This window comes from Nothobranchius furzeri, chromosome 6, assembly GCF_043380555.1.
Source record: "Nothobranchius furzeri strain GRZ-AD chromosome 6, NfurGRZ-RIMD1, whole genome shotgun sequence".
Lineage (NCBI taxonomy): Eukaryota > Metazoa > Chordata > Actinopteri > Cyprinodontiformes > Nothobranchiidae > Nothobranchius > Nothobranchius furzeri.
Genome location: NC_091746.1, coordinates 22325382 through 22611693, shown reverse-complemented (window position 1 = coordinate 22611693; position 286312 = coordinate 22325382). Strand labels below are relative to the sequence as shown.

Sequence of the window (286312 nt, the reverse complement as noted above, 5' to 3'; positions counted from 1 at the left end):
TTCTTGCTGCAAGGCAACAGCTCTAACCACTGCGGTAAATCATTTAAACCAAAAATGATGATTTGTTCTGCGTTTACAGTTTTTAGTGCGTTAGAAAAACAATGAACAGAACATTAAACACCAGTAAAGACATAACAAGAGGACCGCATCGTTCAAAAACACTAACATTACTAAATTGACTTGTTAAAGTGCGGCTCACCGATGATCAGAAGAACGTTTCTGCTGTTGGACTCCACGAAGCAGCAACAAGCTCCAGCCAGCAGCAGCAGCAGCATCTCCTCAAGTTCCGTAAAGTTACAAACAGTTAGAAGGTTCAGACCTGTCTGACTTCACTGCAGACATGAGCCGTGCTCGCTTTAGCCACTTCCGCCTGAAACAACACAAATCCACCTACGTCACATGACAGCGGTCACGTGACCCGACAAAACAGGAAGTAGTTTGGTCAAGAAGCGATGTGCCTCTCGAGTTTTGGGAGAAGTTTCACAACAAGAGTTTGTCACAAGCGGAGCTGAAAATCTCAGCTGAGCCTCTGAAGGATGAGAGGAGAACGTGAGACTGTTCTGCTGGGTTCTGTTCTGTTCTATTGGGTTCTGCTGTATTATTGTGGGTTCTGTTCTATTCATTTCTATTATATTCTATTATATACTCCTCTGTTCTATTCTGTCGTGTTCTACTGGGTTCTGTAAGGTTCTATTATATTCTATTATATACTCCTCTGTTCTATTCTATTGAGTTCTATTGTGTTCTGTTAGGTTCTATTATATTCTGTTCTGTTCAGTTCTGTTCTTCTAAATGACTTCATTCTTTTTTATCCTCAGACTTTGTAATTTAGTTGAGGGAAATGTTTACATCTTTGAACCGCTGATTCTTTTATTTGCTCCGACACCACGGGGACAATATGTGGTTTTGTTTATTTACAAACTAATTTTAGTGTTTGTTCAGATACAGGTGTACAAAAAAGGTTAGTGTCATGTGACACACCTGAAGGAATGCTGAGCTGGATTTTTATAGGAAGTAAATTCTCTTCTTTTCTTCCACCTCTCTTCATAAGCAGCTGTCCATCCACGTGCCTGATAGAAATGCTGACTCATGCTTGGTTCTGAGGACTACTCGGCAAAGACACCACACCGCTCCCACAAGGTGATGACATTTAAAAGATGGGATGCAAAGTCGTCCCGTTGCTTATACACCTGTTGTTCTGCTGCATTTTAATTCGTGTCATGCAGTTTAACTTCTGACATTCCCTCCACCTCTGAAGGCGGGTCCATGGATCACGATCAGAGATCCGAGTCATGGCGGCGCTGTTGTTCCTACCGGACCCTGAAGTCCTGGCTGCCCGTCTTTTGCTGGTTACCTAAATACAACCTGACCCACCTGAAAATGGACCTGCTGGCAGGTCTCACCGTGGGGTTGACAACTGTCCCACAGGCACTGGCTTATGCTGAGGTAGCTGGTCTACCTGTGCAGGTGAGGGCCTTTATGAAATTAGTCCTTTAACAGTTTGTTAGCAGTTACCAACAGAATCTTGTTACTGACATGACACCGATCCCTGAGTGTCAACCATGAGACCACTCACTAGTAAAAACCAACAGTTTTCCATACTTTCAAATGTTTTACATTAGGGCTGCATGATATTAGGAAAACCTGCGATATTCGATAACGGTGATTAATATTGCGATGACGATATTACTTGCGATAAATAAAAACTTAACTCAGGAACAAAAATAATAGAAAACAAAGAAATAAAAAAATCATAAAAATGAGAAATGCAAAAGATGTGAGGAAAGGGAAAAAGAAAACGATCAAGAAAAGGCGATCAGTGATCCCGGGAAAAGCAGAATCAGCAGAACAAAGCTAACTCAGGTGTTTGCTAACCATTAAAATTAAGTGCCGTCCACCTCGGAGGCGGGAATCTAACCTACGAGAACCCACCCGATTGGCCAAATGGGTGAAGAGCTCTATTTGATTTGTTAAACATCATGCTTCTGTTTGATTGACAGAACGCATTGCGTGAAGCAAACATATGAGCTAACCATTCATTGCGATATTTTTGTTCTTTGCGATATGCATATTGCTCATGCTGATAACGATATATTTACAATATATTGTGCAGCCCTATTTTACATTGAATTTAGATTTTGTTGTATGTGTAAAGAAGCATAAATGTGTAAAGACCATAAAAGATAAACTGTTAATGCAACCCCTAAACTACAGGTGAACACACCTTTCACTGATATAATTAATTCTCTCTTGATAATAACGTTTTACTTTCTTCAACACAGAATGCTGCTACAAGTCACCTGTTCAGTTACCTACAGATTCACTCGGATAAAGACGATAAATGTTATTTAGTAGGGATGTCCCGTTCTGAGATTTTATTTATTTATTTATTTATTTATTTAGAACACTTATTCTTTTTCATAGCTGTGTAAAAAAGACAAAACAACAACAAAATGACACAACTGTCGAACATAACAATAATACTTTCCATGACAGTAGAACAGGAGCGACATGAATCTCCCTCCCCTTCCTGCTTCAGTACAAACTTAGCAGCCTGGCTAACGCCCGGATACAATCGAACACAATTACCCCTCAAACCTCAACAGCGTAACCAGTGTTAGCATCAACTGTAAACGTTTCCTTCCATGTGAGAATATTTGGTAACAATTGTCACCTCCGTTTCTATACAACATGAGCACCTTCTGCTTTTACTGATACTTAAATTCAAAAGTGTTTGAAGTTGAACAACATTTTAAATGATTTTCTAATGAGTTCCACTGAATCATTCGGAAGTTCAACGATTTTATGTCTTCCAGTTCTTCCTCACCAATGCGGCCTTGCTTCTTTGGTCTCATTTGTTAAAAAGTCTAGGTGCTCTGGCACAGCGGAGAAGCCTACTTTGAACAGTTTATTAGCTTGTGGCACCGTACCTTGGTGGTTGCCTGGAGGCTCCCACTGATCTGGTGATAGTAGCCTGGAGGCTGGCCCAGTAGCTGGCGTGGCAGGCTGCAGCCTGGGCCTGGCTGCAGTAACTTCTGCTTGAAACATCGAAAGGCTTCTTTTCTGTAGCAGCGCCACTCGGCGGCGGTGCTGTTGTTGTTTTACTCTCCTATCTAACAATGGGAGGAAAGTATTACTAGTTACTAGTATTCTGATTCCTTCATTTTTAAAGGAGATGACTCGGTTGCCATTAGTGAGTATGTCCGTTACCGCCGGAACATTCTTACTCAACGGAAACAAAGGCAAGGATTCCAAAAAGTTCCAAAGGATGCCTTTAAACGTGCATGAGCTAAACGCTGTTCCCAGCATGCTTCTGTTGGCACATCCTCAGGATGTCGGTATTTGTATGATTTGTGCTGATATCGTATCGGTCAATACTGAAGGCTGCAATATCGGTATCGTATCGGGACATCCCAATTATTTAGTTAATACATTTATTCTCTAGTAAGAAATCACAGCGATCGATTCAATACTTGGTATTTATGGTGTGTGTGTGTGTGTGTGTGTGTGTGTGTGCTGTCTTCTCAACCCCCAGTGAAACTTTAGTAACTTTTTCCTTATTTGCTTACAGCTCAGGGGTCTCATTTATCAAGCTTGCTTACGCACAAAACGGGGTCGGAAAACTGCGTAAGCAACTTTCCACGCAAACTTTGGGATTTATGAAAGAAAACTTAGTGGGAAAAAGTGCGCAACTTTAAGTTGACTGAGGACCTGGCTTACGCACATGTTGGACATGGAGAGCACCTGCAGTGCTGCTGCTGAGAAGGATAACATTATGAGCTCCAGCAGCATCATCACTGGTACCGCTGTGTGTCACACAAAGAGGGCGTGTTGAGGGCGGGATGTGATCCAGAAACTCCTGAGTAGAGCCCTGCACTGAAGCCCGGCCCAATGGCCCGAGGGCCGGGCTTCAGGCCAACGACTGTGTAATTACCTCGGACACGGGCCGGGCCGGGCGCCTTTATTTTTAATCAAATTCATAAAAAAAAAACACTTAAACGCAGTAGCACCTGCCTGCTTCTCATGCACCCGTTAGCTCAGTTAAGGTGTGCGTGGTTTATAAATGCGCCTATATAAACGAATTCTCAAACTGCTGATTGAAACATGTGCCCCTGTTCTAATAAGCCATTTTATGTCCACTTTGATGTCAGAAACCATTCGTTTATTCTCATGAAAACGGCAGCATTCTGTTTTTCTGTGAATAAATTCGCTCTGCAGTTAAAAAAATACAGCATTCATTGCTGGGTTTTTTCTAACTGGAGAGCGCATTTTCAGAGCGGCAGATTAAATTTACAAACGCTATAATAATTGGGGGCGTTTATTTATTCTGCCGCTCTGAAAATGCGCTCTCAGTTAGAAAATTAGAATGCTGCTTTTTTTTCTAATTGCACAAGAGCGCATTTTCAGAGCAGATTAAATTTACAAGCGCATCCAATTAATATAGTGTTCGTAAATTTCATCTGCCGCTCGAAAAATATGCTCTGTTAGAAAAAAAGCTGCATCGATGCTGTTTTTCTTTCTTTAAATTTTTTTTTTTTTTTACTGCAGAACGCTTCCCACAGATAATTAGAACGCTGAGCATTCTATCACGCTAAAACATTATGAAAGGTTAAAAAAAAAGTCGGGCTCGGGTCGGGCCAGAGAATCCTGAAAACCTTTTCGGACCGGGTTGGGCTGGGGCTCCACCCCCTCTTGCCGGGCCTGACACGGGCTCAGATTTTAGGCCCGTGCAGGGCTCTACTCCTGAGCACATTTCTAGGTAGAGTGTGGTTTATAAAGCTGAGATGGCATCAGGCGCGTTGCAAGCTTTTCAGAAGTGTGGGGGATGTTGTCTGTGCCTAAAATAATTTCATGTTATTCATCTTGTTAGTTTAATTTCCATAATAGCAGAGCAGGTGCGAATTTTAGACGCGTCACGCATGTCTCCGTTTTAAACATGTTTAAACTGTTCAGAATACAAATCCAGGCTCTGTCTCGTTAGATCAGTGTAACTAAAGTTTGTACTGAATTAAACTTTACATTAAACCATGTTGAAAAGAAAAGGATCCGATTAAATTGTTTCCTCTCATTTACAGTCAGAAGTACAGTGCAGTGCGCGTGGCTCTGGGGTTAATCAGGTTTAGTTGTTTCTCTTTGCAACAATCTTCACAAGAAGGCAAAACAGTTAAATGGCAGGTTACATATATTTCCATTTGACTGTTTATTTTGATGGATAAACTCAAGGATGTTGGTTGTTTTGAAAGAATTACCCCGACGCACACTGATGTGCTCACAGATGAGCGGACATTTTAATCGTTAACGCACATCGCGGAGGTAACTAAATCAATCAAGAAAAGATTCCCATCAGAACATCAGAGCTTTATACTGGACACTGTGTTCAGCGCGGCTCGGAGCGCACACGGTGGACAGTGGGCTGAAGATCTGTAGAGGGGTTCGCAGCGCAGCGCAGAACCACGGCGTATGCGATAAGATTTCCTCCCACTGAAGCGGTCTGGAAACCAGGTCTCTCTGAGGGATGTGTCACTTGGAAAAATGTTCGCTGATTATGAAACTTTGGCTGAATAGCGCTTGTTCCCGTCTCTAATATGGAGATGCATGACGCATCCAGTCTGAGGCAGAATAGCCTCTTCAGCTCTGAAAGCACCTGTAGAGACATTTGATCACGCACAAAGTTTATGTGGAGCAGAAGCGGTCGGGCCACGGCAGGTGAAATGTTCCTAGCCTACATGAAGTGAAACATTAATATGTTACTGGACACGCTGGTCTGGTTGGTTAGACCAGTGTTTGAAGTGGAAAACACACACACACACACACACTCTCTCCAATTAAAATAATGCTGATAGGGTGGACTATAAGACAGGTGATGGTTTACGTATTTAAATGATCAGGCTGCTGTAAAATGTAATCTCCATCCACATCCAGACACAATTATCCTCTATTCTTTCTCTATTTGCTCTGCTCTTGTCTGGGCTGACGTAGCTGACGGAGCACGCGGCGCGCCTAACTATCGGCTGATGCACATTTTACGCATTTAGAGAAGTGGGCTGGATGCTTTGCTTTTACTGGAAGATGGTCCACTTAACGCACGGGTGTAGACTACATATTAATGACAAATGAATGAAAATTAAATTGTGAGTTTTTACTTCATATTTTAGAAATAAAAATGACGGGGGAAAACATTTATGATGTCTTTTTAAACTAAATTTTCTAGCGCGACCTGCCTGCTTCACTTAAGCCACTGCTTATTAAGGTCCGTCCAAAATTACCGTGGCCCACCCAAAAATGAAAACCTGGCACCGCGCCAGTTATAAACCTCTGCAAATTATTGTTCTTCACTTTATCAAACTCAGACTTTGTACAGCTAATGTCAAAATGTAAAATTATGAATTCAGTCGAGCTCTTCCGTCCGTCCCTCTCCTGCTCTCCTGGAAACCCAACATCGGCTGTCAGAAGAGGGAGGTGAAGAAGGAGATGAGGCAAACAGAGTGAGTGCGACGTAAAGAAACCAGACTGGTGTGTAGGTGAGCAAAACAGCTGGAAAAGTGAGGGTGTCAGTTGATCGATCTCAATAAGAAAAGTGTGGGTGTTGCATCCCCCGCATCCCCCACGGGTGCGACGCCCATGGATGGCGTGAAGCTGTGCGTACTCCATGTTTTATAAATGAGACCCTTGGACTCTCAGGGTTTCTATGGGGATGACTGCTCTGTGGAGAGCCTTGAGACGACTGGCTGTGATTTGACGCTGTATAAATAAACTGAACTGAACAGTCCAGGAGCCCCTCCAAACCAAAATGTAATCATGTTTTTATATAATGTGGGAATTTTAGAGAAAATGTCCCCCAATTTCAGCTTTGTTTGGTCTTCATTCTAAGTGTGCTTATCTCCATAGTATGGTCTCTACTCTGCCTTCATGGGGGGGTTCATCTACGCTCTGCTGGGGACATCCAAGGATGTGACACTGGGTCCGACAGCCATCATGTCCTTCCTGTGTTCCTCTGTGGTGGGGGGGCAGCCTCACCGAGCTGTCCTGCTCAGCCTCCTTTGTGGGATCATCCAGGCTCTGATGGCGTTGCTCAGATTAGGTCAGAAAAGATGCTGCTACTCTAGTGACAAAGCCTTTCTACAGCCACAGGTTATCTAGAAACTCTAAAAGTTACTAAAGGTGCTAAGAAGACGCGGTGCATTTCTTCACGAGTGTCTCCTTAACTTTGAACATGAGTAGTGTAGCTGTAAAAGTCCAAATCTGGAGTGATTCTGATTCTGTTTCTGCAGGATTCCTGCTGGACTTCATATCCTATCCTGTAATAAAAGGTTTCACGTGTGCTGCTGCAGTGACTATCGGCTTCAGCCAGGTCAAAGTGAGGTTACACACACGTGCACATGCACGCACGTGCACACGCACACATGCATGCACGTGCACACACTCGCACACGTGCACACACTCGCACACGCACATGCACACACACTCGCACACATGCACACACACAGGCACGCACGCATGCACAGATACACACTCACACACACACAGGCACGCACACATGCACGCACACACGTACACACGTGCACACGCACACACACGTGCACACACTCGCACGCACGCACACATGCACACACACACACACAGGCACGCACACACGCACACACACACACACTCACACACACACACACACACACACACACACACACTGTGGAGCCATTTTAATGCCCTGAAACATGCTTGTTAACCATTCATTACACATTTAAATAGTATTTTATGAGCAACTTAGATGCTTTGACTGTAAAAATGTGCTTTGAGTTTATATGAACAATTGATGTAATATTAGATTAAAACACTTTTCTGAGGGACGATTCTCGCCTGTTTCTGCGTTTCTGTCGCCTCTATAAAAAGGATTTTCTATCTTAGATCGTACTGGACTCACATGTTGCCAACCACAAAATAAATCCTTATAAAAAGTGTCACTGCTTGTTTTTCTGTTGGTAGAACATCCTGGGAATCCATGGCGTTCCCCAGCAGTTCTTCCTGGAGATTTATTACACCTTCTACAGGATTCCAGAGGCCCGCGTGGGCGACGTGGTGCTGGGTCTGGTGTGTCTTGCTGTCTTGGTTGTGTTTATGCTTATGAAGTCACATCCCACCCATAATGATGGCTCCACCTACTCAAGCGTTGCCAGGAAACTGGTGTGGACTGTCGCGACCAGTCAGTACCACCCTCATACAAACGGAAACACAGCTTACGGCGTGTTTTTGTTGATGTTTACTCTGTTTCCTGTTTGGTTTTGGTCAGTGCGAAATGCCCTGGTGGTTGTGGCTGCGTCACTTGCTGCATTTTCCTGGGAAGCTTATGGTCATCATGTGTTCACAATCACTGGGCACACTTCCCAGGGTCTGCCACCGTTCAGTCCCCCGCCCACCTCAGACACCACTCCCAATGGAACCGCCGTCCCTTTTGGAAAGATTGTCGAGGTAAGAGAGAGGAGAGAACAAGAGCAGCCATTTTCACTTCCCTTAATGTGTCCAGTCGCTCTTCCTCTCTGTGTTTTAGGGTTTTGGCGGAGGGCTGGCTGTGATTCCTCTCATGGGTCTGTTGGAGAGCATCACCATCGCAAAAGCTTTTGGTACACTTCAGAGAAACGTTTTTTACGTTTTTAAATGTGATCAATCACTGAGTTCAGCCTGCAGGCTGACTTTATTGATCCCACAGGGGGAAATATGTGCGTTACCCAGTATTGGAAATGTTACTTTTACAAAGTAATTAGTTATAGTTACAAATCCCTTTGTCAAAAAAGTTACTTACTCTGTTACAAGATTTAAAAAGTAACTAATTACCAAGAAAAATAAGTACCGTAAATCCTCTAATATTGGCCTCTATTCAATTAATGGCCGGGTATCATATTTTGGCCGGTGTCGGAGTCGGTAGAGGTGAATAATGGCCGGTATTTTATTGTGGCCGGGTGGAATGTGGTAACAAGCAAGTACCACAGGGGAGCGGTTGTGTCATCCGTCTCACTTTTGATTTGCCAGTGACAGACCGCGATTTGGCAGGTGCGGAGACGAAGAGGAGGCGACAATTTGATATCAAGTTCAAAGAGAACGTGCTGATTATGCTGCAGAACACTGGGGAGCAGTAGGGGTTGTATGAACTAGTCGACTTCACCGCTTTATAGTGACTTTTTATGCCTGTCATCCACTAGTCGCTGTCACGTGATAATGACCGGCAAGATGCAGTCCACGGAAAAGACATCAGCCTGCTGTCAGCAGGTGACAAGCTCCTGCGCGTCGGGAGGCAACGCGCTGTGCCAGAGCGTCAGTACTGACACCCGCCGTAAAACAGACATTTAACCAAATTGTGACCTTTTCCCTCTTGCAATTTAACATTCCCCTCACCCCCATCCTAACCTTAACCAGCTTGTGCATGCAAAGTTCTGATTGTTGACGCGCTCCAGACATCTGCGTCCTGAGCACGGCCACAGTAACGTTATCAAATCAGGTGTCGCCATCTCAAAAACTAATTTAACACGCAATCAATCATGTCGGCTCATTTCCTTTTATGTTTTCTGTCTTTTATTTGCGCCTGATGCGTTTCGCTGCTGTGGATCGGGGCGCATCACCTGTTTTGTCCTCGGTGACGCACCTAACTGATGTGGCCGGCAAGCAGCGCGCACTCTGCTGTTTTTGTGGTTGGTAGATCTTTTAGAACTGCAGTTCAAAGGTCACTTTTACGTCCCTCGGCTTCCCTAGGAGCACGATGTGGTTAAGGGAGTAAAGAAGATTTTGTACTGGAATGAAACAAACACTTTTATAGTTCTCTATAGGATATTTATTAAACAAAACCGAAGCTCTTGGCTGAAAAGGGAACAAAAGGGTCATCCAAGACTGGGAATCAATAAACAAAAGGGATTTCTAATAAAGAAAACGATATCTAATAATAAACAAAAGTCGCAGCACAAAGGCTGGAATAAAGCTAAACGGTAAACACAAAACTGCACCAAAAGGGTGAGCAAAGTCTCTCTGTAACGAGGACACACAAACTACTATTAACAATACCAAAACTCAAAATACCACTCAGGTTGCAAAACAAACGAAAATACCACTCAGGTAGCGAATCGAAGACTTCAACGTCTATAATGCGAGGAGAGCTAGAGAGGAGAGCAAACACCTCCGTGCCAACACCCATCTGCACATCTCTCCCAGAATGACAGGAAGCTCTCCCTTTTAACAGGGAGGCATAATTGAGCTAACAGCCTGCAGCTGTGCAGGCAGCGGACCGAGGGCCTCGTGTGGCCAAAAGGAGATGGTGCACGTCACAGTCACTCATAAGGTGAATATATATGAACCCAGGTAGCAGTTTCTCTTTAGGATTGAGAGGAGATGCAGGAAGATAATAAACAGGCAGGACAGAAAAATAGTCAAATAAAAACAAGTTAGTTTTTGTACCTGGTGGTTGCAACAAACAGACACCATTGAAGGTAATCAGAAGTGAGGAACAGAAAATGAAATAATTATTTTAATGTTTAGAGCAGCAGGAACTCCGAGAGGCTGCAGGCGCATCAGTGAGTTTGCGGCCGCTGCGCAGGGGGAGGGGGGAGAGGGCTGAAGCAGAAACTACCATTGTTAAAAGAAATGTGTTTAACTTTGAAAATGTCAAAAACTCCAGCGAACCATTAGTTCATTTTGCTCAAATAGAAATAGAGGCCTGCCTCTACTTCTGGTCCTCCTTCCAATAAAGGCCTGGAGCTTGATGAGCTTGAGTCAAATACAGGCCCTGGCCTGTATTAGAGGATTTACGGTATGTATATACACATACATATACTTAGATATATGTATTAATGATAATATATGAATTATAATTCATATAAACTACATTGGCATATATATATATATATATATATATATATATATATATATATATATATATACATATATACATACATACATATATATATATATATATATATATATATATATATATATATATATATATATATATATATATATATATATAGGAAACCCGAGCTGGAGTGTTCCTTATATGGAGGCATGAAGAATCCTGAACGATTGGACCTTGAGGAGAGAATGTTATTTTTGACATTTCGTTATCTGTGTTCAGAGCTGCAGAGGCTCTGAGCTGATGGGATGAAGGCAGGCCAATTTAAAGGGAACACATGCAGTCTTGTGTCTCCTTTTTAACCAGATGTTGAATGGTCAAACTGTACCTAAAATCTGACCATTGCTGGACGTTACACCCTCCTTGTTTCCACTCAGCCAGTCAGAACCACTACAGGATCGATACAAACCAGGAGCTGCTGGCCATCGGTGTGACCAACGTCATGGGCTCATTTGTGTCAGCGTACCCCGTCACCGGCAGCTTTGGAAGGTTTGCTTCTTGAATCTTATGGGACAGAAAGAATGAAGATCACTTTTAAAATGTTCGTATAATGTTGATGTTGTTGTTTCACCGCTAGGACAGCAGTGAACTCTCAGACGGGGGTCTGCACTCCAGCCGGTGGAATCGTTACCAGTGAGTGTGATATTTCCAGTTGATCTATTCTGCCTCCGTGATGCAGCACGTGTCATCACACTGTCATTATCGCTCTAAAATAGATTTCCTGTTTCTTTTGTGGGTGTTGGAAAGCTTGAGTCTTTAACCAGAAAACATATGTAATTGTCATTTATTCAAATGAGCATCCACCTCAACTTCTCCACACAAATGGTAAATGGCCTGTATTTGATATAGCACCTTCTAGAGTCCTGGAGTCCCCTAAGGCTCTTTACAACACAGTCATTCACCCATTCACACCCTGGTGGTGATGAGCTACGTTGTAGCTACAGCTGCCCTGGGGCGCTGACAGAGGTGAGTCTGCTGAGCACTGGCACCACCGGTCCCTCCGACCACCACCAGCAGCCACGGTGGGTTAGGTGTCTTGCCCAAGGACACAACGGCAGCAACAGACTGAGCAGGGCTCAAACCTGCAACCTTCCGATTACGGGGCGAGCGCATAACTCTTGTGTCACCGTCACCCCAAACACTGTCTGTCTCTCTCTCTCTCTGTCTCTCTCTCTCTCTCTCTCTCTCTCTCTCTCTCTCTCTCTCTCTCTCTCTCTCTCATCATTCTTCTAAAGCACATATGTCAGAGTCAAGGCCCGCGGAGCATTTTTATGTGGCCCGCGAGATAAATATCAAAAATATATTAAAACTGGCCCGCTGGCCTATTTTACCGCAAAGACTACAACTCCCATGATGCTTTGCGGCGCCAGTGCGGAGCAGACGCGCCCCCTCCTTTGTGTTTTTTCAGCGCCGAGGCAGTCAGAGGTAGTTGGGTGTCTGCAGCTCCGCTGTCTCGGGCAAACTAAACTATGGCATTTAAAGCGTGCCACAACCCGTGCACGCGCATTGGGTCCACAGCGCGCGTGTGAACGGGACTCGCGAGCGCAAATATACATGGCAGCGCGCGTGTGAACGGGACTCGCGAGCGGAAATATACATGGCAGCGCGCGTGTGAACGGGACTCGCGAGCGCAAATATACATGGCAGCGCGCGTGTGAACGGGACTCGCGAGCGGAAATATACATGGCGAGAGGTCATTTGTGCACTGAGAGGGAGCAAACTGTGTCTGTGAGCGCACAAGGATGTGCACAAGTGACAAACCTGCGTGCGCGCGTTGTCAACGAGCACACGGCAGAGGAAAACGTGCGCGCGCGGCAGCCTCTGCGCGCTCGGCAGCCTCTCTGCGTGCTCGGTTTCTGACTCCTGCTTGCTCGGCTGTAAGGGCTTTTGGCACTCTGGAGGCGTGGCCTGTGGCAGATCTTCTCTGTCCTCTGATTGGTTAGTTCACCCCGCACTTTACCCTCTATCTATATAAAAAAGTCTGATATTCAGTAGTTGCTGGCATAGCTCAGCTGGGAGAGCGGGTGACTCTCGCCCCGGAGGATCCAGGTTTGAGTCCGGGCAAGGAAAATGCAGTAGATGTCATGTTAATTTTTCTTAATTTCAGGTATTTTACAGTTGTGACCGTTCAACTGTCATTAAACGTCCGAATGTTTGCTGGGCAGTGTTTTAAAAAGTGCACATAAGCTAGATGGTCTTAACCATATAAAATTACATTTTTTGTGATACTGGAAAAATACATACTGAAATAAAACTACTGATTGAAAACTTTATGACTGTGGTTGTACAATATATGACTCACTAATACACTGCAAACTCCCTTAGAGTGGGGCTTCGAGAGAGAGAGAGAGAGAGGCTTCGAGAGAGAGAGAGAGAGAGAGAGAGAGAGAGAGAGAGAGAGAGAGAGAGAGAGAGAGAGAGAGAGAGAGAGAGAGAGAGAGAGAGAGAGAGAGAGAGAGAGAGAGAGAGAGAGAGAGAGAGAGAGAGAGAGAGAGAGAGAGAGAGAGAGAGAGAGAGAGAGAGAGAGAGAGAGAGAGAAAAAAAAGTTCTTGCCTCATTAATGAATTGTATATTTTTTTCAGTATTTAATTGACAAATTATCCTTTCAAATAATTAATTGATGAGTTACATAATTGTCCTTTTAGAATTGTTGAATGGACTGAGTCAAGTTTGGTGTACTTTATATATTTCAAAACATGTTTTTTTTATTTTAATGATGCATATAAATAATTTAAATGTTAATTTAATGAAATATTTCTATTTTTTCATTACCTCACCCTTGTTTTGACAAAAACGGGACCTTGCTGGATAATATCACGGAGAAACTATTTGTTCACAGTACTTGGCTCAGTGAGGATCTGTGTACCAAAGGAGGAGATACTCAGAAATCTGTCTGCAGATTGTTACAACCCAGACTGGAAGTGGTGGGCTGTAATAAGAAAGGAGACCAAACAGAGGAGTGGGGGTTCAACAACTGATTTATTTAACAAAAGTAAGGATTTACTAAAGCAAGTTAAAATAAAAAAACATGTTTTGAAATATATAAAGTGCACCAAACTTGACTCAGTCCATTCAACAATTCTAAATGGACAATTATGTAACTCATCAATTAATTATTTGAAAGGATAATTTGTCAATTAAATACTGAAAAAAATAAACAATTCATTAATGAGGCAAGAACTTCTCTCTCTCTCTCTCTCTCTCTCTCTCTCTCTCTCTCTCTCTCTCTCTCTCTCTCTCTCTCTCTCTCTCTCTCTCTCTCTCTCTCTCTCTCTCTCTCTCTCTCTCTCTCTCTCTCTCTCTCTCTCTCTCTCTCTCTCTCTCTCTCTCTCTCTCTCTCTCTCTCTCTCTCTCTCTCTCTCTCTCTCTCTCTCTCTCTCTCTCTCTCTCTCTCTCTCTCTCTCTCTCTCTCTCTCTCTCTCTCTCTCTCTCTCTCTCTCTCTCTCTCTCTCTCTCTCTCTCTGGAAGCCCCACTCTAAGGGAGTTTGCAGTGTATTAGTGAGTCATATATTGTACAACCACAGTCATAAAGTTTTCAATCAGTAGTTTTATTTCAGTATGTATTTTTCCAGTATCACAAAAAATGTAATTTTATATGGTTAAAACCATCTAGCTTATGTGCACTTTTTAAAACACTGCCCAGCAAACATTCGGACGTTTAATGACAGTTGAACGGTCACAACTGTAAAATACCTGAAATTAAGAAAAATTAGCATGACATCTACTGCATTTTCCTTGCCTGGACTCGAACCTGGATCCTCCGGGACGAGAGTCACCCGCTCTCCCAGCTGAGCTATGACAGCAACTACTGAATAACAGACTTTTTTATATAGATAGAGGGTAAAGTGCGGGGTGAACTAACCAATCAGAGGACAGAGAAGATCTGCCACAGGCCACGCCTCCAGAGTGCCAAAAGCCCTTACAGCCGAGCGAGCAGGAGTCAGAAACCGAGCGCGCAGAGAGGCTGCCGAGCGCGAACAGAGGCTGCCGCGCGCGCACGTTTTCCTCTGCCGTGTGCTCGTTGACAACGCCCGCACGCAGGTTTGTCACTTGTGCACATCCTTGTGCGCTCACAGACACAGTTTGCTCCCTCTCAGTGCACAAATGACCTCTCGCCATGTATATTTCCGCTCGCGAGTCCCGTTCACACGCGCGCTGCCATGTATATTTGCGCTCGCGAGTCCCGTTCACACGCGCGCTGTGGACCCAATGCGCGTGCACGGGTTGTGGCACGGGTCTGACGCGATACTAAACACTCCTCTCACTCAGCGCCGAGTTCACTCAGCTGTTTTTTGACGTTGAAGCCCAGAAACGGAGATTCTAGCCGCTCAGTAATGTGTTCACGACTGAAAGAGAAAGTTTTTATCGCGTCAGACCCGTCCCACAACCCGTGCACGCGCATTGGGTCCACAGCGCGCGTGTGAACGGGACTCGCGAGCGAAAATATACATGGCAGCGCGCGAGTGAATGGGACTCGCGAGCAAAAATATACATGGCGAGAGGTCATTTGTTTACTGAGAGGGAGCAAACTGTGTCTGTGAGCGCACAAGGATGTGCACAAGTGACAAACCTGCGTGCGCGCGTTGCCAACGAGCACACGGCAGAGGAAAACGTGCGCGCACGGCAGCCTCTCTGCGCGCTCGGCAGCCTCTCTGCGTGCTCGGTTTCTAATTCCGCTCGCTCGGCTGTGAGGGCTTTTGGCACTCTGGAGGCGTGGCCTGTGGCAGATCTTCCCTGTCCTCTGATTGGTTAGGTTACCCCGCACTTTACTCTCTACCTATCTATATAAAAAAATTGGAGAGTCAGCAGTTGCTGTCATAGCTCAGCTGGGAGAGCGGGTGACTCTCACTCTAGAGGACCCAGGTTTGAGTCCGGCCAAGGAACATAGAGTTGATGTCATATTATTCTTTCCTAATTCCTGTGATATTATTTTACAGTTGTGACCGTTCAACTGTCATTAAACGTCCGAATGTTTGCTGGGCTGTGTTTTAAAAAGTGCACATAAGCTAGATGGTTTTAACCAGGTAAAAATAGACTTGTGGGTGTAGGTATGTTCAAGTTTAAAAAGTTCTTGCCTCATTAATGTATTGTTTATTTTTTTCAGCATTTAATTGACAAATTATCCTTTCAAATAATTAATTGATGAGTTACATAATTGTCCATTTAGAATTGTTGAATGGACTGAGTCAAGTTTGGTGCACTTTATATATTTCAAAACATGTTTTTTTTTATTTTAATTATGCATATAAATAATTTTAATGTTAATTTATTGAAATATTTCTATTTTTTCATTACCTCACCCTTGTTTTGACAAAAACAAGACCTTGCTGGATAATATCATGGAGAAACTATTTGTTCACAGTACTTGGCTCAGTGAGGATCTGTATACCAAAGGAGGAGATACTCAGAAATCTGTCTGCAGATTGTTACAACCCAGACTGGAAGTGGTGGGCTGTAATAAGAAAGGAGACCAAACAGAGGAGTGGGGGGTTCAACAACTGATTTATTTAACCAAAGTAAGGATTTACTAAAGCAAGTTAGTGAACAGAAAATGGCCATCTCAAGGTTTTACTCGGATGTCCCTCAGCAGGGTGCAGCACTGTTGAAGTCATCTGAATGAAAGCTTGATATGCAGCTTCTTTATGAAAGTGTGTAAATATACAGTGTGGTTGCCGTACATATGTTGAGGTTCTCAGACATCAGGCTTCTTTGCCCAGGCCTTCACTAGTGGGCTATTTTAAAAGTTGGTAAGGAGAAAAACCACAGCATATAGCTGATTGTTTACAAATGCAAGGAGGGGAATAACAATCAAAAACCTAGTGTTCTTGGACCAGATGAATGGAGCGCTCCACATGCACTCAGAGATGTTATGGCTTCTGTTTCTATAACTTCACATGCAGACATTTGAGGTTTGCCAGAAAGAAAAGCTGGCCTGTACACTTTGCAGGGCACAATGTCATCAATGAAGAAACCCCTGTCTACCATGATGACCATCTCTAGTTGTAGCATTTTCAACACACCAGATTCCCAGGTTGGTCGCTGATAGTTCCAGCATACAGTGCTGAGACAAAGGTCACTGGCCTATGTGGCACAATCCAAATGAGCCTCTTCAGAGTGCAGTTGAACTTGAGGAAAATATATGACTCTGGAAGAGAGGAGAATATGGCCATTGACACCTCAGATCAGTGCAGTCAAGAATTACTGGTGTTTGGGTAGTCCTGAACGTGTTGTGATGCCCCCACCGTCTCATTGGGTTTTCATTTGTGTTTAATTGTGTTTTTCTTCACTCCTCTGTTTGGTCTCCTTTCTTATTACAGCCCACCACTTCCAGTCTGGGTTGTAACAATCTGCAGACAGATTTCTGAGTATCTCCTCCTTTGGTATACAGATCCTCACTGAGCCATGTACTGTGAACAAATATTTTCTCCATGATATTATCCAGCAAGGTCTTGTTTTTGTCAAAACAAGGGTGAGGTAATGAAAAAATAGAAATATTTCAATAAATTAACATTAAAATTATTTATATGCATAATTAAAATAAAAAAACATGTTTTGAAATGTATAAAGTGCACCAAACTTGACTCAGTCCATTCAACAATTCTAAATGGACAATTATGTAACTCATCAATTAATTATTTGAAAGGATAATTTGTCAATTAAATGCTGAAAAAAATAAACAATACATTAATGAGGCAAGAACTTTTTAAACTTGAACATACCTACACCCACAAGTCTATTTTTACCTGGTTAAAACCATCTAGCTTATGTGCACTTTTTAAAACACTGCCCAGCAAACATTCGGACGTTTAATGACAGTTGAACGGTCACAACTGTAAAATAATATCACAGGAATTAGGAAAGAATAATATGACGACTCTATGTTCCTTGGCCGGACTCGAACCTGGGTCCTCTAGAGTGAGAGTCACCCGCTCTCCCAGCTGAGGTATGACAGCAACTGCTGACTCTCCGATTTTTTTATATAGATAGGTAGAGAGTAAAGTGTGGGGTAAACTAACCAATCAGAGGACAGGGAAGATCTGCCACAGGCCACGCCTCCAGAGTGCCAAAACTCCTCACAGCCGAGCGAGCGGAATTAGAAACCGAGCGCGCAGAGGCTGCCGAGCGCGCAAAGAGGCTGCCGCGCGCGCACGTTTTCCTCTGCCGTGTGCGTTGGCAACGCGCGCACGCAGGTTTGTCACTTGTGCACATCCTTGTGCGCTCACAGACACAGTTTGCTCCCTCTCAGTGCACAAATGACCTCTCGCCATGTATATTTTCGCTCGCGAGTCCCGTTCACACGCGCGCTGTGGACCCAATGCGCGTGCACGGGTTGTGGTGTCGCGTGCCCGTCCCATTTACCGGTTCCTTTAAAACCCAGTTCCGTTAGAACTTATGAGACGGTGCATCCATCAGGGTTCGGGGGTGTATCGACGAGTATAATCGTACTAGACCCGGGTTTGGACTACCTAATTAGAATCTTGCCTTTTATTTTAAAGGTGAAATGACTTGTACGAATAGCCAGCCCCAGAGTGCTACACTTCTTTTAAACTCGTTACCTTTTGGTTAAGATACTAGAGAGAAGTCTGGAGGCAAGCCAAGCCTCTCAGCAATTGTTTGGGCTACCCGGAATTAATTGCGCCTCTAACAGCTTATGTTGGAGGTTGGTAACTATAAAATGATTTATGCTAGTTGATCAGGCTACCATAAGTTTATCAATTTATTTATTAATCCAACCTTCCAGCTGATTAGAGACTTTTTCAACCTGCAATCAGAGCCAAAATAACCTCGAATATTCTGCTTTTATCGCCCTTAAGACAACTCGTTACTCGCAAGGAGGGGGAAGTTAAAACTTCCCTTATCTTAAGGTTTCTTTATATTATTCTGTTATAAACTGTAAAGTAAGTCCTGATAATTCAGAGACCGATCTTCGACATGCTTACCTCTGTGCAATTATGGCCAGGGCCCCAAACGTGAAGCTTTAGAGAAAACCTGAAAGAATCAGGATTATGTTTCTTTTTCAAAAAAGTTTTATTACAAAATCAAAATACAAAAATGGGTAAAGTGAAAAACAACTACTATCCCCCACGGAGGAATTAGTTCAAAATGATTAAATAAGAGTTAGTTTACACTAGCTCTTGTCTTCTCAGAATCTCCCCAAGAACGAAGCCCCCTAGCTCTGCTTCTCTCCAAAAAACTGCCTGTCATCCCCCATCCAGCAGGACGGGGGATGACCCCTCCAAATCTGCTCTGTCTCTTCTTGTCGTCTGCCCCAGCTCTCTCAATCTGATCTGAGCTGCATCCTTTTATATCACTTCTGAGACTGCTCTAAACAATGTAAGAGTCACAAGTCATTCTCTCCTGACAGTTTAGGTCAAGGGGTCATTTACCAGATACACTTTTTTAGCTCTACATAAGACATTTGGTATCATTTTCAATACATGCAGTATCCAATCCAATCCAATCCAGTTTATTTATAAAGCACTTTACAAGACCCAGCACAGGAACAAAGTGCTGTACAGAAAGTACATTAAAACAATTGACTAGAAAGAAAACAGCAAAGATAAATAAAACACATGATACATAAAACTAAACTAGCCCTATATTAAAAATAAAAACTTGATAAAACTTGATAAAACCGCATTTGAATCACCTAAAACAGCTAAAATAAAATAAAAAATAGAAACCAACATCTCACAAGGTATTAAAAGCCAGGGTAAAGAGGTGTGTTTTCAGGAGTGCCTTAAAAGCAGATAAGGAACTGGCCTGTCTTATCTCTAAAGGAAGTTCGTTCCACAGTTTTGGGGCTGCAACAGCAAAAGCACGATCTCCTCTAAATTTACGCTCAGTCCTGGGTACAATCAGGAGCAGCTGATCAGCAGACCTGAGAGAGCGGGAGGGAGTGTAAGGCTGTATCAGATCAGAGAGATAAGAGGGGGCAAGGCCATGAAGACCTTTAAAAGCAAATAAAAGAATTTTAAAATGAATCCTAAAAGAAATGGGCAGCCAGTGAAGTGAAGCTAAAACAGGGGAAATGTGCTCACACTTTCGAGTGCCAGTTAAAAGACGAGCTGCGGCATTTTGCACTCTCTGTAGCTGACTAATACATGATGCACTGACCCCAATGTAGAGTGCGTTACAGTAATCCAGCCGAGTGGTTACAAAGGCGTGGATCACTGTCTCAAAGTGCTGCCGTGAAAGAATTGGCTTTATTTTTGCCAGCTGCCTGAGGTGAAAGAAGCCAGATTTTACCACCGCCTTAATCTGATGTTCAAACTTCAGATCACAGTCCACTTTGACCCCCAAGTTGGTGACAGTTGGTTTAACAAACTGGGCCAAGGAATCTACAAACACATTGGGTGTCTCAGTAGGACTACCAAAAATCATCACCTCAGTCTTTTTATCATTGAATTTTAAAAAATTCACAGACATCCAAGCCTTTATGTCGTCAAGACACTGTAGTAATGGCTGTATGAGGTTTCTGCCTTTTTTCTTTAGAGGGACATAGATCTGACAGTCGTCAGCATACAAGTGGAAGGCAATGCCATGCTTTCTCAATATAGAACCGAGAGGAAGAAGATACAAAGAGAAGAGGAGGGGGCCTAGAACTGAGCCCTGCGGGACACCACACAAGAGCGGAGCGGAGGACGACACATAGTCACCGAGACTGACACAAAAAGTTCGCCCCGCCAAATAGGACCTGAACCACTCCAGAGCTGTGCCGCTAATGCCCACCCAGTGCTCTAAACGAGAGAATAAAACAGCATGATCCACAGTATCAAAAGCAGCTGTCAAATCTAAAAGCACAAGAACAACACAGTCCCCAGCATCAGTAGCTAAGTATATGTCATTAAAAACTTTTAAAAGGGCTGATTCAGTGCTGTGAAAGGGTTTAAAACCAGATTGGAAAACCTCTAATACATTTTGCTTTTCCAGGAAGGCCAATATTTGGCTATGAACTACCTTTTCAAGAATTTTAGAAAGAAACGGTAGTTTGGAGATAGGCCTGTAATTCGCAAGATCCTGCGGATCAAGAGCAGGTTTTTTAATCAGGGGTTTGACTACTGCATGTTTAAAATCTTTAGGGACAACGCCTGACCTCAGACTATGGTTTACCAGCTCAAGAACCAGAGGACCAACTGTAGGTATCACCTCTTTTAAAAGTCGAGGAGGAACAGCATCATTTGGAGACCCTGCAGGCTTAAGATGACCAACAGTCTCCTGTAGAGATGACAGAGTCACAGGCTCAAACCTGTCAAAGACAGCAGAGCAGGAAACAACGACTGAGGGGTCATGAGCACAAGGACAGATTTGAGCCCTTGTGGAGGAGACCTTCTCAATAAAGAAGAGTAACAAATTTTCACATGCTTCTAATGAGGGCTCAATAGAGTCAGCATATGGTGCACTAAGAACAGAGTTAATAGTTTTGAATAACACACGCGGGTTGTGGCAGTTAGACAAAATAATGTCCGAAAAGTGTTTTCTTTTGGCCTCTTTCACAGTTCTTTGATATTGACGCCAACAGTCCTTCAGCATCTGAAATGACACCTGTAGTTTGTCCTTTTTCCATTTGCGTTCAGCTCGACGGCAGTCGCGTCTGACAGCTCGGGTCATTTCGTTCAGCCAGGGCTCACATTTGGTTTTAGGCCGCCTGGTTTTTAATGGAGCCACAGTGTCCAAAGCAGTCCGACAGGTGGAATAAAACCAAGAGCTCAGATCATCAGTCTGGCTGCATAAAAAATCCGGGATCTGACAAATCTGGTTAAAGACTGTTGAAAAGTGCTCAGCAGTGGAGGAGTTAAAAACACGTCTGCACTGAGCAACAGCGCGAGGTTTAACTGAGGCACATACAAGAGGAACTTCAAACAACACAGGACTGTGGTCAGAAAACACAGCATCACAAATCTCTATGTTAAAACTAGGGAAGCCATGAGATAAAACAAGATCAAGTGTGTGTCCACGTTCATGTGTGGGACCTGCCACACATTGCACCAGATTAAACGAATCAATAAGGTTTAAAAAGCCCCTCGCCATGGGCATATCAGGGCAACACACGTGAATATTAAAATCCCCAACAATAAGAATACGATCATATTTTGGCATGAATTCAGCCAAAAAATCAGCAAAATCATCCAAAAAGTCCTTATTGTATTTAGGAGGCCGATAAACCACCGCACACAACACTGTGTGAGAGCAGCCCAGCTCAAACACAGACAGTTCAAAGCTGGTAAGCGACGGGGTTGGTAGCTGTTTACATCTAAAATGACTTTTAAAAATAGTGGCTATTCCTCCTCCTCGGCCCAACAAACGCGGGGCATTAAAATAGCAGCAATCGCCAGGTAGAAGATCTGAGAAGATGCTGCACTCACCGGCGCTCAGCCACGTCTCGCAGACACAGAGAAAATCCAGTCCTCGGGATGTAAAAAAATCCTTCAAAATAAATGTTTTATTCGCTAGCGACCTAGCATTTACCAGGCCAAACCTGGCAGTAAGCGGCGGGTCCCCGTCGCTAGCCGCCATAGAAGCCCGACACAGAGGCCGCAGGTTTTGCGGATTCACACCACGCCGGCGGGGACGAGGAGAGCAGGGTTTTCGAGGCTGGGACGTCCCATCCAGGCCGAAGACAGGTACCAGCCAGGCACAGACAGGATCCAACGATCGCCGAGAGAAGCAGATGTTTGGCACCGCTCCTTGTTTTCTAAATAAGGGCTTGTGAGAATAGCCTAAAGAAGCTTTCATCTTCACCAGGAAGCCGGCCCGGCGACCCCGGCGACGGCACTTATGCCGGGGTGGTGGATCTGGAACACGGCACAGGTGAGCCGGGATCTCCGATATTAGCGGGGGCAGAGTTTTATGTCCAGCTTGGTTCCATTTTGCCCAGCTTTTGACAGAAGGTCGGAGATCCAGTAGGGTTAGGCGATCATATACCAAGAGAGAGTTGGCATTTCCTACAATAGTCAATAAAATAAAAACAACCAAGCAAAACACTGGTAGTGACAGACGGCAAGCCATGCACACCGGCGCCATCTTACCACGCCCACAACACGCACATGAGGGCACAAAAGTTACATTCTGCACTCCTGGAATGAGAGCACAGGTCATAAATCTTCATGTTGGTAGCAAATTGTAGATCTTCCTCCAGCATTCCTGAGAGCTTCTGGGTCCAGTTGGACTTTCCTCACTCCATGCCAGTCCTTCTTTTCCCGCCAGAGGTGGAGTTAGGGGCGGGCCCAGGGGTGTGTCCATGGGTGGATCCAGAGAAGACAGCCTGTCTTTTGACCCTTTGCCTAGTTCTGTCCTCACCAGCAAGTCCTGAACTATTGTCCTCTTGACCCTTGTGTGACCCTTGTCTCTGACCACTGTTTCTAAGCCTTGACCGGCTGCTCGGACTTGCAACATCCCCCATGAGGACGGACTGAGGCAAAGGACCATAAAAAGATAGAGCAGCAATGCAAGCCTTCATAAATCTAGCATCCATCTCACTCAGGAACGGCTGAACACTCAGACACCTAACTGTGGCCTCCACATCAACCCTCATTCTCATCATAATGCCATCATCAGCTACGGGTAAGCACAAGGTCCCTTTGCGGGTTGTTACATAACCTTTAAACTGCTTTCTCCCATCTGTGGGATCTTCGCCCAGAAAGAATAAAGATAAATCCATCACCGGAGCTTCTCCACGTGGAAGCGATCCCATCATTTGAGGTGGGAAGCTGGCGCTAAAAACCAAAACATGATTTTTCGTATCCAACAAAGGTGCGGTCCCAAAAGAGTCACAGACTTCTGGGCCGAACCATCCAGTCTTTACAGACAAAATATTCATAAACTGAAAGCAATCTATAATCTTGCCTTGACAAACAAAGTAACACCCCTTCTGGGATTTAATCCTCCATCTCATTTCTCTCCCAGGTGCAATTCGGACAGGGGGAGGAATGCCTGCTGGCTCACTACTTAGACAGACCATAGGGATTTCACGTATCACATCAGGACACGGGAAGCATGTCGAAGCTGCCGTCATTACTGATACAACCTCTTCAGCCACGTCAGATGAGGGCGCCGTTGTCAGCTCCTCGTCGTGGGCCTGCTCAAGCAGGGCATCTACTCCCGGGGAGGACAACATTAGTATGTCGTCTTCCTGATCAGTCTCCCGCTTGAATCCCTTTTCCATTTGGTCTGGATGTACTGAATAAACCTGCAAGACACGCAGCGTTTATTCATCGTAGCATGTTCACACTGGAGCCCGATCGTCTTAGTCTGAGGCAATCCATCCCTCCCGCGATTCACGGTGCACAAATAGTATGTGCCATTCAGAGAGAAAACAGTTGATGGACCTGCGGAGGGGATTAATCCCTCTATGATATTCTGCCGAATCGAGTCCATCTGGAAGGAACATAAAATATGTTCCACATGAGATATATAACTCATTCCATGAAGCAATAAGTAACTGCATTACTGCATAAACACTTCTTAATTATAGGAGAAAATAAATCATCAGAAGCTGCAGGAAGAACCACACTACAATTCCTATCTGCAGGCATAGTTTTACAACAATAATCCTCACAACAAGTCTACACCAGTTATGAAATGTCTACAACATCCTAAAGATAAACTGGATAAAATAATTATAAAATCCTGACATACCTCCAGATTCAGAGCGTCAATCAGCTCAGATTCAGGGTGAGTTTGATGAGCCATTTGTTCACCTCAAGTTACAGACTGACAGTTAAGGAGCAAGTGACACGCGGTGCAGAGAGGCCTGCACTTAAACAGGAGCAACAAGAAGGGGGGCTAATGCTCCCTCCACCTTGACACCTCTCCCCATCTTATCTGGATCTACCAGGTCCTTTCTCCTTTCTCCTAACAGCTTTCTCTCTGTCAACTGCCATTTGTTGTTTTTACAGGCCAAAATCATACCGATTATTAAAATAATCACCCCACACATCAATCCTAGAGCGCACAGAGGCCAGAACAGAGCGTCCCAGACGGGCCTAATGATGTGCTCTCTCACTCCTTTTACCAACATGCCCATTGAATCAGAAGTTCCTTGAATTACATTGTTAGAAACCTGCACTACACTGTCACTCATAATTTCATTTACACCACGTACTATCAGACTCACATGACGTAATGTGCCATTTATGCCATATGCAAAATAATCAAACCAGTCAGCTTTTTGCTGATCTAACGATCTTCGAAATGGTGAGCAAAAACCACTTCTCAGATCCCAATTTGGGAAATTTCTGAAGTTAGGAAACTCTTTGGGTGCATCAGGGTCAATTGTGAATCTTTCAGGTTGAGGATTTTTCCCTATTCTCGGTTCATTAAAACACACATGATGGTCTATGCCTAACCCGTTAAGGTAATTGAAATTGACCAGACTAAACGCTCCCCATTTCGTCGTTCCTGGCGCTGTAAATCCAGGTGGCACTAAGTCTCCAACTTTATCATTCATAATCATCATACGATCTAAAAGACCATTTCCTGTTTTTGTATCATTTACTTCCCAAGTATTTGTTTTATCAATAGAAAACCAATTTGTTTTAACTCGAAGTTGACCATGTTCCATCACAAGAGTTTTAGTTCCCACTAATTTTCTTTCAAATGTTTCTGCTTCAATCCTTGTGTCCTGGGGGTAATAATCATATTTTTGCTTATTATATCCCTCTCCATACCAGTATGTCATAGGATATGTCTCGTACATTCCTTTTCTATAATATCTATAATCTTCTGGAATATCTCTTTGCATATAACCACGTAAGACTTTATAGCATAATTCTCCAGTTCCTAAAGTAGCTATGTTTAGATAAGGAGGCCTAGGTTTAAAAAACTCTCGATCTCCCAATGTGTCTGGACGCAGACCTCCAACTGTTAATCCATATAGTTGTGAATACCAAAAAATACACATCCTTCTAGTTAACCCTTTAGTATTATTACAGACTTCCACCTGACATCCTTCAAGCATTAAGGTGTAATTTCTAGCCCATGTGGGACTGTGATAAAAATCTTTCTTATGGGTTGGTCTAATCATTTCATTTACTGCTTCGAAGATGGAGTCTGCCTCAATTATACTATCAGGAGTAGCTGTACCTTTTTGATAATATGCTCCTGCGATCCTTATTCTAAGTGGCTCGCCTCCTTGCCATACAGCGCTGTTATTCGCTTTCCTGGTTAAACAGAGTCTAGTTTCCTCATTCCATGCATGAAATCCTGTATCTAAGTTAGTGGGATCAGATTGATCCTTTTTCATCCATTGCACTACTTTTGGGTGTTTAAAATTAGGAACCTCATAAACCCATTCTGTATAAAGAGTGTGTCTTATTGGATGCAGTTCCCATCCTTGTGGCTGAAGGCCTACCTCATTATGGAGGCAGAAAAATGTCCAGTTAAAATATGTACTATTAGTGGGAAGTATATAATTCTGATATCCTGTGTAATTTGCATATTCACTATGACCTTTACGTAAGAGTCGAGCTAATTCTGAAGTAGATCTCTTACCCCGCACACCGGGCTCTAGAAAAAGAGGAACGGTTTCTTCACCTTCCTCAGCCTCAGCCAGGGGATCAGACATTGCAGGGGGTACTTTTGATAACCATTTAATCACATTATCTTTTACTTTCTGCCACATGTGACTCTCTCCTATCATGGACAAGGAATCATATTTTAGTGTTGTGTTAGGAGGGGGGGTCGGGCAAACATCTCTTCGTTCCCTCCCTCTTGATAATCTTTGATACCAATGCGTAATATTTCCTGTTTGCCAGGAACTTAAACTACTGTCTTTGGTCTGAAAACACCCAAATTCGATTCTACGAGGCCACCATCTTTCTATCTTTATCACTTTGAAAGTGGTGAAGTTGTGTCCCCATTCTAAATTATTTCTAAGGCAATATTTGTAAACCCACAACTCTACTTCACCTGAAGTTTGATTTAAGATTTTCTTTTTCCTTAATATTATCTGACAAGATCGATCAAGCTCTGTGGATCCTGTCTGATCCATTAAGACTGCCATATACTCCGCCCATGGGCCGGTCTCACCACACTCCGTGTCATTCTTCTCCTCCTGCTCTGCTGCAGAAAATGATGTCACGGAGGGTGTAGCCATGATCCGGTCAAATCCATTTTCTCCACAGGGCAAGCGCAGGCAACCAGTTTTGTTCCCTGTTACACTACAAATCTTGAATCCAATCTGTGTTGCTATCATGCAGGTGGTTATATTCTCATTAAAATCTTCTTTGGGCCATAACAGCTTAATTTTGGATACATTCCAATTCCCTATTAATTGTTGCGGTCCTCCGTGAGTTATGTTATATGTCACCGAGGACACATGATACGTTCGGAGATATACATGTACCCCATATGCAATCGCTATACTTAATCCTATGAGGCTAAATTCGAAAAGGATAAAAAAGGCCCATTTAATCCATTTTATTATCCAATTCTGTCCTTTCGGAATATTTACATTTTTCTTTTTAACTTTGGGGTCAACTCCCGCCGGAGTTGCATACCTGACCACTTTTCGTTTTCTGCTGGTTTCCCTCTTATGCTTCTGAGTAGACAACATCTGTAAAACAGAAGCATAAAAATCAGCAGAAATGAAAGCGCCCTGCTCTAGTTAGTTAGAGTCAGATTGGAGACCAGCCTTCTACGAGACATTCTAGTGTGAGCAGTCCCATAAATCTTAGGCCAATATGCCTCTCCTCTCCGGGTGGTCACTATGTTAACAGCCGAGCTGCAAACGCGACCCGACAGGTCTATTACCTCTATCAAAGTTAACTGATAAGGCATGAACTTACGCTCCGCCCCTGGTCCCAGACTCTTCAGCTCAACCAGGTATGATGTAACACGCTTACGCATCCCTGGGGGCTCCTGAACAGACAATCCTGTATGCCAGTCCAGAGTCCCTGACAGATAAGTTCCCCATCTGTCGTCTTTATACTCTTGAGTTACCCCAATCTGTGTACCTGTTTCCCATGCATCAGCCAGCGTACCAAATTGCTGTCCTAATATCAAGCTCTTAATATACTCAAATTTGGACCGAGCCTGAAGCTCTTCCAGTCCTCTTTCTCTGGTCTTGAGCTTGAACACAAATGGATAAGCTTCCACCCATAAATCTCTAACCGGCTTCACCAGGCTAGGATTCCTGAGCAGCTCTCCTACAAAAAACATACTTGGCTGGCTTGTCGGTAAGCAGGTAGTCAAAACACCATTCTTCGTGAAACAGCACCCATCTTTGATTTCACCTCTGTGGGTGCATTCACAGACCTGCCAGGAGATGATGCCTGGATTATTCCTCAAGCAGGTTCCGCAAAAACATATTTTAATGGGAGCAGACAGCTCCACCGCACCTGTATGCAAGTCTGTTCCTCTCTCCAGGTGAGGGGGCTTCTGCTCCCGGAGCCCCGACCATTTAATTAGGGTGCACAGACATCCGCATATCACGCATGTTCCTGGCCTCAAGCCTCCCCATTGCGCGTAACGATACGCATTTGCAGATTCTATGAAGCCCGGAAACATAGCCACTTTACAATCTTTAACACAATCCCCCTTCGTTAGCAAAATTAGGCCCGTAGCACCTGGGATCTTACAAGTCATTTCTTCACTAGATTTTGGCCCAGCCATGACCTTTAATCAAGTAATTAATTAAAAAAAAAATTTATTTATTTATTTATTTTTTCAATTAATTACTTTTATTTTTCAGAGTTATTTTATAACTTGATGAGGGTGAACGCGCAAACCAGTGTCAGTTAAAACCACGTTCCCAGTTACGTCTTTTATTATGAAGGGACCACTTACGTTATGCTTAATGCAATCTCCTTTTCGAACCGGTCCTCTTTTGACCCAAATTCTTTCACCTTTCTGTAACACAGAGACGTGTTCCGGGTTAGTTTTTTTCTCAGTTCTTTTCAGTTTCGTCCTATTAAGGATCACATTTAGTTCTGAAACTCCCTCCGGTGTATCCCATCGGGAGCTCAGGTTAGTCAGGATGTGATTTTTTATCGTCCTAACTGCTCTTTCTGCTATTCCGTTAGTGTGGGACTCGTAAGGGATAGAAAAAATGTGTCTTATCCCCCTTGATTCAAGCAGACAAGAAACTTTGTCATTCTTAAATTCAGGTCCTCCATCCGAACGGAGTGACTCACACGTGAGGGGCAGGTGTAGAGATAAGGCCATGCTGACCGTATTTCCTGTGACACGTTTCAGCGGTATTATCTTGCTCTGATCACCTGGTCCATTATCTTTGATTACCAAAAAGAACTTATGTCCGTTCACTCCTCTAGAGGCACATTCACCAACATCCGTGCTGAAATGCACCCCCGGCACATCACACATGATGGGCAAATGGTCATAAATCACGGGTTGAGCCCCTCCTTTTACTTTACACGACTCACACGTGGCTTTTACTCGTGCTGTTAGTTCTTTCAGCTTTGGTACAGAAATATTTTCTTTTTTGAAAATCTCACGCAACCGTAATACTCCTACGTGTCCGTAATTTTTATGCGCAAATGTCACCAGCTCTTCATCAGCTGCAGCGCTCCTGTTCTGTAAAAACGCTGTGGGTAGAAACAAAGCGCGAGCTTGTACTAATTCATCCACTTCTGCGTTTCCGATCTCATCCTCGCTTTTTCCATTTGTATGGCTATTTACATGTGTCACCTGAATCTGTAATTTTTTCTTATAACACGATACTAAAGTCCACAAGTCAGCGTGTTCCAATCTCTCTCCATCAGTTTTCTGGAAATCTTTAGCTTCCCAAAATGCTAAATGATCATCCAGCCCGTCTTTAACGTATTTAGAGTCTGTGACCAATCTTACTGATCTGAGCTTCAGCTTACACGCGTCAGCAAGCGCCATGACAACGGCCGTCAATTCTGCAGTTTGAGCGGATCCGACAGTCTGTCCAGCTTGTTGATATTTCCTGTCCTTTAGCAGTCTCACAAACCCCCACTTACAGAAGTCTGCATCTGCTGTTTTCTTAGATCCATCAGTGTAGTAAACTGCCTCTGGTTTTATGGCTTTAACAACCTCTTTCCTGTCAGGCTTAAGTTTTGTTTCTCCTTCCACGTGAATCTGTGGGTTTGCCAATAACATCTCCCACTTTGCCCATCTGGGTAAAACGGCCCTCGCCTGTGGGAGGAGATCTTTCCGAAGTTCTTTAATCATATAATCAGTAGATTGAATTATGCTTTAATGAGACTATCCATATCTAATTCACCTAAAAAACTCACATGCAGTGCTGGGTCTTTCGTTATTTTAACTAAATCCTTTAAACTAATTAAGTTTTCTGCACCTTTTATGTAAAGAATTCCCTGTTCGTCTTTATGAACTGCCATGTTACGTACAGAGCCGTCTGCGAGTATCACATTCTTGTATCCTATTTGTTCCATCGGATTATTTTCACGCTTTACTGATATTAATGCCCCGGTATCTAAAATGTATTTTGTATTTTCGTATTTTACTTTAAGCCACTCCCCATCCCAATGCGTATGAGATGAGAGCGCCTCAATTATTTCTACTTTTGTGGTGGCGGTCTTCTCTGATTGTGGTATTTCGCGTCCCAATCTTTGATTGATTGGATCAATTTCTCCTTCTGTTCTCTGGTCATCCGGGCCCACTCCTCCGGATTCGCTCTCCTGGGTCGAGCCACAGGGCAGCCGGGGGGTCCCATGAAAAACGGCCTTGCATTTGGGTCCATTTGGCCCCTGGTTCTCTGGTTCTGATTCGGTTCTGTTCTGGGTGGGAGTTGCCTCGGTTGAGAACTCACTGATTGGCTCCCTTGCTGTTGGTGTGGAGGGGGCAGAGGGGATGGTATCTGACCTTTCAATCTGTTTCCGGCCTGCCGTCCTAATTCGTTTTTTGACTGCTTAAATTCCCTTGTGCGATCCCACGCCTGCGCTTGTCTGATTTTTTCTGCAGGAGAGAGATTAGGCCACATCGCAGCCATCATTAATCCCCCTGGCAGATCAGCTAAAAGTTTTTCCTGCTGGACCTGTGAAAGCCCTGCGATTGTTCCCAAACACCCAGCTAATGTAACTTTTCCTGTACTGATTTCAGAGCTTAAAGCTTTCCTCCGTCGTTCCCCAGAATCCTCACCAATCCCTCTGGGAGAACTCTCCGCCAGGGACATCAACGAGGCACCTGGGGTTAAACGCAGATCGTTCTTTAATGCTATATAACCTGAGAAATTTCTGGACTTGAAAGTTGTTCAATCGTCATACCTCGATCCTGAAGCCGCTGTACATACCCAGCGTCTGTCTCACCCGATGCTCTTTGTGGCAGAATGGTATGATCAAAATGTCCTAAGCTTACTCTTGACTGTTCCTGAGCAGTTTGCCAATATGGGGAATATTCCTGTTCTAGGATTCTCTCTTTAGGCATTGAATTAAGCTGTCCTCCCTGCGGAGTGCTTCGGTTTACATCCAAAGGTTGGGAGGGGCTGCACGGCGAGTAGCAGTGAGTTTTCACTGCCGAATCTCTAGCCATACATCCACCTCGATAAAAATCATATCCTTGGCCTAAATAAGCATGCTTAAAAGGTTGCCCCCATCCTGGTTGCAACATGACTTCTTCCCTACTTTTTGCTGCTTGAATTGCTGAAGCCGTGAAGCCATCTACAGGGTACCAGTCTGGAAAAGGATTTTCTGCTACTTCTCCTGCATAATTCTGGTCTCCCTCTGTATTAATTGCAAACTGGCCTCGTCCTGGTTCTGGAACCGGTCTAACTGGGCCTATGTTAGGAGGTGCCTGAGGGTCATAATATTTCATCTGTACTGGACGGCTTTTCTTATTTAGTCCTCTAATGCCATAAACTATAGGATTTGTCTCATCTCCTTTTTCTGCTCTCTGGGGTTGTTGCTCTACATTTTCTCTGTTCTCACCTTGCTCATGGGCTGTAACTGGGGATAACCAACTCACTTTTTCAGGTGTTTTGCCCCCAGGGATCCGAGTGCTGCATTTTTGTTGGGATCCGCATTCTGACCTGAGCGTCCCTTTGGGTGTGCCACGCACCACCAGTTGGGAACCCTGTTCTTCCTCCGATTCAGCCTCACTCTCGCTGCTTCTGTCTCTGGCCTCAAACCAATGTTTGACTTTCTTCTCTACTCGCGGCAAGGCTGACTTATCCACTAAAATTACGACCGGAATGTCTCCTAGCCTGCTAGAGGCTTCGGAATAAATCACTAAACCTGCGCCATATGCTTCAGTTATCCGACACACCTGGGGTTTGTTATTAAGCTTAAACACTAGCCGTCGCGCTCCTAAATCCAAGGCTTCTGACACCACCCGCTCCCAAGCTTGGTGAAAAGAGATGTCGGGATTATGAGGGTCTACGTTAATTATGGAAATAGCGCTGACACGACCTTCCAGATTCCCTAATTGCTTGTCTAAGAGAGTAGTAATTTCTCCTGCTTCGTAATTACGATCTACCAGCGGGATCATAGAGCTTCTGCTTTCTGCCCCTAAAAGTCTCCTCAGAGAACTTAAAGAGGACGTAGTACTGGCAGAACTTTGTGGATCTTTCAGAAAGATCAACACATCTTCTTCTCGGATCTCCGCATCTATTTTCTCGCCTGATAAAATTATCACCGGTTCTTGACCTATCATAACATGATTCGGAGGAGCCGCGGGACTATGCGGTTCTAACGGGGGAAAAGGAATTGGGTTTGGAGTCCTTTCAGCCCCTGACCGTTTCTGAGTCTCGTCTTTGTCCCACGCAGCAACTGCTGTTCAGTGGGCGGTCTCTCCGCTCCTCTCATGGGCACCTGAGAAGGGGTTTGTACATGTAGAAACGGGTTCCACTGCGCCGGCCGAACCGCATCAGGCGGGTTCGGTGGGGGTGGAGGAAATCCGCTCTCGGAACCGGGGCTCACAGGTAATTCCCCGCGGAGCGCTGGATACAAAGGGGGCGCGGTCGGAACCGATTGGACTTCATCCCAGGAGGCCGACATTTCAACTGCAGCTCGTCTCCGGTACATTTCTGCTTGGAGCTCCGTGATCCCCAGTCGGTTACATAACGCCTGTCTCATTTGAATTGCCTCATTTTTGCTTCTAGATAAGAAGTAAATTGTTCTACTATTAGCCCGTTGAACCACGAACTCCGCCATAGCAGAGTACATCGCTCCCTGATCACATCGGTACTGCCCGACTCCAAATGGAGTGAGAACTAAAGGTTCCGGTCCAGTTGGTATTTGCTCAAGCAATCCCAGAAGGATCTCATATTGCTCGCCCGTGGGGAGTTTCGCTGGATTTTCCCAACAACACCACGCTATCTGATTAAAAACAGGATCATTTTGTTGTTCTGCTAGAATCACCAAATCACCCACTAACGGAAATACATGATTATTCTTTACTTGAGTTTCAGCATTCGGACAGCGCTCCGCTGCGGCTTGAGCCGTTCCGGCCTCGTTCTGAAAGCTCCGGTTACAGGATACTGCTAAAACGCTTTGTGGTTCACCTTGAAATGTCGCTATTTCTCCGGTGACAAATCTCACATTAAGGAGAACATTTTCCGGTTTCACCGTTAAAGATCTATCTGCCATGGCTGGTTGAAAGTTTCTCTTTTTTATTATTTGTTTTATTTTTATTCGTTTTCACGTCTTATTCTTTATTCTTACTCTTTATTCCTTTTTATTTTATTTTTTTTGCCTAGCTTTTATCCTTGGCTTTTCTCACGTCGGAAAGCCGTGATTTCTTTATACCTCTTTGAGTTAATCGTCCGTTCTCCCAAATTTCTTTCCTTTTCGAGAAATTGGTGCGGTTTTCACTCCAAGGTTATAAGCTTATCAGGTCCATGGTGCGTAAGCTTTTATCAGCCTAAAAGACATAGTTCTACGTCGAATAGTCCGGTATCTAATATTTGAACCTTCGCCGATTAGCCCCACGTTGCAGGCGCCATGTCGCGTGCCCGTCCCATTTACCGGTTCCTTTAAAACCCAGTTCCGTTAGAACTTATGAGACGGTGCATCCATCAGGGTTCGGGGGTGTATCGACGAGTATAATCGTACTAGACCCGGGTTTGGACTACCTAATTAGAATCTTGCCTTTTATTTTAAAGGTGAAATGACTTGTACGAATAGCCAGCCCCAGAGTGCTACACTTCTTTTAAACTCGTTACCTTTTGGTTAAGATACTAGAGAGAAGTCTGGAGGCAAGCCAAGCCTCTCAGCAATTGTTTGGGCTACCCGGAATTAATTGCGCCTCTAACAGCTTATGTTGGAGGTTGGTAACTATAAAATGATTTATGCTAGTTGATCAGGCTACCATAAGTTTATCAATTTATTTATTAATCCAACCTTCCAGCTGATTAGAGACTTTTTCAACCTGCAATCAGAGCCAAAATAACCTCGAATATTCTGCTTTTATCGCCCTTAAGACAACTCGTTACTCGCAAGGAGGGGGAAGTTAAAACTTCCCTTATCTTAAGGTTTCTTTATATTATTCTGTTATAAACTGTAAAGTAAGTCCTGATAATTCAGAGACCGATCTTCGACATGCTTACCTCTGTGCAATTATGGCCAGGGCCCCAAACGTGAAGCTTTAGAGAAAACCTGAAAGAATCAGGATTATGTTTCTTTTTCAAAAAAGTTTTATTACAAAATCAAAATACAAAAATGGGTAAAGTGAAAAACAACTACTATCCCCCACGGAGGAATTAGTTCAAAATGATTAAATAAGAGTTAGTTTACACTAGCTCTTGTCTTCTCAGAATCTCCCCAAGAACGAAGCCCCCTAGCTCTGCTTCTCTCCAAAAAACTGCCTGTCATCCCCCATCCAGCAGGACGGGGGATGACCCCTCCAAATCTGCTCTGTCTCTTCTTGTCGTCTGCCCCAGCTCTCTCAATCTGATCTGAGCTGCATCCTTTTATATCACTTCTGAGACTGCTCTAAACAATGTAAGAGTCACAAGTCATTCTCTCCTGACAGTTTAGGTCAAGGGGTCATTTACCAGATACACTTTTTTAGCTCTACATAAGACATTTGGTATCATTTTCAATACATGCAGTATTCACATGAGGGCACAAAAGTTACATTCTGCACTCCTGGAATGAGAGCACAGGTCATAAATCTTCATGTTGGTAGCAAATTGTAGATCTTCCTCCAGCATTCCTGAGAGCTTCTGGGTCCAGTTGGACTTTCCTCACTCCATGCCAGTCCTTCTTTTCCCGCCAGAGGTGGAGTTAGGGGCGGGCCCAGGGGTGTGTCCATGGGTGGATCCAGAGAAGACAGCCTGTCTTTTGACCCTTTGCCTAGTTCTGTCCTCACCAGCAAGTCCTGAACTATTGTCCTCTTGACCCTTGTGTGACCCTTGTCTCTGACCACTGTTTCTAAGCCTTGACCGGCTGCTCGGACTTGCAACAGTGGCACGCTTTAAACGCCATAAGTTTTCAAACTAACTTCCAAACAGAGCTGATATAACTCCAGCGAGCAGCGACACGCTCAAACCAGCATGACTCTGTGGCTGCTGTCGTGTTTCCTCCCCGACACACAACAACGCGGTCAAGCTGCTCAGACATGTTCACCAGCACAAACCTATGTGAGCAGCTGTTGTCATCTAATGTTGTCATTATTATGATGAAGATGAACAAAACAACAGGAGTCTCCTCCTCAGCTCCGATCAACCCATGATGCAGGCATCTGGCTGGAACAGGTGAGCATCACAGTAAACCAGTGGAACAAACTGAGCTTTAAATGTTGGTTTGATGCTCTTTTTCTGCTCCAAAACATGAAAGTTAACAGGTGAGATGTTGCATTTTCATTTAAGATAAAATAATATTTTTATTTTGTTGTTGGCACGTGAGCAAAGATTTAACCTACAGTAAACAGGAAGTGGAAAGGCTGCAGATAGATGAATAGAATAGAAAATCCCTTTATTGTTCCTCAGTGGGGAAAGCTAGATGTCACAGCAGCGATGACACGTATTACAGGAGAAAAAAGGAGAATAAAAAATAAGAAAAATGAATAAACAAGAAAACATAAATCCTGAATAGATTTTAAAAATGCTGATTATACCACAAGTAATGAATACCACTGATGCCTTTTATCTAAAACTGACTTGCTCGTGTGTAATTTGGTTATTCCACATTCAGTGTTAATGCAGAAATATGTTTGTTTCCAAATTTAAAGGTTCAAAATTGCTTACATGTTGATAAAGAAAACGTGCAAATTTGCCGTCACTTTTTCAAAAAATATTAAGTTTGGCCCTCGACTCCGTCCCAGAGTTTCATTTCGGCCCCGTGTGAGTTTGAGTTTGACACCCCTGCTCTAAAGCGTCATCAGCCCCATGCTCTCTCTCTCTCTCTCTCTCTCTCTCTCTCTCTCTCTCTCTCTCTCTCTCTCTCTCTCTCTCTCTCTCTCTCTCTCTCTCTCTCTCTCTCTCTCTCTCTCTCTTATTTATATATATATATATATATATATATATATATATAGATATAGATATAGATATATAGATATATAGATAGATATAGATATATAGATAGATAGATAGATAGATAGATAGATAGATAGATAGATAGATAGATAGATAGATATAATCTATATAGATATATAGATATATTTATATCTATATAGATATATCTATAGATTATATATATACACATATACAGGGAGTGCAGAATTATTAGGCAAATGAGTATTTTGTCCACATCATCCTCTTCATGCATGTTGTCTTACTCCAAGCTGTATAGGCTCGAAAGCCTACTACCAATTAAGCATATCAGGTGATGTGCATCTCTGTAATGAGAAGGGGTGTGGTCTAATGACATCAACACCCTATATCAGGTGTGCATAATTATTAGGCAACTTCCTTTCCTTTGGCAAAATGGGTCAAAAAAAGGACTTGACAGGCTCAGAAAAGTCAAAAATAGTGAGATATCTTGCAGAGGGATGCAGCAGTCTTAAAATTGCAAAGCTTCTGAAGCGTATCATTGAACAATCAAGCGTTTCATTCAAAATAGTCAACAGGGTCGCAAGAAGCGTGTGGACAAACCAAGGCGCAAAATAACTGCCCATGAACTGAGAAAAGTCAAGCGTGCAGCTGCCAAGATGCCACTTGCCACCAGTTTGGCCATATTTCAGAGCTGCAACATCACTGGAGTGCCCAAAAGCACAAGGTGTGCAATACTCAGAGACATGGCCAAGGTAAGAAAGGCTGAAAGACGACCACCACTGAACAAGACACACAAGCTGAAACATCAAGACTGGGCCAAGAAATATCTCAAGACTGATTTTTCTAAGGTTTTATGGACTGATGAAATGAGAGCGAGTCTTGATGGGCCAGATGGACGGGCCCGTGGCTGGATTGGTAAAGGGCAGAGAGCTCCAGTCCGACTCAGATGCCAGCAAGGTGGAGGTGGAGTACTGGTCTGGGCTGGTATCATCAAAGATGAGCTTGTGGGGCCTTTTCGGGTTGAGGATGGAGTCGAGCTCAACTCCCAGTCCTACTGCCAGTTTCTGGAAGACACCTTCTTCAAGCAGTGGTACAGGAAGAAGTCTGCATCCTTCAAGAAAAACATGATTTTCATGCAGGACAATGCTCCGTCACACGCGTGAAGAAAGGGTATAAAAGAAGAAAACTAATGACATGGCCTCCTTGTTCACCTGATCTGAACCCCATTGAGAACCTGTGGTCCATCATCAAATGTGAGATTTACAAGGAGGGAAAGCGGTACACCTCTCTGAACAGTGTCTGGGAGGCTGTGGTTGCTGCTGCACGCAATGTTGATGGTGAACAGATCAAAACACTGACCAATCTCAAGCTTGCGTTCTCCGTCTCTGTCGAAGTTAAAAATTGGGGCAGTCCCCCGTCTTCCTCTGCGAACCAGACGGAGGATAATGACATTGTGTGTTACCGTCCCGACGAAGTATAAATTTGGTTTAGCCAGATGGCCGAGCCACCTCAACTGGCTCCTCTTGACGTGGAGGAGCAGCGGATCTACTCCAAGCCCCTCCCAGATGACCGAGCTTCTCACCCTATCACTAAACGAGATGTTGGTCCTCTTTTTAAATAGGGGGACCTGTAGCCTAGTCTGGAAATGATCCTCACACAGACAGGATCCTGGATTCTCATGTCAGTTCTCTTGTTCGCTCTTCCTTCTTCCATCTCAGGAACATTGCTAAGCTGAGTCCCATTCTGTCCCGCTCTGAACTTGAGACAGTTCTCCACACCTTCATCTCCTCACGCTTAGACTACTGTAACTCTCTTTTCACGTGTCTGAGCAGAACCTCCCTGAACCGTCTACAGGTGGTTCAGAATGCCTGTGCTTGGCTTCTGACCAAGTCCTCCAAACACACCCACATCACCCCGCTTCTCCTCCAGCTTCACTGGCTGCCAGTCAACTTCAGGGTTCATTTCAAGATCCTGGTTCTGGTCTATAGGGCCTTACATGGACAAGCACCATCTTACATTGGTGATCTTCTCAGTCCCTACACCCCTAGCAGGTCCCTGAGGTCCAGTGACCAAAGCCTACTGGTTGTGCAGCACCAGGTTAAAGGTCAAAGGTGACAGATCATTTGCTGCTGTGGCCCCCAGACTCTGGACCTCCAACCCCCCCTCCCCCCCCTGAGCCTGAGATCAGTGGACTCGGTGGTCTCCTTTAAACTCACCTGTTCAGGTTTGGTGGGACCTTCATCACCCTCTCCTTGTTCTGCCTTTCTCAGGATCCTGTGATGACTTTTTTTTTATTCTTTTTGATCTTCTGTCACTTTTTTTATTTAAAATTTTCCCTTTTTTGGCATCTTTAAATATGTGTTTAAGTGTCTCGTGGTTTTCATCTTGAGAGGCTGTATTTTTGTCTTACTTACGTTTACTGTGCCTATACCTGTCATTGCGCCACGCTACCTGCTTTGTACATCTTCACAGGTGTGATCGTGTTGCTGTCCTTGGCGTTTCTCATGCCAGCGTTCTACTACATCCCCAAAGCTTCTCTTGCTGCTGTTATCATCTGTGCCGTAGCTCCCATGGTGGACCACCGTGTTGTAGCAAAGATGTGGAGGACACACAGTAGGTGTCCACTAAGTATTTCATGTCAGTGTGTCGAACGCGAGTTTAACAGTTTGTCCTCCACAGAGCTGGATCTGCTGCCGTTTGGCGTGACGTTCCTGTTGTGTTTCTGGGAGATGCAGTACGGCATCATGGGAGGTGTAACTGTTTCTGGAGCCCTGCTTCTGTACGGCATGGCCCGACCCAAAGTGAAGGTACTAAAGTGATTCTCATGGGTTGTGGTATAGAGATTAACACATGAAACCAGCTCTTAAGTTTTACGTATCAGAGATTTTGTTTTGTGTTCTGCTGCTGGCGCCTACAGCATCAGTAACTTTTGATGCATGGATTAAAGCTGATACCGACAGAAACAGGAGACTCATTCTGCACTTTAAAGGAGTGGTTCACTCATTCACTCAACACATCTGCAGTGGTCACCAGTAGGAATGAATGCCTTGTAAGTAGTACCCCAGGGGAAAACACACAGGAACTAGGAGTTTGCCACATCAGAGGAGAAGGTAGCTTCAGATAACAGGATCTGGAGTCTTACTTCCTGAAATGTGGACATCTCTCCTCTGATTGGCTAACAGCAACACGACTCACCACTGACTCTTTTCTCTGCAACGTTGATGCTTTATCTCCACCAATAACACGCCTGGAGGAGTTCTGCTGTGTGGTGCAGTTGCTAATGCTAACAATTAGCATCTACTAGCTGAGACATTCTCTGATGTTTCCTGGACTAAACCAACAACAGCTTCCCCGTCGTGAGTCCAGATGGGTGAGTCCATGAATGTTAGTGACAGTGTGACGTAGATCTGTCAGGATTTTCTAATCCTAGAGTTTCACCGTCTGTTTTCTATCAGAAGCTACTGCAGGAGATAGGTGTAGGAGACTATCTCCATGTTCAGCCTGCATGAAACACTCAGTGACCCGTTAGAATCAGAGAAGGTAAATGACCTGTTTTTAAAATGGCGCCTACTTAGGGTTCTACAACCCCCCAAGGCGCTTCACAACACAGTCATTGACAAACTTTTGGGGATGAGCTACGATGTAGCCACAGCTGCCCTGGGGCCCAACCGCCAACAAGCACGGCGGGTGAAGAGTCTTGCCCAAGGACACAACAGCAGCATTCTCTGGTGGGAGCCGGGATGGAACCTGCAACCTTCTGATCACTGGACAGCCCGCTCTACCTCCTGTGATGCTGCTGTCCTAAGACCAAGAAATAATCGTTAAAACAGTTTTTTCAGTGTTCCACACCTTTGAGAGTGCGTAGGACATACCGTATGTTTATGGTGCGTTCAGGTGTCGGATGACGGCGTGTTGGTGATGGAGTTGAGCAGTGGCCTCAGTTTTCCTGCTGCAGAGTATCTGAGTCACATCATACACACTCAAGCCCTGCAGGGTAAAGACTTATCTGTTGAATAGCTTTCCCTAACATTTGCTCGTCCATCCTCCCTAACTCACCTCTCTCATCAGAGTTTCCTCCACGCTCTGTGGTCCTGGACTGCCATCATGTGAGCATCATAGATTACACCGTGATCAATGAGCTGAGGGACCTGCAGAGCCAGTTCAGACTGCAAAAAGTCCAGCTGACGTTTTCAGGATTGCAAGTACGTCCTTTTAGTCCCAACACCCTTTCAGGTACTGATGGACTGTATATTAATCTGCTGTATTTTTTCCTAAGCCCTCCATACTGAAGGCTCTCCTTGCCGCTGATCTAAACGGCTTCAGGTTCACAGACTCTGTGGAGGAGGCGCTGCAGACAGAGTCTGTAAACCTTCTGAGTGATTAAAATCCAGAATCTCCACCTGAGAACATCACATCACAACAATAAGTAACGTCCTAACTGGGATTTTAGGACTTAAACTGTTATAAAGTATCAAAGTAAACCGCATACGGGTAGTAATAAAACCATTTATCTGTTTCTGAAGCAACGGGCTGCTCTCAGAGATTTACACTACGTTACTGTACAACAACATGAACTGTTTAATATTTGGAATATTAGTTTTCACTTGTTTAAAGCAGTGAAAAAATATTATTTGTTGTCAAAGAAATCACGTCCATAAATACTCCCTCATATAGTCACTTATTTTTGTAAAATAAAGGTGTTGTTCATGGTAGAAATGTTGGTATTTGATTGAAGGCCTTTGCCACATGAACCAACTGGGATTTCTGCTGAATAAAAACATGTTTGCACATGAGTGAGTGTATTTGTACATCGCTAATAAAAAGACAGATGTCACCTGGTGTCACCTGTTCTGATGATGCAGACGAGCTGCAGCTCATGGGAGGCCTTTGGATCCTGCTTGTTTGTGCAGCAATCAAAGGTTTGTGAGTGCAGAGGAAGACCGAGTCAGTAGAGTGGTGGGATGTGGGAGACCTCTCTGTTTTCTGCAGTTTTCTGGCTAGAAGTTTTTGAAATGACTTGAGTAATATTTTAGACACATGATGAGCTGTTTCCTGTTAGCTTCATCAGAACGTGACTTCCGGCTTTTATTGGAGCGGTTCGCAGTGGGATGAGATCCTCTAAATCTGAGACCATGGTCTTGAGTCGGAAAGGGTAGAATGCTTTCTCCGGGTCAGGGATGAGGTCCTGCCCCAAGTGGAGGAGTTTAAGTACCTCAGAGTCTTGTTCACAAGTGAGGGAAAGATGGAGCGTGAGATCGATAGGCGGATTGGTGTTGCATCTGCAGTGATGCGGGCGTTGTACCGGTCTGTCATGGTGAAGAGAGAGCTGAGCCAGAAGGCAAAGCTCTCGATTTACCGGCCGTTCTACGTTCCTACCCTCACCTATTGTCACGAGCTTTGGGTAGTGACCGAAAGAACAAGATCACAGATACAAGCGGCCAAAATGAGTTTTCTCTGAAGCGTGGCTGGGCTCTCCCTTAGAGATAGGGTGAGAAGCTTGGTCATCTGGGAGGGGCTCGAAGTAGACCCGCTGCTCCTGCACATGGAGAGGAGCCAGTTGAGGTGGCTCAGGCATCTGGTCAGGATACTTCCTGGACGCCTCCCTGGTGAGGTTTTCCGGACACGTCCAACCGGGAGGAGACCTAAAGGTAGACCCAGGACACGCTGGAGAGACTGTCTCATGGCTGGCCAGGGAACGCCTTGGTGTTCCACCGGAGGAGCTGGTTCAAGTGGCTGGGGAGAGGGAAGTCTGGGCTTCTCTGCTTAGGCTGCTGCCCCCGCGACCCGATTCTGGATAAGTGGCCAAAAATGGATGGATGGATGATCAACTGATTTTCTGTTTTCCTTTGCTCTGCTCTGGCACCACAGGACAGTGCTCTCTAGAAAATCATTGCAACTCTCCAGTCAATGGATTCCCCTTTAAAGCGACATGCTAACATTGGTAGATAAAACTTATGTTTTTGCTTCGGTGTCCCACAAGGTTCTGTGCTGGGGCCTCTGCACTACCTCCTCGATCTGCTTCCTCTTCAGCACATCCTGAGCTCTTTTAGAGGAATCTCCTACCATCTTTATGCAGATGACATCCAACTGTACATCTCCTTTAAGTCCCATGAGATGTCTAAGCTGCAGCTGTTCCAGAAGCCGGTCCTACTCTCTTGTTTTAACACTCGGTTCATCTATGTACAAACTAGAAAGAAGATTCCCCCTGGCAAACCACATTAGGCACAGAAACAGGAGCTGATCCACAGCTAACCCGTTTCACCCGAGTGTTTAGTGTTCAAACCAGTATTTTATCATTTGTATTAAATATGAGGGGACACCTTGTTCTTTAAGTTTCCTAAAACGTTTACCATGATTTCAGTCAAAAGCTTTAGTTGCATCAAGAAAACACAAACAGATGAATTCAGTTTCCCATACTGACACGTCTTCCTTCAGTGCATAAATAAAACCAAACAAAGTCAGTAGTTCCAATCCAATCCAATTTTATTTATAAAGCGCATTCACAAGGCATTACAACCAAACAAGGCGCTGTACACTAAAAATGTTGGTTAATTAAACAGGCGTTATATAAACATGTCGAACACAGATAAAAGATAAAAAGGAAATACAACAAAATTCCCAAAAATAACAGCTAAAAATCAATAAGACACAGGGTGAAATAAAAATAGGATAAAACATTTTACAAAGAACCTCAATAATACGGAAGTCGATAATTGTGGAGTCCATTTATAAACAGTGCAGATGTCAGTGAGGTCCATAATTATGTTGTATAAGCTAGGTTAGTAGCTAGCAGTAGTTCTGGCATATGGTTGAAGTTTTTCCCAAGAGAACATGTTGAAACACTTTCAACTCTATATTTTAGCCAAAGCTATAGGCCTGTAATTTTCTGAACTTTTACTTTTACAACTTCTGTCTTTAATCAGGTAAAAGTCCACCTCTCAGAAAGCCCCAGAAACAAAGCAAGCAGCACAAGACCCCGTGACTAGCGTATCTGAGATGCTCTGCTATTATCTGGTCTGTTTAGAGCAAGTTTCTCAACGGCTGCACATACCTCTCCAGATCTATGTCAGCATCACCAACAGTAGTCCTCAACCTCACTGTCATGACTCTGCACAATTAAAATGTTCAAGATGGCTTTCTCCATAACTCCGCACTACCGGATCTCCATGCACAAATGCTAATTTACATTAGCAGGTCACTAAACCCCAAGAACAGGACAGTGATTACATTATAAACTAGCAACAGGTTAATGCTAGCATGTCTGGTTTGTTGAGCTGACTTTTGAAGCTCTTCTTGGGAGTGAGAGTCTGGCTTTTACAGTCCGGAGGTTGTTTTTCTCTGTGGGACTTCACAGTCCGCTTTAGAAGAGGATATCTTCCTGAAACCACCGTGATCCTTTTTAATGGGTGGTGGAACGACAACACCTTCTATATCAAACAGGACATTTAGAAATGTTTAAAATTCTCCAAACTTGAGGATTTATCAAGTCAATATTACAGATCTGAGATAACAATGTTTTTTATATAAACAGTTTTGTTTAGCATTTTTCAGCGTGTCAGTCAAAGGTACACATATGCACTATTCATGCTGTCTAATCAGCACCTGTGAAGTGGGCTATGCTCACTAACACAGATTTGTGAACACTTAGTGAGTAATGGCTCTTTTGTGTATTTAGAAACTGTTTCAGAGTTGAGCTCGTGAAAATGGGAGCAAAAACAAAAGTATTCCATTGAGACTTCTGTTCCTTATGCATGCTGCTTTAAACGTTCAGCAGGACTTGGCCGCAGCCCACACTGCCAATGACCATGCTGCTACTTTTAAGACTAGGCTCTTGTATTTGATAGGGCCTTTGGGTAAATTCTGATGTTAGCTCAGGCTTGGACGAGTGGGGGAGTAGTGGGAGGTGGCGTGTGCAGCGGGGAATACAGTCAGCAAAGACGGTTTCCCCTTGCCCTGCTTCATTGGCTAGCAAACTCACCTGAACCTGAAGTACCTGTCAAGAGAAAGATACCTAAGCCAACACTGCAGATGACCAGAAGGTTGCTATGAAAGCACCCCGAGTGTCTGTTAAATCTCAGCCATGCCACAGAAAGAGGCCCAACCAAGCCAAGTGCATAGAAGGGAAGTTTTAGGAGTCTAATATTTCTGCTTTCATTTATCTGATGGAATACTTTAATTTAATGAGACTGAATTTCTGGTTCTCCGTTCTATAATCATCAAAATTACCAATAAAGGCTCAAATATTTTTGCTGTATTTGTAATAAACCATAATTATAACTTTCTGAAGTGACTGATTCTTGTTTTAATGTAAAAGTGAATCTACAGAATTATTGACGAGTTACTCAGGTTAGATCCTAATAAATCAGCCGGACTGGAAACTTTTTACCCTTTCTTTCTGAAAATAGCAGCATGCGTTACTGCTGCACCAATTACCCATCTATTTAATCTGTCCATACAAACTGGTGCATTTCCGCAGGACTGGAAATTAGCATCTGTTACTCCACTCTTTAAAGGGGAGATCATCCAGACCTAAGCTGTTGGAGGCCTATCTCCATCCTGCCTTGCCTCTAAAGTCATTGAAAAGTTAGCCAACAAACAGCCAACTCGGTATCTGGAATCCAGCAGTATTATTACCCCCATGCAGCCCGGCTTCAGAACTGGCCATGGATGTGTCTCTGCAACACTTAAAGTGCTAGATGACATCATATGTGCCGTTGACAATAAGGAATATTGTGCAGCTGTGTTTGTTGACTTGACTAAAGCCTTCGACTCTGTAGAGTGTAGACCACAACATCTTATTTAGCAGGCCCAAACATACAGGACTTTCTCAGGCATCCGTGGCATGGTTCAGAAGTGATATCTTAGGTCGTACGCCAATGAGAACAGTGGGTTACCAACCTGCTCCTCTACCTCTGTCTATGGGCGTTCCTCAAGGGTCGATACTGGGACAAGCCTTATTCAGAATCTGTATTAATAACATTGTTTATGCTGTTGACAGTTCTCATATACATTCATATGCAGACGACACCATTTTATATTCATGCAGTTCTTCCTTGAACACAGCTTTGTCCTCCTTGCAGCACAAATGTAATCATCTTCCACATGGCCTCTCCAACCTTCATCTTTATTTAAACACAAGTAAAACAAAGTTCATGATCTTCAACCATACCTATCACAATCAGCTTTCCACCCTAGTATTGTTGCCCTGGATGGTACAGAACTACAACTTGTCAGTTCCTTTAAGTATCTGGTATCTGGCTTGGCAGCACACTTTCATCTGACATTCACATTGGCCGTGTTCGAAATGAGCCAGTTCTGCGCAGACTAGATCACTGGTGATTGGTGCGCATTACTTGCCAGTTAGATTTGTGTCTGACTTGACGCCGACTTGCTCTGACGTCATGCATAAGTAGGCAATGATAACCTCGTGAGTTCAAGACAGCTGCAGATTTTGGAGCAAGGCACTGCAGTTGCTCTCCACCGGCTGCAAAATCAAGGGGGTGACGGGAAACGCCTGGCTCTCACTTGATCTAAGATCTGATTGGTTTCTATTTTGATCCAAACATCCGGTGGGAGAATACAAAATGTTAGTTAGTCACATGCATTCTATAAATCATGTTACGTTGATGATGACTATTTAGGCCAAAAAGAGAAATGTGTTTTGTGTTCTTTTGTCACGTTTCCTATGAGCACACTAAACCTACAGCTGATAACCTTTACTCATTATTAGTCATGTCTCCATATACAATACATGATATCCTCAAGCACGTGAGGATGTGTTTCAGTTTCCAACAGGCACCAAAATGAAAGTTAAAAATTAAACAAGTATGAACTCTAACACGATAACTTCATCCATCGTCACCCGCGAGCCACACATGTAGGGAAATCTGTCCGACTTAAACGCTGGCTTTCAGCCACTCCCCCTGCTGCGTCCGTCCGCTCTCATCTGATTTTCAGGCGAGGCCTCCTACATCGGTAGCAGTTCATATACAAAACCATCATCGCTAGAACTGTCGTATCTTCTCTCATTGCTCATCACTTCCAACAACCAGCACCGTTTACGTTCCAGTAACTTCATCTCTACGGTTATTCCCAAAACTCGCACCTCCTTTGGCCGCTCCTCATTCCAGTTTGCTGCTTCCAGCGGCTGGAATGAGCTGCAGAAACCACTGAAGCTCACTACCTACATTCCATTATCTACCTGCAATAATTCATGGTGATCAATAGTTTCTGATTGATATTCCTGCTTCTGAGTATTAAAGACTGTTTAGGTCTGTTCTGACTGCTTGTACATGTTACATATGAGAACAGCCCTTTGTCCTTATGTCTGACTGTTTTATCTGATTTTATCTCATCTGTTGTTCTTTGGTGTAAAGCTAACTATGTGTCTGTTGCTGCTGCCTCTGGGCCAGATCCTCGTTGGAAATGAGAACGATCCACTCATCTGGATAAATAAAGGTTAAATAAATAAATAAACGTGTTGGTTTATTTTTGCTCTCCAGGAAAGTTGCTTTCGTGGGCGTGGTTCAGTAGTTTGATTGACACGCGTGTGAGCCAATAAACTGTTTGCTAGCAGATGGGGCGGGAAAGGCGTCAGCGTCGTTTCCCAGTTTAGTTCTGCTTTTTAGAGCTGTTTGAATCATTTCCGCTCTGGTTTCGGACGTTAATTTTAAAGTAATTGAAACTTTTATCGCCGAAAATCGCCGTGATGTCTAACAACAACGCACACAGTAACCTTATCATCGCCCAAAGGACCGTAAAGCAGCTCCGGGTGGAGGCAAACGTCCGGAGGATCAAGGTAGGAGCCCAAACACGGAAGACTCCTGTTGAATGGCGGAAACCAACTAGACAAGAGTCCGAGTTGCTCCAGCGGAGCGGCTTTTCCTCGCTGCTTCGTTAAAGTCGATGTTTTATTTCTGTCGAAAGGGAAGAAAAGAAGAAGATGGTTGTGAACGGGTCACACACACACACACACACACACACACACACACACACACACACACACACACACACACACACACACTCAGGCCATATGTTTGTCTGCAGGTGTCCCAGGCCTGTGCGGATCTCAAAAACTTCTGTTTGCAAAACGCCTCCCGGGATCCTCTCCTGATGGGGGTCCCTTCCAGTGATAATCCCTTCAGACCCCCAAAGTCCTGCTCCCTGTTCTGAGGTGAGTCCATGTCTTCAGTCACACGTGAATGATCTTATAATGACTGTCATCAGGAAAAGATGTCCAACTGGTGGAAACCAGTGAGAAATTATGTTAATGTTTGTCCGACAACGGAAGAGTGTCTTCAGTCAGAGGCTTCTTCAGTTTCGCTGCAACACTGACCGCTACTGGAGATCCTTCCTGCCAACAGCCATTGTAATATACAACAACTCTTTGATGACTTGATTATTATTATTATTCTGAGCTACTACAGCAATCAATTTCCCTCTGGGATTAATAAAGTATTTTTGAATTGAATTGAATTTGTCAGTGTAATCACAGTAACCAGTAAATCATGTAATCAGAGTAATTAAACACATTAATAAGCTCTAATACATGGATTTACTGGATAAAAAGGAGATTTGGAAAGATTCTGTTTTTGTGAGCGGACCCGATAACGTCGTAAATACAAATCCACAGTAACTCAGGCTGCTTGTGAACTTATTCATGAGTTTAATGGAACTAAAATCAAAGGCTTTCTTGACATTTTTCCAACAGGAGGCGGAACATGAAGAAAATCTGGATTGGTTCATCATGTCCTCCCTTTTTCTTCTGGTGGTTGTAGGTTCCTGAGGAGCTGCTGGTGGGGGGTCTACTTGTTTGCCAAAACTAAGGTATCATGAGTCCCGTCTGTTCCCCAGAACCAGAGTTCTGGAGCAGACGGTGGGGTCAACGCTAACTGTTGTAATGATTAAGCTGCTTTAACCTTCAGCTGGAGGAATAATCTTAACATGAAAACACATTTGTATAAAACACTACTGCTGCACATGTGCACACCGCTGTTTGAAGCCAACTGGTTCATGTTTCTGAGATGTTTGTGGAGGACGATGCGGTACAGACTAACTGTAACGTGATGAAAACACATGAAGGCCTTATTCTATTTAGGTAGTTATATATATATATGTATGTACACGTTTATGCCATGCTATTGCACAAATGTTTGCTCTTAAATTCCAATAATAATGTTTAATAAATGATACCTATCTGTCTTCAGCTGGGTGTAAATTCCAGTTATGACTCGTTCAACAGCTGACTGGATTTTCAGTATTTTTCCTGAAAGGCGGTCAAATAATTATTTTTGGTTAATTATTATTTTGATTTCAGGCCAAGAATTTGATCTGTGATAGAAAATCTGGTTAAATGCTATAATGTGGTTTTATGCCTCCTGTGTTAATGTCCAACGCCGTCAAAACTGATTATTGATCAATGCAACATGTTTGTTTGTTTGAATAATAAAACCAACAGTGGCAACGAGTGGTGGTTGTTTAATTTGAAAGCAAAGACCTTCAAGTCCCTGAAAAAGGGCGCTTCTGACTATTTGAACCAAAGGTCAGAGTTCAGCTCCCAACAGCTGCTGCGAGTAGCAGTGATTAGCACAAGTGGCTTCACCTGGAAACCGTCGGCAGAGCAGGTGTGGCTCCTGAGGTGTGAACGTTAGTGCAGATGGCTTCTGGGTTTGGCCAGAGCCAAAGTGGACGACGGCGAGATCCTCCAGGTTAGATCCTCAATCCAAACATGTCAGACTTTCAGCTCTGATGAAGCCAGCTTTTGAAAAGCCGGTTCAGGCAATGCATGCAGGAAAACAGCCGGTTCATCCGTGAAGTACTTTAAAGTTCCCTTCTTTCTTCTGCAGAGTCATATCTCCTCAGGGGTCCGAGCCCCGTTCATGAGCTTACTTCCAACATCTGGGGGGGCTAACAGAAAGGGGCACAAGGACCAAAGTGCTGCACTCGGGGTGGGTAAATGAATGAAAGTGGACCAGGTCAGAGCTTTAAATGCTGAAAACTAGATTTATCTCCAAGGAGATGGATGAGCACGTTGCCAGGTTACAGCAGCTGTTGAGGTCTGAGCAGATGAAGGTAAGTGGTCCCAAACTGAGAGGGATCCCTGCCTGCAGAAGCTTTGGTCTGAAGCGGCTCTTCTCTCTGCAGTGCTCCCGTCTGCAGCAGCGGTGCAGCCATCAGGAGGCCAAGCTGAAGCAGCAGGAGATGACCAGCAGCAAGCTGAGGCAGAAGCTGTCACAGCTGACTGACAGAAGAAAGGAGAAGGGGCTGTGTGAGAAATCCACTGAATAATCCACTGATGTCTTTAACCCTTCCTAAGGAATGTCTCCTGATTTTTCTCCCAGCCATAGAGGTGCTGAACCTCCTACCTGGAAGAAGAGCCAAAGGAGAGCGCCCGAGCAGATCCCTCAGTCATAATGCAAAGTAAGTCGTCTGCAGATTTAATGCTTGATTCACTCTTCGGGTTAACCCTAACCCAACCCTGGAGAATGTTCTCCGTCTCCGTCTTGCAGACAAGAGGAGGCAGCTCTGCGTCTGATGCTGGAGCGCCGAGAGGCAGAGCTGCGAGAGGCCATGAAGCTACGTCACAGCTTCACCACCCTGCTGCACGCGCTGCGAGGCGACATGGAGCAGGTGGGACGAGTACAGGTGTCTGAGAAGGAGGAGGAGGAGAATTTCGAACATCTCTATAAAAACTTCTTGATTGGGGCGGTTTAGGCTTAATCTGTGAAACCTTAGATGTTCTCCTGAGGAGACAGCCTTGTGGGACTTTAGCCTTCCACTCAGCTGGTCGGTTTCTCCTGCCACTTCTGCAGGAATGCTGTTCTTACTGTGCAGCACTTTGGTGCTTTATGAATAAAACACAGGGTTTTATTTTTAAAACCAACATCAGGGTTATAAAGTCTACAGCTACGTTTACTTTTCTCAGTCTACCGTTTGTAAATGGCCACAAAATCTAACCGAACTTTTTGGGCGAACCCGGGCTCACACCACCTGTTTCCTGTTCCCATCGAACATCACTCAGGTCCACGTTTGTTGGTCTAAATTCATCCAGAGGGCCACTTTTCTTAGAAAATACGAATCTGCATCATCGTAACAAGGAGCTCCAAAGCACTCATGTACGTTCTTTCACTCTTGTTGATTTCTAAGTTCTTAGAGTCGACGGATATGGACCTCAGTGGACGGAGAAGATTGAATGAAGCTGAAACGGCCCTGGGTGAACATGTGACCGGAGGAGTCGTTCAGAGTTGGAGGACGGTGCAGAAGAAGCTCCAAGATGCCCTTTCTGAAGGTGAACACTCACTTTTAAAGGTGTAGTATGTAAGAATATAGTAATAATGTTACAGTGAGAAAATCCCAAGAGTCTAAAGCAGCAATTGGTGACCTGCGGGCCAGGTCCGGCCGTGAAGCGGGAGTGATGGGAACGGCGCTGGTGTGGATGCATTGTGCTGTTGTAGACTTGTGTAACGAACCGCCGGTCTCTCAATGACGAGGTGCCTCGCTTACGAGGACACTGTCCTTCCTTGGTCAAAGAAAACTGTTAAATGGAACAGACTCGTGTCCGCGGCGGTCACCTGATGGGGAGGTAACATATTTTATACAATAGAATAGACGTTATTGATCCCACGGTGGGGAGATTCACTTGTTACGGCAGCAGCAACACTTAAGAGAATAATTAGAGAACAATAACAGATACATGTATTTGTACACGTAGGCAGTAAGCTAGTATTGGAACCTTCGACCTCTAAAAACCACGAATAAAAACGAAGAACTTGGGTTCTAGAACTGTGCAGCATGATGTAAGGGACACAGACATACTATGTACATCTGGTACTGAACACATACTGAGTACCGTGTTGGTGGTATTGTGTACCCGGATAATGCCGGTACCAGTTAAACTGAGGAGGTCTACACTTACTGCAGAGGGGATGAATGACCTACGGCAGCGTTCTGGTTTACTTCTGGGATGTCTCAGTCTGCCTCTGAAGGAGCTGTCCATGGTCTCCACAGTGGGACGCAGTGGGTGGGAGGGGCTTTAAGATGGAGGTCATGCCCCTGCTTCCTTTTGAAAATACTGCGGTGTATTCTGGGAAATTTTTGACCAAGCCTAGGCTACAAGGCACTTTCGGTGTATCCTTGCTCAGCTAGCTAAATGGCTAACAAACAGAACGCACGCCTCGGTAGAACATGAACATTGGAACGCGCCTTGGTGGTTCTTGATGGCGTATCTCCTAGGCAACCGGGGCGGGGCCGAGACATCAAGGCGAGGTTCCTTGGTGTTGAGAAACACCCAAAGAGTCAGTGCCGTCTCCGACCTGGTCATCTGTGTAATTTTGCAACGTCCACAGAGATGCAGTTTAACACGTAATAATCTTAAACACGCCTCTTTTCATTGGCGTGGCCCCGCCCACACGCTTCCTTTCATTAGCGTGTTTTTTAACTTGAATCGTTTTTGTTGGCACACCGCCCTGCTTCCAGCCAGGGTACTGGATCATGACTGGGAATATTTCTCTGCTCCACGGTTCCTCCCGTCCGTAAAAACGCCGCAGTGCTGCATCCCTTTAAGAGCTTCATGACTACAACTGAATGAGGCGCCATCACAACACTCACCGGAGCTTCAGTCTGGGTGAAGCTCTGCTGGAAATGCCTTTACGGTCCATACCTGTGCTGACTGGATCTGTGACTGTTGTGATGCTTCAGTATGAAAGGCCAGTGCACCTTCTGCTGCAGACACGGCGTTCTTGTTTTTCTCATGCACTGAAGGACCACGTTAACTGAGATGAACTCGTACCTCGGCAGCTTTTTATGTTTTTCTGTGTCCGCGTGAGCAACAAGATCTCTGGCAGCTCGTCAGACACAGACAGTGCTAGATTTCCACACGACACACTCCACCTCCTGTTCTTCTCGTTTGGGACGTAAGAGGGATGTTTTTCTGTTTGCTGCTTTGGCATTTTTTAAAATCGGCAACTACACTTGTGCCCGCTCTCTGTCCCGTTTGTGAGGTGCCAGGTCAGCAGGGACTACAGCAGCGCTACTTACAAAATACATTCCCCCCAATTTTACGCAGCCAAGCACCAAAAGCAACCGTCTGAGCGAAGACTAAAACACCCACAGGGCAGTGGCTCGCGGGCCATGTCCCAGGCGGTCGTATACGTCGCACCAGAATAAATACGGGTCTCCTGAAAAACAAACTCTTTCATCAATATATGAATCCCCAGATGCCCCAGACAGTGTGAAGAGGACTTGTCTGGGGAAAAGATTAACATGGGTCACCCTAGTTCAGTGTGTGTGTGTGTGTGTGTGTGTGTGCACGCACAGGTCCACCTGCTGAGGAAACCGATCACTACAAGCTTCTGGTTCAGCTTGAAACGGAGCTGGCAGAAAGTCAGCAGCTGGTCAGATTCCAGCAACAACTTCTGCAAGTACGACTTCATTACTCAAACCTAATCCAGTCCTCACTCATCTCTATTAAAACTGGTCTGTCTCCATCTGTAGGACAGCGTGGCCTCGCCTCTTCCCTCTGAGCTGTCTGATTCCTACTTTTTGGAGGAGTGGGAGCGTCTTCAAATGTCCTGGGAAGAGTTTGACCGTCAGAGGAGGACTTTTGAGAAGGAGCGCCAGGCTTTCACTGATGCTGCCATCAGACTGAGTCGTGAGGTTTGCAGATGGAAACGAGCTGCTCTGGAGTTCTTCAGGCAGAAGAGCTGATGATGAATACTTTTTCTTTGGCGTGCAGCGCTGTGACTTTGGTCGACAGAAGGCCTCTCTAGTGAAGCAGATGTTTGTGTGCGACTCTCCTCTGTTTGGCCAACGAGCATCCAGAAGAGAGAGCTCCAGTTTCAGTGAGTGAAACGGATCAGAACCGGAGAAGCTTTTTTTTTTTTTGCTCATTTTAATAATTGTTGCAGAATTGGATCAAAGTCCAACCTTGAAGACGATTTAATATTAATGATTTAAACAACTTCCTGTTTTCAGAGCGGGAGACAACATCATTTCTGATAGGTTAAAGATGCCCCAGACAGAACATGCACCTCTAGATGGAAGAGAACGTTGTGACACAGGAAGTCATTTCCCCGTCTCTCAGAAGAATCACTCGTCTGTTTCATTTACTAAAGTCCAGTAAAGTAGGAGGTTGCTTTCAAATACAAGCAGAACTACAGAACCTTGTGTGGGTTTTTAGGAAGGACCAGTCCTGTCTGGTACAGCTGCTTAAAACCCTGCACGGGCCTAAAATCTGAGCCCGTGTCCGGCCCGGCCCGAGGGGGTGGAGCCACAGCCCGACCCGGTCCGAAAAGGTTTTCAGGATTCTCTGGCCCGACCCGAGCCCGACTTTTTTTTTTTTTTTTTACCAACTAAACGAAACCAAAGTGCGTCAATCCTGACCAATGTGTTAAAAGACGTGCAGGATCCGATCAATTTGTTTTTCCCTCATTTACCGTCATGGAGATAACGGCGCACTGGCTCTGGTGTTAATCAAGTTAAATTATATCTCTTTCCAACAATTTTCACAAGAAAACAGAACAGTTAAAAGCAGGGCTTGAGTTGTGTTGACCGGATAGTTCCCGTATTTGACCGTTTTTTTTGACGGAGAAAGAATGGAAAGAATTACCCCGACGCATGCAGACGAACTGACATTTTATTCTACGCACATCGCAGATGTAGCTAAATCACTCAAGAAAAGATTCCCATCTGAACATCTGAGCTGGACACTGCTCAGAGCGGCTCGCTGTCAGCGTGTACTACATAAGGTCCACAGCGAGCTGAAGATGTGGAGAGGGGCTTGGAGCGCGTCGCAGAACCAGAGCGCATGCGGGACAGTTCCTCCCACTGAAGCGAGCGTTTTCCAAACCCTGTCTCTCAGAGAGACTTAGAAAATGTTCCCTGATTATGAAACTTTGGCTGAATAGTGCTTGTTCCTGTCTCCAATGTGGCGACGAATCCAGGAGCCGTCTGAGGAGAGTCCCAGAATCTCACATCCTCTTCAGCTCAGGAAGCGCCTATGATTACGTACAAGCGTGACCCGTCAACCTGGTCTCACAGTAAGAGCAGGTTGGGGCTGTTCAGGTTTACGCAGACAATCTTTACATTTAGAATTGGCATACAGATGTAAAATTAATGCAGTAAAATATAAAGCATTTTATTTAAATATCCAGTCATTATTTTACAAGCACAGAGCCGCATCAGATTCAGATCAGCGGGAAGATTCCTCCGACTGCATTCAGTGGGAGGAATCTTCCCGCATGCGCTCTGGTTCTGCGACGCGCTCTAAGCCCCTCTCCACATCTTCAGCTCGCTGTGTACCTTATGTAGTACACGCTGACAGCGAGCTGCTCTGAGCAGTGTCCAGCTCAGATGTTCAGATGGGACTCTTTTCTTGAGTGATTTAGCTACATCTGCGATGTGCGTAGAATAAAATGTCAGTTTGTCTGCATGCGTCGGGGTAATTCTTTCTATTCTTTCTCCGTCAAAATAAACGGTCAAATATGGGAACTATCTGGTCAACACAAGCTCTGCTTTTAACTGTTCTGTTTTCTTGTGAAAATAGATCAAATTAAACTTGATTAACACCAGAGCCAGGCGCACTGCACCGTTATCTCCATCACTGTAAACGAGGGAAAAACAAATTGATCGGATCCTTTTCTGACCTTTCCCACCTACAAAGTTTAATTACAACAATCAAACGTGACAGAGCCTGGATTTGTATTCTGAACAGTCTAAACATGTTTTAAAAAGAAACGTATGACAAAAGTGACACCTGCTCAGTAAAACCACCAACAGGGTGAAAAATATCAAAATATTGTAGGCAGAGACGGGCTACAACTTCTGGATCCATTTTATATAAATCATTTTATTGATTATCTTTTTATGAAAGATAATTTTGACGTACACGAGCGACCGGTACCGGCTGCTGTCACCTGTTGTGAGCAGCAGTCTGCTGTCTTGAGGGTAGGCCCCGCCCACAACGCCGCGGCTGCTGTGGCTCCCAGTGTCTTCTTTACTGTGGGAAATGGGTAATAATGGCTCTTTGATGGGAAAAGGTTGCCGACCCCTGGTTTGTTTCAATTTTTTTGTATGAATTTGATTAAAAATAAAGGCACCCGGCCCGTGTCTGAGGTAATTACAGTCGCTGGCCCGAAGCCCGACCCGAGGGCCTAGGGCTTCAGTGCAGGGCTCTACAGCTGCTATCACCAGTGGTGCCCCAGAGATACTTCAGAGGGGGTAGAGTCTGTGGGTGGCCCACCAGATTGGTCTGTAACTCTGGTAGAGTTTAGCTTGTTGTGATGCGTTTTCATTAAACAGCATGAATCCAACACACTACTTTCTACAGAAACATCCACAAAACCTAGAGATTTAAGCTTGTTTGTTAAGGTGGAGCAGGAGAAACATACTTTTAAAATCTGATTAATTACCCTTTAATTGCATATTTTTATTATCCATCCATCCACTTTCATCCGCTTATCCGGAGTTGGGTCACGGGGGCAGTAGCGTAAGGTGAGAGGCCCAGACTTCCCTCTCTGCAGCCACTTGGGCCAGCTCCTCCGGGGGAATCCCAAGGCGCGTTCCCTGGCCAGGTGAGAGACCTAGTCCCTCTACCGTGTCCTGGGTCTACCTTTAGGCCTCCTCCCGGTTGGACGTGCCTGGAAAACCTCACCAGGGAGACATCCAGGAGGCATCCTGACCAGATGCCCGAGCCACCTCAACTGGCTCCTCTCAATGTGGAGGAGCAGCGGGTCTACTCCGAGCCCCACCCGGATGACCGAGCTTCTCACCCTATCTCTAAGGGAGAGCCCAGTCACTCTTCGGAGAAAACTCATTTTGGCCGCTTGTATCTGCGATCTCGGTCACTACCCAAAGCTCGTGACCATAGGTGAGGGTAGGAACGTAGATCGACCGGTAAATCGAGAGCTTCGCCTTCTGACTCGGCTCTCTCTTCACCACGACAGACCGGTACAACACCCGCATCACTGCAGATGCAGCACCAATCCGCCTATCGATCTCACACTCCAGTTTTCCCTCACTCGTGAACAAGACCCCGAAATACTTAAACTCCTCCACCTGAGGCAGGACCTCATCCCTGACCCGGAGAAGGCATTCTTCCCTTTTCCCTTTTATGTCTAATTAAACAATATGAATTTATAGTTTGTGTGAACTTTAATATGATTCATTAACGAACACTGGTCTTCTCTGGCGTGGCTAGTTGGGTGGCCCTGGCGATAATGAATCTACAGAACACTCAAACCCCCGATACCAGAACCCACGATACCAGGGGAAACCAGATGGCGCTAAACACCAATCTCCGTTTTCTAGGTCCAAACATCTTCTGTTGTCCGTGACTTCAGATGGTGATTTTCTTCTTGGACTAGTTTGTCCTAATGCTGAAGCGGTAGCAACCGGCTGTTTCTCCTCCTGTTACTGAGCGGAGAACCTCTCACACCGGTGGTGTTCTGCTGCTGAATGCGTGAATGGGTGATAAGTGGAGGACCCGGGGAAGTGTAGCGGTTCGGTTGGTCCGTTAGCTGGTTTTGGTCTGAAACGTGTTGTTGGTGGAGGTTTGTAGACAAATGTGAGAACCACTTGCTTACATTTTTTGAAATCTACAGTATATTTATAGCTATACCATGTTGGAACTTGCCAAAGATGGGCGTAAAGGCAACGTTAAGAGTCCTGGCCAAAACAAAGCCAGGGACGTGAACCATCCATGAAGTTTTCTGCTGGATTCTAGCTTCTCTTCTGAGCCTGAAACTGAAACCAAAGATGTGATGCAGACATTCACAGGTGGACCGAGGGCGTTTAACTTTGGTATTTTTATTTACAGATTACTCTGTTTTGGGGCCCATTAACATATCCGGCTGTCTTCCTTTCACTCCATCATCCACGGAGTCTGGAAATGCTGCTGTTCCTGAGGAAAGACTCCCCAGCACTCCTGAGCTGTACTCTGCCCTCGGTCTATCGTACCACTACAGGTCAGTTGGTCCACAGAGAACACGGGTGTCCTCGCTAACCCATGATGCCGATCTACAAGGCACTCCCCTGCAGCCATTGCCCTGCCTTCTTTTCTATTTGTCTATTTTAGGTCCAGAGAGGTCGACCACAAATCTGAGACCTGGATCGAAGGCGTGGACCGGAGAGCGCACACGCCTTGGCCTTCCTACTTGGACTGGTCGTTGTAGTTCAACGCAAATGATGCGGAAAGCAGCTGTTCACTTTATTTCCTCATTTTTAACATAATAAAATCAGATTCTTTAGCTTGTGGTTTAATTTTCTCATTGGAGCTTTTAAATCTATTTGACCGTGTTTAAGGGGGTCCAGGGAGGAACGTGTGGTGGTGGAAGCTGGGACTGAGCCAGCAACCTTCGGATCTACAGTCAACCGCTCTTCTCTTGCATCAATATCCAGTTTATTGGCTTGTAGCTGGGTCAGGGGCACTCAACATACTCTAGAGAAGGTAACGCATACAAGAGGAAATTAAAGGTGGACTATGGAACACTCTGGAGAACTCTGGTGTTCTGAGGTGGTATTGCACCAACACCACTAAATTCTCCAGCCGCTGGGATGTTGGTTCACTGCCGACACGTTCCAGCAGCAGATCGTACAGGATCAGGACTCGTTTCTACTAAGTTTATTTTATAACCGTTGTTCGAACATCTTCTGGCTCAGACCAGCTCTAAGACTAAAACCATAACCGACCGTTAATGTAGAGGTGATGAATATGGGAAGAGAGCTGTCCCCCTTTTTAAAGCATCTTTCCAGAGTTTTCCCCTTTCAGAAATGATGGATGGCTTTCAGAAAACCCTGAAAGAGATTGTCTTAACTGTGACATCATGTAAGCAATACGTCTCTTTATTTGCTAAGCACGCCCCCTGCCCTGCAGAGCTCCGACCAAAACTAACCAATAGCGTTTGACTGCTGCTTAGCACTAGAAGTCCCAGAGAAGGGTCATTTAACATTCCTACCTTTGGAACCCAGAGATGGGTCGAGTGACCTGGAGGCTTTTAGCTAACATTGTATAATGAGTTGTGAACAGCCACTTTTGTTTTGTAAATAAGGTTTTCCAGGTCCAGCTGTGAGCAAAGACCATTTGTGTCAAGAGGACTGAAATTTCAGCATGAGAAATATACAAAAGAACAACTGTTATTTGTTTCCATGCTTTTTATTTTTGTCATAAAAATGATACAAAAAATACAAGGAATAAAACAATTTCACACATATTTACACTAAGCTGCAGTGTGTGTGTGTGTGTGTGTGTGTGTGAGTGCATCAGTCTGCACTGTCGGAACGTACCTGGCACTGCCAGGGTATGACTCTGGTACATTTGCCACATGTATATTTGTAGCAGTCAACACATCTCACAGTTGCACAATTGTTTGTGAAACGATGGTTGACCTGACACTTTGCCCTTTTGCCAGGGCTGGGTGTGGAAGGTTTTTGCCGAAGCAGTTTCTCCTTGCGTGCCTTCTTCTCACTCACATGACTGTCACCCAACTCTTTTGCAAGCTCAACCAGGAAGTTCACCCGTCTCTCCTGCACCCCAATGCATGCCTGATAAAGCACATGTGCATTCAGTGCTGCCATGTCAATCATGTAGAACACGGCGACTGGCCATCTCCGTGTTCCTGCACACACGCACCATTTGGCCCATCACATCCACACCGCACTTTGTGCTGTTATATTGTGTGACTGTGTTTGGCTTCCTTTTGGTGGTATCTTCAGTCTCAACCTTGCTGTGCAAGCTGCTGAGAATGTATACAGCCTTCTTCCGTTTGGGCGCATACACTGTCAGTGTGGCACCAGTGGTTGAAAACACCTGAGTGGTGAATTCAATGCAGTCCATCTGTGTAGCGGATTGAAGAATTTCCTGGCGACTTTTGTTGACTGTGCCGAGGATAGTGGTTTTCCGGCTAAGCAGTCGTTGTGCAAGTGACAGTGATGTAAAGAAATTGTCTGTGGTTACAGTTCTGCCCTTGTCCATGAATGGTTCCATTACCTCATCACTACACTAGTCTCTCCCCACTGGGACGACTAGGGTCCTTGCCAAGATATGGGAGGACATTGCAGATGTTCTTTGATTTCAAGTCGCAAGCCACCCAAAACTTGATGCCAAACTTGTCCGTGTGGACATTCCTCCTACAATGGCCACATTTACAAATGAAGGGATGCAAATTGGAGCTATCAGAGGCATCAGTGTGGACTAAGGGTCTTTTGACCCTGCTTCAGGACTTCAGGGGGGATGATGACATTCCTGGGACTTCTAGTGCTAAGAGCCGGGCGTACACTGTGCGACTTTTTCACTCGCAGCGTTCAGCTTCAGCTCAAACTGTACGACTTCCTCGCAGAGCAGATCTCACGAGCCATGCGCTCACACTGCACGACCCAGTTCTCGCATGCGACCTGACTGCTCACACTGTACGTCTGGTAGAAACACGTCGGCCCTAAAAATGTGCTAAAAATAGCAGTTTTTACTCAACACGTCAGACTTTTTTGTCTTGCCTGTTGTCCTTCAGGAGTGCTGCAGGAGGACACGCAGGGATTTATGGGGGTTGGATGAGGAAAACGAAATAAAGAAAGTGAATCTGTGTTTTGTGATCAGTTTAATTTGACATGAACACGACAAACACGCTTTCTTGACAATCTTTGTGAGTAAAAAAAAACGTGTAGAAACAAAAACGAACAGCGTGTGTTATTAGGGAAATAGCGAGCGACCGGCGTTGATGCAGGATTGCGCGCGCATGCGCCGTGAGCGGTTCTGATACTTTTTGGATCGTAGCTGCTCGCAGCGCCGCTTCAACAGTGCGATACCCTCACGAGGGACGAGCGAAATATTAAACACACCAGAAGTCCCTGCGACCTCACGACTGCTGATCGGCGGCTGGTCACGTGGTGTTAATCGCCTCTCGTAACCCCCTGTACACTACACGACCGCTCGGCGCAAAACTCGCCCCAATGTCGTGGCTTCTCGCACGAGTGGAAAATCGGCTCAAAAAAGTGAAAAAGTCGCACAGTGTACGCCCGGCTGAGTCATTTTACGCATACAAGAGGAAATTAAAGGTAGACTATGGAACACTCTGGAGAACTCTGGTGTTCTGAGGTGGTATTGCACCAACACCACTAAATTTTCCAGCTGCTGGGATGTTGGTTCACTGCCGACACGTTCCAGCAGCAGATCGTACAGGATCAGGACTCATTTCTACTAAGTTTATTTTATAACCGTTGTTAGAACATCTTCTGGCTCAGACCAGCTCTAAGACTAAAACCATAACCGACCGTTAATGTAGAGGTGATGAATATGGGAAGAGAGCTGTCCCCCTTTTTAAAGTATCTTTCCAGAGTTTTCCCCTTTCAGAAATGACAGATGGATTTCAGAAAACCCTAAAAGATTATCTTAACTGTGACATCATGTAAGCAATGCGTCTCTTTATTTGCCAAGCACGCCCCTGCCCCGCAGAGCTCCGACCAATAGGACACTGAGCTCCGACCAAAACTAACCAATAGCGTTTGACTGCTGCTTAGATGCTTCACATGTAAGGAAAACCTCTGCTGATGCAGAGTTGGTGAATTTTTCACGGACAAGAAAGTCTCTAAAATATAAACATATGAGAACACAACATGACATGAGAATAATACTCGTAAACAATGCGTTTTAGCTCCGTTTGGCGGCTACAGAAGCACGTTTATAACCAGAAACGTGAAGTCGCGGATGGACTTTTGTGTGATATGCTTGTCAGCCACTAGATGGTGCCATCGAAAAAGAGAAGTAGTCCATCTAGCCGCTTTTACACCACAGCGTTGTAGTCCTGAGATGACTCGAGCCAGAGATTGAGGTCTCGGGTTTAGAAACCAGCACTTAATCACGTTTATTTGTACAGCACATGTAAATGCAACAAAGTGCTGAACGTAGATGTACAAAAACATAAACGCAGTCAAGTAAAAACACAAAACAAATCAGACATAAGAAATGATAAAAAAACAGGACTACCTAGTCAACTAGGAATAGTAAAAGCTGTTGAGTTAGTTTTCAGTAACTTTTTCAAAACAGCAACAGGTGACGGCTGTCTAATGGAGATGGGCAACATATGCCACAGAGAAAGATCTAAAACCTCTTCTGTAGCCTTGCCCTAGGAACACTCAACCTACGCTGGTCAGCCAAATGCAACCCACGAGATGGAACATACGGCACGAGGAGTTCAGATAAATAACTAGGAGCAGGCCCATTCAAGCACAGAGCCCTGTGGGACCCCATATTTCAGGGGAGCATCCCACCAACCTCAACAGTCACATACCTGTTAGACAGGTACTCAGAATGACAGCCAGGATGCCAGGCGTTACCCTAAGAGAGAAACAAAGCGTCCGAACTAACCACTTCACCAGTGGGTAAATCCACAGTAGGGGGAAGATGCCATCAAAGAAAATGCTGATGGGACTGAGACATATAATGCAAGATATGTTGCAAAAGGTAGCCGGGGTAAATTACGAAGAAACATTTTCTCCAACGGCAGACATGACATCTGTTCGCACTCTAATGCAGCTTGCAGCTCAGAATGATTTGGAGGTTCCCCAAATCCTTGTCCTTGGGCATGACACTTAACCCACCTCACCCGCTGGTGGTGGTCAGAGGGACTGGTGGCGCTGCTGGTGGTGGTGGCACCAGTGCTCTGCAGCCTCGCCTCTGTCAGTGCGCCCCAGGGCAGCTGTGGCTACATTGTAGCTCTTCATCATCGGTGTGTGAATGGGTGAATGACTGATTGTGTTGTAAAGTTTTGCAGTTTTAGCCCCCAAACTATGGAATGGTCTTCCACTTGATGTCCATCAAGCACCCTGACTGCTGATTTTTAAGGGTCGGATGAAGACACACTTTTCATGGTGGCGTTCCCTCAGCATGTGAGCTAGCTTTAAGATCATTTAGCTAATTTAGATCCAAGTTAGTTGCACTTGGTTACCTTGTTTTTATTTTGTTATCGTTCTTTGCTCTTGTCTTCTGCTTTTATCGGTTTTATTTGTTTTGTCTGTTTTTGATGACCATTGTATGGGTCAGTGGTGTTGTGTGTACAGCACTTTGGTTTGCCTTCGGGAAGTTGGAAGGTGCTACATAAATAAAGTGATGATGATGATAAAGTGTCTTGGGGGGTTACAGGACTCTAGAAGGTGCTATATCAAATACAAGCCACTTACCAAATGGAGGTTAAGACTGTTTACATAGGCCAGCCTGAAGGGTTTGAGTTAAAATCAGACCAAAGGGAAAAGCTTGTGTGTAAACGGCATAAATCATTATGGATTAAAACAGAACTGGAACAAAATGGTTTCCAGCAGAATGAAGCAGATCACTGAGTCTACACTAAACAAAAACAAGTATGGGACGGGTTTATTTACTCATTTGGGTTGATGATCTGATCATTGCAGCAAAATATACAAAAACAATGAGGTAAAAGAAATGTTAACTAAACAGTTTAAGCTGAAAGATTTTGGAAAATTTACGTATTTTTAGGCACTGAGTTAAAAAAAATAGGATAAATGAACACGAAACTAAGCAGATGCATAAAGAACATCCTGGCGTGTCCGACTGTAAGGCAGGGTCAACTCCATGTGAACACATGCACTTTGATGATGGAGGTGAAGGCACTGGTACAAGAAGGGTTGTTGGTAAGCTGTCTCAGTATTGAGCCCAGCCAGAAGAACATCACTGGATAGCAGCTAAAGTGTTGAGATACCTAAAGGGAAGCACTCATCAAGGTTGATGTTACACCAAGAGTAAAGTAAAGCTACAGCTCATGGTGATGCCGATTGGGCTGCGGATGAGTCGGATAGATGCAGCCCAACGGATTGCTTCAGCTTGAACAGATCGTCTTCGTTGTTTCCTGGAAAACCAAGAAACAAAAAACTGTTGCGTTTCAACATGTGAGGCAGAATTTACAGCTCTGACTGCTGCTACACAGGAGAGGTTTCGGCTTTTGCAACCACTACAAGGTTTAGATGATGACTGACTAACCTTACCAGTGAAAATATTTGGTGCTAATCGAGGTGCAATCGCTCTGTCTAAAAACCCAATAGGTCGCATTGATGTAAAATATCATTGTCTTAATTCTGCGTTGAAGGTCCAACTACTGATGTAGTTGCAGATGTTTAGACAAACTGATGGACACAAGATGCATTTGTTAGGAAAGGAAACTGAACAGAAATGGTGGGTTAAGAGCGATCTGTCCTTGACTATGTGCTTACACCTGTGTGTGTCAACGGTAGGTGTTAACAGAAGGAAGCAGTGGCCTCGGTCTCTACTGGACTGAAACGACCAGTTGTCGGTTATCCTGTCTGTACGGTGCAAAGGGTCCGGGTCAGGTCACTACGAGCCACAGCGAACAGATTTTGGGACCCTTTCATGATCCGTCAGCCTGAGGAAGTTTGCAGCCGCAAACGAAACGTAGCGGGAAGAAGAAGAAGAAGAAAGTATCATTTCTATAGCGCCTCTCAAGATAAAAATCACGAGGTGCTTAAAACAGGTAAACAAAACTGCTCTGTGTTTTAAAAATGAACTGCAGCATGGAATCAGATTTTGGGACGTTTGTTTCCACAGGAAATCACAAGGTTAAACTCCAACCGGCACAGGTGTTGATGTTCTACTTGGTGCTTCCTGGAGCTGCTCCCCGTTGGAAGCCTGTTCTGGTATCTCCTAATGTTCTCTCTGCACCTTATGGAGACTTTTTGAATTGGCTCCTTTTATGGAGCTGCTGCTCCCCAAGGTCTTTGCCCAAGTTGGCCATTAGAGACTTTGAGTTGACTTGACCTGAACCATTTGAAACAGCCTCCACTCATTGGCCATCAGGGATTCCGGGGGTGCGCGAGCTGCCGCTAGGGGGTGCGCGAGCTGCCGCTAGGGGGTGCGCGAGGTGAGAAGTGTAATGGCTGCGGAGCTCAGAGAAGTCTGTCAGATGTCACCATTAGCGTAGCCAGAAACTCATTTGTGGGTGGGCGGGCCTAAGAAAAAGTAAGTGGGCCCAATAAATGTAATTGAAAACAAGTATATTTTTGCGCGTGTGTTTGTGTGTGTGTGTCCTCCACATGTGCCCTATAACTTCATAATAACAATGCGCCGAGCTTCAGCACTCTGGCCTGCGCACGCCGATATGTTCCGTATTTGATCATTTTTATGACCTGGCTGGGGTTGTAAGCCAGGTGCATTCTGGGTATTGTGTTATATGTGTTTCCTATCGTTCTGCTAGTTCCTATGTGTTGATTTGCATGTTGTGTGAGTGTTTTGTTAATGTAAGCCACAGGGAAGGTGGTGTGTTCTGTGGAGCGGGTTGAAGTAGCATGGTTAACTGACACCGTGACTCTGTGTGGTAGGAGCGTGATAGAAGATCGGTGTCTGTAGCGTTACAAAGCGTTGAAGAAAAAGCCTCATAAAGATCTGGTGTGAACTACTATTGCCTCCTGCTGATTAATTTGGTGACTATAAACCTGTCGCTTAGATGCTCGGGGTCGCTACAACAGGCACGTGCAGACGGGGGCGCGGAGGGTGCTTGCGAACCTGCCCCTTTTGACCGAAATGCCCAAAGTACACTTTTTCCGGTCGTTCGTCAGATTCTACCATACAAACTGTTGTACTGTGATACTCATCGGGCACTAGGACCATGCGGAGGCAGCCGCCTTAAGCTGAAAGCTATTTTCCCTTAGACCCGCCTACAAACTCACTGATTGGCTCTGCTGCATCATACTAACGTGTGATTGGTTGTGCTTGCTGTCGCTCTACCTTGTAGCCATGGAGACGACAGACCGGTGTTTTCCCTGCGGACAGGAGTCTGCTTCATCTAACTGTAAGTTTTTTTCTGCCTGCTTCACGTCAGCTGGATAGATTTTAATATCAGAGCTTTTGTTTACGTGCGTTTGAGTCCGTGGCTAGTGTGTGTGGAGCAGAGTCAGGTAGCTGCATGTCTGGGACAGAAAATGAGACGTGAGAGAGACTTCTCCTGAAGTGATGAAGAAATTCACAAAGAATCACGGATGTTTCTCGCTCTAGATTCTCCGGGTCATAACTTCTGAATTACTAATCGAATAAAAATAATTCAAACGGTTTCTAAAAGTACATAAAACGAACTTTCCAACGAGGTATTACGTGATGTAATTCATGTTACTCCAAAAATCGCTATTAGAAGGAAACCAGCTTTGCAGCCTCACTGAAAGAAACGGAGCGAACCGCGACGGGAGAGCAGAGAACCGAAAGGAGGAGATGATCTGATCATCTTCATCAGCACCTTTTATAAAGTTATGGAAGCGTCACAAATAAAATCCACCTGGTTGGTCAGGTGTCCCAGAAGGCTGTTTCTGTAGATGGTGACATGAGGAGGGACAGATTACAGTCACACTGGTTTTTATTTGAACACACAACTGTTTACTAAATGATTCAGCTTCATTCCAGCATTATTTATACATACAATAAATATTTATTTAGCTGAAAATATAATGTTATCAGTGCAGAATTTTATTAGTTGACTTTTTGTAATGAAATGTTTAGATTTAAACTTTTATCTGCTTATTGATCTTCATAATGCTGGTAGAAATGTAGCTACAGCTGTGAAGTAGCCCATGAGTGTTATGTTATGATACCTAGTATTTATTTTACTGTATCCCGTTCTCTGGACCAGAGCGTAGACCTGTGGTCACAGACAGGCTGCAGTCATTAAACTGGTAATTGTGAGGTCAGGGGTCACACTGTTTTCTGAGTGTTTGCAACACAGTTCTGAGTTTAAATAGTTCTTTTGACACAGTTTGCTCAAGTCATTTTGAAGTTCCTGTTTAGTAATAAATGTGAAGAAAATTCAAATCCGTTTATTTTTTTCATTTAAGCTGCAGTTTTACAGACTTTAATAAACATAAACACAAATACAAACTAGACACTGAAAGCTGAGGTTGTTTTGGAAAAAGGAGCAGAGTTACAAACATTTTACACTTTTATTACAATTTTAAAGCCATAAAACAAAAAAAAACTTGTTATATTTATGGTCATAAGAGGGTTAAACGTGATAAATTTTCTGCCTCCCACAAAGAGATGGTAAAAGTGAATGTGGGCATAATTATATACATTTTACTCGTCTCGTCTCGTCTTCCTCCGCTTATCCGGGTCCGGGTCGCGGGGGCAGCATCCCAACTAGGGAGCTCCAGGCCGTCCTCTCCCCGGCCTTGTCCACCAGCTCCTCCGGCAGGACCCCAAGGCGTTCGCGGACCAGATTGGAGATGTAACCTCTCCAACGTGTCCTGGGTCGACCCGGGGGCCTTCTGCCGGCAGGACATGCCCGAAACACCTCCCCGGGGAGGCGTCCAGGAGGCATCCTGACCAGATGCCCAAACCACCTCAACTGGCTCCTTTCGATCCGGAGGAGCAGCGGTTCTACTCCGAGTCCCTCCCGAATGTCCGAGCTCCTCACCCTATCTCTAAGGCTGAGCCCGGCCACCCTACGGAGGAAACTCATTTCGGCCGCTTGTATCCGCGATCTCGTTCTTTCGGTCATTACCCAAAGCTCATGACCATAGGTGAGGATTGGGACGTAGATCGACCGGTAAATCGAGAGCCTGGCTTTCTGGCTCAGCTCCCTCTTCCCCACGACAGATCGGCTCAGCGTCCGCATCACTGCAGATGCCGAACCAATCCGCCTGTCGATCTCCCGATCCCTCCTACCCTCACTCGTGAACAAGACCCCGAGATACTTAAACTCCTCCACTTGAGGTAGGACCTCTCCCCCGACCCGGAGGTGGCAAGCCACCCTTTTCCGGTCGAGAACCATGGTCTCAGATTTGGAGGTGCTGATCCTCATCCCAGCCGCTTCACATTCGGCCGCGAACCTACCCAGCAAGAGCTGAAGGTCAGAGCTGGATGAAGCTAGGAGGACCACATCATCCGCAAAAAGCAGAGACGAGATTCTCCTGCCACCAAACTCGACACACTCCACACCACGGCTGCGTCTAGAAATTCTGTCCATAAAAGTGATGAACAGAACCGGTGACAAAGGGCAGCCCTGGCGGAGTCCAACCCTCACTGGGAACAGGTCCGACTTACTACCGGCTATGCGGACCAAACTCACGCTCCTCTGGTAAAGGGACTGAATGGCCCTTAACAGAAAGCCACCCACCCCATACTCCTGGAGCGTCCCCCACAGGGTGCCCCTGGGGACACGGTCATAAGCCTTCTCCAAATCCACAAAGCACATGTGGATTGGTTGGGCAAACTCCCATGCCCCCTCCATCACCCTTGCAAGGGTATAGAGCTGGTCCACAGTTCCACGGCCAGGACGAAAACCACATTGCTCCTCCTCTATCTGAGATTCAACTATCGATCGGACCCTCCTCTCCAGTACCTTGGAGTAGACCTTTCCAGGGAGGCTGAGGAGTGTGATCCCCCTATAGTTGGAACACACCCTCAGGTCACCCTTTTTAAAGATGGGGACCACCACCCCGGTCTGCCACTCCCTAGGAACTGCCCCCGATGACCACGCAATGTTGTAGAGACGTGTCAACCATGACAGCCCTACAACATCCATAGCCTTGAGATACCCAGGACGAACCTCATCCGCCCCCGGGGCTCCGCCGCTGTGTAGTTGTTTGACTACCTCAGCAACTTCTGCCCCCGAGATCGGACAGTCCATCCCCAGGCCTCCCAGCTCTGGTTCCTCCTCGGAATGCGCATTGGTGGGATTGAGGAGCTCCTCAAAGTATTCCTTCCACCGTCCGACTATAGCCTCAGTTGACGTCAGCAGCTCCCCATCCCCACTGTAAACAGTGTGAGCGAGTTGCTGCCTTCCTCTCCTGAGGCGCCGGACAGTTTGCCAGAACCTCTTTGGAGCCGATCGATAGTCTTTCTCCATGGCCTCACCAAACTCCTCCCACGCCCGAGATTTTGCCTCGGCAACTGCCACTGCTGCACCCCGCTTGGCTATCCGGTACCTGTCTGCTGCCTCCGGAGACCCACAGACCAGCCACGCCCTGTAGGCCTCCTTCTTCAGCCTGACGGCTCCCCGAACCTCTGGTGTCCACCAGCGGGTACGGGGGTTGCCACCACGACTGGCACCGGCCACCTTACGACCACAGCTAGCAACAGCCGCCTCGACAATCGCAGAGTGGAACAAGGCATTTTACTTTATTATGTATTTTTTATTATTGACTATTATTTCAAAGAGTTCAGATGAAGGCAACTGGACTTCTTTGGTTTCTTTAAAACATTTCACTTCTCCTCTTAGGAGCTTTGTCAGTTCTATCTGGAATATGGGAGAGTCAAGCTCATAAGCTATAGCTGTCTGTTGTTATTTAAAGAGCAGAAACTACTCTGAGTACCCCGCCTCTCCATCTCCTGATGAGTCGTTAGCCTCTATTGATGGTGAGTCATCGTGTTGATTAGATGAAGGAAGGTGTGACCTAGACTGAAACTGAATGAGATTCAAAAAAAGTTCTAATCTTTTAAACAACGCTGTTGGTCCTCTTGGTCCTTGTTCTGGTTTTCTAAAACCCTGTGTTAAAAACCTTGGTGTGTTTTTAGACGGTTCTTTTAATCTTTACAGACAGGTGAGTGCAGTGGTCCAATCAGGTTTTTATCATTTAAGGCAGATAGCAAAGGTGAAGCCATACCTTCCTGCTAATGTCCTCGAACATGTCATCCACCTGTTCGTGTCTTGCCGATTGGACTACTGCAACTCCCTGTATTCTGGCCTGGACCAGTCCTCCCCACACCGACTTCAGCAGGTCCAAAATGCAGCGGCTCGCTTGCTGACTGGAACCAGCAAGTGGATCACATAACCCCGGTTCTGGCCGCTCTCCATTGGCTTCCTGTCTCTTACAGGATCCGTTTCAAATTTTTACTTTTTGTTTTTAAATCCCTTCATGGCCTGGCCCCAGTTTACATCTCTGAGCTGCTGTCCGCTTACGTCCCTGCCAGAACCATGAGGTCCAGCTCTCAAGCTCTTTTAACAGTTCCAAAAACCCGCCACAAGACTCGCGGCGACAGAGCGTTCTCTGTGGTTGGGCCCAAACTGTGGAACAAGCTACCTCTCAACATCAGGACCACACAGAATCTAGAGCATTTTAAATCCCTTCTTAAGATGCAATTTTTTGATTTGGCTTTTAATGCTGGCTGACTTGAGCATCTTAATAGTTTTTAACAGTTTTTATCATAGATTGTGACTGTTGTGTGCTCATCTTATTTTAGGTTTTTATTGTTGATTTGTTGTATCTTGTTTAGTTTTACCTTGTCCAGTGCTTTGGTGTAGCTTTGCTGCTGTAAATGCGCTCTGTAAGTAAAATTGACCTTGACCTTGACCAAAGCTGCATTATTGGTACTGGAAAGGTGAAATCTAAGCCCCGCCCCTATTTAAAGTGGGGTTTTCACATTTTTACATAGATAGCTTCTTTTACTCCTCTCTCAAATCATCTATCTTCTCTGTCCAGAATGTGGACTTTGTCATCGTCAAAGGTGTGTCCCTTGTCCTTCAGGTGAAGGTGGACTGCAGAGTTTTGACCTGAAGAGGTGACTCTCCTGTGTTGTGTTATGTTCTTGTGTAATTGTTGTTTAGTTTCTCTAATGTAAACATCTGGACAGTCCTCACTACACTGGACTGCATAAACGACCCCACTGAGCTTCTGTTTGGGAATTTTGTCTTCTGGATGGACCAGGTTCTGTCTGAGGGTGTTGTTGGGTTAAAGTTTACCGGGATGTTGTGTTTGGAGAAGATTCTTCTAAGTTTCTCTGAGACTCCTGCCACGTATGTGATGATGGTGCCTTTGTGTAAAGGATGTTGTTGTTAGGTTGGTAGCAGAGCTCTCATGTTTAGTGTTAAGTTCAGTGAGATCATGGAATGGGATCAAGAATTTTCTACTGACAGGAAAAAGATCTCAGCTAACATAGCTGTAGATCACACTGGATAAGTCTCTGTGGTTGCATTTATTTTACATTTATTTTACTACCTCTTACTAGAGCTGTCTTTAGTAGGCGCAAAATATATTTGGTTGTACACCTGTGCAATAGCAATAAAGTATCTTGATTTCTGTTAAATGTACTTCCTGAATGAGTGACCTTTTCAGGCTAAAACAACAAAATGACAAATACAGACAGAAGGACGACTTATTTCTTCTTTTATAATGCCTTGCATCACCACCTGGTATCAGAACAGGACTCAGTATTGGAAGATAATCAAAAATCAAACAACTTGGACTCAGATCAGGGGCAAAAATGTGGTTGTAACATCTCTAGATAAGTCAGCTTTAAAAACTAAAACTATTATTTATGAACTAACATTAACACTAATGACACTAATTTATATATTTTTATTATGTTGTTTGAACCCAAGGGTCTCATTATCTGAATTTTCTAACTTATTGGATTGCTCTATAAGTGCCCCTTTTTTTTACTTTGAGCACCCACCCCGTCAAAGGTCTCTGCACGGCCCTGCGCTGTGCGTCGACATGATCAGGACACAGTAGGTGCGCGGCTAAATAAGTTTGGGAACATCTTTGATTGGAGGCGGTACACCTGCATGCGCTGCCCACGAGCTCACGTGACTTATCAGCCGCCAATCTGGGTGGGAGTGAACAACGTGCGCGCTCCACCTCTTGGTCCTAATTACCCATCAAGACTTTGTACGGAAGAAATCATCAACCCCTTTCGTGTTGCAGGGAAACTGCGCTAAAGGCTGAATTAAAGCTGCGGCGGTCATTTTCCACCTGGCAATCATGGAGTCAAACAGGAAAGCCTTTCAGCCCTGGAGAGATTACATGGGGCTGTCGGACACAGTCAGAGAGATTCTGGGTTTGATCACCGCCACAGAGTCGCCAGGTACCAGTGCTGACTTGCGCATGCACGCAGTCTGTGCACACGGGGTTGCGGATTTTCACCCTCCATCTGCGTTGCCTGGCTTGGTGGCTCGCACTGTCCCGAACTCCACTGATGACTTGCGGTTCGCAACAGATCTCTCCGGACCGACGACCTCCGTAGGGCCAGAGGAACGCAAGAAGAGCCTCCGTGAAGCTCCGGTTCCGCCTGCGTCTGAGCGCGTGATGTGCAGCTTCTGCAAACATAACAATGAGTCTGAGCAGGTGTACAGGTCCCACCGTCTGAAGAACCATGCAGGAGAAGTACTGTGTCCCTATCTGCGGCAGTATGTGTGTCCCCTGTGCGGGGCCACGGGGGCCAAAGCGCACACCAAACGCTTCTGCCCCAAAGTGGACAGCGCATACAGCTCGCTGTACACCAAGTCCAGGCGCTAAGCGCCCCACAGAAGGCAAAACTCGTTGTTTTTCTAACCATTTAGTTTGACTTGTGTGTGTTTACTTTATTTGCATGCGTGTGATTGGAGGTTTCAGTTTGGATGTTTTGTCTAGACAGTTTTTAAAAAGTGTGTTCTTGTTCTGTGTTTGCTGTAAAACATTTGAATGTGATTTAAAACAAAAAGCAAAAGTTCGTTTTGGTTTTTTATTTCTAACCTAAGATGTTCCAACGAACCACAAAACTTGCCTAAACCATTTTATTCAAGAACAATCCAGTTGGTACGGAGCCCCTCTGATGACATGGTCCCACTCCCAAAAATAAATAAATTGAGGCCACGAAATGGCTATAACGTGCCCACGAAATACGTATTTGCGTGGGCACGTATTACGAAACAGCTATAACGTGGACACGAATTGTGCATTTGTGGTAACGAAATAACGTTCATATTTTCTCAATATCTATATCAGACATCAAGCTAAACAGACAGGGTTAAAGAAATATGATCGACCTTTTTCCCCATCACTTTCTTTTTTAAATAGTAATTAAAAAACATTCGATACCATTACAATTTCCTTTGATTTAATTTTAAATAAATATTTAGAGTGCCCAGGTAGGTAGCACATAAAAATGCAATTTAACGGTTTTCTTAAAGTAGGAACGTTTAACCTGTGCGGCCAGAGCTCTCCTTCCTTCTGCTCTGCGTAAACCTGAGCTGGTCACCTACTTGTGCGTAATCAAATGTCTGTAGGGAAAAGATGTAGCCACGAGGTTCACTTTTGCCTCAGACCGACTTATTGCTGTTTTATGGTGTGGCTGAATCTGCGATCCGCTGCCACGCGGACTGGAACAACAAATGCTGCAGTAGCATAAGTTGTGGTCAGGTTCGGAGTCACTGGCTGGAGCGGACCCGACCTTAATACATCATCCCAAAATAGAAGCTAATATCTTAATTTGACCTGAAATGAAAAATGTTATAAAACCTCTTAAAAGTTTTTATCACAGAGGAGGCAGCGCTCATGTCTGTCTTCAGTCTGACTGTGCACCGGAGTTTGCGCAGCATGCGCGCTTGTTGAATCTGTGTGTGTGTGTGTGTGCGCGCGCGCGCGGCACAGCTCAATGTTTTTTTTTTTACTGAATTAACATATGTTTTCAACACACTGAGCACAGGTTAGTATAAGATCAGATATTTACCTATTAAAGCATGCCAGTAGTTGACTGGATTAATTTATGGCGCTGATAAAGGCAGCTGTCATTAACTTGCTCCTGAAGGCTAATAGAATGATCTGAAGTTACCGCTCTGTTGTGCCACACAATAAAAAGTGAATAAACGTATGAATAATCATTATAACAAGCATGGATTATGAACACATTAGGCTTAGATGAGTAAAATACAAGTAAAATTCAAGTGATTGTCATTTAAAACTGGGTGTTAATATTACCACACTGCAGATACAGTCAGTAACATAGAACTGTGTTAAATCGATTCTAATTTCAGGTAGGCTAAGCGTCTAAAATGTGTCACTTACTTTGTCTCTCCTCATTGCAGAAATACATTCCTCAGACAAGTTACTGTCATGGTTTTTTCTCTATTTAGATATTTGACCAACATACAAGATGCCTCTCAAGAGACCAGGAGATGTAGTAAAAAATAGTTTATTAGAGGAGAGCGGAGGCAGGATGGGCTGGTTCCGGAGCTAGAGATTGGATCGCTGGAAGAAATAACACATGAAATGATGATCGGGACGGGGAAATATTTATATAGATAGTGGGGAGAGTTCTTACTGAGATTTGGTTGTAGCGGAGCGTGGGAGGGGTGAGCCGGTACCGGGGCTGTGGGTAGATGTGGAGGTTCGGAGCAGTGAGGCGGGTTGTTGGAGGGTGAACAGGAGACGCACGGGAGGAGAACAGAGCCAGGGAGGATTCAGCCGTGGTTCAGGAGATCCGGGAGCTGCAGAGGCTGGTATGAGACTTCCACACAAATCCAGAACGGGTTCTAGGAATCCTGTGATGACAGACAGAGGTTTCAGGGAACAGACTAGAATAAGTTCAGATAACAGGAACAGATTTAGGCTGGAAGTTACCGCTAAGGCAAACAATCTGGTGCTGAGTGGCTGGATCACTGGCTCCTTTATTCCTCCCATCTAATTACATGATGGGCTGCAGGTGAGCAGGGTGACTCTGCAGCCGAGTAATTAGCTGGATGGAGTCTCCTTAAGAGTCTCCCTAGCCCTCCAACAACCTGTGAAGAAGAAATGTGAACCCACAAACCCAGTACCTGACACCACCCCCCTGTCAACGGACGCCACCAGGTGGCCCAGAGCCACGAGCAGGCAAAGAGGCCTCAAAATCCGAGATGAGGCCCGGGTGCAATATGAAGGACCGAGGCACCCAAGAGCGGGCCTCAGGGCCGTAGCCCTCCCAATCGACGAGGTATTGCAGGCCCCTACCGCGACGACGGGAGTCCACAATCCGGCGAACCAACCAGGCAGGACGGCCATCCACAAGCAGGGCGGGAGGAGGGGGAGCGGCCGGAGGGCAAAGCGGGCTGGAGAGAACAGGCTTGACCTGAGAGACATGGAAGGTGGGATGGACCCGGAGACCAGGGGGAAGGCGGAGACAGACCGAGACAGGACTGAGGACCTCCAGAACCTCGTAGGGACCCAGGAACCTGGGGGAGAGCTTGCGAGACACAGACTTCAGGGGAACATGCAGAGAAGAAAGCCAAACCTTCTGCCCGGGGAAGTACACTGGAGCAGGTGCCCGCCGACGGTCAGCATATTTGCGATTCTGTTCCAGGGTGCGGTTGAGGGCAGAAGTGGCAATGTTCTGAGAATTTCTCCTACCCGGTAAACCGTCCTACCCGTTGTTACTGAGCATGTGCGCGCATGCGCACAACACAAAAGGGGAATGCTACTCCGCTGTCATATTTGCAGGAAAATAGATACGTAGTAAGTATTAGTACTTTTTTCCTTTGGTTAGGGTTATGGTGTGGGATAGGGTTTGTGTCATGTAAAACACCGTAAAATTCTCCTACGGGTAGGATGTTTGGCCAAAGTAGGACGTTTTCTCAGAACACCGGCCTTGTCTCGTTACCAAGAGAAACTTTGTCGTGGTAACGAGACACTGGTCCTGAGTTATTTTCCCCGTTTTTTTCCCCGAACTGACGGTTTTTCCCCGAACTACGCTTCCGTAGGCAGGGAAATTGCGCTAAACGCTGAATCCAGGCTGCCGGCGGTCATTTTCCACTTGCCTCAATCATGCAGTCAAACAACAAAACCTTTCAGCCCTGGAGGGATTACATGGGGCTGTTGGACACCGTCAGAGAGATGGGTCGGAACAAAGCCACAGAGCCCTCTCCGCCAGGTACCAGTGCTGACTTGCGCATGCACGCAGTCTGTGGACACTGGGCTACGGAATTTCACCCTCCACCTGCGCTGCCTGGCTTGGTGGCTCTCACTGTCCCGAACCCCACTGATTTCTTGCGGTTCGCACCAGATCTGTCCGGACCGACGACCTCCGCATGGCCAGAGGAGCGCAAAAAGAGCCTCCATGAAGCTCCGGTTCCGCCTGCGTCTGAGCGCGTGATGTGCAGCTTCTGCAAACATAACAATGAGTCTGAGCAGGTGTACAGGTCCCACCGTCTGAAGAACCATGCAGGAGAAGTACTGTGTCCCTATCTGCGGCAGTATGTGTGTCCCCTGTGCGGGGCCACGGGGGCCAAAGCGCACACCAAACGCTTCTGCCCCAAAGTGGACAGCGCATACAGCTCGCTGTACACCAAGTCCAGGCGCTAAGCGCCCCACAGAAGGCAAAACTCGTTGTTTTTTTAACCATTTAGTTTGACTTGTGTGTGTTTACTTTATTTGCATGCGTGTGATTGGAGGTTTCAGTTTGGATGTTTTGTCTAGACAGTTTTTAAAAAGTGTGTTCTTGTTCTGTGTTTGCTGTAAAACATTTGAATGTGATTTAAAACAAAAAGCAAAAGTTCGTTTTGGTTTTTTATTTCTAACCTAAGATGTTCCAACGAACCACAAAACTTGCCTAAACCATTTTATTCAAGAACAATCCAGTTGGAAACGGCACGATGAGTGAAACATCAACACTTAACTAAAGCTCGGCAGATGTCCTCAGCATACGGATCTTCTTGAGCTTTTGCGACGCAGCTTCTCCACTTCTCGGTGAGCCCCCATGACCTTTTGACTAAAAGAAGAAAAACATCATTAGAGCGTTTCCTAAACGGTACAGGACACACAGGGTTGACATTTTCAGTCACCGTTGGGGTAAGAAAATCTAAATGCTGGAGTTTCAGTAACATTTTCCTTCAGGCAGCTTTTCCTGAGCTAAGGACATCTGGTGGCGGCGGTGTAGCTATGTTTCATTTTTGTTGAAGGCAGCTTCTCCGATTCATGTCATGAATAAAATGTTCTTTGGCATACTTTAGTGGTTCATCTGGTCCAACACACCTGATGGTTGTCCAGCTCTACGCAGCCACTAGAAAGCTGAACAGTCGCCCCACCCAGGGGAAGTCATGGGTCCACTCCACCTCCTTGTCAGCCCCAGGTGGTCAGGGATTCCCTAAGTGTGGTGCGCACACCTCCGGGGGGTGCGCAAGGTGAAAAGTGTAATGGCTGCGGAGCTCAGAGAAGTCTGTCAAATGTCACCATTAGCGTAGCCAGAAACTCATTTGTGGGTAAGAATAAGTAAGTGGGCCCAATAAATGTAATTGAAAACAAGTATATTTTTGCGCGCGCGTGTGTGTGTGTCCTCCACATGTGCCCTAGCTTCATAATAATAATGCGCCGAGCTTCAGCACTCTGGCCTGCGCACGCTGATATGTTCCGCATTTGATCATTTTTAACGATGTTGGAGGAATCTGAAGGTGGTGCAGTCATTCTGGCAGATTGTAATCAACACCCTGTCTCATGCAGGTGTTCTGACATTGTAAACCTCACACAAAGAACATTGTGGACAAAATAAATCAAGGAATGATTCCCATTCAGGCTATTAACAGCGCGCTGAAGATCTGAAGTTCAGAGTGCGTCTGTCAGAGGTCAGACGCGTTCCAGCGGAACCACGGCTCACGGGTGCACAAGTGAGCACATCTGGGCTGGGCAGAAGTCATTTTACAACATTGGTTTAAATAGCGCCAACGAGACGCGGTGACTGGAGCGGCTCATGGAGCACACACACACACACAGATTCAATAAGCGCGCACGCTGTGTAAACTCCGGCGCGCCGTCAGACTGAAGACAGAAATGAGCGCTGCCTCCTCTGTGATAAAAACTTTTAAGAGGTTTTATAACATTTTTCATTCCAGGTCAAATTAAGATATTAGCTTCTATTTTGGGATGACGTATTAAGGTCGGGTCCGCTCCAGCCAGTGACTCCGAACCTGCCACAACTCATGTTACTGCAGCATTTGTCATTCCAGTCCGCGTGGCAGCGGATCGCAGATTCAGCCACACCATAAAACAGCAATAAGTCGGTCTGAGGCAAAAGTGAACCTCAAGGCGATATCTTTTACGCACAAGTAGGTGACCAGCTCAGGTTTACGCAGAGCAGAAGGAAGGAGAGCGCTCTGGCCGCACAGGTTAAACGTTCCTACTTTAAGAAAACCGTTAAATTGCATTGTTTATGTGCTACCTGGGCACTAAATATTTATTTAAAATTAAATCAAAGGAAATTGTAATGGTATCGAATGTTTTTTAATTACTATTTAAAAAAATGAAAGTGATGGTGAAAAAGGTCGATCATATTTTTTTTAACCCTGTCTGTTTAGCTTGACGTCTGATACATATATATATATATATATATATATACATATATATATATTAGGGGTGGGCCGGTATCGGCGTTAATGCGCTGCGGCAAAGCCAGCCTCTTATCGCGCGATAAAAAAAATGACGCCGTTAATCTATTCTCAAAGTTGGGTTGGGATCTGGGTCTATACTAAGTAAACTATGATGACTTTCACATTGCGCGGATGTATACTCGGCGTGGATCATCGTACGTATGGACCGATGGTATGGAAGGACGCCAGGCTCGCAGAGTTTAATGTTCCCCATGAAGCCGAACAGTCGCACCTTCGCCACCAGCAGCGCTTCTCCCTTCTCATCGCGTGGGACAAGTAAATAATTTATGTACTTTCACCAGAGTTTAATCCATAAATCCGACTTTCATTCTTTTTATTTTGTTTTGTTTACCTCCGACATTTCCAGCCGGGCTTTCTCCGGGCCACACTTCACCGTCCGCGGCCGAAGCAGCGCTCGGATGTGAGAAAATCGAGACAAGACTTTCTCAGACAGGTGCGGTTTCCAACTAAGTTTAGCTCTTTTAGCAGCTGTTTATTGAGATAAAGTGATAAATTGTTTCTACAGGTCGCTTCGACTCAAATTCACCTGTAATAATAAACGTTTTACTCATAAATCTTTATATTTGTTTAGAAAAGTTGAGCTAGGATAACTCCCCTTGCCGTTTTCAGAGACAACAACAGCAACAGTTGGCTTCTGCTCATACAGGTGAGCTGTGGCATCATTTCCAGCTCTCGCTCCTATTCACCAGAGGCGATCCTACATGCAAACTAAAGGGGGGCATTGGAAGGGCACCCCAGAAATTTAACCCCCTCCCCAGGCCAGATAGTTTGTGTGTGTGTATGTATGTATGTATGTATGTATGTATGTATGTATGTGTGTGTGTGTGTATATATATATATATACTTTTTTCTTTAGCAGGCCACATTATGCAGAAGAGAAGATCTAGTTTGTCACCAGACAATGTGAACAAGCTGGTCTGCTTGAGTGACTGGTGGAAGAAGGAGAAAATGAGCTTGGACTGATTGACCAAATGCTACTGACTGTAAATAGTTAATCATGACCTATTCTGTAGACCTACAGAGCAGAATTTGTTGAACTGAATAAACAGCTATTAAACACATATACTTATTGATCATTATTTATTTTCATCATTTGTTATCGTAGTAAAACTGCTTTATCAGTCTGTGATGCATTATTGAAACAAGAAATATGCCTCCATTCTCAAAGACTTGCTTTTATTCATTATCTAGGTAGCACACACATATGCCTTTGGCAGAATTTGAATGAGCCATTTTAATCTAGATTAATTCCAAGATTACAGTGAGATTAATCTAGATTAAAAAAATTAATCTATGCCCACCACTAATATATGTATATATATATATATATATATATATATATATATATATATATATGTATATTTATATATATATGTATATATATATATATGTATATGTATATTTATATATATATGTATATGTATATATATGTATATATATATATATATATGTATATGTATATGTATATGTATATATATATATATATATATATATATATATATATATATATATATATATATATAGCCATGCCCTGATGTGGGGGCTGGGGGGTGCGTCGACATGGTCGGGACATAGAAGGGGGTGCGCGGCTAAAAAAGTTTGGGAACCGCTGTCCTAAATGGTTGGCAGCTAACAAACATTTTTGGATGTGGAGTAACTAGGTAGCAGGCAATAGTGGTCTTTTCCATTGCGCCGTAACAAGTAAGCTAATGTAAACACGGGTCACACGTATGATGTGCGGGTTTGGGGCGAAGGCAGGGACCTTGTGACACCTGACACTTAAAACATTTTGTTGTTTCCATCCACAAACAAATGCCAGAAACGGAGAATTCAGAAATCTCAACCTTGTTTTCTTAATAACTGCTTTTACAGCCGTTTGTTTTCTCTTGTGTGGGTGACGGGCCAAACCATAGAAACGGATCTTGGGGTTGTGGGAGACCCGTCTACGAGTGTACCGGGTATGAGAAAACGAACGTCCACCTCCTCAGTGGCCTAGTGGTGGAGCGTCTGCCCTGGGACATCAGGCTTCAAATCCCGGTCGGGTCATACCAAAGACTTTCCCAATGGGACCCAGCGCCTCCCCGCTTTAAGGGGTTGGACTGAAACCACCTCATAGTTCCTGAGCGCAGCCACTGCTGCAGCCCCAGGATGGGTCGGATGCAGAAATGTGATCTCACCAGTGGTGGTGATGACTTGCAGGACTTTAACTGATCCTTTAACAAGGATCCAGCGTTGGACACCACTCCTACCCCCCCCCCCCCCCCCCCCCCCAGCCATGTAAGCTTATCTTTAAAGACCACGTTTGCTCATCTCAACACATCTGCAGGGGTCCTGTTACAAGAAATAGACTTTGGTTGGAGGAGAAGAGGACAGAAAATGGCAGGAATTGGGATTTTAAACTGTCTTTCCTGATATCTGGACATCTCTCCTCTGATTGGCTAACAGCAACACGACTCTACCACTGACTCTGTTTGCTCTGCAATGTTGTTTTATCTCCACCAATAACACAAGCCTGGAGGAGTCCTGCTGTGTGGTGCAGTTGCTAATGCTAACAATTAGCTTTTACTAACTGAGACGTTCTCTGCTGTTTCCTGGACTAAACCAACAACAGCCTTCCCCGTCGTGAGTCCAGATGGGTGAGTCCATGAATGTTAGTGACAGTGTGACGTAGATCTGTCAGGATTTTCTATCCTAGAGTTTCACCGTCTGTTTCAGGGGAGCCCAAACTGGGGCCCGCAGGCTAAGGTTGGCCCGCCGACCACCTACAGTTGGCCCGCCCCTGCCGAAGAAGTTCACAGTACAAAGAATTTAACCTAGGTAGTAACAGCAGTCGCCTGTAATAGGGTAAAACCCAGTGCATTTAACATAATGCTGCACTTTAGAAAATGGGTTGAAATATAACATGTTGGTGGAGCTGGGTTCCGACTATCGGCTTGTGGAGCTCTCGGAGACCTCTGTTTTCCACCCGATTTTACCCAGCGGTCAGCCCGGCGTATCTCTGACTCAGAAGCTCTGGTGTTGTGCACAGTTAACTCCGGTTGTAGCTAGGTTTCTACCTCCGTTAGCTTAGCTCCCACCTCCGCATTAGCTTTGGGTTAGCTTCAGGTTAGCTTGTAGCTAGTTCGACCGGGTGTCGTCAGTTGATCCCAGCCTTACAGCCCCACCCTCAGCTCCAACTCTCTTCCCTTTTGTGGAATTGTCTGGGCTTGATGGAACCTGTGACAAGATCAAAATGGCGGTGGTGGCCACCTCCCATTTAGCCTCAAAAACGTGTTATTGGAGTCTATGGAAATGAATTGTCCAGTATATATGTCGATGGTTGTACCACCACGAGGTGAGGTGGCTGAGCCGCGCTGCTACGAACAGGTGTTCTGGGAATTTCTCCTATCCCGTAAACCGTCCTACCCGTTGTTCCTGCGCATGCGCACAACTCAAAAAGGGGAGCAAAGCGCATCCGGCTGTGATTTCATGCTACTCCGTTGTCAAATTTGCAGAAAAATAGGTAATAGTAAATATTAGTACTTTTTATTGACATTGATACTTGATTTTTTAAGCCTTTGTGATTGTTTGTCAATATTAAAGTAAAGTCGCTATCTGCTTTCTGCACAAAATTGTCGAATTTGCAGCTTTGGTTAAGTCTGCTGTGAAGTTACTGGACATGTGGTATTTGGACAACACTTCTGAATCCGCAGCTTCGGTGTTTTAAGGCTGTTTCGGTAATGTCACTAATTAATAAGTTAAATTATTTGCATTGTTAACTGCACATATTGAAGCTCAGAAGAAAATGTCTACTTACATTCATAGATATGGAGAAGAAGTGGGAAGAGACGTACACATTCATTTCTGCGGGCTCCTACCATTCAGGATATGACAAGGCTCAGAGGCAAAACCTCAGAAGATATGCCTCAAAATTCAAACAAAAGGGTCAGTAATTTATTGTTAATCCTAACAACTCATATATGTGGTTAAATTAAATTCTAAATATATATTGTTTTACTGCAGATGGAGAACTCTTTGTTGGAACCAGAAGAGTAGTAAAAACCATGGATGATGCCAGGAAGATATTTCATGAGTTTCATTCATCTCCAATCGGAGGTCACACTGGCACACACAAAACACTAAATGCAGTGTGTTCCAGTTTTTACTGGTTTGGTATGACAGTTGACATTAAAACATGGGTATGTATTAAATGTTTGTATTGTTGTGAAATACCGTTTAAAATAAGCAATTTTTTTATATCAGTTAAAAGAGAAACTGTGCACTTGCAAAATATAAATAAATATGGTTAATTAGTGATATTACAGAGATTAGAAGACACAGACAAAGTATTGTTGCTAAATTGTTTGTTTGTTGAGGAATATGTCATTAAGTGTTTTGTAAATGAGAATGTTGAACATTTACGTGAACTCCATAAATATTTTTACCTTAAAGATTCTGGAATGTGACCAGTGTCAAAAAGTTGGGAAACCACTGACGCTGTGCAACCGTTGCAGTGTATTCAGGTAAATATTATGCCCCTTTTACCCATCAAACTATGCTTCTAGCTCACATTCATAGGCCCTGTCCACACGTAGCCGGGGATCTGCCAAAACGTAGATATTTTTCTACGTTTTGGCCTGTCATCCACACGAAAACTGAGTTTTTTCACACGAAAACGGATCTTTTTAAAAACTCCGGACAAAGTGAAGATCTGCGTTTTCTCCGTTTTGGGTGTCTGCGTGTGGACAGACAAAACCGGAGTTTAAAGGTCCGCAACGTCACTTTCCGCGACAAAAAAATGCTGACATCACGTGTGCGACCCGTGTTTACACTAGCCGGCATCATGGAAGCCCTCAGAGCTGCGCTCTGTCACTACCCGATCCATCAATTGTCCAAGAGCTTTTTGCTTGTTTGTTTTTGCAAGCGGAATTACTGCTCCTTGCGGAAGACCACAGACGAAGGACGAAGTTAAGAACGGGGGAAGTACTGCCGCCTACAGGTCTGGCATGTCCTTAACAACGTATTTATCCAGGTATGTGTGGACAGAGTTTTTTTTTAAAACGCGGTGGTGTGGATGCAAGTTTTTGGAGGGGCGGATATTCGTTTTTAAAAAACCCCGGCTACGTGTGGACTAGGCCATAAAGGCAGGAGGGTTTGCCATCTAATTTTAACAATTGATGTTAATGTGTACATTATACAAACTGTTATTCAAATTATTAATTTATCCTTGATAGGTGTCTGAAGTGTGGGAACTTATTGGTATAGATCTTACTGGACCTCTTCCTAAAACTTCAAGCAGCTTCCAGTATCTACTGACTGCAACTGACTACTTTTCAAAATGGGTTGAAGCTTTCCCACTAAAAACGAAATCTGCATCTGAGGTAGCACAGCACTTGTGCTCCATTATATATAGACATGGCTGCCCCAAAAGGATTTTGTCAGACCAAGGTAGAGAGTTTGTGAATGAAGTAAGTGTTAAATAATTTTCAGTTACATTTTTTAACTTTACTTCACTGGGGTCAAAGATTTTTTCTTGTGTGCTTTATAAGAAGTATAAGAATCCTTGTTCTTATCTGTTGAAGCTCAACTCTGATCTTTGCAAGTTATTGAAAATTGAAAGAAGTGTCACAGCAGCATACCATCCACAGACCAATGGTCTAGATGAAAAGACCAATGACAACATAAAAAGGTATGCCTAATTTTTATCTATCAGTTTTTAATAACATTACTTATGTTATACAAACTTAATTGTTACTTAATAATTTATTAATTTCTTTACTTCTAATTAAACTTTCATTACTGTCTTTACATATTTCTATGCCTGTATTTAGAGCCCTCCGAAAACTGGTGAATGACCAGCAGAATAACTGGAATCTGTATCTAGATCCCACCCTGTTTTCACTGCAGTCAAAAGTACACACCACAACAAAATACTCACCTTTTTTTCTGATGTACGGAAGAGAGGCAGTATTTCCATCAGAAGTGCCTGCTCAAGTGCCAGTGAATATTTGTCAATTTCTTTCTATGTTAGAACTAAGAATTGAAGCCATAAAAAACAGTAATGTCTTTATGAATATGATATCATCTTGTTTTAATTGCTAATATCTACAAAATTTTAGATTTCCAACATCATTCTGCCAGACGACAAAAGGTACAGTGACTATGTACAGTCTGAAAGTGAAGCACAACATGCAGTTACAGAAACTGCACAAGAAAACATTGCGAAGTCACAAGACAAGCAAAAGGCAGCATACGCCAAGCGGGTCCTGAAAAAGTACAAAAATGTTGTCTATAATGCAGGAGATCAAATTCTCCTTTTAAATATGAGGAAACGTGGGCGAAAAGGAAGAAGACTTGAACAGGATTTTTCAGGTCCCTACACAATTGATGAGATCAGTGGAAAATGTGTTAGACTGAAAAATGCTGAGGGAAATACTTTAAAAAGTCTATACAGTGTTGACCACATTAAACCCTATAGAAGAAGTCACCCTGTCCAAGTCTCAACTCCAACTAAACCTGTTGAGAGTAGCCCACCATCTGAGATGTGGCTTTGCAGTCCTCAGCATCATCATGAAGCACTGCAAAATAACAGACCATCTGTCATAAAGTTTGCACCAAAAATAGATCAGGTAACATCAGTCCAAGCACCAGAATAGCCTGCACCAGTGACTCCCCAGAAACCCAGCACCCAAGAAAAAGGTGGCATAGCTAAAAATCTCATTCTGACCGGTTGGTCAATTGTTGCCAGTTTGGCCTTTTGTTGGCCCGTTGGCCATTGACCGTGATTTTCAAATGGCAACTGTTATTACTAAATAAACTTATATTTTGTTTTTAGTGAGGTGGCTTTGGGCTGCAAAAGACACCGGGCGTGTGGAGGCAGTCGTTGGGCCATACAAATTGTATGACTCTTCTTTTCGCACACTGGAAGACAGTGGGTGGCTTTCTGATGAGGTAAGTGAAGTAATCATTTTTGGTCCTAGTGGTGGTCTGTAAAAATAATCTTCTTTTAATCCAAACAGGTCATTGATGCATACCTGCACTGCCTCATTAGGAAACAAAAGGCAAGTAAGAACGTATGCCGGTTATTTCACAAAAGTATTTTATACAATTTTGTAATCTTTTAAAAAATAAACTATTACACTTTTCAGAAACCCGTGTATCAGTTGTCTTGCGTTGTTGCAACCTCTCTGTTTTCTGGGAAGTTTAAATGCGTCAGCAAGGTAATGTAGATGTTATATAAGTCATATAGTGCATGTTATGTAAATGAATCTAAATCTTTATAAACTAAAAAATGTTCCACAGATGTTGTTTCCGGCTGAGGACATTTGGTTGTGCCCACTGAACTCTGGTGCACACTGGATCCTTGTGGTACATGTTAACACCTCATGTGTTTTTTTTCTCTTTTTTGTTTTATTATTCTTTTAGCAGCATATTCTTATTTTGAAAATGTTTACAACTGATTATGTTTACTTGAGTGAGTGTAATACACATTCTACTAAATACGATTTTTATTTTAGGTTGTCAAAATCTCCTCACAATCTGTACTGCTGTTAGACCCTCTTGGAAATGAAGGTTGTTATGAAAGGAAAATTATGCGTGACTGGAGGTATTCATCATTCATTAATTATCTGTTTTGGGTTGTTTGGTTTGTGTTTTTTTTTAGAGCAATATGCTTGCAAAAAAACTTGTTTTGTTTTTATTAGGAATTTTCTGAAGATGAAAGGAAATGAAGAGTTCCGAGTGGATCGGAAAATGGAGAGACTGCCACACAACAAGCAGATGGACTCCAGCAGTTGTGGAGTTTTAGTGTTGAAGGTATTTAATAAGCAATTGTATTTAATTGTGTCAGGTTCGATGGGCTGAGCTGGAGTGGTTATGAGACCCAGGCGCGGAGAGAATGGTGGATGGAGACTGATATGTGGCAACGTGGGAAGTTCTCTTCCCGTATGGTTCGTAGAGTGAGTGTCTTAGGTCTTAGAATGGCTTGGCGTCTATCGTTAGATGATGACTGAGTGCCGGCTCCGCTGTGACAGGTCCTTAGCGGGATGACGTCACCGGGAAGCGTCGGTGACAGGCATGCTGGGAACTGGAGTGCAGCGCCAGCCCGGCCCGCAGAGGAGGTTAAGAGGAGGAGTTCATGACAAATTGTATTTATTGTATTTAACTAGAATTAAGTTAATTGCAATTACTGTAACATATTCAGTTTGCCGAACACTACCTTATGAGTGGAGAGGTTACTAGGGTGCTGTCCACTCCAGAAGCCATTGGGCTGCAACACACAGAAATTGCTTGCGAACTGCTAGAGAACATCAAAGTAAGTTGAGTCATGTGCTTTTGTATTGCAATAGCACTTTCAGTTTTGTTTAAAAACTGTTAGGTTGAACGCCAGTGTGTTTCTAGGTAATGCTGATGACTACTGTGTGGTTTGTTCCATGCTGGAAGCCGATCCTGAGTCCAGTATGATTGAAATGGTAAAACAAATAAACCACAAATGCAATATATGTTGTGAGCTGGGAGGTGAGCACTCTCCACACACCATGACATCACCTGTTTGTTGAGCTTCTCTGATTTCAGGAGAGAGAGCAGCAGCTGTAATCCATCAGCTGATCAGCGGGCTGCATTCTTAAGGAGGACGGAGGACACTGCTAGCCGCCGGATGATTACGCCTTACTGGTAGAGTCCCAGCCACAGTGATACTTAGAAACCTTGACTTTGAAAGCGTGTTTCTGCAACGACTTTTTGCTCTGACTTTATTCCTGTTTGTCTCATGCTTTAGGCTCAGTCATCCCATTCCATACCCCGCATACTCGTTGTGTTTTTTGGATATACAACTGCCTGACCATACAGTTTCTGGACTTCCCTCTCGGTTCCCATCCTCCCAACGGCTCGAATTGCTCTTGGCACAACCTGCTTTCTCTCCTCTCCTCCGGTTGGAAACCCCTTCGCTCTGCTTCATCCCTGGATACTCACTCGCTCTCCCAGCTCACACCTCCTCGGACATACTACACTACGCTTCGCCTGTAAGTCCTCCTACCAAGTGCATCCTCTACCATATTGCATTGTCAAGGACTCACGTCTGCTCCTCTCCCCTCAGACACTGCTCCAGTTTCACTCATTCGCTGGATTTCCAGTTGCACCTTGTGTTCTCGTTACCTAATAAATCTTTATTATTGTTTACATCCTGCTTCCGTGTATTGACTCTGCATGTCCTGGGTTAAATATTTACCACAGAACATGACAATATATAGTGGCTTTTCTACATTTTGTCACATTACAGCCACAAACACAAATCAATTTTAATTCAGAATCAGAATCAGAATGAATTTTATTGCCAGCCTGGTCAAGTACTTGTGCAACAAATGTGCATAATTTGTTATGAATACTCTTTCTTTTTCAGTTCTTTGTCCCTGTGTTCTGTTGGATCTATAAATGTCAAATATATGTATCTGTAAATATATTCAGTAAATATATACTGTAACTTTAATGGAGTGAGTTCATTGTCAAAGTATATATAGTCAGGTGTTCCAATCACTTCAATGGTGACAGCTGTATAACTTAAGCACCTTGGCATGCAGACTGCTTCTACAAACAAGTGCCAAAGCATGCTACCTTTGTTATTATAAACTAGAAGCATAAGAATTGCCTGACAAAGCATGCTACCGTTGTTATTATAAACTAGAAGCATAAGAATTGCCTGACAAAACATGCTACCATTGTTATTATAAACTAGAAGCATAAGAATTGCATGCCAAAGCATGCTACCTTTGTGAATGTGACCTACAAGCACACTTTAATGGGTAAAATGAAGTGTCAAACCGTACTGGCTTCATGAATATCAGCTACAAACATACCCTGAGGGCAAAGTTAAGTGGCAAACTGTCACACCTACTTACATTTGTGCTGGAATTATTGTTTGGCAGCAGAAATGTGCATAAATTACATACAGTAGGACATTTTGCCAAAGTAGGGCAGTTTGTCATGAGGCAGCGTAAAATTATCCTACTGGTAGGACGGTTTGCCAAAGTAGGACGTTTTGTCAGAACACCGGTTCCGCCGTCACATTCCTGCAGAAACTGGTTGATCACACCGGGGCCAGACTGCTAGCATGTGGTTTTACAACCACAATGTCCTTGGAAGCGAAAACGCTTTTAAAAGGGAGGGAGGAGTCCTAACTGTTGCTGCAGGCGTGTTGTGTGAGAGTGCAGTTATATACTGGTTAATATATTTTTGGGTTCAGTTGCTTTCATGTGGCCTAATGTGAGTCTGTTTGGGATCATTGGAATGATCAGCAGCATTTCTTGATGTGACTTTATGGCAGTTGCCCAGGGCATCATCGCAAGGAGGATGGCATTCATTTACTTTTGTTTTATTTGGTATTTTTTCAGTCATTTTTGGAAATGGTGATTAATTTTGATTAATTCACAGCCTATGTTTAATTACATTTAAAAATTAGTTGTTTGACATCCCCAATTATACTAAATGTCTACAGATGAGATCAAACAAAACAGATGAGAATTGCCCTTAAAGAGCAAGTCACACCCAAATAAACTTTTTTGCTGATAAACTAAATAAACGAGTGTCTAATCGTGCTGCAGACACGTGTCGTCAATAATTTGGCACTTCAGTGCATCTTAGTTAAAATTTAAATATTCTGCCTAAAACTGGCATTGTTGTGCCGTTGTCAGGTAAAAACTCTGCACTGTATTTTAATTTAAATCTGCCACTGCTATTGGCTAAGAAGTATGCTATGATGTTAACTGGTACATTATGATGTCACAATGCTGTCGTGAGCCTGAGTGTGTGTGTATTTGTTAGCGGCTCCGCCCTCTCGGTCTGCCAGGCAACAGCATTTGTTCCATTTTTCAAACATGAAGTGGGAGTGGAGTTAGACTCTGGTAGGGGTTGACTTGCTCTTTAAGCTGTTAAACTTGGACCAAGCATTTTAGGTCACAGATAGGTGTAGCTTAGGGTCTCTGTCTATACACCTTATAAGACAATTTAGGTGATGGCATGTTGTTTTTCTGCTATTGATCTGTTTTCTAATAATGTTGTGTTTAATAAAGTGAAGGAAGGAGAGAAATAACGTTTCCCTAGCAGTTTTTAAAAATGTCCCCATGTAATCCGATTAATCGTGTCGAGACCCCATCCGATTCATCGATTATCCAAATAATCGTTTGTTGCAGCCCTAGTCAGCAGGTAGGTTAACACACACACACACACACACACACACACACACACAGACACACACACAGACACACACACAATGCCTATTACAGTGGCTGACTCCATGAATAAGTCCGCTCTTGTTTGTGTTGCGGGGACACGGTGCTTTCTGGCGGGTTCACGAACATTTATTCATGTATGATTTTAGCTTGTGTCTGATTTTCCAATGAACTTGGGTCGCTACATAAATGTATTTTTTACAGTTCTGTGTTTTAAACCCCTCACCACCCACTTCATACACTTTTCTCATACGGGCTTTAACGTTGTATGATTATCAGCTACTTCGCCCGTTCAGCACAGACCTGTCACTGCCAGCTGGCTCCTGCTCACCCAGTCGACGACTCGCGTCTCCTAGTCGCGGGAGTGCAGGTCAGTAATGCGCTACGGCAGCAGCACCTCTGCAGACGTGCTCGTCCCAAAGCACCACCACAAATGTTTTCAGACTTTTCTCTCTTCTTTAAACACTCAAAGTTCAAATGTTTGCAGCTTCAGACGCAGAACACACACTGGAAAAAGTGTGCAAAGTTGCACAAAAAATTCTGTGAAACTGCAAACGACCACTGTACATAAATGCTAACTCTTTCACGCACACAAAACAAGGATTTCTGCGGTATTTGTTACTGTTTGAAGACTTGGCCTCAGCAAGCCTTGCACACTTCCCCAGTCTGAGAGGTCATCCTGGTGAAGCAGAGGCCGTCTGAATATGCAGCACTTCTCAGATGGACCAGGACTTTGAACACTTTAGGAAAAGATGCAGCGACATGGAGCTGTTTTCTCAACTCTTCACCATTAGAGTGGAGTCGGTGTCTGATCATATTCAGGTGCAGTAGATTGAGTTTCAGTGTGATTCTGAGCTAAGGAATAAATTCATGCAAGGGTGTAGATTTGACATGGACAGAGGTGGTGTGTCCCCACCAATATCCAGCGATGTCCAAATAGGGAGCCTAAGCCACGCCCACCTACATCCGGACAACGGGTCCCCGGAAGAACGAATAAATGAATGCAAGTCAACGGGGCTAAAAACGCTATTTTCTAGTCCGCTTGTTGTGTGCCACGGATTTCACGTATGATGTTCGTGAATTTTAGACACATTTTGATACCAAGAACGAGCTTATTTTCTATCGGGGGGGGAAACACTATTTTAGGTTTTGTGTGAAAATAAGTTCAGTGACATCATCGAACCAGACACATAGAAAACTGAGGGAAAAGGGCTGTAAGTTCAGCAAACTTCCCACAGGAGGAAACAACCACCATAAATCTGGTCATGTGGTGAGTAGCAGCTTCGCTAGGGGGGAGAAGCTTATGTGGTGACGTCACATATGCAACGTGCCTATTTCTGGTATGTAGTCATGCTAATTACGAACGTTTACAAACTGATAAATCTCAAAGTACGTGATTGGTGTGGTCGAAACAACCATTTTATTTAAATTACATTACAACATGTGTGATCCAGGGCGTAAGGCACAGCAGGTTAGAAAATGACGTTTTTAGCCCCGTTGACTTGCTTTTTTTTCGTTCTTCCAGGGACCCGTGAGCCGACCAGATAGGGAGGAGACTTAAGGCTCCCTATTGCCCCCACCAATAATTTGACCATCTCTGCTAAAAACACAACAAGCCACTGAATGTCTCGTTACCCTGGAGGTGCAGAAAGGGTTAAATGACTTTCTCTCCTCGAGTCCTACCTATGTAATATATGGCCAGTGTGATTGGCTGTGCATGCTGTTGTGGGAAACTCACTTAAGACAAACTACGCCACTTGTTAGCAGCGCCAAGAGTTCCAGTCGTATGCACGACTTGTGCGTTTGCAATGCGGCGTGACACGTGGGGCCAAAGGTGAGTGAGTGTAACCGAGGGTGGTGAGAGGGTGGTAACCTGTATAAAAGCTGCACTTGTAGAGACCAAAAGCCATGAACTCGAAAGGCTCTTTTATCAACACCACCGTCACTTCACATTACAGCAGTCACGTTCCCCAACAACCAACCCACACACTTCTGATCGTCACAATAAAAGCGCCGTACACCACACCCTGTCTGACTGTATTAACCAAAATAAGAGTCTCACAAAAATAGTTTACAAGAGGATGGAGGCAAAAAAGAAGGCAGAATCTTGTGTCTGTTCTAGTCTTCTTAGAGCTCAGTGCTGCTTTTGACACAGTAGATCACAATGTTCTTGTAGAAAGGCTATAACATGTTGTAGGGATCAAAGGAACAGCGTTAGGCTGGTTTGAATCCTGCCTGTCTGATAGATTTCACTTTGTAAATGTACTTGACAAATCTTCTTCATACTCCAGGGTAGGGTTGTCACGATACTAAAATTTCAAACTCGATTCGATACTGGGAAAAAAACTCGATACTCGATTTCGATACTATTTAAAAACACCAATTTATTGAACAAGTTTATTCAAAAAATAACATTCCTCAATTTATATTGCAAAAATTAAATGTTAAGAATTAAGTGTATAAAGTGCTTAAACCTTTCAAGTATCAGCATTTTTTAAAACGTGCATACAAAAACTGGCGAAAGTTAACACTATTTGCAGAGTGATGTTCTGCTGCTTAAACTCTGTTTAAGGTGCATTTTTGTCATAAGTTGTAATACTTTTATGTTTTGTTCTGTACTTTAGAACAACTCTGTTGGTCAATAAAGGGAGAAAATGAATTTCTCCACAGTAGGACAAAGGTACATCTAATCTTAATAAAAAAAAGATTGGCGCACAGCAGTGACGTCATTAAAAGCGCCGGTTAGATTAGCCGCGGCTAGTCTGTTCACGCCTAGAAATCCCAGACTCGCTCCAAACGAACAGGGGAATCATGTTAATGATTCCTAACAAAACCTTTCGACATGAAGATGTTTTGGTGCAGATAATGTCTTATTTCGAGGCTGCACCATGGGTGCCCGTCCACACCCGTTATATGGATATACACTGATGGCGATTCGCCGATGGATCTAAATACCATGGGGAATCCAAGTAGCACCAAAGTTGCCAGCGTGAATAAACAAATGTACTACATGCTAGAAATTAAGTCCGGGTTGCAATAAACGGGAGTTTTCCTTTAAGCATATATGCGCAAATATACAACCACGTGTCGGACTTGGTATGCTAATTAAATTGGGCTGTGAAGCGCCTCCCAAATTCGCTGTTTATGTTTTTGTTTAATTATTTGGCAGACAAAACTTGGATCGGAGACAACTCGCATGGGAAATTGCAATGTAGCCATGCGGCATCTTCTTCTTCTGTTTGTCTGGGAGGCAGAGGCTGCTTTACGGCATCTGGCTGTCGTGCGTGTCGGTGTACTTGAAGAAGGCTGTGTATAATAGTCCATAATATCGATACCACAGGGATGGAATATCTTATTTAGATACCACTTTTAGTATCGATTTATATCAAGGTATCGATTTTTTTGACAACACTACTCCAGGGTTACTTGTGGAGTACCACAGGGTTCAGTGCTTGGACCAATTCTTTTTACTATATATATATGCTCCCAATTGGTAAAATCATTAGAGAGCATGGGATAAACTTACACTGTTATGCTGACGATAATCAGTTATATTTATCCATTAACCCTGATTAACCTAATCGCTTAGTTAGATTACAGGCTTATCTTGAAGACATACAAAATTGGATGACTCAAAACTGTTTGCTTTTAAATCAAGACAAGAATGAAATTCTCATCTTTGGACCTGAAATCCAGAAAAGGAAACTGCTTAGTCAATCACCTGACCTGAATGGCATTACATTAATCTCCGAGAACAAAGTAAGGAACCTTGGTGTTATCTTCGACCAGGACATGTCATTCAAATCCCACGTTAAACAGGTTTGTAGGATTTTCTTCTTCCACCTTCGGAATATTGCTAAGATTAGAAGCATCCTTTCCAGGAGTGATGCTGAAAAACTAGTTCATGCATTTATTACATCAAGACTGGATTACTGTAATTCATTACTCTCAGGAAGTCCACAGAATGTAGTTAAAAGTCTTCAGCTTGTCCAAGATGCTGCAGCTAGAGTTATGATGAGAATTAAAGAGAGATCATATATCTCCTGTCTTAGCTTCCCTTCATTAGATGCCTGTTAAAGTAAGAATAGATTTTAAAGAGCAAGTCACCCCCAAATCAACTTTTTTTCCTGATAAACTACATAAATGCGTGTCTAATCGTGCTGCAGACACATGTAGTCAATAGTTTTGCACTTCAGTGGATTTTAGTTAAAATTGTAATTTTCTGCCTAAAACTGTCAGTGTTGTGTCGTTGTCAGGTAAAAACTCTTCACTGCATTTGAATTTAAATCTGCCACCGCTATTGGCTAAGAGGTATGCTATGATGTAAACTGGTACATTATGATGTCACAATGTCTTGAGTGTGTGTATTTGTTAGTGGCTCCACCCTCTCGGTCTGCTAGGCTACAACATTTGTTGCATTTTTCAAACATGAAATGGGAGTGAAGTACGCTTCTTGTAAGGGGTGACTTGCTCTTTAAGATCCTCCTTCTCACATATAAAGCTCTTAATAATCAAGCTCCATCATACATCAGTGACCTGATTGTTCCATATGTTCCTAACCGAGCACTTTGCTCTCAGACTGCAGGTCTACTGGTGGTTCCCAGAATATCTAAAATTAGGATGGGAAGCAGATCTTTTAGTTATCAGGTTCCTCTCCTGTGAAACCAACTCCCAGCTTTAGTCCGTGAGGCAGACACCTTGTCTACTTTTAAGACTAGGCTTAAAACAGTTTTATTTGATAGGGGCTACGGTTAAAATCTGATGTTAGCCTAGATCTGGACAAGTGGGGGAGTAGAGGGAGGTGGAGTGTACAGTCGGTAAAGACGGCTCTCCCTTGCCCTGCCTCCAACATGCCTCCATCTAAAAGGCTAGGTTATCTAGAGTTATCTGTAGTTATGCTGCTGTAGGCTTAGACTGCTGGAGGATACACTGACCACTTTCCACACTCGACTACTTTCTTCTACAATCTGCTCTTTAACTGTATTATTTCCTGCTATTTCAGCTGTTAACCTTATTTTTTCTCTAAGTGTTTTTCTACCCAGAAGAAGCTACAATGATGTTCTGCTGAGCTGTGGTGGCCTCATGGAGGGGGCCATCGGCTTTAACACTGTTGCTAACCACTTAAACATTCTCCCTCTCCTGATAATAACATCTTACTCTCTTTGACATTGAATGTGCCACTACTAGTTTACCCATTTAATTATAGATTCATTAGGATAAATACAATAAAGTTTATCTCTCACCAAATAGAATATTTACTAAGAAATAACAATGTAACCATAGAAACACTACTTGGTATATTTGGTGTGTGTGTGTGTGTGTGTGTGTGTGTGTGTGTTTGTGTGTGTGTGCTCTGTTTTCTCCATCCCCAGTGTGTCGTGGAGGATGGCTACTTATACTGAGCCAGGATTCTCTGGAGGTTTCTTCCTGTTAAAAGGGAGTTTTCCTCTCCACTGTCGCTGCATGCTTGCTTAGTATGAGGATTGCTGTAAAGACTCTGACACTAGTCAGTGACTCGAAGTAACCTGCTGGGTTCTTTATATAGGAAACTTTTTACTGATTGGCTTAATGACCTGACCTGTACTGGAATGTTCATTATGTGAGGTGCCTTGAGACAACGCTTGTCGTGATTTGGCGCTTTATAAATAAACTTGACTTAGTAGAGCCATTGGTCTGTTTTCAATCAGAAGCTACTGCAGGAGAAAGGTGTAGGAGACTATTTTCATGTTCAGCCTGCATGAAGCACTTGGTGACCCGTCATCAGAAGGAATAACTGAAATGTGGTTTTCAGTCAACCACTCCTTTAAGGTTTGGTTTACAGGAGGCAGAAATACGACTAACTGTGTGGTCGTAACACCGGGTCAGACCCCCTCAGCGACACTAACCCCAACCCAGAACATCACTCTTGGGTTTTTGACACACGGGGATCTCTCCCTAAACATTGATATTTGACAGCATGAGATTATGGAGGAGGAGCTTGTTCTGTCTTTTCAACTGCAATAAAATGCTCTACAGTTAGAATGGTAAATGGCCTGTAGTTGATGTAGCGCCCTCTAGAGTCCTGGAACCCCCCAAGGCGCTTTACAATAGTCATTCACCCATTCACACTGGTGGTGATGAGCTACATTGTAGCCACAGCTGCCCTGGGGTGCACTGGCAGAGGATCCTCACCAGTCCCTCCGACTGCCCCCAGCAGGCAAGCCGGTTAGGTGTCTTGCCCAAGGGCACGATGACCGTGGGTCTGAGCGCGTCTCTGACAGCACACCATACTAAGTATTAAAGCACAGCTAGCCAAAAGGAATAAAGCCATCGGTACGTACTCAGCCGGACTATAATCTGAGAGTCTGACTTTAGTTTAGCTGTATGATGCTACTCTGAATCTGCTGGCAATGAAGTCATTACGTTTAACTTGAGTGAAAGAAGAAGTGTGTGCACTAACTTCAGAGAGGAAAGTTCTCTGATCAGTCCACAGATCAGCTCTGATGCATCTTTAAGACAGCCAGAGGGGTCCGGATCTTCTTTTTCTGGTTCTTTCTCCATCATCTTCTCATCACTGTCCCAGCAAAAACATCAGATGATAAGAGTAGCACTTCAGAAACCCTTCTAACATTTAATCGTTTGTTTAGAAGTTTGGTTTTAACCAGAGCTTTCCACCGGATGCATAAGCAGCGCGTAACGTAGATGTGTCCCTTCCACTGGGAGCATTTCAGATCCGAATCAGCTGAGAATGGGTTCAACCCTGTTGGTGATTTCAACAGCTCACTAAAAAAGCTAGGAGGAAGATGGCAGCATGCATCCAGAAGGTCTGTGGTTTATTCTGTTGCTACGAAGGTCATGCACATCTGTAAACCACCAGATGGTTCCCGAGCGCAGCCACTGCTGCAGCTCACCGCTCCCCACGGGATGGGTCAGATGCAGAGATGTCATTTCACCAGTGTCTTGATGACTATGGGACTTAACTTTTGTTTTGAAAGTCACCGGATGCTTTACACTGTTGCTGTGTTTGACTTCCTGTTTGGCCTGATCTGAACGACTGGATGTGTGGATGAAAAAATCCTAAGTGTAAATTTAGATGAGGGACATGTCGCCATGTTTCTGGGATGCGCCCAGTGGAAAGCCGGAATACGAAGAGGCAATGAAACATGTTTCCCAATAAGTCCGTGATTAATCCCATTGTGTTAGAAAATTCTGTTAAGTGCTTCAAACAGATTAAAGTTTATCTAAAAGAACAAACCGGTTCTTCGTGGGACTGAACCCGACTGTGCTTACACGAGAACGATGGTGTTCAGCTGCGAGTCTGACACGTAGTCCAAGTCATCGGATTCCTTGGTGTGTGTTTGCTCAGGAGGACGAGCAGCAGAATCTCCTTGAGGATCACACTGCAGAGGCAACAGACAGTGACCTTAGGTTGATGTAAGGAAGGGTTGGGGTTTGCAAAGCTGCTCTAAAAATTATAAAATTTAGATCTGAGCTGCATTTAAAAACAATTTCATGATCACAAGTTTCAATATTTGTCAAATACTAATCAAGGCCAGGCAGCTTTGTCTGTGTAGCGCCTTACAGCACAAAACCGACCAAAGTGCTTCACAGACATTAAAAACAACACTCAACATAAAAATGCATCAAGACTAAAGATTAAGAACTAACCCTAACCCTCTCATGCCGAGTTAAACGCCACATCGTGATTTAAAACCAGACGGTGAAGAGCCAACCTAACGCTCAAAGGCAGCTCATCCCAGAGCCCAGGGGGCGCTACAGAGAAGCCCCGTCACCTCTGACCTTACGGCTGGTTTCTGGGACTTCCAGGAGCATCCTATCAGCCGACCTCAGCGGCCGTGCAGCGGAGTAAAATCCAGCAGCTCAGAGAGGTACTCTGGAGCAAGGCCATGCAGAGATTTAAAAGCACCGTGTACTGGACTCCAACACAAACAGGCAGCCAGTGCGGCGAGGCCAGCACAGGAGTGACATGCTCCGTCCCAGTGAGCAGCCGTGCAGCAGCATTCTGCACCAACTGAAGACGCGAGAGGAGGGATTGTGAAAGACCAAGGAACGAAGAATTACAGTAACCAAGCCTTGATGTAATAAAAGCACGAATTACTGTTTCACAATCCTTTTTGACAGCAAGGCCTTTACTTTGGTGATCCTAATTAATTGATTAAAACTAGATGTAGTCACCGCACTGATCTGCCGGTCCATCAGATAGACGGGCAGCTGGGAGCCATCTCTGATTAGCTCAATAAAAGCAAGCTAGTTGGAACGGCACTGCTCACCTTGGCCTTCAGTTCTGGGACACTTGAAGCCTCACAGATCTTCACAAGTCCTTCAGGCTGAGTGTCTGCAGAGGAAGCTTCGTCTTCAGCCCCATCACTGCTCGTCTCTCCCTTCTCGTTGCCTCTTGTCCCTCTCTCAGTATTCATGTGTGGAAGAGCATCTCCCACAGCCTCTTTGTCCTTGTCCTCCTTTTGACTGGTGTCAGAAGTGACAGCAGAACTTGACTGAACTTCTGCTAGCTGGTTTTGTTCCATGCTCGTTTGTTTTTCGAACATCTCGGCTGTAGGTTCTTTACATTCCTGCAGCAGCTTCTGCTCTTCTTCCTCAGCATGACGGGACTGTGGGTTGTGGGTTAATTCGTGTTCTGGACCAGGTGGAGATCCTCCATTACATCCAGTCCCATCTGAGATGGTCACAGCTACGAGGACTTCAGATCCTGGTCTGCTTTCACAAGAGAGATTATTCGAAAACAAATGACATTTATTCCTTTAACCTCGTGATATGAGTTTTACTTATTTCAGCATCTTTATTGGAGGTTCACTTAGTTTTCTAGTCTAGGACTTTAACGCCCAATTAACCAGACGAACTAGAGAAAACATTCTCTAGCCATCACGTCCAAATGTTGAGCTCAGCTCTTGCTTTGAGGTTATTAACATTAAAATGTCCACTGAGCATCACATTTTCAAACAACATTCAAACGTTGATATGAAATATAACTAATGAGATCTAATCTGACGTCTTGGTAGGTATTCACAACTTTATACAACAAACGGGTAAAAATTCAACTAAGACTCTAAAATTAAGCCCTTTTTGCAAAACAATGGCGTCAATTTGCCGCAACGCCATGGTGGCATCAGAGAGCCTTAGGTTGTTTATGTGGTCAGACCGTGGCGGGAATGTTGCGCAACCGTGTCCTTTTCACAAAAGTTGATGCAATGGCGGTATAACGGAGGTATGGGGGTGGTCTCCGCGCTGCCACGGACGTCCATTATTCTAGGACATAACTTGCTTTTTATTGCGATCGAAGCCACGCTCATCAGGTATTTTTCACAAGCAGCTCCTTAAGGTGTGTCCTCCACAGTCCCCATGCAGTCTCTGGTGATCTGAGCTCCAGATCTAATAGAGAGAAGCTCCAGGAGCTGATTCTGTGACAAAAGCAAACTCGCCGCCCGTCTTTACTTCCAGAGCTTGGCAGTAACTCCCCACGTGATCATGACACCTCCCTCTGTTGCACCAAGGCTTAATAGCTGTTTATGAATCCATATTTCTACCAAGCGAGGCGGAACGAAGGCCACAAAATTCACACATGGCCATGGCGCGTTTATAAGACACGTCCCAGTAATATTACGCCGAGTTGCCGGCAAGGTGTGTATTGTAAAAAGGGCTATAAAACTATTTGGTGTAATACTGACCCGTGAGCCTCTCCACCGTGACTGGATGGATGCTGTGGTGTGGACTCGCTCTGGTCCATCACACCTACAGCTGAGATATTCCCACAGCTGGATGGTAACCAGACCTCCTCCTCGAAAGCCTGAAGTTTGGTGGTTTGTGGACAGATTTGTCTCCGAGTGCTCTCAGTTCCATTCTGGCCACTTTGTGCTTGTAGAAATTGGCTTCGTTCTTTCTCAGTCAGACCACACATACCCATTCTGCGTTTCTTCTTGGCTGGTAAACCTGTTGCTGACTCTTTGACTTTGTTGGACTCTTGAATAGAAAGCTCCTTTTCGCCTACTTGCTTCTCCAACTCAGCCGAGTCCTCATCGTTCCTGGAGCTGGGCTGGGAGACCTGGAGTTGATCCACGTGGTTTGGATTTGGCGATCTTCTGCAGTCCTCTGAAGGGATTTGCTCCTCAGTATCTTCATCAGTGTGTGTTCCATGGCTCTGCAGATCGTCAACATTTGCAGCAGTTGTCTCCTCTTGCCCTGCTGCAGCTGTGTTTTTATCTTTGGTGTGATCTTCCCACTCGGGCAGACAGGATGACTCCGTGATTACGAGACAATCCTGCTGAGGGTAAAGAATTGGCCCTCCTGTGTTGCCTTTATTTGGGTTCTAATAATAAAAGAGATGGACGTTTCAGTTTGTGTGAATGAAACAAAGCAAATGTGACATATCCTAGTCAACTTAATGACCTTCTGATGGACTGTAGTTTGGACATCATCAGCCACGGAAGACTCATCTCTCGGTGACTCCCTTTTTCTTGACCTGAGTGGTCGAGTCTGAAGTGGCAGGAGATCCTCTTAAAACAGGAGGTTAAATGTGATTAATCAGAAACTGTGAGGCCAATTTCACTGAGAAGCCATTTTTAACATGCAGGCTGAACATGAAAATAGTCTCCTACACTCCTACACCTATCTCCTGCAGTAGCTTCTGGTAGAAAACAGACTGTGAAACTCTAGAATAGAAAAGACTGACAGATCTACATCACTCTGTCACTAACTATCATGGACTCACCCATCTGGACTCACGGCGGGGAAGGCTGTTGTTGGTTTAGTCCAGGAAACGGCAGAGAACGTCTCAGCTAGTAGAAGCTAACTGTTAGCATTAGCTACTCCACCACAGAGCAGAACTCCTCCAGGCTTGTGTTGTTTGTGGAGATAAAACATCAACGTTGCAGAGCAGATAGTCAGTGGTAGAGTCGTGTTGCTGTTAGCCAATCAGAGGAGAGATGTCCACATATCAGGAAGTATGTAACAGGTCTGCTAGGGTCATGTTGGATGGCTGTTCATCCAAGTCACAGCCTCTACGTTGGGGTGTCCCACAAGGTTCAATTCTCGGCCCGTTACTGTTCAACCTCTATATACTGCCCTTAGGAGCCATTTTTAGAAAGCACGCTGTCTCATACCATCTTTACGCAGACGACTGTCAAATCTACTTTTCATTTAAGCCAACTCAATCAACGAAAGTTCTGTCTGATTGTATCCTTGAGGTCAAGCAATGGCTAGCTGACAACTTCCTCCATCTCAATGACTCCAAATCTGACTTAATCGTTTTCAGTCCTAACAGTACCACGGCGACTCATCAACCTGACCTCAACTATCTCTCACCTAATGTGTCCTCTGTAATCTCCAACCTTGGAGTAAAAAGGGACCAGGCTCTGAAGATGGATGCCCAGGTCAATAACACAGTTAAATCATGTTTTTACCAACTAAGACGCATCTCAAAACTAAAGCGCATCCTGAGTGTCCGTCTTCTGAAATCCGTGGTCCACACTTTCATCACCTCAAGGCTGGATTACTCCAACTCCTGCTTATACGGCATCAGTAAAGCAGCTCTTTCTACACTTCAGCTGGTCCAGAATTCTGCAGCTAGGTTGCTGACTGGAGCTGACAGACAACACATTTCTCCAATTCTGAAATCTCTCCACTGGTTGCCCGTGCAGTTCAGGATAAACTTCAAAATTATGCTTCTCACTTACAAATCTTTGAACCATCAAGCTCCTCCATATCTGTGTGAACTTGTCCATTACTACAACCTGCCGCGTGCTCTCAGGTCTGAAGATAAGCTCCTCCTAGCTGTTCCCAATGCACGTTTAAAAAGCCGTGGAGAAAGGGCTTTCTCTGTCTGTGCACCGAAGCTGTGGAACGCATTACCACTGCTAGTGAGGCAAGCACCAACAGCTAGCATTTTTAAATCACGCCTGAAAACTCACTACTTCAACCTAGCTTATACAACAACATAATTATGGACCTCACTGACATCTGCACTGTTTAAAAATGGACTCCACAATTATCGACTTCCGTATTATTGAGGTTCTTTGTAAAATGTTTTTTTTTTTTTTCCTATTTTTATTCACCCTGTGTCTTATTGATTTTTAGCTGTTATTTTTGGGAATTTTGTTGTATTTCCTTTTTATCTTTTATCTGTGTTCGACATGTTTGTATATCGCCTGTTTAATTAACCAACATTTTTAGTGTACAGTGCCTTGTTTGGTTGTAATGCCTTGTGAATGCGCTTTATAAATAAAATTGGATTGGATTGGATGAGTCATGATGCTGTCGTGTTCTGCTCCCCTCTGCTGTGGCTAACTTCCACTTCCCGAAACCGGACGATAAGAGCTATTTCCCCTCAAAGATCATTTATACTAGAGACCGCTGCAGATGTGTTGAAATAAAAACGAGTGAATTTGGTCTTCAAAGCTCTCATTTCCTTGTTTTTTTCAGTAAATTTGCTGTGGTCTCTAGGATGAATGAATGGCTTGAGTTGTTTTCTGTGGCTCTGGCACTCTAGTTTCAGGTGGTAGAAGTTTGTCAGAGGAGTGGGTGAGAGGTGTGCAGGTGGAAAGCCACAGGATTAGGAGTCTCGCTCATGATGTATTGCCTCTGATTGCCTAACACCAAGGTGACTTCTCACCACATTAACACAAGCCTGATTGGATCTGGGTCACACTGGCTGTATTCGGTCAAATCTGTGGTCTCCTTTAACCATAAAATTAAATATAAAAATCTTCTACTGTACTTATTTCATCTGTTATTTTATTAAACCTCATGAAGAAAGTCTAATCTTTGCTTTAAGGGTCTTTCTATCTGCATCCATTCTTGAGCCCTTTGGACCACCGCTCTGTACATGACTAAGTTCAGATTTATTGATGCCAGATGATGATGATGATGATGATGATGATGATGATGATAATGTTATATTATTCAAAGTTAACTGATAGAATACGACTTTGGTAAAGTTAACAAGTGATTCACAGATTAGACATTTGCGGGTCAATAACTTCTGAACAGAATGGCATTTCGAAACGTAACACACCTCTTTGCAGTCGTGGCAAGGTAATGAACAAGCTACAACCTCATGTTTTTCATTAAACCCATCCTCTGCTCCCAATGTGTTCAGTCGTGCTCTATGAGCCTAAAAAACTGCAGGGCGCTCAAGGGACCGTCTGATCCTCTTCTCTTCTGGCACTCGCAGAGTACAGACGCTTCCCTTTGTGCTCCCTTATCTTTTTCCCCAAGGCTCTTTGTCCCGTCTGCCTACAGAGCGCTTCTCTGCATTGCTGATTGGCTGCACCTGGCGGTAAGGCGTTTCCTGTTTCCTGTTTTCAGTGTTGCACTCCGTGTAGCTGTTTGGTGTTTGGGGCTCGCTAAAGCTGATTTAATTTCTCTGTACTTGGATATCTCTGAGTTATTGTAGCACAAAAGCACGCTAAAACACACATTTTCTGTTGTTCCACCTAGCTTTTAGGGAACCATTTGAGTTTGCACGCAGTTTATTTGGTACTGAACAGTTTGCTCGTCCAGTTAGCTTAGCCTCAGCATGGCTATGGCTACTTCTGTCTCTGCTTCTCCGTCTCCTATCTCTTGCTCTCTGTGTCAGATGTTTAGTTACTCCTCTGCCTCCTTTAGTGATAATGGTACGTGTAATAAATGTAGCATTTTTGTAGCTTTGGAGGCGAGGGTGTCGGAATTGGAGTCCCGGCTCTGCGCTGTTGAAAAACCTGTAAACAGCCGTAGTTACCTAGCTAGTGCGGGGCTAACTAGCTCAGAACAACCACGTAGCGACCCTCCAGTGGAACCCGAGCAGCCGGGACCTCAGGCCGGCTGGGTGACGGTACGCAGGAAGCATAGAACCCAGCCCGTGGGCCACCACCAACCCGTCCACGTTTCTAATAGATTTTCCCCGCTCAGTGACGCACCCACTGATAAGCCGACTCTGATCATTGGCAGCTCCATAGTCAGAAACGTGGCATTAGAGACTCCAGCAACCATAGTTAAATGTTTACCTGGGGCCAGAGCGGGCAACATTAAATCTTATCTGAAACTGCTGGCTAAGGATAAGCGTAACTACAGTAAGATTGTTATTCACGCTTGCGGTAACGACACCCGGTTACGCCAATCGGAGGTCACTAAAATTAATGTTGCTTCGGTGTGTAAGTTTGCCAAAACAATGTCGGACTCCGTAATTTTCTCTGGCCCCCTGCCTGATCGGACCAGTGACGACATGTTTAGCCGCATGCTGTCCTTCAACCGCTGGTTGTCTAGGTGGTGTCCTGAAAACAACGTGGGCTACATTGATAATTGGAAAACTTTTTGGGGAAAACCTGGTCTGATGCGGAGAGACGGCATCCATCCTTCTTTGGATGGAGCAGCTCTTCTTTCTAGGAATATGGCCAGTTTTATTAGTCCTCCATGACAACCCAGGGTCCAGACCAGGAAGCAGAGTCGTAGTTTAACCCACCCCTCTGCAGCTTCTGTACTGTTACCCACCCACTACCCCATAGAGACAGTGTCCTGCCCACGGCCAAAATCACACAGATTAAATATCAGGCTTAATAAAGCAAATCATGGAAATCTCATAAATATTAGTAGTACAGTATAATAGTTACAGTTCGTTTGAACATCTTATTCTTAGTTTTCCTAATCCAGATAGCAAAACTGTAAAACCACTCCTGTTTGTAGTTTTATATCATCCACCAGGCCCTTACTCTGAGTTTTTGGATCAGATCTCTGATGTTTTATCTGATTTGGTGCTAAATACTGATAAGGTCATTGTAGTGGGGGATTTCAACATTCATGTGGACATCGAAAATGATTGCCTCAATGTAGCCTTTAGTAATATCTTAGACTCAATTGGTTTTACTCAAAGAATACATAGCTCCACCCACTCCTGCCATCATACCTTGGACCTTGTTCTGACTTATGGCATTGAGTGTGAGGAAATAATCTTTCCACATAATCCAGTCCTCTCGGACCACTTTCTGATAACCTTTGAGTTTTTTATAACTGAGTTCTCGAGACATGAAAGTAAATTTCATTATAGTCGGTCTCTATCTGACAACGCAGTTGCGTCTTTTAAATCAACTGTTCCATCTTTACTGTCCTCAGCATCTCAGAGGCATGTAACAGAGGGCAATATTTTCATTTCTAGCCCTTCACAAATTGATGCCTTAGTTCATCATGTTAATTCCTCTTTACGTGTGGCATTAGATGATGTTGCCCCTTTAAAAAAGAAGGTAATTAGGGACAGGAAGTTGGCTCCCTGGTTTAACTCTCATCTACGAGCCTTAAAACAAAACTCTAGGAAATTGGAGAGAACATGGCGCTCTACGCACCATGAGGAGGCCTACCTATCCTGGAAAAATAGTCTTGTGCTTTATAAAAATAAGCTTCAACAAACTAGAACTGCTTATTTTTCAGCATTAATTGAGGAGAATAAGCATAATCCTAAATTTCTTTTCAGTACAGTTGCTAAACTTACACAGAATCATAGCTCTGAGCCATCTATTCCCTTAGCCCTCAGCAGCAATGACTTCATGGGATTTTTTACAAGTAAAATTAATTCTATTAGAAACAAAATCTTTAGCATCCTCCCTAATGCGATTTCTTCTTCCTCAGTAAGTGAGGCAGCTTCTGAGGTGACTCTAGAACCTCATCTGTGCTTGAACCGTTTTGATCCAGTTGAGCTTTCAGAGTTATCAAAAATATTAGCTTCATCTAAACCTTCAACTTGCATTTTGGATCCAATCCCAACCAAATTATTTAAAGACGCATTTCCTTTGGTTACTGCCCCCATTCTAGATATAATCAATCTATCCTTAGTAAATGGGTATGTACCACAAGATTTTAAGGTGGCTGTAATCAAACCTTCACTTAAAGAGCGGGTCAATTGAGCCTCGGAGTCCTTCTCCACCCACGTATCAATTTTAAAAAATGCAACATTAGTAGGCGTTGCCTGGAGGACCGAGAGGGCGGAGCCGCGGCAGTGACGAAGACGACGGCTAACTAGACGATGCTAGCTCCCTTCACTCTGAGCAGTTATTAGAAGTGGAGGATGTTTCTCCCCCTCCTTACCCAGACACTCGAGAAGAAAGGGACCAAGTCTATTTGGAGGAGACAAGCGGACCTGAGCCTTATTGTTGTGAGCTTGTGAGTTGCCTGTAACTACCAGAACAGACCCAACAGAACCACCTCTGAACGTAAGTAGCCGTTAGCCATAGCATTGGATTAGCTGCAGGGTTTGTCTCCATGGCCCTAGAGCTAGTCAGCATGTTTTAGAGGTTTATCTGCTTCAGCACACCTGGTTTTAATCAGCAACAAATAGCTGAGCTGCTTAACAGTTAATCTAAACTGTTAAAGCAGGAAAATCCACTGAAACATGCTGGATAGCAGCTCTCCGGTAGCTCTGGGCTCAAGTTACAGTCTGCTGCATAAAGTTATGAAAATACCCCATGAGAAAATTATTCTGTAATGTGTTCAGCTCACTAAAACTGCCCTGATTTATTTATTTACTGATAACAGCTGCTCTCTTGGTTCTAGGTCCTCTGGTGTCTGCAGCTGATCTCTGGTGTCTGCAGGTGGTCTCCTCTGCTGGTGTCGTCAGGATCAGGAGCTTCCAGAAGAATGTGCCTTTCAATGACTCTTTCCCCCTTATTTGTTATATTAATTAAATAAATCTCAATTTATATATTTCCTGTTTTTGTTCATGTCCATAAATACTTAAACATGCTTGAAATTAAAACGAGCTTTTAACAGTGAGGTGCTAGTTTAATTCATCACAACAGAGCTAGTTAAACATGCATTGTGATAATTCAATTAATGTAATTTATAAATATCCATTAAAATATCAAAACTGGAATCTATATGAGATATTTGGCAGCACAAAAAAACTTGTCAAACACAATATTTATTATAATTGTAGGCAGACAGGAGACAGAGCTGATGGAGGTTCTCAGTCATCAAAGGATGGCTGAAGGCTTTCCAGGAACAGGAGATGTGGTGTGGTCTCTTCTCTCTCTATTCTGCCAGATGAGCTGATAGGTTACAGGTGTGTGAGGACATCCTCATGCTGTCACGACCAGATGACAGGAGTTATCAGGTGATCAGCCAGGCTAATGAGATGCAGAAAGAAAACAAATTCAGGACAGTGTACAATATGTGGTGTTGCTCACCTTATGTGCTCTTATAGAGTTATTAACGTGTGCCTGCCTCATGGTGTAGAGTCCATATTTTGCTGAGTGTCCTGCAATAATGCAGGTTATTAGTTAATTTACTTTTGATAGCAAAAACAAAATATTTAATGTAAAAGTTGTTTTCCAGGTGAATCAGCTCACACGTCACCACCAAGTGTCACGGGGGCAGAATCAGTAGCCTCCGTCATGATGTAATCACATACTTATTTAATTGTTAATATCTTAAAAATTCTGAAATGTTTTAATTTTTTTTTTTACCTTGAACAGTTCACTGAGCTTGCACTGTCACTGAGGTGGAAGCTGGAATCAAAAGCAGACACCTCACACCTTGGTCTTTTCAGGGGGTGCGGCCGCTGCTCTGGGACCTTCTGGAAGATGAATTTTCATCATGGTCCCCGTGGGTCACCAGACACGCTGCGGCTGTGAACTCCATTCTGGCTGGCTATGTAAAAACAAAGAAGCAGCACATTTATAAATGTTTAAAAGAGCATAAAATCACGTGTAACAATAATCTGTAAAACAAATTAAAACTAGAAGGTAATAATAAAATGTTTACATAGAAGATTATTAAAAATAATTCACCTTTTCTACAGGGAAGGTTTCACGTCAGCCTGGACAAGTGCATTCTTGCAGCTAAATCAGTCTGACAGCCAGTGTCTTGGGTAGATTTAGCCTGAAAAAAATATATAAGCACATTGTTGTTGGGAGTTTATAAAGTCAGATAATATACAAAAGAAACTGTCCTATATAGGCGCTTTATAACATTCCTAGTGTGTGATCATTATAACGTAAAAGTCAGTCACATATGATGTGGAGAGCCTGAAAGGAGACCTCCTGAACAGAATTCCTCACAGAACCTGTTCACAAGCTGGATTTCACGCTGTAATGCTGTCTGTCAAGTGCTGCGTCAGTTAGAGAAACTGTTGCAGAATTGCCGACTGACTAGCTAAAGGAAGTGAACCACGTCTCTCAAACTTTGCATTTAGGTAGGGAATTGTCTTTAGAAGATGTTAAAACGTTTATTTAGCGTACTCACCTCAGACTGGAGCCCGCCGTGGTGGGGGAGCAGAGTCGGTGGGCTGCATCTAAATCGCGGAAGAGCCACGGTGGGCACAGCCTCCCTCTTCAAACGGAGACGTGCAGAATCGCGGGTAAAATGCCCACAGAGTCACCGCAAGCATACTACACTACACCTACTCACCAATACTAAGACGATATGGAGCACTAAACCCAAAATACTTTCCCAATTACACTAACAGCCAAACACTAACTCAACTACAATATCCAACAGCCAAATCTAACACTAAATAAGTATTTATAACACTAAAAGATATGCTAAGACTAGGATATGCTAATGCTATATGCTAATGCTGAACTACCGCTGACCTCCTACACTCGCTTGCAAATCCAACTCCCACTCGCCACAGGGCGTGGCCGAGACGCTTGTTGCTTTTATAACTTTGGCACGGAGCTGCTACATAGTACTCTACTGGTTTACGTAGTACTTTACTCTTTAGCCATTGGCTAAAATTTATTCAAAATGACTCAAATTCTATGTTTTCAGCTGAAGGTGGCGCATTACTGTGGTTTTTAGACAGAATTTTTAATTTTTAAAGAAAATGCACCAAAATGCTAAAATAAAGAATGCACACATTTAAAACACTAATAGACACTCATTTATACAGTTCATCAGCAAAAAAAAGTTAATTTAGACGTTACTTGCTCTTTAAGAAGCCTTCTCTGGATCCAGATGACCCAATGAATTATAGACCAATATCTAACCTTCCATTTTTATCCAAAGTCCTGGAGAAAATAGTGGCCATCCAAGTATGTCAGCATTTAAACACTAATGCTCTGTTTGAGGAATTTCAGTCTGGTTTTAGAGAGTATCACAGCACTGAAACTGCATTGGTGAGAGTTACAAGTGATATTCTCATGGCCTCAGATAAGAATCTTGTGTCTGTTCTAGTCTTGTTAGAGCTCAGTGCTGCCTTTGACACAGTTGATCACAATGTTCTTTTAGAAAGACTTGAACATGTTGTAGGGATCAAAGGAACAGCGTTAGGCTGGTTTAAATCCTACCTGTCTGACAGATTTCATTTTGAAAATGTACATGACAAATCTTCTTAATACTCCAGGGTTACTTGCGGAGTACCACAGGGTTCAGTGCTTGGACCAATTCTTTTTACTATATATATGCTCCCAATTGGTAAAATCATTAGACAGCATGGGATAAACTTCCACTGTTATGCTGACGATACTCAGTTATATTTATCCATTAACCCTGATGAACCTAATCGGTTGGGTAGATTACAGGCTTGTCTTGAGGACATAAAAAATTGGATGACTCTTAACTTCTTGCTTTTAAATCAAGACAAGACGGAAGTTCTCATCTTTGGACCAGAAATCCAGAAAAGGAAATTGCTTAACCAATCGCCTGACCTTAATGGCATTACATTAATCTCCGAAAACAAAGCAAGGAACCTTGGTGTTATCTTTGACCAGGACATGTCATTCAAATCCCAGGTTTCACAAGTTTGTCGGATTTCCTTTTTCCACCTTCGGAATATTGCTAAGATTAGAAGCATACTTTCCAGGAGTGATGCTGAAAAACTAGTTCATGCATTTATTACATCAAGACTGGATTACTGTAATTCATTACTCTCAGGAAGTCCACAGAATGTAGTTAAAAGTCTTCAGCTTGTCCAAAATGCTGCAGCTAGAGTTCTGATGAGAATTAAAAAGAGAGATCATATCTCTCCTGTCTTAGCTTCCCTACATTGGCTACCTGTTAAATTCAGAATAGATTTTAAGATCCTTCTTCTCACATATAAAGCTCTTAATAATCAAGGTTCATCATACATCAGTAATCTGATTGTTATGTTCCTAACCGAGCACTTCGCTCTCAGACTGCAGGTCTACTGGTGGTTCCAAGAATATCTAAACTTAGGATGGGAGGCAGATCTTTTAGTTATCAGGCTCCTCTCCTGTGGAACCAGCTCCCAGCTTTAGTCCGTGAGGCAGACACTTTGTCTACTTTTAAGAATAGGCTTAAAACATTTTTATTTGATAGGGCCTATAGTTAAAATCTGATGTTAGCCTAAATCTGGACAAGTGGGGGATTACAGGGAGGTGGAGTGTACAGTCGGTAAAGACGGCTCTCCCTTGCCCTGCCTCCAACATGCCTACATCTAAATAGGATAGATTATCCAGAGTTAACTCTGTAGTTATGCTGCTATAGGCTTAGACTGCTGGAGGACACACTGACCACTTTTCACACTCTACTGCTTTATTCTACAGTCTGCTCTTTAACTGTATTATTTTGTGCAATTTCAGCTGTTAACTTTATTTTCTCTCTAAGTGTTTTTCTCCCCAGAAGAAGCTACAATGACGTTCTGCTGAGCTGTGGTGGCCTCATGGAGGGGGCCATCGACTAGCACACTGCTGCTAACCACTAATACATTCTCTCTCTCCTGATAATAACTTTTTGTTTTTGACTTTTGATGTGCTAATACTAGTTTATCCGTTTAATTATAGATCCACTAGGATAAATACAATAAAGTTTATCTTTCACCAAATACAATATTTACTAAGACATCACAATATAACTATAGACACATTACTTGTCTGTGTGTGTGTGTGTGTGTGTGTGTGTGTGTGTGCCTGCTCTGTCTTCTGGGAATCCCTATTTGTTTAGAAATGGATTTAATTAATTGGTCATTCAATGCGATTGATAAGATCTTTTCCACGATGAGAACAGAGGAGGGGGCTCCCACTTGCCCTCAAGGGACACACGCAGCGGGATATGCGCTCGATTCCTGGAAGGTCTGGAGGATCACTGGATTTCTTCTGATTGGAGTGGGAGGATATCTGGTTTTCTGGAAATTTGGGAAGTCGGGAGCGATTGGAGTGCGATCCGCACCCATGGCAAGCACCGCCCGGGCAGATGCCTCACAGACTGGGACGTTACTCGAGGTGAACCGTAAGCTGGACAATGTTGTTGCTGCGTTGCCGGTATTAGTGCGCAAAACGGATGTCATCTCGGAGAGGGTCACTGGACGGTGTGGAGATGTTTAATACCTGAATTAGCTTCACTGGAGGACTTGAATGATCAATACAGACTTTAAGGCAGAGAGGAAAATTATCTCTGCCTGACCCAAACAAAGTCTTGTTATCTAATCTGATGCCAAAGCAGCCTTGGGAGCTGCAAGCTACAACCCCCACAATGGAAGGAATGCAGACAGATGCTGTGAAAACCCGACCTACCCCCCTGCCTTCAGATTGTGGTCTCTGCCTAGCGAGGACATCAAAATGCAGGAACTCACTATGCTCTGTGCTTTCCCTTGACCTCCCACCCACCTGTGGATATGGCTGAGCACCACACGGGCTGCTCCCCCTGAGGAAACCAGGATCCCAGCCCCCACCCCCCCCCACCCCCCCCACCCCCACCCCCATCGGGTCTCATGTTGTGAACTGTGACGTTCGTGCTTATATCTTGAGGTGTATTTTGGCATTGTAGAGCTACTCCCTACCGGGAGTAACTGATTTGCCTTTTTTCCCTCCCCCAACTCTCCTCATGTAATCCCCCTCTTCATCTAATTGAAATGAGCGCCATTATGGCTGATCTCGTGGTCTGCCTGTATCTGTTCTGTCTATATGTGTGTGTGTAACCTTGGTAAGGCTGTTCTGTGGAGTCAAGTTCCTATGCTCTGGTTCGCTGGCAATAAAATTCTCTCTGATTCTCTGAAAATAGAATCACCAGAAATGGCTCATAAGGTATTGAATAGAATTTTGGGAGAAATTTAAAATTATGTAAAATGCATGGCGTAGACCGGAATTACCGCTTTTCAATGCAAGTTGTGATGGCTAAATGAAAGTAAGTGATTTATTTTTGTATTATTTTCTAATTTGAGTCATATAATTTTAAAGGTTCCTTAAATAATTGTAGCATATTAGAGGTGACATGAGTTACTGTTTCGAAACGTCACCGCTTCATATACAATCCATTATAGTCTTTAGACTGTTTCAAACCAGCACCTACGCGGCAATTACCAGGCGAGTCACTGTTTCAGTGTAAAATCCCCGGTAATTTTCAAAATAAAAGTACTGCAGCAATGTAATTTCATATATATGAAGCTTACGTGTGACCCAACGGTTTATTTACTGACAGCATCGTTCCAGAAGTGCTGCAGTGTTTTTTTTCCTGGCAGTGGAGAGGAACATCTATGACATCAACCAGCGATATAAAACATGGTTTCCTTCTTTTAGGTTTAATGATGGATTGCATAAACAAACCGTGACAGTAACAGAAAGTGGGTGCACCTCTTATAGGTGCGGGGGGATTTTTAACTCATGACAAAATAACACAAGGTGATCAGTAAACAGTGTAAGGTAACCTGTACGCTCCACAGAAACACAACTCGGCTAAAAAATGATGGTGTTGCTGGACATTTTTCTCAGTTTTATGGCTTTTTGTCAGACTCTGAACCAGGAAATGCTGCAGGCAGTGAAACACAAGGCAAAAATCTCTGGAGCAACAAGTGACTCTACCCCCAGCCAATCAGTGACCAGAATCTTGATGCCGGCCGACTCAGCCTTGCCATGTACCTCAACGGTGCAGGGAGTAAAAATGGGGGGGGGGGGGGGGGGTAGAGAGAAAATCCCGAACCGTGCCCTTGGAAACAGTGATCGGGCCGAGCTGCTCTGAGTAGTGCTTCAGGAAAACCACCTTTAGTAGACATGGTGTGATTAGCACCTCAGAACCAGCTGCTGATCAGCAGAAAAATGCAGAAAATCAGAAACTTTTGAGATTCTGCTTTTCCCTCGTGAAGGTTTCTCACTGTTGAAGCAGCGCTGCAACCTAAATGTACCAGAATCGCCCACAAAAGCCACTTCCATATCTGAGTCAGTATGACCAGGGCTGGGGTGCATCTGTTTGGGCTCGTATATGCAGTTGTTCATATGGTTAAGGACGTCTGAGGAATGCAGAAATCCCTGAGTACGTGGGCGGCTCAAGAGACCTGTCTGTGGTGTCCCCCTTAATGAGATAAACATAGGCGGGTATGAGCTGTGTTGCTTTTGGACACTCTGAACCACACTATTTAAATTAGTTTTAATGTGCTCCCAGATCTCTCACTGATACTGCTGTGCGTGTCCTGATAACACTGCTCTCTCCTCTCATCTCTTCCCACTGAGCGGCAGCAACATGCTACAGAGAGATGTTTACTCCACAGCATCTACAATGATAATGAATCATGCATGCAGAAAGCCCCTGCTGGCTGATTCTACTCGCCAACCTGAGGCGGCACACATGAAATTTAGCCAGCCAATCAGTACCGTAGAGCCACCTTGGTCCCCGTTGGACTGCTGAGGAAGAGATCTGAAAAAACGTCACCTCAGAAGGGAAATTGCACACATGACCCAGATGTGAAACCAAATAAGCCCCTCCGAGCCCCTCCCAGATGACCGAGCTTATTTAAGGAAGAGCCCAGCCACCCTGTGGAGAAAGCTAATTTCAGCTGCTTGTATCCGCGATCTCGTTCTTTCGGTCTCTACCCAAAGCTCGTGACCATAGGTGAGGGTAGGAACGTAGATCGACCGGTAAATCGAGAGCTTCGCCTTCTGACTCAGCTCTCTCTTCACCACGACAGACCGGTATATCGCCTGAATCACTGCAGATGCAGCACCAATCCGCCTATCGATCAATCAGTCTATCAGGCTTATTTATATAGCACGTACCACTACCTTATCGGAGGCCCAAGGAGCTGAACAGCACATAAAAACAAGGATAAAAACAAGTAAAAGTTATTAAAAACCATACAGTACAGAAGGTAAAAATACAAAAGTCAGGGTCAAGGGTGTTGGGGGAAAGCTAGTAGATAAAAGGGAGATCATTCCAGAGTGTAGGGGCCGTTACTGAGAAGGCCCGGTCCCCCCTTGATCTGAGTTTAGAGTGCGGGACTTCCAGCAGCTCCTGCTCAGCTGAGCGAAGGGCCCGAGTGGGGACACACCGCTACAGCAGTTCAGCAAGATATGGGGGGGGGCTCTGCCTGCAGCACCCTGAACACGGAGGAAGATCTTCAATCTGGCCCAATAAAACACCAGGAGCCAGTGCAGAGTAGCTAGCACTGGTGTGATGTGGTCTCTCCTTCTGGTCCCAGTCACAAATCTCACAGCAGAGTTTTGGATGAGCTGCAGTCGTAGCCTGACTCAGTCCAGCATACCACGCATTACAGTAGTCGATGCGGGACACCATGAAAGCGTGTGCTACTGTTTCCAGATGTACTCTGGACAGGAGAGGCTTTATCTTGGACAGCTGTCTCGGATTAAAAAACATGCTCGAACAACCATGTTTATCTGTGCATCACATCTAAGGGCTGCACCCATAAATTAGTGACCACATTCTTCTTATATTGTGTCATGGAGTCAAGATCAGTCTCATCACCTGCTCCAGCTCTTTCACCAGGGCTGAGGATTATAACCTCGGTTTTAGACTCATTTAGGAGGAGGAAGTTAGCAGCCATCTATGACTTCACTTCCCTTAAACAGTCTAATAACGCAGATCCAGAGCCCGCTGTATCTGATCTAACTTCTGTATTCAGTCTCGCGCTCCAGTTTTCCCAAACTCATGAACAAGACCCAGAGATACTTCCTCATCCCTGACCTGGAGAAGGCATTCTACCCTTTTCCAGCTTATTACTAACCATAAGTCTTATTGCTTTAACAGGTCATCTGATAAACGTATCTTCCTTGTGTGTAAGCAAGTCCTGTAGAGACAAACACTCTAACCAAAGTAGAAGCTAACCATAACAGATGTGAACGTTACAGTCGGGTTTCCTCACAACAGAAGTTGGCAGATTATCTTACTGACTACACTCTGAACATGCATGTCAATAACTGATTGGATACATAGTTTAATGTAGTAAAGTCTTGTTTCTGTGCTGGCCGTTCTGATGTTTTTCTATCATCTGTAACTGCAGGAACGCGGATGCTGGCTGTGCCATCTATGGATCACATGAAGGTAATTTTTGAACAGAGTCTGCCGACAGAATGGAGGTCAACCAGCTGGTGTCCTGGGCCCTCATTTATCAAACGTTCGTAGAAACTAGGGATGTAAGAAAACATCGATATGGCAATATATTGTGGTATTTTTTCCTGAAATATTATGATAATGTACGTGTATGTAATTTTTTGAAGAATATACATGAAATATTTGTGTATTTTCTTTTCTTTTGGTGCAAGTCAAACGCCGACCTCTAGTTGGCAGCAGTGTGCAGTACTCTTTGTTACCACCATTGAAATGTAAATACCTCTGTTGTGGTTCAGATACCTCATGTTAAACACGTTACGTATCAGTTTGGACTGTTTATTGAATTTTCCTCAAATTCAGTCTAAAAATGGCTAATATCGTCTGACTGAACGTATCGCAATATGGTGATATATCGTATCATCTCCCCTGTATCGTGATACATACCATTCAGCCGTAATTTCACCAATACACATCTCTAGTAGAAACTGTCTGTAGCCAGGGCGAGCTAGAACCAATGAGGTAGCTTCACCTGCCTTTATGGACACACTCCTTTAAAAGGTGCCAGGCACCATTAATGAGCACCTGCTGCAACTATCGTTCTGCCAGAAAGGCTCAGACCTGGGAAGAGCACAGCTAGTGTTGGCGAGACTGCGGCGGCACTCCAGCTGCTGCGAGTCGGCTCGTGTCTTTTGGAACAACCACTTTTCTGTGGTAAAAGCAAGCAGGGAGGTAGACTGACAACCGGACTCTGCCCTTGCTGTCCTCACCTCGGCATTGGCCGTTCAGCTATCTGAATAAAAATGTAATAAAAATAGGTAAAATTTGGGCAGCAAGTTTACAGAAAGAGACACATAAACCTATTAGTATGGCCGTGGTTGGTGCTAACCAGTGGCCTGACTTTATGAACAAAGCTGTCGGTCGCCTGGAGGTGGACTTCAAGTCACCACGTTGTTGCAGCCATGTCCTTTTGGAATAATAAGGTACATCCTGTACAGAAGTTATTGAGCCCAAAAGTCGAATCTGTAGCATCTTGCTAAGTTTACTGAAGTTAAAATGTGCTACCTATGTCTGACTGTGAAATTACGGTTTTCAAAAAAATGAACAAATATTCTTAACAGGAAAAATGAATAAAAATGTTGATTTAAAATATACATTTTTACCAGTGCTGTTAATCTTTGCTTTCCCTTTGGCCATCTTCTCTTGCTAAAAAAACAAATAAAAATTAAAATATATTAAATTCATTACTGACGTATTAATTATGTGTTCTAAAGTAAATCTATAATACATTATGAAATATATCTTCATTTATACTAGTTGATAGTAGCGAATCGTGCTAATTAGCTAGCTTATCCAGTAAAAATTGTAACAGTAAGTTAAATGAAGGTACCAGCTGAGAATGAACACTGTTGTTAATTAATATTAAACCTAATATTTTGTACACAACAGGAACAAAGAAACGATGACCAAATCCCCACATAAGTGGAAAGTCTGTCGAACACGTACCTGTCTGTGCTCTACAGCTTTAACGATCTAACGCTGCGTGACGTTTTACGTCACTTTAGGGCGTGTTTCACCCAGCCGTAAAGCGCGATGTAGGAAGTAATTTACACCGATGCTGTTTTTGTTTTGACATCTTTATCGAAAAGATTAAAAACATCAATACCCGGACACATTATCTGCTTCATGTTTGACCTGAGTTGTGGAGTCTGTCGTTAAACGAGCGTGAAACTGTGAAGGTAAAAGCCGTTCGGAGAACATGTTAGCTGCTAGCTAACAGGAACACCGACGCTAACTTGATTTATGACCGCTGGATATTGTTTTTATATGTAGATATGTGTTGACAGGAAAACATGCTCCCTCCGGTCTACTAATTGCAACTCTTGTCATTTATTTGGGCTGGTTTATTGATGCAGTTTGACCACTTTTTCATTGGTTTATTACAGTTAATAGTTGTTTATTTTTACGTTTAACAGAGTCCATGAGTCGCAGTCGAAACCCTCCTCCTGCTCGGGGTCAAATGGCAGCTCGAGCTAAACAGGTAAGGGCACATGTGTTGTGTTGTTATGACTACTTAATATTTACTTGATGTAAAGTCATTTTGAATGGCTTCAGTTTGGAGAAACGGTGACAAGTTCCGGTCAAACAGTCCACAACCTGTCACCCTGGGTCCTGAGTCACAGTATCTGATGGTCACAGAAAATGGTAAAACACCATGGCTGTTCAGTCTAACCCTGTTTACGTGAACACTAAGAGCAGTCTCACATGATTCAAAGAAAAACATCCGATGAGTCCAGAGAGTCGACTCATCTGGATGAATAAAGTCGACTCATCTGGATGAATAAAGGTTAAGGATAAGAAGATGAGTGTGTATCCATCATGCCTAGTGTTTTCATTAGTTCATTCTTCTCACTCTGCAGTTTCATTCATCATTAATTCACAGTACAATCATCAAGTACAATCTTCCACGTGAGTAAAGGGAGAGGAAGAAGTCATATATGACCTCTAATAGACACAAACTAATTTACTAAATGGCTTTAAACAAACCAAGTATACAATTTTCTTTTCTTTGAAAACAGTATCGCAATGAAAACTTATTAATATTATTTTTCAATATTCACTTATCAAATCATAGCATTTTTTTCTTTATAAAGTTTCCTAAATTGATCAATGGTTTTACGTTTTTTTCAGGTCAGCATCCAGATTATTCCATAGTTTTACTTCATAGACTGAAATACACATTTGCTTTATGTAAAGCACCAAATCAGGACCAGAGTCGTCTCAAGGACCTTCACACAGAAAACATTCAAATAGAAGAAGAAAATATCATTTCTATAGCGCCTCTCAAGATAAAAATCACGAGGCGCTTCACAAAAACAAAAAATGTAAATATATATATAAAAAATATTTTAGAAAATGATTAAAAATATATTTAAAATGAGCAAAAAATAGACAATTGTGATTAAAAATGTAAAGAAAGAGAGAGAGTGAATAGGAAAGAGGGAAATCAGTGGATCCCGAGGAAGGTGGAATAGGTGGGGAGAGCAGAATAGAGAGTGATGAAGGTCACACAAAAGCCAGCCTGAACAGGTGAGTTTAAAGGAGACCACTGAGTCCACTGATCTCAGGCTCAGGGGGAAAGAAGTCCAGAGTCTGGGGGCCACAGCTACAGATGATCTGTCACCTTTGACCTTTAGCCTGGTGCTGCAGAACCATTAGGCTTTGGTCACTGGACCTCAGGGACCTGCTGGAAGTGTAGGGACTGAGAAGATCACCAATGTAAGATGGTGCTTGTCCATGTAAGGCCCTATAGACCAGAACCAGGATCTTGAAATGAACCCTGAAGTTGACTGGCAGCCAGTGAAGCTGGAGGAGAAGCGGGGTGATGTGGGTGTGTTTGGAGGACTTGGTCAGAAGCCGAGCACAGGCATTCTGAACCACCTGTAGACGGTTCAGGGAGGTTCTGCTCAGACACGTGAAAAGAGTTACAGTAGTCTAAGAGTGAGGAGATGAAGGTGTGGAGAACAGTCTCAAGTTCAGAGCGGGACAGAATGGGACTCAGCTTAGCATTGTTCCTGAGATGGAAGAAGGAAGAGCGAACAAGAGAACAGACATGAGAATCCAGGGTGAGAGCTGGGTCAAAGGTCAATAGTTAAGGTCATTAAGCCAATCAATAAAAAGTTTCCTAAATAAGGAACCCAGCAGGTTGCATCGAGTCACTGACTAGCGTCAGAGTATTTACAGCAATCCTCATACTAAGCAAGCATGCAGCGACAGTGGAGAGGAAAACTCCCTTTTAACGGGAAGTAGTGCAACTGTCATGGATTTTATCAATATGTTTATCAATAACCCATTTCCCATAGTGAAGAGAGAAGGAGACGATGAGCAGACAAGTCAAACATAATGCATGAGGCAAAATGCCCTGAACCTCTGGTCTTAGTTTATTTATACCAAGAGAGATAAAAGTGTGTGTGTGTGTGTGTGTGTGTGTGTGTGTGTGTGTGTGTGTGTGTGTGTGTGTGTGTGTGTGTGTGTGTGTGTGTGTGTGTGTGTGTGTGTGTGTGTGTGTGTGTGTGTGTGTGTGCGTGTGCGTGCACGCGCGCTGTCTTCTCCATCCCCAGTGAGTCATGGTGGTTGGCTGTTTATACTGAGCCAGGTTTCTCTGGAAGTTTCTTCCTGTTAAAAGGGAGTTTTCCTCTCCACTGTCACTAAATGCTTGCTTAGTATGAGGATTGCTGTATAGTCACTGACACTAGTCAGTGACTTGATGCAATTTGCTGGGTTCCTTATATAGGAAACATTATTTCTGATTGGCTTAATGAACTGTGAATTGGATTGTTTATTATGTGAAGTGCCTTGAGATGACTCTTGTCGTGATTTGGCGCTATATAAATAAACTCCAGCAAAGTAGAGTGTCCAACCCCTCTCCAGGTCTCGGGTTCCAGAGCCAATGCAATGTGTCGAGGTGAGTCCGACTATATCTAGCCGGTACCGCTCAACCTCTGCCACAAGCTCCGGCTCCTTCCCCGCCAGCGAGGTGACGTTCCATGTCCCAAAAACTAGTTTCCTTGTCCGGGGATTGGACCGCCAAGGCTCCCGCCTTGGTCTGCCACCCGATTCACATTGCACCGGACCCTTCATGTTCCTCCTGCGGGTGGTGGGTCCATAGTTGGACGAGCCCATGTATCCGGTTCGGGCTGGGCCCGGCCGGGCCCCATGGGCGAAAGCCCGGCCACCAGGCGCTCGCTCACGGGCCCCAACCCCAGGCCTGGCTCCAGGGTGGGACCCCGGTAACCCTCCGGGCCGGGTACTCCGACTCTTCGTTTTCACCACCATGAAAGATCCTTCGAACCGTTCTTTGTCTCACCCTTCACCTAAGACCAATTTGTCATGGGAGACCCTACCAGGGGCACTAAGTGCCCCAGACAACATAGCTCCTAGGATCATTAGGGCACTCAAACTCCTCCACCACGATAAGGTGACGGTTCAAGGAGGAGGACCTGGAGGGGTGTGATTGGGAGGAACGGCCCACCTGATCAGAACTCGAGCGGTGTTTTGTTATTGGACTTCTGTGCAAGCCGCAGTTTGGCCATAACGAACACCATGTTCGAACATAAGGATGCCCACCGGTACACTTGGTACCAGGGCAGCCTAGGTCACAGGTCGATGATAGATTTTGTAGTCGTATCATCTGACCTGCGACCGTATGTTTTGGACACCCGAGTGAAGAGAGGGGCGGAGCTGTCAACTGATCACCACCTGGTGGTGAGTTGGATCAGATGGCAAGGGAACATGCCGCGTAGACCTGGCAGACCCAAACGCATAGTGAGGGTCTGCTGGGAACGCCTGGCAGAAGAACCTGTCAAGACGGTCTTCAACTCCCACCTCCGGCAGAGCTTTGACCACGTCCCGAGAGCAGTGGGGGACATTGAGTCCGAGTGGGCCTTGTTCCACTCTGCGATTGTCGAGGCGGCTGTTGCTAGCTGTGGTCGTAAGGTGGCCGGTGCCAGTCGTGGTGGCAACCCCCGTACCCGCTGGTGGACACCAGAGGTTCGGGGAGCCGTCCGGCTGAAGAAGGAGGCCTACAGGGCGTGGCTGGTCTGTGGGTCTCCGGAGGCAGCAGACAGGTACCGGATAGCCAAGCGGGGTGCAGCAGTGGCAGTTGCCGAGGCAAAATCTCGGGCGTGGTTGGAGTTTGGTGAGGCCATGGAGAAAGACTATCGATCGGCTCCAAAGAGGTTCTGGCAAACTGTCCGGCGCCTCAGGAGAGGAAGGCAGCAACTCGCTCACACTGTTTACAGTGGGGATGGGGAGCTGCTGACGTCAACTGAGGCTATAGTCGGACGGTGGAAGGAATACTTTGAGGAGCTCCTCAATCCCACCAATGCGCATTCCGAGGAGGAACCAGAGCTGGGAGGCCTGGGGATGGACTGTCCGATCTCGGGGGCAGAAGTTGCTGAGGTAGTCAAACAACTACACAGCGGCGGAGCCCCGGGGGCGGATGAGGTTCGTCCTGGGTATCTCAAGGCTATGGATGTTGTAGGGCTGTCATGGTTGACACGTCTCTACAACATTGCGTGGTCATCGGGGGCAGTTCCTAGGGAGTGGCAGACCGGGGTGGTGGTCCCCATCTTTAAGAAGGGTGACCTGAGGGTGTGTTCCAACTATAGGGGGATCACACTCCTCAGCCTCCCTGGAAAGGTCTACTCCAAGGTACTGGAGAGGAGGGTCCGATCGATAGTTGAATCTCAGATAGAGGAGGAGCAATGTGGTTTTCGTCCTGGCCGTGGAACTGTGGACCAGCTCTATACCCTTGCAAGGGTGATGGAGGGGGCATGGGAGTTTGCCCAACCAATCCACATGTGCTTTGTGGATTTGGAGAAGGCTTATGACCGTGTCCCCAGGGGCACCCTGTGGGGGACGCTCCAGGAGTATGGGGTGGGTGGCTTTCTGTTAAGGGCCATTCAGTCCCTTTACCAGAGGAGCGTGAGTTTGGTCCGCATAGCCGGTAGTAAGTCGGACCTGTTCCCAGTGAGGGTTGGACTCCGCCAGGGCTGCCCTTTGTCACCGGTTCTGTTCATCACTTTTATGGACAGAATTTCTAGACGCAGCCGTGGTGTGGAGTGTGTCGAGTTTGGTGGCAGGAGAATCTCGTCTCTGCTTTTTGCGGATGATGTGGTCCTCCTAGCTTCATCCAGCTCTGACCTTCAGCTCTTGCTGCGTAGGTTCGCGGCCGAATGTGAAGCGGCTGGGATGAGGATCAGCACCTCCAAATCTGAGACCATGGTTCTCGACCGGAAAAGGGTGGCTTGCCACCTCCGGGTCGGGGGAGAGGTCCTACCTCAAGTGGAGGAGTTTAAGTATCTCGGGGTCTTGTTCACGAGTGAGGGTAGGAGGGATCGGGAGATCGACAGGCGGATTGGTTCGGCGTCTGCAGTGATGCGGACGCTGACCCGATCTGTCGTGGGGAAGAGGGAGCTGAGCCAGAAAGCCAGGCTCTCGATTTACCGGTCGATCTACGTCCCAATCCTCACCTATGGTCATGAGCTTTGGGTAATGACCGAAAGAACGAGATCGCGGATACAAGCGGCCGAAATGAGTTTCCTCCGTAGGGTGGCCGGGCTCAGCCTTAGAGATAGGGTGAGGAGCTCGGACATTCGGGAGGGACTCGGAATAGAACCGCTGCTCCTCCGGATCGAAAGGAGCCAGTTGAGGTGGTTTGGGCATCTGGTCAGGATGCCTCCTGGACGCCTCCCTGGGGAGGTGTTTCGGGCATGTCCTGCCGGCAGAAGGCCCCCGGGTCGACCCAGGACACGTTGGAGAAGTTACATCTCCAATCTGGTCCGGGAACGCCTTGGGGTCCTGCCGGAGGAGCTGGTGGACAAGGCCGGGGAGAGGACGGCCTGGAGCTCCCTAGTTGGGATGCTGCCCCCGCGACCCGGACCCGGATAAGCGGAGGAAGACGAGACGAGATAAATAAACTTGAATTGAAAAAATTGATTGAATAAAAACATCTATTAGTATGTTCTCTAGCATCTATTTATATATAACTCTCATAGCTTTCTTCTGTAGTAGAAACAGAGGATTAGTATTTGTTTTATATGTATTCCTCTAAGCCTTTATACAATAAGAACAATAAGTGACTAATATAATATATGAAGTGTTGATGTTTCCAAAATACTCTTTACTTTATTTAATAGTCCAAGACTTTTACAAATTTTTTGTTTTATTTATTTTATATGAGATTTCAAATTGAGTTTATGATCCAAGACAACCCCTAGAAATCTTACTTCTGTTACTCTTTCAATTGAAGTACCATCTATGGACAATGTAATAGAATCATCTGTGTCTGCTGCTAAAATCATGAGTTTAGTTTTATTCCAATTTACAAGGCGAAACCACTTCTTAAATTTAGACATCTCACAATTCAGATTCTCCAAAGTGTTTTTTTTTTAATCATTCCCTGAACAGAATATGCACGTATCATCAGCAAACAAAGTGAACTGTAGTATGTTGGACACATCACAAGTGTCATTAATATACAAATTAAAGAGCTTACGTACCAACACTGAACCCTGTGGGACTCCGTATGTCATCATTCATCATCATAGGGGCAGCAGTAGCTCAACAGGTAGAGCGGGTTGTCCAGTAATCGGAAGGTTGCAGGTTTGATACCGGCTCTGGACAGAGAATTCTGCTGTTGTGTCCTTGGGCAAGACACTTAACCCACCTTGCCTACTGGTGGTGGTCGGAGGGACCGGTGGCGCCTGTGCTCAGCAGCCTCGCCTCTGTCAGTGCACCCCAGGGCAGCTGTGGCTACATCATAGCTCATCACCATCAGTGTGTGAATGTGTGTGTGAATGGATGAATGATACACTGTAGTGTCAAGCGCTTTGGAGTCCTTACTCTGAGAGGCGCTATACAAGTGCGGTGCATCATCATCATCACTTGAGAATCGGAAATTTCATATTATCATTCTAGCTGTACAGATTAGTTTATTTTAGTCAGATAACTACTTAACCAATCATAAGTTATCCCTCTAATCCCGTAATCCTTAGAGAGCAGCGGTACTCAGTAGGCGGCCCCCTGACCCCGCCCTGACTCTCACTCAGTTGTTTATGGTTCACAATAAAGTTGTCTAGTTGAACTGGGAAAGCACTGAGATGGCTCCGTAATTATCAGAACTATGTCTTTCACCATTTTTAAATATCAGATTTAGTTTTCTTTTTTCATTATTGCTTAACGTTCAAGGCTTAAGGAGCAATTTTTAAGTATGGTGTTGCCCAAAAACGTAAATGAACAATCAGTGGAGCGTTAGGAATCATTTCCAAACATGGATCAGACACACTGTCCAGCCAGGTCTTTACTTATTAGTTTTGAGGTCATCTGGAGAAGATCTTGAGCAGTAATTTATCATCAATGACATTTTTTTGCCAAAAAACCAGAAGCTTTGATGCAAAATAACTCTTTTGGCACAACCTTACAGATGAATCTACATTAGAATGTGGTCTTTTATTGTGAAGGATGGCATCTCTTCCTCTCCCTGTGTCTCAGATGGGGCTGCGTCTTGATCTTTCCCCGGGTGGAGGGATGGATGATGAAGGGAATGATGAAGAGCTGGAGGCGGAGCTCCTTAGTCTGGTGGGAGGAGGCGGAAGAGGAGGGAAATCCCAAGAGAAGAAAGGTGGAGGAAGACGGCGTTTTCTGTCCCAGTTGTCCCACGAGTGCTTAAAGCCTGATCTACCTTTCTTTCTGTTCAGCTTCGGTTCCGATTGCTGAAATTGAGCGAATGGCGGCTCTTTGCATGAAAGATCTGGATGATGAGGAAATGGGGGATGAAAGTTTAGAAGATGACGAAGATCTGCTGGTAAACAGTTTTAATCATCAAATATTTGAATTACTTTGTTGGTGTTTCCACTTTTCTCATTGAAAACTAGATTTAGGGGTGAGAAAAGGCCTCTTAGCTTGTTCAGTGTCAAAATGTTCAATTTACTCTTCCATGAGATCAGGTGTGACATCACATGTCCCTTTCACACACCAGCTGCACAACACATTAATTCACCATTAGGAACAGCAAACACAGATGTAAGCACAACCTCAGGCAGCGAACCCTGTGCCCCACAGCAAAAGGTCATCAATCCGGAGACGGCTGTCTCATTCATCAAACACCTAAGGTGTGCACATGCATAGATGAGTTTCATACGGCACAGGCAAGGTGTGGTGTCAGCAGCAGGAACAAAGATTATACACTCGGTACGGTCATTAAATTGTAAACTAAATAATTTTAGATCCTCATTTAAACTCAGAAGTCAAAGTTAGTCTGTTGAGTTTCTCATGTTTTCTTACACAGTCTTTATATTCTTGTCCTGTAAACAGGCAGAATTAAACGAAGTTTTGGAGGATGATGATGATGATGAGGTGGAGGAGCAAAGTCCCAGACTGACGCCTGCTGCTACACTGACTGCTCCTAAAGTTACAAGCAAGCCAGCTCCTCCTGCTGCTCCCACAGATGCTTCTGGGCTGGAGTCCCGTCTCCTGGAACGCGCTGAAATGTATCGGACAGCGATATCTAACGCCAAGGCAGCAGGCGAGACCAGCAAAGCCCGTAGATATGACCGCGGGTTAACGGTAAATCTACTTCCATTTTAAAGGTGTGGTTGACTGAAAAACCATTTTTAATGTTCTTTCTCAGTTTAAAGTTAAAGTCCCACTAGCTGTCACACACACACACACACACACACACACACACACACACACACACACTGGTGTGTCAGATTTCTTCTCTGCATCTGACCCATCCACTGGGGGAGCGGTTAGCTGCAGACACAGTCGCAGTCGGGAACCTTTAGGTGGTTTAACCCTCCAATCCAACCCTTAATGCTGAGTGTCAGGGCAGGGAGGGGTTGGGTCCCATTTTTTTAAAAGTCTTTGGTATGACCCGACCGTGGATTTGAACCCGTGATCTCCTATTCTCGGGGCGGACACTCATACCACCAGGCCACTGAGCTGTTTGTCACTGAGTGTTTCAGGCAGGCTGGACATGAAGATTGTCTCCTACACCTGTCTCCTGCCGTAGCTTCTGATAGAAGATAGTCTCCTACACCTGTCTCCTGCCGTAGCTTCTGATAGAAGATAGTCTCCTACACCTGTCTCCTGCCGTAGCTTCTGATAGAAGATAGTCTCCTACACCTGTCTCCTGCAGTAGCTTCTGATAGAAGATAGTCTCCTACACCTGTCTCCTGCCGTAGCTTCTGATAGAAGATAGTCTCCTATACCTGTCTCAGAAGATAGTCTCCTACACCTGTCTCCTGCAGTAGCTTCTGATAGAAGATAGTCTCCTACACCTGTCTCAGAAGATAGTCTCCTACACCTGTCTCCTGCAGTAGCTTCTGATAGAAGATAATCTCCTACACCTATCTCCCGCCGTAGCTTCTGATAGAAAATAGTCTCCTACACCTTTCTCCTGCAGTAGCTTCTGGTAGAAAACAGACGGTGAAACTCTAGGATAGAAAATCCTGACAGATCTATGTCACACTGTCACTAACATTCATGGACTCACCCATCTGGACTCATGGCGGGGAAGCTGTTGTTGGTTTAGTCCAGGAAACATCAGAGAACGTCTCAGCTAGTAGAAGCTAACTGTTAGCATTAGCTACTTAAGCAACCGACATAAAGACAAAAGACTGTTCTCATATATAATATGCACAAGCGTCAGAACAGACTTAAAACAGTCCAAGTACTCATTGATCAGAAATTATTGATCACAATGACTTATTGAAGGTAGATAATGGAACGCAGGATGTGAGCTTCAGTGGATTTTGCAGCTCATTCCAGTCGTTGGAAGCAGCTCTGCCTACAAGGCATTCATTCCATCTAGAGACCACTGCAAACATACTGATTAAATGAGTAAACCTCGCCTTTAAAGCTCCTAACATCCTCATGATGATTGTTTTATAACCGTAGTTGTTACAGTCCATGCTGGCATCCGTCAAGAAAGGAAGACCAATCAACGAGGAGGAGATTCCTCCACCTGTTGCTGTTGGAGCAAAGGCAAACTCTACAGCTGAGACTGGACCTGCACTGGAACAAGAACCATTTAAGGAGCCAAAACCACCAAAGCCTGCTGTGTTGCTCTCCCCTTCATCCAATCAGAGACCTCTGAGGGAGGCTCCACCATCAGCTCCAAACACCAAGCCGACCCATCTGATCCCTCCCCCAAAACCTGCTGCTGCCGTCACGCCAGGAACACCTGTAATCTCTCCCCTCACTCCCATCCAGCCCAACGCCCAGCACTCAGGTAACACCTGTTTTATTTGAATTGTCCCTCTAGGGCAGGGGTCTCCAACACGTCGGCGCACCTGGAAGCAGCCATCCTGACCTGTAATTAGTGAGGAATCATTTGGTGGCCAGATGCCCCCGTTTTCTGCTCGTCTAATCTAAAATACATTTTTTAGAAGTAAAATAAAAATTGGATTATTGCAAGTCTTTGGCAAACGTGTTTTACTGGAAATGCACAGATTAACTGCTCAGGTTGCAGCACGGACCCCCTTTCTGATCTCTGCAGCTGCAGGTGGATGTAGACGGGGAGACGTCAGTTACACAGACCCGGTTTCAGAAAAATGCCCTCAGTGAAATAATCTGTGTTAGTGGCTCGTTACACAGATTAAATACACTCTGCTTGTGAACACATGATGAACACAGTGTTCCAAACTCTGGACGTCTCCTGTGATTTAGTTTCAACAAACTTTTATTAATAATTTAGTAACAAACCATGATTGTCTCCCTCTGCTCTGCTGCACAGCTGTCAGACCTGCCGAGAGAGAGAAAACCACACCTACAACTAGACCGCCAACCCTAATATATTCAGCAGTAAATGCAGCAAAGCGTCATTTACCTGCAGTTATTCAACAGTGAAGCAAAACTTTAATTTCATGAGCAAAAAACCTGTAAAAATGATTCAATAAATCATGAAAGCAGGAATAAATGTTCTCTGTTTTTACAGTTTCTGTTCAAACAACGTAGAATTTAGTGTTTTCATCACATTTAGCTTGTGTTTGATTACAATACCTTCAGCTTTATTCATATAACATTTGTTTTGGGTTGTTAGGAAAAGTAATCCTAACAAAACGGTTACAATGCCACGTAAAGAACATTAAACGTTCTTTACGTGGCATTGTTTTTGGAAGTTTGTGTTTGTTTTTGACAAAATAGCTGAACTGTATGAAGAAGAAGAAGAAGAAAATATCATTTCTATAGCGCCTCTCAAGATGAAAACCACGAGGCGTATGAAGAAGTGACATGGCAGCTTAGGCTGTGGGTGCAGGGTCGAGGACGGATCCATTCCCAAAATATCAAACCGTTCACACAAAGTAGATTTGTTCATTATCTGATTAGTTAAACAACTAAACATGTTTCCTTTACTTTTCTTGTACTTTTTTATAATAATGGTGTTTTGAAATACGGAGAAAGCAACTTGTGAGTAAATGCACGTTACTATAGTAACTATAGCATTGTTAACATAAGCATCTTCACACATGGAAAGTATCAATGTGAAAAATCGTATGGCGGTAGCTCTGCGGTGCTTTTGTTGAGTAAAAGCTCGTGAACCAATAAAAGTTGGAGACATCTGCTCTAGGATTTTATGATCATAAACACATTAAGCATTTTATTATTCTAACTTATTATTAAAGCTGCTGCCTCTGGGCCAGATCATCGTTGTAAATGAGGAGTTCTCAGTCCACTCATCTGCTTAAATCAAATAAACGTATTCTTTTAGTGCTTATCTGTCATCTTTGTCACTTTGGTTGGCTGTCGCTCCATCCAGAGCTGAGACAGGCAGTGATGTCCAGACAGAGAGAGTACAAGATGGCAGCCATTCAAGCCAAACAGAGCGGAGACATCGACCTGGCCAAACAGCACTACCTCACTGCCAAGGTATCTCTTTGAGTTGATCTGTTTGTGAAAGACGACAGCGATTCGGCTGTAAGACGAGCGTTTGTCCTCCATCTGTGCAGAAGCTGGACTCTTTGCTGGAGGCTGTGGGCCGAGAGGAACCAGTACAACTGAGCTCATTACCTCCTCCACCTGGTGGGTCCAGCCAGAACGTTACCTCCTATCACAGACTAGTTTGCTGCTCTGATCTGTTTCACACCTGATGGCATGTTCTAGACACGAAGTCACACTCGTTAAGTAGCAGGGACTCGGCGCTGGATTAGGGCTTAAATCTCATCCACAAGAAATCACTTAGATCAATATCAATAATGAAAATGTAGAAAATGTATTTTAAGTGCAGCATTGGCCCTTTTTCCCTATTGCACCACATGTGTACTGATGGGTATACGTCATTACTGAGTTATTGTCCGGTGCAACACTGGAGCAACTGAAACTGTTGGCTGGCAGAGGTGTGGAGGACAGTAAAGCTTCATTTACACCTGTCAGCTCCGCAAGGGAGATGCTTCTCCGTCACCTGGAGAACGTTGCCAAGCAATTCCCCGTCAGGACAACAGGGGGCGTAGCGCTTCTCTGAGGTATCCAGCCATGTTACAGTTTAGATCATTAGTGTATTTACTAATGCTCTTGCATAGTTTTATTGCATTTCAGAGACTTTTTAATACGGACACGTTTATCCCACATTCTCCTCCACCTCTTCATTCAGTCAGCACCACCAAACTTCATTTCTGTCCACGAGTAACGCTTGCTGCTTATCTTTGTACTCCTTCAGTCACAGCTGGATAAACGTTCAACAAGGCGTTCTTCAGTCGGTTCTGTCTGCCGCTAAATATCTTTATTTTTTGAGGGGACATTGGTGGTGCTGTTGACAAATATTAAGGAAGCGGCGTCCTGACCAATCACAAGCTTGCGTTCTCCGTCACCCTTGATGGATATTTAAAATTTGGGCATGTGTCCATCACCCTCTGCGAGCATGTTGGAGAGCACCAATGCTTAACGGCGTTGTGAGTCTCCGCACCGACGCAGATGTAGAAGTAGGAATTAGGCTTAAGGCACCTCGATAATAAAAGCCAGGTGATATTTTAAGAATTTAATTGGAACGGTCAGGCCAGAGACTTCCAAGACACCCGAAGGTATTGTGAGATCTTGTTCCGTCAGAATGAAGGTGGTTAAAATGCTGCCACCTGGCGGTCAGGGTCTGAATGACACCACCCAAAGGAAATGCAGTAAATCTCTGCATGTAACCTCTGCGTTAAAATGTATGCACTGCTTTAAATATTGGTTCAGTATCATAATACAACCTATTGTGATACTTCAGTGTGTCTTTATTTGTTACCATCCTCAGTAACTGGCTTTAATGCTTCTATAAATGCACGGTGGTCAGCATAAATGAGTACACCCCACTACATTTGTCAGAAAGCCTTTAGTTTCCTGTCCGAATCAACATTTTCTACGAGACACCAAACTACTATACACTCCCACTAACTTTTCCTAACAAATCCGTTCAAGCCCATGTTACACAAATGAGTACACTACACCCCAATTATAATCTTAGGAGAAAAGCCACACTTGGACTACAACATCTGCATTAACGGGCATTGGTGCTGTCCGTGAAAAGCACGGTGGTCATACAAAATACCAGATGTAGTAGTTCTGTTATTAACCTTAATGTCATGTTATGGAGGTTAACACCTGTTCTGTAAAACCAGCCTTGCCAAAGTCTGGAAATAGTTCTTTTGTTTATTGGGCTACTTTTTAAAGGGGGTGTACTCACTTATGCTGAGCTCTGTATGTAATCGTCTGCAGAAGAGCACGCTGCTCCTGTTCCACCTCAGTTTTCCTCCCAACCTGCTGCTGCTCCTGCTGTCACCCTGGAAGCCACCAAAGGTAAAACACCAGCTTATGCTCCTGCTGCCTAATAAAACAGTTTATAGTTGTTGTTTATTTGCTTTTTGTTGCATTAAATGTAGAAAAGAAGCAGAATGTAAAGAAAAGATCAAGTTTTTATGTATGCTGCTATTTTCTGGTTTGTGCAGCTTCTTCTGGGTGCAGTGTGCACTTTCTCTCCTTTAGTAGATTCCAAGTTATTATAACTCACCAGATGATTAAAACAAGAATCTGATTGGCCGATAAATACCGTGTGTGGAGTCTTATCTCTTTGTTTAAAAAAAAGAAAAATGATTTCCACTTATTTAACAGCACCTGTACATGCCAGATCAAAATAAAAGCACTGACTTATTCTTCTAAAGCATAGATGACCTGAGTGCTCTTGTCCGCATCTGTTTTAGAGCTGCCGCCTCCCGGCAGTCTGGCTGAAGCCCTGAAGCAGAGGATGGACATCTACAAGCAAGCAGCAGATGGAGCCAAGAGCAAAGGAGACGATCGGAAAGCTCGCATGCACCAGCGCATCATTAAGGTACAGTTCAAAGGAGCCATAATAATGTGTGTTATGCCCCCTCTGACCGCCTAGGAGGACGAGGGACAACCACAGTGAAACTTAAAATGAGGTTTGTAAAAAGGTGAAATGAGGAGAATAAAGAAGGTCAAAATACAATGGTTTATTAACAAAAAGGTGTCTCTTTCTAACTACCACTAGCATTACCACTGCTAGTGAGGCAAGCACCAACAGCTAGCATTTTTAAATCACGCTTGAAAACTCACTACTTCAACCTAGCTTATACCTCACTTACATCTGCATCACTTACATCTGCATTGTTTAAAAATGGACTTCACAATATCAACTTCCGTACTATTGAGGTTCTTTTTTAAAATGTTTTTCTAATTTTTTATTCTCCCTGTGTCTTATTGATTTTTAGCTGTTAGTTTTGGGAATTTTGTTGTATTTCCTTTTTATCTTTTATCTGTGTTCGACATGTTTGTATAATGCCTGTTTAATTAACTAACATTTTTAGTGTACAGCGCCTTGTTTGGTTGTAATGCCTTGTGAATGCGCTTTATAAATAAAATTGGATTGGATTGGAACTAAAACGGCTTCAAACGACTAACTGAAAACAACTCCCTGCTTAACAGGGAGTAAAGAAAGCCAGCAGTCAAAACAACCAAAATAACTAATGCGAAACCGTTACAGAAAGGCCATTTAAAGATTAGCACCATGAATAGGGAAACTCTGAACTTAAAGTCCCCAGACAGAGGAAACGAAAAAGACTAGAAAGTCCTTTAAATCAGAGTAAATCTAAAGACCAGTAGCTTTAGCGCTGGCAAAATCACAGCCGAGGAGAACCACAGACTAGCTCTGGGTTTCTGAAGGGTTAATGAAGGCTGGAGACAGGCTTAAAAACCCTGAGGAGAGGAAGATTGCTGAGCTGTTTTAGCTGGTGAAGCAGCAGCTGCTGCTGCTGGCGGGCCTCTCTCCAAGGTCCTGTAGTGTGGGGTGAAGAGAACTCTGGAGCTGTCCCTGGTGCTGAAAGCTGTACATGCGGGCGCAGGTAGAGCAGGAGGCAGGAAGCAGGGGTCATCACAATGTGCTCGCGTACCATGTTGCTGTAGTGTACGGGGGGTTACATAGCCACAGCGCCCCGCCTGAGCCTACGTAGGGGAAACACTGATTTGTTAACATGTCTGCAGAAGGAGATCAGTGTTATCAACTTTTTTTTTTCACATCTACGTTGATTTTAATTCAGTTTATTAAAATATCACTAAATCACGACCAGAGTTGTCTCAAAACACTTCACAAGTTTCCTATATAAGGAACCCAGCAGGTTGCATCGAGTCACTGACTAGTGTCAGAGCCTTTACAGCAATCCTCATACTAAGCAAGCACGCAGCGACAGTGGAGAGGAAAACTCCCTTTTAACAGGAAGAAACCTCCAGAGGATCCTGGCTCAGTATAAGCAACCATCCACCACGACTCACTGGTGATGGAGGAAACAGAGCGCGTGCACACACACACACACACACACACACACGCACGCACGCTCACACACTCACACTCAAATCTTTTGATTGATTTCTCTTGCAGTAGAATCATAGAAACTAGTCTATTATGCAGAAAAGGCTTTGATAGAGTTAACTGGAAGTTTTTATTTGCAACTTTACATAAATTTGGTTTTGGGAACTTCTTCATAAACTGGCTAAAAACATTATACAGTTCACCAACAGCACGTGTCAGGACAAACGACCAAATATCAGCTAGCTTCTGTCTTCAGAGGGGGACCAGGCAGGGATGCCCACTCTCCCCCTCACTGTTTGCTATCTTTATTGAACCACTAGCAGCAGCAATCAGGCAAACAACAGTTATTAAAGGCATTAAGTGTAAGGTCCTGTAGTGTGGGGTGAAGAGAACTCTGGAGCTGTCCCTTCTTCTGGCTCTTGGAGAGTACAGACGTTTTTTCCTCCTCTCCTCCCTGTCTTATCCCCAAGGCTCTTTGTCTGTCTTTGGGTGGATGGCGCATCTGCATTTTTTCTGGAAACTGGAAATTATTAAAAATGGACCTGGTCAGCTGGTCTCTCAACGCGATTGATAATTTTTTTTCAACGATGAGAATGGGAGAAGGGGCTCCCGGATGCCCCTCTGGGTCAGACCCAGCTGGTCATGTCATGGACTCCTGGAAACAGTGGAACCTGATTTGCCTCTCTCAACTGTCTGTAGAGGATTCTGAAGACGTCTGGATATTTGTGGTGTTGGTGTCAGGTTTCCTGCTCTTTGGCCTAGGAGGCTTCCTGGCTAACCGGAAAGTTAACGAGCTGTCGAGGAATATTGGCATGCCCCCGGAGCTCAGGGATGGATTACACCGCGCTGTGAATTCACAGACTCACATAATTGTTGAGATGAATCGTAAGCTTGGAACTTTGGCTGAGATTCAGTCTCTGGCACAAAAGATGGATGCCATCAAGGAGCATATGGGCGAATCAGCACGGATTGGGATAGATTAATTTACGCCATAATTGGGATTTTGAGAGGTTGAGGACCAACGGAACTTTAAGACAGAGAGGAAATTATCTGTCTGGCCCCAAAACAATTTCTAATCTGAATCTGGTGCCCTTGAGCCTGTAAGGCTGCAACGAATACTGGAATGCTGCCATCACTATGGCCACTCTGTCTCCTATCCCAGCCTGGGCGGGACTGCGGGCTGTGAGGGCCGCCGAATCGTTCCAGGAGTCACTGTGCCCTCCAAAACTCAACAACCTCCTTCCACTGTCCAGACTGAGGTGACGTGCGCTGCTTATCGTGGCTGCAGCCACTGACGTGTGGAGAGTCCCAAACCCACCACCCCACCCACCCACCCAAGGCAATCCTCTGCACCTCTCGAGGGGGGCAGGGGCTTTTCTGGTTACAATCTCCCAGGGGTCACCGCGATCTGGGGCAGCTCCTGGATCTCTGAGACTTGGAGCTCCCGCCTAGCCTAGTGAACTAGACCAAATAATACATGTATTTAGTCTGGCTTGCCAGGCTAGCTCCCTCCATCTCCTACACATCTTTGGAGGCAGATCTGTGGCCCCTCACACTCTCTATTGGACACTCCTATAGAGAAACCTTACATATACTAGCGCGTGTACACACACAGGTGCTCACATGGTGCTCTCATAAGTATGGACTTGGGCACGTTCAACACATGTCTTAAGGCTTTGGTTGGCACTAAATGCACTGTGATTTATTATCGTGTGATTGTTCAGCACAACAATATTGATTTTATATTTCCTCTTCAGGTTGGCACGGTGATAGCTTGCTCTTGTTGTATTGTTGTGTGTGTTTTTCACTTTCTGCAGGTCTAGAAGCAGACTGTTGTTCATCATTGGTTGTTTATTTTTGTGGCCTGATAATTACTCGATTTCTTCTGTTTGGAGTAGGAGGATTTCTGGTTTGGATAATTGGAAAGTCGGGGTGATTGGAGTGCTACCTACCCATGGAAAGTCTCAGCCATGTGGAAACTGCTCAGACTGGGACGCTACTAAAGCTGATTCGCAAGCTAGAGGTTCTAGCTGCGATTCCGGTGTTAGTGTGCAAGATGGATGTGATCTTGGAGAAAGTCACTGCACAGTATGGGTGATTAGACAGGTGGTGCTCACTCCTCACGCCTGCCACGTGGTTCTCAAAGGATAAACCATCAATCTGGTTCGATGGTCAACTTTTCTGGCGGGGTCACCCAATAGGACAGTAGGAGGGTTAAGACACAGACTTTGTAGTTGTTATGCTAAACGCATCCGATCTAATACATTTTTCTGTGACTGTTATTTAAAAGCAGCAGAGACTCTTTCTGGGAAAAATGTTCAAGTTTAATGAGGAAAACAGCATCATTCAAATATATTTGTTTTATTAACAGCAATACCAGGATGCCATCAGAGCTCACAATGCAGGCCGACCTGTCAGCCTGGCAGATCTCCCGGTGCCACCTGGTAAATTTGTGAATGCTGTGCTTCAGGATTGCGCTTCATCTGCTTAACTTGATGAGTTTATTCATGTGTGTGTTTCCTCTCCAGGCTGCCCACCAATCCAGGGCTCAGAGGGGAGTCAGCAGAACTTCATGGGTGTCCTGGAAACGGCCATGAAAATAGCGAATCAGGATGCAGACGCTGAAGATGAAGAAGAGGGGCAAAGAGAAGCTGCTGTGGTAGTGGTGTGTGTGTGTGTGTTCGTGCGTGCGTGTGTGTGTGTGTGTGAGGGGTAGGGTTAGTGCAGCTGGGAAACATGATTGGTTTATTTTGTTTGTGCCATTTTTGCTTTTTAATCAGAGCAATTTCCTCTTTTCCATTTCCTACCCCCTGCATCAGTGCATGCCTTTTGTAATTGCTGGCAGAAACGTTCATGAACTGCAAACATAGAATATACAAATCTAACTAACTGAAGTTGTACACAAATAAGATGAAGCTTTACCATCATTTGACTGGTTCTAACTTCTGCAGCCTGCAGTGCGTCCAACTGCACCAAAAGCAAAGTCTCTGGCTCTTCAGCCTCCTGGAGGATCCTCCGCTCCAAAACTGGGAGCTAAAGGTGCATGCCAAGTTATTCATGTGTGCAACATCTACCTTTATGTGTCAGATGTGTCCTTCCAGTTGTTTTAATTTCACTTTTGTTTCTCCTAATTACTGTTTTAGCCCAGCAGCAGGTAGACTTCCTGTTGCTAAGGCGGCAGGCATTTTTACGTGCAGCCCTTCGCTCCAAACAGATGAAGGTACGTTTTTGCCTTTTTTTCCCATAACAAACCTCATCCCCTCTGCAGTTGGAGTGTACAACTCCTCAGTTTAACTGGTACTGGCATTATCCTGGTACAGTGATCCCTCGCTACTTCGCAGTTCGTTTATCGCGGATTCACGACTTTGCGGATTTTTTCTTTGGAGCCTTATTCAAGGAATATTTGCCGATTCGTGGTATTTTTCTATGCGAAATATCAAGAAATTCCTGCTTTTTTTTCATCAATTTCATCATAAAATGCACTTTTTGTAATAAAACTATAAAAAAAAACAAGTAAAAATTTTTCTTTCTTGAGTTTTACCCACAAAAAGAGAATATGATCATACGATAATTCAATATAGTACTGTATGTCAGACTGGTCGGCTGGATTCGGGAGTTGAGCTTGTAGGGAGCGTGGCTTCACAGACGCGGAAGTGAGAGCGTCGGTGAAACACCGGCTCACGATTTAATCTAGGAAACCCCTGAGTGTTCGAGCGTCAACGAAGTGACACGGAAATGCCGGGCTTTCCAGAAGTAAGTAAGATAACTTACTATGAGCTGATAGTTCGTGGGATGGATCGGTAGGTTGGAAACTCTGATCATGAATCTGAAGAAACGATGACTGAGTGGTGAGCTGGAAAGGCGACTTCCGTTTATAGCCGCGGTTTGTGAGTAGGTGCGACGTGGAGGGAATCCCCGCGAGGGGCATGCTGGGAGTTGTGGTCCATAGTGGAGGCCGGCTAGCTGGAAGAGGCTGGCCTGGGAACTTGGGTTCTGACACTGTACTGTAAATATGGTGTCCCTACTTCGCGGACTTTCACCTATCGCGGTGAAATCCAGGTCTGGAACGCATCTACCGCGATAAACGAGGGATCACTGTACACCATACCGGATTTACATAGTATGTCTGTGTCTTTTACAGTATGCTCAATTTTAAATGTATGTTTAGCTGAAGTTGATTTAATGATGTTGCTGATTTCAGGACATGAGCGGAGCAGCGCAGCACCTCCGACACGCAAAAGGACTCGACCCCATGGTCACCGCTGCCAAATCTGGACTTCCTGTTGACATAACAAAGGTTCTAAATATAGTTTTATCAACAAATTTATGCACAAAGTTGCTCGTGGTGTTTTGTCACAGCAGCAGCCAGATGCCTGAGGTGTCATCACACGAGCCAGAACTAAAACAGAATGTTATTGAAAAGAGAAATTGTGAAATCCTGGCACTTTTTCTCATCAGTAAATTAACATCTTTTGTGACAATTTTATTCTATTTTTAATATTTATTTTGATTGGTTCATTTCCCGTTAATTTGATTTGGGTCTAACATTCTGTTTGTGAAGTAGTCTTAAACAGGCTGCCTTCACACTAGATCAGTGGTTCCTAACCTGGGGGTCCCAACTCCCACAAGGGGGTGCCAAAGCCTCTCAGTGGGTCGCCAGGACCTCTCCACTTTAAGGGGTTAAAACTTCATTTATTACTTGTTTATAGCCTACATTTTGCTCACATTTTTTTTTCATGAGTGAAAAGTTTACTGATATTAAGACAGGAAATAATTAGTACAGAAAAAGTAACACTTTTAAGAACATTTTGCTCAGCTCACTGTTTTATTTTCAAGTGTCAAAAGTTCATTAAAGATAGGACTGGTTGATTAATCACAGCGTTTACAGTAAATAATCTAGTATAAACAGTAAATAATCTAGTATAAACAGTAAATAACCTAGTATAAACAGTAATATACACATTTAAGAACATTTTGCTCAGCTCACTGTTTTATGTTCAAGTGTCAAAAGTTCATTAAAGATAGGACCGGTTGATTAATCACAGCGTTTACAGTAAATAATCTAGTATAAACAGTAATATACACATTTAAGTACATTTTGCTCTGTGTATCTTTTATGTGTCAAACGTTTATTGAAAGGAATGATTGATTTATCAGTGTTTACAAGAAACAATGTGTTCAGAAAAGTAATACAAACTGTCAAGCACATTATGCTCTGTTTGGTTTTGTTAATGACGTTGTTCTGTACTGGAGCCTACTATTACTGTTATCTATTGAATCAAAGCATATTAAAATGTGCTTGAATAATTTCATCATTTCTTAATAATGTTTGTACTGGAAGAGAGAATGGGAGGGGGTCGTCAAAAATTTTACTGGTAAAAAACGGGTCCCTTGGGGAAAAAGGTTGGCAACCACTGCACTAGATCTTGCATATTAATGATAAAACTTCAAATAATAATATTACAGTTAATAGGGTTGTAATGAAATTATTTACACATTTTCTTAACAAATGCAAATTCAAAGGAAGTTGCGACCTTTGACCTTCCAGAAGTCAACTCCTCCCGGCGGCAAGCCAGCTAGACTTCCTAGCCAGCTGGAGCTAGCGAGAACTCCCATCACAAGGATAATTGTAGTCTCTCTCCTGGCGTCATGGTGTCTAGCGGGACATCATTAGATAATTGGCATATAGTCAGAGAACACTGCATCACATAGTTAAAGATTTAGTACAGGAAGACCATAAGTTAGTACAAGGTCCAGCATGTGTGGGTCCAGAAACAGACTGCACAAGGTTAAAAGTCTCGATCAGTTCCAAAAAGTCTTTAGCCTTAGGCTAATCCGCACAGCACACGAGTGTTAAAATCACCCACAATCAGTATTCGATCATAGGCAGAATATCAGCTAAAGTTAGAAACGTCACTTATAAATCCCTTCTTGTGTCCAGGTGGCCGATTTAAACCAGTTTTGGTTTCACTGATAATTTTAACCTGTTTTGGAACCCTTTCTCCTTTTTCAGGCAAGCTGGTTTTCACCCTAACCAACATGGCTGAAACATGCTAACCGCTAACATCCGGTGTGCTGTGCAGTCCCATAGATTTGTATCTGTGGTGGATTCCCTTTCACAGTCATAACGGTTTACATCCCAGCCATCTTCACTTTCTTCAGCCATCACTCACACCACCACTCCAAATAACATTGCCCCCTTCAGTCCTCCCCAGATGCAGCCATCATCTGTGTGTCTTTCAAATCTCCCTGTCCCCAAAATGTGTCTTCTGCTGACAAACCCAAGAGTTTCCCCATTCCAGTTCATTTATCAACCAGCAAAGACACAAACTGTATTCATGGCCGGAGAACCCAGAAACGCACCAGATGTTTACGACCCATCCCTCTCCAGCAGGTTAAGAAGACAAACGTTCTCCAGGATTCAGTTCAGTGTGCCTTAACGCCCGCTCCATTTCAAACAAATCCTTTATTCTAAATGAGCTGTTCACCAGAGAAAAGTTGGACTATTTATTTCTTACGGAGACGTGGCAGCAAGATGGAAACTTTGCACACGTCAGTGAAATTTGTCCACCAAATTGCTCAGTGTTTACCACACCACACCGACACATCGTGGTGGAGGTCTTGCTGTGGTCTTTAAGGACAAAAATGTCTGCAATCTGGTAAATAATGGCCCTTTTACAACTTTTGAATGTCAGGTCATCAAAGCAGGGTTACAAAATGTATTTCACTGAATTTTAATCTACCAGCTGTCCCTTTTCTCTCTGAATTTGCAGAATGTCTATCATCAATGATCAAACAAGAAAAAGTTTTAATCCTTGGTGACCCTAACTTACACATTAATGATCCTACTTGTAGCACAGCAGTGGAGTTCATGTCTGAAAAGGGCGAGTCCAGCACGTTTCAGGCCCCACACACTAAATGGGCCACACTCTGGATCTTGTTTTGTCTTTGGGACTAAAAATCAATCATTTACATGTTGAAGAGGTTTTTGTGAGTGACCACAGCTGAATTTTATTTAACGTACAATCCAGCATTGATCCTGTGTAGCTACCAAAAGGACAAGTATTTCATCAAAACGACCAGAAGTTAACGTTTAACTTACAGGTCAATCTGACATATGAAGAAATTATCTTGCGCCAATATTCTTAACATCCTGTGTGCGTCATGAATCCTCAAGGCTGCAAGATGCAGGACTCCTTATCTTTTACTCTCTGAATAGTGTTCAGCGCCTTGGGCTTCCTGACAGGGTTGCGGAAGGCGCTTTATAAATAAAGCTTTGATTGATTGATTGAATAAAGTCTATCTTCCCTGACAGAAATTACATGAAAACTTTATATAATCATATTTTGTTGAATGAACCATATGTTTAAGTCCAAAGTGTTTGATTAATGTGTTCTATACTTTACATTGTGGATCTCCTCTGTCAGTGCGCCCCAGGGCAGCTGTGGTTACATCGTAGCTCATCACCATCAGTGTGTGAATGTGTGTGTGAATGGATGAATGATGCACTGTAGTGTAAAGCGCTCTGGAGTCCTTACTCTGAGAGGCGCTATACAAGTCTGGGTCATTTATCATTTAGTATTTATAAAATGAATATTTTTCCTGTAATGATTCATTTCAGATCTTAAATTACACCAGTTGTTGATTTAATGTTAAATCTATCGGTATACTCACACCTCATAATATTAAACAGGGGGACCACCACCCCGATCTGCCAGTCCAGTGGAACTGCGCCCTAAGTCCACATTATATTGCAAAGCTACGTCAACCAACACAGCCCCACAACATCCAGAGTCTTAAGGAACTCTGGTCGGATTTCAGCCACCCCCTGAGCTTTGCCACTGAGGAGTTTTTTGATCACCTCAGTGACTTCTGACCCGTCCAACTCAAAGTCCCCAGACCCTGATTCCTCACTGGAAGACGTGCTGGTAGGATTGAGGAGGTCTTCAAAGTATTCTGCCCACCGATCCACAACGTCCCGAGTAGAGGTCAGCAGCACACCGGTTGGAATTGAAGTTCCTTCAGACAGGAGACTCCGCCAGACGTTCCCAGCAGACCCTCATAATACGTTTGGGCCTGCCAGGTCTGACCGGCCTCCTCCCCCACCATCGAAGCTAACTCGCCACCAGGTAGTGGTCAGTTGACAGCTCCGCTCCTCTGTTCACCGCGTGTCAAAGACATGCGGCCGCCGATCAGATGAAATGACAACAACTTCAGTCATCGAACTGCAGCTTAAGGTATCCTTGTGCCAAGAGCACATATGAACACCTTTATGCTTGAACATGGTGTTCATCATGGACAATACATGACTAGCACAGAAGTCTAGTAACAAAATACCGCTCATATTCTGATCGGGGGGCATTCCTCCCAACCACACTTCTCCAAGGTCTCAATATCATTGCCTACATGAGCGTTAAAGTCCCCCAGCAGAACGAGGGAGTCACTTGAAGGAGGGCTCTGCAGCACCTCCTCCAAGGAATCCAAAAAGGATTGGTAGACTGAGCTGCAGTTTGGTGCATAAGCACAAACCATAGTCAGGACCCCTCGGGAGGTGTTTCGGGCATGTCCTGCCGGCAGGAGGCCCCCGGGTCGACCCAGGACACGTTGGAGAGGTTACATCTCCAATCTGGTCCGGGAACGCCTTGGGGTCCTGCCGGAGGAGCTGGTGGAGAAGGCCGGGGAGAGGACGGTCTGTAGCTCCCTAGTTGGGATGCTGCCCCCGCGACCCGGACCCGGATAAGTGGAGGAAGACGACGACGACATTTGATTACTTTTCTGGAACTACACAACAATTTAGACCAGTGGTCCTCAATAGGGGGCCCGTGGGCCATGTGCGGCCTGCAGGCCCCCTCTTTCTGGCCCCCAATCTGGTTTATCCCTCTGCGCCTATGGCTTGATCTACGTAGAGATATAGTAGGATGGATGGAGGATGGGACAAGCTGGTACTCCAGTCAGGAAAGGTGGAGAAGAATGCCCATGACCATTGTTATCAAACTTCACCAAATGTTGGCTAGAATGTCGAATATCTAGTAGCTCTTGACGGTCGTAGCTCTTGATGGTCGTATACCAGAAGAGAGTCAGTAGTTACTGCAACAAGTACAATTGCTACAACTAAAAACAAAATGAAAAGAGACAGTTGGCATGCCAAACACACTGGCACCACCTTGTCTCATACTAACACACACACACACACATATATATATATATATATATATATGCAGTATATACACACACAGTATATATATATATATATATATATATATATATATATATATATATATATATATATATATATATATATGCAGTATATACACACACAGTATATATATATATATATATATATATATATATATATATATATATATATATATATATATATATATATATATGTGTGTGTGTGCATGCGTATAATGAAAGATCACTAATGGACCAAAACTGAAGCTTTTGAGATGTGACATTGTGCTTTCAGTCTTCAGTCACTCACCACATTCCTCTTGCTTCCAGATTCCTAATGTGCCTGTAAGTGAGGATGATTATTCCCTGGCTCGTTCCCAGACCTCTCCGGTCTCCCCTCGCTCCAGTGAAAAGTATCATGCCCTCATGGATCTTTTACAAAAACAACACCAGGTTAAAATTCCCTTTTTCCAAAGTCTGTTCCATAAATCTTGCTGTTTTCTTATGAGGTAATGTGTTGATTGTAATATCTGGTTGTTCAGCATTTTAGACAAAACTAATACTTTTGCTTTCTTGTGTTTAACCGTTTTTTATTTTGTTTTTTTTCTTGATCAACAGAAATGTTTAAGCATCTCTCAGCGGTTCACCCTTTTGGGCAACGTATCTGAGGCCTTAAAGTAAGAAATGTTAGTTTATTTAAAAATGTACCAGGTGTCTAACAGCAGTGTCATTTTCCCCTAACAAAAACCAAACTCAGCTAATATCATTATTCAGTATTTTCTAATAACTTACAAAGCCTGAATTTACAATCGGGGCCTAACAGTTTGTAAAAGCTCAGATGAACTTAGTTCTTGAGTCATTTTCAGCCTGTAACTTGTTAAGGTAGTTGTGTAGGTACACAACTTGAAATCACAATTGTTAAGGCCTATTTATGTTTCATTTCTTCTATTATAATTTGTGATTTGTTTAATAGTTTGAGCCGTTTGTGCAGAAAGTAGTGATGTTGGATGTATTCCTGTTTCTGATCAGATCTGAGAAGCTGGTGGAGGAGAGCATGAAGTACATAGAAATACTGAAGGATGCCCATGCTAAGGGCCGCCCGGTCCCAAAGTGCCACACGGAGGAGAGAACCTTCAACTCTCTCAAGTCAGTCCGTTCAACTGAGACCTGACACCCACGTTTGTGGACATTGGTTTCTTGCCCTGTAATATTTTATTGTATTTATCTTAGACCTGTTGTTATCACTCAGAAAAATAATGCTTTTAATTAATTTCTACAAAAGTGTTTAATCCATTTGCCCATCAATCGGTTTTCCTCCTCCTATCTTGGGTCAGGTCACAGGGTTAGGGTTAGGGTTTAGCCACTTGGGCGCACTCCTCCGGGGTAACCCTGAGGCATCTAAATCAGTGCTCATGTGAAATCATGAAATTATTTTCACTCCAAATGATTTAATTTTCTTAAAATGTGCGAGAAGTGAATAAAACAACATGAAAAATGATCTTTTTACCTTCCTGGAGTGGGAGGCGAGTCAGAATGACGCACTGTGACTCATTCTGCTTCTCCAGGATGATATCGAGCCCAAAGCTTTGTGACTCATGCAGGAGTTTGGCTCCTAAGCTGACTGGCTGTTGTCTGTCACACAGGGTCCACTCCAGCCTGTCCCCTAATGACCTTGTGCTGTACATCATGAGAGGCATCAACCTGCTGCCTCCACCAGGTACAGAAATCAGGCACAGTCTTAGAGCTGAATGTTTAGTAATCTGCTGAAGCTCACTGTCCTCTCGTCTGGCAGGTGTTTCTCCTAATGACCTGAATGCCAGTGTGAAGTTTGAGTTCCCTTTTCCCAGCTCGGTAGGACCCTTTTCCCTGCTCGTATTTCACTGGCTTGTAAGCGGTGTTTAAATGGTAGCGCGTGGTTGTGCGTAGGAGGAGGCCCAGAGGGACAAAACCAACACGGTGAAGAACACCAGCAGCCCAGAGTTTAATGAGCAGTTCAAACTCTACATTAACCGCACACACAGAGGCTTCAAACGGGTCATTCAGTCCAAAGGCATCAAGTTTGAAATCCTCCACAAAGGGTAAAGATCCCACACAGCTGCTCCTCTGTTAACTGGACGTGTTTATATGTCGCCCTGCTTTGTGTCTACAGGGGTCTGTTTAAGACAGATAAAGTGGTGGGAAGTGCTCAGCTGAAGCTAGAAGCTCTAGAGAACCACTCTGAAATCCGAGAGATCATAGATGTGAGTGTTAACTGAAGGTAACGGTCTCACACACACACACACACATGTTAGGTCTTTATGACGGTGAGTGTGTCTTTAGGTGATGGATGGGCGTAAAACTACAGGTGGGAAGCTGGAGGTGAGGGTGAAGATCAGAGAGCCTCTGTCAGGTGTCGATCTGCAGCCGGTCACAGAGAAGTGGCTGGTTCTGGAGCCAGTCCCATCGCTGTCTTCTCCAGAGAAACCACAGGAGCAAGTGAGTACAAGAAGGAAAGTACCAGATCAAGATTTTAGGGTCAAAACACTAAATGGTCACTGGATCGTTGAATAATTGTTCTTTTTAGTGTGAAAGTTAAAGGGTTAAAGAGTTTTTGTTGTTTTATTTATTATTTCATTTTCAGGGTTTCTTTATAAATGTTACAGATAATTAATGTAAATGTTGTAGCTCAGCTTTCAGCGGTTGGATTAGGGGCAGTGCTTAGGACGCAAATGCTGACGTCAAAGGCAGAACAGATGACGGGGGGCGGGGCCAAGTAACTAAAATTACATCACAAAGTTAACACACATTTCTTAGTTTTTGCATCTTTACTGTTCCCCTGCTCCTGTGTGTGTGTGTGTGTGTGTGTGTGTGTGTGTGAGCGCATGCGCGCTCTGTCTTTTCCATCCCCAGTGAGTCGTGGAGGATGGCTGCTTATACTAAGCCAGGATCCTCTGCAGGTTTCTTCCTGTTAAAAGGGAGTTTTCCTCTCCACTGTCGCTGCATGCTTGCCTAGTATGAGGATTGCTGTAAAGACTCTGACACTAGTCAGTGACTCGATGCAACCTGCTGGGCTCCTTCTATAGGAAACTTGTTACTGATTGACTTGATGACCTGACCTGTACTGGGATGTTTACTGTGTGAAGGTCCTTGAGACGACCTGGTCCTGATTTGGCGCTTTATATAAATAAATAAATAAAAACACGTTTCACGGTAGTGGGAGAAAGAGCAAAGGAGATGTCATCATAGAAAGGAGAAAACTCTACAACAGACCTGTTTTCATCTGGATCCAAGTAATCTAGAGAGACCTCACCAACATGGACGAGGGCACCACGATGGACTGACACCCACAGAGTTTGGGATGGCAACTCTTCGCTTCAAGTGCGGGGGTATTGACTAACCAGTGCCGACTAACGATAACTGCAGTAGTCTGTAGCACGTGCGATTTTTCTAACTGTCAAAGGACATTTAGAATCTCTCACCAACACCGCACAAGCCCGTGGCTTTGGTGCACAGACGGGTACCTGGACAAAGGATGTGAAGGCCTTGAGGTCAGGGGACTAAAGCGTTTCAGAAAGCGTGCCAAAGGAACTTAGCAGTTTCCGAGCGCATGCCACTTCAGGGTCTAACTTTAAAAATACCTTTTGCGTGAACAGTTAGTCATTAACAGGCCTGGATGCTCCCTGAGTGCGACCCCCGGAGAGGGCCAAGGCTCATATTATTAGATAGATAAGAAGCCTGCAGACGTGTTTCCTGTCACCGATCTGTGGATCCTGTGATTTTGTTGGACCTTTGTTTATTTTTTGGATTCTTTGACTTCTTGGAACTTTGGAACACAAGTCTTTCGGACCCGACAGAGGCAGCACAGCTAAAGTGTAAGCAACCTTGAAGCTATCTTGAATGTCTGTCCTCCCGTTCCCTTTTGCCCCACCATGACGCCTTTTTGCTTTCTAAAGCGAATAAAAGATTTGAAAACCTTAAAGAGGATGTACGACGACTGTGCTGAACTGCAAAAGAAGAAAATGCTGCTGAATAGCTTTAGATCGTGTATCCCTGTACTGTCTGAGACCATTGTCAGCCAGTTTGAAGAGAACATTCATGCAGAACTCTTCTCCAATCCGTGCATTCCAGCTCTACACCTGACCAATTTTCATCTTGGTCAGAGGTTGTGGTACGTGGCCGAAGGAGAGCCCCTGTTGTTGATCCCAACCCCCCACCTGAACTCAGTCTTTCAAACCGCTTCACTCTACTTACTGAGGAACAACCAGCTGATTCCTCCAGGTCTCCTCTTCCCTCCCAACCATCTGATGACATCCGGCAGGAGCCTGTAGTCCGCAAGAAGCAACCGTCTCGTCCACCCCAGACCTCAACCTCTGACGCCCGATACAAAATACTGAAGGATGCTGTGCATCAACACTCTGCTGGACCACCTGCCCTGGCTCAGGAGGTGAGCTCCTCCACGGCAAACCCATCACCTCAAAGCTCTCCAGTTCCCTGACACCACAGGAACCCAAACCCAGAATCCTCCAATACTTCATGGGAGTTTCATCACACTTTGATGAAACGATGTTACACTCCGGGAGTCTGTCATCACTCAACAGCATTTTAACCATCACTTTGACATTCTGAAGAGTAGCATCTCTGGCCCGATCCCCACAGTTTCTCATGGAAATGGATGTTTTAGCCGCCTGCTCTCTCTCCACTCCTGGCTTCAGTCTGCTTGCAGGTCCCACAGTTTTGGTTTCATTGATAATTTTAACCTGTTTTGGAACCGTTTCTCCTTTTTCAGGCAAGATGGTATTCACCCTAACCGACATGGCTCAAGCATGCAGACCGCTAACACCCGGCATGCTGTGCAGTCCCATAGATTTATATCCCCTTATATTCCCTTTCAGACATGACGGCCTACATCCCAGCCATCTTCATCTTCTTCGGTCATCGATCAAACCTCTACTACAAATAACATGACCCCTACAGTCTTCTGTTTGTCTTCCAAAGGTCACAATCCCCAAAAATGTGTCTTCTGCTGACAAACCCGAGAGTTTCCCTATTCCAGTTCATTTGTCAACCAGCAAAGACATAAACTGTATTCATGGCCGGAGAACCCAGAAACACACCAGATGTTTACGACCCATCCATCTCCAACAGGTTAAGAAGACAAATGTTCTCCAGGATTCAGTTCAGTGTGCCCTGTTAAACGCCCACTCCGTTTCAAACAAATCAAATGAGCTGTTCACCAGAGGAAATTTGGACTATTTATTTCTTACGGAGACGTGGCAGCAAGATTATTTTATTTATTGTGTAGACTTCAATGAAATATGTCCACCAAATTGCTCAGTGTTTACCACACCACACCCATCACGTCGTAGTGGAGGTCTTGCTGTGGTCTTCAAGGACAAACATGTCTGTAATCTGGTGAAAAATGGCCCTTTTACAACTTTTGAATGTCAGGTCATCAAAGTAGGGCTACAAAATGTATTTCACTATATTTTAATCTACCATCCTCCCGGTCCTTTTCTTTCTGAATTTGCTGAATATCTATCATCAATGATCAAACTAGAAAACGTTTTAATACCTGGTGACCTTAACTTCCACATTAAGGATTCTTTCTTTAAAAAAGAAGGTAATTAAGCACAGGTCAGGAAGTTGGCTCCCTGGTTTAATTCTGATTTACGAACTTTAAAACAAAACTCTAGAAAATCGGAGAGAACATGGCGCTCTACACACCAGGAGGAGTCCTACTTATCCTGGAAAAATAGTCTTGTGCTTTATAAAAATAAGCTTCAACAAGCTAGAACTGCTTATTTTTCAGCGCTAATTGAGGAGAATAAGAAAAATCCAAAATTTCTTTTCAGTACAGTTGCCAAACTTACACAGAATCATAGCTCTGAACCATCTATTCCCTTAGCCCTCAGCAGCAATGACTTTATGGGATTTTTTACAAGTAAAATTAATTCTATTAGAAACAAAATCTTTAGCATCCTCCCTAATGCGATTTCGTCTTCCCCAGTAAGTGAGGCAGCATCAAAGGTAACTGTAGAACCTCATCTGTGTTTGAACTGTTTTGATCCAGTTGAGCTTTCAGAGTTATCAAAAATATTAGCTTCATCTAAACCTTCAACTTGCATTTTGGATCCAATCCCAACCAAATTATTTAAATATGAATTTCCTTTGGTTACTGCCCCCATTCTAGATATAATCAATCTATCCTTAGTAAATGGGTATGTACCACAGGATTTTAAGGTTGCTGTAATCAAACCTTTACTTAAGAAGCCTTCTCTGGATCCAGATGACCCAATGAATTATCGACCAATATCTAACCTTCCATTTTTATCCAAAGTCCTGGAGAAAATAGTGGCCATCCAAGTTTGTCAGCATTTAAACACTAATGATATGTTTGAGGAATTTCAGTCTGGTTTTAGAGAGTATCACAGCACTGAAACTGCATTAGTGAGAGTTACAAATGATATTCTCATGGCCTCCGATAAGAATTCCATTTTTGGTTCTTTTTAAAACACAGAAAGGTTTTATTTACCTGCAACGTTTCATTTGCGGCTGCAAACATCTTCAGAGCTGACGCTGATGGTGGCGTCACTTCCTTCTCCGTTTATCCGCGGGCAGCAGAGGACGTTGTCGCCCTCTGCTGCCCGCTCTCCCCTCTCAGACGATGCAGTCCCATGCACGATCCAACGAGTAAACTCCATCGTCCCTGTTCATGGTCCCACATCCACGTCTCCTTATCTCGATAGCTTCTTTTATCCATCTTTTGTATTTCTGTTGTTCTGTGTTTATGATCCTTGTGTTGTGCCAGTCCATTATATGGTTTCCTCTTGTGCAGAGATCTGTTACGGCTGACTTTATTGTGCTTTCTGCCCTTCTGCGTCTTGTTTTGCTGCTCTTGTGTGTTTTCGACTTGTTTCTTTCTCACACTCCTTTCTATGTTCTATTGTTCGTGTGTTGAGTTGGCGTCCGGTTTCTCCTATGTATGTTTTATTGCAGAGTTTGCATGGGATTTCGTAAACGACTCCACATTTAAGTCCAACTGGTATCTTGTTTTTTGGGTGTACTAGTCTGTTTCTAGCTGTTGTGTATGGTTTTGTTGTTGTGTTTATTTTGTGTTTTTTTCATTGCTGCTCTTATTTTTTTCTGTTATGCCTTTGATGTATGGTAGGGTTATCAATGGTTTTGGTTCTTGTCTTTCTGGGTTTCTGGTTCTTTGTTTGGTTGTTCTTTTCTTTCTGTTGTTTGTTGTTTTCCTTTGTTTATTGCCCATGTCGGGTATCCGCAGGTCTTTAAAGTGTGTTGTATGTGTTTGTCCTCTTGTTTACGGTCTCTTTCTTCTGTTATCATGTTTGCTCGGTGATATAATGTTCTGATTACTGACTTTTTGTGTATGGTGGGGTGTTCCGATGTCCATAATAAATATTGGTCTGACCAGCACAAAAGAAAACCATGTAATGGACTGGGACGGGACAACACAACGATCATAAACACAGAACAACAGAAATACAAAAGATGGATAAAGGAAGCTATCGAGATAAGGAGACGTGGATGTGGGACTATGAACAGAGACGATGGGGTCTACACATCGGATCGTGCATGGGACTGCATCATCGGAGAGGGGAGAGCGGGCAGCAGAGGACGTTGTCGCCCTCTGCTGCCTGTGGATAAACGGAGTGGGAAGTGACGTCACGCGTCAGCTCTGTGGATGTTTACAGTTGGCAAACGAAACGTTAGCAAGGTAAAGAGAAACCTTTCCTGTGTTTTAAAAAAGAACCAAAAATGAAATTAGAAACTAAGCACAGTAAGAACACCAAAGATGTTTAAAGAAAAAACTCAGATAAGAATCTTGTGTCTGTTCTAGTCTTGTTAGATCTCAGTGCTGCCTTTGACACAGATGATCACAATGTTCTTTTAGAAAGGCTTGAACATGTTGTAGGGATCAAAGGAACAGCCTAGGCTGGTTTAAATCCTACCTAACTGATAGATTTCATTTTGTAAATGTACATGACAAATCTTCTTCATACTCCAGGGTTACTTGCGGAGTACCACAGGGTTCAGTGCTTGGACCAATTCCTTTTACTATATATATGCTCCCAATTTGTAAAATCATTAGACAGCATGGGATAAACTTCCACTGTTATGCTGACGATACTCGGTTATATCAATCCATTAACCCTGATGAACCTAATCGGTTAGATAGGTTACAGGCTTGTCTTGAAGACATAAAAAATTGGATGACTCAAAATTTTTTGTTTTTAAATCAAGACTGAAGTTCTCATCTTTGGACCTGAACTTCAGAAAAGGAAATTGCTTAGTCAACCACCTGACCTGAACGGCATTCAATTAGTCTCCGACAACAAAGTAAGGAACCTTGGTGTTATCTTTGACCAGGACATGTCATTCAAATCCCACATTAAACAGTTTTGTTGGATTTCCTTCTTCCACCTTCGGAAATTACTAAAATTAGAAGCATCCTTTCCAGGAGTGATGTTGATGCCCAGAACTCTTGTGCGATGAATGTCCATGCATATGCCCTAGTTGGCATGACCTTGTCATTTGTGTCTCTTCTCACTTCACCGTTAGTCCAATGATGATGAAACACCCCTGTAACGCTACACCCCATTTACATTTCTGACGTTGGTTCCATTCCTTTTATCCTTGGTAATGACCGGTTTGAGCGCCTTATCCCTGTCGTCGATCTAGGGTGGGCGAAACTTTGGGTGTGTGTTGAACACCTTCTGCCCACTGATCTCCCTTCTGAACTTGACCTTTACTGTCTTGCAGTAGGCAGCTGTGAGCATGGGGCACCTATAGGCCTCCTGCAGAGCTGTGAGGAGACATCAGCCCCCCAGAACCGCCACCATGACATTCTTTGGAGCCGCCCTCTGACATCCTCTGTCACACTGAATAGGTCATGGAGCAGGCGTACGCATTTGTGAATGAGGTTGAGCGGGACAAACAATGTCAGCTACTGCTGAATTACATTTAGTATTTTTCATCTGGTTTTTTTTCTACTGATGGTTTTTAATTTGATAGCATTTATTTGTTTCACCTGTTTTTAATGACCGTGCCCTGTGCAGCACTTTGGTCAGCTCTCATGCTCTAGTTAAATGATGAGTGACCCAAACTCCAAAGCTCTTTACACTACAGTGCATCATTCATCCATTCACATGCACATTCACACACTGGTGGTGATGAGCTCCAATGTAGCCGCAGCCACCCTGGGGTGCACTGACAGGCAATGTGCTGTATAAATAAAATAATATGGTATGAAATTTGGTAAGCAGATTGATTTGGTTGTCATGAAATGCTTTTTCAGCTCTGTCTTTTGGCTGAAGTAAGTCACTGAAGAAAGGGCTATGCATGCTTTTATCAGCAGCTGTTTGGACTACTGCAATGCTCTGCATACTGGTCTAGCACAAAAAGGTCTGTTCACAAACACCTCTAGAATCTCTAAAATACTAGAAAAGCTTGTGGCAGATCAGCTGATTACTTTTCTGGAACTACACAACAGTTTAGATAAATTCCAGTCTGGTTTTTGGAAAAAGCGTTCAACAGAAACAGATTTGCTTAAAGTTTCCAGTGACATCATGATGGCTGCAGACAACGAGGAGTTCACAGTGTTAGTATTGTTAGATATTTCTGCAGCTTTTGACACTGTTGATCACAGCACCGTAATTAACAGACTCGGTGGGGATCTCTGGAACTGTTCTAGACTGGTTTAGATCATACCTTTCTAACAGAAGTTACAGTGTCTGTAGAAACCACATCTTGTCATATTCTACCCATCTGTTCTGTGGGGTACCCCAAGGCTCTGTTTTGGGTCCAATGTTGTTTCTGCTGTACATACACCCTCTTATACTTGATTCTTTTCATAATGTCTCATATCACCTATATGCAGATGACATTCAGCTGTACTGCTCCTTTAAGGATTCTGAGTTTGCTACAAACTGTCTGAATTACTAGAGTGTCTATCAGCTATCACCAGCTGGCTAGAAGATAACTTCCTTCAGTTAAACTCATAAAAGACTGAATGTCTGATCATTGCCCCTGAGAGCATGGTTCCTCTGATTAGTCTAAAACTTGGTCATTTATCCTCTGTCGTCAAGACAAACGTTACTCTTGAAAGAAGTAACTAGTAATGTAACTACGTTACTAATTTTAAGTAACTTTCCCAACACTGGTGTTCATAGGTGTCATTTTATCGGGGACGCCGGGGACATGTCCCCGGCAAAATTTGTGATTGGCAGCTGTGTCCCCCCCACTTTCAAAAAAGCCTGCTGATGAGGATTTTTGTTTTACCAGCTCAGATCTTATACCAGGGGTTGGCAACCTGTTCCCATCAAAGAGCCATTATTACCCATTTCCCACGGTAAAGAAAACACCGCAGCAGCCGCGGCGTTGTGGGCGGGGCCTACCCTCAGACAGCAGAGAGCTGCTCACAACCAGGTGACAGCAGCCGGTACCGGTCGCTCGCATGGGCGTCGCACCCGTGGGGGATACAACACCCACACTTTTCCAGCTGTTTTGCTCACCTCCACACCAGTCTGGTTTCTTTAGGTCGCACTCACTCTGTTTGCCTCATCTCCTTCTTCACCTCCTTCTTCTGACCGCCGATGTCGGGTTTCAAGGAGAGCAGGAGAGGGAGGGACGGAAGAGCTCGACTGAATTCATAATTTTACATCTTGACATTAGCTGTACAAAGTCTGAGTTTGATAATATGAAGCACAATAATTTGCAGAGGTTTATAACAGGCACGGCGCCAGGTTTTCATTTTTGGGTGGGCCACGGTAATTTTGGACGGACCCTAATAAGCAGTGACTTAGTGAAGCAGGCAGGACGCGCTAGAAAATTTAGTTTAAAAAGACTTCATAAATGTTTTCCCCCATCATTTTTATTTCTAAAATATGAAGTAAAAACTCCCAGTTTAATTTTCTTTCATTTGTCATTAATATGTAGTCTACACCCGTGCGTTAAGTGGACCATCTTCCAGTAAAAGCAATTAGCATCCAGCCCACCTCTCCAAATGCGTAAAATGTGCATCAGCCGCTAGTTAGGCGCGCTCCGTCAGCTACGTCAGCCCAGACAAGAGCAGAGCAACTAGAGAAAGAATAGAGTATAATTCTGTCTGGATGTGGATGGAGATTACATTTTACAGCAGCCTGATCATCAAACCATCACCTGTCTTCTAGTCCACGCTATCAGCATTATTTTAATTGGTGTGTGTGTGTGTGTGTGTGTGTGTGTGTGTGTGTGTGTGTGTGTGTGTGTGTGTGTGTGTGTGTGTGTGTGTGTGTGTGTGTGTGTGTGTGTGTGTGTGTGTGTGTGTGTTTTCCACTTCAAACACTGGTCTAACCAACCAGACCAGCGTGTCCAGTAACATATTAATGTTACAATTAAACAGTTTCACTTCATGTAGGCTAGGAACGTTTCACCTGCCGTGGCCCGACCGCTTCTGCTCCACATAAACTTTGTGCGTAATCAAATGTCCCTACAGGTGCTTTATGAGCTGAAGAGGCGATTCTGCCTCAGACTGGATGCGTCATGCGTCTCCATATTAGAGACGGGAACAAGCGCTGTTCAGCCAAAATTTCATAATTTCATAAAAAGAACATTTTTCCAAGTGACACATCCCTCAGAGAGACCGGGTTTCCAGAACGCTTCAGTGGGAGGAAATCTTATCGCATGCACCGTGGTTCTGCGCTGCGCTGCGAACCCCTCTACAGATCTTCAGCCCACTGTCCACCGTGTGCGCTCCGAGCCGCGCTGAACACAGTGTCCAGTTTAAAGCTCTGATGTTCTGATGGGAATCAAGTTACCTCTGCGATGTGCGTTAACGATTAAAATGTCAGCTCATCCATGCGCATCAGTGTGCGTCGGGGTAATTCTTTCAAAACAACCAACATCCTTGAGTTTATCCGTCAATATGTGGCAAGGTGGAGAAACGAGGGCCCGAGCGGGATTCGATCCCCAGACTCCCGGGTGAGAGTCATACGCTCTAACCAGTCAGCCAAAGGGACAACCCCTTGGCCAAGTAGCCAGGACGCATGATCTATCGGGACACTGTGACAGGACACTCACTGCCACACCTGATTATGAAACTTTGGCTGAATAGTGCTTGTTCCTGTCTCCAATGTGGCGACGCATCCAGAAACCTGTCTGAGGAGAAGCCCAGAATCGGACATCCTCCAGCTCAGGAAGCGCATATGATTACGCACAAGCGTGACGTGTCAACCCGGTCTCACAGTAAGACCGGGTTGGAACTGTTCAGGTTTACGCAGACAATCTTTACATTTAGAATTGGCATACAGATGTAAAATTAATGCAGTAAAATATAAAGCATTTTATTTAAATATCCATTCATTATTTTACAAGCACAGAGAGCCACATCAGATGGATGGAAGAGCCGCCGACCCTTGTGCTAGCCTACTTTATTGTCCCCAGCAATTTTTAAACCCCACTCAAGTGTATGGTTATTGTCCCCAGCAATTCTGAAAACAAACTGATGCCCTTGCTGGTGTTTACTAGTGTTGGATTGTGTTCATGTTGGAAAACTAGAGTGTGTGAAGGCTGTACCAACTCCAGCCTGTCTGGACATCGAAACATGGGTTTCCAGACAAGAGAAACAGCGCCTCTATCTCCGTGCCGGAGGGCGTTTTCTGCAGCTGAAAAGACGGTCTTCTGTAACCCACATGGGTCGGTCTCATTATTTCATCGGCTCTCTGTTAGATTCAGGATTCAATTCTAGATGTTTGTGTTTAAAGAGCGAGTCACACCATGGGTTGAGTCTTGCTTAACCACACTTCCAGTTAGAAAAATGTGCCTAAGGAGACTTCGCTTAGCGGACTGAGAGAGCAGCGCTGAGGCAAGTGTTCAGCCCCGTTTACCTCCGATCAGCTCAGATTTTAAAGTTCAGGCCACTGAAGGAGTTGAACTGGGGTTGGAATGTGATGTTTTGACCACTGACGCTTGTCGTCATCCTGCTTCTACAATAATGACGTTGCTAAAAAGCCGTTGGCTCAGGTGCTTTTCCATGCTCTCAGACGGTCCTAATCACTGGGAGAAACATGGATATTGGAGCAATCAGGTCATGTTTAAACACGCTGCAGCTCCATTACTGAAATCTGTGATTATCTCCTCCCTTTGTAGAACAGCTCTAATCACTCTGCTCGTGTCTGTAAGACGTGTGATGGGTCCATCTTCAGTTCAATGACGCCTCTTTATGTTTGTTATAAAAAAGGCTCCATCACCTCGATCTAAACCCAGACATGAAGCAGCCAGCAGAGGCAGTCACTCCAACAGCTCTCCTCCGGTGTACAGACTCTACAGCTTCAGCCTCCTCAACTATGACCGGGAGCGACTGGAGAGGAAGGTATCTCTCATCAACGGCTTTGCCATTTCTGATGCTTCTAATCACAAGGTAATGAGGTCTTATCGCTCACTGTGATCATCTTGTAGCTCTCAGAATACAGAAAGAACCATCAGGATCCCCCACCTGATCTCATCAATCAGCACAAAGACGTCATACACAGCCTCCAGTGGCAGAAAGCACAGCTGGAAAGGGCCTCTCCGGCTCTGCTGACAGGTAACACCTCCGAGGTTCAGACGCAACATTTAAACCATTTGTTTTTGGTCCTAATGAAATATGATGCCGCAAATAAATACTAAGAGCTGGATATTTCATCTCTTGTTGCACATGATGAGTCACTTTGAACAAAGTGAAATGAAGCTGTTTTAGCTTGCATTTAGCACCCCCTGGAGTCCATAAGTAATTAACTGTGGTTAAACTTATGTTTGTATTTTTGACACCTCAATCCAACACCTGGAATGACTCCCAGCCTTCATTAGTGTGTACAGGAGTGATTCAGCACTAAATAAATGACACAAATCGGCTGTGTTAATGATCTAAAACATGCAAGAAATGTGCTGGAAGCAGAGTGCAGCGCTGGCATGTCAGCTGCAGTTTACTATTGACTAAAGCTGGGCAGACACTGTAGCATTCAGCTTCGGCTCAATCTGTACGACCTCCCCGCAGAGCAGATAAAGTTAAAGTCAAAGTCCCATCAGTTGTCTCTCACACTGATGTGTGCGCGAAATTTGTTCTCTGCATCCGACCCATCCCCTGGGGGAGCAGTGAGCTGCAGACACGGACACGCTCGGGAACCATTTTGTGGTTTAACCCCCCAATCCAACCCTTAATGCCGAGAGTCAAGCAGGGAGGCATTGGGTCCCATTTTTAAACGCGTTTGGTATGACCCGACCGGGAATCGTACGCTGATCTCCCAGTCTCAGGGCGGACACTCCACCACTAGGCCACTGAGCTGGTTGTAGAACCATAGAAAGTGCTATATCAAACACAGACCATTTACCAACATAGAATTAAAAAAACAGTTCTTTGATGCGATCTGCTCACATTGTATGTCTGGTAGCAAAACGTTGGACCTAAAAATTGCAGTTTTTACACAACACGCCAGACTTTGGTGCTGTTATTGATGTCTGTTGTCCTTCGGGAATGCTGTAGGTGGATACAAACAGATTTATGGAGGCTGGATGAGGAAGACGAATGAAAAAAAAGAAATCAATATTTTATCAGTTTAATTTGACATAAACACGCTTTATTGGCAATCCTTGTCATTGTGTGCAAAAAAATAAACGACCGACGTGTGTTAATAGGGAAATGGCCGGCGAGCCATGCTGACGCATGTTTGCTCATTCGCTGTGAGCGGTTCTGGTACACTTTGGGTCGCAGAGCTGCTTCAACAGTGCCATACCCTCACAAGGGACGAGCAAAATATCAAACACCAGTCATCACAATCTGGAGGCGCATCTCTGCCGCGAGGCGCATCACTGCCGCGAGGGGCGCTACGCGTCACCATTAGCTCAGACAAAGGAGAAAAAAAAAGAGAACATTTTCCGACACTAAATGGAAATTTAGATCGTGGGCAAACACAAGAAAAAAAATGTGAAAACGAGGAGGGTTGAAAGTGGGCATGATGTTGGAATCAAACAACAACCCAGCTGCTGCTAGCCATGAGACAGAAGAGATGATCGTTCTGTCTGGACCGGAGATTAGATTTTACAGCAGCCTGATGATCATTCATTACATTTTTTGTTAAATGCCTAAACCTTCACCTCTGACTTATATTGTCTTTGTTTGTAGCCTTTAAACCCCTAGGATTGTTATTGGTGTATGTAAATAATATGAGGAAAACATCCATAAATATTGTCTGTCTACTGAGAGCGCGAGAGAAGTTATATATATATATATATATATATATATATATATATATATATATATATAAAACATGTCCAGGAAATGCTGCTTTCCCACAAAACAGCCAATCAACATCTTGTTGAACTGCTTTCTGCTACTTGGCAACTGGTCACCATCCACTGGCGGCATGGCAAGGCAGCTTTATTTATAGAGCACATTTCAAACACAGGCAATTCAATGAGCTTTACAATTAGCATGAAATGGCACAACAAAAACAACAACAACAAACACGAGAACACAAATTACAAATATACACAGACAAAATTATAATTCAGAGCTAAAAGGAAAAGACAGAATCAAGGTTGAGCTATTACATCACAGATTACAGAGGAGATGGTGCAGCATCAGTAACACTTCATGTAAATGCTGATGAGTACACGAGGGTTTTAGTTTTAAACAACACTAGGGTTGGGGCAGATCTGGGGTCATGGGGAAGCTGATTCCACATGTGAGCAGCATAGTAACTAAATGTATCTCCACCATGTTTGGTTCTGACCCGAGGTTCTACCAGCTGATTGTTTCCCAGGGATCTCAGAGCCCTGTTGGGTGTTTATACAGGAATTAGACCGGACATGTATTCTGGTCCCATGCCACTGAGTGACTTATAAACTAGTAGTAGCACTTTGAAGTCTGTTCTGTAGTTTACTGGTAACCAGTGTAGGGATCTAAGAACAGGAGTGATGTGCGCCGTTCTCTTAGTTCTTGTTAAGACTCTAGCAGCAGCATTCTGAACAAGCTGCAGCTGCTTCACAGCTTTTGGGAAGACCAGTTAGGTGACCATTGCAGTAGTCCAGCCTGCTGTAGATGAACACATGAATGAGTTTCTTTAAGTCTGGTCTGGACATGAGACCTCTGACTCTTGTTTGATGAAGGTGGTAAAACACTGATTTAGTTATAGCCTTAATATGTCGAGGTTTCCCCCAGCGCTTTATAAGCCTGGCAGCCCGCCAGGTTTTGCTTGGCTACCCGCCAGGCTAAGCTTCATGCCCCCCCCCCCCCCCCTTCCCCGACCCTACCGTGTCCGCTGACACCAACGGCGCAACAAAACTAGAGCCCTCCATCTGCTGATACTAGTGAGAAACAGCAGCGGAACGTGTGCAACCCCCCCCCCCCCCACACACACACACACACACCACCCCTGCTCTCGCGGAGGAGCGCTGTGAGACGGAGTGAGGGACCCCCCACCCCCCCGATGGCCGAATCCTGTGTGTGTCCAGAGAAGCTCAGGTCTGAATCAGTTATGACACCAAGATTTCTAACCTGGGTCTTTATTCCCCTGGAGTCCAGCTGAGCAGCAACCTCCATCCTGTCCTTCTGATACCCAAAGACAATAACTTCAGTCTTGTCTTTGTTTACTGGAGGAAGTTTGACTGCATCCAGCCGTTTAGTAACAACAGTAAAGTAAGACTTTGTTGGAATGTCAGTGTCATGATCAGGGTGATTAGGGGTCAAAGAGCAACCCAAAGACCGCTTATGATGACCACCTCAAAGGGAAATGGTGGTCCCTCGCACGGACGCGGGTCATCAGGACCTCCCTCTGGAGCCAGGCCTGGAGGTGGGGCACATCGGTGAGAGCCTGGTGGCCAGACTTTCACCCATGAAGCCAGGCCGGGCACAGCCCGAACAGGAAACATGGGTCCCCCTTCTTATTGGCTCACCACATGTGGGAGGGGCCAAAGGGGTCGGGAACCGTGGTAGCTACTGGAGCTGGCTCTCGGTACATGGAACGTCACCTCTCTGGTGGGGGAAGAGCCTGAGCTGGTGTGCGAGGTTCTGACTAGATGTAGTCGGGCTCACCTCAACGCATGGCTCTAAGGGCTTGGACGCTCTAGCACTCTAAAATGCTGCATCCATACTCGATACACTGAGTATATCTAATGAGTCATCCACCTTTTGTCTGAATGCCTTCAAACTGGTGCACACATTGACTTTCCCTTATATAACCATCTTTACCGGATTTTCTCTGAGTTTCTCAGACTCTGTGAGGTCAGAGTTTCACATTTAAACTGGAACTCTAACAGCAAAACGACGGGTTTAGCCAGCATGTATAGCTTTTACTCTGGGCCGATTCCTGAAAACCCACAATATTTAAAATGTGTTCGTTTGAATCCGTATCGGTGCCTTTGCAGACCAGTTCATGTTCCAGCATCCCTGACCTCGACGAGCACACGTGCACGTCTGAGAATACGATTGATCCGTGTGAATTTAACTGTTTTCTTTCTCAACAGAATATGAAAATGTGCTACGGCGCCTCGTCCAAGGGCTTTCTGAGTCTGTGAAGAAATTCTCCAGCCAAGGCAATAGGGTGAGCCTGCAGCTCGGGTCGGCGTCTGACGACTTGTTTGTTTCTTCTGACACGTCTGTGCTTCCCTGTGACACAGGATGCTGCTAAAGATACTCTGGGCAGGTTGAAGATGGTGGAAAACGAGGTAAAATGTCCCACTGCAGTAATTGCCCCGTCATTTAGAAACCTTTGTGTTTTTACTAAACGGGACATTGTGGGAATTTTTCTCTCATCCAGCTCGAATCTTTGAAAAGAAAACGCACCGGATGAGAGAAGAATGGAATGGAGCGAGGCTTGGCTGGAGTACTGTTATCTCTCTCTCTCTCTCTCTCTCTCTCTCTCTCTCTCTCTCTCTCTCTCTCTCTCTCTCTCTCTCTCTCTCTCTCTCTCTCTCTCTCTCTCTCTCTCTCTCTCTCTCTCTCTCTCTCTCTCTGTCTCTGTCTCTGTCTCTCTGTCTATGTCTCTCTCTGTCTCTCTCTCTCTGTCTCTCTGTCTATGTCTCTCTCTGTCTCTCTCTCTCTCTGTCTTTGTCTCTCTGTCTCTCTCTCTGTCTCTCTCTCTCTGTCTCTGTCTCTCTCTCTCTCTGTCTCTCTCTCTCTCTGTTTCTGTCTCTGTCTCTCTCTCTCTGTCTCTCTCTCTGTCTCTGTCTCTCTGTCTCTGTCTCTCTGTCTATGTCTCTCTCTGTCTCTCTCTGTCTCTGTCTCTGTCTTTCTCTGTCTCTGTCTCTCTCTCTCTCTGTCTCTCTCTCTCTCTGTTTCTGTCTCTGTCTCTCTCTCTGTCTCTCTCTGTCTCTCTCACACACACGTCCTCTTACTCGGATGCTACAGCGGCCTCAGAAAGATGTTTTAGCTGCATGAAGCAGCCTGCTCGTGGCTTTCCAGCTGCCCGCATCGCTCCGTGAACCTGCAACTACAGACTCACTCGGATGGTAACAACATGGTTATGAGGGACACGTCGGCCTTTTGCACTTCATACACTACATCAGATTTATGGTAGAAAAGAATAATTTAAAGGTTGTGTGTGTGTGTGCATGCGTGCGTGTGCGTGTGTGTGTGTGTTCTAAGGTGTGTTTAACTGAGGTGGTTTTAACCCGTTCTCGTGTCTCATGTGTAATGAGCTTATTCTAATCTGTCTGCTCCAGTGTTCCCAGATTACAGTAATCTGCTCCATTTGGAGTATTGTGATATGGGAATAAAAAACATGCCTTCAGGGTGCCAGAACCAACATCCCATAATGCAGGATTAGTTTTTATGTTGTCAAGGAGATGACTGGATCCAGACGTCGAGTCCTTTTAGGGGTTGACAAGAAGAGTTAGCAAAAAGCTTCAAGACGGGATTTCTGTTTCTCCTTCATCGTTTACTTTCTTTACAGTAATTTCTTTGCATAATCTCAGAGATTATTCCTCAATATTAGGTTTATTCGGCTGTTGAGGCGCTGCTCCTGCCGCAGATACTTGCTGCAGGTGAAGTTTGCAAAACCCAGACTGCCTCCTACTGAGAAGTTCAGCAGCACAGCGGATGCTGAGGAGTCGGTCCACAGGAGGCCTCCTTGCTCCGTCTCTGCTTTGTGGATAATTGCTCATTCTTCGCTGTCACAAACCCCTTCTCTGTGTCCTATTTTTGAGACCAGATTTGAGCATTCAGAGCTGAAAACCAGTTAATTTTTGTGGCATGAGGTAACAGGATGTACACAGATGTAATCTGACCAAACAAGTCTGTGATTACCACCTCTTCGTTTCACATGAAAGCCACATCATCTGGAAATGATTTAACGGATTCATTAATATTATTGTTGTTTTTAGAGGGTATTTTCTGGCACTAAGGCAAAGATTGTTATGTGGACAGAATAATAAAAAAACAACTGTTACTTATTGGGTCCTTTTTACTTTTGGACATGGCTGTTGAAGTGTGTTTATACGTTTCTATTTCTGTTTTCTCTTGTGTTTGAGTGTAATTTTATACTCTTGTAACAATCACAGATTTTCACTTGTTTCAGTCCCTTAAAAACTTGATTTTAATCCCAGTAACTCCACATTGATGCACATCACTGGTGCAGTAATGCAGTTTAAATGCTGATCAATCTGAAAAGAAGAATTTTAAAAAGTGTAACTTTGACTAAAATTAATGTAGACTCTACACATTTTATGCTTTTTTTCCTGTAGATTTTCACGCCAGCGCAGAAATAAATGAAGCCCACTTGATGCCTGAGATGGGAGAATAAAACTCATGATTCTTCTTAGCAACTTTTACCACGGCTCTTTCTGCCGAAACTCCGTAAACTAACGTGATCGTACATTTAACTGTTGTTGGTCACTCACCCACATTCAGATAAGTTTTCAGGCCCTAACCGTCTAAACAGCTTATGCTTAAATAATACAGCCTGAAAACAACAAACCCCAAAAAATAAAAGCAAACAGAAGCTTTTGACAGAAAATTGTTGCAGCAAAGTGCACTATGTCAATCCTACTTCAGACCTGAAAACAAACAGTAGAGGTCCTGGACTGATGGCATAATCAAATTCTGCAAACTTCTTCATCTCATTGACAACTAAAATCTGAAATTATGCGCAAAATGTAGGAAATTTGGATAGAAAAAAGTTTCTAACTCAGGAACAACTGTAGTGGCTTCATGTACTCATGCACATCAACAAAAAACGTGTTGTCCCAAACTAGCATCACTCCTCAAATACCGTCATGGCCTCTGAAGCTACCATGTTGCCATGGCAACAAGCTCATCAGCATTCAGTCTGCTAGGACAGAAGATTGTTCAGATGTGTCCTGCTGGTGATTTGCACGCCTCTCCTGCATTGTACAACACACGCCTGACTTAAACAAGTAAATGGTTCTTTGTTTTTCTTTCCTCTGTTGTAGAAATTCTTATTTTCTATGTTTTAATCTTATCCATGAAGAGATAATCAGTTGGTTTAAATTAATATTTATTTGCAGCAGCCATCAGTTTCTAAGAGCCAGTCGTGATTGTGCAGCACAAAGTGAGAAAGTGTGCAGGTGTGCTGACACCTGCCTGGTTGTTTAGACTTTATTATAAATGTGTTTGGTTTCAAAAGAAAAGGGTGGAAAAGGCTGACTCTGTGCTGTTATTGCCCTATAAAAAAATAATTCCTTTTATTAGAATGCACTGAAGTAAGTAGGAACCTGAGGGTGCAGCAGCTGTGGGTTTTATGCTAACGTCCTAGCCAGGGGGCGTGGTCAGGATGCACCTTAGATGTTATGCTAATATCCTAGCCAGGGGGCGTGGTCAGGATGCACCTACGATGTTATGCTAATATCCTAGCCAGGGGGCGTGGTCAGGATGCACCTTAGATGTTATGCTAATATCCTAGCCAGGGGGCGTGGTCAGGATGCACCTACCATGTTATGCTAATATCCTAGCCAGGGGGCGTGGTCAGGATGCACCTTAGATGTTATGCTAATATCCTAGCCAGGGGGCGTGGTCATGATGCAGCAGCTGTGTTTTATGCTAATGTCCTAGACAAGGGGGCGTGGTCAGGATACACCTTGGATGTTATGCTAACATCCTAGACAAGGGGGCGTGGTCAGGATGCAGCAGCTGTGTTTTATGCTAACGTCCTAGACATGGGGGCGTGGTCAGAACGCAGCAGCTTTTTGTTTTAAGCTAATGTCTTAGACGGGGGCGTGGTCAGGATGCAGCAGCTGTGTGTTATATGCTAACGTCCTAGACATGGGGGCGTGGTCAGGACGGGGGCGTGGTCAGGGAGCTGAGGTCTTCCTGCTAACATGAACACGTGGTTCCGTCTGCCTTCCTGCTTCTCTGTCGGCGTGTGAAGGTTTTCCAGCCTGACTCCTCTTTTTTCTCCTCCTCCGACACCAGGAGCGGACCTTCTCCCGTCTGCTTTTTATTTCGCTCCTCCTCCAGCTCCTGCCAGGCTGCCTCCGTTCTCTGTGACGTGTCCCGGTTATACAGACAGCCAGGCCGCTGTCCCTCCAACGTGGATCCCCTCCGGCTGAACGTGTGTGCGCGAGAGAGTGAATAAGTGTGTGCGCGCGCGTGCGTTTCCTCCTCCAACACCGATCTGTCCTCCTCAACCCCCCACCCTCCTTCTCTCTCCCTCCCCCTCTCTCACCTAATTCCTCGGTCATGACGCTGGAAGCGATCCGCTACCGGACCGGGTCCCTGCAGATCCTCAACCAGCTGCTGCTGCCTCACCAGACCGTTTACGATGACGTCCGCTCCGTGCAGGACGCCTACGAGGCCATCAAGACCATGAAGGTACGTCCTCTCTGCACCCCCACCCCGTTTGTGCATGTGCTCGGTCGGCTCTTTTGTGCTGCTGCCGTCGCCGTCGGCCTCCGTGGGTTTTTGTTTGGGTGCACCTGGAGCTGCCCCATCCTAAAGCTGCCTCCATTCATATTTTCCACATGATGGTGCGGTATGGATGTAGCTTGTGTTTGAGCTACATCCACCCACCAACACCCCTCCTCCGATTTTCTTTGGGAGAGATTATGAATGAATTATTAATGACCCTTGCCAGGGCTTTTGTTCACGTTCTGGTCTTGTGGAGCACTCTGGCGTGCCCAGCTCATGCAACTCTCACTGTTTGAATCAGCAGCAGGAGAGGGCACTTTTCAGGATTATTTCACTTAGATCTGAGGAGAATTTGACTATTTTACAACGTTAATGAAGCAGTGTGCCCAAAGCAGGGAGATAAATAATCTAATTTAGATCCATTTTGGTGATAGGTCTTCGCTCAGTAACTCAAATGTGATAGAAAAAGATTTAAAGGTCTCTCTGGATGCACCAAAAATTCAGCCACCAAAATGACCCCAAACTGCAGATCTAAATCATGGAAACAACACAGCCAGAATAGGCCGTCGGGTGAACCCCGTTCTTGTTCATCATGCTTCCACCTGTGGTAGATACCTGCTCTTTCCTTCATAGAAATAATACATTCGTAGAGATTTCAAAAGTAAGGTTTTTCCCTTTTGGTAATGCTGTTTTATTACCACTGTTGTTCTGAAAAATCCCCTCAAAGCCAGTAAGCTATTATTGTAACCTTTGACCTCTAAAAACAACAAATTAAAGGAAACTTCTAGAACTATACAGCATACTGTAGGGAACAGAGACATACGATGTATGTGCGGTATTGCACAAGTATTGAACACATACTGAGTATTTCTGTTATTGTGTATACAGTATGCCACCCAGCTCCTGGTGCAATCTACTGTCATCTCCCCCCTCGATTACTGCAATGCCCTTCTAACTGGTCCTCCAGGCTGTACTGTGAGACCTCTTCAAATGGTCCAGCGCGTCTGGTCTTCAATCAGCCAAAAAGAGCACACGTCACCCCTCTGTTCATTGAGCTCCACTGGCTACCGCTAGCAGCACGCATCAAATTCAAATTGCTAACACTAGCATACAAAGTCCTGGATGGTACGGCTCCCATCTACCTGAATCCTCTTGCAAAGGCTTACATCTCGGGCTGGCTGCTCCGGTCATCACAGGATCGTCGGCTAGCAGTGCCTACACCACGCTCAGGACAATCCAGACTCTTCTCGTGTATCGTTCCACAAATGTGGAATGGCCTACCAAGCACTACCAGAACAGGGGCTTCCTTTTCAATTTTCAAGAAACTCCTGAAGACCCTGCTCTTCAGAGAGCATCTTCTAAACTAGCACCCTCCCTGCACCCCCCCCACCCCCACCCCCACCGTCCACTCCTTGTTCCCTCCTCTCCTTGATTCATCATGCTGCGTCACTGCCACCTAGGATTGCCTGGTAGTGTTTGTTGTTAGCCTCAAGGGCGACCTGCTGCCCTTGTTGGCAGCCAAGAACCCAGCTAGTGTTTTAACTAGCTTGTTCAGTCTCGGTCTTGGTCAGAGCTGCCTGCACCCCAACCGACCACAGCAGAGCGATAAATGGATTTTAGGGGAATAATTTCTCACGTTATTTTGTGACCTCACAGGATGAGCTGTGAAACCCTTTCCCTCTCGTTTGACGTCAGAAGTGCTCTCAGTTGGAAGGAGGCGTGTGTGTAAAGCTCTGTTTTGTTACATGCCGCTTTTGTGTTAAAAGGGAGTTTTCCTCTCCACTGTCGCTGCATGCTTGCTTAGTATGAGGATTGCTGTAAAGACTACTCGATGCGACCTGCTGGGCTTCTTATATAGGAAACTTGTTGCTGATTGGCTTAATGACCTGACCTGTACTGGGATGTTTTCTGAGTGAAGGTCCTTGATTTGGTGCTTTTTAAATAAACTGAATTGAAAACTGAAATAAATTTCACGTCTGGTGGAAAGAAGGGATGAGAATGAAATGAGTTCAGGTCAACGGGGCGAAAAGAGCTATTTTCTAATCCACTTTATGCCTTAACTCACACACCTTGTACTTCTATTTAAATGAAAAGTAATGATGGTGTTTCGACCACACCTGCCACGTACTTTGAGATTAATCAGCTTGTAAAAGTTTGTAATCAGCATGACTACAAATCAGACGTCGGCGCGTCACATATGTGACGTCACCACAGAGTCTCCTCCCCCTAGCGTAGCTGCTACTCACCACATGACCAGATTTATGGTGGTTCTTTCCTCCTGAAGGAAGGATTTGAAGTTCGCTGAACTTACAGCCATTTTCCCTGTTTTTCTGGTTCGATAGCATCACTTTGATGATGCACATTTGTAGTTCTGGACTTATTTTCACATGAAACCTAAAACAACATCCCCCCCCCCCCCCCCCCGTTCAAAAACGAGCGTTTTCATGGCATCAGAATATGTCTTTAACATTCCATGCGCTCAGACCGACATCTAAGTGGTTCCAGGTCGATCTTATTAGCGAATGCACAACAACGCTGCAGCAGTATTTTGGGACGTCCTGTCCTGCTTTATGCTGTTACACGTGTTGCTTTGTGACGATGGTCTTGTCAGAAGACTGCGTCTGCGGTCCCGTCACTTCCCGTATGCGAGCGTCCTACCGGTTTAGTTTTCTGACTCGTTTACATGCAGAATGTAATCTGATTACTGCTGCATTACCTGGGTGCTTCAGCTCGGTTTCAACCAGTTCGCCTCCTTCAGCCAGACTAACAAGTTTACATGCAAATAACCCTTAAGGACCCATGGTCACACTGGTGTCGCATCCCATTTCAAACATCTGCAAATTTGCTTCTGGAGTAATATTCAAGTTTAACAACTCCAGGTGAAATCCTATACGTACGTAGATTGAACATTATTAAACTTCTCGTATTCTAATGAATGTTTTTCTACATTTTGATGTATTTTTTCCCAATCTGTTTTCTATTTCAAAAGGGCTTGGGTCCTTAAGGCTTAAAAGACAGACGTGGGTCTCTTTAGGGATTACTCTGGTTTTCTGATGTGAACTCACGGGCATCAAATGTGAAATCTATGGCTCGAAACAAATGGGATTAAGAAGGAGCTTTTGTAGCCCCGTTGACTCATCTTTGTTGTTCTGGGGACCCATGGTCCAGAAGTAGCCACTTTGTAGCCTACGTCCACGTTAGTGGTGTGCTTGTTGCTATGGTAACGGTTATGTTGTAGGTGTGCAGAGATGTCTTTTGTGGTACGTAGTCGTTTAACACTGTTTTTATTGGAGAACGTACCTAATCTCACAGGCTGTGTACATTTATTATTGATTCTTTTTATTTACAGTTTATTACTTAATGTAAATGAGTGGGGTCAAGTCAAACGTTTCATTTAGAGTTTTAGTTTATATTGTGCATTGTTGTCATGTCAGTGCTAAATAAATATTCTCATGGTTTTTATTGATTTATTGAAACGCCTTGGTTTTAGTAAGGCTAGCACACATTGTAGTTATACATGCTGTGGCTTTAATTACTCACACAATCTTTTATTTCGATGTTTTGCTTTTAGGATTTCGACCTTGGTTTTGTCATTTTTTGGTTTTGGCCAGTAAAATAATACGTGGCTTCCTCACCGTCACCTCACAGGTTCGAGGAGCCCCTGCCATCGCCATCGTGGGCTGCCTCAGCCTGGCTGTGGAGCTGCGAGCGGGTGCTGGGGGTGATGACCCTGTTACCTTCATTAGGGAGTCTCTGTGTCATCTGACTTCTGCCAGGCCCACTGCCGTCAACATGGGCCGTGCTGCACGCGAGCTGATGGAGTTTGCGGAAAATGAGAGTATGGAGAAAAACTCGGAGCAGCTCAGAGAAAGGTGAGCATCTACAGCGTTCTCACATAGACTCGCCGGATTTGTGTAGACGAGTCCTTTTGGTTCCTAAACAGGAGTTTCTTGTAAAAACGAAGCAACAGGCTGACAGCAGAGGAGCGAAGACAGTTTAGCTGTTCACAGAAAAGACCGCGGCTAATGTTTTCAGACCTGAGTGTTAAACCTGTGGAGTTCCAGTAGTTTTTACTCGGTTCTCCATAACGGGCATATTTCACTGTATTAGCAGGCAGTGCGTTCTGAACATGGACGTAATTTTTGGGGGGGACAGGGGGGACATGTCCCCCCCACTTTTTCCAAAATCAAGTTCTGACCCCTGTACTTTTTACCATCCAAAAACAATATTACGCTATATTAAATTGACAGTGGTTGAGCTCTGAGACCAAGTGGAAAACAGCCGTTTGTGTTGAAACCTGTTTCCCATTAGAGCATACTGTAAAGATCCCCCCCCCCCCCCCCCCCGTGTCCCCCCCACTTCTCAAGTGAAAATTACGTCCATGGTTCTGAATGACTCTGGCACTAACGCACGAACATCTGCTCAATGTCTGCAACGCCGACTGAGTCAAAGTTAGTTAGCAGTAGTGGCCATCTTGAACAGTGGTGACTCAAAGCATTAAGTCAATTTTATGATTACTTTCTGAATGCTTATATTAAAATCTATATTAGTTTAATATAATTTTGATTTAAACCCGACTTAAACATGGTGGAGCGTCTAAAACGAGCTGCTGCTGTAACGCTGATGCACACAGGTGTTTCCTGGGAAAAGTTGCTCATTATCAGGTGCAAAGGTGCAAATTAGAAAAATAACATGTCATTGCTGCAGAAAAAGTTCAGGGGTCGGCAACCCGCGGCTCCCTGTGTTTATAAAATAATGAATGAATATTTAATAAAAATGTGTTTTAGTTTTCTGCATTCATTTTTTATCTGCATGCCAATTCTAAGAGTATAGATCGTCTTGTTTATAACCTAAACAAAAGGATAAAGACCTGAGGTGACGGGCCTCTATAGGAGCTTTCTGAGCTGAAGAGGATGTGAGCTTCTGGACTCAGACAGGCTCATGGAGGCGTCGCCACACTGGAAACAGGAACCAGCGCTATTCAGCCAAAGCTTCATCATCAGGGACATTTTCTAAGTGACACGTCTCTCTGAGAGACGGGGTTAGGAGAACACTCGCTTCAGTGAGAGGAATCTTCCTGCGTGGTTCTGGTTCTGCTGCTGCCGGTGACCCACGCGCTCCAAGCTCCTCTCCACCTTACGTACGAGCTGACAGCGAGCTGCGTTGGGCGGGGTCCAGCTCAGATGTTCTGATGGGAATTATCTACCTCCTCTGTGTGCATAATGATTAAAATGTCAGCCACCTGCACACGTCGGGGTAATTCTTCCTAAACGACCAACAGGCTGGAGGTCTCTCCGTCCAAACAAACGGTCAAATACGGGAAATATCGGGTCAGTGCGAGCCCCGCCTTTCAACCGTTTAGTGAAGATTGTTGCAAAGAGAAACGGATAAACCCGTTTAACACCAGAGCCGTTATCTCCGTGACTTTAATTACTCCCAACGAGACGGAGCCTGGATTTGGGTTCTGAACAGTTTAAACCAATCAGTCAATCAGGTTTACTTATATAGCACATACCACCACCTTATCGGAGGCCCGAGGAGCTGAGCAGCACGTAAAAACAACACAGCAGATAAGAGAGTAACATTGATGAAAAAGTAAATAGAAAAGTAAAAGTAATTAAGAACCATACAGTACAGAAGGTAAAAATACAAAAGCCAGGGTTAGGGTTAGGGGGAAAGCTAGTAGATAAAAGCGAGTTTTCAGGTGAGACTTAAACTCCTGTAGAGAAGGAGCTAGCTTCACTGCCAGAGGGAGATCGTTCCATAAGGAACGTTACTGAGAAGGCTGCAAAAAGCAGAGACCCGACCCTCAGGCCACCAAAACGGATCCTCTCAACACCTTAGTTGCGCCTAGAAGTCCTGTTTGTGACATTATCCTCACATTTTATTTTGAAACCTTATTCATGTCACTTTTTTCATGTAAGAGATCAGAGGAAGTTCAGCAGGAAAATTATGAAGAAGGTGAGACAGGCAGCGCCAGACCTGCTGAGGGTGAGACAGGGAGAACCAGACCTGCTGAGGGTGAGACAGGCAGCGCCAGACCTGCTGAGGGTGAGACAGGGAGAACCAGACCTGCTGAGGGTGAGACAGGCAGCGCCAGACCTGCTGAGGGTGAGACAGGGAGAACCAGACCTGCTGAGGGTGAGACAGGCAGCGCCAGACCTGCTGAGGGTGAGACAGGGAGAACCAGACCTGCTGAGGGTGAGACAGGCAGCGCCAGACCTGCTGAGGGTGAGACAGGGAGAACCAGACCTGCTGAGGTGCAGGTAGGTGCTACAATGAAGAGTGAGATTTTAGATGGTTGTTGATGAGAGGAAGATTCGAGCATGAAAACAAGTGAACACGACTAAATAATACTATAACAACCATGATTTTAATGTTGCACTAGTCGTCCAACAGTGTTTTTACTCCTTATTCATGTCCACTGTTTTTATATTAGAGATCAGATGAAGTTCAGCAGGAACCTGCTGAGGGCGAGACAGGGAGAGCCAGACCTGCTGAGGGTGAGACGGGGAGAGCCAGACCTGCTGAGGGCGAGATGGGGAGAGCCAGACCTGCTGAGGGTGAGACGGGGAGAGCCAGACCTGCTGAGGGTGAGACGGGGAGAGCCAGACCTGCTGAGGGTGAGACGGGGAGAGCCAGACCTGCTGAGGGTGAGACGGGGAGAGTCAGACCTGCTGAGGGTGAGACGGGGAGAGCCAGACCTGCTGAGGGTGAGACGGGGAGAGCCAGACCTGCTGAGGGTGAGACGGGGAGAGCCAGACCTGCTGAGGGTGAGACGGGGAGAGCCAGACCTGCTGAGGGTGAGACTGGGAGAGCCAGACCTGCTGAGGGTGAGACGGGGAACGCCAGACCTGCTGAGGGTGAGACGGGGAGAGCCAGACCTGCTGAGGGTGAGACTGGGAGAGCCAGACCTGCTGAGGGTGAGACGGGGAACGCCAGACCTGCTGAGGGTGAGACGGGGAGAGCCAGACCTGCTGAGGGTGAGACGGGGAGAGCCAGACCTGCTGAGGGTGAGACGGGGAGAGCCAGACCTGCTGAGGGTGAGACGGGGAGAGCCAGACCTGCTGAGGGTGAGACGGGGAACGCCAGACCTGCTGAGGGTGAGACGGGGAGAGCCAGACCTGCTGAGGTGCTACAGTGAAGAGTGATATGATTTTAGGTGGCTGATGAGAGGAAGATTTGGATGTGATAAGTGAACACAGTTGAATGTATTTAATCCCAACAAGTAGGGCTGGGCAGTACGGCTTAAGAATAAAACAAATGCTTCCTTAGAAATATTAGAAAAATAAGTGTTAAACTGCATTCTGGCACATTTAAACTGCTATTTTGGCCACTGTTTTTTCTTTTGTCCATCTGAAAATGAATGTAGTTCCAGCTGCTGTTGTAAGTGAATAATTTCTTTTTTTATTCTGTCAGAAACAAACAGACTTTTCTGATTGTTGGTCAGCATTGTTGGCTGATGTAGTTTAAAATATTCTGATGAGAGTCAGATCAATTCAGTTTGAATATTCACAGCTTTAGTCTTGTATTAAATCTGTTTACACATCTCTACTCATATGAATAAGATAATATATCCTACATTCATATTATTAAATAAAAATAAAACAGTAGTGACACATAAACAGCTTTTTATAATTAAAACGTCCACGTTGGCCGGTAATCACCTGGATCTGGCTAATGGGGAGCCCAAGTCTCCTCCCCTTCTGGCTGGCTCATGGGTTCCCGATCAAAAAAAAAAACCCAGAATGTTAGTGAACTGGGCTATAAAAGTTATTTTCTTGTCTTTCTGGGCTTTCCCTTACGCCTTGAGTCACATCTGTCAGGCTTTTCTAATCCTAGAGTTTCACCATCTATCAGATTTTCTATCAGAAGCTAATGCCGAAGATAGTGGTAGGAGACTATGTTCATGTTCAGCCTGCATGAAACACTCAGTGACACGCTCGAATCAGAAATGATCATTAATTGTCATTTACTTCAGTGAGGTTGACCTACAGTATATATTGGCCTACAACAGATTTGTTAGTTTTCCAAAATGTCCCCCCCCCCCCCCCCACCCCCAATATTAAATTCGTTCCTACGCCCTTGGTGCTCGGCATGCACTAGTGCAATTTAAGGTGGTCCACCGTGTGCACCTGTCTAAGTCCAAGTTGGTACGTCTATACCCAAACATAGACCCAACTTGTGAACATTTTAGGGGTGCTCCTGGCTCTTTACTACATATGTACTGGTCGTGCCCCTCCCTGGCTAACTTTTGGAGATCAGTTTTCGGTCCAGTCTCTGAAGTTCTGCAGTGTCAGGTGGAGCCAAACCCCGTCTCTGCTATATTTGGTGTTGCCCCAGATCTGACCGTACCACATTCCAAACTAAGAATCCTATCCTTGTTCACCTTACTGGCCAGAAGAGCTGTTCTGCTGAAGTGGAAGGACTCTTTTTCCTCCCTCTCATGTCCACTGGATACGAGATACTGTTATGCATGGATCTTGAAAAAGTCAGATACACTGTCCGTGGTTCTGTAAACAAATTCTATAAAGCTTGGCAAACTTTTTTGACATTCGTTGAGAAATCCACAACTATTGTTTCTGAGTAGCACCCCCCCCCCCCCCACCCCCCATCCTTTTTTTTTCTCTAATTTCCTTTCCTGTTCAGGGTTGGCATTCTGGGGTTTGTTCTTGGGGGAAAACTTGAGAAAATTCACGTTGTTTTGAAATGTCAGGTCTATTTTTCTAAAATAAAAAAGACATGAATAAAAGAAATCTTTGTGTCATAACTGATTCAGACCTGAGCTTCACTGCTCACATTAAGGCTAGAACTAGATCAGCGTTTTATCATCTGCATCAAACATCACGACTCAGAGGTCTCATGTCCAGACCAGACTTAGAGAAACTCATTCATGTGTTCATCTCCAGCAGGCTGGACTATTGCAATGGTCACCTAACTGGTCTTCCCAAAAAGCTGTGAAGCAGCTGCAGCTTGTTCAGAACGCTGCTGCTAGTCTTAACAAGAACCAAGAGAACCGAACACATCACTCCTGTTCTTAGGTCTCTACACTGGTTACCAGTAAACTACAGAATCTGTTTCAAAGTGCTACTACTAGTTTATAAATCACTCAATATCATGGGGCCAGAATACATGTCAGATATCCTTCCTGTAGCCCAGCAGGAGGTCCTTAGGAAGAGGTCAGCTGGTAGAACCGGGTCAGAACCAAACATGGTGAAGCTGCTTTTAGCTACTATGCTGCACACAGATGGAATCAGCTTCCTCGTGACCTCAGATGGGCCACAGCTGTAGAAACGTTTCCATCAAAATGGAAAACATTCATGTTTTCATCAGTCTTTAACTCGTTCACTGCCAGCCGTTTCCTGATCGCTAACGGCCTTCGCTGCCAGCGTTTCTCACCGTTTTTACAGTTTTTTTAAGTCACAGAACGTTGCACGCTAGGATGATGTCGATTCCAAAACAAAGAGGAGTCTCGCCTCTTACATCAGGAAGAATTCGTGTGTTTCGAGCGTTATCCGTTCTTTCATAATTCGTTGTTGAATTGTGATCGGCAAACACTTTTCCGGTTCGCGCCTCACTTTTTTTACAGGAACGGCCCAAAACGATCTCCAAACACATGGATGGTCTGCTTCCTGATCATGTGATCTGTGACGTATGCGGATGAAGATCGGCTTCAGGGCTGAGATGTTTGTTCTCTCAGCGCGGGGGCTCGTTCTGATGCTCAAACTGTAAAAAAATGCAAATGATGACTTTAGTCGTCATTGGCAGTGAACAGTTGGATCTAAAATGATGACTTTAGTCGTCATTGGCAGTGAATGAGTTAAATTAATGTTCTCATGCTGCACCTTCTGCACTGTAGCTGCTCACCCTTCAACTTTGTTTCTGTTTCATTTTAAATTTTGTTTTCTGTCACGTTGGTTTGAATGTTCTTGCTAATGGAAAGCACGTTGAGTTGCCTCTGTGTGCTATAGAAATAAAGCTGCCTTGCCTTGTGTAATGGCCGCCAAAATACACGTCTGGAACACGTGCTTTGATGCCAAAGGGGACTAAAAAGCACTCATAAAAAATGCACGTATGGTGACACTTAGTACTAAAATAAAAGCTGCTTCAGTTTGCTAGATGAACAGTGGAAGTAAAAAATGTTCAGGCTAAATGCTTATAACGTTATTCCGCTCAAATAAAGTGGTTAATGCTATCCAGCCTATGCTGGATTTCTGACGAGGGGTGTTTATCTTTACTTCTGTTTATGTATTTGTTTTCTGTACAGCACTTGGGGGTTACGTTTGTGCCTGTAAAGCGCTACACAAGTAAAGACTGAGCTGAGTTGCTTTGAGTCATTTTGCAGACACATTGTTGCTGTTGATTGTATGAAATTTTTTCTTTTGACTGACTTAAAAGGCCATTATTGATCAAACTGATCAATAACCTTGTCTCTGCAACAGCAGTGCTGTTGATTCAGGATCTGATGGGAAATCGAACATAACTTCATTTGAACGCTCCTCTCAGAATCCTGACTCATCTGTGTCAGCGGCGTGAGGAAAACATTCTCTGGACTAATTATTGCTGGGCGAGGATGTATGATATGAAATATATATGACGTCTTTTAGAGCAAATATTTGGGAGTTCAAAGTCCACGCTGGCATAGCATATGAGAAAATCTTAACATTATTTAGGGTTGATTATGACAGAAAATATATTTTCTGGTTAAGAATTGAATTTGACAAGCTGATATAAGAGCAAGTTTGACTGAAATAAGCACTCGTTACAACCGAGGAATGCAGCAAAGCATTGGTGAAGCCACAACACACACAACCATGAGGCGGATTGGCTACAACAGCAGAAGACCCCGCTGGGTACCACTCATCTCCACTACAAATGAGGAAAAGAGGCTACAATTTGCACCAGCTCACCAAAACTGGACAGTTGAAGACTGGAAAAATGTTGTCTGGTCTGAAGAGTCTGGATTTCTGTTGAGACATTCAAATGGTAGAGTCAGAGCATTGTTCCTGACCATGTCTATCCCTTCATGACCACCATGTACCCATCCTCTGATGGCTACTTCCAGCAGGATAATGCACCATGTCATAAAGCTTGTCATTTCTAATTGGTTTCTTGAACATGACGATGAGTTCACTGTACTACAACGGCCCCCACAGTCACCAGATCTGAACCCGATAGAGCATCTTTGGGATGTGGTGGAACGGGAGCTTCGTGCCCTGGATGTGCATCCCACACATCTCCATCAACCGCAAGGTGCTATCCTGTCAATATGGGCCAACATTTCTAAAGATGCTTTCAGCATCTTATTGAATCAACGCCACGTAGAATTAAGGCGGTTCTGGAGGTGAAAGGGGGTCAAACGCCGTATTGGTGTGGTGGTCCTACCATGGCGCAACAGCCATTTTTATGACAGAACATGACCACAGTATTACTACCAAGCGAGACGGAACGAATACCGCAAACTTAGCGCAACGCCATGCCGGCATGGCACGTTTATAAGACACACTGTTGCGGTAATACTACGCTGATTTGCCGGTACGGTGTGTTTTGTAAAATGGGCTACAAGGCGTGTTTCTATTGGTGGAACTTCAGAGTAAATTCGGCCGGTTGTTTGGTCAATGTCTGCTGTTGTAATTTCCTACTGAGTTTCAACCAATCAGCATGAGTTTAATAAATGTTCTGCTCAGTTACTCCACTGGGTCATTCCGAGTAACTACCCCTGATCAGGTACTCGGAAAGTTCCTGAAAATGGCCCAGAAAACAGCTGTTCGGCTGGCCCAGTAAGTGGAGACACGCGCATGTTGGGAAGTTTCTATGATTTTACCATGAAGTTCCAATAATGGAAACCAACCTAAAGGCCTCCTCTCATTCTGATTCCCATCCCCCCCCCCCCCCCAGTGTAATTGCCTGGATCGAAGACATGCTGGAGCGTGACGTCAATGACAACAAGAAGATTGGTAACTACGGAGCCCAGCATATCCTCTCAGGCGTCCCAAGGGACTCTGTGACTATCCTCACACATTGCAACACCGGCTCACTGGCCACGGCTGGATACGGGACCGCGCTGGGTGAGACAGAAGCTCAGGATCTGAATGGAGGCAGATTGTGAAGATTTTTTAGTCCTCTGACTGACTGTGACGCTGCTCTGTATGCAGGCGTGGTGAGAAGCCTGTACACTCTGGGCAGGCTGAAGCGTGTTTACTGCACGGAAACAAGGCCATACAACCAGGGGTCCAGATTGACAGCGTATGAGATGGTCGCTGAGGGAATACCTGCTACCCTTATTACAGACAGCATGGCCGCCCTCACCATGAGAGAAATGGACATCACAGGTGTGTTTTTGAATAGCGTCATATCTCTTTTCTTTATCTTTATCCAAACTTTACTTCTTGTGTTGTTCTGCAGCCGTGGTTGTAGGTGCTGATAGGGTGGTTGCCAATGGTGACACAGCCAACAAGGTGGGCACATACCAACTGGCCATTGCTGCTAAGCATCATGGGATCCCTTTCTACATAGCTGCGCCCAGCACATCGTGCGACCTGAGCCTGGAGAGTGGCAGGGACATCATCATAGAAGTGCGCCCTCCAGAGGAGCTCACCAGCATAAACGGGGTTCCTATCGCTGCCCCAGGTAAGAACAAGGACAAAAAAAGGGCTTGAACTAAAAAAATTGGACAGCATTTTTATTTATTTATTTTTACAAATAAAAGCAAAATCAAGAAAGTGAAGACACTGAAATGGAGATTTGGTACATAAGTTTAGGGTTAGGTGGCTATTTATTTTATTACCTGTTCAGAAATATCTTAATATGTTTATGTATTTAGCAGACGCTTTTGTCTAAAGCGACTTACAAGTGATAATCGGCATGTTGCCCTTGAGGCTAACAACAACAATAACAACAACTTGACATCAGTCATGGAGAGGAGGGAACAAAGGAGTGGACAGTAGAGAGGGGGACGGGTGCCGGGAGGGTGCTAGTTTAGAAGATGCTCTCTGAAGAGCAGGGTCTTCAGGAGTTTCTTGAAAAATGAAAAGGAAGTTCCTGTTCTGGTAGTGCTTGGAAGGTCATTCCACATTTGTGGAACGATGCATGAGAGGAACCTGGATGGTCCTGAGCGTGGTGTAGGCACTGCTAGCCGACGATCCTGTGATGACCGGAGCAGCCGGGCCGAGACGTAAGCCTTTGCAAGAGGATTCAGGTAGATGGGAGCGGTACCATCTCTGACTTTGTATGCTAGTGTTAGCAATTTGAATTTGATGCGTGCTGCTAGCGGTAGCCAGTGGAGCTCAATGAACAGAGGGGTGACGTGTGCTCTTTTTGGCTGATTGAAGACCAGACGCGCCGCTGCATTCTGGACCATTTGAAGGAGCCAGAGATAGGAAGTCCTTTTTGATTGAGATATTGTGCTGTATGGATGGTTTTGCTGGGATGACAAGTAGTTCAGTTTTAGGGAGATTGAGTTGGAGATGGTGGGATTTCATCCATTTTGATATGTCAGAGAGACAGTTTGATATTCGTGCAGAGACAGTGTGGTCGTCCGGTGGAAATGACAGATAGAGCTGGGTGTCGTCTGTAAGCAGTGGTAGGAGAAGCCATGTGATCGAATGATCTCACCCAGTGAGGTGGTGTATATGGCAAAGAGAAGAGGTCCTAGTACAGAGTCCCGGGGGACTCCTGTGGCAAGATTGTGCACAGTACAGGATTGTCCAAGCCAAGATACACTGAATGATTGTCCTGTGAGGTACGATTCAAACCAGGCGTGGGCTTTCTCTGTGATGCCCATGAACATAAATATATCAACATCCTATTGAAGAGACAAAGTTAATCATCCTAGAAATTCAGAGCCGTACAGAATCGCTTAGATGGCCGGAAATGGCCCCCGAGCTTTACTTTGGACATGTCTGGTCAACAGTGTGAAAGGCTGCAGTCAGGTCCAGCAGAACCAGAACAGAACAGTCCCCTGCATCACTGTGTCAGAAGGTCATTCGAGTACCCACATTTGACCACAAGATGACAGTATTACTTCAGTATTACATAATGCACCTTTAAATGTGTATAAATATGTTTCAAAAGAGAACAGAAATGAATTTTAGTTCTGTATTTGATCAGTTTGGGGTTTTGAGTCACACTGAAACGTGCACTGAAGTCCGAGGTGTGTGTGTGTGTGTGTGTGTGTGTGTGTGTGTGTGTGTGTGTGTGTGTGTGTGTGTGTGTGTGTGTGTGTGTGTGTGTGTGTGTGTGTGTGTGTGTGTGTGTGTGTGTGTGTGTGTGTGTGTGTGTGTGTATTCTTTAATAACCGTTCTTTTCTTGCAGGCATTGAGGTGTGGAACCCGGCCTTTGACGTGACCCCTCATCAGCTCATCACAGGGGGGATCATCACAGAGCTGGGGGTCTTCCTCCCCTCAGAGCTCCAGGCAGCGCTCACCGGTCGCCTCACAGCCCTCTAAGGCACCCGGTGCCCCCAGCAGGTTGCGGTGTTCTACTGCACATTTACATCAGACACTAAAAAAGACACTTGTCTACACTGAGGGTGCACAGGTTGTGGTTTTAGTTTTGCTTGGCTCTATACACACTTGCTGTTAAATGTCAGGTGTGCTCACAGGAAAAACAAACAAAAGCAAATCTTTCATCTCTCTGGCAGCCGGAAATCAAGCATCCACTGCAGGAAGTCCAGATGACGCGCAGCATCTCCTTCAGTCCAACTGTTTTCTAAGCTTCACACACCACCTTTCATTTTCTTTTGTTGCCTCTTTCTCTCCAAACAGCTTCTGCATCTACTGAAAAGGCTTAGTTGGGCTCTAATCTCTCAATTGTGTTTGGCAAAACTAATAATTTGAGGAAATGTTTTCGGACTTCAGCATTTATGAAAAATGACACCACTTATCCGTGGATTTCAGAGCTGTGGTGGTTTCCTAAATGCTGCTCCTTCCTGCCAGTAGTGTGTACATATGTAGAAAACTAACCTGCTACTAAAAGGTGTTCTAACCAGAAATGTGGTTACCGTATTTAAAGTCCAATTAGTCATCTAAAATGTTATATTAACATTTGATTTCTGTTCAGTGCTGAACTGTTGGTAGAGGACTGATCCAAATGATAGCTTTTAGATTTTCACACATTTTTAGTGATGTGGAATAATTGAGTTTTTCTTTTGATTTGCAGCAAATATTTGAACAAATTCTCACTAATCAGCTGAACCCTTTTCCAGTTCATAGCTGTATTTATACCTCACTTCATATATACTTCCCACCACGGCTAATCTGTACTGTATTATACCACACCTGTATTATTACAATGTACCTGTGGTCATGACACCTACCCTTACATTCAGACTGCCCCCCCCACCACCACCACCACCACCGAAAGGTCTGACATTTTCATTCATTTAGAGCTGTTTAAGCAACAATAGTTTAATTTGTTAGGCTGTAAACTGGGTTTAACCAGACCACCTGAAGAAGTGTAAGTAGCCTCTGGGAAAAGGATGTTCAACATACCTGTGAAAGTCTGGCCCTATCCGGGTCATTTAAGTTGGACCACAAGTCAAAATAAAAAGCAATAAATTGTGACTCTTATCCAGGGGCGGACTGGCCAAACACGTGGCAGCGGACCGGCAGCCACCCACCCCCACCCCTGCTCTGACAGCCAGAGGGAAGAAGAACATTTCTGCGTTCCTCCAATATCTTGGAAAATATCCAAATATTCTTGAAAATTTCTGACTTTAACTCAGAGAATTTTGGCGTATTTTTTGTGTGTCAAATCAAAATAACTGTTGCGTGTTTTTAAGCCTGCTGTCGTTTATGGTTATCGCTTCAGATGATCTAAAAGAGTCAGATAAATACCGTGGGTTTGGGTTAGTCCCAAACAAAAACATGAGACTGCTGTCATTTACACTTCAACTGGGAGAGAGTGAAGAAAAAATCAGGACCACTTGGTAGGAATTTTAAAGAAAATAATTATTACTTTGCTCCTGCAAACAAGCAAGAATTCAGTAGATTAAAGACCAGTAAGGCACAGCTAATGCAGACATGTCTGTGTATGGCTACAAAAATTCCCATAAGAACATTTAACTGTTAAAACCACATTTTTACGTTAACATCCTGCAGGAAGGAGATGACTGTTTAGTTTTAAAGGCACACTTGGCAGTTTTGAACCTTATCTCCTTGCTGTGCTTTTGTCTTTTTAACACCTTGATCTAGCAGCTGAAACGTCTCCCAGCCTTCATTAGTGTCTACAGCAGCGATTCATCACTAAAATAAACAAACTGCTGTGTTTATGTTTCAAACATGCAGTGCTGGATCCAGACTGCAGCGCCAGGCAGATGTTGAACGCTGTTTGATAATACTGAGCGATGCTCTATGGGTCAGTGGGTTAGGGTTGGCATTAAAATTGGACTTTTACCGCCATTGTATCATAGTACAAGGTAAGACTATCACTTTTACAGTTTTGTAAAAAAAAAATCACTTTTCTAAAAAAGGGAAAACTCCGTATTAAGATGTGAGCGGGGGTGTCTTTATTTTGTTTAATAATCTGTGAAAATCACTGCGACGATGTGTGGACTGCATGAAGATGTTGCACTAACCATTTTCTCATTTCTAATTTAGGCCCTCCCCTAACTTTTACATTTCATTCCCCAAAAAGTTGTTAAATGTTAGGAACATATTCACTTCTCAGAATTACTGCATTTTCAGTCCGTTTGTGCCGTTAAGATCGGCTTTACAGAAACATCACAGACATTTGTACATGTCAGAAAGGCCATCGAACAAAGCGTTGGAGTTGCACCTTCGGTCTTTTCTTTTTACAGCTTAACTCTGCATAATATTGAGCTGAGTAAGACTTAACACCTGGGAGCTTTTATTTTAACCTCACATACCTCCAGTTATCCAGGTAACTTCCTTTTACTGAGTTGGAGGCTTTTATTTTGAAAGTCTTTTCTCTAAATGTGCCGTACGCTTTCTTACATTTTCTGGCTTATTTTCCAACAGAGCCCGGAAAAACGCATCTTGCAGCAGAGGATGAACAATTAGACGGTTATAACTGAGTTGTGCATAACTTAGCAGCTGGGAGATGATCAAACTTGGGGAAGATGGTAGTTGGTGAACATAAAATACTGGTTTCAATTAAAAAGAACAATAAAGAGTTTATTTGAAAAATAGTTTTACTTCTCTACTTCACAGTACCAGAACTAGGCCCAAAATCCCAAGGTGCTGTTTAACACCATCAGCAGCATTGTCTCTCCTGCCTCTCCTACAGCCTCCATCCACTCTATTGCAGACTGTGAGAACTTTCTGTCTTTCTTTGTGGACAAAGTCAATAAGGTTAGATCTAGCATCTCTCCTTCAGCCTTATCGCCGCCTCTCCCGACTCCAACCAGGCCCCTCATCCTAGATAGCTTTGCTCCTGTTTCTTTGCCTGAGTTAACCAAACTAGTTAACTCTATGAAGACCTCTGCATGCCCCCTCCACATCTTACCCTCATCTTTGTTTAAAAGTGCTTTTCAGTCCATCGGTCCCAGCGTGTTCTCTATAATTAATGCTTCTCTGGTTTCTGGTCAGGTCCCTGATTACTTTAAGAACGCTGTACTCCACCAGCTTCTTAAAAAACCGAGTCTTGATGCCTCTCTCCATAGCAGCTTCAGACCCATCTCTAAACTTCTGTTCATCTCCAAGATCTTGGAAAAGGTTGTGGCTAAACAACTCACAGCTGCTCTTGATGAACATAACATCTATGATAGCTTCCAGTCAGGTTTTCGTAGAGCTCATTCTACTGAAACAGCTCTTCTTAGGGTCTGTAATGACCTTCTGACCCACAGTGATGCAGGGGACTGTTCTGTTCTGGTCCTGCTGGACCTGACTGCCGCCTTTGACACTGTTGACCATCACCTGCTACTGGAGAGGCTGGGAGACTGGGTAGGCCTATCAGGATCTGCTCTGGAGTGGTCCTCCTCTTATCTTTCTGAGCGCTCCTTTTCGGTGGCCGTCTCCAAGTTTAGGTCCTCCACCACCTCCCTTACCCAGGGTGTCCCACAAGGTTCTGTGCTGGGGCCTCTGCTCTTCCTCCTCTATCTGCTTCCTCTTCAGCACATCCTGAGCTCCATCAAAGGAATCTCCTACCATCTTTATGCAGATGGCATCCAACTGTACATCTCCTTTAAGCCTCATGAGATGTCTAAGCTGCAGCTGTTACACTCCTGCTTAGACTCTATCAAAACCTGGATGGCTGGGAGCTTTCTACAGCTGAATGAAGATAAGACTGAGATTCTCATCTGTGCCCCAGACAAGCTGGTTCCCAAAGTCAGAGACTCTCTTGGTCAGCTTGCTTCTTACACCAAACCTTCCGTCAGGAATCTTGGTGTGACCTTTGACCCAGCTCTCACCCTGGATTCTCATGTCAGTTCTCTTGTTGGCTCTTCCTTCTTCCATCTCAGGAACGTTGCTAAGCTGAGTCCCATTCTGTCCCACTCTGAACTTGAGACAGTTCTCCACACCTTCATCTCCTCACGCTTAGACTACTGTAACTCTCTTTTCACGTGTCTGAGCAGAACCTCCCTGAACCGTCTACAGGTGGTTCAGAACGCCTGTGCTCGGCTTCTGACCAAGTCCTCCAAACACACCCACATCACCCCGCTTCTCCTCCAGCTTCACTGGCTGCCAGTCAACTTCAGGGTTCATTTCAAGATCCTGGTTCTGGTCTATAGGGCCTTACATGGACAGCACCATCTTCTGCAGCACCAGGCTAAAGGTCAAAGGTGACAGATCATTTGCTGCTGTGGCCCCCAGACTCAGGAACTCTCTCCCCCTGAGCCTGAGATCAGTGGACTCAGTGGACTCCTTCAAAATGCAGCTGAAGACTCACTTGTTCAAGCTGGCTTTTGTATGACCTTCTTCACCTCTCTCTTTATTCTGCTCTCCCCACCTGTTCCACCTTTCTCAGGATCCACTGATTTCCCTCTTTCCTGTTCTCGCTCTCTCTTTCTTAACATTTTTTAATCACAATTGTCTATTTTTTGCTCATTTTAAATATATTTTAAACATTTTCTAAATTCTTTTTTATATTTTTACATTTTTTGTTTTTGCCTCGTGATTTTTATCTTGAGAGGTGCTATAGAAATGATACTTTCTTCTTCTTCTTCTTCAAAAAGTAAACTAAAGTAATGCTAATGGTAAATGGCCTATAGTTGATATAGCGCCTTCTAGAGTCCTGGAACCCCCCAAGACACTTTACAACACAATCAGTCATTCACCCATTCACACACACATTCACACGCTGGTGGGGATGAACTACGATGTAGCCACAGCTGCCCTGGGGCGCACTGACAGAGGCGAGGCTGCCGAGCACTGGCGCCACCGGTCTCTCCGACCACCACCAGCAGGCAACGTGGGTTAAGTGTCTTGCCCAAGGACACAACGACAGCGACAGACTGAGTGGGGCACGAACCTGCAACCTTCCGATTACGGGGCGAGCACTTAACTCCTGTGTCACCGTCGCCCAGTTCTGTCAGTAATAATCGTAGCACTGACTGTTGTTAACTCACTTCTTCACATTTATCTTCATTCTTTCTCTCTCTCACTCATTAGACCCCAACTCACAGACAATGCCGCATCACACACATGTAAGGAAAACACGTGCATTTGATCTTTTTTTTGTTTTGTACAGTAAAAAGAAAAAAGAGCGTTTTTTTGTCGATGCTCCAGACTTATGTAGCAGCTTGTTTGTATTCTTCCCCTTTTAAGTTGGAAAGAGGTTTCTGTTTGTCCATAATTGTAAGTGTCTGGCTGTGGTTTGTCATTTCATGTGATTTCTTGTGACTAAGGCCATCAGACACCTCACTAGGGAGGCCTCCTCAACCACACACACTACCTCTTTGTCCGCCAAAGCTGAAGCGTACGAATGCGAGGTGTGCTGAGCTGCTGCAGAGCATTCAGGTTTCAGAAAACAAAACCTGGGTTCAAATTCTCATTTATGTTGGTGTCTTTAATCCAAAGTAACATGTTTCGTTAGATTGGAATGTGTCTAGTTTTATTTGGAGTTTTCAAATGTATAACTCTACTTTTTGCACCTCGTTACGAAGCGGCAGCAAACCAGTGTCGTGTTTTAAAAAGGAAGTTGCAATAAGCCTGAAACCTGTGTGATAATCGGGTGCCAAATTCCAGGTTGGCCGGTCGGTTCGACCTAACCGATCAAAGCAGTTTCTGTATAAAGGATTTACCATGGAAGGAGTGTTGTTCAGATGGCCTCTTACAGTGCGAGTATTTCATTGTTGTTGATGATCACTTGATCTGTTTAATTTTGTAACGTGGAAGTGGTTCAAAACTGGATTCTTTTATATATATAAATATATATATCTATATACACACATATGAATATTATGCTGAAACACAGTCATAAATAAAAAGATTTCTCTTTCACATCAATACAGTCAAATAAAAAAAAACAGTAAAGGGTGTTTTTTTGTCTTCATTTACAAACACAGGCAGGCGCTGGTCCTAAAATGAGAACATCTTCATGACAAAGTTTATTTATGTCAGTAATTCTATTCAAAAAGTGAAACTTGCATATTAGATTAATTCATCACACACAGACTGATGTATTTCAAATGTTTATTTCTTTAATGTTGATGATTATAACTGACCATCTAATTAAAATACCTAATTCAGTATCTCAGATAATTATCCCTGACCTGACTTTGACCTGAATGTATGTTTGCACCTTGCCACCGAAACAAATTCAATACGTGGCAATAAATCTGATTGTGGTTTGAGCCTGCTGTCTCTCATAAATGTTCATTTTGTTGTCAAACTTAACTCAACAATTAAATTTAGCTGTGAAAATTCGGTAGAAATTTATTTTGATACCATTAAACTATTGTGCTTCACATTCATTACTCACTCTCTGATCGTCCTCCATCTTGGAGCTCTCTCTCTCTCTCTCTCTCTCTCTCTCTCTCTCTCTCTCTCTCTCTCTCTCTCTCTCTCTCTCTCTCTCTCTCTATATATATATATATATATATATATATATAGATAGATAGATAGATAGATAGATAGATAGATAGATTGTGAAACAGTAGGCGGCGCTGTCTCAAAAACATTACATGCCTGAAATTGCGGTTGGCCTGAATCTGCGGTCTCCGTCTGTAGCGGTATCCTTCTCCTCCGAGTGATTCGTTCATGCTACGATTAGCACCGCTAGCTAGCGCTCAGGAAGGCAGGGGGTGAGTGACGCAAACGTGCTGTTAGCAAAGCGGTGCTACTATGAACTATTGAGCTTTCAGCCCAGAACAGGAAAGAAAATGCTTTTGTCAACAAACTCGCATTTTTTATGATGAGCCAGATATATTTATACTAATGAAAGTAGTTTGCTCACATCAAGAGTTATGAGTCAGTTGGGGTGATTTGTGAGTCAGTAAAGTCATTCTCGAGTATTGAACGATTCGTATATGAGAAAAAGAACTACTTCCTGTAGTTCAGGGAAAATGGCGCAGGGAGCGAAGAAATTTAAAGCCCAGCGTTCTGGGACGAACAAGAAACAACATTCTAACAAACAGAAAGGACCGAAGAAAGGAGGTAAGAGTGAAACACGTTTGTCGACTACTTAAGATCACTTACTAAAGAAATAAAGGCTAGATTGACCCGCCATCAACGCTAAAATATGACTAAACGTTTTCATTTTTGTACCAAATCAGTCCAAGTTATGGGACATAACGAGTTTTAACCACTCATGTCTCCTAACTTATTTTATATAACTCATATTTCGGTAGTTTGGGAAGATGGGAGTCTCCCATTTCCGCAAGTGTAAGTAAAGGCAGGTTTTCTACAGCGGTATGTCTGCTAGGGCCATAGATTTGGTTCTTTTTTCAAACTACCTGTTTCTTCAGGGACCTGATCTTTCCAAAGACTAAAACACTCTTGTGATTTGTTGTGACACTTTTGTCCTTTTAGCTCCAAGCTATTTTATTTGTCTTATTTACTAGTTTGACTGTTGTTCTTTTGATGCCAGATCACATTTGACCGTAAACTTGTTTTGTTCTTCTGTTAAAGGGAGGATCATTGCACCAAAAAAAGCTCAAGTGGTTCAGCAGCAAAAGCTAAAGAAGGTGAGAAGTTCAAATAAGTTCAATAAATAACATTCTGAATCTTCTAGAAAAGGATGAGGGCATCAGCGCTCGTCTGGTTTCTCAAATCTCCTCCTGTGCATCATCTTCTTTCTTGAAGGGCTTAGAGGTTGCAATCAGGAACAAGATTGAGCAGGAGGTGACTCAGAAAGCCAGCTCCTCCCTCCATAAGCCGCTGTCCGTGGTCAAAGGTGTCGACGGGAAAGGAAACCCAGGAGCTGCTCGTCCTGGAGCCAGCTTAAAGTAGGGCCACTTGCCGGTCCTGGATGTATTCAGCAGGTCTGGTCCAGTTCAGACCCGGATCTCATAAAGTATAGTTTCACTATGGACTGAGGACTTTCCATGCTTTACCTTGTGGATCTTATAAGTCACAGTTTATTTTTATCAGTTTAAATCAGACTGTTTTATCTGATGGTTTAATTTTGCAGCCACCAGTAAACGGAAAGGAAAATAGGATCAGATGGATGAAAATCGTGTTCTGTTTGTGTTGACCTTTCCTTGAAACTGAAATGATTGATTCTGTCTTTTCCAGCCAGATTCCACCCAGAACTGCTAGATAATTTTAATGAAATAAAGTCATCCACACTAGTGGGAGATGTTAAGTGCGTTTGGGTTTAATTACCTCTCAAAAACAAATTTATGTGATACGTTTATCACATTTTAGTTAAATAAAATGATTATCCTCATTTTAAGTTTGAATTTGTTTGGTGCTTTGACCCTGAAGTCGACTCGTTAAAACTACAACATCGGAGCGGTGGTCCCGGATAATTTTGTTCTGAAGAAACACCCAAACATAGTCAACGCCGCCACATAAAACCATACAGGTTCTTTGTATTCAGATAATTATTAAAATATTGACATTTCTTTGCTGAGTGCAGAGCTGCAGTGTAACACAGGCATTAGGCTAGATTCTGTCAGCATGCAGAAGATGGTTCAGAAGTGCAGCACTACTTATGGTTAACATGACTAAATAAGCATTAAGTTGAGCTGCACAGATTCATTAGTGCTTAAAACGCCTTGATGGCCTCCATGCAGTGATGAGAGCGAAGGAACCGAGGGAAGGAGTCCTTGGCCATCAGACTGTAGATCCTCTGCTGTGCTCGGTCAAAGGTCTCGGCTCCTGGAGAGTCCATCAGACCCAGCAGAGCCTCGCGGGTTTCAGCATCCAGGTTCACCTGCAGAAGAAAAAAAAACACGATCTTCAAAACAAGCTTTTTTTTAAAGGAAAAAAAATCTGTGTGGTCTTCTGACCTCCAGCGGGGAGTGTGGGTTGATGAACTGGCTGTAGATGCTGCTGGCCTTGGTTTTCTGTAGGTTTGAAGGGGAAACCCTGTAGTCCTCACAAGCCAGCCAGAACTCCAGGTTCTCCTCGCTGAACTCAGAACGTAGGAACCCTCGGAAAGCCTGAAGACCGACTGTGGAAAAAATAAACAAACTCGTATCTCCCTCTACCACTCATCTCTGAAGGAGTTTTATGTTTTCTCAAGAAAACTACAGTTAAATTACTTGTATAGTTTATGGAAAGAGTGAAGTTCCTATTTGTATGGGAACTAAACAGAATCATTACAAAAGTGCTTCAAATGTGTCCAAGCATGTATTAAAGGAAGGTGGAGGATGAAACGGCTGTTATAAGATGACTGAAATCTCGCACTTATCATGTTATGACGTTTAAAACCAGTGTATGTGTTTTTAATGGAGAACAGGGCTGAACGATTAATTGCATATGCAATTAAATTGCATGTTACAAAAGGAGATTTTCTAATCGCAAAGGCTGCAGGTTGACTGGCAGCAAGTGGTTAGCACAATGCTAATATACATGGAGAAACCCATAGGGATGCTAATATCGCCGATTACATTCGTACAACTTAGGAAAGTGCCAAATGATTACAGCTGGAGTCTAATAAAAAGCAATGATGCAGCAGACACTATACCTCTTCTCTTGCCAAGAAGACAGAGAGAGGGAGTAGAGAAGGGTCCCTGAACTGAACAGCCCCATATGGGTTAGCCCCTAACAACCACCTGGCACCCACCCTCACCGCCCTGCATGCCCAATGATTCCAGCTGGAGTCTAATAAAAAGTAGAAACTGCCATCAATCAAATGAGCGCGCGGGGGGGTGGGGGGGTGGGGGGGGACAACGGGCCCCCGGCCCGGCCCGGCTCTGGTTTTTTCTGCTAGTAGTCCAAGGGTGCGTCGGGTGTAAAGAAAATGTGAAGTTGGTGCTATAAAAACCATTCTGTCCTGTTTTGCAAAATAGTTTTTTTTTTGTTTCTTATTAAAACGTAAAATGTGAACTTTTAAATCTTGTTACATTTATCACGTTGCTGAGCTTCCTTTTTATCCGTCGGCTCTGAAGCATTGACGTTTTATTTATGAAAGCAGGGTATGCAGCATAAGCATACCTGGGTATGTAATCCTGCTCTATTTTACCCAGCTGAGTGCAGCATGTCTGTTTCTCGTCTAGAATAATAAAAACTGCTGACAGTAGGTCGACATGATAATCAGCTTTGAACTGAATTTAGATGAAGTGATACACTTTTAAACCGATGAGATGCAAACGGCCCTAACCTATGAAAGTGATGACACAAGATAGCCTAATAAGTAATTAATGAGACAACCCCAATGCTTGAGAGTCAACAGATATCCAAAAGATTTATTACAAGTTAACTTTTGACGTTTTTCAGGTTCTGTTCTATGGAAACTTAAACGTTTGTTGCAGAACAGGATAGAACGGTTTTTATAGCGCCAGGTTCACGCTTCTTTACTAAACTCCTGAAGGTTTAGCTGCAGACATAAAAAAGCCGGCACTGAGCGAAGGAAGACCGTTTGCTGTTGCATGAAATATCTAATCGTAGAAGAGCTCTTCCAGCCAATCAGAGGCGAGAAAGGCAGGACCTTCCTTGGACATTCTACGATTTTAAATTACGCTCCCTGGAAGGATGAAAAAATGAATGCAAGTCAGTGGGGCTATAAAAACTATTTTCTAGTGCCATGGACTTCACTTGTTCATGCATTTTAAAGACACATTCTGATACAAAGACCCACTGTTGTGTTTGTTGGGTTTATTGATGCCCTCCATTATTATTTAATTGTGTTTATTTCTTAATTCCAATTTTGTTCATTTATTTTTTTTCTTGCACCAAGTACCGCAGCAATTTCCTAATGTTGTGATTCTCACACACATGGCAATAAGCCCTTTGATTCTGAAGAAAGTGCTTGGGGTTCGGGTTAGGGCAAAGGTTATTTTAGGTTTTGTCAAAAGTCCAGGACTACAAATGTGCATCGCCAAATGGATGTCACCAAACCAGACACAAAGAAGAGCAGAGGGAAAAATGGCTGTAAGTTTAGTGAACTTTGAATCCTTCCTTCAGGAGTGAAGATCCACCATAAATCTGGTCATGTGGTGAGTAGCAGCTACGCTAGGGCAGAGGACAAAAATGATGACATCATATATGCAATTTACCGACATCTGATTTGTAGTCAGTAATGAAAAATTTTTACAAGCTGATAAATCTCAAAGTACATGACAGGTGTGGTTGAACCACACATTACTTTTCATTTAAATCAAATATGTGTGATTCAGGGCGTAAGGCCAAGTGGATTAAAAAATAGTTTAGTCCCGTTCAGGGACTCACAGTTGAAGCTCCGACTGCTAGGTGGCAGCAGTTATTGTCTCCTCCATTCTGCTGGAACAAAATCTTGGAAATGTGGTCTGACCAGATTCTTGCTGATACACGCCCCTATAAGTTATATATTTACTTATAGTTTATTTGAAGCTCTAATGACCTGTCATTTTTTTCACAATACTAACTCCTTGATAATTAAGAGATATGGAATGTGTGTCTCAGGATTAATATATCCTCCTGAAGACCCTGCTCTTCAGAGCATCTTCTAAACTAGCACCCGTCCCCCCCTCTACTGTCCACTCCTTGTTCCCTCCTCTCCATGATTCAGCACGCGACCTCACTGCCACCTACGACTGACTGGAAATTGATTGTTGTTGTTATTGTTGTGGTTAGCCTCAAGGGCAACATGCCAATTATCACTTTTAAGTCGTTTTGGACAAAAGCGTCTGCTAAAAACATAAACATAAACATCTAACAATACATTTTACAAAAGGCATGAAACTAATTTTGGGCTCCAAATTAGAAAGTATTGGATTAATACCCTTTACCCCAGTCTGACCTGCATATGAATACTGTGCATAAAGGTTTATAAATGCTCAATTATGTTTTATAGAAATATGTGAATAGCATTAGCAACATTTTCACCAGCTCTGTCACTTTTTGCAGCTTTTGATGTTGAAATAAAAATCAATTGTAATTTGTAACATCTCACTTTTGTTGCTTAGAAGAGTTTCCAGGTCCTGGAGCATTTTTCCATCGTGTATCCTGACGAGCAACAAATGGTCAAAATGCATGTTCCATAAATATGATTTAACACAAGATTTAGGAAAGTTACTTGTGCTTGTGGTGGATCTCGGCCAGGCTGCTCAGCTTCACGCGCATCCCTTTTGCCCTGAAACACAAGAAAACACGTTGAACATGAAGGAGGAACACATTTATTCCCCAGTTTTTAAGAAGAATTCTTACTTCTCCAGACAGGAGGAAGGCAGGGAGGACAGCCCTTTACACATTTTTTAATTAAGCAATATTATTAAAGTTGTTTAGCTGTTACTGCTGTTTGTTCTAGCAGTCTGACTCTAAAATGAAAGTGAGCCACTCTTATATGCATCGTGAATCAGTTAGCTATCTGATCTGTCAGTCTGCAGCAGGTGGGAGCCGAACAGATGAAAACAAGCTTTTGAGGTGCGTTGTACGTGTTCAGAAACCGTACAGGCCTGGAGACAGCACGTACAAAACCAGTCAGGAAGGAAATCAGAGATAAAGCGCTGTGTGTGTTTGGTCAGGGTACACCGACAGCGCTGTTCTAAAGTTTTCAGAAAGAAGTGCTGACGGAGGAGCAGGTGGGCGATCGGCATCGCTCATGTCTGTGGGCTGGATCTACACTGAACAAAAATATAAACAACGCTTTTGTTTTTGCTCCCATTTTTCATCAGCTGAACTCAAACGTCTGAAACTTTGTCTACTTGCACAAAACAGCCAAGACTCTCAGATATTGTTCTGAAATCTGAGCACTTTTCCTTTTCCAAGATAATCCACCCACCTCACAGGTGTGGCATAACAAGGGGCTGATGACAGCACGAATAACATACAGGTGCGTCTTGGCCTGCCCACCCCATAATTGGAGGGTTGCAGGTTCGAGCCCTGTCTGTAATATTTAGGTCAATTTAACCCTTTACAGGTGACCAGGATCCTGTCATCAATTTTTGGCAAGGGAAATGATCATTTTTTGTCATTTTGGGGTGTTTATGATGCTTCAGTAGACAGTATGAGTATAATAACATCAACAGATAATACATACAACCGTTATTTGGTCCATTTTAGCCTCCATGAAAAACTGAGCCATTCAATCACTTTTTGGCAAGTAAAATGCCATTTTTGTTTTCTACAATTAAATCATCAATGAAGAATTTAAAGATATTTTGAGGTGTTTCTTATAGGTAAACAGGAGGATATAGTTACTATTTGGCAATTGACAATCTTAATTTTATGTGCTGAAGTGCTTTTAACTTGTTGCTTTTAAACAGAGCAAAGTCATGTATAGATAGTAACCTACACAGTGTCATTAAAGCCAAAGCTTGATCAGTTTAAAGAGCAAGTCAACCCCTACCAGAGTCTAACTCCACTCCCGCTTCATGTTTGAAAAATGCAACACATGCTGTTGCCTGGCAGACCGAGAGGGCGGAGCTGCTAACAAATACACACACACACTCAGGCTCACAACAGCATTGTGACATCATAATGTACCAGTTTACATCATAGCATACCTCTTAGCCAATAGCGGTGGCAGATTTGAATTAGAATACAGTGCAGAGTTTTTACCTGACAACAGCACAACACTGCCAGTTTTAGGCAGAATATTTAAATTTTAACTAAGATGCACTGAAGTGCCAAATTATTGATGACACGTGTCTGCAGCACGATTAGACACTCGTTTATTTAGTTTATCAGCAAAAAAAAAGTTTATTTGGGGGTGACTTGCTTTAAATACTATTTTTCAAGTAAAAATGTGCCCCAAACTAGTTAACTGTGGCTCCATGTCAAGTGAACTAAAAAAAGGAAGGGGAAAAAATCAAATCGCTGGAGAAATGTTTTTTTCCATTTATACAACGTTTGACTTTACATTCAATACAGGGCGCCATTTTACTTTTTTTATTTTTTATTTGTTCATTTCAGGCACAACAAAATATTTTTTAGTATCAAGGCTGTAACATAAAGCAAGCCAGTTCTTACCACAAACCATCTTTCAATCGCAAATATTGCAAAAAGGATTAATATATCCTCATTGTGAACGTTTAAGACAAATAGCAACACTTAAAACAACTTCCGAACTGGAAAAAACTAATATCCGCGATAAACATGTGTTTAAAGAGCAAGTCACCCCCTACAAGAAACTTACTTCACTCCCACTTCATGTTTGAAAAATGCAACAAATGCTGTTGCTTGGCAGACCGAGAGGGCGGAGCCACTAACAAATACACACACACAGGCTCACAATGGCATTATGACATCATAACATACCAGATGACATCATAGCATACCTCTTAGCCAATAGCGGTGGCAGATTTAAATTCAAATACAGTGCAGAATTTTTCCCAGACGACAGCGCAACACTGACAGTTTTAGGCAGAATATTTGAATTTTAACCAAGATGCACTGAACTGCCAAATTATTGACTACACATGTCTGTAGCATGATTAGACACTCCTTTATATAATTTATCAGCAAAAAAAATTTTGATTTGGGGGTGACTTGCTCTTTAAGTACCGGACAAGGTTATCTCTGCTTTCTCAATGTCCATATTGCTAGATATGCCGAGTTTTAGGGCAAAATCCTGGGGAATTTCATCTAGAAATGCAATCACCCTAACCGTGCGCGATCCCGCGGTGGCTAATCATTTTTTGGCAGCCAGTTGCTTTTTGGCACAACACCTGCGTCTTTTGATGATTCCCCCGATATCGGTGAACAGCCTATGTAATGCCCTGCTGTTGTGGCAGACCACGATTACGCTTCTGTCCCAGAACCGGCTGCCATGTTCATGGCAGCGACCGAAAATCAGCAGCTAAGAGAAAAAATAAGATTGATGGCTATCGAAATGGAGAAACTGAAAATCCAGTCCTCTTTCGGATTAGAGAGGTTCGCAGGATCTGACAATGACATCCGTTTCTACACAAGGCAAGTTAAATGCTACTACATTATTATGGTGTGCGTGTAAGGAATGATGCCAGGTAGAGAGGCACGTATATGAGCAACATAACATACCTGTGATTCACTTATCTCCAAATTCATCCTCCCACCACTCCCCCATGTATTATACCTGTCATATACAGCATTATTGTTCCTCATCTTAGTGATGTAAGTCCATACATCTCTCTCTCCATATGTGTGTGTGTGTGTGTACGCACATGTATGCCACGTTACTTAAGTGGTATTTTAAAAGTAATGCTACTCTTCCAACTTTTACTTATTGGGACAATAAATATTGTTTGTGTTTTTAAAGATTTGCGAGTTATCGTCATTTCAAGATTTTTTGGAGTCTCATCGAGCCATCGGTGCCCCTCATGATTCAGACATCAAGAACAAAAGCTGCAGAGAGGAAAAATTAAACCATCGCTTTGATCTGTCCTGCACATACGTTTGTATTTGTGTTATTGCTGTTTTTGTTCTTCTACAAGCTCTGGCAAACGTTTGCATTGCTCTAATACACATGATCTGGCCCCACAGTCATTACAACCCATAGATGAGTTCTTCCTCTTCCTGATGTACCTGGCAGCTGGACTAAAGCAGAGGGACTTGACTAACAGGTTTTCTGTGCACCAGTCCACTGTTAGCCGGATCATATCCACGTGGACAAACTACCTGTACACCATTTTGGGCTCCATGTGCATCTGGATGAAAAAGAAACATGTGCAAGCCAATCTCCCTGATGTGTTCCAGGACTTCTCAGACACCATTGTTATTGTGTATTGCACTGAGCTGAGATGTCAGACGCCATCATCCCTGCTTCTACAAAGTGAGATGTATTCAAATTACAAGTTTCACTGCACCATGAAGGGATTGATTGGGACGGCCCCCCATGGTGCAGTAACTTTTGTGTCTTCCTTGTATGAGGGGTCTATAATGGGCCATTCCCATCTGTACCGGGTCGGCCCAGGCCGGGTAGCCCCAGTCGGCCCCAGCCTGGCCCGGTTGATTCCACACATCCTTGCCTTAAGCCCATGTAGGCTGATTCTACCCACCAATCAGAGGCTTGCTCTAATGGAAGGTGTGAATTTGCTGTCAGCAGTGGGTGTGTTGGCCCTGGTCGGCCTGAAGCAGACCCCCTCGAGAAGAGGACTGAGAATGAGCCTTGGTTGGCCCGGAAAAACACCAGGCCACCCAGATATGTAAACAACCTACGCTACCCGGCCCGGGCCGACCCGGTACAGATGGGAATGGCCCATTTGTGACAAGGAACTCTTCAGATGCTCAGATTTACCTAACCTACTCACCGTTGATGTGGCCATCATGGTTGACAAGTATGAACCCACGCGGTCTCTGCACTGCTTTGGCAGCCGTCTCCTTGTCATCCCTAAAGTCAGGACACATATTCACGGCGAGGCGTCCTTCCAGTACTACGGTCCTCGCCTCTGGAACGAGCTGCCAGGGGACCTCAGGGCTGCTGAGAACGCTTAGCTTTTAACTGAATACTCTCACTTTTTCAATTATTTAATTGCCTTGTGCCCCGTAACATCCTCTCAGCAAGTGACTCAGAGGTACTGAGGCCACGCACGTGACACACTTCACAAAACCTAGATGATGATATTCTTGTCTTCCGTAGAATATGCCATTATGGAACGGTGCTTTGGTCACGAGTGGAGGCCTCAATTTTATGTGCCATATAATAGCAAACGTTCAGGCTTTGCAGGTGCAACTGTTCCTCTTCTGTGCACACCCAAATGCACTCTGTTGGTGAAAGGTTGTGACCCATCAGAGGAAGGCTGGGTTAGGGTGGAGCGTTGGGGTGTAGGTCAATGTTTTTGGAGTAGAGTAGGCTGCTGATACGAAATTATACTCCCTCTCTGCACCAGTCCAAACTCTGACTCTACAAGTGGTTTGGTAGCACTCATGCCCAGAGTAGACACCAATGGCCTATCCAGAGGATCCAGTTCACTGCAGGCCTCTGCCACACGCAGCACAGACGGGTCAGGAAGTGGCCCAAGAATTCCTCTCGTCAGGGTACTCCTTGGTGGAGAGGTAAGTGTGTGTGTGTGTGTGTGTGTGTCAATAACACATTTTGTTGTATGGTTACCTGCTCATTAAAGCTTATTTAAAATTCTCATATAAATCATTTATTTACAGGCCCATGTGTGATCTATGAAAAAAAAAGGTCACTAGGTGGAGCCAAAAACGATTTATAATAATAATAATAATAATGGTTTAGATTTATATAGCGCTTTTCAAGACACCCAAAGCACTTTCCATCATTCATGCACTCTCAAATTCACACACTGTGTGGTAAGCTACTTTGTAGCCACAGCTGCCCTGGGGTGGTCTGACAGAGGCGAGGCTGCCATTTGGCGCCATCGGCCCTTCTGACCAAAACCAACACAGGCAAGTCGGGTGAAGTGTCTTGCCCAAGGACACAACAGCAGAATACTCCTGACAGGAGCTGGAATTGAACCCATGACCCCTCCGATCATGAGGCAACCTGTTCTATCTCCTGAGCTACTACTGTCATACACATTTTATTAATATCCAATAAGGGTTGGAAATGACACTGATGTAAATAAATAATTTAATGTTATTAAGTATTAACATGCTGTAAGCTGCCTCTCCACACCCGGCCTTGCACAGGCTTTGTGACAACCATTCTCCCAACTGGCCTGGTTTCACTCCCTAAAAAAGAAGAAAGCATTCTTCATTTTAAATTTGATCACGTGAATGATCGTGTGGCATGTGAGATTATAAAAATTACAGCAGTTCGAGGTTTGTGCCACCGTTGCTCCTCTTCGGTGCAGCTGTGAACTGGTGGAACCACTGGCGCACTGAGCTAAGTGAGCGGCCTGGTACAGAATTGCAACTATATGGTTTCACATCGCAGTCCCAGCAACACAAGAGCAGCTGGACTTCATCAAAACAACAGGCTTTGAGTCTCTAAGAACGATCTGTAGGTAAAAGAAATGAAAGTTAGTGTACAGGTTTGGTAACACAAAACGTGCATTGAATGAAGCAAAAATAGGGTGGCCATATGGAACTCGGCCATTTCATGTTAATGAGCAAACCTTGGCCAGCACTTTACTTGAACAGTAGGTACGCCCATGCTCTCACTGGACTGCTCTACATGAAACTGATTACAGAACCTTCATTGTTAGTTAAAAAGATTAGGAAATTAAAAGACCATAAATTCATCAAGCAATAATTATTTATGTATCGTGACTTTTAACTTTAAATATTTATACGAAGTAGCAAAGTCTTGCCCAAGTTTAAACAAACCTCTGCAGTGAACGGCTGAGCTCGAACATCTCAGTTGACTTGAAAAAAATTAATACCAATGACACCCTACTTTCAGAGTATGAGGTTTTTCTGCCTTCCTCATCGACTTGAAGCACAAGGCCCTCATGGATACCTCTCCTGATTGCCTGTCTTTGACACTTTAATTGAAAACATCACACATCACAGCAGAGCAGGCTCACGAAGAAACGCACAGAATAAGCACACATATCTAAACATGTTTGTTAATCTCAGAATTCTGACATGCTGTTGTTGTTAAAATGGCATCTCGCAGCTATGTTGATGTGAACCTTATGACTTGTGTAATATATTACATAATATATTAGATAAGATGTATAAATCAAGGTTTCATCAACATCAAGCATGCTAACCTAGCGTTAGCTACCCAGCATGCTAACCTAGAGCTAGCGAACCAGCCGAGCCAGAACAAACAACTCGCCTTTGTATTCATGAATGAACAGTGTTGGGCAAGTTACTTCAAAACTGTAATGCATTATTTATTACTTGTTACCCTCATTTTAAAGTAATTCATTACATTACAATATTACTGATTTTAAAATGTAAGGCATTGCACTACTTTTGCATTACTTTAAGTTACTTTCACCAAAACAACTTCAATATGAATCTGGTAATCTGACGCTCAGTGAGCTCATGACATATATGTGGAAGGTGATGTGGTGTCTGAGCTAGGATTGCTGTTAAAAACAGTCAGATATAATAACAGGGCTTTAAAATGATTGTTTATTAAATAAAAGCAACAACAATCTGTACTCTCAACATGCTGCCATCTTATAGGGCCATCTGAGCAGGGAGTGAGGTGGTGGGGGCTCCAAGCCTATATTTGCCTTGGTCCCCAAATGCCTTGATACGTCCCTGGATGTGGCACTGACTTCTGGGGTGATCTGATTCTATCACATGTATAAATAGTAAATGCTTATATATTATTGCTTTTCACTGGTAAAAATGTGTATTGGGGATAAATCTACCTACTTTTTTTTTCTTTTCAAACACTTTGTTTTGTTTTCTTGATTTTATTTGAACAATTTCTGGCCCTCTCTCTCTAACCTTCCTGCATGCTGCATGTTTTCTCCGTCTTCCAGAAAAAACTGTTTCCTAGACTTCCTACTTTCTAACGATCAGCCAAAGGGATCTTCACATGCGCTGCGCTCCAGCAGTAATGAGTTGAAATCACCGGGGCACAGATTATGAGCTCACCTGAGGCAAAGCACGTCAGAAAAGCACAAAATACCAGAGAATATGCGCTGATATGAACAATCGCAAGTGAATAATTTTGTTTTAGTGGAGCGATTTTGTGAATGTTACAGCGGCCGCGTGCAGGACGCAGCTGGAGTAGTTGAGCCGTTACCGCGGCGTCCTCTCTGCCCGCAAAGCTGAGTCCATAAATGACGTAATGTATGCAGATACTGGATCTTTCTTCGGGTTTCCCGCAATTTGAATTTTTAAGGAACACATCTTGATTCTGGGTTTAAAAATGCATTGTAATTACCGCGTTACTGACAACTGTACCGAGTAAATATTACCCTTTTCTTTCACTGTAATGCCTTACATTACCACATTACAGCAAAAAGCAATGCATTACAGTAATTAATTACTTTTGTACCGCATTGCTCCCAACACTGTGAATGAATGATGATGCGTGTATCTTAAAACCCTTCTCCAGCTTGCTATTGGGGGTTGTGGCTTGTGTTCGGCACAGTCAGTGGACATCGTTGATGTTTAACTTGGGTAGCTCTGTGAGGCACCTTGTATAAAAAGGCGCCATATGGACACCGGAGGAGACTTCACCGCATCACGTGCACCGGATGTGACGCCACAGTCTTTCGTGCAAAGTGCCTATTGTTAAACATTCCATCGCTCCATCAATAGCCGTCATCGCTCTTCCCACTCTTTTATACTTTAGGTTTTTATCAACGTAAAGTGCCTCCCCACCTCCTTTTTATTGATTCTGTCCAAATGATGGAATTCATATCCATATATATCAAAGTCTTCTTCTTTTTCAGGAGTCTCGGATATGGCTGTCACTTTGTATGTCTGTTTAAACTGCATTATGTTTGCTTTAATGGCTTGAAAATTTGCATAAAAGTGTCTACTGTTAAAGTGAACCATTTTTATACCTTTTTCTGCCTTAATTTTCTTTTTAAATTGATCATTTGTATAATAATTGCATTCATTTACCTTATTGTTAAAAAGTTACAGTCAGGATCTATATCACCATCATACACCAAAGACCTATTTTCAATGTGCATTGATACTTGAAATCTATTAGTCATCTGAATTTGACTTGGCCCTTACCATAACATTTCACACAGCTTTGCTTTCTGACTTATTAGTTATATTTTTCTAGCTCTGTCATCTCTTTGATGACTAGAAATTGTGCCTGTTCTGGTGTTCACAAAGCAACCGGTGCTTCCTTTGTTTATACACCTAGCTATCCCATCATGCAATGCTATATTACCCAATACGTCACCTGACAAGGACCAATGGACTTCTATTTAAAAATTATTGTTAAATATTGTTTTGGGGCATTTCCACCATTTCTAATATATATTTTTTAAATATCCATTAAACTGGCGATGCAATAATGATTTGGTATCTTTGGTTATTTGAAAAAATATTTTTTAATGGAATTCAAGTAAAAAAAAAAAACGTTTTCAGAGACGGGCTTTTATTTTGAAAAATAGTGGCCCGACCTTTTACCGTAAAGCTGGGAACGCGTGAGCCTAGCAAAATCGAGTGAGGTCTCACTTCATGAATCCGTGAGTGGAGGCTGGCTTTACCGCAGTAAGTAAACGGCCCGATCCGTGCTTCCGAGCCGGGGTTAGGACGCAGCAGCTCGGGTAAACAGGTCCCCGGACCCGGCTGCTTCTTCCTCGATCCTTCGCGTCCATGGGCGGCGGGTCGGTCGGCAGAAAAACACGCAGTGAGTGAAACGGTCTCTACTGTTTTACAGTTGGACCACATGAGCGTCCATTACTCTGTTAGGATGAGGAAATAAAGAAATAAACAAAGACAACGATCTTTTCTGTAGCGCCTCACAAGAAAAAAATCACCAGCGCTTCACATAAACAATCTATAGGCTTTGATTTGTAGAGCGCTGTCCATCATCCTCAAGGGGGCGCTGAATAGCACAAATCAAACCAAACAAAATACTAAAAAGAAAAATCGATAATAGCAAACAAAAATAAAAATAAAAACAGTTAAAACCAGTCACCGAACAGGTTAGGTGAAAGCCAGACAGCCATGGAGACAGCTTGATGTTAAGAAGTAGCTTCTTCCAGAGGGACGATGCTCCTTATCCCCACGCGTCCTGGACCTGGAGAGAGGTGCAGTCAACAGGAACTGGTCTGCATGTCCTCTTAATAGGTTCCCAAGGTATGGAGGCACGGGTCTTAAAAAACGGATAGACACATAAAAGGAGTTTACACTGTGCCCTATGGGAGACCAGAAGCAAAAAAAAAAAAAAAAAAAAAAACGATTAAAGTACAAAAATGATCATAAAAAATACATCAAAAATATGTTTAAAATGAGAAAAATAAATTCAAATTGTGCAAAAAAATGTATGCAGGGAAAGGAGAGAGAGAGAGAGAGAGAGAGAGAGAGAGAGAGAGAGAGAGAGAGAGAGAGAGAGAGAGAGAGAGAGAGAGAGAGAGAGAGAGAGAGAGAGAGAGAGAGAGAGAATCGGTGGATCGGTGAAAGGCGGAATAAGTACAAAGAGCAGAATAAGGAGAGGGTGGTGATGAAGATCACCTCAGGGACCTGCTGGGGGTGTAGGGACTAAGAAGATCACCAATGTAAGATGGTGCTTGTCCATGTAAGGCCCTATAGACCAGAACTAGGATCTTGAAATGAACCCTGAAGTTGACTGGCAGCCATTGAAGCTGGAGGAGAAGCAGGGTGATGTGGGTGTGTTTGGAGGACTTGGTCAGAAGCCGAGCACAGGCATTCTGAACCACCTGTAGACGGTTCAGGGAGGTTCTGCTCAGACACGTGAAAAGAGAGTTACAGTAGTCTAAGCGTGAGGAGATGAAGGTGTGGAGAACTGTCTCAAGTTCAGAGCGGGACAGAATGGTACTCAGCTTAGCAATGTTCCTGAGATGGAAGAAGGAAGAGCCAACAAGATAACTGACATGAGAATCCAGGGTGAGAGCTGGGTCAAAGGTCACGCCAAGATTCCTGACGGAAGGTTTGGTGTAAGAAGCAAGCTGACCAAGAGAGTCTCTGACAAGAGGCCGAAAGGAGTTTTCTCTGAAGAGTGGCTGGGCTCTCCCTTAGAGATAGGGTGAGTAGCTCGGTCATCCGGGAGGAGCTCAGAGTAGACCCGCTGCTCCTCCCCATCAAGAGGAGCCAGTTGAGGTGGCTCGGGCATCTGATCAGGATGCCTCCTGGATGCCTCCCTGGTGAGGTTTTCCGGGCACGTCCAACCAGGAGGAGACGTAAAGGTAGACCCAGGACACGGTGGAGGGACTATGTCTCTCACCTGGCCAGGGAACGCCTTGGGATTCCCCCGGAGGAGCTGGCCCAAGTGGCTGGGGAGAGGGAAGTCTGGGCCTCTTGCCTTAGGCTACTTCCCCCACGACCCGACTCCGGATAAGCGGATGAAAATGGATGGATGGATGGATGTACAGCCCTGCTCTGATATGGAAGAGCCTGGGGGTAGCACCAACCATAGATATGTAACTAGCGAGAAAAGCAATTTTTGATCTTTGTCTGCAGCGGTCTTAGTGCCTTTCGGTGCACCGCTGCTGATACAGCACCCTAGTGGCGCAACGCTGCAACTGCAGTTAAAAGAACATCCATATAGCTGGGGGCAGAGGGAAATCAGGCTGGAGGCGGCCGCCACGCAAATTTGAATGCAGGAAAAACCCACACGTGTAAAAAAAAACCTCTGCTTTCCAAGTAGCCGTGGGTGACATAACAAAATACATCCACAAAGGATTTTAGTAATTGTATTATCGAAAATAAAAGAGTGGCACAGTTACATCATCACAGCGAGAAGGTTGAAGGTTCAAATCCCGACTTCAGCTTGTATATGTGGAACTATTATCACATTCTCCCCATGCATGTGAGGGTTTAACCCAGTTCTGCACAGACCAAAGACATGCATGTTAGGTGAAAGAGCAACCCTAAATTGTCTCTAGGTCTGAGTAAGTGTGTGACTGGTTGATTGTCTCGGCATGTCCCCTGTGATGGACTGAAGACCTGTCCAAGATGTCCCTCGCCTCGATAAGCACTGGCTCCATACGATTCTGCCGAGGAAAAGCGTGTCTGGAAATGAGTGAATATTGGGAATGTTTCTGCCCTGACCATTTTAGAGGTGACGCACTGTGAGCCTGATCAGACGAGTAAAGCATGGATGCCTGCTCTTGGGCCGCTCTGGCTCATGAACGCGACTCAACAGAGAAACATGAGAAATAGAATAATCGAGATACAATTTTGATATGGTATTTGATTTTTATATGTGATATGGTTATAAACTTGAATTTCCTTCCAGTTTGTTGATAAATTAGTTACATTTATGAGGATTTTAGACACTAATAATAAAGTACGGGAAATAAAACTGTTGCTTGAATTCTTTAGAATTTAAAAACCTTCAGAATTGGGAATCCAAGATTGTGTCTTTATCTCATCAGCTGATGATCAGCCATGACGTCTTGGCAGACATGGTTTCCATGGGCACAGTGTCAGGACAGTGAAGCTCCTTTTCTGGACCAGGACCGACAGAAGCACTGGGCGAAGCTGTTTAATCAGCTGGACCTCAATAAAGATGGACACATTGACATCCTGGAGCTGAGGGCGGGTCTTGCAGGCCAAGGTCTCACCAGAGGCTCTTTGGAGAAGGTAAGAAATAAGGAGACCTCAGTCCTTCTGTTGGCCGTGAAGCAGCTAAATCTATCTCTATATCACACCTGAATAAAACCATTAAAATATCTTTCTGTGGATTGTTTATAAGTCAAAGTGTTCCAGATTACCCACTGGTGCTGGCCTTAGTCAGTGTTTACTGATGAGTAGCTGTGGGTGATATGATTGTGTTAGTAGTTGGTCTGTTTGCCACGAGAAAAAGGTCACAGATCATCTCAGTCGTTTGGTTTAACATGCTGCTGAAGAGCAAATGATCCTTCATCTTCATGATGGTACAGCAGACAAGAACACCAGCAACATAACTTTGTGTTGTGAACACACAGGCTCGTGTGTGTGTGTGTGTGTGTGTGTGTGTGTGTGTGTGTGCATGCAGGCAGGCAGGCAGGCATGCATGCATGCGTGTGTCTGTGTCCACGCGCGTGTGTGTGTGTGTATGCATGCAGGCATGCGCGCGGCATGTGTGTGTGTGTGCATGCATGCAGGCATGTGCGTCTGTGTGTGTGTGCATGCATGCAGGCATGCGTGTGTGTGTGTGCATGCATGCAGGCATGCATGTGTGTGTGTGTGTGCGCGTGTGCGTGTGTGTGTGTGCGTGCTTGTGTGTGTGTGTGCAGGCAGGCATGCCTGTGTGTGTGTGTGCGCGCGTGCGTGTGTGTGTGCAGGCATGCGTGTGTGTGCGTGCAGGCAGGCATGCATGTGTGTGTGTGTGTGTGTGTGTGTGTGCACACGCTGACTTTTGAAAGGGCAGCCTGATGACTGTTTTGGTCAAAGACAGCTGTCCTTGTAAGCCGAGACCGATGACCTTTACTTGGGTTTTGATCTCTTTGACTCTTTTCACAGATCTTTCATAATTTTTTTTTCAGTCGATCAACATTGTTTATTTGGTTATTTTAAAGATAAGAAAAGGAAAACCGCAATCAAGGATTGCAAGCAGAATAACCAAAAGATATCGGCTGAAGCCTAGCTTTTATGCCCACACTATTTAAGCGATTCAATTTCTACTTAGAATGTTAGAGAAAAAAATAATAATTAATATTATAAAAAACAAAATTAAATTAAATAGTAGTAATAATGATGGTAAAAATAATGAACGACAACAAAAATAAATTAAAAACAGAATATATAAATAGACTACCAGTAATCTTAACATAAGTCAATGAATAATATTAATATAAACAGACATTTTCTCTGGATATGAATACTTTCAAGTGTACATAAAACATGGCATTTTCTGTCACATTTCTAAAATGCGCTGGATCACATACAGTCATATTAGACATTGTGGTTTTGATGTACGTTTTTTTAAAAGATGTGTTACATGCCCTCATTTCAGTGTCTGTTATTCCATAATTTTACTCCGTCTAATGAACAACTCTGACTCCTTAATAAATTCTCCTTTATAAATAAATTCTTTAAAAATCCTGCCATGTGAATTCATGGATTTTTTTTTCACATTCTGTCTCTCACAGTTGAAGTGTACCTATGATGTAAATTACTGACCTCTGTCATCATTTTAAGTGGGAGAACTTGCACAATCGGTGGCTGACTAAATAATTTTTTGCCACAATTATCGACTTCCGTACTATTGAGGTTCTGTTTAAAATGTTTTTTCTAATTTTTATTCACCCTGTGTCTTATTGATTTTTAGCTGTTATTTTTGGGAATTTTGTTGTATTTCCTTTTTATCTTTTATCTGTGTTCGACATGTTTGTATAACGCCGGTTTAATTAACCAACATTTTTAGTGTACAGCGCCTTGTTTGGTTGTAATGCCTTGTGAATGCGCTTTATAAATAAAATTGGATTGGATTGGATCATTTTAAGTGGGAGAACTTGCACAATCGGTGGCTGACTAAATACTTTTTTGCCCCACTGTATAATTCTTACCAGATTTAATTTTTTAAGTCCAATTTAAGTGCAATGATGGATTCAGCAGTTTTGCTTGGGGTCAGTTTGGGTTCTTCAACTTTTGTATAATTTCCTTCATTTTTCAAGTTTTGTATGATGACAAAGACGGGGAGATGGTCACTAATATCGTTGATAAATAAACCTCGTTATTTTATTTTCTCTGTTATTTATCATGTATATTAGTGTTGCTGTATCTACTGTTATTCTGGAAAGTTTTGTAATGAGAGGGAATAAGTTGGTGGTGTACATTGTGCTTATAAAGTTAGTGGTTTTTACATGTTCGTTTGAATTCAACAGATCTATATTGAAATCACCACAGACTATTACTGGTTTTCTGATATTTATTTACTTTGTCATGTATCTCATTTACTTTACCTGTAAACGTCTGAAGGCAGCTTCCAGGTGTTCTGTAGATACATGAAATTATTATATTTAGAGCTTTTTCAACATTCATGTCCAGAGTTAAACATTTATAGATCTTTTCAACAGTTTCTGTCATCCTTTTCAGCACTGTGCATCTCGGGTCATTAGCTGCATAAATAGCAACCCCACCTCCTTTTTTATTCCTCCTATTCATTGTGAATCATTTATATTCGTCACGTTTCTCCTCAGTGTGTTTATTCCTGTCAAGCCAGGTCTCAGATATGGCAATTATATTGAACTTCTTAAAATTTTAAAGTAGTCCTTTATTTTACAAAAGAAGTAGTTTAGCCTTCTGCTATTGAAGCGTATTATTGACAGGGCCTTAACTATTTCCACATTTTTTTTGCTAAAGGTTTCATCTGTGTAGTTTTCACAGTTATTTGTAATGTTACATTTCTGGATTTATGTAGCTGTCTAATTCATATACTTCATATTCTGTATGATCAGAGGTTTGTGTCATCATCATCATGGTTTATTTTCCCTCTGTTCATTTCCATAGTCACTCACACTTTTCCAGCTCCTTAATGCATTTTAGCACCTGGACTTTTGCTTCCTCTGGTGACCCATTCCGTTTGATGAATATTTTAGTTTGCTGTCCATGTTGACAAATTTTTTAGTTTTTTTAAGAGTCATGCCTTTCTTGCAATTGCTGCATTTTTCTTTGTTAAATGTTCATTCACATACACTTCAGTTCCTTTGAGTATCTCCCCTTGTTTTAGAAGGGCATTCTTGTATTTTCTGTTTGCAAATTGTAAGATTGTGGCTGGCATCTTGGTTTTTACGAGGTAATAAGTGGCAAGCTTCAATGTCTGTGTCGGATATGGCTATGCCTTTGTTGGTAAAGAAGGAGGCCACCTGGTTCTCCAGAGAGTGCATGTCCTTGTCTGTTAGAACCTCGCCTTCCTACAGTGTTGCTGCCCTGGTGTAGAATCTGGGCCTGCTCTCCATTACCCTGATGTTAACATCATTCATACGGGTATACATGGACGTAATGTTGGGGGGGGGGGGGGGGGGGGGGGGGTGTCCCCCCCACTTTTTCCAAAGTCAAGTTTTGACCCCTGCAATTTTTACCATTCAAAAACAATATTACGCTATATCAAATTGACACTGGTTGAGCTCTAGGACCAAGCGGAAAACAACCGTTTGTGTTGAAGCCTGTTTCCCATTAGAGCATACTGTCAAGACCCCCCCCCCCCCCCCCCCCCCCCGTGTCCCCACCACTTCTAAAGTGAAAATTACGTCCTTGCGGGTATACTGCTCAAGTTCTGTTAAACAGCATTTCAGACTTACAATTTTTCTCTCTTTCTCCTTATTTTGTTGTTTTAGGTCTTTAATTTCTCCTATAAGGTCCATAATTGGGTGACGGTTGCACAGAAGTTAGGTGCTCGCCCCGTAATTGGAAGGTTGCAGGTTCAAGCCCCACTCAGTCTTTCGCTGTCACTGTGTCCTTGGGCGAGACACTTAACCCCCCATGCCTGCTGGTGGTGGTCGGAGGGACTGGCGGCGCCAGTGCTCAGCAGCCTCGCCTCTGTCAGTGCGGCCCAGGGCAGCTGTGGCTACATCGTTGCTCATCCCCACCAGTGTGTGAATGGGTGAATGGGTTCCCAATCTGGTGGCCAGTACTGGGGGCTGGTACCTGGGCTGGGTGTGGCAGCTGGGCCTGGAGCCAGGATCAGGTGTTGATGCTGGAGCCTGAGCCTGGCTTGGTGGTGTAGTTTAGAAGCTGGAGCCTGGGCCGGGAGCGTGATGGTTGGTGTTTAGCCTTTGTATTACCATGACCTGGATAACTGAGAACCTTCACCAGCATAAAAAATACTAACTAACCACCACTAGCTTTAATGCTAATAGCTTTGAGCTACATGGGTAACTCAAAGCCGTCTGCTTTTTTGGTTTGGTCAAACAACAAAATACTAGTTATCCAAAGGGTTCAAATGAAGGCAACTGGACTTATTTGGTTTCTTGAAGACATTTTGCTTCTCATCCGATGAGCTTTGTGCATTCTGACTGGAATATGGAAGACTCAAGCTTATCAGCTGTAGCAGTCTACTGTTATTTAACAAGCCAAAACTACTCTGGGTACCCCGCCTCTCCATCCCGTGATGAGTCATTGGCCTCTATTTAGAAGGAGTCGTGTTGATTAGACGCAGGAAGGTCTAAGTAACGCCTTCAAGTCCAGAAGCATCAAGACCACAATATGACCGGAGTCAGAGGACAGCAAAATGTCATTTGCCACCCTCAATAGTGTTTCAGCACTGTGTCCCTTTTTAAAGCCAGACTGAAAGACCTCAGATATCCCATGCTCATCAAGAAACTCTTTCAGTTGCTCAATGACAACTTTTTCCAAAACTTTGAACCTGAAGGGGATCTTGTAAATCTGTCAAAAGTTTGATAGATCTGTCAAGTTGAGGCTAGTTTTCTTAATTACTGGCTGGACAACTGCTTGTTTAAAGCTCCCCAGTACTACTCTGTGTACCAAGCTAGCATTCACCATATGCAAAATGCAAGATGGAGTAGTGGCAAATACATTTTTAAACAAGCAAGGGGGGATAGAGTTATTTGGTTAGACTTAAACGTACTAACTTGGGTCAGACCCAAACACAGAAGAGCTGAAGCTGGGTGGTAAAGACACACAGGTAGTTCTACTAACACCTGAGGTCCATGACGTCTGGGACTGATACCACCAGTGTTAGAGCGGGAATAAAGACATGATCAGAAACAGGTTACAGCTGGATGATCTAGGAGGGTAGAAGATCGAGACGTCTGAGCGGTGAACAGGTGAGCGGACCTTCTGGACGTCCCGCTGTCACGCCAAGAAGAGCACGGCTGCAGATTCACACCCTCAGCAGTGAATCTGTGGATTTACAGCTGTAGACTATTCATCACGTCTTCCTCGTTCTTCACAAGCCGTGATGCGCTTGGATGAAAACATCCGGAAACGGCGTTGTGATAAAAGAAAACGGTAATTAATTAGATTACTTGTTATTGAAAAAACAAATTTTTTTAGTAACACCGTTATTTTAAACAGCGTTATTCCCATCACTGCCCCATAACAGGGGGGTTGCAGGTTTGAGCTCTGTCTGTTGCAGTCCTTCTGTTCTTGGGCAAGACACTTCAGCCTCCTTACCTGCTGGTGGTGGTTGGAGGGACCGGTAGCACCTGTGTATAGCAGCCTCACCTCAGTCAGTGTGTCTCAGGGCAGCTGTGACCACAATGTAGCTCATCACCATCAGTGTGTGTGTTTTAAAGCACATTGATTGAAGTCAAAGTTAAAGTCCCATCAGTTGTCACACACTCTGATGTGTGACAACTGATGGGACTTTAACTTTGACTTGTGTGCGAAATTTGTTCTCCATCACTTGACATTTGACCCATCACTGTTCCCATCAGCGATGAGCTGCAGACACGACCGCGCTTTGGAACTGTTTTGTGGTTTAACCCACCAGTCCAACTCCTTATTGCTGAGAGTCAAGCAGGGAGGCATTTGGTCCCATTTTTTCTACGTATTTGGTATGACCTGACCAGGAATCGAACCCTGATCTCCCAGGCTCAGGGCAGACACTGTACCACTAGGCCACTGAGCTGGTTGTAGAACCATAGAAAGTGCTTTATCAAACACAGACCATTTACCAACATAGCATAAAAAAAGCTGTAAAACATAACTAATATGTTTTGCCCCTGCAGCTGTGTTTCACTGCCTTCCCTTCTATCCGTTAGCTCGTGGAGACTGGAGACACCAACCACGATGGAGTCTTGGACTTTGAAGAGTTCATCCACTATCTTCATAACCATGAGAAACAGCTTAAACTCATGTTTCGCCATCTTGACCGCAACAATGATGGTACATGGACAGGAGTGAAAAGAATTAAGGACAATATACAGTCATGTGAAAAGGTTTCCCTGATCATTTTCATGATTTTCCTGTGTTTAGATCAGCAACTCTAGTAAAATAAATCATATAGCAGATGAACAAATTGATGTTTGAAACATAAAATTACGTTTATAGGATTTACAAAAAGTGAGCAATAATTACCGAAACAAAATTAGTGTAGCGTTAAGGATTGGCTACATATATATTAAATGATCAATAAGATGTGATATTCCATATAAATATGAAATATCAATCTGATTGGTGTTTGAATGTTTATTCAGAAGAATTTAATTTCTTTGACTTATTCAGGGAACACACACTTTAAATTAATTCAGACAGAGTCAAGAAAATAGTTTATAAAAATTATTTAATACAATTTTCCTAAACTAAATGATTCTACAGCAAATCAAATCAACTGTATTTATAAAGCGCTTTCACATGCCCAAAGCGGACAAACAAAGCGCTGTACACCAATAAAAAACACAGCAATAAAACAAACTTAAATAACAATTAAAAAAAGAATAAGAATTCCCGAGTACAGTTTAGCAATCCAGATCAGTCCTGTTACCAGAATCAAATCCAGAAGTGTTCGAAGTGACGCTGCCCACCCAAACCTAACTTCAATGTCCTAACGCCAATGAGAACAGATGGGTTTTTAGTCGGCGTTTAAAGCTCTCAAGTGATTGGGCCTGCTTCACATCAGCCGGCAGCTCATTCCAGAGTCTTGGTCCCAACACTGAGAAGGCACGGCTCCCGCAAGATTTCAAGCTGTACCTGGGCACAGTTAATAGTCTCTGGTCAGCTGACCTAAGGGAACGCACTGTGAAATGCCGGTGGATGATGTCTGACAGCTATTTAGGTGCCCCCCGAGTTTAACGCCTTAAACACAAACAGGATTACCTTAAACCTGATGCGATAGGAGACAGGGAGCCAATGCAAGGCAACCAGGACCGGTGTAATATGTTCAGACCTCCTGGTACCTGTGAGCAACTGAGCTGCAGAGTTCTGAACTGCCTGGAGGCGTGCTACTGGAGCTTGCCTAAGCCCCGCATATAGCGAATTGCAATAATCCAGCCTGCAGGTAACAAAGGTCACAGTTTCCAAATGGCTACGTGACACAAATGGCTTAATCTTCACTATCCGCTGGAGATGAAAATAGCAAGATTTCACGATTCTGTTTACTTGAGAATCAAATCTGAGCTCTGCATCCAACTTTACCCCTAGGTTAGTGACCACCGCCTTCTGCCAGTATGGAAAGATCAATGCCTTGGGCACCTCCTAGGGTCTTTGGTGGAGTAAACAGGATTACTTCGGTCTTAATTTGGTTGAAACACAAGTAGTTCTGAGCCATCCATAGCTTGATATCCTCCAGGCAGTCCAGCAAAGGTTGAATGGTGCATAAACTACCACGCCTACTTGGGAAAAATAACCTGGCAATCATCAGCATATAGATGGAATGACACTTCATACTTGCGAAATAGGTCACCCAGGGGTAGGAGATATAGGGAGAAAAACAGAGGGGCTAAAATCAATCCCTGGGGCACTCCCCAAGGCAGCTCAGCCAGGTCGGAGGAACAGTCCCCCAACTTCACACAGAAACTCCTCCCTGTCAAGTATGAGCTTATCCACTTGAGTGCCTGGCCCCTAATACCCACACACTGCTCCAGTCGGTTTATTGAAATGCCATGATCAATGGTATCAAAGGCTGATGTCAAGTCCAAGAGCACCAGAACCACAGCATCACCAGAATCATTGGCCAGCAAAATGTCATCAAGGACCTTCAGCAATGCAGATTTGGTGCTATGAAAAGGTTTGAACCCAGATTGAAATACTTCTCCAATTCCCCATTCCTGTAGAAAAGACATCATTTGGATAAACACAGCCCTCTCTATGATCTTAGAAATGAAAGGGAGTGTAGATACAGGTCTAAAATTAGACAAGACTGTTGAGTCCAATCCCGGTTTCTTTAGCAAAGTTTGTACCACCGCCTGCTTTAGGGAAATGGGGACTTCCCCAGATAGCAAGCTGCCATTCACAATTTGCAGTACATGGTCACCCACTACCGGAAAGTAGCCTGGCTGGGAGAACATCAGTTACCGCCCCTGTTTGCTTAAGTCTCATGACCAGAAATGGGATCCATACCCGCACCCCTGACTTGCCCACCCCCCAAGGTCCTATGTGCATGATTGTGTGATGATGTGAAGGAGCAGAAGGAGAAAAATGTATGGGGATGGGGAGGAATGGCTGGTTGGCCTAAGCCCTCCAGGGAGCTAGCTCCCCCACTGGCCCCAATAGGCACCTCCATTCCGAAAATGACCCCTAGGTCATGGAGACCCCAGCCCATCTCGCCAGGGCTCAAAGCAGCATCGCAGAGCCCCATGGAGTCCAAGGGCACCAACCCAGCCCCACCCGAGCAGAATATCTACTCCCATCTCTGCAATTTCCAGAATATTTAAGACATGAGACATCCAGGTAAGGTTGGGTCCTCTCCCTCCTGGACATCCCCCTCCCCCGTGATGGGACAGAGTTGTTATTATTCCAGAGGAGCCAAGGTCCACCTGAGGCCCTTGAGCCTGGGCCATGCAATGCCGCTTGTTCCTGCCTTCTTCCCGGCAGTTTACGAGTCAGGACCTCATTCTAAGTCCCCGCCCAGATCCACTCATGGGGTCCGCCGCCCCCACACCCCGAGCCCCCAGGCCCCCCACCCAGACTCACTCAGGGGCGATGCAGCTGCCAGGCAGCAACCCATGGCTGCCGCCGAGACCCCCCAAGGGGCCCCACTCACAACTGCCAGCAGTCCACCCCCCGAGGCAACCCAAGCACCTCCAGAGGGGGGCAGCAAACCTTAATTTTAATCTTATGATGTATGAGTATACTGAGATTAACTTGTTAAATTGAAAAATCCTGATCTGGTTTAGTTTAAGATCTGAAATAAATCATTGCAGGAAAAATATTCAATTTAACACATCATTTATTAATGCACAGATTATTCAAACACTTTTGGATTTAAACATCTTGTTCATTCAACACATTTGATTATTTCAACCTATAAAGTTGTAAAAGTCATTCATGATTCAAGGAAGATTAACTTTATTCAGAGTGAAAGTGCAGGTGTCTTGTCTTCTGCATGTGACCTTGAGCAAAGATATTGTGACTTCTTTGTTCGGTTGCACATCTTATAAATCAACAAATGGTTCCCGAGCACGGCTGTGTCTGCAGCTCACCGCTCCCCCCAGGGGATGGGTCAAATGCGGAGAACAAATTTCGCACACACATAGTGTGTGTGACAACTAATGGGACTTTAACTTTAACTTTATATATCCTTGCTTTTCTTGCTTGGAGGGCAGACAGATGTAATGCGTCCCTGGATGTGTGACGCAATTTGTAGCAGCAAATTAAAAGTTAATTTCTGTTAGTTTGATGAAAAAACTTGACCATTGGTACTCTACATTAGGCATGTGCATAAATTAGGACAACCTTGTCATTTTATTGATTTGAAAAACCTTTAGCACTAATTATTGGAACAAAACATTTGTTTTGTAAGCTCATTGACCCTTGACCTACATACAAAGGTCAATTCCAATAATGAGAGGGTATTATGCACATGCCTAATTTTAAGTAATTATTTCACTATTTCTGTAAATCCTATAAACCTAATTTCATGTCTCAAACATCACTTTGTTCATCTACTATATGATATATTTAAATGAAATAGCTGATCTAAACATAGGAAAATCCTGAAAATTATCAGGGGTGCCAAAACTTTTTTGTATGATTGTAGTTGGTGCAATAATTCTTTTCCAATATTTTAACTCCTTGCTGTTTGTGGATGTTGAACTTTTGCAGGTAAAATAGATGCAGCAGAGATTCAAGTCTATCTGCGCACCATTGGTGTGAACATTAGCCTGGAGGATGCAACCAAGATTTTGCTGAGGTCTGTTGTCTAAACTGTCTACAAATAATTATGGATGATAATACATTACAGGCCAAAAGTTTGGACACACCTTCTCATTTAATGTTTTCTTTATTTTCATGACCATTTACATGGGGAGATTCCCACTGAAAGCATTAAAACTATAAATGAACACATATGGAGTTATGTACTTAACCAAAACAGGTGAAATAACTGAAAACATGTTTATATTATATTTTCGTCAACAAAGCAACCCTTTGCCCTGATTACTGCTTTGCACACTCTTGGCATTCTCTCGATGAGCTTCAAGAGGTAGTCACCTGAAATGGTTTTCCAACAGTCTTGTAGCGTTCCTTCTTTGTGGCCGTCTCCAAGTTTTGGTCCTCCTCAACATTTCTCACCCATGGTGTCCCTCAAGGTTCTGTGCTCGTGCCCCTGCTCTTCCTCTGCTCCCTCTTCAGCACATCCTGAGCTCCTACCATCTTTACGTAGATGACATCCAACTGTACATCTCCTTTAAGTCCCATGAGATGTCTAAGCTGCAGCTGTTACACACCTGCTTAGACTATTGAAACGTGGATGGTGGGAACTTTCTACAGCTAAATGAAGATAAGACTGAGATCCTCATCTGTGCCCCAGACAAGCTGGTTCCCAAAGTCAGAGACTCTCTCGGTCAGCTTTGTTCTCACACAAAACCTTCTGTCAGGAATCTTGGCGTGACCTTTGACACAGCTCTCACCCTGGATTCTCATGTCAGTTCTCTTGGGCAGCAGTAGCTCAACAGGTTGAGCGGGTTGTCCAGTAATCGGAAGGTTGCAGGTTCGATCCCAGCTTCAGACAGAGAATTCTGCTGTTGTGTCCTTGGGCAAGACCCACCTTGCCTGCTGGTGGTGGTCGGAGGGAGCCTCGCCTCTGTCAGTGCACCGTAGGGCAGCTGTGGCTACATCGTAGCTCATCACCATCAGTGTGTGAATGTGTGTGTGAATAGATGAATGATGCATGGCAGTGTAAAGTGCTTTGGAGTCCTTACTCTGAGAGGTGCTATACAACTGGGATCCAGAACAAAGGATCGTGTGGAGAGACTTCTCTTGGCCAACACAGTCCTTGGGTCCAAACCAGTAAGAGGTAAGCCGAGGAACTAGACCCACTTTGAAAATTTGGTCTGGTTCCCTACCGAAGTAAGGCATCTGCGAGCACGAGCCGGGTTTGTCCACCCAAAGGGTCAGGGGCTATTCCGGCACGCTGGATCACAAGTAAGGCATTTAAGGGTTAAATGCATCGATAGGACCTTGAGAGGCGCTATGTAAAATATTGTTTTCTTTCTTTCTTTGTTCTTTCTTGAAGCTCATGGAGAGAATGCCAAGAGTGTGCAAAGCAGTAATCAGAGCAAAGGGTGGCTTTTTGAAGAAAATAAAATATAAAATATATTTTTCAGTTATTTCACCTTTTTTGGTTAAGAACTGTGACGAAGTGGTATGGATGATTTCCCATTCGCCCCTGTAATTTATTTCTGTAGCCTGCTGGCACTGTGATGGGGGATATTTTAACCAGACTGAAATGTGAATATTGCACTGGTGTGGATGTAGTTACTATTTGGGATTTCATGTTTGCTTTGTATCCAGAGCAGGTTGTGAGGTGAGTACTGGGCGAGCCCACCCAGTACTACCTCCTTGGATCATCCTATGATTGGCTGCTTCATTTGGACAAACCAAAGGAAGTGGGAAGTGGGATTTGTTTCTTTGCTCTTAGTGTGAAAATGTTTCTTGTATTGTAGAAACAGTTTTGCCTTTTGTTTATGTTAACATTTAGGTACATTTATGTGGATGTTTATTTCCATATGGATTTAATGTTGGAGCACTGATGATTGGGGCTGATTGTTTGCAGGTGTGATTTTCTGGGGTATTTAAAGGAAGCCAGGTGGTGGCTTGGGGAGTTTTTTTTTTATTTTTATTTTGTGATCTGTAAAAGGAAAGCAGTGAAATAAATGCCTGAGAAGCATTTAGGCTGTCAAGGAATAATGTCCATGTGCTGCAGTTTGCCTCTACTTCTTTCAACTTGAAGACCTTCTGGCTGCTCTACATTTTCACAAGAACATAACTCCATATGTGTTCATTCATAGTTTTGATGCCTTCAGTGAGATGTAAATGGTCATGAAGATAAAGACAACACATTGAATGAGACTGTATGTGTGACCAGTTTGTAAATGTTACCAAAATATCGTTAAGCAGTAGAATGTTTTTTTTTCTAGTATGGACAAAGATGGTACCATGACAGTTGACTGGAACGAGTGGCGAGACCACTTCCTCTTTAATCCCCTAAATAACATGGAGGATGTGGCACGCTACTGGAAGCGTTCAATGGTAAGGTGCCAAACAGCTCAAACACAAGCAATATTCTGCATTTTAGCAAGGATTGAAAAAAAACACTCCTAAATTCTGTTATTCCTGTTATCCTGTGGTTTCAGTAGATTTTGGATACAGGCGAGCAGCTGACAGTCCCAGATGACTTTTCAGTAGAAGACAGGAAATCTGGTTTAGCATGGCGGCATTTGATGGCTGGAGCCATAGCTGGATCAGTGTCACGGACTGGAACTGCCCCATTAGACCGACTCAAAGTGTTCCGACAGGTTTGTCTGGTCCAAATGAATGTTATGATGGGATGGCGTTGTTGAGTTTGCTTCATTAACCTGTTGTCGCTGCTCTGTCAGGTTCACAGTTCGTCAGATTTTAAAGGAAATGTGCTGAAAGGCTTTCAGTACATGTTAAAAGAAGGAGGACCATGGTCACTGTGGAGGGGGAATGGAATAAATGTCCTAAAAATTGCTCCAGAGACTGCTGTCAAGTTCACGGCTTATGAACAGGTGAAAACATCTGAACATTCTAGGAAGTTAAAGCAGCAATTTGGAGTTTTCCTCCTTGTAGGAATTATGTAAGACTTTTAGAAATTCTTGAAACTGATAGTCTGACCCTGTACTGTTATAATGTAGGCAATTAATCTTCTTTCTTTGCTAAGTTTGTCCCCTGTCCTGTAGAGCTCCATGTAATATGAATTGAGACCCGCTCAGCATAAACTAATGACATTAGAACTAAGGCGTGGAATGTTGTTGGTGGAAGTGTTTAAGGTGCAAATAAAATTGGGGGGCAGGCTGCCACATGAATGCGGAAATGGAATCCATACCCGCACCCCTAACTTGTCCACCCCCCAAGGTCCTATGTGCATGATTGTGGTATGATGTGAAGGAGCAGGAGGAGAAAAAATGTACGGGGATGGGGAGGAATGGCTGGTTGGCCTAAGCCCTCCAGGGAGCCAGCGTCCCCACTGGCCCCAATAGGCACCTCCATTCCCAAAATGCCCCCCAGGGCATGGAGACCCCAGCACATCTCACGTTGGGAGTTGGATTTGCAAGCTCAAAACAATAAGGCTCAGGTCCGCTTGTCTCCTCCAAATAGACTTGGTTCCTTTCTTCTCGAGTGTCTGGGTAAGGAGGGGGAGAAACGTCCTCCACTTCTAATGACTGCTCAGAGTGAAGGGAGCTAGCATCGTCTCGTTACCCATCGTCTTTGTCACTGCCGCGGCTCCGCCCTCTCGGTCCGCCAGGCAACGCCTACTAATGTTGCAGTTTTTAAAATTGATACGTGGGTGGAGAAGGACTCTGAGGCATACTTGACCTGCTCTTTAATTGCTTTCACTTGGTTTCTCTCCCCACACACCTGCAGCTCATCTCCCTCTCATCCTCCCCAGTGTATAAAACTCTGTCTGTGTCACAGTGTGTTGGGTCAGTCCATTGTTTGTGTCAAGTGTTGTTTTGTTCCCCTCCACTTGGTCTCTAGGTTTGTGCTCTTTAAGTGAGCTTTGGTCTCCAGGATTTTTAGGACATTGGTTTTTCTCATCCAAATAAAAAGGATTATACTTTACAAATCGCTCCTGCCTCGTGTCGTCTAGTGTTTCTGCACTTTGGGTCCAAACCTCCTCCTGGCTCTCATCGTGACACAGGTCAAAGCTGACTGATAGATCCACCTCCCATTTTTCAATAGGGAATGCTATTCTATCGTCTATTTTGGACAGTGTCTTATCTACTTTAGACAGTAGTTTGGGGGTTTGAGATTACAGAAGTCTAACCCTAATACCTTTGGTGGTGTTTGTAATTAAACTTTATTAAGCTTAAAATTTTAACTACAGATTTAATTTGGTGATATTCTAAAAAGCTTTTCTTATCTATTCCAAATTGGGAGACTATTCTGTTAAATGGGATGAAGTCCAATCCTTCATATGTGTTCCAGGTATAGGATTCCTTTACTTTTCCAGTCTGGAAGGTTCATCATTTTGTTATTTTGCAAAATATCAGGATTATTCCAGATAGGTGTGCATCTGCATGGTACTGGTGAAGACTGTCATTTTTAAATACTCCCACCATGCTGTCAGAGAGGTGCTGATACTAATACTTTTGAAGCCTTCATGTTTTCTTATGCATGAGCTAATAAATGGTAAGTCTGAAAGCTCTATCGTATTGCAAAGTGTCTGTTCTCTAACCAGGACTCATCTAGTGGGTTATCTTGCAACCATCTTGGTATATATTGCAGCCTGTTGACTAAGAAATAATAATAAAAGTTGGGTAAATCCAGTCCTCCTCTGTCTTTGGTCTTCTGAAGCGTTTTTAAGCTAATTCGTGGAGGTTTATCCTGCCAAAGGAATTTAGTAATTGAGGAGTCCAGAGATCTAAACCAGTCAGCTGGTGGCTTGTTTGGGATAATTGAAAATGAGTAATTTATTCTGGGTAAGACATCATTTTAACTGTAGCAACCCTCCCCATGAGTGATATTGGTAAGGATTTCCATCTTGCAAGATCATCTTCCACCTTCTTTAAAAGTGGGATGTAGTTTAGTTTAGTTAGATCTGCCAGCTTGGGAGAGACATTAATTCCCAGGTATGTGATATTCCCTGACTCAAATTGTGTATTAAGCAAATTAACAAAAGAGAAATTAATTGGTAAAACTGGATTTTAACCAGTTTATGGAGTAATCTGAAACTTTTGAAAAATAGTTTATCAGTTCTATATTGGATGGGAGAGAAAGGATTGAGAATTCTGGAGAAAGAGTAACACATCATCTGCATAAAGACTGATCTTATGTTCCATTTTCTTACACTTTATGCCTTTAATAACTGTTGTTTGCCTAATTGCTGCTGCTAGTGGTTCGATAAAAATAGCAAACAGTGAGGGGGAGAGTGGGCATCCCTGCCTGGTCCCGCTCTGAAGACAGAAGCTAGCTGATATTTGGTCATTTGTCCTGACTTGTGCAGTTGGTGAACTGTATAATGTTTGTAGCCAGTTTATGAAGAAGTTCCTGTGGTTCTTTTTCCTTATCAAAAACAAGAAAGAGACAGGTTTTGTCCAAACTCAGCGGGGGGCATTTATTTACACAACTCATCCATACATCACCAACACTTAACAGGGGACAGCGTCCAGCTTCGATCTAAACACCTCGGCTGGAGATCCTTCTGCAAAAGCCCACTCTCCTACACCACGCAGCATCAGTTATACTATTCAACCCCCACCTCCCTTTTGATTCTGAGAAATGATGGGGTGCTACTTCCACATCCTAATATGGTCAAAAGTAGTTGAAACTTACATAAGCTGGACAGATCAACATGTTTTTGGAGCATGTACTCAGCAGCTGGGCTGCCTGATAAACAGCTGGTATTTGATAAGCAACATGTCAACATGCACGTACACAAAACACTGCTTTTAGCTCCTACAGATCCCCCCCATGGGGGTGTCCACCCCCATTAATAAGCTGGCTACATAACATATAACTTAACACATAAGTGAACGTTAACATAAACCAGTAAATGGGTGTCGAATGGCAAAATGACAAATACACTACAAACTTCAACCAAACTGTATAGGCATATTGTCATGCCACCACTCCAGCCAGGCCCGGTTTCCCCAGCAACCACAACCAGCTCATCATCTACCTGATTCAAACCACCTGTCTCACATTAACTCATCAGCTCCACCTGCAACCACCTCTATATAACATCAGGAGAAACACCAAGCCAGTGCCAGATTTTTGAAAGCATTTGTTAGTAGATTATCCAGCATTCTAAAACCCTGCCTAAACCTCAAGTTCCTGACCTTGTTTCTGAACCTCGACCTTGCCACCTGCCTGCTCCCTGACTGGATTATCTCACAGTTTCTGATCTTCTGGACTCCTGACCTTGGATTTGTTACATGGACTCTGCCTCTGGATTTCCCCTCCTGACCAAGCCTTCTGCTACTGCCCTTCCTACAGACTGGTAACACTCCCCTGTGTGTTCTCAAATAAAAACTTTAAAGCGTCTTACTGTGTCTGGTGCTTTCACGGGTCCTCCAGCCCTGGTTGTTACAGAAAAATCTGGCCACCATGGACCCAGCACCGACACAGGAATGGCAGCTCGGTGTGGAACGCTCCATTTCTGGTCTGGAAGACAAAGTAAACGAACTCCTGGATCTGCTCCGAACCGGTGACTCATCTCGTCATGTGACCGACGTCCCGATGGCTTCCGCATCCCCGGTCCAGTTCCGGGTCTCCCCTGTCCACGAACCTCGTCTTGTTCCACCGGAAGTTTTTAAAGGTGAGCCCAAACAATGCCGCCCCTTCCTCACCCAATGCGAGATTCACTTTGAACTACAGCCTTCATCATTTCCAACCGAACGCTCTCGCGTGGCTTATGTGATCTCGTTATTGTCGGACCAAGCCAAGGTTTGGGGCACCGCTGAATGGGCTAAGGACTCTCCTATCTGTTTTAATTACCGTGCTTTCTCGAATGAACTCATTCGGATTTTTAACCCTGTTTTACCAAGTAGGGAGGCCACCCGAGGATTATTGATTTTGGAACAAGGAACCCGGAGGGTTAACGACTATATCATCGACTTCCATGCTGTGGCTGCAGGGAGCGACTGGAATGAGGCAGCCCTCATGGACATGTTCTATCAGGGTCTCTCGGACCGGATCAAGGATGAATTGGCAACTCGAGAGTTTCCTAGAAGCCTGGAGGACCTCGAGAATCTCGCCACCCGCATCGACCTCCGACTGTTGGAGAGGCGGAGAGACAGGTCCAGGAGACCCATGCCACCTGTCAGTCCCCGCTCTGCGCCCATAGGTCCGGCAACTTCACCTGGAAACGCAACTGTGAGTAACTACAACACACCACAGTCCTCCCATGATGAACCCATGCAAATCGGGAAGACCAAGCTCACAGAAAAAGAGAGATCTAGACGTCGGTTACTCAACCTGTGTTTTTATTGTGGGGGCTCAGATCACAGCGTACGTAACTGCACGTTAAAAGGGCATGCTCAATAGAGAAGGGGAGGGCTCTATTGGGTCGTTTGGTTCCAAAAACCCCCGTACGACCTTTTGCCTCTGCTACGTTTTTTTATGCCAAACAGGAGCACAGCTGTCCTGTGTTTATTGACTCTGGAGCTGACACAAACTTTATGGACATTTCTTTTGCTGAGTCTATTGGCCTGCCCCTGCACCCAATCGCCCGGACTCAAGAAGTGCAGGCTATTGATGGACACATCATTTACCAAGCCACCCATGAAACTGACCCAATCACCATGAGGCTTGGGGGGAACCATGTCGAAACCCTAAATTTCCTGGCCATCCCCTCTCCTAACATCTCTGTCATCTTGGGAATCACCTGGTTGCGCACTCACAATCCACAGCTGGATTGGCGTAAGGGGGAGATTTTGGGATGGTCTGACCAGTGTATGTCCCAATGTTTGACTAATGCCTCTCCTAGTCTCCTACGTACACCTGACTCATCGGAAACCTACCCGGACCTCTCAAAAGTCCCTATTGAGTACCATAACCTCAAGGAGGCTTTTAACAAGCATCGTGCTACCAGGTTACCTCCTCATCGCCTCTATGATTGTGCCATTGATTTATTGCCTGGAACTTCACCCCCTAGAGGGCGTCTGTTTTCCCTTTCTCTTACAGAGCAGGAAGCCATGAGGAAATACATCCACGAGTCCCTACAATCAGGAATCATCCGCCCCTCCTCTTCTCCGGCTGGTGCTGGATTTTTCTTCGTGGGGAAGAAGGATGGTTCTTTACGACCCTGTATCGACTACAGAGGACTTAACAACATTACGGTAAAGAACCGCTATCCTCTCCCTCTTATCAACTCTGCTTTCGACTCCCTTCGAGGTTCCCAGGTTTTTACCAAGCTTGATTTGCGCAACGCTTACCATCTGGTGCGCATTCGAGAAGGGGATGAGTGGAAGACTGCTTTTAACACCCCAAATGGACATTATGAATACCTGGTCATGCCCTTTGGCCTCACCAACGCCCCTGCTGTTTTCCAGGCCCTCGTCAATGATGTTTTACGTGATATGGTGGGGAGGTTTGTGTTTGTTTACCTAGATGATGTCCTTGTGTTCTCTCCCGATCTGGACACCCACAGAAGACACGTCAGAGCAGTCATTCTCAGGTTGCTGCAAAACAACCTCTTTATAAAAGCAGAAAAATGTGAGTTTCACAAGGCCTCCATGTCCTTCCTGGGATTCATACTCTCCCCCAATCAGATCTCCATGGACCCCACCAAGGTGACCGCTGTGGTTGACTGGCCCCCTCCGACAGACAGAAAGCAGCTCCAACGCTTCCTGGGGTTTGCTAATTTCTACCGGCGGTTCATCAAAGGTTACAGCAGGATTGCTGCACCTCTCCATGCCCTCACCTCTAACAAGGTCAGTTATGTGTGGACTGATTATGCTAACCGGGCATTTCTCAAACTCAAAGAACTGTTTACAACCGCTCCAGTTCTCCACTCCCCGGATCCTGCACGCCAGTTCATTGTAGAGGTGGATGCCTCAGCTGTTGGTGTAGGCGCCGTTTTGAGCCAGCGCAGCTCTGATAACAAGGTTCACCCATGTGCTTTCTTTTCTAAGACCCTATCTCCAGCTGAACGAAACTACGACGTGGGTGACCGGGAACTGTTGGCGGTTAAGCTCGCCCTGGAGGAGTGGAGGCATTGGCTTGAGGGGGCTATCACACCTTTTCTGGTCTGGACTGACCATAAAAACCTGGAGTATCTACAGACAGCCAAGCGTCTCAACCCCCGTCAAGCCAGGTGGGCCTTGTTTTTTAGCCGTTTCAACTTCCACTTGTCTTACAGACCTGGCACCAAGAATACCAAGCCAGATGCTCTATCTCGGATCATGGAACACCAGGTACCTGAACCCAACGCCTCCACGGACTCTACAGTCCTCCCCAAGGGGGTCCTGCTGGGCGTCTCCCGCCTAGCTCTGGAGAACAAACTCAAGGAGACAGAACATCTCTACCCAGCACCTCCTCAGTGCCCACCTGGTCGGATCTACGTTCCTGACCACCTACGGACAGAGGTATTGTTATTCTGTCACAGTTCTCGCCTTTTTTGTCACCCAGGCATTACCAGGACTATAAACGTGGTCAGAAGCAGATTCTGGTGGCCGGCGTTGGCCAAGGACTCCCGGGAGTTTGTCAGGGCCTGCCCCGACTGTGCCAAAGCAAAGGCCTCTCGTAGACCCCCTGCCGGTCTTCTACGACCTTTGCCCGTCCCACACCGGCCCTGGTCTCATCTGAGCATGGATTTCGTCACAGGCTTACCTCCATCTAACTCCTTTAGAGTTATCCTCACAGTCGTGGACCGTTTTTCCAAGATGGTCCATCTGGTCCCCCTCAAGAAACTCCCCACCGCATCTGACATGGCTGATACCTTGGCACGTGAGGTCTTCCGCCTCCATGGTCTTCCACAAGACATCGTCTCGGACAGAGGACCCCAGTTCGTGTCCAGGTTCTGGAAAGCTTTTTGTGCCCGGTTGGGGATTCAGGTGAGCCTCTCCTCTGGGTTTCATCCACAGACCGACGGACAGACGGAGAGACACAACCAAGAAATGGAAACCAAGCTACGCCTCTTGTGCCAGGACGACGCCACAACCTGGTCCCAGAACCTGCCTTGGGTGGAACACGCTATGAACTCTCTACCCACTACTGCGACAGGTGTGTCTCCCTTTTTCACTGTTTTTGGTTATCAACCCCCTGTGTTTTCCATTCAAGAGACCCTGGCCCACGTCCCCTCTGCCTATGCCGCCGCCCTCAGATGTCGCCGTGCCTGGTGGTCCGCTAGGCGCCGTCTCCTCCAAGCCTCTGCAGTATATGCCCGCTCGGCCAACAGGCGGCGCATTCCGGCTCCCGCATATAGGGTGGGTCAGAAGGTCTGGCTGTCGACGGCCGATATCCCGCTCAGGGTGGACTGCAGGAAGTTGGCTCCCCGTTTCATTGGTCCCTTCCCCATTTCCAAGGTCATCAACCCTGCTGCTGTTCGCCTCCGCCTTCCCAGGGCCCTTAGGGTCCACCCCTCTTTCCATGTGTCAAAGGTGAAACCTGTGGTGTCCTCGTCTCTCGTGCCCTCCTCCGGGCCCCCTCCGCCCGCCCGGCTCCTTCCTGGTGGTCCGGTCTGGGCTGTGCGGCGGGTCCTCCGTTCCCGGCGCCGGGGCCGTGGGCTTCAATACCTGGTGGACTGGGCTGGTTTTGGTCCTGAGGAGCGGTCCTGGGTTCCCGCTCGCCGCTTCGTCGACCTCTCTCTCCTCCGGGACTCCCGCCGCTCCCGTCCTGGCCGGCCGGGTGGGCCGTCCGGTGCCGGCCCTTGTGGGGGGGATTCTGTCATACCACCACTCCAGCCAGGCCCGGTTTCCCCAGCAACCACAACCAGCTCATCATCTACCTGATTCAAACCACCTGTCTCACATTAACTCATCAGCTCCACCTGCAACCACCTCTATATAACATCAGGAGAAACACCAAGCCAGTGCCAGATTTTTGAAAGCATTTGTTAGTAGATTATCCAGCATTCTAAAACCCTGCCTAAACCTCAAGTTCCTGACCTTGTTTCTGAACCTCGACCTTGCCACCTGCCTGCTCCCTGACTGGATTATCTCACAGTTTCTGATCTTCTGGACTCCTGACCTTGGATTTGTTACATGGACTCTGCCTCTGGATTTCCCCTCCTGACCAAGCCTTCTGCTACTGCCCTTCCTACAGACTGGTAACACTCCCCTGTGTGTTCTCAAATAAAAACTTTAAAGCGTCTTACTGTGTCTGGTGCTTTCACGGGTCCTCCAGCCCTGGTTGTTACACATATATGTAACGACGAAGTAACTGCAAACCAACACTTGGATGAGTACACAAAGTAAGTATCAGCTTCAAAACACAATATGGAATGTGACGTCTTTAACCAGCTCAGTCACATCAAAATGCATGCGCAAACTGTAAGGGGGCGAAAACCTGTCCGCTGTTCTTAACAGGAAAAATTCCCCCTTGACCTCCTGGCCCCAAACAGGACGGTCACATAAAGCACAGAGTGAGCATGCAAGCCTAGCCTAAGTATATGGCAGACATTAGGTAACAGTGAATTAACAAAAGAACGCACGTAAGAGAAAACAAACTGATGAAACCTTCCAACAGAGAACAAAAATCATAAGCATGATCGAGCATTAATTACCCTTAGCAATATTGCAACCAGTAACTGTACGTGAATATGCAATCAAAAATACAAACTCATGTGAAATAAATGATTGACGTGGATACGAATGAACGACTAGATGATGTCGCTGTGACTAAACCTATAAAAGTTAAACACAACAGGAGGTGTAATGAATATACTCAACGTAACAACACAACTGCTCAACTGAAATAGAGAACGGAGTCAGAGTCCCAGCTGCAGAACTGAAAAAGAAATGGAGTGAAGAAAACATAAGAGTCAAGTTCAGTTTTATTGATGACTGCTGCAGGGGTCTTGCCGCTGGAAGAGGACTTTGAGGCCGATTCCTTAGTCGAGTGCATGTAACCACAACAGCAACATCTATGATGAGACGCAAAGATTACTCCGCCGTTGTCCCATCAGCCGTCCCATTCTTCAGGCACATTGGGTGTCGTGCTGAGTCCATTGCGGCCATTTCCATTTGCACATATTGAGACGACGCAGCAAGGTTCATTTGGGCAGCCAGAGTTCGCTCCCACAGTCTCCTCACAACAGGTAGGATGCAACATGCCAATAGAGAAATCAGAATTAGTACTACTATTGCACTAATTCCTGCTTTTACCAAAATAGCTCCCCACTGACCCAATTTGAGGGCTAAGGAGTCTAAGGACCAGCTTTCCCTGCCTGCATTCTCCTTCAGCTCTATCTTTAAATCTTTCAATTTCCTCATGCCTTCAGTAAATGCACCATCAGGGGCCGTATTACTTGGAATGTAGGTGCAACATTCTTGCCCACTGGAGTTCAGAAACTTACAGAGCCCACCTTTCTCGGCCAGCAACCAGTCCAAAGCCTGGTCATGCTGCAAAGTCATTTTGACTGTGGCATGAAGTTGTTCACCCAAGAGGCCAAGGTTATTTACTGTGTAATTTAAGATTCTTTGCTGATTAAAATAAACATAGTTGATCCATTTCACATTCTTATTTATTGTTATCCAAGGAAGAATTGACTCTAAACCTGCTATTACCTCATCTCTTGCTTGAAATTCTATGGGAATTCCTGTTGGCAGTCCTATGGCGTTTAAATGCACTTTATGATCAAACACATCATACCTCTTTGTCCTACGTCTATTGGTAGTCTCCAACTGAAGTAATTCACTCACACCTTCATGCAAGATAGTCACTGGAACTTTCATACGTACTAGCGTACACAACCCAACCCAAAAACTTGGCAAAACATTCATTAGAACATCACCACCACACATCCAGTAGCTGTCGGCCACTGGAATGTCTTGCTCACCTATGAGATCCAGAGTGGGGATCGTCATCGATATGTTATCACAGTCCTGACTAAGAGTTACAGGGTTTTCATACCAAACAGGGGTATCAATGAGAAGCGGCGTCATATTTGCATGCGGGAACCAGGATAATACCCAAGTGACGTTACAGTTGACAGATGTATTACCTACGTCCACTCCTCCATCGTCAGCGAAACCTCCGCTTGCAAAACATTCATAATCAGCACTATAATCAATTTTGTAGTCCGTTGGAGGACCATTTTGGTCTGTTTGGATCGCAAATTCAGCACATTCCTCTAGGATGTTATATTCTGCATATTTTTCAACATATTTGTACTTATCTCGTGTACCATGGAGCAATCTGCATTGGAATCCACACAATGGCATCTTAAGAAGAGGTGGAATCTTTTTATTTATCTCTATTACCTTTCTAGTCTTACATGTGCGTTGTTGTGTAATGGCACACTCACTAGAAGTATACTTTTCCGGAACAACCTCAGGTAATATTCCGGGTGCTTGAGCGCACACTATGCAGTCATTAGGAGTCATTTCTCTTGTCGTATACAAAGCCCATTTATACCAACTATTTTGCATGGCTGCATCCCAAAGCCTATCCTCAATAGCCAAATGTCTGCTCGCTCTAGGGGAGATAGGCCCTGTGTTACCGCCGGACCTAGGTCTAATTGGCCCAAATAGTGTCTTAGGTACAGCTTTGCGATTGGTCACTTCTTGTTCATTTTGTCCTTTCTGAGTGAGATTACGAACATGGTTACTACCAGAGGTTGCCGTGGGAAAGCCAGATTTCACAGCTACACCTCCTGTGGGAGTTGTAGTACTGACAGGTGGCTTAGCGTTTACGCTTCTCAGCTTGCTAATTGGCGTTGTTTTAGATCTTGAAATCAGTGGAGTCACTAGCTGTAAAAGAGAGGAAGAGCTCCAGTCGGCCCTCACCTCTCCAACAGGCGCTGTGGTAGTCAAAACATCAGGGATCACAGTAGCAGTAGCGCTAGTAGTTAAAACATTACTTGGAACTGTGGTTATATCACCAGTTTTAACAATTGCTACGTCGAATGCAGGCAGGGATGCCGACCTATGTTGCATCCGGCCTGCTGAATTGTACTTAACTTGATCATGGTATGCTGCCTCGTCGTTGGCCAAGTCGTCTGGCGTATGCTCTTGTGATGGGTCGACGAGTTGCTCCTCGGCCATCGTCTCCATCTTCACCTCCTCCAGCACCATCATCAGACCCCCTAGTGTTATCCAAAACAGAACTGTCATCAGGCTTAGCACGCCCTTCTTTCCTCCGGCCATCATGCCGGTTTGTTACGTTAGGCACAATACTGCCCTGAGTTTTGTCTTTGACTTTCGTGCAGTGCGTCAGATGATGCCACGTCGATCCTCCTTCGACCTGGACTGCTGTTGGCGTTGCTCGAACCACTTTGTAGGGACCCTCTCGTCGCGGTTCGTGCCACTTCCTCCTGAAAACCTTGATGTACACCTGGTCTCCAGGAACTACCGGCCCGTCTGCGCCTGCGCTAGAGACGAGCTCCTTTCTCTTTTCCTGCAAATAGATGGCTTTATGGATGCTGGTTAGTTGTTTGATATAGCTTTTGAATTCAAGCTCTAGCTGTTCCAGCGAAGGCCCCTTGTGGGGTCCTCTAAGCTGAGGAGCTGGCATTGGCCTGCCTGTTAGGACCTCATGAGGTGAAAGATGCGTGCTTCTGTTAGTTTGCATGCGATAGCTCATTAAGGCAAGCGGCAATGCATCAACCCAGTTAAAGTTAGTACAAGCACAGATTTTGCAGATTTTAGACTTCAACGTCAGATTCGCTCGCTCGACCATCTTGGCTCTGGGGGTGATAAACTGATCCTAATCGTTGCTTTATCCTTAGTTGTTGCAACACACCTTTAAGGACTTTTTCAACAAAAGCAGGACCATTGTCCGAGCTTATTTCCGACGGGATACCAAAGCGAGGAATCACTTCTCTGACTAGAAACTTTACCACTGTTTCTGAACCTAGATCTTTAGAGGGAACAGCTTCGATCCACCGACTGAATCGGTCAATGATCACCAGCATGTACCGTTTCCCATGCACAGACTTAATCATGTCAACATAGTCAATGACCAAATGTTTAAAAGGACCTTCGGGCACTGGAATGTGTCCCGCTGGGACTGTGATGCCCTTTTTTACATTGTTCTCAGCACAAATGTCACACTGATCTATTACTTCCTCAACCATGGCTTTTAGGTATGGTGACCAGTAACCTTGTTTGTTAAGTCTTTTCAGCACCTCTGCACGACCACAATGATCAGGACCGTGGCTTTCCGAGATTAGCATCGTCAGCAAGGAGACAGGTGCAACGATCAAGCCCTCATGAGACCTCCACAAGCCGCTTGAGTCCATTGTTGCACCTCTTCTTCTCCAACACTGCTGCTCGCTTTTCTCTGCCTTTTCCTGAATCAGAATGATGTCTTCTGGTGTTATTGCAGGCTCTAATGATATTACAGGTGCCAAAATGGCTTCTTCACACCTGGAGGCAGACTTTGCCGCCTCATCTGCTGCATTGTTGCCTCTGATGACATCACAGTTACCCTTGCGGTGCGCAGGGCACTTTACAATGGCCAGTTTCGATGGAAGCATCATTGCTGAGATCAGCTCGTTGATCTGCTTTCCATGAAGGATGGGTGTACCATCCGTCTTCTTAAAACCTCTTTGTCTCCACACACTTCCAAACAGGTGACAAACACCATGGGCGTATGCAGAGTCAGTGTAAATAGTTGCTACCTGGCCACTTGCCAACTTGCAAGCTTCGGTCAGGGCTTTGAGTTCCGCTAGCTGCGCAGAACAGGGTTGGTTACACTTTTCAGCTTTTACTGTTTCAAATCTGTCATCTACTTTTTCCACAACAGCAAACGCTGCATGGTTTCCTAAGTAGTCTCTAAAACATGAACCATCAACAAAATAGGTGACATCAGATTGGTCGAAAGGGGTAGATTCCAAATCAGGCCTTAGCTTAGTGTATCTAGATACCTCGACTATGCAGCAATGTGGTTCTCCTTCAAACTCAAAGGGAACACTGTTAGCAGGGTTTGCTGCGGTACACCTCTTTATGACAACGTCAGGATATGTCAGTAGTGGCATATACTGCAGGCATCTTGCTTGGTTTAACACAAACTTCCCTTGGTTGATTAGTTCAGATATTTTGTGATGTGTGTAGATGGTCACAGGATATCCCATTGTTATCACTGAGGCTTTCTCATAAGCATAATGCAAAGCAGCCAATCCTTGATAACAAGGGGGCCATCCCTGTGCCACATTGTCAAGTTTTGCACTGTAGTACGCAATAGGTTGTTTCCGACGTCCACTGCATGTGTCCTGCATTAACACTGCAGAGGCATACATGTCATGTCTGTTTGCGACGTACAGCAAAAATGGTTTTGTGTAGTCAGGTGTTGCTAAACTTGGCGCAGTTTGCATGTCTTGTTTGATGGTTTCAAAAGCTATCTTAGCTTCATTTGTCCATTTTAGAGTCGATTTTAAAGACTCACTTCCAGCATCTTTAATCAGTGCCCTAAGTGGTGCGGTTTTTTCAGCATAGTTTTCAATCCACTCGGAGTTAAAACCAGTCATTCCCAGAAATGTCATCATTTGTCCGACAGTTTGTGGTTGTGGAGCTTTGCTCACACCTTCCACGTGTTCTGGTGAGATGGCGACAGTCCCATGGGAGATTACTCTCCCTAGGTACTCTACCTGTGGTTGGCAGTACTGAAGCTTTGTTAGAGAGGCTTTGTGTCCTCCCCGAGCTAACTTCTGTAGGACTTTAATGGAGTCACGATGACAATCATCGATTGTTCGTGCGCAAATCAGTAGGTCATCAACATACTGAATCACAGTGCTGTTCACCTCGATGCCTTCGAGGCTCTGTTTCAAAATCTGATTAAAGATGTGTGGACTGTGTTTTAGCCCTTGTGGTAGCCTTCTGTACGTGAGCTGTCTCCCACGAAACGTGAAAGCAAAAAGATATTGTGATTCTTTGGCCAATGGGATGCTAAAAAATGCTGAACACAGATCAATTACCGTGAAGTATTTAGCTTCCCCATCAATGTTACTCAGTAATGTGCTTGGGTTTGGCACGTCTGCGTCAAAGTCAGTGATCACTTCATTTACAGCTCTTAAATCATGTACCAGTCGGTACTTGAGCTTGTCTGCTTTTAGCACTGGCAGAATTGGAGTGTTACATGTGCTATAGGTTTCTTTTAGTACTCCTGCTTGAATTAGACCTTCAATAGTTGCATTTATACCCTCTTCTGCTTCTGGCTTTAGTGGGTATTGGGGTCGATAAGGCAGTCTTGCATTTGGCTTCAATTCCACTTGAACTGGAGTTGCCGATGTTACCAGTCCAACATCCGTGTCATGTTTAGACCATAGCTGGTCTGGAACTTGTTTTAGCATGTTGGCTTTCAACTTGTTTTGAACTGTTTCTGATTCTGCTACACCTTGCATGTGTTTTTTGTTTGCGACTGTTACAACCTGTGGTTTTGACATCATGGTGCCGCCGCAGAGAATTTTAATCATTTCTGCATTTTTTGTAGTATAGATTAGCGGGTTATCTGTTTTCTGCCACTCTGTTTTAGTTGCTGTTAACATCATTGGTCCAAGATCTCTTGACCCAAAGCCTTTGTTTACCATTAAGGTAATGTGTGGTGCTGATTCTGGCACAGTGTGCCATTTTTCAATAAATGGGTTTTCTTCCACATTCACAGCTGCACCTTGCTGTCCTATCACGATGTATTGTGACACTAGCCTAACGTGCAAGTCTTTTGTTTCTTTGTCCCATTTTTCTTCAAAGATTCTACTGCATGATGGATCATAAGTCATTGTGCAGTGATAGTCACTGAACGGTACAGTAGCTTCTGGAATTTGAGCTTCAATAAATTTTTCCCACTGTTGAAACATCTCTGAGACTGGCTTGTTAATGTCACCAAGCCAGTAGACCTTAGCGTATTCTGTCTGAGCAGTCATTTGAAAGTTTATTCCAGAGCTATCTACATAAATTCCTTCTGGTGTGCACCAGATTTTTGTTTTTAGTTTACACAATGCATCTCTTCCTAGTAGATTAACTGGAGTTTGGTCTGAAATCAGAATTGGAATTACGATTTCACTGTCATCAACTGCTAGTCTTACTGGAGCTGTTAAGGGGTTTATTTGTTTTGTTCCCGAGAACCCTGTTGTCTTTACGCTTTTCTCAGACATGGGGAGATGAGTTGCATAATTTGATTTTATGCATGAGTAGGTTGCCCCAGTATCTACTAACATTGGGACCGATTTGCCTTCTATTTTAACATTGATCACTGGTTCTTTATTGGCGTTAGCTATTAAAATTGGTAGTTGCTCCTCCCCCCCAGGGCCCTCCGGGCATCCCTAGAATCCTTGTTGTGCTGCCCATGGATTAACTGGACCTCCTCTTCCCCGGTTTGGTCGTGTTCCACGACCACGCCCAGACCATTCAGGGTTTGGAATTGGATTCGGACAGTCTCGATACAGGTGACCCATCTGGCCACACCCCCAACATGAACCTGGAAGTGGGGGTCGGTTCTGCTGCACCCAGCCTTGTCGGGTTGGGTAGCGATTGGGGAAACGATTTGGAAATCGTCTCTGTGGTCCGGGCTGCTGTCTACCATACTGGTTTGGGTAGACATTGATAACCGATTGAGATGGAGTTTGAGGCGGGGCCACAGCTGTCTGCAATGCTTGGGTTTGACTGTCACTCTTGCTGTCACTTTTCTCCACTGCCGCCTGGGTCTTCGCCTTGTGCTGGAGATCATTTATGTGCAACTGCGTGAGTTTTCTCTGAGCGCACTTTTCTTGCTCAATCATTTTGTTATTGTCTTTCCGATAGCGGTCCACTGCGTGGACTACATGGTCTCTGAACTGCACATGTGGCATTGAGTCCAGTCCCACAACATCCTCCAGTTTGTCTCGCACAGGAGTCGGGAGAGCAGAAATCAGGGATGTTCGGAACAGAGAAGTCATTATCGGCGTCCCCTCAGGACCCTCCTCCGTCTCCAGCTTCCACCGTCTGAGCTGCCTGTCAACAAATGACGCAGGACTCTCAGTCTCTGAAAGTGGCTCACCTTTCAAAGCTTTGGGGTCAATCCTGTTGGGATATGCTGCTCTTAGTATGTTCCAGAGTGCATTTCTGTATGTGTTAAACTCCGTGCCGTCAGCCATTGGGTCCAGCATCCATTGGACTCCATTGGATGCTAGCAATGTTCCCATAGCTGATGTCCCAACAACTCGAGCCAAAATAGCTTTGAGATCTCCAAGGGCAAGCATTAGCCCAGTTGTCTCCTGTTCGAAGGCCCCAATCCACCTTCCCGCGCCATCTTGAATGTGGGGCAGCCGTGAAACCAAACCAGTGAGGTCGAGGCTCTGCCAGGGAATATAATTAGCTCTTGTGCCCTTAATTAAAATTGGGTACTGACCATCATTAGTGTATCGAATAGGTGGTTTTAAGTCATGTCTGGGTCTCAGCTCACGGCTTTCACTGCTAGGACCTGGTTTTTCCTTCTCCTGAGTCAGACCTGTATTTGGGTCACCACGCTCTGGTGAGTGAATGCCTGGTTTGTAAAAAGGCTTGAAATTTTTCTCCTTGCTTGTGCTAGTGGTGTTCTCACTAACCTCATCTGAATGTGTGCCTGTGATGTGATTTAAGGATTTCCGCAGGCCTTCAGATATGTCCTGTATAATTTGGTCAACATCGTTTAGCTCATCATGTACATCCTCATCCTTGTTCTCAAGGTCAATCCAGTATGAGTTAGCCTTCGGTTGCCTTTTCAAAAAATCCTTATGTTCTGCAAAACAATCAATCTCCCTTCGTCCTTCTTCCCTTACCGCTCGACGTTCTGTACTGCAATATTTTGGATGCGTTCCACGAGGTGGAGTTGTTTGTTCGGATTCTCTTTCCTCACTTCCTTTTGCATGCTTTTCTTTGCCAGGTGCTTCATCTGATTGCTGTGATGTTGTTAATTTTAAAATTGCATTGTCAACATCTAAACCCTTAGGACCTTTGTCGAATGTGTCGCGCAAATCAAAATCTCCCGTAATTGTAACGGTTCCCAAAAGGGGATACAGGCCCTCTTCTGCTGGGGCCTTCACTTCCTTCTGGGGTTTGTCCAATTTGTCTTTCATTTTAAGAATGGCATGTTTAAAGTTCTGTCTGTAAATCTTTCCTTCATTCCTGAATAAGTCCAGGATATGAATTTCTTTTTCTCTTTTCTGCTGTCTTTTCTTAGATCCATCTGCTTTATGATCCTGAATTCTCAACTCCAAATTATCGCACGCCACTACGTCAAAAGTGCCTTCAGATGGCCACGGATTGCATAGTTTTCTCGTCCGTTTTGACCACTTCTCTGACATGTGCTTTATTTCTTTTGCTAAAGCAGGATTCTTCGCTGCCAAAATTCCTGCTGGCGTGACAGACATTTTGAAGTTTCAGTGACACTATTATTCCTTTGATTAGTTGACTAGTTTGTTTATTTATAATCTCCTGAAAATAACACAAGAATTGAAAGTTGAAACAGATACTGGTGACATATGATGCTGTGGTCTTGAGTAATCTGTTGTTGCTCTGTTTACACAAATGTTGAACAATTTATCTTCTTATTGTAAATGCCTTAAAATCAAATCTCTTCTGATGTAACACTAAAGTAAAGTTAGTTCAAAAAGCTTTAGTTATTGTTGAAAGAAAAACTTAATGCCTGAAAGTTTTTATAGGTGAACCTTTTAAATCTGGATTCAATATGTATTATTTTCCCTTTTTTCTTTTTTTTTTTTTTCCTCAGCAGCTGTGCAGTGGCAGGCTAAAAATAGCCTTATGCTGAATCTTAAGCTTGTGTGTGAGCAAAACTCAGCCCACAGGGTGGGGTTTCTCTACGCCCTCTGGCTCACCAACCTATCCACACACAGAGGTGGAGTCAGAGGCGGGATCGCCTCTGTACTTCTGTGTCTGTGCGTGTGTATGGAGAGGACAGCTTGTAGGTGGAGCTTTGCGCTTCTGGACTGGCCCCTCTGCTCAGTCTAAACTTGGGTCTGACAGCTCAGGGTGTCTACGGAGAAACGAACACGCTGACGACACCCAAGAGCATTCAGCCTTCAGATTTTAGCAACTCTCATACAGCTTTATAACATCACAACACAGGAAAAAGTCAACCACAAGAGAGACCGAATCAGCAGAAGAAGAATCAGCTTCTCTCCAGTTCATCCAAGCAACGGCCCAAACAAGATCAGAGTATTTGACCTTTCACGAGTAAAACAACCACACACAGCAAAGCTTTCACACTTGCATAGAGATAAGAAAAACACACTTCAAAGCAATTTGACACCGAAGCATCATTTTATGCCACACACTCAACACGCATAAACATTATTATTTATTTATTAATCATAATCTATATCTCTCATATTTCACATTACCCAGCTGGTAAAAATAGTTATCATGCTTGTGCACTTCAGCATATATTTTTATTTATATATATGTCACTCTAAAACTAATTATTTTAACTTCTGGTTTTCTGTTTAAAGACTAATCAGAACAAGATCACAGACTTTGAAATTTGTATAACATTAAACATCAAAATTTAGCACTGCAGTGAACAATATTGATCTGTATTACTCCTTTGTTTTTCTTTTTTCCTCTAATTCTCTGGCGCCTGACACACCTTCTCAACTCACGCACCCACTTCTCAACTCGCACACACTCTTATCTCCTACACACACACACGCTTATCTCACACGCCTGTCCCACCCACAAAACTTCTCTCACAAACACACTCACACAAACAAACAATTTCTGAGCTCTAGAGTTGTTTACAGCCACTTTGCTGCAAACTCCGACGTCAAACATATCTTTGCCAAAAACTCATGAAATTTACCAATCCCCGAGGATTCAACCGAATTACTGGCAAGCTTATCTGTCACAACTTCAGCGCTTTTTCTCAGATCCCAGTCGTTGCCCGGCTTCACCGAGGCACCCTACTGGATCTCAATTGTCGACCTCATTCACTTGTCCTCCCTGGACTTTAATCAGCTGTCAAATTCTATTCCAATTCTCGCTGTCCCAGCTTTTAATTTGTCACAAACTTTGTCCGTCATCAAAATGACTCAGCTGACTTCACACATGTGTGAATAATTTCACCGCTGCTCTGGACAAGCGCCTTCTCTTGTTGTTATTCTAAATTATGAGTAGGGCATGTTTTTTTTTTTCTCCCAGACCAGCTCACAATCCACGGAAATAACTCCAAAATTGAACAAAAATTGTTCTTACCTATAAAGGGGGCCCGGAGTCAAGTTTTCGCAGATCGTGAACCGAATCCGGAGAGCACACCTCTACTTCCCGCTTCGTGGTCGCCAAATGTGGTTCTTTTTCCTTATCAAAAACAAGAAAGAGACAGGTTTTGTCCAAACTCAGCGGGGGGCATTTATTTACACAACTCATCCATACATCACCAACACTTAACAGGGGACAGCGTCCAGCTTCGATCTAAACACCTCGGCTGGAGATCCTTCTGCAAAAGCCCACTCTCCTACACCACACAGCATCAGTTATACTATTCAACCCCCACCTCCCTTTTGATTCTGAGAAATGATGGGGTGCTACTTCCACATCCTAATATGGTCAAAAGTAGTTGAAACTTACATAAGCTGGACAGATCAACATGTTTTTGGAGCATGTACTCAGCAGCTGGGCTGCCTGATAAACGGCTGGTATTTGATAAGCAACATGTCAACATGCACGTACACAAAACACTGCTTTTAGCTCCTACATTCCTAAAGCCAAATTATTGTAAAGTTGCAAAAAAACCAAATTTATGTAAAGTTGCAAATAAGAACTTCCAGTATCTCTATCAAAAGCCTTTTCTGCATCTATAGATGATCTCTAGAGATAATATACTAGTTTCTATGTTTGTACTGTAAGAGAAATCTATCAAATTAAGTAATCTACGTGAGTTTGTGGATGACTGTCTACCCTTGATGAAACCAGTTTGGTCAGGGTGTATTATGAAGTGGGTTACCTTCTCTAATCTTTTTGTCAGGGCTTTACAAATTATTTTCAGATCAACATTAATAAGAGAAATTGGGTGATAGCTGTTAGGAAATACAGGGTCTTTTCCTGGTTTTAATAAAAGACTAATATTGGCTGAATTCATGTTTGGCTATAATCTGCCACTCTCTTTGATTTCTCTCACCATTCTGAAGAATGTAGAAGCCAGAATGATCCAGAATTCTTTGTAGAACTCTGCTGGGAACCTGTCTGGACCTGGAGCCTTCCTGTTAGGCATGGATTTAAGAGCTAAGCTGAGCTATTGCTGAAAGTGGTTATATTTCTGTGTGACTCATCTATGCAACTTTTCTTACTTGAGCACCATCTGACTTGCACAACCTCCAATTTAATATTTCTGAAAATAATGTTTGCATAGTGACTTTTTATCAAGTGTGTTGTATAGTATTGTGCATAGGCTACTATGGTGCTATATGCATGGTACTTTCTAATTTTACCACACAGCAATTGGTCATTTAACTTGATTGATTCAATTTTTTCTCTATTTAAATTTTTGTTTGCTGCACAGTAAATTCTTATTCTGATGTAAATTTCCCTACGTGAGTATACCTGCTGCTGGTACACCAAAAGATCCCAATGTGTAATGATGAAAGACATTTTCCTATTTGCTTCTGTGCTATCTCTGCATAGATCAAGAGTGTGATGCGTGGAGAAAATGAAACCAGAACTCTGAGGGTTCGTGAGAGGTTTGTTGCTGGTTCTTTGGCTGGAGCAACAGCTCAGACAGCCATCTATCCCATGGAGGTAAAAACCAGCTCATACTGATGCACTTTGGACCGACACAATATAATTAAAGAAAAATAATTATTGGTCTTTTTTGCCTCCTGCCCTCCGTTTTCTTCCTTGCAGGTGTTAAAAACTCGTCTTACACTTAGAAAAACTGGTCAGTACTCAGGAATGGCAGACTGTGCCAAACACATCCTACAGCAGGAAGGAGTCGCCGCCTTCTACAAGGGTTACATACCCAACATGCTGAGTATTGTCCCGTACGCTGGCATTGACCTGGCGGTCTATGAGGTCTGAGGGACTCACTGTTCCTACTGTGGTTCCGGTCCTCTCTCACTTACCTTCCATCACTCTTTTGCTTTTCCACAGACTCTAAAGTTTGCATGGCTCAACAGGAATAGGGGCATAGGAGATCCAGGGGTGATGGTGTTGGTTGGATGTGGCGCAGCATCCAGCACCTGTGGACAGCTGGCGAGTTACCCGTTAGCTCTGATCCGCACACGGATGCAAGCACAAGGTGTGGAGATATATACGAACAAATACATTTAGCAGCAAAACACTCAGTATAATATTGAGTGTAATAATTGGATTTTTTTTTCTTTTCCTCCCTCTCATCAGCTTCAATAAAGGGAAGCCCTAATCTATCCATGTTGTTGCTGCTTCGGAACATTTTGACCCAGGAGGGCGTTGCTGGACTTTATAGAGGAATTTCCCCCAACCTGCTGAAAATCGTCCCTGCTGTGAGCGTGTCTTACGTCGTATATGAATATACGAGGATAATGTTGGGAGTGGACATTGAGGGTAGGAGGGGAGGGAAAGAGAAGGGGTAGACTGGTAAAGGTAATGACTCTGTAGTGCATTTTTGTCTGAGCACATGCAGAAGTTTTGCATGAAGAGGTGAAGTTTGACTGAAGTATTTCAGAATTAAGAAAACGTGTCAAAATTAACCAAGAAGCAGTTTCTGCTGCTGTGGTTTAGAACAAATAATCATAAATGAGCTGCATCAAATCCAAGATCCTACTTACATTCATTTGGCATTATTTTATATACCAGGTGGCATTTAAAGAGGATTGGGTGGCTGTGATGGGGGGGTGGGGTGGGGTGAGGTGGGGGGGGGGGGCCTGAAAGGGTTACACATTGAAGAAATTACAGACTCAGGACTTTTATTAAGAGGTCTTAAATGTACAGCGTATTGATGAGAGCCAGGAAATCATCTCAAAGGCAAAACTAATCTCTGTTGGAAGGATCGCTGCTAAAATATGTACACTCAAAAATCCAATTTGTTTTTACAGATTTAAAGCTGGCAAAGCCAAGTCCAAAAGCACAACGGATTCAGATAACCTTCTGTTCCTTCTAATGAGTTTCACAAATGTTCCCATGCGGACAAAAGTACTGCATAATCCAGTACCACACTATATTTTCATAAGCATTGTGTAAAATAATTACATTTTACTCTCTCTGATGATGTGCTGCTACTAGTTTACGTGTTTAATTATAGATTCACTAGGATAAATACAATAAAGTTTATCTCTCACCAAATAGAATATTTACTAAGAAATCACAATGTAACCATAGACACACTACTTGGTGTGTGTGTGGGTGCGGGTGTGGGTGTGTGTGTGTGTGTGTCTACTCTGTCTTCTCCATCCCCAGTGAGTCGTGGTGGATGGCTGCTTACTGAGCCAGGATCCTCTGGAGGTTTCTTCCTGTTAAAAGGGAGTTTTCCTCTCCACTGTTGCTGCATGCTTGCTTAGAATGAGGATTGCTGTAAAGACTCTGACACTAGTCAGTGACTCGATGCAACCTGCTGGGTTCCTTATATAGAAAACTTGTTACTGATTGGCTTAATGACCTGAACTGTATTGTTTACTGTGTGAAGGACCTTGAGATGACTCTGGTCCTGATTTGGCGCTTTATAAATAAACTTGAATTGAATAGAATTAAAAGAGATGTCTTTGTATAATGAAATAATAAATGATGCTGTTTTATAATGAGCATGTTTATGTGCAATCAAAAAACACACTCATGAGTCACTTTTACCCTGAGGATATTAATGATAAATACTACTTTAAGAAAAGATGCCTCCATGTTAATTCTTTACATTTTAATGAGAAAATATACTTGACATTTTTTCACCAAACAGTTTAATTATAAAACTACAATAAAGCAAAATGTTATTAATAGGGGCATGATAGTAAAGTAATAGTTCATGGTTTAAATTTTAGTAAACCAACTATATTGTCATGGATCAATTTAACTTTTGGACAACTTTGTTACTAATGTCATATATTCCCACTTGTGCTAGTGAAGGTTGTCAGTCAGGAGTTGAGTGCTCAGTAATCAGAAGATTGCAGGTTCAAGCCCTGCTCAGTGTGTTGCTGTCGTTGTCCTTGGGCAAGACACTTAACCCACCTTACCTGCTGGTGGTGGTCGGAGGGACCAGTGTGTACGGCAGCCATGCCTCTGTCAGTGCGCCCCAGGGCAGCTGTGGCTACATGGTAGCTCATCACCTCCTAGTGAAATAAGCCTTGTCTGAGAAAAAAGGATGTCTCAGTACTCTTTGCTAACGCTTCTTAAACTTTCTGGTTTCTGGTTGGTCCAAAACTTAGAGGAACCGGACCTATAAACAACAGACACGGAGCTGAAGCTTCAGTTCAAGCTGTTCCAGCTAATGCTAAATTAACATCTTTTGAGGGATCAAGAAAGATCTTTCAATGGAATACTTTTAGCTACAAGAGCCATCCTTTTTCAGGGCCAGCCAACTTTTGTAAACATCTCATCAGAATCAACTTTATTGCCAGTGCCCCAGCGCACCAAAGCACAGAAATTTGACACTGCAGTGCAGCCTGACCAAGGTTACACACACAAAACATGTAGCACAAAACCGATACAAGCAGACCACGAGAGCTGCCATTCAAGGCGCTCATGGACATGAAACGGTCTGCCAGCAGAACCAGGGGACTATCTTTGACCAGCTGATGCGGATTCAGAGGAACGCAGCCTTTGATATCCAGAAGTCAAACTACTTGCTTGCCGACAACACTGCTTGGCCAGCCGGATTGCAGAGCAGCCTCCATAAACACGGGTACCATAACTGCACTGGCATTGGATGGGTTCATCCTTTTAAACCTCATTGAAATTTGCCAGATAATTTTATGAAGCCAGACATCACATTTTTCTAAGACACTTAAATAGGCTCCTGATAACATCTAAGATTGTGTTTCATCAGAGTTTATTCATTGTCTCAGTTGATATTACCATAACCCTCCCACTGTCCTAACCATCAATCCTGCTCAGTGGTCAACTTTCCTCGCGGGGTCACCCATAAAGACAGTGGGAGGGTTAAAGCACCGTTTATAATCATTTGCCCTGCATCATCATTAGTAGTAGAAATATAGTAATAAATAGATTTTTATGAACTATATTTTTGCCTCTGTGTCAAATGTGGCATTACCCAAAGTACCTTGTTTCATCATTAATTGAATATTAAAGGTCCAATCCATATTTTTTATGGAATATTACATTTTATTGAATACCTTGTATTTAATTGACAATTTATTAAAAGTAACCACATACAAATCATTACACATTCGTAGGCCTTTAGGTACTGCCACTTGGTGGTTGATTTGTGTAAGTGCATGGTGAATATTCAAGCCAAGGTAGCTGCAGAAACAAAATGCTTCCACCTCGCAAAAGTTCCTCTTTTATTTTTTAATAAATTGTTTAGGGAAAAAAATTAAGCAAGTTACACTTTGAACACCCTATGGGGCGCTCCAGAAGTATATTGTAGATGGCCTTTTGCTACGGCCCATTCAGTCTCTGTGGGCGACAGTGGCACAGGAGTTAAGTGCTCACCCCATAATCGGAAGGTTGCAGGTTCGAGCCTCGCTCAGTCTGTCACTGTCGTTGTTTCCTTGGGCAAGACACTTAACCCACCATGCCTGCTGGTGGTGGTCGGAGGGACCGGTGGCGCCTGTGCTCGGCAGCCTCGCCTCTGTCAGTATGCCCCAGGGCAGCTGTGGCTACATTGTAGCTCATCCCCACCAGTGTGTGAATGTGTGTGTGAATGGGTGAATGACTGATTGTGTTGTAAAGCGCCTTGGGGGATTCCAGGACTCTAGAAGGTGCTATGTCAAATACAGGCCATTTACCATTTACAACAGCGTGAGCTGAGTCTGCGTAGCAGGTATTAGGTCAGACCTGCTCCCAGTGAGGGTTGGACTCCACCAGGGCTACCCTTTGTCAAAGGTTCTGTTCATTTTCTTTATAGACAGAATTTCTAGACGCAGCCATTTTGTGGGGGGTGTCAGGTTTGGTGGCTGGAAAATCTTGTCTCTTCTGTTTGCAGATGATGTGGTTCTCCTAGTTTCATCAAGCTCTGACCTCCAGCTCTTGCTGGGTGGGTTCACAGCCGAGTGTGAAGCGGCTGATCCGAGACCATGCTTCTTGACCGAAAAAGGGTGGCTTGCCAACTCCAGGTCAGGAGAGAGGTCCTGCCTCAAGTGGAAGGAGTTTAAGTATCTTGGTCTCTTCTTCACGAGTGAGGGAAGAAGGAAGCGAGAGATCGATAGGCGGATTGGGGAAGCATCTGCATTGATGCAGATGCTGAACTGGTCTGTTGTGGTGAAGACGGAGCTGAGCCAGAAGGCAAGGCTTTTGATTTACCTGTTGATCTATGTCCCAACCCTCACCTATGGCCATGAGCTTTGAGTATTGACCGAAAGAACAAGATTGTGGTTAAAAGTAGCCATAGTTAGTTTCTTCCTGAGGGTGGATGGGCTCAGCCGTAGATGTCACCTGGACACCTTCCTGGTGTGGTGTCCTGCCAGCCGGAGGCCCCTGGGTCGACCCAGGACATGTTGGAGCAAGTACATCTCCAATATGGCCCAGAAATGCCTTGGGGTCCTGCCGTAGGAGCTAGTGAATGTGGCTGGGGAGAGGGATGTCTGGGATGCCCTACTTGAGGTCGGCCGGGCCGACCCGAGGGCCTAGGGCTCCAATGCAGGGCTCTAATAAGAGGTAATCTAGTATTGTAACATTCGACCACTAAAACCACGAATAAAAGAATGAAAAAACTTGGGTTCCAACACTATGCAGCATACTGCAAGAGACACAGACATGCAATGTAAATCTGGTATTGCACAAATATCAAACGCATGTTGAATATTGCATGTGTGTCTCCTGATCTGAACCCAATCGAACACCTGTGGGGAATTCTGAAGCAGCAAGTTGAGCATCACTCTCCACCCAGCATCCAGAAACCGTCAAACCAGAAGCCACCTGGGAAGCATCTTCTGACTAGCCGTGCGTACGCTGAGGGTGTCTACGATCTTCAGTGTAGCGTTATGGATTTATGCTCTTTTATGAAAGAGAAACCATGCTACGTATTAATTCGGAATATTAATTTTAATAAATCAATAACCAAATTTTATATTGTTCAGAAGACTCAAAGGTTGTTTTCATCCATAAACTGCCGATAATATCTGAGTGTCTGTGTTTCAGTTCAATGAGGAAACAAGTTTGAAGGATTAACAGTTTTAATTCTTCAAATTAAACTAATGATTTTGAAAATTGACAAACAGGAAATAACAATCACATTGGCAACTTTGTGGGACAATCTTTTAACAGTTTATATGCTGTTCTTGCTCAAATAGACCTTCTGGTGAATTTATGAAGATTGAGAATGTTGTGACATGAATGCGTGTGTGAGTCTGATTTTGCTTCAGGAAGAAACAGGTGTCTGAGTGAAGTGATGGTTTGGATAAACTTAGGTCTTATCAGAGAACTGCATCAAACGCTAAAACCGTGCTCTGTCTCACCGAACTCTTGTGGACCCTCTTTCGGATCCGGGCCGTGGAGGATGTGGTGGTTCATCCAGATGACACCGGCGGCTGACAGGAGACGTAGGTGTCGAACGGAACCGGTCCAGAGTTGCCCTCGGTACACGTGGATGGTAGAGCGTTTTATCGATGCGCTTTCTTAAGTTAATTCACTCAGAAATCAAAAGACTCGGTAATGAGTCTTCGTTAGAAGTCGCGATTCAGCTATTCTGCCTGGCTTGGCAGAAACAGCGTGAAAGGGGGGAAGAACGAGCCAACAGGCTCTGCCCCCCCTTTGGTTTTCAGGTCTGTTCTCTCCCGTTGTCCAACACGAACTACATCAAAAAAACTGAAAACTTACCAAAAACCTCTCTTCTCAAAGCAAAACATGTGCGTCATCAAATGTGTCTGGAGTTTACTGTGGGCAGATGTGTGTGGGTGTGTGTGAATGTTTGTGTGCTTGAGTGTGAAGGTCAGTACCACACATTCAACATTATCTACTTAAGTGTGGATTCATTAATCCATTATAATTACCCCAAAGCATAATAGTCATTCATTTGATTAAACACATTTATAATGAGCAAAATGATAATGGTTATTTTAACATTAAAATCACGAAAAAGAAGTTTAAACTTTATGTTTTGACTTGGTCTGGGTACAACTCATGTAAACACATCTTCTGGTAGACTGCAGGTGGCAGATGTTATGGTTTCCTCCCAGACTCGCTGGCGTTCAGGTCTTAATCTGTGGGTGAAAGTTCTCAGCGACCCAGCTATGACCCAGCTGCGTCCAACACCACCATTGTGACAGAAAACCCATATTTCCTCACGTTACATCAGATACATCAGAAGTCCACTCACTTGCTCTGAGAGACGGCTTCACCTGCAGACCAGATCTCCAGAGCTTCCAGGGTGTGTAAGACCAAACAATGACGTCAGAGTGGTTGGTATTAATCTGATAATTTATTATTATTAATCTGATCTCTGTGCGCTGGCACACGTCTGTCCTCTCCCTCTTCCTCTCCCTCTTCCTCTCCCTCTTCCTCGCCCTCTTCCTCTCCCTCGTCCTCTGTCTGTCTCCACTGATGAACCATCGGATGATATCTGACTCTGTTTACGGAGAGAAAACAATTACAGACTACACTACCTTGTAGCCTCTGCGCGCTCGGTTTCTAATTCCGCTCGCTCGGCTGTGAGGAGTTTTGGCACTCTGGAGGCGTGGCCTGTGGCAGATCTTCCCTATCCTCTGATTCGTTAGTTTACCCCGCACTTTACTCTCTAGCTATCTATACAAAAAAATCTGATATTCTGCAGTTGCTGGCATAGCTCAGCTCGGAGAGCGGGCAACTCTCACTGTGGAGGATCCAGGTTCGAGTCCGGCCAAGTAACATAGAGTTGATGTCATATTATTCTTTCCTAATTCCTGTGATATTATTTTACAGTTGTGACCGTTCAACTGTCATTAAATGTCCGAATGTTTGCTGGGCAGTGTTTTAAAAAGTGCACATAAGCTAGATGGTTTTAACCAGGTAAAAATAGACTTGTGGGTGTAGGTATGTTCAAGTTTAAAAAGTTCTTGCCTCATTAATGTATTGTTTATTTTTTTCAGCATTTAATTGACAAATTATCCTTTCAAATAATTAATTGATGAGTTACATAATTGTCCATTTAGAATTGTTGAATGGACTGAGTCAAGTTTGGTGCACTTTATATATTTCAAAACATGTTTTTTAATTTTAATTATGCATATAAATAATTTTAATGTTAATTTATTGAAATATTTCTATTTCTTCATTACCTCACCCTTGTTTTGACAAAAACAAGACCTTGCTGGATAATATCACGGAGAAACTATTTGTTCACAGTACTTGGCTCAGTGAGGATCTGTATACCAAAGGAGGAGATGCTCAGAAATCTGTCTGCAGATTGTTACAACCCAGACTGGAAGTGGTGGGTTGTAATAAGAAAGGAGACCAAACAGAGGAGTGGGGGTTCAACAACTGATTTATTTAACCAAAGTAAGGATTTACTAAAGCAGATCAGTGCAGTCAAGAATTACTGGTGTTTGGGTAGTCCTGAACGTGTTGTGATGCCCCCACCGTCTCATTGGGTTTTCATTTGTGTTTAATTGTGTTTTTCTTCTGTTGTAGGCAGCTCGTTAAGCAGCCTTGGAGGCACCTGGGCTCAGGGTGTGGTGCTGCCTACAAAGCCTACTGTTTTTCTGCTTTCACTGGGTCTCTCCTGTGTGGTGGAGAGTCCTCACTGGCCATTTTCTGTTCACTAACTTGCTTTAGTAAATCCTTACTTTTGTTAAATAAATCAGTTGTTGAACCCCCACTCCTCTGTTTGGTCTCCTTTCTTATTACAGCCCACCACTTCCAGTCTGGGTTGTAACAATCTGCAGACAGATTTCTGAGTATCTCCTCCTTTACACAGATCCTCACTGAGCCATGTACTGTGAACAAATAGTTTCTCCATGATATTATCCAGCAAGGTCTTGTTTCTGTCAAAACAAGGGTGAGGTAATGAAAAAATAGAAATATTTCATTAAATTAACATTTAAATTATTTATATGCATCATTAAAATAAAAAAAACATGTTTTGAAATATATAAAGTGCACCAAACTTGACTCAGTCCATTCAACAATTCTAAATGGACAATTATGTAACTCATCAATTAATTATTTGAAAGGATAATTTGTCAATTAAATACTGAAAAAAATAAACAATTCATTAATGAGGCAAGAACTTTTGTCTCTCTCTCTCTCTCTCTCTCTCTCTCTCTCTCTCTCTCTCTCTCTCTCTCTCTCTCTCTGGAAGCCCCACTCTAAGGGAGTTTGCAGTGTATTAGTGAGTCATATATTGTACAACCACAGTCATAAAGTTTTCAACCAGTAGTTTTATTTCAGTATGTATTTTTCCAGTATCACAAAAAATGTAATTTTATATGGTTAAAACCATCTAGCTTATGTGCACTTTTTAAAACACTGCCCAGCAAACATTCGGACGTTTAATGACAGTTGAACGGTCACAACTGTAAAATACCTGAAATTAAGAAAAATTAACATGACATCTACTGCATTTTCCTTGCCCGGACTCGAACCTGGATCCTCCGGGGCGAGAGTCACCCGCTCTCCCAGCTGAGCTATGCCAGCAACTACTGAATATAAGACTTTTTTATATAGATAGAGGGTAAAATGCGGGGTAAACTAACCAATCAGAGGACAGAGAAGATCTGCCACAGGCCACGCCTCCAGAGTGCCAAAAGCCCTTACAGCCGAGCGAGCAGGAGTCAGAAACCGAGCGCGCAGAGAGGCTGCCGAGCCCGCACAGAGGCTGCCGCGCGCGCACGTTTTCCTCTGCCGTGTGCTCGTTGACAACGTGCGCACGCAGGTTTGTCACTTGTGCACATCCTTGTGCGCTCACAGACACAGTTTGCTCCCTCTCAGTGCACAAATGACCTCTCGCCATGTATATTTCCGCTCGCGAGTCCCGTTCACACGCGCGCTGCCATGTATATTTGCGCTCGCGAGTCCCGTTCACACGCGCGCTGTGGACCCAATGCGCGTGCACGGGTTGTGGCACGCTTTAAACGCCATACAATACCGACTCTAAACTGCGTGGTGATAAAGAGTCGGATCTTTTTACTATGATTCCTGTGAATTTCACACACGGGGCCTTTAAATTACATCCAACAAACAGCCAAATGTATTTTATAAACCCAGACATCACTTAGAAAACTCCAGGTCATGTTTCATCAGAATTCATTCATTGTCTCATTTAATATCACTTAGAATCACCATTTATTATCATTTGCCTTTCATCATCATTAATACAGTAATAAATAGATTTTTATAAACTATATTTTAGTCACTGTGTCAAATTTCCTGGATTAACCAAAGTACCTAGTTTCATAAGCAGTTGAATATTAATAATAATAATAATAATAATAATAATAATAATAATGCATTGAACTTCTAAAGCAATTTTCTAGACACCCAAAGACGCTTTCACACATTCACACACTGCTAGTGATGGTAAGCTACTTGTAGCCACAGCCGCCCTTTGGGAGGTCTGACAGAGGCGAGGCTGCCATTTGGCGCCGTCGGCCCCTCTGACCACCACTGACACAGGCAAGTTGGATGAAGTGTCTTGCCCAAGGACACATCAGCAGGATACCCCTGGCAGGAGCTGGAATAGAACCCAATCGAACCCTTATTATTTTCTCTAATTATTTTCTCCGATCATGAGGCAACCCGCTCTACCACCTGAGCTACTGCTGCCCCAGCTAAATAATAAAGGCTCAATAATATTGATAATCCATATTTTTATGGAATTTAACATTTTATTGAATACCTTTATATTCAATTGACAATTTATCAAAAGTAACCACTTACAAAACGTTTCACATGGTTAGTATACAATAAATACATAAGGAATGATTTCATTTGGAGAATCACATAAAAAATAAAACATATTGTAAAAGTAACTGTGTACAAAAATAGGATGAAAAAAATACTAAATTAGATAAGTCCGTATATTGCTCATTTGTATTGTGAGGAGCTAAATGAGGAACTAAATTTCTATATTGGTCTGGAAACCTCAAGATTTCCTCGTGGAAGCTGGCAGCAGTTCCCACGATGGAGGAAGTCTGGTCTGTGGATGGACGGCTGCTTCCCCAGCATGACTATCCACCCATCAGAAGAGGATGGGTGGAGTCTTTATTTTGTCTGGAATGATTGCGCTGGAGGGTTAGGGTTAGGGTATAAAGCATGCAAAAAATGATCATTTTACAACTTTACATAAGGATGATCAAAATTATTTCCTCACAGCCATCATATATTTGGAAGATTGTAAAATAATTTCAATTAAGTTTTCAATCCAGCTTTGTGCAACATAATTATGAGATTGTCCTTGATCATGACTGCAGGTGTGACAAGTTATGGATATTAAACTGAACTTTTTTTTCTAAATCTATATTTAAGTGACACGGTCAGTATCTATATCACAAATCATATAGACATGTTTAATAGTGTAAACTTCACTTACCAGCACCTCTTGTGAACTGGCTTTGCTGAAGTCCTATTGGTGATGCAAACCTGCAGCATATGTTGACAAAATGTTCATTATATCATTCTGTTATAGAGATGAACACATGCATCTAAGATAAATTATTAATGCAGTAGATAAGATTGTCAGGTTTCAATAAACTAAAAATAAATTCAGAAGTGAGATAAATGTACATTTTTGTCCATTAACGTACAAGGAATGTCCAACTTTTGACACTTTATGACTTAAGAAGATGTTTTATATAAATACAATTAGTCACTATCAGTAAATATGAGCAAATGGGTGATATTAGAGCTAGTCTGCAGTTGGGTGTGACTCACACACAGAAGAACATGCTCAGGCTTTTGCCTCTGTCAGCTAGAGAAGCGGTTTATGTATGAAGCTCCAGCAGCTCATTCAGCCAGTAGCATTCCAGTTTGAATCAATCAATCAATCAATCAATCAATCCAGTTTTATTTATATAGCGCTTTCCACCACTCTCAAAGGGGGGCCCAAGGCGCTGGACAAAGTCCTTGAGAAAATAGTGGCCATCCAAGAGCATTTAAACGCTAATTTCTTTGTCATTGTAACCTTCCCTGCAACGTGATAGACACATTGAACTGTTTAGTGATTATTTTACTGTCCAGTTCTTACATAGTTCACCTTTAACTGGTACTTTTATTATCCTGTGACACAGCAACATCAGTGTAATAAAGTATGTCTGTGTCCCTTCTGCTGCACAGTTCTGGAAGCCCAGCGTTGTTTTTGGTGGTTGAGGGTTACACTAATAGCGTATTGCCTTTGTGTGTTTACCTGTAATCTTATTATTTTCTCTAAGCGTGTGTGCTGCTGTAGAAGGTAAATTTCCCCACTGTGGGATTAATAAGAGCTTTTATTCAATAATTAGCATGCTTTACGCTACTCCCGCCTGTAGGTGGCAATATTTTAAACCACGAGGATAACCCTAACCAGATTAGTGTCTGCGGAAGAAATCCCTCGGGAGGAGGAAGTGCTCTCATTGGTAATTTTGAGCAGGGAAGTTTGCCGGCGTGCTGGTTCACATTCATGTCCCCAGTCTGCTGTTGTTAACCTTCCCGCGTTTGCGCAGCTTGACCCGGACAAAGCAACACCAGTCTGCTCCCGGTGTTTCTGTTTACCTGTTTTAGAGCAGCATGTCTGATTACGGCGGTCTGTCATCTAACGGCGTTGGGGTGAAAAAAGACGCGTTTGCGGATGCGGTACAGCGAGCCAGACAGGTAAACTCAGCGTTCGGCCACAAGCGGAGGCACCGTAGAGCTAGCTAGCTAGCTAGCTATCGCCTAGCTTCAGCTAACAGGCTAAATGACATTTCTGTTCATTTGAGAGTCTAATGTTAATAAGTGAACTGTAAACGAAATAAGGCACTGGGAATCCACACCCAGATATCTTGTTTATGTAAATGCAGTGGCATTTTGTTAGCAGTTTTATTTGTTATTGTAATAGTAAACAAGCTAAGCTATTCGGATTAACTGAGCTGTTGAACTGCCTTTACAACACATTTAGCAACGAACAGTTCTGGCCAAGAGCTCCGATGGATATAACGTTAAGTTAGTAAATAACCCACAGGTTAAACTGTTATAACTGAGCAGTCAGATGTGTCCAAGTGGAGGGATGTATCTGTATGTGTCAGCTCTATCTATGAAAACTCTAGTATTGGTACGAAAACTATTATTTTGTCTGTCAGAATATTTCAACTGGCCTTTTTTTTTGCCTATGCAAGTAATGCATAATATAATTATATTTACAATATCACAAATATAATGGAAAATTGCATACATAAATCATTTCAATATATTTTAATATGTTACAATTTCTTTCCATGGTTTTCATTGGACTATTTTATTAGTCAACTAATCGTGCCATTCATAAAAGCTTAGCTTATTGCACTAGGATGCTCTAATATACCCATCATTAATTAACTTTGTAACCCGTTAATACAAATGCTACATTCAGGTGGAGGTAGGCGCCTAACACCAAACATCACGTGTATACACAAGAGGCATGGTGGCATGGCTGAAGAGCTTCATCTTCCAATCTTAACCCAGGACATAGCAGGACACACCAAAGTACGCCTGTAGCACGGCTGGTCCACACGTCAGCAGTCGGGGACCATCGACAGCTCTGAGGGTCTGCTTTACCATAAAGATAAAAGATATTAAAGTTAGTTTATTTACCAGATTAATAATTCTGTTCTATCACATTTAAGATTTAAAACAAGTCGTGACGAGTCGACTAATCGTGGCAGCCCTAGTTTTATGGTACAGTCGTTAATTTGTTGAATTAATATAGAAAACAATGCATTACAATGGTTAACTGGAAGTAACAAAACGTTTAATGGACCATAGTCAAAACAATTTTCCAAGACCAATTTATAAAGTCTGGATTAAATATTTTTGTAGGCACTTTTTCCACATGTGTGCAATAAAATCTGGAAAAAATTTGCTGTGAACAGATGGAGTTGGGTTGGTTTTATCTAGACATAAATCTAGAGCCTTATGTAAAAAAAAAAAAAACGTTTCATTACTTATTTATCCCAAATTGTTATTTTTTTGTTTTTTGTTGCTGCACATATGCATGTTTTGTGATTTAACATTTTTAAATCTGAAAAACAAAACTGAAGAGGGGGTTCTGGAGGGAAAAACAGACTCTGGAATAAAGCATATTTTGATTCTGTAACCGTCTGCAGGTGGTTCAGAATGCCTGTGCTCGGCTTCTGACCCAAGTCCTCCAAACACAACCACATCACCCCACTTCTCCTCCAGCTTCACTGGCTGCCAGTCAACTTCAGGGTTCATTTCAAGATCCTGGTTCAGGGGCCTAATTCATCAAGCTTGCTTCGGCACAAAACAGGGTCGGAAAACTGCGTAAGCAACTTTCCTCGCAAATTTTGGGATTTATGAAGGAAAATTTTGCGGAAAAATGTGTGCAACTTTAAGTTGACTAAGGACCTGGCTTACGCACATGTTGGACATGGAGAGCACCTGCGGTGCTGCTGCTGAGAAGGATAACATTATGAAATCCTGCAGCATCATCACTTGTACTGCTTCGTTTTCACACAGAATAAGACCCCCCACATGCATACACACTCACACACACACACACACACACAGCCTGAAGTGCAGAATATGGAATGCAGAATATCAGCAGCGGGACAGACTGAGACAGAATGCCATGCATCTGTGACAGTGTGTGTGTCCTGTCACTGTGACCCGATTGATCATACGCCCTGGCTATTTGTACAAGGGAGTTCTCCATTTGGGTGACTGGTTAGCGCACGTGACTTTCACCTGGGAGTCTGGGGATCAAATCCCGATTGGATCATTTTTTTTTTATATCCGCCACAGATCTCTCTGAAGAACTCACAACATTGACGGCTTCAGCAACGCTGTGCCACTCCGTGGAGTTTCTCTTATTTGTTTTGCAAAAGCACTTCCTTTCATTTCTCCACCTCACCCACAAGTACCTCAACTTCTGCTTCTGTGAAATTTCGCTTCCTTGATCTGCCTTGATCTACGGTCGCCATGTCACTGGTGGAGCGCTGCAACAGCCGGCTTATGCATATGCATGAGATCCACAAGGCACTTTGCATTGACTATTTATGGCAGTAAGTGGGCGTGGTGAGGGCGGGATGTGACTAAAATGCAGCTGAGAAACATTCTCGTTAGTCTCCGATTTCTGAAGCGGAGATTGCGTGCAGCTGTGCGTACTCCATGTTTGATAGATCACAAACCTGCTTGGCGTAAGTACATTTTTTTTGCTGAGCTTTAAGTACGGTTTTAGCAAGGATTCCACGCAATGTTTGATAAATGAGACCCCTGGCCTTTAGGGCCTTACATGGACAAGCACCATGATACATTGGTGATCTTCTCAGTCCCTACACCCCCAGTAGGTCCCTGAGGTCCAGTGATCAAAGCCTACTGGTTGTGCAGCACCAGGCTAAAGGTCAAAGGTGACAGATCATCTGCTGCTGTGGCCCCCAGACTCTGGACCTCTCTCCCCCGAGCCTGAAATCAGTGGACTCGGTGGTCTCCTTTAAACTCACCTGTTCAGGTTTGGTGTGACCTTCATCTAGCATGGCAATCCAGACTAAATAATATATTTATTTAGTCTGGCAACGCTCCATTGACGGCTCTCGGTCGTGGGGCGTGTTCTACTTTTGTCTTTCAAACAATCTCCGCATGCTACTGGACAACGAGCAAGGTGACTTACTCACCGCAACGGTTGTTGGTAAACAAGGCGATCCGCAGTTGAAGAAGGTGAAGATACATCCTTTTTTCTAAATGAAAGACTTAAATACTTCTATCTGCTCCTGATTTTAATAAAGCCCAAGTCCAAAATGGATGTAAAAGCCGTTTCAAACGAGCTGTCGCCATCTTGTTCCACTCCGTTGCATCATCCCGCCCACCAGATGAATAGAGGGCCCTGATTGGCCCACAAAGTGGATAAAGTGCTGTGATTGGCCCACCATTATGGACCAATCTCTACTCTCTGTGTTTGAAACCCCTCTTAGAGAGCTGTGATTGGCCAGCCAGAATCCTGCTAGGGGCTGCAGAGGTTCCAACGAAGCGTTCCTAGACCAATATATATATTATTGGTGTAGTGCTACATAAAAGATCATTTTCTTTCTTCTTTCTATTTACTATTTTCTAGATTGCAGCTAAAATCGGTGGAGAGGGAGCACTGCCGGTGACGAACAACGGAGGGGCTGAAAGTTTTCCATTTACACCACAAAAACGATCTCTTGAAGAAGGAGGTTAGAAATCAGAATTAAAAATTTTCTTCATTTTTTTTAAATATTAAAAAAAAATTTTAATGGTCACTCAAATTGATTGTCTTTTGTTTTCAGATGAACCAGATGCCAAGAAATTAGCATCACAGAGCGACAGAGATTCATCAATGTGTATGTTCACTACAGATCTATTTTACTGGAGCGGGTTTTTGGTTTGGTCCTTCTTCAGTCCTTTTTCTTTTTCTTTCAGCTATCGGAGCTCAGTTAGCTGCTTTAGCCCAACAAAGGTAAGAGGGTATTTCAGATGTTATTTTACATGAAGAACATTCTGGTGATGGTGAAAGGTCATTTAAATGCAACTATTTTCACATCATGTGTGTGCAGTGGCAGGCCCTCTGCACTTACGGAGGAGTACAGAGTGCCTGATGCCATGGTTGGTCTCAGTGAGTACAAGCTCATGCTTCTCTTAAGTCATTGTGTGTGTGTGTGTGTGTGTGTGTGTGTGTGTGTGTGTGTGTGTGTGTGTGTGTGTGTGTGTGTGTGTGTTTATACTGAAAACACCTTTACTGTTGGTTCTTGGCAGTCATCGGCAGAGGGGGTGAACAAATTAACAAAATACAACAAGATTCTGGCTGCAAAGTCCAAGTCGCTCATGGTGAGTTGGGCTTTGGGTTTTTCCAAAATGGCAGTCCTACCAGTCTATTGTTTGTGTTTGTCCCTGACTGTTGTACATTTTTGTGTTTGTGTGCTCTTATAGTTGATATTTTCCCTTCCATTTAAAAAAAATTGGGAGTAGCTGTTATAATTAACATTCTTGATATTTCAATTTGCAAATCCCCGCCAGGACAACTGAGGGCGTAGCGCTTTTCTGTGGTACCCTGCCAGCAAAACACTCCTGCATCCGGTCCCCGCTAGTGTATTTACTAATGTGTTTATGTATTTCAGAGACTTTATAACACGGACAAATTTGTTCTTCATTCTCCTCCACCTCTTCATGCGGTTGCCATCTCTAAACCCATGTTTCCCGTCGTTTCGGTCCACGTTTGCTCCGCATTTTGTACTCCTTCACTCACGGGTGAATAAATGTTAATGTTTTCGGACTTTTTCCGTGATGTTTTCTTCAATCTGTTTTGGGTCTGCCGCTAAATATCTGTTTACTTTGTAAACAGAAAAGTCTGAATGCTACAGTGGTTAGGTTAGGGTTTGGTCAGAGATTAGTAGTTTCCTCTGAGTTCAGCTTCCCCGGCCATGAGATGCAACCCGGGGTCTGCGGGTTAGGTGTCCAAGGTGGATGTGTGTGTGTTGAAGTAGCTGTGTCTGTAATTACTTGCAGCGTCGCAGAAAGGTTTTGACTTAAGGTCAAAGGAGTTTGTTTGAACTCTAAAAACTCTAAAATCGTGGAGTCTTCACTTATTCAGAATGAATAATGTTCACCTCTGGCTTTCACTGAGAGTGCAGGAACCTCTGAAGGGAATGTTAGTTTGAATGTTTTGTCTTCTGTATGTAAACACGCACTGAGAAGAACCTTCTGGTTTTAGGCCAAATAGAAAGTGGATTTATGCTGTAGATGAAAGGTCACTATGTTGGTCAATACATAGGTGAAAATTGACCCTTTTGGACGTTACACAGTCCGGCTTTAGAACTGGCCATGGATGTGTCTCTGCAACACCTAAAGTGCTAAATGACATCACGTGTGTCATTGACAACAAGGAATATTGTGTAGCTGCGTTTGTCGACTTGGCTAAAGCCTTTGACTCTGTAATGATAAATGACCCGCCCTTGTATAGCGCCTCTCAGAGTAAGGACTCCAAAGCGCTTTACACTACAGTGTATCATTCATCCATTCACACACACATTCACACACTGATGGTGATGAGCTACGATGTAACACAGCTGCCCTGGGGTGCACTGACAGAGGCGAGGCTGCCGAGCACAGGCGCCACCGGTCCCTCCAACCACCACCAGCAGCACCACCTGTAGACCATAATGGGCTCGACACACGGGAGGCGACATCGCCTCTCCTTCATTCATTTTCAATGAGACATGCGCGACAAAGCGATAATCGCGGGTCTCCCTCCTACTAAGCGAAACGCGAAAAACGTGCGTATGAAATTTTGCTCTCGTGCAAGTGTCGTGCACAGGCGACCTAGCGACTCGATCCCAGAAAGTTGAAATATTTTCAACTTTTCATCGCCGTCGCTCGGACGAGGACCAATCAACGGAGGATTCATTCACTGACCAATGAGCGGGCAGGATGCTCCGTACACCTCCGAGCAAACATGAAGGAGAAGTTGATTATTACAGTGAGCCCTCGCTACTTCGCGGTTCGTTTATCGCGGATTCACGACTTCGCTGATTTTTTGTTTGGAGCCTTATTCAAGGGAAATTCGCCGATTCGCGGTATTTTTCACCGATTTGCGGTATTTTTCTATGCGAAATATCAAGAAATTCCTGTTTTTTTTTTTTTCATCAATTTCATCATAAAATGCACTTTTTGTAATAAAACTATAAAAAAAAAAGTAAAAATACAGTACTATGTAAAGGGAGGGTTTTAAAAGTCTGAATACTGAATATGTACCTGTTAAATAAATACTGTAAATATGGTGTCCCTACTTCGCGGATTTTCACCTCTCGCGGCCAGGTCTGGAACACATCTACCGCGATAAACGAGGGATCACTGTATTATGTTTTATATAGTAAAATCAGAAGTAAGATTTCACATGACTCTAGCAGCACCTTGTGAAACATCATATCTACCACTTTTTAAACTCTGAACCGCTTAAATAACCTTAATTCCCTCCAACCTGACACAGCCAAACAAAACAACGGAAGTTTCGATTTCTCCATGGAACAGAACGCGTAGACGGCTTTGCCGCTGGCGCGGATCGCCTCCCGTGTGTCAGGTAATAAAAGCAACAGCGACGAATTTCGCTGATCGCGGTCCTTTGGCGCCTCCTGTGTGTCGAGCCCCTAACATCTCGCTCAGCAGGCTCAAACATACAGGACTTTCTCAGGCGTCTGTGGCGTGGTTCAGAAGTTACAATACAGGCCAAAAGTTTGGACACACCTTCTCATTCAGTGTGTTTTCTTTATTTTCATGACCATTTACAAAGGGGGCAACAAGTGCTAAGCACCTCTGGGAACTCCTTCAAGACTGTTGGAAAACCATTTCAGGTGACTACCTCTTAAAGCTCATTGAGAGAATGCAAAGAAAGCAGTAATCAGAGCAGAGGGCCGCTTTAATTTTTGAAAGAAAAAAAAGAAGAAGAAATAACACGTTTTCAGTTATTTCACCATTTTTGGTTAAGTACATAACTCCTCATGTGTTCATTCATAATTTTGATGCCTTCAGTGAGAATCTCCCCATGTAAATGGTCATAAAAATGAAAACAACACATTGAATAAGGTGTGTCCAAACGTTTGGCCTGTATTGTATATCTTGAGCCGTTGTCGGTACAGGATCTGCTCAGGTGCAAAATTGGCTCGGGGTCCGTCGACTGCCGATGACGTCTAAGTAGGTGATTGGCTGAACATGAACCTTACGGAATTACGTAATCACGTTACGTTGTTATCACGTTACGTCACGTTACGTTGGTCCATGCAAATCTTTCTATTGGAAAGATGGACAACTTTTACAAAGAAATCCATCATTACCTCTTTGAAAATACACTTTTAGCATAGAGCTGCATGTATATTAGGGCTGAACGATTAACTGCATGTGCAATTAAATTGCGATGCGACAAAAGATTTTCTAATCTCAAAGGCTGCAATTTGGCAGCGAGTGGTTGGCGCAATGCTAATATACATGGAAAAACCCATAGGAATGCTAATGCTAATATCGCCGATTACATTATTACAAATTATGAATTAGAAATGTGCCAAATGATTACATTTGGAGTCTAATAGAAAGTAAAAATACCATGAATCAAATAAGTACAGACAGGTATTTTAGTAAAGCCAGAAAACTTTTAACTCCAGAGTTTTGGCTAGCAGCTATGAGCGTTACTGAACTACGCATGGACAAGACGTCAAAAACTCTAAACACAAAATACTTCAATAAACGGGACACACTTCTTTCCTGCCAATACAATTTCACAGGTGTTGCTAATACCTATGATTCTTCAAGGGATGTGCTCAAAGAAGAGTTCAACATTATGAATAAGATATAGTGTTTTATTTTACAAATACCATTATAAACACAAACTTACGTCTTAAGAAACATTATTTTAATAACGAAACTGCTAAATTCTTTCCAACAGTATAGATGTGTAGTGTATTTTGTCCGAGTCGGTTTGCCGTACTTTGACGTCATCGGCAGTCGAAGGACCCCGAGCCGATCTTGCACCCGAGCAGATCTTGTACCGACACCGTACACAAACAGTGAGAACAGAGGGTTACCAATCAGCCCCAAACCCTAACCCTCACTACCTAATTTCCATTATCTACCTTCAATAATTCATGGTGACCAATAGTTTCTGATCAATGTTCCTGCTTCTGAGTACTTAAAGACTGTTTTAGTCTGTTCTGATTGCGTTTACATATTATATATGAGAACAGTCCTTTGTCCTTATGTTTAACTGTTTAATCTGATTTTATCTTGTATGTTTTTATCTCGTGTCCGGTGAGAGTTGGACTCCACCAAGGCTGCCCTTTGTCACCGATTCTGTTCGTAACTTTTATGGACAAGGTTTCTAGGTGCAGCCCAGGTGTTGAGGGGATTTGTTTTGGTGGCCTGAGGATCAGATCTCTGCTTTTTGCAGATGATGATTGGAGACAAAAAGAAAAAGACTTGCAGCACAAACAGTGTGTTTGTTTCTGACCACAATCAAAGTCTGGAAGAAGCCTCTGGGATGAGAGGCTAAATGCCTCCAACACATCCAGAAACGTCCAGCTGTTTTCAGCTAAAACTCTCAGGATGATCATGTCCAGGATGACTGAGAACTACACCTCCATGCTGCAGCAGCATTCAGTCAGAACAGGAAGTGAAACTTAAAAGTAGCTGCTGTCAGTAACAATCTAACAGATTTTAAACATTAAAACTCAACAGAAATAGTTCAGAAAGGAAATAAAAAATGTTATTTATGATTATTATTATTATTTATTGTAGCCTCTGCTGGTGTGGTCCACCACAGAGAAGCTGCTCTAGCAGGATGACTTTCATTATTCTACAGGTTATTGTTCAGCCTTCTGATGCTCTGTGTGTGTTTTTATTTCTGCAATGAGACAAACTCACCTCACACCGTCCAGAGTTTGTTCTTTAAAGCTTCTATTAAATCCACCAACAAGTTCCCTCTACGCTGCAGGAGTTAAAGTTGACATCACGGAGTAAAAGTCCGGCAGACACGTTTGTTTATATTTGGCCGCTGCGCATCGGGTGGGGGAGGGGGGACTCGGTGCTGCACACAGACAGCTGGTGTGATCAGCTCTGAAAAGCGTTGATCACAATTTACAGATCACGTTTATTTTTCATGGAGATCAGCCGCGGATTCCTCTTCCGTCGACATTCTAGGAATCAAAAAAAAAAAACTGAGCCATTCCGGGAAAAACTTAACAGTTGGAACCAGTTTCAATCGATGCTCGATGCCCAACCCTACTCCTGGATGCCTCCCTGGTGAGATTTTCTAGGCACGTCCAAGTGGGAGAAGGCCTAAAGGAAGACCCAGGGCACGCTGGAGAGACCGTCTCACGGCTGGTCAGGGAACACCTTAAGATTCCCCCAGAGAAGCTGGTCCAAGTGGCTGGAGAGTGGGGAGTCCGGGCCTCCCTGCTTAGGCCCCTGCGACCCGACCCCGAATAAGCGGCCGAAAATGGAAGAAAAAAAAAGTTTTCATCTTACCTGTTTTTCTTTAACCCTGACCCTGACTATGTGTCTGTTGCTGCTCCCTCTGGACCAGATCGTCGTTGTAAATGAAAATGATTTCTCAGTCCACACATCTGGATAAATAAAATACATTTTTAAATGAACATGATAGAATGATCTTACTGCACGATAAATTGATCCATTTCATTAATTCACAGACGGCGCCGGTCTTCCAGAGAGAAGTATTTCTCTGACAGGATCGCCAGAGGCCATACAGTAAGTTGATCTTGACGTTTCTGGTATTTTCAGTTCAATCCTGTTTTTAAACTAGGAACTTCAAATATCATGTTTGATTAAATTGCTTCTTATTATCAATAGTAGGCTTCTTTTAATCCAGTCTTTGGGTATTATGTCCTGCAACTAATCTACCAGTAACTTCCTGGGACAAAATTTAGCAATATTTCAAATAGAGGTGTGAATCTTCACTAGTCTCACAATTTGATTCAGCTACGATTATTGGGCAATAAGTCATGCTTCATCACATTTCTGAAATGAGACCATTCAAACAAATTAACAAACCAAAGCCAAACATGTTATTTTTTATATTGATCTTATTTAATTGATAATTGATGTATTTTTAAACCGTAACTTGTTTAAGTTGTTCATTTAAATATATGAAACAACCTGTTAAAAAGCACTAGAATGCAGGAGATGACATCTACTAACTAAAATCTTTCTGCGGGAGACCCCCAGACCAACCCCCCCATTACACCTGGTCCTGTCGCTCCTTCTTCAGAGCTGAGGACGAGGCTGGGACAAGTGGCTAAGCACGTCTCAATCTTGTCCTCTTCTCAGGAGGAGCAGAAACTTGTGTTAAAACCAGAATCCCAGCTTTATATAGAATCAGTTGTGTCTGAACAGGGACACGTAGAAAACATGCAGCCACTGTGGCCTTCTAATAAATAATGTGAGCCTGTTTAGTAGGGCTGTAGCGAAGCCTCGATGACGTCGACGGTTCATTCTAAAAATTTGTCGACGTCAGATCCGGTAGTCGACGCACCGCGCCCACTTGTTGCATCCCAGGAGTTTGTAAATAGAAAAGGAATCTGCCTGTTTTTCCTCTAGTTCGCCCTCTTCTCCGCCTTCACTAACATCTCCACCAAATACCGAAGACCCGGAACAATGTCCGTCCGCTACTAGATTCCTTTCGTGTTTTGCCCGCCTTCGTCTCCCGGCAACGGACAACAACTTCCGGGGTCAGATGCGCTGCTCCGTCTATCGCAGATGTAGAAAATCACCGGGAGCGTTTCTCCCTTCATAAAGGAGCTTCTTTCAGACATTAGGAGAGCTGTTTTTGTGGTAGCAGTCTCTCCTCCGTGCTGGTCTGTTTGCTGGGTGTTTTTGGTTTATTTAAACTTTGTAACTTGAACTTAACGTTGGTAAAGCTACTGTTAGCATTTTCGCTAACAGCTTCTTGCGTTTGGATAAGCTGTTACGTTTTGGTTTAGAGTTAATCTTTTTTGTGGTGTAGATCTCCCTTTTATTACATTTAGAGTGTTGTGGGTTTTCAGTTTAGTTTAAAATATCACCTTGAGTTTGATTTAACCGCCTAGTTTAGAGTTGGACCTTTGGAGATCCTTATTTTGGTCCAGGACCCTGTAATCTTTGCCCAGTGGGACATCCCTAGTTATTTGTACTTTTGTTTTAATTCCCCACAGGCAGAATTAGTTTTATTATTCCCAACCTGTGGATGGAAAGATTTATGTTTTTTGTAGTTGTAAATAAACCTGATCATCATTTTAACTTTTAAATCCCGTGTTATTAGGGATGGGTACCGAATTCGGTACTTTTTAAGGTACCGACCGAATTCCACAGTACCGACCGAGCACCGATTCACTTCATTTGAAATGGTGCCTCGTTTCGGTACCCGTCCTTCATAAAGAGAACTTGCCTAGACAGCTGCGCATGCGCAAGAGCGTTATGTCATCGGTCGCTGCGAGCCAGTTGTAAACAGCAGCATGGTAGAAAGAACGCACGCTAAAGCTTGGGTCCACTTCTCTAAATGTGATGGTTAACTGGGTGATGATGAAACCAGCGACAACGATCTAAGTGAGACATCCTCATCTTAATCTGCTCCGGTAGGTAAATAAAATGTTTAAGATAACGTTAGCTTGATTTGTTAGCTTCCGTTTCACTAATGGTGCGTTCGCTTTCTCCTCGGAACTCCGAAATTCCGACTAGAAGAACATGAACGCGCTCTAAAGTTTGGCTTCACTTTACTAAATGCGACGAGTGATTGGGTGAAGATGAAACCAGCGACAACGATTCAAGTGTGAGGCATCATCGTTTTAATCTGCTCCAGCAGCTAAATAAACTGTTTAAGATAACGTTAGCTTGATAAATTAGCTTCCATTGCCACCATTGTTATCAACTAATGGTGCGTTAGCTTTCTCCTTGGAAATTCTAACTTCCCAGTAGGAAAAACCAAATGAAAAAAGATGGCAAAAGGAATGAAGATACACAGTAAATTTAGCTCACAGTAAAGACGTTTGCTTCAGTTTAATTATCAGCTTATAAAACTACAAAGACGATGTCAAAATACAATATTTATCGTGATATTTATCAAATGTGGTTATAAATTGAGAAAAATATATATTTAATTATAAAAGAGAATTAAAATATTAAACACTCAAAAGTATCGAAAATTGGTACCGTTAAGTACCGGTATCGATTCGTAGGTACCGGGAATTGGTACCGGATCGATTCATATGTCAAAGGTACCCATCCCTATGTGTTATTGTCCCTTCCTTTTTGCACACGAGCCAAACTCCCCAGGAAGGGTCGTAACACCACTCGCCTCACGCACATAAGTGACCAAAACAAAGCAGCATGGAGACACTCCGTCTCCAACCACCTCTCAGGCAGCAGCCTGCACTCCCAAGTTCTACACGTCACCAGAACTTAACCAACCAACACAATAAAAGCAGTGTTTTACAAAATGGAAGGCCTGTAATGTTTATTCTCTTACAGTAACAATTTGTCAATTTTTTTTGAGGAATCTATTAGAGATTTTTTGGTTTTTATTAACTGAGCAATAGAAAAATAATCATTAGATTAATTGTCTAAATAGTCGTTAGAATAGTCGACTATTCGATAAAATAATCGTCAGAATAATCGTTTTAAAAATAATCGTTTACCCCCAGCCCTACTAATCGATTAGATGGTAAATTAGTCCCCCCTGCCACGTGGACGTCAAGGTATAAACCATCAACCCTGCTCAATGGTCCACTTTCCTGGTGGGGTCACCCAATAGTATCGGATCAGGACTTGGTATCGGCAGATTCTTAAAATCAAATGACTCGGAGTCAGACTGGGAGCAGAAAAACGTGATAAGAACATCGCTACTTAGATCCGTTTCTAAATCAAATCACTGAGGCAGCAAAATAAATTCTGTAAACTTAAGACATGGATGATCTTTGGGGACATTTGTGTGTGCACAGAAATGATCATAAACTTTTTTTGTTGGATTTTCTGTGATTGAGTCGTCCCTTTGCCGTTGGATTTTGCTTCCAGGAGAGCCAAGGATTTTATAGATGACATCGTGTCCAGGGGGCATGAGCCGAGCAACGGTCAGTCGGGTTCGATGCAGGAGATCATCATCCCTGCAGGCAGGGCCGGCCTCATCATCGGCAAAGGAGGAGAAACCATCAAACAGCTGCAGGTGAGATTTATCCGTTCTGTGCTTTAAAACTTCAGAAACAAAGTGATGACACTGCCTGCCTTTTAGGATTTCCAGCATCGTTATCAGTGTGACATTCTCACACAGACTGTTGTCATATCGTGTACCTAGGAGCGAGCTGGAGTAAAGATGATTCTCATTCAAGATGCCTCACAGCCGTCCAACGTAGATAAACCTCTACGCATCATTGGCGACCCCTACAAAGTGCAGGTACTGTTTAGGTGTGAATGAGATCAAGAAGAATGTTCCTAACTGTCTGTGATTTACTTCTATAGCAAGCTAAAGAGCTGGTTAATGAGATCCTACGAGAAAGGGATCATCCTGGCTTTGGAGAAAGGAATGAATATGGATCAAGGATGGGAGGCGGTGGTGGCATCGATGTGAGTAATATGTTAAAATGTGAGCAGTACAATTCCAGCTGAGCATGCTTTACTTATTGTTTTAATAGTTTTGGACCGTCCATGAGAGGATTGTTACTTTTACAGATAGCTGTGCCTCGCCAGTCTGTGGGAGTGGTGATTGGTCGCAGTGGGGAGATGATTAAGAAGATCCAGAGTGATGCTGGAGTGAAAATCCAGTTTAAACCAGGTGAACAAACACTCTTACGGCTGCTCTGATTGTGGAAGTTATTTCTCAGCATTCAAACACAAATGATCGTTCGTTGTTTTTGTGTGTGATACATTGCAGATGATGGCACTGCTCCTGAGAAGATTGCCCATATTATGGGCCCCCCAGACCAGTGTCAGCACGCAGCTTCAATAATTACCGAGCTGCTGCAGAACGTCCGCGCTCGAGAGGAGGGCGAGCACGGGGTGAGTGCCAGAGAGGCGATAAAGTTAAGTCTATATGTTGGAGATGAGGACACCATTAAATTCCCAGGAATGTGGTGTTTCCTTCACAGGACCTTCCAGGTGGAGGGATGATGTCTGGAGGCAGAGGGCGCGGCGGAGGACAGGGGAACTGGGGTCCTCCAGGAGAAGAGGTGACCTTCTCCATCCCTGCACACAAATGTGGGCTTGTCATTGGCCGAGGAGGGGAGAATGTCAAGGCTATTAACCAACAAACTGGAGCGTTTGTTGAGATATCTCGTCAGCTGCCTCCAAACGGTGACCAAAACTTCAAACTGTTCATCATCAGAGGATCTCCGCAGCAGATCGACCATGCAAAACATCTGATTGAAGAGAAGATTGAGGTGAATTAAGTCAGCTACTCCTCAGGGTACCTGCAGGTCCTTAAAAAGTCTTAAATTAGCTTTTCCAAATTTAAGGCCTTAACAATCCTTAAAAATGACAAATAATCCTTAAATAGTTTCCAAAGGTCTTAAATTACCAAAGACCCAATAAACAAGATTCTTTTATTTCTATAAAATTTTCGTGAATTTCTAGTTAGTTTGGCATTTTTTCTGTATGATACTGGCGTAAGCGGAACCGTACACATTCGGTTGGTTGTGAAAGGGGGCTATTTTTAGATGAGCACGCTAGTGGGAGTTTGCGCCATGGGGAAGACATGGCAACATTAATGGTAACTGGATGGCTAATCCCACATTCACGGCGTGGTTAGCACCGGTTCCAGGCAATAGCTGGAAATTATATCTTAAAGTTAATTAAAAAATAGCTTAAATTTGGTCAAAGTGGCCATAAAAAAGGTCTTAAAAAGTCTTAAATTTGGCTCCCTTAAACCTGCAGATACCCTGCTCCTACTCAGGTCGATCTTGGTATGAATGTGTTGTGGTTGGTTTTTGCAGGAGCCGTTGTGTCCAGTAGGGGGTTGTCCTGGTCCAGGAGGTCCAATGGGTCCCTATAATCATAATCCATATAATGCAGGGCCTCCTGGTGGAGCTCCTCAGTAAGTACAATAACAGCAATGTACAACGTGGTTTAAAGAGGGACACAGTGTCTTAACCTTTGCGTTCCATGGCTTTCTCAACGCTACACAGGTTATCAGCAAAAAAAAAAAAAGGTAGATTTAGGTGTTATGCGCATTTTGTGCTTTTAAACAGGTCTGTTTGCTTTTGCAGTGGAGCACCACCTGGTGGTCACCAGTATTGCCCTCAAGGCTGGGGAAGCACTTATCAACCGTGGCCAACCCCAAATCCCCAAGACCCCAGTGAGTAGATGATCATCTTTTTTTTTGCACTTATCTTTTTTATTCTTTGCAGAACATATTTAATTTTACTTTTTGTGTTTCTGTCTCTGCTCATCAGACAAGGCTGCAGCAGACCCAAATGCAGCATGGGCAGCGTATTATGCACAATATTATGGTCAGCAGCCAGGGGGCGCTATGGCAAGCCATGCTCCCAGTGGTCCTGCTGCTGCAGGGGACCAGGGCCAGGCTGCACAGACATGCGGGGGTCAGCCTGACTACACAAAAGCTTGGGAGGAATATTATAAAAAGATGGGCATGAGTAAGTCACATTTCACAACATCCTCAAAGCTTTGCATTGAAAAATCAGAAATGGCTGCATGAGGGAGGAAAAGTGGATTTAATGTGCTTTTGCCTGCAGTGTGAACGCAGCCTTGGAAACAGCCATAACAACCACAGGTTAACAGTTTTATGCTGGTTCCACGTGTCCTCGCTGCAAATAGCTTTCAGAGTGCTAATGTGTTTAGCAGCTAGCTTAGTGTTGCAGCGTGGCGTTTATACCTTTTTGAAATCAAACAAACCAACCAGAAATTTAGATTTGAAAAGACATAAAAAGTTAGTTATAAGCAGATCCTAGCTCATACTGATCGTTAGCGTTATTACCATGAGCTAATGAATTAAAATAGCACAACTCGCTACTTACCCAGGTAAAAACAAGACGATGGTCATTTAAAGCTTCTCCGCGTCACTGAAAGCTTAACCAACCTGAAATAAAGTAGCCGCAAGCTTCCAGGAAGTTTGCAGCGTGATATGAGGAAGGCAGCACAAGGTAGTTTGTTGCAGATCAGTTCAGTGTTGGGTAAATCCTCCACAGTGTATGATAAGTGTGACTTTTGAAACTATATGGGTCATAACCAAAAAGAAGATGTATTTTTGTGTGATGTCATGTTTGTGCCAGCTCATTCAAAGCCTCCGTAAAATCGCTTTCATCCATCATCCATGTTCTGTGCTTTGTTGCGGAGCAAAACACTTCCTGTCCCCCATTTGAGTTTCGCACGGCTGCAGACGAGGTGAGTGAAACCCAGCAATCGTGTCCTTCGTGAAAGCTGCATGGTGGCGCAGTTGTTAGCACTGTTGCCTCGCAGCACGAAGGTTGCAGGTTCGAAACTCAGCTGTGGCCTTTCTGCGTGGAGTTGCGTGTTCTCCCCATGCATGCGTGGGTTTCCTCCGGGGTACTCCGGTTTCCCCCGCAGATCACAACATGCCCTGTAGGTTATGAATTGTAAGTCGCTTTGGATAAAAGCGCCTGCCAAATAAACAAAAACATAAACAAAAGCTTAGCTTATTGCACTAGGATACTCTAAAATGGGATACGGTTAGGGTAACCCTAACCCTAAAAATAGGTTGCGCACGTTCTGCTGCTATTTCTCACCAGTATCAGCTGATGGAGGGCTCTAGTTTCGCTGCGCCGTTCGGACGTGGTCGGGGAGGGGCGGGGCATGACGCTTAGCCTGGCGGGCCGCCAGGCTTATAAAGCGCTGGGAGAAACCCTGTATATATGTAAATATATTTATATGTGTATATATGTATATATATTTATATGTGTATATATATTTATATATATATAATTATGTGTATATATGTATTTATATATGTATATTTATAAATTTATATGTATAAATATATATATAATATATACATATATATGTATATATATATTTATTTGTATATATGTATAAATATATATATATACATATATATATGTATATATACATATATATATATGTATATATATATATATATATATACGTACATATGTATATATACGTACATATATACTTATATATGTATATATATATATATATATATATATATAGGCAACAGTGCTATATATATATATATATGTATATATATGTATAAATATATATATGTGTATATATATATATATATATATACGTTTGTATATATGTATATATACATATATATGTATGTATATATATATATATATATATATATATACATATATATATATATATATACATATATATATATATATGTATATGTGTATATATATATGTATATGTGTATATATATATATATATATGTGTATATGTATATATATATATATATATATATATGTATATGTATATATATATATATATATATATGTATAAATAAATAAATATATATATATACGTTTGTGTATATGTATATATATATGTATATGTGTATATATATATATATATATATATATATATATATATATATATATATATATATGTATAAATAAATAAATATATATATATATACGTTTGTATATATATATATATATATATATATATATATATATATACACGTTTGTATATATGTGTGTATATAATATATACACACATATACACACATATATACAAACGTATATATATATATATATATATATACGTTTGTATATATATATATATATATATATATATATACGTTTGTATATATGTGTGTATATGTGTGTATATGTAAATGTCACGTTACATTCGTGGACCGTTTTGTTGCCATGAGAGCGAGGAAGGGGGTAATAGTGCGTGGAACGTTTTCAGTGTCGTGTGCCGTTGGTGGTGGTGGGGGGTGGATTGATTAGACTAGAATGTGAGGCACGGCACTGTGCCTGACATTCTAGCGCCACAGCTATTAAATCAACCCCCTCCTACCCCTCCACCACCACTGACGCCTACGTAGGGGAAAAACTGATGGTGGTGAAGTGGGATCAGTCTGGTAGGTAGTAGTCGGGTTAACCTGGGTTGAGCTGCTTGATCGTCTGTGAAACCTTGATACCGACCATGCACAGAAGTCTCCTGACCAACATGCTCACAAATGGTCTCGGTCAGGACGATAGCTTGCTGAGGTGTGCACGTAACAAACTGGTCCACTGAAGAGGAGCACTGTTATTAACACTAATGTAGCGGGATGAAATAAATAGTGTTTGTAATTAGAGCAAAAATACGTGACATACAAACGTGTTCTAAAGGTAATAACATCACCACCACTACTGGTGTTGCTACAGCTATGTTAGCAGCTAACGAGGTAAACTTACCGAGCAACTCTTTGCTGTCCGCCATGACGTGCTTCCTCTGAAGATGCTTGTGCTCCTGTGAAAGGAGAGTTGGACTTTTCAGTTTGAACTCTACGGCCCTTTCTTTTGTTTTTCTATAATGCTTCCAAACTTTTGAGCTACGTTGCTGACTCGCCATGTTTTCTTTCTCCGGTGAAGAAGGCTGGATGGCCACCACTGCACATGTTTATGTATTTAGCAGACACTTTTGTCCGAAGTGACTTACAGGTGATAATGAAGCCAGCAGGTTGCCCTTGAGGCTAACAACAAACACCAGTCAGTCAATCCTAAGTGGCAGTGAAGCAGCATTATGAATCATAAAGGGAAGGGAACAAGGAGTGGACGGTAGAGAGGGGGGACGGGTGCAGGGAGGGTGCTAGTTAAGAAGATGCTCTCTGAAGAGCAGGGTCTTCAGGAGTTTCTTGAAAATTGAAAAGGAAGCCGCTGTTCTGGTAGTGCTTGGTAGGTCATTCCACATCTGTGGAACGATCCGTGGAGATTTCATAGTGCAGGGCCACACCTGAGTCTATGTAGGGGAAACAGTGCCAAGTTTAAATAAACCAAAAAGACCCGGCAAGCAGACCAGCATGGAGGAGAGACTGCTACCACAAAAACAACTCCCCTCGAATGTCTGAAAGAAGCTCCCTTATGGGGGGAGAAACGCTAATTCTGGTGATTTCCTTCATCTGCGGTAGGCGCACAGCAGCTTTGACCCCGGAAGTTGTTGTCCATTGTCAGGTGATGGAGGCGGGCCCGACAGGAAGGGGATCTGGTAGCAGACGTTGTTCCGGGTCTTCTGTATTTGAGGGAGATGGTGGAGGCGGAGAGGGCCAACTAGAGGAAAAGCAGGCAGAATCATCCCATTTACAAACCCCTGGGGATGCAACAAGTGTGCGTCGACTACCGGATTTGATGTTGATGATTGTTTAGAATCTAGTCGTCAACATCATCGATGCGCCACTACAGCTCTGATGTTTATGCATATGTTTTCCAGCTCAACCTGGAGGAGGAGCTGCTGCCCCAGGAACAGCAGCAGCAACCTCAGCAGGCGGAGCTGCTGCTGGTGGTCAGCAGGACTACAGCGCAGCCTGGGCTGAGTATTACAGACAGCAGGCTGCCTACTATGGACAGGCAGGACAAGCTCCTGGACAGCCAGCTGCTCCACAGCAGGTACAACATACCCACTGATCGCCAAATTTAATTTAAACAAAAACAATTGCATCAATCTACTCTGTGTCGTTTTCAGCCCCAGTAAACCCACGACTTGATCTGCTGGATGGAGGACATGGAACTCAGGATGTTTTTTTTCCTCTTTTTTGACTTTAACAAAGCAAGACTCTGATTTGCTCATCCACCAAGACAGTTTCGGTAGAATAAAACCTTCAGGGTTTTTTTTTTTCTTCCCCAGTCACGATTGAAGAAGAAAAAGGGATGGCGGGGTGCCCTTGAATTGAACAAAGCACTAAATACCTCTCCTGGTTAATGTTTGGTTTCTCACTTTACTTCATTCAGTCACACCACCTAAAATCATCTAGTTGTTTTAAATGTTTCTTTTGTTTTTAAACAAAATGTGAAATGAGAAGTTTTGCTTGCAAAGTCACCACAACTTCATCTCAGTGCAGACTTAAAGTTTAATATTACCCTTCAGTTTTTAAGGGGTTTAATAATAACTGTCTAGCAGTATTTTGAGTGTATTAAAAATATGGTTGTATGAGTGCTAAATGCAGCGTTTTTGTCCCCCCCCCAAGTCTTGGTACCCCTTTTTTTTTTTTACATTCCGAGTGTTTGACCTGCAGCTGTCTTTCTCCCATCAGTGACCGTTTCTTAATTTTATTTGTAATTATCTTTCTAATGGGAGATGTGTGTCTGTAAGCTGTTAAAGCTACTAAGCAGATAAAATGAGTGTAAAGTGGCTGTAATAAGGCCCTGATGGCCCCACCGTGTTGGTCTGTTGTGTGAATGCATGCGTTTGTGTGCCTGAATGCCTGGATTCTCCACCCATTTACACTTCTTTCTTCCTTCATGTTCTGTTTAAATGTGTATGTTTTTTTTACAGTTTGTTTTTAAAGACTTCAATAAAACATTCATATTATATTAGCTTGTTCAGCTCGGCTCTTTTCATGTGAAATATTGGAATATTCAACATAATTCTAAAATGTGAAAGTAGATTCAGATGTCATGTTGGACTGTGTTCACAAGTCAAACTGTCCTCATCAGACACCCCCCTTTACACACACACACACACACACACCAGTTTTCACGTAGGTTGAAACACTTAGGCATTAGTAGTCCAATTTGTAGCACATCTCACTAATGACACTTTTTTTAAAGGAATTTTTCTTAAATTTTAGGCTGTCAGGATGCTTCCCTGCTACACTGGCCCCAAAAAACAAGATCTTGAAAGGCTGGTGTAAAATAGCCTTTGACTAGGTCACTAGTTTTAGCATAACACCCTCAGAGTTTCATTGCTTTTGATGTGAGACCGGCAGGACATTTGTATGTGTCTCTCTGCCGGCAGGGTGTCGGCTGTTGCAGCTTAACGATGTTGTCGTTTAGGTCTTGATTGACGTGTCCTTCAGCCTATGGGTGAGCGCCGTGTAGCCGGGGAGCCAATCGGAATAGCCCCTGCTCCAAACGGGACATCATCGACAAAGGGGGAGATGGCGCCTTGCTCGAAATCTGAAAAGGACAATAACAAAACGAAAACTCAAAGAAAACATAAAGGTCATGTCGTGAAGCTTCTCGTACGTGGGCAGGCGAGTATAAATACAAAAAGCAACTTGTAATACAAAAGTACAGTTTAAAAAGTGTTTACGTGGAGGAGTTATCCGGGTGTAGCTTTTTCGAAAGCTAACCAGTAGCTAGCTGCTAACTAGCTTGGTTTACAACAATTGCCAGGAAGCTCATTAGCTAATACTTCAAACTTTTGTATTTTTGCGATATTATTCAGTAGCGGTTCTCCTAATGAAATTGCTTGAGGAACCAAGCTCTCAAGTTTAGCAGTAATAGCTTTAACGGCATTCGTATGATAAACATTTGCCACTCGCTCTTCCTAACTGATGTTTGTGCTCGACTCTGATTTTGATTTGGATTTAATAACTGTCTCTTTATCTGATGTCTGTTCTGCAGCTGTCAGGACAATTTTCCCAGCGCCTGTTCAGGAAGCTACCACCTCGAGTGTGTGTCCCGCTAAAGAACATAGTCAGCGAGGAGTTCCTGAGAGCAGGGTCTGTCTGCATGTTGTACTTCATCAGAGATTGTTAGAATGGGGAGCAGTGTAATGTAAAACAGGCTGCTTGATCAACATGTAAGCTTGCTGCACCTGAAACAAAACCATTAGTCAGTTAGTCAGAGAGGTAGAAGAGTAATGCACACCTTTTGTAAAACTGTAGAAACAATGAGTTGACCTCATTGGCATTTTGTATGTCTTGCTCTGATGTACCTGAATGGTTAATCCCAGGAGTGAAACAAATGTTACTCTAATACTTCACCGGTTTGGTTCCAGACATATCTTCCTAGGCTTCACCAAATGTGGCCGGTACGTCCTGTCTTACAACAGCGACTGTGGAGAAGATGACGATTTCTCTTTCTACACCTATCATCTATATTGGTGGGAGTTTAACCTACATAGTAGACTCAAACAGGTAAAAATTTGTAAATGTGCTTAATTCATAAGCTTAAGTCTTTTCTAAATGATCTTGCATGTATATTCACTGTTCAATTAAGTATGAATGACTTCTTGGTCTGTTATGGCTTCTTTGTATAGGTCCATCATGTCCAGTTATTTGCAGGAGAAGAAATTTACAGTGATCTGTACCTCACTGTATGTGAGTGGCCGAATGACCACTCCAAAATAGTCATCTTTGGCTTCAAGTAAGTAAAAAAACTAACACGTTTCACTGGTTTTTGTTTAAATGCTGGATGAAAAATCATAGTTTTTCATCTTTCTGTCTCAGTACACGCAGTTCAAATTCTGTTTTGATGAATTTAATGATGGGTGACGAGAACAACAGAGACATCTACATCACCATTGCTTCGATGCCTCCTCCAAAACATTGCTCTCAATGCAGTCCAATTCCTTCAGCCACCACCATACGGACAGGTGAAGGTCCACTTTGTTTCTGCTTCTTGTTGTCTTAACCTTTTTCAAATCCTAATTTACTTTTCTCCTTAGGAAGCGGTGAGTGTCTTGAACATGGATATGTACTCAACAGCAGGTACCAGGTGGTGTATCCATTCCCAACATTCCAGCCAGCCTTTCAGCTAAAGAAGGACCAGGTCATCTTGTTAAACACAAGCTACTCTCTGGTAGCTTGTGCCATCTCACTCTGTCCAGGTAACTCAAAATGTTCTCAGAGGTTTCTTCAGTGGAGGTCAGATCTGATTAATATCTTAGGTGTGTTCTTGCTGTGTATTAGTTCTAATTCCATGCTGTCGTTCTTTTTGAAACACAGAAACGGTCTCGTTACCTGTTTTGTCGCTACGTTTCGCCGGCGGCTGCAGGCTTCCTCAGGCTGACGCTGATGGTGGCGCGTCACTTCCTTCTCCGTTTATCCGCGGGCAGCAGAGGAAGCCTGCAGCCGCCGGCGAAACGTAGCGACAAAACAGGTAACGGGGCCGTTTCTGTGTTTCAAAAAGAACGACAGCATGGAATTAGATCTGATTATGTGTTGTGGAGTTTTATTTACAGACTTACTAAAATTGACAAAACAGTCTTTGATTCAGTCAAAATGTTTAATTTCAATATTGCATTCAAAATGAGAGTCACAGAGACCTTTTCCAAAGCTATCAGGAGTGTGTCTTCCTAAAGCTGGATGGACACTGTGCGACTTAGTGTTGGGAGCAACGAAGTACAAAAGTAATTAATTACTGTAATACATAGCTTTTAGCTGTAATGTGGTAATGTAAGATATTACAGGAAAAGAAAATGGTAATATTTACTCGGTACATTTGTCAGTAACGTGGTAATCACAATGCATTTTTAAACCCAGAATCAAGATGTGGGTTTGTTAAAAATTCAAATTGCGGGAAGCCCGAAAAAAAATTCCAGTATCTACATATATGACGTCATTTATAGACTCGGCTTTGCGGGCATTCTCAGAGCAGAGAGGACGCAGCGGTAACGGCTCAAATACTCCAGCTGCGTCCTGCATGCAGCCGCTGTAACATTCACAAAATCGCTACATTTTTTGTATCTTTACTGTGTGAAGGTCCTTGAGACGACTCTGAGACAGCTCGTGATTTGGCGCTTTATAAACAAGAAGCTTGAGTTGAATTGAATTCATCAACAGCGGACCGCCTCGTTTGTCAACATCCGTTGCGGAGAGTACATCACGTTGTTCATTGTCCAGTGGCATGAGGAGATCACTTGAAAGACGGGTAGAACCCGCCCCACGACCGATGGCATCAATGGATTATAGATTACATCACAGCACCGATTTCTAAACATTCATACATTATTCCTGAAAGAGGGAAAACTCCAGATTCCTGCTTAAATGTCATTGTTTTATTCGTATTTAAGTTTTTCCGTTATTTTTGTTTGATTGATTTATATATTTATTTAATTTTTTTGTGTGCATGTTCTTGGCAGGAAAACAAGCTCAATCATCACGAATTCTTTACACGAAAAAAGCAGCTCAGTCAACACAACCCTCGACATCCACTGCCTCAACTTCCCCAGCTTCTTCTTCACTACCCCAGGGATCTCCCAGAAACCTACAGCTCCCATCCTGGCCCGCTCCTACTCCTCCATTGCCTAATAATTCACAAGATGCCATGAGAGCTCGGGAGTTTGCTGCTGAACTTTTCAGGAGAGCTCAGGGAGGAGGAGTGGGGAAAGGCAGTGTGGGCCAAGTGGAAAGACAAACAGCTGATGGTGATGAAAGAAAAGCAGTGCATAAACAGCAAGATAAAAAGATTAACGTACAACCTCCCAGCGAGGTGGTGGAGTCTAACGATTGTATGACAGATAGTAGGACTAGTTCAGCACAAGCATCAACATCAGCAGCATCAAACACAAACGCCTGCTCCCCACAAAGCTCTGAGCGAGCGGAGTCTCCTGCCTTTGCTCCTTTATCACTTCCATCAACTTCTCTGATCCAGGAGGTCGGCCCCAGTGAGCCTGGATATATAAACTATTCATGCTTGCACTACCGCCTACAGCAGCCAGGAGCAGCAGACCAGAGTTCAGGAGGTGTTGGAGGTCAGGATCGCACATTTAAAATGTTCCAGTTTAAATTAGCATTGTCTAATATTTACACTTTTTTTAAGGCTATGAAGACGATAAAGTTCAGCTTCCTTTCACCGTCACGGATCTGAAAGGAAGGAACCTGCAGCTGGTCACGGAGCCACACGACAGACAGGTGGTTGTTTACTCTGGTCTAATCAGCCAGAATACTGATGTACTTCTGGGAAAACCTACATTATCTCATTCACATAAGGTGTGTGTGTGTGTGAGGGTGAGGGTGGGCGCAACAGCCACGTTGAACAGGTATTGAATATTCTAAGGCTGAGTTGTGTTTGTGTGACTCTGCACTAAGACATATGTTTATATTGGCATTTCTTAATTGTCTTACAATTCAGAGCATCCCTCCATCCATCCAGTTTCATCTGCTTGTTCGGAGTCTGTTTGTGGGAGCAGAGAGGCCTAGAATTCCCTCTCTGGGGGGAACTCCAAGGCATTCCCTGGCCAGCTGAGAAATGTAGGCCCTCCAGCGTGCCCTGGGTCTTCTCCGATCCCCTCCTGGATGACGGAGCTTCTCACCGTATCTTTTAGGGCAGCGGTTCCCAAACTTATTTAGCCGCGCACCCCCTTCCTTCTATGTCCCGACCATGTCAGCACTCCCCCCAGCCCCCACATCAGGGGATATCTCTCTCTCTCTCTCTCTCTCTCTCTCTCTCTCTCTCTCTCTCTCTCTCTCTCTCTCTCTCTCTCTCTGTCTCTGTCTCTGTCTCTCTCTCTCTGTCTCTCTCTGTCTCTGTCTCTGTCTCTCTCTCTCTCTCTCTCTCTCGACTTTAGTCGTCATTGGCAGTACATGAGTTAAGGTAATAATTAGAAGAAAAATAATAACAAAGGTACATGTTTATACACGTAGGCAGTAAGCTAGAATTGTAACCGTCAACGGCTAAAAACCACGAATAAAAAATAAAACACTTGGGTTCCAATGCTATGCAGCATACTGCAAGAGGCACGGGCATACTACGTAAATCTGGTATGGAACACATGCTGAGTACCGCGTTGGTGGTATTGCGTACCAGGAGGATGCCAGTACCAGTTAAACTGAGGAGTTCTACACTCTTACAGCAGATGAATGATGGTGATGATTAGATGAGCTGATTCTCATCCCAGCTGTTTTTCTCCCCACTGCTCTAGCGAAAGCAGTAAAACTTGTCTTCTAATCTTCCTGCCTTTTGCAGAGTGTGTGTGTCGAGCAGTTGACTCTGGATTTTGAATATCTCATCAACGAGGTGATCAGAAACGACGTCGTCTGGGCCCCCCAGTTCTGCTCCTTTAGTGATTATGATGTTGTTATTTTGGAGGTGAATGCACACACACACACACACACACACACACACACACACACACACTTTTCCTTTCCTGTTTTAATGTGGACAGAAGTCTTCCCCAGGCTCTTGTAAAGGTGTAATATTTAAGTAGAATTAGGTTAAACTATAAAGTTTGCAACAGTGTGTAAAGTAAATAATGAAGATTTTAATTAATCCTAAGTAGTCTTGAGAAATTTGCATGTTTTTTTCCAGGTTATGTTTTCATTTCTAATTTTCTCGCTATATTCTCCTTTTAACTCTGGGGTTCTAAAAATATTTGATGAAATAAGCTTTACTTTATAAATTAGACCGATTTCAAACCTCATAGTTCAGCTTTTCAGCCAAAGTGTTTTCTTTTTCATAACCCACATATTAGTTTAATTTGCATGGAACCGGTTCATAATTTAAACTAGGGATGTTCCAATTGACCGGCCGCTGATCAAAATCGGCTGATTTATATGGAAAACAGGTGACTGGCAAATTCCGGCCCACGCCTTTCAGAGCCGATCACCTGTTACTCATACTTTGTAGGTGGAAGAAACCCTGTGTGTGGCATCACATCTCTTTCTCACACTCGTCGTTCACAAAAGTGTAAAACAAACCCTACTTCTCCATTTATCCACAAAACAGTTCGTAAGAGAGCAGTTTTCCTTAGCATAACACAACAGCTGCTGATCAGGACCAAAAACAATAACTTTTCCGCCCAATGAACTCCCCTTCAAAATAAAACTGTAACACATAACTTGTTTCATTACTGCTTCAAACAAACCATTACACAGGGTATCCGTGGATCCTTAAAAAGTCTTAAATTAGCTTTTCCAAATTTAAGGCCATAAAAATCCTTAAAAATGGCTATTAATCCTTACAGTTTTCAAAGGTCTTAAATTACCAAAGACCCAATAAACACAAATCTTTTGTTTTCCTGAATTTCTAGTTAGTCTTCAGCATTTTTTGTGTATGATGTTGCATAAGCGGAACCGTACACATTCAGTTGGTTGTGAAAGGGGGCTGTTTTTAGATGAGCACGTTAGCTGGTTAAGCTAGTGGGAGCTTGCGCCATGGGGAAGTGCAAGTTTAATGGTAACTGGATGGCTAATCCTACATTTGCGATGTGGTTAGCACCGGTTCCAGGCAATAGCTGGACATTATAGCTTAAATTGAATTTTAAAAATAGCTTAAATTTGGTCTAAGTGGCCTTTAAAAAGGTCTTTAAAAGTCTTAAATTTGGCTCCCTTAAACCTGCAGATACCCTGCATTACAGTAATAACAATAAGTCAAGGTCACAAAACTCAGAAACGCCTGTATCAGCACGGGGGAGTCAGCTGGAAGAGAAAGTGGCAGAACATGGGTAGGATTTGGACTCTTATGTCCCGATATGTGGGCTTCTCTCCTCTGATTGGCTAACAGCAACACGACTCTACCACTGACTCGGTCTTCTCTGCAAGGTTGATGTTTTATCTCCACAAATAACTCAAGCCTGGAGGAGTTCTGCTGTGTGGTGGAGTTGCTAATTCTAACAGTTAGCTTCTACTAGCAGAGACGTTCTCTGCTGTTTCCTGGACGCTAAACCAACAACAGCTTCCCCGTCGTGAGTCCAGATGGGTGAGTCCATGAATGTTAGTGACAGTGTGACGTAGATCTGTCAGGATTTTCTATCCTAGAGTTTCACCGTCTGTTTTCTACCAGAAGCTACTGCAGGAGGTAGGTGTAGGAGACTATCTTCATGGTCAGCCTGCATGAAACACTCAGAGTGACCCGTTAGAAACAGAGCTAATCATTAAAACGTGGTTTTCAGTGAACTACGCCTTTAATCTGATTATTAAAACCTGAGATGATGTCAAAACCAAGACCCCGAGACTTTAATTACATAACATTTTTGTTCATTTGTATTTATGAAGAGTCTGAGCAAATACAATAAAAGTAGTCCATTCAATGATTCTTTTAAGAAAATGTTTTCTAGGTGTGTTCAGACACCAACATTGTGATGATCAACATCGGTCTGCTCCTGTTGGCCTTCTCTATCTCAGATGAGGAGCGCTGCAGGTACAAGTTCTACCTTCTCTTTTAAATCTAATGTGATAACTCCGTTCTGACCAACCTTTTTCATTATGTAGGCCAAACACATACCACACAAACCTACAGGTCAGCTGGGACCTTAACACAGGTGTGTGCTGCACTGTGGGTGTGGGCGACCTGACTGAGGTTAAAGGTCAGACCAGGTGAGCAGCCGCCACACACACAACTGTATGAAGTTGTTTCTGGTCCAGCTGTGTGCATATCTGTTTATTCTTGACTGTGTGTTAGTGGGAGTGTGTGGAGTTCCTACAGGAAGTCCTGCGTGAACACAGTGATGAAGTGGCTGATTCCTGAGAGCAGCTCCCGCTACATCCATCGCATGACTAACGATGCTCTGCACAAAGGTTCATTATGACACGTCTCACCTTCATGTTAATATTGTTTTATTTGATGCACTTCAAATCAAATCGCTTTTATTGTCACGTCACATGTGCAGGTACACTGGTACAGTACATGTGAGTGAAATTCTTGTGTGCGAGCTTCACAGCAACAGTTGTGCAAAATACAATAACATAAAAACAAGCAAAATATCAAAATGGCTAATCTAAGTAATAATATATATAGTATGTAAGGTATATACATTCCTAAATGTGTGTGCTAAGTATTTTATTTTTTATTTTTCTACGTGTGTGCATGTGAGTGTGTGTATAATGCGTATATACATATTTAACCAATGAATAAAGTAAACAATAGAATAAGAGATATAAAATGTACAGAGGTTGGTATGTGCAAAACAGTGGCATTAATGTACAGTATGGAGTGTGTAATGTTGAAGTTCCAGTAGTGAGGGTGAGGTGTCTGTGAAGTGTTCAGCAGTCTGATGGCCTGATGGAAAAAGCTGTCTCTCAGTCTTTGAACTGCACCATTCCAGTAACTGCTGCATTTTAATAACTAGTATTAAAGGTGAATACACCAATATTTGCACAAAAATAATTTCTGTTTTAAACTTTACGGGGGGTTGGCATTTAATTTTTCTTGGCGTCTGTAAAAACATCTCCTTCTGCCCCCCTTTATTTTGGTCCAAGATCATTACTGGGCTGGCCCTATTAAACACGTTCTACACCCCTGCTTAGTAGACCTGATGAAGTATTTTTAAGCCAGTATAAAAATGACTGAAACACAAATTTACATATTTGGCATTATTGACCAATATCTTTGATTTAATTTATTTGTTGAGAACATCAAGATGCATTACAGTGAACATTATAATAAAGTACAGTTTTCTAGTGCAGAGAGGAGACGACCCATAGAAGCACTGATATGATCTCATTTCAGAGAAAAATACAACAGGTCAGATACATCTAATAAACAAAATTACTAACATAAACTCGGGAATCTGTTTCTTTACTTCATTGTTCTGGTGCTGAAAATATCACTAATGCGGATCAAAGGACATACAGATGAATGCGGTGTGGTTTACATCAATGCATTATTTTAAATCTGAAATTGATATGGATTGATCAGAAGTTGTTTATTTATAAACTAATGTTTATTTGAAAACTATTTACAGAGCAGCCTCAGAATTGAGATTAAATATTTTTTATCACATTAGTAAAGGAAGTATTACAGAACAAGTTTTTCAGTAAAATCAGAACATTAATATCGAAGTGCATGAATTAATACATCTGAACTCATGCAATAGAAACTAGGAAATATGAAATACTAGAAGCATTTTATTTTAATTTGATTAAACTAATTTTTTCCTAACATTGTTGGCATTTTTCCCACACACAGTTAAACAGAACAATGTTGAGTAAGGTGTGTGTGTGAGAGAGAGAGAGAGAGAGAGAGTTAAAATAATTTAAAATAAAACCCGACTGTAGCGGAGGCAGTGACCGACGCAGCACGAGCCATTTTCAGCTCTGCCTTGTCAAATGCACCACGTACGTTAAAAGTAACTTTAAACATTGAACTGAAAAAGAAGCAAACTGAAGAAAACTTAGGGAGTTCTGAAGAAACGTGAGCAACAGTGAAGCAAGCACAGAGAGATCCGTTACTGTCTGTGTGTGTGTGCGTGGATGGGCCGGACCGGGGTCGGACGGACTGAGCTCCCGGCTACAGAGTTTTGTGTGTAGGGAGGGGCAGGCGCTCTATGTAACTGGCCAATCACAGAGCGTGAAGACAGTCAGTTACCCAATGAGGATTTTCCTTCAGCACGATTACAGATATTTACGAGTTGTACTCGTTTCATGCTCATTCGTCAAAAATGCTTTATCCGTACGCTCATCCCTAGCTGTAACCACCCTGCCCTGCCTCCTCCTCCTCGCTGCCTGCCGACCGTAGTTCCCGCTGCTTCTTTTGGAAACGGCGCAACAACAAAAAAATCAATAAAACTTGTGATCTTGTAGGCGTGGCTGTGGGATTTCAGCGGTGGCGGCTCGCCACGGCTACGCCTATGTAAGGGAAACGCTGTGATCCCACAGTGTGGAAATTCACATGTAAAGGCAGCGCACACACTTGGAGAATAGGAAAAATATAATACAGGTAAATACAAAAAGCATTAGACTGTTATTGTAACCTTCAGCAATTAAAATAGAATAGAAAATTGTGTTTCCAAGAAGAAACAGAGGAGTTCAGTGCTCGCTCCCGTAATCGGAAGGCTGCAGGTTCAAGCCCTGCTCGGTTTGTCGCTGTCATTGTGTCTTTGGGCAAGACATATAACCCACCTTACCGTCTGGTGGTGGTCGGAGGGACCGGTGGCACCTGTGCTTGGCAGACTCGCCTCTGTCAGTGCGCCCCAGGGCAGCTGTGGCTACAATATAGCTCCTCACCACCAGTGTGTGAATGTGTGAATGACTGATTGTGTTGTAAAGCACCTTGGGGGGGGGGGGTTCCATGGCCCTCGAAGGCGCTATATTAATTACAGACCTTTACCATTTTACCATTTATTTACACAAGAAATTTTAAAAACTGATTATTTAAATTACAAGAGCGACAATTACATTAAAAGTTTTATGTCACGCTGCCAGATTTCTGCTCACCACAACAAATGTAGTCATGATCTAATGAGCTCAATAATATGTAATGCGATGTAAGTGGTTACTTTTATTACAATTCTTACAAAATCTGTATAAAATCTATATTTCTGATGGAAATCTTACTCACACCCTCTCCCTTCTAGGCTCCTCCCTGCAGGTGTTGGCTGATGGTGACCGGTGTACCTGGATTGTGTTATGAAGAAAATCTTAAGTTTGTGTCAAAATCACAATCGCAGATCTGCAAATCGGACCTCATCTTCAGTGGAGAGCTCAGCTTCAATCAGAGCAAAACGCCCACAATCAGGAGATGCAGTTTAAATAAAAAATGTATTGAAATTTTTTAATGCTGTAGCAATTTACAGGTATTTTATTTGATTTTATTTTTTGTTTTAATGTTGGTATGTGTTTTTTGTTGCAATGACTAAAAACCAAGATTTAAGCTGAAGAACGACCTAAGTTTTTTTCTTTTATACACGCATATTTCTTTGTGTGAGAGACTAGTGTATTTGTGTGTGTTTGGGTGAATGACATGTAAAAATGGGCACATTCTGTTGCATTTGAACAAGTCTCTTCTCTAGTCGGATCAGTCCAGCTGAGGATTTATTGGTTTTAAAGTATTTTAAAGGAAATAAACCATTTGATTTCAACTGGAGTTATTGGGCTCACTTTTTCTGACGGTCAGTGTCTTGTTATGTTCACCAAAATGAGAACATATCTGTTTCTCTAGTAATATTTTGCTAAAATAAAATGTTCAAATAGATTTTTTGGGTTGTTTTGAGTGTACTGCAGGACCTGCTGATTACAATCTGGTGTATTGAAACAACTAAAACATGCTGGATAGCGGCCCTCTAGGGACCAGGATACCCCACCCCTGCCTTAGAGTTTTGGGAGAAGCAGAACTTTCTGGAAGCTGTTTTGTTCCATCTTGAGAACCATTTGATGGAACCATAAATTCTGCTTTAGCAGAACATCCTGGAAAAGACTGGCTGAACTTTGACCTTAAAGAGGGACTGCACACAATCAGAAAATGTAACTCCACCCCTAGTGAAGATTTGAAAAATGCAATGAAAGTGGGCGTTGCCTTGAGGCACAGAGTAGCATGGCCAAGTGTGGGGAGTTTCCATCCTGGGAGGGAGGAGGAGTGGGAGGAGACTACCGATGTGTACCAGCCCAGTCAATCACAAATTTAAAATGCAGTAGCCGCTGTTCTGCCACAGGGGGCAGCACTAAGACGTTTTTAGGGTTAGATTGTAGATTTAACCAAGTTTACAAAAAAAAAAAATCCCAGAAACAGAAAGATTGCATTTGTAAAGACTCAATTATACAATTTCTAACCAAAAACATGTTATTTTGGGGTTTAGTTACTCTTTCAATGGGCCATTTAAGCTGGAACATCTCAATGTGGCTGAAACAAAAAAAATTAAATGAGAAGTGGGACTAAATTCCTACACGGATGTGGCTCATGAACACACATTTTGGTCTCTAAGGTTTTCCACCAAAGGTGCAGGCAGGCAGGTTGGTTTTCTCTCTTTTTCTCAAAACATCCACCCATCTATCCATTTTCAGCCGCTTATCCGGAGTCTGGTCTCAGGGCAGCTGCCCAAGCGGAGAGGCCCAGACTTCCCTCCCCCCAGGTACTTGGGCCAGCTCCTCTGGGGGAATCCCAAGGCGTTCCCTGGCCAGCTGTGAGACATAGTCCCTGCAGCGTGACCTGGGTCTTTCCTTGGGTCTCCTCCCAGTTGGACGTGCCCGGAAAACCTCACCAGGGAGGCATCCTGCCCGAGCCATCTTAACTGGCTCCTCTCAACATGGAGGAGCAGCAGGTCTACTCCGAGCCTCACCCGGATGGCCGAGCTTCTCACCCTGTAGCGTACAAATGGACAACAATTTTATTTGTCCACTGTAAGGTCAAAGGTCTTCACACAGAAGTGTCCAGGCTGTTCCCCTTGCACTGGTCTCCAAACCAGTAAACACTGCTCTACGACCTTGTTGCGAAGAAGGGAAGCCATAATAAACAATTCTCCTTATTCCCTTTTATCTTAGCTGAAACCAAAGGTCTCCGGCAGAAGACGAGACCTTTACTCTCTGAATAAAGTTCATCTTCCTTGATTCATTAATGACTTTACAACTTTATGGGTTTATATAATCAAATGTGTTGAATGATCAAGCTGTTGAAACCCAAAGTGTTTTAATAATGTGTACATCAATCAATGATGGGTTAAAATATGCTGGTGAAGGTTCTCAGTCATCCAAGTCATGGTAATCGGGGGGGGGGGGGGGGGGGGGGATTCATTTTCATGCTGGATGATGTTGAGTAAACTTCTCTGTAGCAGGGAGCTGCTGTTCTGGAGCTGCAGCTCAGTGTGGGAACGGGAGAAGAGAATAGCTCTGTGTGTGTGCGCGCCTGTTCTTCGCATTGGAGCTCTTGCCCCAGCAACCAGACAGCTGCTCAGGGGAAAAATCAGTGTGTGTGTGTGTGGCACAAGATTATGAGTACACATAGCAAGTTAATAAAATAATGTGGTTCAGTCTCCAAAAGCAACACTTTATAATGAAGGACACCGCAGACTTTCCCGCACGTATTAAACGCTGCCCACAGGCTCGGGGATTTCTGCATTCCTGAGAAGTTCCTCGAATTTATATGTGAACACTACACCGCCCGTTCGAGACCGAACTCACGCCACCCAGCCCAACCAAACCCCGACCGTGCCGATGCTAATGTGTAAGTGCCATAAGCTTCTGTTTGGGTGTTTTGCCTTTTGGATGGACCAGGTTCTGTCTGAGGCTGTTGTTGAGTTTAAACTTTACTGGGATGTTGTGTTTGGAGAAGATTCTTCTAAGTTTCTTGAGTCTCCTGCCACGTATGGGATGACAGTGCCTTTGCACCTGTTGTCCTTTTCTTTGCTGGTTGCTGTTTTCGATGCTTTTCCAGACTTATTTGTAGATTTCACTAAGGCCTTAGGGCATCTGTTCTGGAGAGCTATCTTTATGTGTTTGTGGGAATGTTCTCAGCCTGATGGTGTAAAGTCCTGATGACTGACATTTTGTGCTCCGGCGGGTGATATGTGTGAGTTGGTTTCCTGTAGACTTCAATGCTGAGACTTCCATCTTGTTCAATTTGCGCAGCACAGTCCAAGAAGGGCAGCTGGTTGTTGTGTTCATCTTCCCTGGTGAACTTGATGTTCTTGTCCACGGCATTAATGCGCTTGGTAAAGTCTTCTACTTCCTTTGTGAGAATTTTGACCCATGTGCCACCCACATACCTGAACCAGTGGCTTGGTGGTGTTCCATTGTAGGACTTCAATGCTCTGGTTTCCACTTGCTCCATGTAAATGTTGGTGACGATAGGTGATACCGGGGATCCCATGGCGCATCCATGTTTCTGCCTGTAAAACTTGTCATTGTGTTTGAAGTAGGTGGTAGAAAGGCAGAGGTCCAGGAGGGTACAGATCTGGTCTGGAGTCAGTTTTGTCCTCTCCAACATTTACATGGAGGAGGGGTACCCAGAGTAGTTTCTGCTTGTTGAATAACAATAGACAACTACAGTTTATAAGCTTGACTCCCATATTCCAGTTAGAATGGACAAAGCTCCTCGGATGAGAAGAGAACTGTCTTCAAGAAACCAAAGAAGTACCGTTGCCTTTATTTGAACCCTGTGGAAAAAACAGAATACAGACAGAGTAAAATTATATTACTATTTACAATTATTATTTATAATATTGTTTACCTAAAACAGTTCATAGAGCTTGTACTGTCATTCAGATGGAAGCTGCTCAGAAGCTCTACCACACCTGGGTCTGTTCAGGTGTGGTAGAGCTGCTCTGGGTGGAATTCCCATCATGGTCCCAGTGTCACAGACACAGTGCTGCTGAGAACTGAGATGGGCAGCTGTGTAAAAAACATAAAGCAGCAAATACATTTACCATACCATACCAAATTTATTTATATGGCACATTTAAAAACAGAATCAGAGCTGACCAAAGCGCCTCTCAACATAAAAACAGAAACATAAAATACCAATTGAGTAGGGAGTCAATCTCATTCTGTAATTCCAAGATGGCTGCCAAAGTGACACCCAGTTAGGCTGACTCTCTCCTTGCTTAAAAGGGTTTCTAAAAGAACCATAAGACATCAGTGCCTTCTTTCTACTTGGTTTTCTGCTGTTCTGTTTTGCTTTTACCTAATTCTCTGCCTAAACTGCCCAAGGAAAAGAGACAAGAAGAAGAAAAGATCTTTTCTGTAGCGCCTCTCATGACAAGAATCACGAGGCGCTTCACAAGAACAAAAAATGTAAAAATATAAAAAAGAAGTTAGAAAATGGTTAAAAATATATTTAAAATGCAGTAGTCTAAGTCAAGTTCTGTTCCCAACCAGGAGAAGTCTCCATGTTTTCCCACAATGCTACTTGCTAACAGGTATGGCTGGTCATCACTACCTCTGAGTAAACCTGGACTTCCATATAAACCTAAACCATCTACAGGTGCTCTACATGCTGTTATGATGGTGCTTTTGGTTGGTGATGTCGAATTAAATCCTGGGCCTCAGCCACTGCTAACAGGGCCTCAACTAAGGCTATCCTGGCTTCAAACTGGGCCTCAGCCAAGGCTACTCAGCCCACAGCCAGCTCTACATGGACTATAAGTACTGTTAGCTGGATCATATCAGCTGCATTCTCTGTCAGCTGCCCTGCTACTCCCACAGCCACCTGAGTCATTATCCACCAGGCCTGCCACCATTGCCATTTCCTGGGCTACCTTCATCAACTCCTGGCCTCTCACCTTTGCTCCTGATGTCGCTGCCGCTCTTCTCTTCTACCTGCCTGATGTGCTTTTTGCTGCCACAGTTTCTCCCGCAATCACTCATCTGACCATGTCCACCCTGCCCTGCACCACCATCCTTTTCTCTTGGTCTGGCTCCTAGGCGACGTCCTGAGCTGGCCTCTGGGCTCCATCCACAGCTACAGTAGCTACTTGGACTTCATCACACTGTGGGCCAGTCCCTTGATCACACCTACCTCTACAGCAACATCTACAGCTACAACCACAACCCTCCACCATGATGGAGTTAGCTGTGTAGCTAACACTGCAAGACAAATACCATCTCGCTGGTCTTCATGCCGCCGCCACTCCTGGAAACCAGGTAACCGGACCATTGATCACACTGTGCTCATTAGTCTTGCCGAACAGAACCTTAGAAGACAGGGTAGCTGCTGTGTCTGATTGAGTCTCCTTCATGTTCGCTCACTCACTAACAGGGTCCTCTTATTTTTAACCCTGTTAATGATCACAACCTAGAATTTTTATGCTTGGTGGAGACATGGCAGCAGCCGGCTGACTTTGCTGACCTCAACTGTTCTAACCCACCTGGGTTTGTGTACATCAGCCGAGCTCATGCTTCTGGACGTGGAGGTGGCCTTGCCATCCTCTATAATAATAATAATAATAATAGTAATGCATTGAACTTATATAGCACATTTTAGGACACTCAAAGACGCTTTCACATTCTCTCATTCACACACTGCCAGTGATGGTAAGCTACTTTGTAGCAACAGCCGCCCTGGGGCGGTCTGACAGAGGCGAGGCTGCCATTTGGCGCCCTCAGCCCCTCTGACCACCACCATTGGTGGCTCAGTGATGACAAGTTCCTCAGTGACCTGGCCTTTATGGTGCACATCACCGAGCACTTGTCAGAGCAAGGTCCCAACCAGCTCATCAGCTCCCTGCTTTCAAATGTCAAATCATTTGAAATTAAGTAAAGCTCTGGCAAGGACAACTGGAAAAGGGAAACACAATGCACTTTGCAACCCTGCAAGAGCAAAAACCTGATGTTACAACTGAATGTGCCGTTGAATGTGCAAAACTCCTCCAGATATTTGACAACAGGTTTCAAGATGTGAAAAATATTCAAAAGGAACTGGACATCTTAGCTACACTATTTAATGTGCAACCATCTGATGTTCCAGACAACCTTCAAATGGAAGTAATTGGACTGCAAAATAACACTGAGCTCAAAGCTAAGTGGTGGACTTTTAAAAACTGTACCACTTGGACCTGAGGAGACATGCCCTGAAGTTTGCATCTGTTTTTGGTACAACATACAAATGTGAACAGTTCTTCTCAAAACTGACGCTTGGAAAGAGCCGCTTCCGCTCAAGACTGACTGAACCAAACTTGGAAAACCACCTTCGAATAGGATCTTCAACCCTACCAGCTGACATCAAACGCCTCTCCAAAGAAAAACAGTTCCAGCCATCTCATTAGGTGAGTCTGATGTGCATCAGCAATTCCCAGGCTTAGAACACTTTATTTTGTTCTTTCTACTGTATTGCATCACTTGGTATGTGTTTATCATGGCATGGCCTTCAGAGAACCATTAAAAAAAATGTAATGGCCCTTTATAAGAAAAAGGTTCCCCACCCCTGCTCTACAAGGACAAATACAGGGTCTCTTCTCTCCTGGACTCTTCCTATCTGACATTTGAGTCTATAGCTCTGAAAATACATGGCTCTGTACCAACCACTCTGGCACTTATTTACCGTCCACCTAAGGCTAATCCTGAATTTCTTAATGAATTTTCAGAATATATTGCCTTCTCATGTTCCCTTTCACAAAATGTGGTTTTACTTGGTGATTTTAAAAATCATGTTGATATTGCTGCCAACTGTCTTGCGAAGGACATCATCTCCTGTATGGACAGACGTGGGCTTAAGCAATATGTAGAATGCTCTGCTCGTTTGAAGGGGCACATTTTAGATTTGGTTTGTTGTACTGGTGTTATACCATTTCATTTTAAGGTATTTGATTTTTCTGTTTCCGATCACAAACTTGTTGTATTCAAGGCAAATCTACCACTTCTCAAAGAAACTTACCCCCATTCCATCACATTCAAAAATATTAAGAGCATTGATCCTTCGGTTCTCTCCTTTGCTATTTCCAACCTCCCTACCAGGGATCACCCATAATCTCATGATGAACTGTTGTCTCACCATAATGATTATCTTCTGATCATTTTAGATCAGCTGGCTTCGCTCCTTGGTATACATCAGAATTACGGCTACTCAAACGTGAGGGACGTCATCTGAAGAGGCTTTCAAGGAAAACTGCACTGAGCAGAAATAAGGAATTACACAGAATTAGTTTGTATTAAAGTACAAAGATGCAATTTCCAGGGCTAGAATGTTTACTACGCTTCACTTATTCACTCAGCGTAAGGAAACTCCAAAGTACTAACCCTAACCCTAACCGGATCCCCCGATACTTTTACTTTTCTTTTATTATTTTTATTTTTGTCTCAGCTTTTTACATTTAAGGAAGAATATAAAACAGAGCATAAACAATACAAAAAAAAAGGAAAACAACAACGAACTGGAGGAGCACAGTTTTATCATAAGATCCAGCAAACACAGATTATAGGTATTTACAAGAATCGGGTTATACAAAGTCGCTGCTTACCAGTTTCACATACTCAGTCCATTTTGACAAGATTTCGAAGAAAGTGTCCTTTTGGTTTATAATGGTAAACATGAGTTTTTCCATCGTGTAAATTTCTTGAACAACATCAACCCATTCAGTGATTCTCTGAGGTTCCGGTTTTAGCCACTTCCAAGTTATGGCCTTTTTACTCACTGCCAAGAGCATCGAGAGCAATTGTACATCTGTTTTTGTCCTGGTTGTAGCGTCCACATTGGCTAAATACAGATTGTCAAAATTACACCTTACATTACTGTCGAAAACATTATTGATATGTTCACATATTTGAAGCCAGTAATCTTTTATAACTGAAGAGCTCCAAAACACGTGGAAATGGTTTATCTATAGAGTGTTACAGAGTCTCTAGCAGGTGACTATATTTCCCTGAAATTTCAGCTGGATTAGTGTTATAAAGAACCTGATCATATTCTTCCAACAAAATTCCCTCCATGTGTTGGAGTTTGTGGAGTTCCACTGTATTTTACTAATTTTCTCCATTTTCTTTCGAGATTTGGATATTACTTTCTATCTCCCATCGCTTTTTTTAAATGTATTCTGTGTTCACCTTTTTACCTTGTTGAATGGCTTTGTAAAGTTTTCATATCACTTTGTTAATGAAACTCGTGTTGGTCAGCTTGAACACAGACTGTAAGACCCCCATTTCATTTCACATCCATGCTGTTTTTATGTTTTGGTCAAAGTGGTGTCTAACTAATAGATAGAAGTCTTCATGGTCTAATCCAGTGGTTCCCAACCTTTTTCCCAAGGGACCCATTTTTTACCAGTAAAATGTTTGACGACCCCCTCCCATTCTCTCTTCCAGTAAAAACATTATTAAGAAATGATAAAATTATTCAAGCACATTTTAATATGCTTTGATTTAATAGATAACAGTAATAGTAGGCTCCAGTACAGAACAAAGTCATTAACAAAACCAAACGGAGCATAATGTGCTTGACAGTTTGTATTACTTTTCTGAACACATTGTTTCTTGTAAACACTGATAAATCAATCATTCCTTTCAATAAATGTTTGACACATAAAAAATACACAGAGCAAAATGTGCTTAAATGTGTATATTACTGTTTATACTAGATTATTTACTGTAAACGCTGTAATTAATCAACCGGTCCTATCTTTAATGAACTTTTGACACTTGAAAATAAAACAGTGAGCTGAACAAAATGTTCTTACAAGTGTGTTACTTTTTCTGTACTAATCATTTCCTGTCTTAATATCAGTAAACTTTTCACTCATGAAAAAAAAATGTGAGCAAAATGTAGGCTATAAACAAGTAATAAATGAAGTTTTAACCCCTTAAAGTGGAGAGGTCCTGGCGACCCACTGAGAGACTTTGACGCCCCCTTGTGGGGGCCGGGACCCCCAAGTTAGGAACCACTGGTCTAATCGATTG

At 43.8% G+C, this 286312-nt stretch overlaps 14 protein-coding genes and 1 long non-coding RNA gene across 25 annotated transcripts in view; 11 read left to right on the top strand and 4 right to left on the bottom strand.

The window, feature by feature from the left end:
* sgsh (N-sulfoglucosamine sulfohydrolase (sulfamidase)) overlaps positions 1-404 on the bottom strand; it is a 20769-nt gene extending 20365 nt beyond the window's left edge. The window contains exon 1 of the mRNA XM_015969836.3: positions 200-404. Coding sequence (XP_015825322.3) covers positions 200-275 — 76 coding nt within the window. The 5' untranslated portion in view covers positions 276-404. The remainder of the gene's footprint in view (positions 1-199) is intronic.
* A 12-nt stretch (positions 405-416) lies between these two features.
* On the top strand, positions 417-41053 carry slc26a11 (solute carrier family 26 member 11). Of its 5 annotated transcripts, XM_054743991.2 has the most exons (16): positions 437-549; positions 943-961; positions 1055-1140; positions 1259-1467; positions 6889-7081; positions 7272-7357; positions 7981-8197; positions 8285-8463; positions 8543-8615; positions 11263-11374; positions 11463-11518; positions 38733-38873; positions 38940-39067; positions 40155-40254; positions 40329-40462; positions 40537-41053. In XM_054743991.2, exons 4-16 carry the CDS (start codon positions 1267-1269, stop codon positions 40642-40644), a joined length of 1728 nt encoding a protein of 575 aa, XP_054599966.2. In that variant the 5' UTR covers positions 437-549; positions 943-961; positions 1055-1140; positions 1259-1266; the 3' UTR covers positions 40645-41053. The 5 variants fall into 5 exon arrangements, 4 of the variants coding, with proteins under 4 accessions (XP_054599964.2, XP_054599966.2, XP_070408109.1 ...); XM_054743989.2 differs by lacking the exon at positions 943-961 and having other exon boundaries at positions 418-549; XM_070552008.1 differs by lacking the exon at positions 943-961 and having other exon boundaries at positions 438-603.
* A 5786-nt stretch (positions 41054-46839) lies between these two features.
* On the top strand, positions 46840-48726 carry LOC129152194 (guanine nucleotide-binding protein G(I)/G(S)/G(O) subunit gamma-5). Of its 2 annotated transcripts, none has more exons than XM_015940967.3 (3): positions 46840-47058; positions 47307-47433; positions 48038-48726. In XM_015940967.3, the coding sequence occupies exons 1-2, from the start codon at positions 46969-46971 to the stop codon at positions 47430-47432; spliced, it is 216 nt and encodes a 71-aa protein (XP_015796453.1). In that variant the 5' UTR covers positions 46840-46968; the 3' UTR covers position 47433; positions 48038-48726. The 2 variants fall into 2 exon arrangements, with proteins under 2 accessions (XP_015796453.1, XP_015796452.1); XM_015940966.3 differs by having other exon boundaries at positions 46842-47058; positions 47971-48726.
* Positions 48727-48869: 143 nt separating this feature from the next.
* LOC107372763 (afadin- and alpha-actinin-binding protein) lies at positions 48870-57502 on the top strand. The gene is made up of 12 exons (XM_054743993.2): positions 48870-48967; positions 49106-49207; positions 49275-49331; positions 49404-49527; positions 49601-49679; positions 49769-49889; positions 50406-50547; positions 52575-52678; positions 52752-52913; positions 52993-53098; positions 57073-57220; positions 57331-57502. Exons 2-12 carry the CDS (start codon positions 49139-49141, stop codon positions 57425-57427), a joined length of 1209 nt encoding a protein of 402 aa, XP_054599968.2. The 5' UTR covers positions 48870-48967; positions 49106-49138; the 3' UTR covers positions 57428-57502.
* A 13327-nt stretch (positions 57503-70829) lies between these two features.
* Positions 70830-71609, top strand: LOC129164325 (nanos homolog 3). Its single transcript, XM_070552007.1, has one exon. The coding sequence runs from the start codon at positions 70956-70958 to the stop codon at positions 71487-71489; it is 534 nt and encodes a 177-aa protein (XP_070408108.1). The 5' UTR covers positions 70830-70955; the 3' UTR covers positions 71490-71609.
* Positions 71610-74627: 3018 nt separating this feature from the next.
* On the top strand, positions 74628-75404 carry LOC129164324 (nanos homolog 3). The gene has a single exon (XM_054743998.2). The coding sequence runs from the start codon at positions 74748-74750 to the stop codon at positions 75282-75284; it is 537 nt and encodes a 178-aa protein (XP_054599973.1). The 5' UTR covers positions 74628-74747; the 3' UTR covers positions 75285-75404.
* Positions 75405-75475: 71 nt separating this feature from the next.
* On the bottom strand, positions 75476-115346 carry LOC107376092 (uncharacterized). The gene is made up of 8 exons (XM_054743996.2): positions 115276-115346; positions 114933-114975; positions 98965-99071; positions 98247-98884; positions 96834-97275; positions 95833-95942; positions 95003-95116; positions 75476-75690 (listed from the first exon to the last, which is right to left on the bottom strand). The coding sequence occupies exons 2-8, from the start codon at positions 114964-114966 to the stop codon at positions 75618-75620; spliced, it is 1518 nt and encodes a 505-aa protein (XP_054599971.2). The 5' UTR covers positions 114967-114975; positions 115276-115346; the 3' UTR covers positions 75476-75617.
* Positions 115347-115364: 18 nt separating this feature from the next.
* On the top strand, positions 115365-158235 carry cc2d1a (coiled-coil and C2 domain containing 1A). 2 transcript variants are annotated; one of them, XM_054743995.2, is made up of 28 exons: positions 115365-115508; positions 115746-115810; positions 122824-122953; positions 123030-123136; positions 123646-123897; positions 125233-125566; positions 127094-127203; positions 127284-127356; positions 129025-129105; positions 129507-129634; positions 133500-133572; positions 133657-133787; positions 134080-134167; positions 134272-134348; positions 135330-135425; positions 140633-140755; positions 140921-140979; positions 141332-141448; positions 141946-142019; positions 142095-142153; positions 142229-142380; positions 142452-142542; positions 142622-142777; positions 153522-153653; positions 153740-153866; positions 157784-157860; positions 157937-157984; positions 158077-158235. In XM_054743995.2, exons 2-28 carry the CDS (start codon positions 115751-115753, stop codon positions 158107-158109), a joined length of 2988 nt encoding a protein of 995 aa, XP_054599970.2. In that variant the 5' UTR covers positions 115365-115508; positions 115746-115750; the 3' UTR covers positions 158110-158235. The 2 variants fall into 2 exon arrangements, with proteins under 2 accessions (XP_054599970.2, XP_054599969.2); XM_054743994.2 differs by having other exon boundaries at positions 133657-133793.
* A 3489-nt stretch (positions 158236-161724) lies between these two features.
* mri1 (methylthioribose-1-phosphate isomerase 1) lies at positions 161725-177850 on the top strand. The gene is made up of 7 exons (XM_054743997.2): positions 161725-162086; positions 165771-165994; positions 174021-174190; positions 174278-174454; positions 174528-174752; positions 176436-176590; positions 177697-177850. The coding sequence occupies exons 1-6, from the start codon at positions 161955-161957 to the stop codon at positions 176567-176569; spliced, it is 1062 nt and encodes a 353-aa protein (XP_054599972.1). The 5' UTR covers positions 161725-161954; the 3' UTR covers positions 176570-176590; positions 177697-177850.
* Positions 177851-183142: 5292 nt separating this feature from the next.
* c6h19orf53 (chromosome 6 C19orf53 homolog) lies at positions 183143-184913 on the top strand. The gene is made up of 3 exons (XM_015969800.3): positions 183143-183679; positions 184154-184209; positions 184328-184913. Exons 1-3 carry the CDS (start codon positions 183553-183555, stop codon positions 184472-184474), a joined length of 330 nt encoding a protein of 109 aa, XP_015825286.3. The 5' UTR covers positions 183143-183552; the 3' UTR covers positions 184475-184913.
* Positions 184914-185002: 89 nt separating this feature from the next.
* si:ch211-196h16.12 (regulator of G-protein signaling 5) lies at positions 185003-188958 on the bottom strand. Its single transcript, XM_015969787.3, has 5 exons — positions 188819-188958; positions 188688-188744; positions 188565-188617; positions 185479-185642; positions 185003-185402 (listed from the first exon to the last, which is right to left on the bottom strand). The coding sequence occupies exons 1-5, from the start codon at positions 188860-188862 to the stop codon at positions 185235-185237; spliced, it is 486 nt and encodes a 161-aa protein (XP_015825273.1). The 5' UTR covers positions 188863-188958; the 3' UTR covers positions 185003-185234.
* A 5154-nt stretch (positions 188959-194112) lies between these two features.
* LOC139070265 (uncharacterized) lies at positions 194113-197780 on the bottom strand. Its single transcript, XR_011520801.1, has 3 exons — positions 197641-197780; positions 194307-194496; positions 194113-194227 (listed from the first exon to the last, which is right to left on the bottom strand). It is a non-coding gene; the product is annotated as an uncharacterized lncRNA (long non-coding RNA).
* slc25a23a (solute carrier family 25 member 23a) lies at positions 197531-235530 on the top strand. Of its 4 annotated transcripts, none has more exons than XM_070552004.1 (11): positions 197531-197644; positions 200494-200701; positions 206767-206890; positions 210767-210854; positions 213082-213193; positions 213301-213459; positions 213541-213693; positions 234379-234492; positions 234598-234765; positions 234844-234991; positions 235093-235530. In XM_070552004.1, exons 2-11 carry the CDS (start codon positions 200507-200509, stop codon positions 235302-235304), a joined length of 1473 nt encoding a protein of 490 aa, XP_070408105.1. In that variant the 5' UTR covers positions 197531-197644; positions 200494-200506; the 3' UTR covers positions 235305-235530. The 4 variants fall into 4 exon arrangements, with proteins under 4 accessions (XP_070408105.1, XP_070408104.1, XP_070408106.1 ...); XM_070552003.1 differs by lacking the exon at positions 197531-197644 and adding an exon at positions 197645-197783; XM_070552005.1 differs by lacking the exons at positions 197531-197644; positions 206767-206890 and having other exon boundaries at positions 200590-200701.
* Positions 235531-246381: 10851 nt separating this feature from the next.
* Positions 246382-266298, top strand: khsrp (KH-type splicing regulatory protein). Its single transcript, XM_015942134.3, has 18 exons — positions 246382-246597; positions 250031-250133; positions 250227-250280; positions 250360-250396; positions 250494-250552; positions 250693-250764; positions 256128-256185; positions 259483-259630; positions 259760-259858; positions 259924-260028; positions 260134-260236; positions 260336-260460; positions 260550-260840; positions 261393-261493; positions 261666-261754; positions 261852-262052; positions 265825-266000; positions 266077-266298. The coding sequence occupies exons 1-18, from the start codon at positions 246514-246516 to the stop codon at positions 266083-266085; spliced, it is 1914 nt and encodes a 637-aa protein (XP_015797620.1). The 5' UTR covers positions 246382-246513; the 3' UTR covers positions 266086-266298.
* Positions 266299-267390: 1092 nt separating this feature from the next.
* On the top strand, positions 267391-278081 carry dcaf15 (DDB1 and CUL4 associated factor 15). 2 transcript variants are annotated; one of them, XM_054737663.2, is made up of 13 exons: positions 267391-267574; positions 267960-268057; positions 268336-268474; positions 268597-268703; positions 268787-268932; positions 269005-269166; positions 270421-271032; positions 271101-271192; positions 272247-272369; positions 274336-274418; positions 274490-274594; positions 274680-274795; positions 277573-278081. In XM_054737663.2, exons 1-13 carry the CDS (start codon positions 267413-267415, stop codon positions 277626-277628), a joined length of 2001 nt encoding a protein of 666 aa, XP_054593638.1. In that variant the 5' UTR covers positions 267391-267412; the 3' UTR covers positions 277629-278081. The 2 variants fall into 2 exon arrangements, with proteins under 2 accessions (XP_054593638.1, XP_015797618.2); XM_015942132.3 differs by having other exon boundaries at positions 267393-267586.
* Positions 278082-286312: the final 8231 nt, after the last annotated feature.

Coding starts and splice junctions, on each gene's coding strand:
- LOC107372763 (XM_054743993.2), top strand. CDS start 49,139: ATGAGCTTACTTCCAACATCTGGGGGGGCTAACAGAAAGGGGCACAAG. Junction 49,890..50,405: donor TGCGAGGCGACATGGAGCAG/GTGGGACGAGTA, acceptor TTGATTTCTAAG/TTCTTAGAGTCGACGGATAT. Junction 57,221..57,330: donor GGTCTATCGTACCACTACAG/GTCAGTTGGTCC, acceptor TGTCTATTTTAG/GTCCAGAGAGGTCGACCACA.
- khsrp (XM_015942134.3), top strand. CDS start 246,514: ATGTCTGATTACGGCGGTCTGTCATCTAACGGCGTTGGGGTGAAAAAA. Junction 260,029..260,133: donor GAGGCGGTGGTGGCATCGAT/GTGAGTAATATG, acceptor TTACTTTTACAG/ATAGCTGTGCCTCGCCAGTC. Junction 261,494..261,665: donor CCTCCTGGTGGAGCTCCTCA/GTAAGTACAATA, acceptor TTGCTTTTGCAG/TGGAGCACCACCTGGTGGTC.
- LOC129164325 (XM_070552007.1), top strand. CDS start 70,956: ATGGAGTCAAACAGGAAAGCCTTTCAGCCCTGGAGAGATTACATGGGG.
- si:ch211-196h16.12 (XM_015969787.3), bottom strand. CDS start 188,862: ATGTGTAAAGGGCTGTCCTCCCTGCCTTCCTCCTGTCTGGAGAA. Junction 185,643..188,564: donor AACTCTTCTAAGCAACAAAA/GTGAGATGTTAC, acceptor TTTTTTCCACAG/TCGGTCTTCAGGCTTTCCGA. Junction 185,403..185,478: donor ACCCACACTCCCCGCTGGAG/GTCAGAAGACCA, acceptor TTTCTTCTGCAG/GTGAACCTGGATGCTGAAAC.
- slc25a23a (XM_070552004.1), top strand. CDS start 200,507: ATGACGTCTTGGCAGACATGGTTTCCATGGGCACAGTGTCAGGACAGT. Junction 210,855..213,081: donor GCAACCAAGATTTTGCTGAG/GTCTGTTGTCTA, acceptor TTTTTTTTCTAG/TATGGACAAAGATGGTACCA. Junction 213,194..213,300: donor GCTACTGGAAGCGTTCAATG/GTAAGGTGCCAA, acceptor TGGTTTCAGTAG/ATTTTGGATACAGGCGAGCA.
- c6h19orf53 (XM_015969800.3), top strand. CDS start 183,553: ATGAGAAAAAGAACTACTTCCTGTAGTTCAGGGAAAATGGCGCAGGGA. Junction 183,680..184,153: donor GAAAGGACCGAAGAAAGGAG/GTAAGAGTGAAA, acceptor CTTCTGTTAAAG/GGAGGATCATTGCACCAAAA. Junction 184,210..184,327: donor AGCAGCAAAAGCTAAAGAAG/GTGAGAAGTTCA, acceptor TCTTTCTTGAAG/GGCTTAGAGGTTGCAATCAG.
- LOC129164324 (XM_054743998.2), top strand. CDS start 74,748: ATGCAGTCAAACAACAAAACCTTTCAGCCCTGGAGGGATTACATGGGG.
- cc2d1a (XM_054743994.2), top strand. CDS start 115,751: ATGAGTCGCAGTCGAAACCCTCCTCCTGCTCGGGGTCAAATGGCAGCT. Junction 134,168..134,271: donor TCCAAAACTGGGAGCTAAAG/GTGCATGCCAAG, acceptor TTACTGTTTTAG/CCCAGCAGCAGGTAGACTTC. Junction 142,381..142,451: donor TTTGAAATCCTCCACAAAGG/GTAAAGATCCCA, acceptor TTGTGTCTACAG/GGGTCTGTTTAAGACAGATA.
- LOC107376092 (XM_054743996.2), bottom strand. CDS start 114,966: ATGGCCAAAGGGAAAGCAAAGATTAACAGCACTG. Junction 97,276..98,246: donor CACGGTGGAGAGGCTCACGG/GTCAGTATTACA, acceptor TTGTGAAAGCAG/ACCAGGATCTGAAGTCCTCG. Junction 95,117..95,832: donor CTGAACACCATCGTTCTCGT/GTAAGCACAGTC, acceptor TTGCTGGGACAG/TGATGAGAAGATGATGGAGA.
- mri1 (XM_054743997.2), top strand. CDS start 161,955: ATGACGCTGGAAGCGATCCGCTACCGGACCGGGTCCCTGCAGATCCTC. Junction 174,191..174,277: donor TGGATACGGGACCGCGCTGG/GTGAGACAGAAG, acceptor CTCTGTATGCAG/GCGTGGTGAGAAGCCTGTAC. Junction 174,753..176,435: donor GGTTCCTATCGCTGCCCCAG/GTAAGAACAAGG, acceptor CTTTTCTTGCAG/GCATTGAGGTGTGGAACCCG.
- slc26a11 (XM_054743989.2), top strand. CDS start 1,267: ATGGATCACGATCAGAGATCCGAGTCATGGCGGCGCTGTTGTTCCTAC. Junction 8,198..8,284: donor GGTGTGGACTGTCGCGACCA/GTCAGTACCACC, acceptor GGTTTTGGTCAG/TGCGAAATGCCCTGGTGGTT. Junction 11,375..11,462: donor GTCACCGGCAGCTTTGGAAG/GTTTGCTTCTTG, acceptor TTTCACCGCTAG/GACAGCAGTGAACTCTCAGA.
- dcaf15 (XM_015942132.3), top strand. CDS start 267,413: ATGGGTGAGCGCCGTGTAGCCGGGGAGCCAATCGGAATAGCCCCTGCT. Junction 269,167..270,420: donor TGCCATCTCACTCTGTCCAG/GTAACTCAAAAT, acceptor TGTTCTTGGCAG/GAAAACAAGCTCAATCATCA. Junction 274,595..274,679: donor GAGGTTAAAGGTCAGACCAG/GTGAGCAGCCGC, acceptor ACTGTGTGTTAG/TGGGAGTGTGTGGAGTTCCT.
- LOC129152194 (XM_015940967.3), top strand. CDS start 46,969: ATGTCTAACAACAACGCACACAGTAACCTTATCATCGCCCAAAGGACC. Junction 47,059..47,306: donor CAAACGTCCGGAGGATCAAG/GTAGGAGCCCAA, acceptor GTTTGTCTGCAG/GTGTCCCAGGCCTGTGCGGA.